The 288358-nt window shown below is 44.3% G+C and overlaps 5 protein-coding genes, 3 long non-coding RNA genes, 2 other non-coding genes and 1 pseudogene across 13 annotated transcripts; 5 read left to right on the top strand and 6 right to left on the bottom strand.

Annotated features, from left to right (window-relative positions):
• Positions 1-3903: 3903 nt before the first annotated feature.
• Positions 3904-47500, bottom strand: LOC118078516 (cysteine-rich protein 2). The gene is made up of 8 exons (XM_035102413.3): positions 47440-47500; positions 22951-23045; positions 16945-17002; positions 12763-12900; positions 10008-10076; positions 8493-8587; positions 5780-5837; positions 3904-5291 (listed from the first exon to the last, which is right to left on the bottom strand). The coding sequence occupies exons 1-8, from the start codon at positions 47480-47482 to the stop codon at positions 5224-5226; spliced, it is 624 nt and encodes a 207-aa protein (XP_034958304.1). The 5' UTR covers positions 47483-47500; the 3' UTR covers positions 3904-5223.
• On the top strand, positions 21377-42581 carry LOC148684952 (uncharacterized). The gene is made up of 3 exons (XR_015951220.1): positions 21377-21558; positions 25211-25376; positions 41642-42581. It is a non-coding gene; the product is annotated as an uncharacterized LOC148684952 (long non-coding RNA).
• A 16774-nt stretch (positions 47501-64274) lies between the features above and the next one.
• PDIA4 (protein disulfide isomerase family A member 4) lies at positions 64275-80312 on the bottom strand. The gene is made up of 10 exons (XM_035102417.3): positions 80182-80312; positions 76973-77150; positions 75304-75509; positions 73648-73786; positions 72340-72545; positions 70921-71079; positions 69207-69358; positions 68401-68557; positions 67055-67288; positions 64275-64952 (listed from the first exon to the last, which is right to left on the bottom strand). The coding sequence occupies exons 1-10, from the start codon at positions 80279-80281 to the stop codon at positions 64537-64539; spliced, it is 1947 nt and encodes a 648-aa protein (XP_034958308.3). The 5' UTR covers positions 80282-80312; the 3' UTR covers positions 64275-64536.
• A 1305-nt stretch (positions 80313-81617) lies between these two features.
• Positions 81618-81689, top strand: TRNAA-CGC (transfer RNA alanine (anticodon CGC)). The gene has a single exon. It is a non-coding gene; the product is annotated as a tRNA-Ala (tRNA).
• An 8692-nt stretch (positions 81690-90381) lies between these two features.
• Positions 90382-93891, bottom strand: LOC118078518 (uncharacterized). Its single transcript, XR_004691732.3, has 3 exons — positions 93436-93891; positions 92252-92416; positions 90382-91158 (listed from the first exon to the last, which is right to left on the bottom strand). It is a non-coding gene; the product is annotated as an uncharacterized LOC118078518 (long non-coding RNA).
• Positions 91259-91532, bottom strand: LOC118078526 (small Cajal body-specific RNA 13). The gene has a single exon (XR_004691733.1).
• Positions 93892-94156: 265 nt separating the features above from the next.
• On the top strand, positions 94157-98952 carry GLRX5 (glutaredoxin 5). Its single transcript, XM_035102423.3, has 2 exons — positions 94157-94558; positions 96690-98952. Exons 1-2 carry the CDS (start codon positions 94237-94239, stop codon positions 96866-96868), a joined length of 501 nt encoding a protein of 166 aa, XP_034958314.1. The 5' UTR covers positions 94157-94236; the 3' UTR covers positions 96869-98952.
• Positions 98953-103236: 4284 nt separating this feature from the next.
• Positions 103237-104561, bottom strand: LOC118078522 (carbohydrate sulfotransferase 14-like; annotated as a pseudogene). Its single transcript, XR_015951222.1, has one exon. The product of XR_015951222.1 is annotated as a carbohydrate sulfotransferase 14-like (transcript).
• PIGA (phosphatidylinositol glycan anchor biosynthesis class A) lies at positions 104440-133320 on the top strand. Of its 2 annotated transcripts, XM_035102419.3 has the most exons (6): positions 104440-105218; positions 115251-116034; positions 117841-117973; positions 120249-120381; positions 131020-131226; positions 131943-133320. In XM_035102419.3, exons 2-6 carry the CDS (start codon positions 115314-115316, stop codon positions 132198-132200), a joined length of 1452 nt encoding a protein of 483 aa, XP_034958310.1. In that variant the 5' UTR covers positions 104440-105218; positions 115251-115313; the 3' UTR covers positions 132201-133320. The 2 variants fall into 2 exon arrangements, with proteins under 2 accessions (XP_034958310.1, XP_088530968.1); XM_088674842.1 differs by lacking the exons at positions 104440-105218; positions 131020-131226; positions 131943-133320 and adding an exon at positions 131282-131647 and having other exon boundaries at positions 114654-116034.
• Positions 133321-137543: 4223 nt separating this feature from the next.
• On the bottom strand, positions 137544-152394 carry LOC148684953 (uncharacterized). The gene is made up of 3 exons (XR_015951223.1): positions 152258-152394; positions 148610-148697; positions 137544-137679 (listed from the first exon to the last, which is right to left on the bottom strand). It is a non-coding gene; the product is annotated as an uncharacterized LOC148684953 (long non-coding RNA).
• On the top strand, positions 152365-223520 carry RAMP3 (receptor activity modifying protein 3). Of its 2 annotated transcripts, none has more exons than XM_035102416.3 (4): positions 152365-153026; positions 167232-167261; positions 178748-178877; positions 221761-223520. In XM_035102416.3, exons 1-4 carry the CDS (start codon positions 152975-152977, stop codon positions 222014-222016), a joined length of 468 nt encoding a protein of 155 aa, XP_034958307.1. In that variant the 5' UTR covers positions 152365-152974; the 3' UTR covers positions 222017-223520. The 2 variants fall into 2 exon arrangements, with proteins under 2 accessions (XP_034958307.1, XP_088530969.1); XM_088674843.1 differs by lacking the exon at positions 221761-223520 and adding an exon at positions 208480-210533.
• Positions 223521-288358: the final 64838 nt, after the last annotated feature.

The raw sequence follows: 288358 nt of genomic DNA on the forward strand, positions 1-288358 counted from the left end.
ACTACCACCCTCCCTCCCTCCCTCCCTCCCTCCCTCGGTGAGCAGTGGTGGCGCCCTCTCCCTCTCGGCTGGCCCAGGGCAGGGCACATGAGGGCATCCTTTCACCATGAGGAGGCACCACCACCAGTCCAGCTCCAAAGACCCGGCCCCATCTTGCCTTCTCGTGGCTCCAGCCTGTCATGGGATTGCCTTGTTGCACCCCCTCAGAGTTGACCATAGCCCCTCTGTCTAGATGGAGTGAGTGCAGAGCTTTCACATCCCAAGAGTGTCCTGTTCCTCCCATTGCTGCAGTCTCAGATTCCAAGAGACCCCAAACTCTGCAGCATTAAACAGACTCGTGCTCTGCCAACCCCCACCTAGGCAGCTTGCAAAAGTTGTGCCTTTTCCCTGTACACTTACCTCATCCCTGTACTGCAATTCTGCCCCTCCCTCCTGAAATTCTGGGCTTTTGTCTCTCTCTCTCTCCCCTCAGGGAGGAGCTTTCCTCATTTTTGGTTTGCCAAGTGGGTCTCTATTAATGGCTTGCTTAATGGGTTAATGGCTGAGCCAATCTAGTGATTACATCTTGTTGTTCTGCCAGGCAATTTCCTGGACACAGAAAAACTGGTTTAAACTCCAGGCCCCCCACTAAATCCAGGAATTTAGGGGTTTGTTTAAATTCTAAGCCTTTACTAAATCCAGATATTTTAGGGGAGTCTTTCCACTGCAAATTTATAAGAGGATAGTTTTAATATTTTTTTCTGGGGCTCTGATATTTGCACTTTTAATTTTCACATCATGCTGTGTTTGCTGCTTGACTGTTCTTTGCTCTAGTCCAGGGGTGTCAAACTCAAATTCATCGGGGGCCGCATCAGCAGTTTGGTCACCCTCAAAGGGCCGGTTGTATCTGTAGGACTATGTGTCCACTCTTTATTATCATAAATTATTGTCACTGCATTCAATTATTACTGTTTTTTGTAATAATGTAAGTAATAACTAACATAGTCAGAATAATGGCAAGTAGATATTCAAATGTACAATTATTGTACAATTTATTGAAAAATGATTTTTGGTAACTGCACTGGGTGGTGGAGGCTCGCTAGGGTTTCATGCAGGAGCTTTGCAGAGCTACTGGTACCTGGAGATGCTGGGGTCCTTCTGCATGCAGGACAGATGTTCTGCCAGTGAGCCACCACCCTTCACCAAAGGGACTGGCTGAGGTTGACTCACTGGAGCTGCTCTCCTGGTTCCAGGGTTTAAAGGCCAGAAGTATAAAGCAGCATCCTATGTTTCTGAGGAGAGGGAGAGGGAGGGGAGGGGAGGGAGGGAGGAAGGAAGAAAAGAGGGAGTGGGAGGGAGAGAGGAAGGAAGGAAAGAGGGGAGAGAAAGAAGAGTAGGAAATAAGGAAGGGAATAAAGAAGGAAAGAAAAAGAAAGAGGGAGAGAAGACAGAGATAAAGGAAGGAAGGAAGGAGAGGGAAAGAAAGAATAAGAATGAGGGAGAGGAAGAAAGATGGGAAGGACGGAAGGACGGAAGGACGGAAGGACGGAAGGAAGGAAGGAAGGAAGAAAGAAAGAAAAGAGGGAGCAGGAGGGAGAGAGGAAGGAAAGAGGGGAGAGAAAGAAGAGTAGGAAAGAAGGAAGGGAATAAAGAAGGAAAGAAAAAGAAAGAGGGAGAGAAGACAGAGATAAAGAAGGAAGGAAGGAGAGGGAAAGAAAAAATAAGAACGAGAGAGAGGAAGAAAGAAAGGGAAGGGGGGGGTCGCCGCCTTGATTCAGCGCCAGAAAAGAGTGCGAAGGGACCCAGGGGCAAAAAGCATTTCCCGTGCAGCGTGAGGCAGCGGGTGTCCGTTTTAGGAGATGTGTGTAAAGCCTCAGAGTTGCACGTTCGTGAGGCTGAGCCGCGGCAGGAGGAGGAGGAGGTGAGGCAAGAGGAGGAGAAGGCGGCGGCTTGCCGGGTCCTCCTCCTCCACGCGGCGCTGCTGGGTGCTTTGTCTGTGCTTCAGCAGCAGCAGCAGCAGCCGTTTCCAGCCGCCGAGCTGTGGCAGGAGGAGGAGGATTCAAAGTGCTACAGAGCACTGCTGCGTCGCAGAGGCTCGGGACTCTCCGTGCGGCGCTGCTGGGCGCTGACCTGGCAAGCTGCCTCCTCCTTCTCCTGCTGTGGCTTGGGGTGCTCCACACAGCGCTGCTCCAGCCACCTTTCTACCCCCCCCAGGCTCCAGCTGTTTGTCGGCGCTTTGTCGGCGCGGCGCATCAGCAGCAAGGTCCCGCTGCTGGGTCCCGCTGGCTGGGGCGCTCGGCGGGCCACATGACGAGGTCTGGCGGGCCGGATTTGGCCCCCGGGCCTTGTGTTTGACACCCGTGCTCTAGTCAAACTGTTAATTCTATACTGTAGTTTGTAACAGTTGAGGAGAGCAGGGTGCTTGTCTCACAGTGTTTAATGGGCAGAGGGACATAGGAGAATCTGGCTAGCCAGCAGAATGCCAGCCTCTTTTCTGCTTTCCCCCAAATTGCCTTGCTACCTTCTCGTGGGGCAAGGTGAGGCGACTGCCTGAGGTGGCAGGATCCACAGGGGCAGCAGACCCCAGTGTAGATCTTTATTCTCCCCTTGTTCCTGATGTAGATTTTTCCTGGCGGGCAGAGGGGTGCCATTTTGGGTTCATTTCAGGTGCCAAAATGTATTGTGCTGGCCCTCCCCAAACGCCATGCCCATTTGGGACTTTATCAAGGATTAAAATGCCAGTGTAACCTACAGAATGAAAACACTGTGGGACTGCAGGCTGTAACATGGGCTGTGGGATACTGAATTGATTGTCTGGGAGAGGGCATTTCTGGAGTAGAGCAACTCTATCTGCAATCCAAGGCAGTGACTGGAGAGAATGACTGCAGTGGGGTTGCCTGTGGAACTGCTGCCTGCAACTACAATGTGATGCTTGTCCCACAATCTGTCAGATGCTGGCTTACCCTGGACCAAATTGAGCAAAAGCTTGCCTGGTGGGGAAGAATGACTGGAATGAGGTCACTGCAAGTGAGGAGGTGCCTCTGCCCTTCCTGTCCCGCAGGCACCAAGATGAACAGCGAGAGCTAAAGGGCTCTTTCCTGGAGGCTCTCAGCTGGTGTCTCTGCTGACTTCCAGCCAGGTTGGTTGGACTGTCTTGAGTCTTGACTGCAGCTGCTGCTTTTTCTTCTATAAAAAAAATGAAGTCTATGCAGCAGAGTGAAGAGATGTGGATGACCCAGAAAGTCTACATCTGCCTCTAGTGGACAAAATCCTTGGGGAGAATGACCACCCCATTTCTAGGATTGTATTCTGGAATTCTATTCTCCTTGTTGGTTTTACAATAGTCTTTTCTTTGTGCCCATTTTCTGTCTCCTGTAAACAACTTGAGAGCTAGCCATACAGTGTCAGTGTTTTGGAGAGAGGCATCCCTAAATTTCTGTTTGTAAGGAGGAAGATTAAACCAGCCCTCTTTTTATTTTATTTTTTATTTAAATTTTAAAATTTTTTTTTAAAAATTTACTTGTAAGGAGGACAGATTTTTCTTAGGCACCTTTTGTTGTATTGCAATGTATTTATTTTCCAATCCACATTTTTATTTTAAAGGGGAGCTTTATGGTTTTATACCAGAAACTGTTGATCCCCCCCCCACAATCCTTTTGTTTCTGTTAGGTTAATATTTTAACCAAGAGGTAGGAATGAACAGGTAATGTGTAACGGATTGATTGTCTGCTTTCTAACAGCCATCTTTCCATCACCCAGCTGGAGTCCCAGAAAAAGGCTACTTTGTGTGGTTCCCAAAATGTTTGATGTGAAGATACTTAAACGCTCTTAGCTCTTCTAGCTCCCTCTGATGGGGGAAATTCAGATGGCTTTATGGAAAAATAATTCTTCTTGTTTGCAGTAAACACTTTAGGAGTCAAGAGGTGGTTTGATTAGTGTTTTATTTCCTCCCTCAAATGAGCCAAATATAGCCTACTTTTTGTCCTCACACTTTTAGGAGAAAAGGCCCTTGTGCATAGCAATCTTCAGGGGCCTCTGGGTATGAAACTGCATTTTTTGTCATCCGTTGAAGTGGAGCCAGGACAAAATATCACCAGCCGTGCCTCTGAGGCCAAAAAACAGTTTCAAGGTTAGCATGAGAAGCCCTTCCTCTCCACATAAACAAAGGCTCCAACTGAACTGCACAAACTGTTTGCCAAATACCTTTATTGTCAGCAAAAGTTAGGCTGGTGAGTCAGTTTGGGATAAAGAAGGTGGTCTGCAATTTGGGTAGTGCAGGCTTTGCAAAGCAGATTGGTTAATTCAGCCTCTGACCCCCAACCTCCCGCGGTTGGTACTGGCTGTCCCTTTGGCTAATATCCCAGGCTATGGAAAGGGCAAGCCATTCTCCAAAGCAAAAAGCAAATCACTATCTAGTTATGAATAAACCTCAAACACTTAGGGAGGCACACCCACAATGGGAGACTTTGCAAGTAACCAGAGTCCCCTCCTTCCCCACCCCCACAGCAACAGACTTATCAGCCTAAAAGGGACAAATACATCCTTTGGCAGGTCTCCAAAGGCCTTCACCTCCTCTCCCAAGTCATGACAAAAGCCTTCTCCTGGCCTCACAAGCCCACAGATTCTGTCCAGAGATGAGATTTCAAGTGGGAGGAACACAGCTCTGTCCAAGCGTGCAGGAGTCCAGGTCAGCCAGCAGATGGAGCCACTGCTGCATTTGCTCCCAGGATGGCTGGGTCTTAGTCTAGCAAGCAGACAATGCTATACCAGCAGCCCCAGAAGATGGCTCAAAAAATGAAGCAAGTCCCCTGCTTTGCTGAGCGTGTCCTACCCTCTCTAGGCAGGCAGCCATTAAATGACCCACACTAAGCTGGAGCGATAGTTGGCTGCGGAACTTCCTTGGAATAAAGCCTGGTTTGTGTGACCACAAGGAGCCATGTGAGGGCAGCTCAGGCCATTGCCCAGGACACACTTGACGGACAAAGGGAAAAGGAAAGGAAGACCCAGGGGAGAGAGGCGACTCTCTTTTATAGCATAGCCTTTGTTATAAAAACGGAGCGGGGAATAGATTGCCAGCCTGGCCCAGGGAGGAGACAGCAGGGCAAGCCCAGCTGCGTCATCCGCTCTTGTGACAGGGCCAAGCCAGGAGTTGATTTCACTACATCTAAACACACAAGGGGATTAGTCTAAGAGAACGGAGTGGAAGTGGGCTGAGTAGGAAGCGGAGATGGAGAGAAGAAACTCTCAAGGCTGGTCTTTCGCTTCAGAGTCTTGATCATAGATGTAACTTCCGACTGCACCTGTGTTCACACCTGCAAAAAGAGCAGAAGCGTCAATGGAAGAAAATGGTTGAAAGCAGAAAGGCCACGTTAACACCCAGCAGGCAGAAGATGAGAGCAGAATGCACAACTTTCTGTGCTAAGTTTCTTTTCCGCTTCAAATGGTGTTGCTCCTCCTGCTTGGACTAAGAGGAGTTCACAGATCTGACTTGTAACTGCCATCTCATGTGAGAAAGAAAGAAAGCCTCTCTCTGTTTGGGGACATAGCATAGCATAGCACTGACTAACTTCAAAATACTCCATGTACATGGGCAATTATGTATGAGACCAAACTGATATCTTTTATTATTATTATTATTATTATTATTATTATTATTATTATTATTAAACTTCTCATTGTATTTTCTTTTAAGTATCTCTTACTACATCAGTTTATGTCAGTTTATGTCAGGCCAGGTTTTCTTGTCTCTTGTTTAACAACCGAGTTCCAGAAAATCCATCTGTCCCAATATCAGACTCACCTTTTGGTCCAAAGAGGATCCCATAGCATGGCTTGTGGCAATAAGGCTGTCCATCATGCTGGAGGGGAGGAAAATGGGAGAGAAATACATCACTATAAGCCATAAGACTAGCCTCTCCACCACTGGATGGCCAACTATTGCATGTCCAAGGAGCCTTTCCTACTGGCCATGTGTGCAAGTGCTGGGGGAAGGGGGAGGCAGGGGTCTTTCTCAAAGACCCTCACCAAAAGCAGAGGCTGGCCAAGGATCCAGCTTGGCCCATGTGGCACCGATCATAGTGAAGTGCTGAGTCTCCCTGCCTGGAAATGACCTTGTGCCTAAGGACAAGGGCAACACAAAAGGCTTGGGTCTGCCTCTGTTGTGGCAAGATACAAAAGAGGCTGGTTCCCAAGGATTCTGCATGTCTTAGATCTCATAGGCCAGACCCATTAATATGAAGCAGGGGTTTACTGTCCCTGAGTGACACGGGAGCTTTCGCATCCAGAGCTGGAACTCTCTGGCTGTGTCTACATTACACCTTTAAAGCCTATTCAAAACACGTTTCCCCTTCAAAGAATTCTGGGTACTGTGGTTTGTTATGGATTGCTGGGAATGGTAACTGTCAGGGGTAAACTACATTGCCCAGAATCCTTTGGCGACAGAATGAGATTTAAATGTACAGTGGTACCTCGACTTATGAAGACGATCCGTTCCGTGGCCATTTTCGTAAGTCGAGGTTTTCGGTTCTCGAAGTGCCGCTGTGGCGCATGCGCGAAGCACGATTTTGTGTTTCTGCGCATGCGCCAGGCGCGCATGACGAAAGGACTTCCGGGGGTTGTCAAAGCGTTCGGATGTCAAGGTATGACTGTACAGTGCATATAGCTACTAGGAACAATGCAGAACTGCAATTTCCCCCTCCTATTCTATTTATTTATATTCTGCCTTTCTCCCTAACATGAATTCAAGGAGGCATACAGATAAAACAGAAATAGCTAAAAACACCAGGGAGGGGTAATTAACATACAGATATTTACAATTTTAAAAAACAAAACACACAGCCATTTCCTTTAAAACAGTCAGTTTCAGTTGGAGTTTCTGAACCATTTTCATAGGCAGCCCCATGTGGAACTCATTACAAGAACCCAAACAGGATCTAACTCCAGCATGTATCACGGTGGCCCAAGCCAACCTCTTCAGGAAGAGGCACACCTAGCAACTACTTCTGACCGCAGAGACCTGGGCTTCACACTCAGGAGTCCAGGTGAAAAGGGAGAAAGAGAGCTGGGTGTCATCAGCCTACTGGAGATACCAAACTCCCAAACTCCAGACAATCTCTCCCAGCAGTTTCATATAAATGTTAAATAGCAAAGGGGACAGAGTCAAACCCCGAGAGACCCTAGAAGGTCAACGTCCGAGATGCTGTGGGGCACCTGGACCCTCCTTTGCTTGCTCCTTCTGCATACATACAGCTGCTCTGTGGACACAGAAGAATGCCGCTTGTTTGCTTTTCAGAGCAGTAGCAGAGGAAGCTCTTCATGCCAAAACCAGTTCAAAGGGGAAGAGCTGCAGCCAGGATTTCTGGCTACAAAGCAGGGCTCATCATCAAATTGCTATATCAGTTAGCAAACAGGCAGCCAAACATACAAGGTTGAATCTGCCTCTAGGATTATAACTTCTGACAGTTCTCACGTTGCATTTTTCCTTCTAGAAGATGAAATGCTATGTCAAAAAAGCACTTTACGCACATGAAGAGCATACAAATGTTATCTGGCTCTGGAAGTGTATGCTAGGAATCCACAACAACTGTATGAAGCGGCTCGAGAGAACCTAAAACAGGAGGGAGTGTTTAATATTCCAGAGCAGACAAAGGACTATGCCCTGAGCAGGTCACAGAGGCTAGAAGTACACTATGAGAAATCACAGTCATAAGGCAGGATGACTCTAAAGTCAAAGGAGTGGACCTTTTCTGAAAGGTGAGCAAAACCCCTCTCTAAGCTGGACTGATACATACTGTGAAAGCTCTTCACAACTAAGTTTGGAATAAACCAATGCCACATTAACCTGCCGCTGGTAAAAGTCAGTTAATCAGAGCCTCTTCCTCATTATCTTTATGCAACAAGCATTTCTTGCTAATGATTTTTACCAATTTTACCAAGAGAGCTTTCACATCTGTGATACTTTGGAAGTGCACATGTGAAGTTGCTCAAAACCATAGATCGCTCCAGGAATCATTTTGTGTGTACCTGCCTATCTCAAAGCATGTCATTAACCCAATCCTCAGGTTGTAAGCCATTTCCCAAACTTCTGGTAGCAATCTCACAGGCAAATGCTTTTGTGTTTTTACTAAAAACCATAACCCCTAACAATGCATTTCTAGTGACCGTGTTGCTATTATGGTGAGTGGTTTGAAATTTTTAGTGTACAACCTTTTGCGAATTGAAAACAACATCTATCCTTTAGAGTAGGAAAATCTCCATAAGAAAATGCACATAGAGATTCTATTGGATTGATGGTGGGGTGGGGGGAGAGGCAGTGTTTTCTCAGTATCTTTCACCAATATTACTTCTAGATAAAGAGAAAGCCATTCAGAAAAAAATGAAACTATCACACAAAAATTGTGAAGATTCACTTTACGACAATTTTATTGAACACTACGTGTATTTTAAATGTGCAAAGTATCTACCCAACCCAGAGACACCTGTGTTAAAATGCAGCGTTTGCACCCGAGCCTTACCTCAGCGTGGCCTCCAGGGATCAGAGTCTTTCCACAGCGCTCACAGCGCAAGCAGGGGCGGTGCCAGTCCTTGCCCAGTGAAGTCACCTTCTCAGCTAGAACAGACAAGAAGTGGCATGCGAATCTGCAAGTCAATCTGTCCTCATGGCAACTGATGCCGCTAGTGCCTCACAGAAAACCATCAGACAAAAAAACCCTCCGGAGATCAGACAAACCCAAAGCAGTGCTGGGAGGGTTGGGCACAAGAATCTCAATGTAACATTCTGGCCACAATTCAGCATCCTCAGAATCTCGGCTCCCCATTTCCTTTAGAGCAAGTTCCCACCCATTCTGGGTGAAATGAAAGGCTTGCACATTTAGGGCAAAATCCCCAAAGCTACAAGGAGGCTCCGTTCTGTGGACTGAGAGATGAGGCCTCCGTGCTCTTCAAAGCTTCTTGCCCCTCACAGAAGCATAACAGATACTGCATGCATCAATGCAAATCTTTATGATTAATATAGGGCACAGAACTCAACTGTTCTAGTTGCAGAATCCTTGTTACTTTGTTCTGTTCAGTCCTGTGTACAAGGGTCAGCAGGAATTCCATCCCCTTATGCACATCAATACAGTAGTCCCATTAGGAATTCCCCCCTTTTCTAACAGAGTGTGGATGCTACTTAAGTATAAATCTAGAAATTGCAGGCAGCCACTGAACCGATCAATTTTCTGCCAATAACTTCCAGGAACAGACCAGGAACTGCTCCATTTGGCCATTCTTTGCTCTGGCACAACTCTATGTCCCAAGGGAGAACTTGGTGTGTAGCCTTACAGATTGCAGTCTTAGCAGACTGGAATGACCCTTCAATCCTTTGTTTCTTTAGCTACCACCTCACACAAACCCACTCCCCACTATGAAACCAGGATGTCAGGAACATAGCCCCTCAGAGTGCAGGGGGTGAGTTAGAGATTGAACTAGGGACCGACTTTGCAGAGAACTGCCTGTCAGAATCGAGAAAGGGCCGTTCAACCCCCCTTTTTGGAGAAGACTCTATTGGCTCTCAAGGAGAGGAAGAGTTGGAAAGCAGTCAAAGCGTTGATAGGCAATCAGGAGATAAGCAGAGGTCTGAGTCTGGGTTGAGTGAGAGTGAGCAGGAGGGGGGAGAGCCAGGCGTTTGGATAAAATCAGAAGGCAACGGGAAAGCAAGAGGGGAAAGGCAGGAGTCTGGCATCCTTCCTGTTGTGGGAGGGGAGAGATTTCAGACTGTCCAACAAACGTAAATGCAAGCAGGCGAGAAGCCGGGCTCTGGATTTGTCTTTTTCTAAATAAACCTACATAAAACTGCCAGAGAGTTTATTACTTCTTATTGGAGCTTGCTTGTCTGCTAGAGATGATATATTCCTTTTTTGAAAAATCTAATTATCTGCCATTCCAGGCCATGACCATTTCTGGCTTGGTGACGCTGGTTTCATTCGGCTGCAACATTTCGCTATCTCTGAAGCAAAGGTGGGACAGATGCAGGACAGGCCAATACTCACCAAAGTAGACCTTCTTAGAGCAGCGTGGGCAGATGTTTGGCTCCCCAGTGAAGGTGGTAATGCTGGTAGCTGGAACACAAATGGGAAGGCACAAATTCTCCAAAATGCTCAGCTCCAACCTCAAGAACGGGATCTGACAGACCTTGTTCCTCTTCAGCCAACCAGCTCTGAACACAGCATCCAAGGAGGAGCCATCATACTGGACAACACTACACCTATTCACCTGGAAGGACACAATCATCTTGTGGCGCTGAGGTACCATAGGTATCCTCTCTTGTGGAGCTGTGCGAAGAGTCCTTTTTGGCTGATGAGGTCAAAGGCCTTTGTCCACAGCTGCCAAGTACCCTGTTTTCCCCGGGAAACCCTCGTATTTTCTCACCATTTCCCGCAGGTGTCCTGATTGGCAAAATACCCTGTATTCCCCCGGATTACGGAGCTCCTGCCGGCAGCCATTTTCTTCTAGCGCCACATCGGCACCGGAAGTCGCTTCTATGCACTTCTGGACATGTGTAGAAGTGACTTCTGATGCCGCTCTGCCCATTTCTAGGGAAGTAATAGTACCACTGTATTCTGCTCTGGTCAGACCTCACCTGGAGTACTGTGTCCAGTTCTGGGCACCACAGTTCAAGAAGGATACTGACAAGCTGGAACGTGTCCAGAAGAGGGCAACCAAAATGGTCAAAGGCCTGGAAACGATGCCTTATGAGGAACGGCTTAGGGAGCTGGGTATGTTTAGCCTGGAGAAGAGAAGGTTAAGGGGTGATATGATAGCCATGTTCAAATATATCAAAGGATGTCATATAGAGGAGGGAGAAAGGTTGTTTTCTGCTGCTCCAGAGAAGCGGACACGGAGGAATGGATCCAAACTTCAAGAAAGAAGATTCCACCTAAACATTAGGAAGAACTTCCTGACAGTAAGAGCTGTTCAGCAGTGGAATTTGCTGCCAAGGAGTGTGGTGGAGTCTCCTTCTTTGGAGGTCTTTAAGCAGAGGCTTGACAGCCATATGTCAAGATTGCTTTGATGGTGTTTCCTGCTTGGCAGGGGGTTGGACTGGATGGCCCTCGTGGTCTCTTCCAACTCTATGATTCTATGATTTCCAAAATGTCTGCAGTGCCAGAAGTCGCTTCTATGCACTTCCGGACATGCGTAGAAGCGACTTCTGGCGCTGCAGACATTTTGGAAATGGGCACAGCGGCATCGGAAGTCGCTTCTATGCATGTCCAGAAGTGCATAGAAGCGACTTCCGGTGCCGCGGCGCTGCTGATCCTGGATTTTTCAATCCGGAACTTGGCACCAATGCCTTTGTCAGGTCTAGGAAGTCAAGGGGTGTCTCTGCTCTCAGCACTTCTCCTGCAGCTGACACAGTGAGAAATCTCACCTGTGGCTCCTAGAAGCTGTCAGCATGTGACAGCGGCCGCACTCCAGGAAACGACACTGACTGGCTGGCTTAACCAGGTGAGGGAAGCTGATGGGTCTCAAACCCTCGTTGAGTTGGGGACTTCCCCTGCATGCAAATACAGGCTCTGGCAGACTGAGCGGACAAGAGGGGGTCCAACGGTCAAGAAGGCGGTTTCTGCCCATGCTGTGGAGGGAAGTGAGGGACAGATGGGGCTTGTCACCCTAGGAAGGGAGCCCACCCAGGAGTAAACCCTATATAAATCCAGAGTTGAGTCCCTAAGATGGTCAGATGGCACACTGTACGCCTCCTTCTGGCAACTCCTGGAGCCAAGCTGGTGCCAAACGTCTTGCTCTGCTTTCCTCTGGACCATGTAAGCCAGCCAGGCTGAGAGGGGGCAGCCCTCATCTGGACAGCCCTTGGCTCCAGACACGCTGCCCAGGCTTGTGCTGCAGGGAGGTCACTTTGGTGCTGCTAATGCAGCAAAAAGAAGGTAGGGGGCAGCAGTTATGAGTTAGAAGCTCAACCTGACCGGCGTGAGGTTCAAGCGCTACAGGTTGCCTTCATTGGTGGGAGAGAACATCGTGTCTCACTGGTCAGTTTCTGCCCACCTTAAGCCAGGCAGCTGCCAGTCAAGACAGTTCTTACCTGCCGCTGTCTGCAGGTTTCAATGGCTGCTTGGAGCTCAGAGCATCACTTGACAAGTGGACTGAACTACTGCACCAAGCAATAAAGAAACAATCCCTCTTGCACCTTGCAATTTGAAATGTCACTTTCTCTCTCTCTCTCTCTCTCTACCATTAAAACACACAGATATTCACAATAAAAAACAGCACAGCACCCTCCCTTTCCTTCTAAGCAGCCAGTTTCCAAAGCCTGTTGGAACAAGACAGTCTTCACCAGTCAGCAGAAGAACAACAAAGTGGGAGCCAGTCTAACTCTCTAAGAAGGAAGTTCAAAGTCTGTGAGCAGCCACCACCAAAAAGACTCTGTCCTGCATCGCCACCCAGTGTGTCTGTGAGGGTGGCAGGAGCGAGAGAAGGGCCTCCCCCAAAGATCTGAGAACCCAGGCAGGTTCTTATGAGGGAACATGGCTTGTCAGGTAACCTGGACCTAAAATGTATGGAACTTTTCTCTATTTCTGTAGAACTGCAACATAAGACACAACACTGAGTATGGAAGGAGCAACAAAAATGGATAGCAAGCGAGTTATCAGGAATCATGAAATGAGCCAACCACAGAGTCTCCCCATTGCCCAGCAGGGAATGGAAGGAGCAGGGGTGCATAGGCTGTTGCCTGCCACAACCCAAACGCCCTCGCAGAACCCCTTCTCCTGCTTCCTGGGACCCAATGCTCACCTTTGCTGGGTCCCTTGGGTGCTGCACTCACTTTCTTGTCTTCCACTTTGGGTATGTGCTCAGTAGGGCCTGGAGCCACTTGTCCTCCAGTTTGGGGCTTATCATAGATGTAGGATCCTGCCCCTCCGATGTTCACACCTGGAAAATGGAGCAGGAGAGGTCAGAAGGGCTTTCTGCCCAAAAAGAAGTGCTTTTCCGTTCTCCACAGCTGTGTCTATGTATTTGAGGGAAGCCATAAACATCTTCCCATGGTGTTCGTCAGCCTAGCCCAGCCAGCTAAAACCACCATCAGAACATACAGCAACCCAGTCCTTGTGGGCGGGGGGGGGGGGGGGGGGCGGGTTGCAGTGATTTCCAGAAAGTCATTAGTTTGCACCAGGCGTCCTATTGGGAAGACCCAGTTCTCTGAGTCAGGAATGCTTTGACGGTGTTTCCTGCTTGGCAGAGGGTTGGACTGGATGGCCCTTGTGGTCTCTTCCAACTCTATGATTATATTATTCTCTGAGTGCATGTTCTGGAAGTTGGGCAATGGGGGCAGTACAGGATTCCTTTTGGTGTACCGACCTCCCCGCTGCACCAAGGATTCCCTGCCCGAGCTGCTTCAGGTCGTGGCGGATGTTCTCCTGGAGGCACCTAGCTTGGTTGTCCTAGGGGATTTTAACATCCATGCCGACACAACCTTACAAGGGGCTGCTCGGGACTTCGTGGAAAGCATGGCCTCCATGGGGCTGTCCCTGAATAACTCTGGCCCAACTCATAGCCACGGACATGCCTTGGACCTGGTGTTCACTTCTATGGATGTGGGTGATCTGACACTAAGTGAAAGCGAAACTTAAGAAGCGCCATGGTCAGATCACTACCTGGTGCAACTGGACTTCTCCGCGACCCTTCCCCTCTGCAGGGAGGTGGGACCGATTTGGATGGTCCACCCCCGCCACCTAATGGATCCAAATGGTTTCCAGAGAGTGGTAGGGGATGCTTTATCCCATGTTGATGGCCTCTCAGCCGATTCCCTGGTGGCCCGCTGGAATGTGGAGTTAACCAGGGCTATTGACTGTCTGGCTCCGAAGCGCCCTCTCCGATTACATGGAGCCCGGACAACCCTGTGGTTTTCCACTGATCTGAGGGCAATGAAACAATCGCTGAGACAGCTAGAGCACTGGTGGCAGATAACTCATTCTGAAGCTGACCGAACACGGGTTAGAGCTCAATATCGAGCCTACCAAGTGGCAGTAGCGACGGCAAAGATTTTCTTCACTGCCTCTATTGCATCTGCAGAAAACAGCAGCAGGAGACTCTTTCAGGTGGTTCGCAATTTAGCGGAACCACCTGCTCCATCGGGGCTCAGCATGGGCCACATGATCTCCTGCAATGATTTTGCAAAGTTTTTTGCAGATAAAGTCGCTCAGATTCAGGAAGAGGTAGACTCCACCGTGGGAGCAGGGCTGGGGCAAGGGAGTGCTAGAGCCCTGTCTAGTCAAGTTGCGTGGGATCAATTGCAATCTGTTACTTCCAAGGATGTGGACTGGCTGCTTGGACGAGTGAAACCAACCACCTGTCTCCTTGATCCTTCCCATCCTGGCTTTCCTGGCTTATAAAAGCTAGCCGGGAAGGCCTGGGCGATGGGCTTCGCGGGGTGGTGAATGCTTCTCTCTGTGAGGGAGCCTTCCCAGACCCGTTGAAAGAGGCAGTTATTAAACCGCTTCTTTAAAAACATCTTTAGATGCAGCCAATATGGCCAGCTATCGCCCAGTCTCAAATCTTCATTCTTGGGCAAGGTGATTGAGCGAGTGGTTGCTGAACAACTCCAGGCACACCTGGAAGAAGTGGACCATTTGGATCCCTTCCAGTCGGGATTCAGGCCTCATCATCCTTCTGGACCGTCTTGAGGGGCTGGGGGCACTGTTATACAGTGGTTCCGTTCCCCCTGAGTTGTGTCCAGAAAGGTGGTGGGGGATGAGTGTTCAGACCCCTGGGCTCTCACTTGTGGGGTGCCTCAGGGTTCTGTCCTCTCCCCCATGCTTTTCAACATCTACATGCAGCCACTGGGAGAGATCAGTAAGAGTGTTCATCAGTATGCGGATGATACCCAGCTTTACCTCTCTTTCAAATCAGAACCAGTGAAGGCGGTGAAGGTCCTGTGTGAGTGTCTGGAGGCGGTTGGAGGATGGATGGCGGCTAACAGATTGAGGTTGAATCCTGACAAGACAGAAGTACTGTTTGTGGGTCAATTTTGTGTCCAGGGCAGCTATTCATCAGCTCCATCTGGTATGCAGGCTGAGACCCTACCTGCCCGCAGACTGTCTTGCCAGTGGTAAATGCTGTAGTTATCTCTCACTTGGACTACTGCAATGCGCTCTACGTGAGGCTACCTTTGAAGGGTGACCCGGAGACTACAACTAATCCAGAATGCGGCAGCTAGACTGGTGACGGGGAGCGGCCGCCAAGTCTTGAAAGACCTACATTGGCTCCCAGTACGTTTCCGAGCACAATTCACAGTGTTGGTGCTGACCTTTAAAGCCCTAAACAGACTCGGCCCAGTATACCTGAAGGAGCATCTCCACTTCCATTGTTCTGCACGGACACTGAGGTCCAGCGCTGAGGGCCTTCTGGAGGTTCCCTCGCTGTGAGAAGCCAAGTTACAGGGAACCAGGCAGAGGGCCTTCTCGGTAGTGGCACCCGCCCTGTGGAATGCCCTCCCACCAGATGTCAAAGAGAAAAACATTTACCAGACTTTTAGAAGACATCTGAAGGCATCCCTGTTTAGGGAAGCTTTTAATGTTTAATAGATTATTGTATTTTAATATTGTGTTGGAAGCCGCCCAGAGTGGCTGGGGAAACCCAGCCAGATGGGCGGGGTATAAATAATAAATTATTATTATTACTACTACTACTACTACTACAAGGAGCCAGCAGCTTCATAACCGAGTCAGACTACTGGTCCCTATGGCTTAGTGCACTGACTTGAGGACAGCTCTTCAGGGTTCATTCAAACAGGGATCTTTCGCAGTCGTACATGGTGAGTTGAAGCTGCCTACAAAATGATGTGCTCTCCCAGTGAGCTCCAGCCCTTGCTCTATCCCCAGTGCTTTCAAAGTTTTGGACCCAGCAGCAAATTCCTCTACTGGTACAGTGTCTGTGTTGGAGGGGTGTTTTCAACAATAATCAAGATATTGTTGAGAGCCTGTGCTACTAAGGATCTGAACATCCTAGAAAGCCAGAGTTTAGTAATGTAGATACTGTCACTATCCAGTAATACAGTGGTACCTCGCAAGATGAATGCCTCGCGCGACGAAAAGCTCGCAAGACGAAAGCATTTTGCTTGTGACTCACAAGACGAAGTTTTCTATGGCCGTGCTTCGCAAGACAAAGTTTTTCGGGTTTTTTTTTTTTTTTGCCGTGGCAAACCATGCTTTGCAAGACAAAATTATCGCAAGAAGAAGCGACTCACGGAACGAATTACTTTTGTCTTGCGAGGCACCACTGTATGTTAGGGGATTTCACCATAAGAGCTCAATTCCTACACCCAAGAAAGTCCCCTAACAGCAAATGTTAACATGCATTTCATTTTATCATTATTTCCTATTGGTTTATTTTGTAGTTTGTATAAGTTAATCTGTTTTTAAGAGGAGGTGAGAGCTGCCTTGGGAGTGGGCCCTAGCCAACAGAATGGCTGGAGTTGGTTCCACTACGGGGTTTGTAGTGACAGGAATGGGAAGGAGTTGCTTGAGGGCCAGACCCCGTCATTATTAAGGAGGCTGGTTTAGTCATTGTCTTAAGAGCACCCTGCCTCTGGGCTAATAATCAAAAGCATACAGTATTTTTCACTTCTTATTTCATTCATGAGGCAGAAACACTGGGGGGGCAGGATAGGACTTGGGTAGTTGTAGCAGGGAAAGTGTGGAACACCCATCTCAGCACTTCTCTGTTCTACATGTTTGCATGTAATGTTTTGCTCTGCTCAAAGTTGCTCCTATTTAAAGTAGAGCACACCTCAAACCACAAGGTGTGCCACACCAGAGATATGTGAACAGACAGACATTACATAAACTCAAAAGTGATGTCTCTACTTGGCTTTGGTGATGAGAAGGTGAGGTGAGAGGGAGAGGGAGAGGGAGAGAGATTTATCAGTATTTGTGTCTAGAGTTGAAACGGTCCAACCACCCAGAAAGAGAAACCTACCTTTTGGTCCAAATAATGTTGCGTAACAGGGTTTGTGACAATAGGGCTTTCCATCATGCTAAGACAGAGAAATGGCAACTGTTAGATTAACCAGTGTTAAGAAAAGATTATTAGCTTCAAACAATTGTCCACTGAAGGCTGATTTATCACTAAATCATAAAGGGAGGGCATCGACTATTTCATGTGATCCTGAGCCTATAAAGAATCTGGAGATGCCACAAGGTTTTGTTATTTTATTTGAGATTCTAAATTTGCCATCCACTCACAAGGTGCTTGTTGTAAAATTTAAAAAAAATACATCAATATTTTTAAAAGATACCGCAGAACATAAAACACACACAGTTTTCAGGGATATTTAGAAAATCACAAAGTTAGAACAAAGGCATAGCAAAATAGAATAAAATAAAAACATATAGACAGTAGTGATGAGAACAAGGAGTTCTAACTCCTGTGGACTTCAAAAGAGAAAGGCTGTTCCAGTTCCCACAAGAATTGCTGGTACTAGCCAAACATGGAGGAGAAGGGCACATGGTGGCTCAAAAAGCATCTTGCCTCAAATAAATCTCAAAACCTAGAAGATTCCTCCAAGAAAGCCCACAATGATAGCAAAGAAACAATAAGAGAGCAAGATAAGATTAAAAAAGGGACCGCAGAACTGAAAGAAACTCAGGAGGCAGCACTAGATGCGACAGCCACTTTACAAATGCAGAGAAAAGAGATGACTCTGAGATTTAGAGGTATCCCCTAAGAGGCTGAAGAGATTATAGATGAGCAAATTATTAAGGAGCTAGCCAAGTGGTTAGAGCTACAAGAAGGCGAAATACAGTACTTAAGGGAACTGAAAAAATATTCAGAGTCAAATCTAGTGTGGCAAAAGCCAACAAGTGGCCAGGAGACTGTTTGGTATCGTTCAGTTCAAGTCAAATTATTGGTCAAAAATATGGAAGCCCAGGAAAAAAGTGAAATACACGAGTTCTGTGACCTGGAAATTAGCAAAAAAGTTAAATATCTGGGCATATGGCGCACAGTGAAGAACATCAATTTATTTCAGGCTAATTATGCCAGCACCTGGAAGGAGATAAAAAACAAATTGGAAATCTGGAATAGGCTAAATATCTCATTTTGGGGAAGAATTTCCACGATAAAAATGAGTGTGCTTCCAAAAATTATCTTTTTGTTTCAATTCATACCAAGCTGCTTCAAAGATTGGCAGAAGAAATATACTAAGATTTATTTTGAATGGCAGAAAATCTAGTATAAAGCACAAATTATTGAACGATATAAAAGAAAGGGGAGGCGGTTTGCAGTACCGGATCTGAAACTGTATCATGAAGCAACTTGCCTTTCCAGGATACGGGAGTGGATGACATTAAAGAAACACCGATCTCCTGGACCTAGAAGGGTTCGATATTAGATATGGCTGGCATGCCTATCTAGGTTATGAGAAGGCCAAAGTGCATAAAGGTTTCTCAAACCATGTGATTAGGAAATCGTTATACAGTGGTACCTCGGGTTACAAACGCTTTGGGTTACGAACTTCGCTAACCATGAAATACAGTAGTTGTGAACTTTGCCCCAGGATGAGAACGGAAATTGTGTGCTGGCGGTTCAGCGGCAGCGGGAGGCCCCATTAGCAAAAGCACGCCTCAGGTTAAGAATAGTTTTGGGATAAGAACAGACCCAAGGTACCACTGTATGAAGTGTGGGATAAATATAAGACCTTTCTAGAACCCAAAACGCCTTGGTGGCTACCAATATGAGAAACTATGAGAGGTATTTGGGCAACCTATAAAGAACTGCTGGAAGAAAAATATAACAGGTTAAAACTTTAAAAATTCAAAGAAATCTGAAACTACCTGACATATTGGTTGCAATATTTCCAACTGAATGAGACTTTCCAAAAAGATTTTAAAAACCCCGGCTTTTCCATAGAGGTATTTTGAGCCTTCGAGGCTCAAAAAAGATCGGATTCAAATTAAATACAAACTACTCTCCAACATGTATAGGTTCCTCCTTGACTGGGAGCGCAAGGAGGAAGAAGTAAAATCCGTAATGGTGCAGTGGGCCAGGGACTTTGGCTATAATACCCAAATGGAATTATGGGAGAGGTGGTATTTAACACCTGTCAAACTGGCCAGAATGTTTAAATCTAGGCCAAACACCTGTTGGAAATGCAGTGAGGCGGAAGGCACAATAATCCACATGTGGGGAAACTATTAAAGAGTTAGAGCAGGGGTCAGCAAACTTTTTCATCAGGGGGCCAGTCCACTGTCGCACAGACCTTGTGGCGAGCTGGACTATATTTTGAAATATATAAATACCCTGCAAGCCAGTCCCGCAGCTGCCTCCAGACCTGGAGGAAGAAGGCACTCTTCATGCGCTCAGGAGCGTGTCTTGGCGCTGCCCGCTCACCGGCATTCTTGACGGGCAGCATCCACTCCATCGGGCCAGACCCCCGGAGCTCCCAGGTGGCATGCACAACATGCTGCAGCCCGCCGTCCAAGGCCAGGTCAGCGGGCAGGCCGCGCATGCGGAGTGTCAGGCAGGTGGTGCGCAGCTCGCCCTCCAGCTGCTCCAGCGCAGACACTGAGTGCGCCACCAGCAGCAGCGCCAGGCACGGGGCCAGCAGGTGTGCCAAGCTGCAGCTGAAGCCGGGTTTACCTCAGTCCGCGGGCGGCGAGGCTTCGGATTGGCTGCAGGAACTTCCTGCAGCCAATCCGAAGCCATGCCAGCATCACGGATGTCAGTCTCCGCGCGGCGAGGTGTCCGTGGCTTCTTTTCAAGGAAACGCTGCACCTGTTTAGCTCAGCACAGACACTGACCGAGCAGGTGGCAGGGTCCACGGGCTGAATTTATGAGCCTTGTGGGCCACATCCAGCCCCCGGGCCATAGTTTGCCGACCCCTGAATTAGAGAATTTTGAGAGATAATTTACAGCAAACATTAAAAAAAAAATGTTTAAATGTTATTTCCCCAAGAAGCCTGTAGCCTTCCTGCTAGGACGAATGAACAACAAAATTCCAAAGAAATTTAGGATGATTTTCATGTATGCTACAGTAGCAGCTAGAATTTTAATTGCAAAGGGTTGGAAAGTGGATGCTATCTCATCCAAGCTAGAATGGCAAAACAAAATGCAAAAATGTGCAGAACTAGCCAGACTATCAGCAAGGTTTTGAGATGTCACTGATCAAAAATTTAATAGAGAGTGGGATGTGTACAGAGTTTATTTAAAAGAACATTGCAAAAACATAAATCCGTTGGCAGGTCTGGACTGACTTTCAGCATGTAACAAGAGAACTTTATAAAAGCAATGTTATTAAAATAACCTAGAAGAGATAAAGCTTAGTGTGTAGTAAAAAAAATGTAATTTGGGAACCACAATGGGGGGATCGGAGGTCATGTGGAAACCAACTACAAACTTACCTACAACAAGCACTAATTATGAAATGAATGTTTGCTTGTTTTCTTTCTGTTGATTACTTTGTGTTGTGTAGTTTTTTTAAAAAAAAATCAATAAAGCATTTTTTAAAAAAATAAAATCGATTGAGAACCAAGCTTTTAAAGCCAACTGAATCTGAGCTGGCAAAAAAACTGATTGCCTTGCCTAAGATCCAGGACAAAGCACCACCTTTGTATGGCAGGCCTACCAAAGCCGTTTGCACCAGCCGCCAAATCTCCTTCCTTTTACTCACCTGGCAAGCAGCAGTAGGAGCAGCTTGCAGCGAGAAGAAGGAGGCTTGTTCTCTCCCTGCCTCCTCACCCCCTTGGGGCACCAGAAGTACCTTTCAGCAAACCAGCACCTTTCCTGTTCCTCTCTTTTTTAAACTGTGTTTCTTAAGTTTTATATACAAATGAACAAAGCAAATAATTCAGCAATAACAGGTTATGCTGTAAAGCAGCAATTTTGTGACCCAGACCTTTTCAGGTGTTACTTGTGCATTTTCATATGCTTGTAATAAACGGAAGAAGATAATTTGTGAATCATCCACAATTTTTAGTGACAGGAGTATCATATTTCCACATAGAAAACTAGGAGAAAAATTTCTATACTTGTTTATATTGATGTTTTGAGTTGCATATGTATGAGGACGTATTCAGGTATTGCATGATTAGTTGTTCATTACCGTAGGTTTCCTTCCGTGCTCTAGTACCTACGTAAGTGTGCCGTGTTGCTCTAGCCTGAACATCACAGGCATAGCAAACAATTGGCAGTATCTGCACTTAACTGTCAACAGGAGTCAATTTGTGAGAGGAAATGGTGATAAGGCAGGAACATATTTCTCCCTTAATGTGAGGAATGCACTGCTTGGACTTCCATAGAAGGAAAAGCAAATACAGCCGGGCTTGAGAAAATACCCTTCCACCTCCCAGTAGCAACAGCAGGCTTGTCAACAGTTAGCAGACACGAGAGAAGCAAACGTTTTTGAGCACTATGAAGACTGAGACAGCCCACTGCTTCCCTCACCCACCACATGAAGCACGGAAAGGAAATTGCTGGATGTGACTCCTCCAAGTGTGGGACGTGGTTCAGTCAGGAGGGAACCTTCCCAACTCCCTGGCAGAGCTCTCAAGTGTGCTGGCCAAGACACACCTTGAGAGAGAAAGTGTTTCTGGGGTGAGTCACTTTTCTCAGATTTCACATAATGGGGGAACCTCATGCCTTCAAACCAGACGATTCCTACCTACAGCTCTCTTGTGGTAGGTGGACACACTTTATATAGTACCCAGATACACTTTTCTTCTATTCTCTCTACAACATTAATTGGGGAATAAACGGTGTTTGCTTGAGCTGACCGAGGCAAGGCACCCCTAGGCCAGGAGCAGAAGGGCTGAAGCAACAACAATGTCTGGTTCCAAAGTGGAAAGAAAGAATAGAAGTCACCTTCCAACAATTTACAATGACTCAAAGTCTAGGCTTAGGAGCATATGCCAAGCACTCTGGAGCAGCAACAGCAGCCTTGAGGGAGGGAGCTGGCTGGGCAGCGCCTGGGGCCCCATGCAATGGAGGAAGCCCAAGGACTATACAGTACAACATCCTGCTTCCCTCCTGTATAGCCAGCCACTCTCAGGGTTTTCTGTCTTTACTCTGCCCTCAATAAAGCAAACCATGGTGAACCATGCTTGTGGGATGAGGCTTATTGCACCCCGTGCCTCTGTTCTGCTCTGTGCCCACGCACTTCTCAATTGCACCCAGACTGCAGAAGGTGCCATTGGAGGCCAATGCATTTGTTTTGCCTGGCACTTTAACTGCTATTGTCTATGGCTGCTCTAACTTTTGTTATTGCTGCTGCTGATTTCGTTATTGCTGCTGCTGATTAAGGTGTTTTAATTATTTTGATGATTTTATTGTTTATACTGGATTTGTGAACTGCCCTGGTATCCCCATGTATGGATACAGTGTTCAAGGTAGAAATATTTTTGTAATTAATCAATGTATTGTCTAAGGTATAATTTAACTTCCTTATTTGGTTTTTAAAAGGAACAAGAACAACCACCCTCCAGATACAAATGGAGTAATTACATGTGCAGACAGAAAGGGGGAAAGATAGGCATACATCATTTCACAAACTTATCTGAAATGGCACAGAAACTTATATAAAAATGCAAAGCTTTTGCTTTCAGGCAACACAGAATTAGGTAGAATCATTTCTTTCCTTTCTAAATCGTCATTCCTGTTTCTTGTTCTGCCACTGAAAAGATACTCCTGATGAACTATCACTTGTGTAAAGTGAAATTGGAAGCCCATCTTAATATGTAACAAACCCCACACAAGCCTGTGAACTGGAGACTCCTGCGCTGGAGCCTCACAGACTGGGAAGTGCTGCCCCAATTGTTCCTCTGGGTAATTGTGACAGTGAAGAGCTGGACAGCCTATCCTGCATGACACTACAATTGCCCCAAAACACTTTGTTAGCTAATGGAGCATAGGGCAGAATTCAGAAGAGAGGCTATTGGCTAACAGATCAAAGGCACGTGCTCCCAGAAACTGCCCCAATGGGACTCTTACCTCAGCATGCCCACCAGGAGTCAGGGTCTTGTTGCAGCGCTCACATTTCAAACAGAACTTGTGCCAGTCCTTTCCCAAGGAAGTTACTTTCTCAGCTGCACAGCAGAGAAACAAGAAAACATGTAATCAAAATACGAACTTCCAGATGCCTACAAACTAGCTCCCCATGCCAAACACCACACCCAGAGCTCCAGAACGCAATTCTGAGACCTTTCTCTTTCCCTAAATCAGAGCCCTGTGCCTTCTTCCCAAAGCCCAGGAAGCTTCTGTTTGGCTTAGTGGGAGGGAGGCGCAATGCTCTGGCCGGATGCTGTCCCAGTGGATGGGAAGTTGAAAAATAGACAGAAATTACAGTGGTACCTTGGGTTAGGAACACATCGGGTTACAGACCCCACCAACCCAGAAGTAGTACCTCGGGTTAACAACTTTGACCCAGGATGAGAACAGAAACCACGGTGCGGCGGCAGCAGGAGGCTCCATTAGGTAAAGTAGTACCTCTGGTTAAGAACGGTTTCAGGTTAAGAATGGACCTCCGGAACAAATTAAGTTCGTAACCAGAGATACCACTGTACCAGTTCAAGAACCCTCTATCTGCTCTTTTTCCTTCTGCTGCTGCTGCTGCAATAGTGTCTCAGAAATAATAATACAGTATGCACCCCCTTTCTGCCTTTCTCTCTTGGGGACTGAAGTACCTCAAGACCAAAAGAACCTCATTCACTGTTAAACCAGTATTTGACTTGCAGAGGTGGAATTCAGGTTTGTGTTCAAGTCAGTTAAGATATTGGGGTGAATCCTAGATCACTGAAAAGAATCTCTCTGTTTTCAAGTTCAACCCCTTCCTTTTTGGAGATTCTTACATTGCTTTTGCTTGCGATGCCTTGTTGGAATAACTGGACATGAGAAGGGGTTGCTTTCCTTCATAAGTGTAAATCACCCCATGGATGTGCAAAATTAGCCATTCTAGTTGCTATGGTAACAGCCCAGTGCCTCAACTATATCTGTGATTAATGTATGTCAGTTCAGTAATGTTTGTTAGTCTATGAGTCATCCGTCTGTTGGTGTTAGTTGTCAAGCATTGCTGGAGTTTATTTGGAGCAATGGAGATACTTTGTAATTGTACAAAGATATAGATATCTGTATCTGTAAAAGCTGACAAGCTGTATATATCTATGTCCAGAACAGTTATACTAAGCCTTAAGCTGCTTCCATGTGGTTACTGGAACTGGGAGCAACTTTTTAAATATTTATATTTTATTAAGGTGATTTCAATCAAAAGAAATATAGTGATACAGAAAAAAGAAGGAAAAGTGAGAGGGAGAAAAACAACAACAACAACAAACATATAAAAGTGAGAATTTGGAGAGGGGAAGCAATATATAATATTCCCATACAGTGGTATCTCTGGTTAAGAACTTAATTCGTTCCGGAGGTCCGTTCTTAACCTGAAGCACCACTTTCAGGGTAGTCTTAAGCACATCCAGCACCGTGGCGCAAAGATCCCTCCGCCGCCCCCTCCCTTTCCCAAAATTTAGAGCTCACTGGGCCTTGCAGCTTTCCCGAAGAGGGAGGGATGGAGAGGAGGTGATCTCCGCCCTCTTCCAGCCCCAGGGAAGGAAAGCGCCCAAAGTACAGTCTGCATATTGAACTTGTGTATTGTTAATAGATATCTATAAAAAGTAATTGCTGGCTTTTTTATTTTTGAATAAACTGTCCAATTGCTCCAATATCTCAGGTGTCTCGGAAGCTGAAAGGGCTGATGGCTCAAACATACTTGTTAGGAGATGTTGTAATTGAAGATATTGCCATTGGCTGCATCTGATAGGTGATATTTTTGTCTTAAAACAGCAAAAGCATAAAATTTATCTTCCTCATCTATCAGTTGGTCCAATGTACTGAGTACACCTGCTTCCATCCAATTTTTCCATATCACCATTTTATTTTATTTTTTGCAATTCTTAGTGTAGGGTTCCCACACATGGTAAGTTTAGCATATAAAAATGAAACAAATTTGTTTTTATTAGCCAATGTATTCCATATTCTTCTGTGATTTAATTGTTTCCAGAGTCCCCTGACATTTCAAATATTTCAATCCTAGTATTGTCCAACCAACCAAAGGTGCTATGTACATATATTCTAGGGTTGCCCACATGGGAAAATTACGGCCAACAGTGGAATTCCAATATTTAGTACTTGACAGTAGGTAAGCATAATTATATAATTCCAAATTTGGGATTTTGAAACCGCCTTCTTTAATTTGTAGGTGCATTCTCTGCAAGGATATTCTTGGTGTTGCTGAGCCCTAAAGGCATGTCCTGAACAATGAGTTTATCCTTTGAAAATATGACCCAGATATAAAAACTGGAAGTCCTATCAAGATATAAATGAATCTGGGAATAATATTCATTTTGAGAGCATTCACTCAAAGGGTAAGGTTCAATGACTCCTACCTATCAATATCTGAATAAACCTCTTTTATTAATTTAGTCATATGAATTGTAACTGTCAGGGGGCCTCAGGACAGGGAGCCTCCGCCCATCCTCCACACCAGCACCTTGACCAGTGAGAGCAGCAGCAGCAGCGGGTCAGGTGGGGGAAATGAAGTTAGCGGGATGGAGCAGTTAAGGCTCAGCGATGGAGGAGAACCCTGACCAACAGGTGGAGGGGAGCAGGCAGCCACTTCCGTCACCTGATTTAAGGCGCGCGCCGAAACGTAAGGTTGGGGGCGGCGTTTTGGGGTTCCCAAGCTCTTATGCTGGATGTGTAACAGGAGGCGTCCATTCCCGGACTCTGTGAGTGACTGAGAGGTCATGGTTTTTGGTATCTCTGCACTGTAAATACTATGCACAATAAAACTCTTAAAGAAAACCTGAAGAAAATAGTAAATGACTGGTTTACATACCACCAACTCCTTGAGAGATACAAAATTGACATTAAAATAGGATTTGAGAAAGAGCAGTCAAAATTTGAAATGGAAGTGATAAATTCCAAGGAAAAAACTCTCTCAAAGGCTTATCAGTTATTGCTAGATTGGACAGTGATGGAAGAACAAACTAAATCCTCAATGATACACTGGGCACAAGACATAGGCCATAATATAACAACGACAAGGTGGGAAAGCCTATGGAAAATGAGCTGGAATTTCACTACATGTAACTCTATTAAAGAAAACTTAATAAAAATGTTCTATAGATGGCACATTACCCTGTATAAACTCTCGAAAATGTATAAGAACGCAAGTAACCTATGCTGGAGATGCGAGGAGGTGGGAAGTTGGTATCACATCTGGTGGGAATGTGATAAAGTTGCAAAAATTTAAAAATGACCAAAAAAAAATTAAAAAGACAAAAAAAATCTATATGCTTCTGCTGCTGCAAGAACATTGATAGTGTCTCATTGGAAAAATGCAATAACACCTAGCAAAAAAGAATGGTTTTACAAAATCTTAGAATATACGGAATTGGCTTACCTGTCAGAAAAAGTAAAAGACAACCCGAGAAACAGATTCACTGAGGAATGCAACAGTTTTTTGTATTATCTAAAAAAGCAGTGCAACACCAAAACAGCCTTTGCAATAGAATAGCTCTCGTCTTATAAGGAAAAGTGATAGCAACAAAATAGTTTAAAAATATGATATTATGATAAATAGAGTTAGAATATTAGAAGTATATGTCATGTCTTATATTTTGTTTATCTTTTATCTGAGTTTAATGGAGAGATAAAATGGGGAAGTCTAAGAACCAAGATTATTATAGAATTTAGTCCTATTTGCTGAGAAATAGAGGGCTAAGAAGTAGGAATATACATTTTTTCTCTTGTTTATATTCTTTGCCGTGACACGTCACACAGCCCAGCAGAGCGCGAGTTCGGCGTTCCCGCCCGCCACGCCGTGCCCTCCAGCTTCCCGCCGCACTCTCTGGTTCCCCGCCGCGCTTGGCCTTGCCGGAGGGTGCGACGGGAAGCTGGAGGGAGGGCACGGCGCGGCGCGTGGGAACGCCGAACTCGCGCTCTGCTGGGCTGTGCTCTGCCTCCACCTACGCCCACCAGCCCTGCCGCTCTTGTGTGCCGGCCCTGCTTCTAGGGGGGCAGCTGCCCCCCTGCCCCGCGCTGGGTACGCCCATGCACATGCGTCTTCTCCTGTGCTTGCGGTTCTGCCTCTGGTGTTTGATGTGAGGCAAATGGGCCAGGAAGGAAGGTTTAATTTCACCTGTTATCCTATGCACAAGAGAGAGTTTTAGTGCGCTCCCTGCCAGCTGATAATGTTGCAGTCAAGCTGGAAAGCCCAACCATGTACTGTATGCTCTAATTTGAAAATAGCCTAAAATATTAAAAGGCAGATACCTGATCCACACAGTGTCAGGGAGGACTTCAGTTCTAAGAGTAACTGAGATGGCAGCTGCTGCTTTGTTGTGTTCTCTCCCCCTGCCCGGTTGGTGCTTGGGGTACACTGGCTGGACACGTTCTCTGCTGCTGATATGGGAGATGCCCGTGGCTATTGCTGTTGAGTGTCAGCAAGAGGATGGTGCTAAATGTGCTATCAGGGTGTTTTTTTTCTTCTCCCTGTCAGGATACCAGCACCAAAGTAATCTGCCTGAGGTTCTGAGCTTGGGTTACATGGTGTCTGAACCTCTTGAGCTTTCAGAGTCACTTTGCTTTTGTGATGAAGCAACTATTCTGTGTTTACGAATGCCATGATAGCAAGCCATGTTGGGAAGCTCAGGTGAGATACACTTACAGTTGCTCTCAGTTTGCACACTCATTCAAGGAATAACAATTTCAGGTTTGTTACAAATCTATTAACTATCTAAGTATGTTAATGCCAAGAGATGAAACACAGTTAGTTGCTGTAAGGGTGTTGTTGTGGTTACTCTTGAGTAACAACGTCCGAGTCTGCTCTGTCTTTAAGAGTTTTATTCTGCATAGTATTTACAGTGCAGAGATAGCAAAAACCATGACCTCTCAGTCACTCGCAGAATCCGGGAGTTACGCCTTCTGTTACGTGTCCAGCATAAGAGCTTGGGAACCCCAAAACGCCTCCCGCCCCCTCGACCTTAGGTTTCGGCGCGCGCCTTAAATCAGGCGACGGAAGTGGCTGCCTGCTCCCCTCCACCTGTTGGTCAGGACTCTCCTCCATCGCTGAGCCTTAACTGCTCCATCCCGCTAACTTCCTCATTTCCCCCGCCTGACCCACTGCTGCTGCTGCTCTCACTGGTCAAGGTGCTGGTGTGGAAGATGGGCGGAGGCTCCCTGTCCTGAGATCCCCTGACATCCACCCCCCTCAGGCCCCCCCTTCCCTCCCGAGGCGGGCTGTTGGATGGGCGAGGGTGGAAATCCCTCAAACGAAATGTCGTCCAAGTCTGTCATGGCAAACACTTGCTGCCAGTCCGTTTCTTCCTGTGAACTCTCGGGAAACCCTCTGAAAGAACCTTCCCCCTCATCAGTGTCCGCAAACACCACTTCCCATCCCCACATTTGACATTCCCGTGGTTCCTCTTCCCATTCCTCCTCACTGCCCCCCTCCTCGCTGGCTGGAAACCCTTTGAAGACTTCTTCGTCATCCGTGGGTGCAAAAACCTCCCCCACCCACATGCTGGGAGGTTTGGGTCTCTCTGGGAACAGTGCATGAAACTCCTCTACTAAGTACCCCTCCTCCACATTTTCTGTTGGCACCCAGGCATTGTCTGATGATGGAGCCCCCTCCCACGCGACCAGGTATTCCAAACCCTCCTTCCCTCATCTGGAGTCCAGAATCTCAGTTGCCTTGTTGTCCAATGCCCCCTCCACTATGTCGGGTGGGGGAGGCCCTCCCGTTTCCCCTCTTTGGAACCCGTGTCCTCTATATGGGGAGATCAGGGACCTGTGAAACACTGGGTGTATTCTCATGTACTCAGGTAACTGCCGCTTGAACACTACTGGGTTGATCTGCTGCAACACCCTAAAGGGGCCCAGCCTTCTGGGCGTCACCTTTTTGCACCTCCCTGTGGACGACAGCCACACCAGGTCACCCTCCTTGATGGTTTCCCCTGGCCTCCTATGCCTGTCCACCCCACCCCCCTCTTATAGGCTTCCTTGGCCTGTTCCAGGTTCTCCTTGAGTTGCTGATGTACTGCCTCCATTTCTCCTGCCCAATCCTCTGCTGCAGGAGCCTCCTCCTCAAACCTCCCCCTGGAACCTGGAAAGGCTCTCGGATCCCGCCCATAATTGGCCTTAAAGGGTGCGGTTCCTGTGGACACATGTACCACATTCTTATACACGAACTCAGCCAAGGGCAATCGATCCACCCAATCATTTTGCCTCTGATTGACATAGCATCTCAAATACTGCTGTAAAATTGCATTGGCCCCCTACTGCTGCTACTGCTGCCACCGCCGGCCCCCTCCCTCGGCAGCCACCACACTCCGGCTCCTCCCCCGCCTCCTCCCCCGCCCCGCCGTGTGCGCTTCCTCCCTTCCCTTCCCTCCTGTGCCTTGGCCCCGCCCCTTGGCCCCCCTAGTTTTGATCCTGGGTATGCCCCTGCGCATGTGGCCTTTGCTCTCACATACCAAAAGCTGTGGCCAACATGTAGTCCAGGGTGACTACAACTTTTGGTGGCTAAGAAATCCACATGCCCTAGAAAAATAGGGACAAGCCATTCATAGAATCATAGAATCATAGAGTTGGAAGAGACCACAAGGGCCATCCAGTCCAACCCCCTGCCAAGCAGGAAACACTATCAAAGCATTCCTGACAGATGGCTGTCAAGCCTCTGCTTAAAGACCTCCAAAGAAGGAGACTCCACCACACTCCTTGGCAGCAAATTCCACTGCCGAACAGCTCTTACTGTCAGGAAGTTCTTCCTAATGTTTAGGTGGAATTTTCTTTCTTGTAGTTTGAATCCGTTGCTCCGTGTCCGCTTCTCTGGAGCAGCAGAAAACAACCTTTCTCCCTCCTCTATATGACATCCTTTTATATATTTGAACATGGTTATCATATCACCCCTTAACCTTCTCTTCTCCAGGCTAAACATACCCAGCTCCCTAAGCCGTTCCTCATAAGGCATCGTTTCCAGGCCTTTGACCATTTTGGTTGCCCTCTTCTGGACACGTTCCAGCTTATCAGTATCCTTCTTGAACTGTGGTGCCCAGAACTGGACACAGTACTCCAGGTGAGGTCTGACCAGAGCAGAATACAGTGGTACTATTACTTCCCTTGATCTAGATGCTATACTCCTATTGATGCAGCCCAGAATTACATTGGCTTTTTTAGCTGCTGCATCACACTGCTGACTCATGCCAAGTTTGTGGTCTACCAAGACTCCTAGATCCTTTTCACATGTACTGCTCTCAAGCCAGGTGTCTCCCATCCTGTATTTGTGCCTTTCATTTTTTTTGCCCAAGTGTAGTACTTTACATTTCTCCTTGTTAAAATTCATCTTGTTTGCTTTGGCCCAGTTGTCTAATCTGTTAAGGTCATTCTGAAGTGTGATCCTGTCCTCTGGGGTGTTAGCCACCCCTCCCAATTTGGTGTCATCTGCAAACTTGCTCAGGATGCCCTCAAGCCCATCATCCAAGTCATTGATAAAGATGTTGAACAAGACTGGGCCCAAGACAGAACCCTGTGGCACCCCACTAGTCACCACTCTCCAGGATGAGGAGGAGCCATTGATGAGCACCCTTTGGGTTCGGTCAGTAAGCCAGCTACAAATCCACTGAATGGTAGCATTGTCTAGCCCACATTTTACCAGCTTCTTTACAAGAATATCATGGGGCACCTTGTCAAAGGCCTTGCTGAAATCAAGATAGGCTACATCCACAGCGTTCCCTTCATCTACCAGGCTTGTAATTCTGTCAAAAAATGAGATCAGATTAGTCTGACATGACTTATTTTTCAGGAACCCATGCTGACTTTTAGTGATCACAGAGTTTCTTTCTAGGTGCTCACAGACTGTTTGCTTAATGATCTGCTCTAGAATCTTTCCTGGTATTGATGTCAGGCTGACTGGGCGGTAATTGTTTGGGTCCTCTCTTTTCCCCTTTTTGAAAATAGGGACAACATTTGCCCTCCTCCAGTCTGCTGGAACTTCGCCTGTTCTCCAGGAATTTTCAAAGATTATTGCCAGTGGTTCTGAAATCACCTCTGCCAGTTCTTTTAATACTCTTGGATGTAGTTCATCTGGCCCTGGAGACTTGAATACATCTAAACTAGCCAAGTATTCTTGTACTACCTCCTTACTTGTTCTGGGCTGTATTTCACCTGCTGAATCATCTGCTCCATATTCTTCAGGTCGGGCGTTGTTTTCTTTCTTGGAGAAGACTGAGGCAAAGAAGGCATTGAGGAGTTCTGCCCTTTCTCTGTCCCCTGTTTGCATTTCACCATCTTCTCCTCTGAGTGACCCCACTGTTTCCTTGTTTTTCCTTTTGCTACGGACATACCCATAAAAGCCCTTTTTATTTCTTTTAACCTCTCTAGCGAGCCTGAGTTCATTCTATGCTTTAGCTTTTCTGACTTTGTCTCTACACGTGCTGGCTATATGTTTGAATTTTGAGCCTTGGAATGAAAACACCAGATTTCAACCCCATGGCACAATTGCATGGGGTTAGCTAGCCACTGCACTAGTAGGCAGATCTTGGTAGCAGGAGCAGAAGAAACAGTGCTAAGGTCCACTATTCAACTCCTCTCAAAAGCTGAGACACCAGGTGCTTTTCTGGCTGTAAACTAGAAGAGGAGGAGGAGGAGGAGGAGGAGGAGGAGGAGGAGGAGGAGGAGGAGGAGTTGGATTTGATATCCCGCTTTATCACTAGCCGAAGGAGTCTCAAAGTGGCTAACATTCTCCTTTCCCTTCCTCCCCACAACAAACCCTCTGTGAGGTGAGTGGGGCTGAGAGGCTTCAGAGAAGTGTGACTAGCCCAAGGTCACCCAGCAGCTGCATGCGGAGGAGCAGGGAAGATTACAAGTCCACCGCTCTTAACCACTGCACCACACTGGCTCTCTAGACCTGCAGGTCCCATTTCTTCCATACCCTGCCTAGTCTCTTTCTAATTCCTTGGCAGTTCAACTTGTCCTCAATAGTATGACAGTGAAAGCACTGAAGCACAAGAGGAAATGAATCAGACTTGCAGCTCTTCCTCCTCAGAAAGGCCTGCTGCCCAGGGGGAGACAAAGACACCACCCTCTGCAGGAATCCAAACGGAGGGAGATTTTCTACTGACACGTTCAGATGCTTCCCAGTCTACTTCCAGCTTCTTACCCAGGAATAGAGATAGAAAGCAAGGTCATTCAGTGAAGAAGCACCCAAGGAACCCAATTCCTTTGGGAAGTCACTTCCCCAAGAAGTATAGAATCATAGAGTTGGAAGAGACCACAAGGGCCATAGAGTCCAAACCCCTGCCAAGCAGGAAACACCATCAAAGCATTCCTGACAGATGGCTGTCAAGCCTCTGCTTAAAGACCTCCAAAGAAGGAGACTCCACCACACTCCTTGGCAGCAAATCCCACTGTCAAACAGCTCTTACTGTCAGGAAGTTCTTCCTAATGTTTAGGTGGAATCTTCTTTCTTGTAATTTGAATCCATTGCTCCATGTCTGCTTCTCTGGAGCAGCAGAAAACAATCTTTCTCCCTCCTCTATATGACATCCTTTTATATATTTGAACATGGCTATCATATCACCTGGACACAGTACTCCAGGTGAGGTCTGACCAGAGCAGAATACAGTGGTACTATTACTTCCCCTAGATGCTATTGATGCAGCCCAGAATTGCACTGGCTTTCTGAGCTGCTGCATCACACTGTTGACTCATGTCAAGTTTGTGGTCTACCAAGACTCCTAGCTCCTTTTCACATGTACTGCTCTCAAGCCAGGTGTCACCCATCCTGTATTTGTGCCTTTCATTTATTTATTTATTTTGCCCAATTGTAGTACTTTACATTTCTCCCTGTTAAAATTCATCTTGTTTGCTTTGGCCCAGTTGTCTAATCTGTTAAGGTCATTTTGAAGTGTGATCCTGTCCTCTGGGGTATTAGCCACCCCTCCCAATTTGGTGTCATATGCAAACTTGCTCAGGATGCCATCAAGCCCATCATCCAAGTCATTGATAAAGATGTTTAATCCACTGAATGGTAGCATTGTCTAGCCTGCATTTTACCAGCTTCTTTACAAAAATATCATGGGGCACCTTGTCAAAGGCCTTGCTGAAATCAAGATAGGCTACATCCACAGCGTTCCCTTCATCTACCAGGCTTGTAATTCTGTCAAAAAATGAGATCAGATTAGTCTGACGTGACTTATTTTTCAGAAACCCATGCTGACTTTTAGTGATCACAGTGATCCTTTCTACCGGTAGGTGCTCACAGACCGTTTGCTTAATGATCTGCTCTAGAATCTTTCCTGGTATTGATGTCAGGCTGACTGGGCGGTAATTGTTTGGGTCCTCTCTTTCCCCCTTTTTGAAAATACCGGTAGGGACAACATTTGCCCTCCTCCAGTCTGCTGGAACTTCGCCTGTTCTCCAGGAATTTTCAAATATTATTTCCAGTGGTTCTGAAATCACCTCTGCCAGTTCTTTTAATACTCTTGGATGTAGTTCATCTGGCCCTGGAGACTTGAATACATCTAAACTAGTTATCACCACTAGCTTAGATGTTCTTAAAGGAAGAGTTCCTGGAGTAGAGGCCTATCAATTAGCTAGTCGCTATTGCAGACAAACACAATCTTTATGTCCATAGGCATTGTACTTCTCAATGCAAACATGCTGATATGCAGGGCCGTCTCTAGGCCCGGGCCGGGTGGCGCAAGGCGCCAGGGCGTCTGGCCACCAGCGGCGCAGAAGGGGCACCGAACGGCTGGTCTCTGGGAGCAGTGCTGCCCCCCCCCACGGCAGCAGTAACGTGCAGCCCTTGAGCTTCCTCTCCTCTCCTCCTCTTGAAGCAGAATCAGCCAGACTCCTGCCTAGAGTGGCACCATGCGCCTGCCTCACCCTAGGCAGGATTCTCGCTGATTCTGCTTCAGGAGGAGGAGAGGAGAGGAAGCTCAAGGGCTGTGCGCCCTCGCCAGGTGGCTCTAGGTGCCGTTGCAGCGGCTGGGGCTGGGGCTGCTCCTCCTCCTGCTGGACGTGCTGTGGGCCGGGGAAGTGCTCCCGGCTCAGGGGGTCCTGAGGCCACTGCCGCCGCATTCCTTACTGGCGGCAGTGGCGGCGCTGTCATCCTCTGCCTCCACGGCACCTGGTGGCCACAACGCCGCGCCCGCTCTGGGCAGCAGTGGCAGCAGCGGTTCCCCCAGTGGTGAGGCGGCACGGAGCAGCAATGCCTGGAGGGCGCCTCCGCCATGCTGGGCCGGGCAAAGTGCTGCTCAGCGCTCCAGCAGGCCCGAGGGGGCCGAGCGAGGAAGCTGCTCTCCTGCTGGGGCCTCGGAGGAGGGGCTGCCGCTGTCACACCTGCGCTGCTCGCTCTAATTATATAGCAGATGCAGCTGGTGCAGTTTCCCGGCCCGGGAGGGGCTCGCGGGAGCTGCTAGGGGAGGCTTCCGGGGGTGGCGGCTCTGCTTGCCTGCCCGGCTGCCTCGTCCGGATCCCATCCTTCCCCAAAAGGTCAGTAATTCTGGGAAAGGGGGGGCGCCGGAGGGACCTTTGCACCACGGCGCCGGAGGGGCTTAAGACGGCCCTGCTGATATGTACATATTACTTTCACACTCTGTGGGCAGTTGGTTGTAAATGGGCCCATGAAAGTGGCAGGGAGGGAGGCGGCTGCAGTCTCACAAATTATCCGCTATGTTATGTTCTCTCACAAATCTCACAGATCCATAAATCATTATTGTATTATGCTCTTTAGAACTCTCAGCAGTTTTTAATACTTTAGGGTGGCAAATTCTGGCAAACTGCTTGTGGAATCTTGCAAGAAGCAGATTTTTAAAAGTTGAGTTGCCCACACAGACCATGTTGGCCAAGTTTCTGTGCTACTTTGGAAATGTCCTGAAAGGATCAGTGCTATCACCTCTGGGATGCCAAATGAAGCTGCTGGATGAAACTGTCCAGAGGTTGGACATACCAGTGTGATAAAAGCCTTTTGCTATCAATCCAGCCATTGACACTGTGGCCAAGTGAGTGAGGAGAAGCCGCTTGTGACAGAGTCCAGACAAGTTGATTAGGATGGCAGGGCTGATGGCTGCCTGCCACTTACGGCTCCCTCTCTCCCCACGGGAAGGTGTTTGCTGTTTAGAAAGACTGCAGGGCCCAGGGTTCTTCTAAGTTATAATTACATATTTACAGGAGAATATGCTTGCTGCTGCCCACATATAGATTGTGCCCTAGTAGTGCTGCAGGAGTGTCCACAGTCACACATCATCACTCCTGCTTCATTAGTCATGGCTGCTATTAACCCTCCACTTCATGGGACACGAACCACATGCTTAGAACCCTTGTTCTGGGTTTTGCAGAAGCAGCACCGCACTGCCAAGCCCAACTGGGAAGTGCGAAAAACTACATGTGAGAAGGACAAATTTCTCTCTTGGAAAGGGGGCCATTGCTTCTCAGTCTCTTCAGGATTTCATAGAAGGCAGGAGCAATGAGACATTGAGGGCACTTCCTTCTGAAGTCCAACTTGCGAAACAGAAGCCACCTCTCCCTTCTTCTTCATCCTTCTCTTTGTTTGCTGCAAGGAGCTGGGCTTAAGAAGGAACTCTTTTGTAAAAATAAATAAATAAATAAACTATGAGAAAAGAGGGGCATGGTTTCTTCACCTTCTCATCCATTCTTTGCAGGATGTAGCAGTGAGGTTCAGGGAGCACTTTTTCCAAAGGTTTAAATTAAGAGCATGAGAAAATCCCCGTTGGCTCAGACCAAAGGCCCATCTAGTGCAGCCTCCTGTTTTCACAAGGCCATAATCCGGAGCTGCACTCTCCCCACGAAGGATTCCCAGCAACTGGTCAGGAGAACTGGCTCTTCATGGCTCATCCCAGGAAAGTAAAGACAAGCAGAAGGTGCTTCTCCCTTCATGCCCTTCAGCACAGCTGATGGGATTAAAAGGTGGTCCACACAGTCCTACATAGATTTCTAGATTGCCCAACAAAGATGCCCTTCTCCATAACCATGCTCTTTCTATAGGGTCTACTCACAAGTAGACATTTTGCAAAGATCCATTGTGTTGCTAAGTGAAAGGCTTCTGTTTGCAAATTCAGCCTATGTTATTGATCTGGGCTAGGGATTTGTGATGAATACTGTACTTCCGATTTACCCCTTGAAATTTCCCTGATGACACTTTTTCTTCCTGCAGGGGGAGATCTTAAAATTACTCATGTGCTCTATTTTTATTTTTATTTTCAATAGTTAAATAGTGGGGAAGGGCCATAGCTGGGTGGGAGAATACCAGAAAGACACCCACCTGAAACCTTGGACTAAAAGTCAACAATACTGAGCTACCGGGATCAAAGGTCTGACTTGGAATAAGGCCGTTTCCTCCGAGTCCTGCAAAGCATTGGAAGTAAAAAGCCCATCTTTGTCTTGCAGCTGCACTTTATCACAAATATAGCTACGAATTGATGGGGGGAAATGCTGAAGGTTTACTCTGAAAATCATGTAGCTGCTCCATAGTAAGTAAGTAAACAAAAGATGGCAAATCCAGAGAAAAAGCACTCAAATGAAAAAGCCCTTTCAAATGAAAGCTCCCAGGCACTTGCTGTTCCATGCACATGATATCACCCCCTTCAAATGTTCACTATATGCTTAAGCCTAAACCAGATCATGATGATTATGTAATCTCTGGAGCTTCACAAAAAAAATCTTAGGGGAAAATCTAAAAATGCTTCTACTTGCTCTCTTCATACTCCACACCAAGCTTGCTATTCACTGTGGTACTGGACAATTTTCAGCAGTACAAATTCCTGTACAATTAGCCACGTTACCCATGTTGCAGCCAAAACAAAAAGTCCCATAGCATCTTAAACCACAAGCACCACAAGCTTTCACAGAGCACTTCATTTTAAGTATCTGAGAAACTGCTAATGTTTTTGTCACCCAAAATCAATGGAGCAAACTAAGGGAAGAAGTGATGGTGTGCTATAAAAAAGGAAAGCAAAAAGGAAGAAACCAGACTGCAATCAGTCCAACTTGCTGAGCTGCTCATAAAGGGAACGTAGGAAACAAAATCCAGTCCGTAAAGCAAAACTCGGCCTCTAACAAGCAGCCAGTGCAGGAAGCAGCGACAACATGAAGCCCCAGAGACAGCCTGCCAGAAGCCAGGACAGAAGCCCAGTGTTCTTTCCAGAGAGGAAAGTGGGCTGGTCATGAAGCAGAGAAATGTTTCCTACTGTACGGAATGCAACAGTTCAGAAAGTAAAAAGATGACAGTCTGCTTCATTTCTTCCAACTTCCCTGCCTTCCTGGCTGGAAGACACAGCAGGCAATTTAGTGGGAAAGGAAGGGGGGAAGCCAGCATCTGGGACATAGCCAAGGACCAGGAGTATCTATATGCAGTTGTTAATTCCACACACGGGATTAAGCTCGACCATATCCAATGCATGCATTTCCAAAGAGGTGGCAGTTCCATGGACGTCATTCTTTCCCCTGCTGCTACACAGCAGCTGGCTGGGCGTATGCATTGGCAGGCATGTGGTGGCTGGCGGGCTCAGCTCCAGAACAGAGAGCCTGTTCCAAGCTCCTCTAGAGGAAGTTTTGATATAGGTTTTGGGGTCCTTCCCAACTGTGCAGGCAGCAAGGCCCAGGAAGGAAACTGTAGGCAGCAGCATGTCACCCAGGAAAGTTCTGGGAAGCAGCAGCCTCAAAGGGTTTCCATAGTTTGGTGGGAAGAACATCCTCTGGGGAGAGTGTTCTTCCCACCTAGGCCCTCTATAGTACCGGTAAAAGGGGATAATTACAGTGGTACCTCGAGTTATGAAGGCCTTGGCTTACATTTTTTTGGGTTACGAATGTTTTTAACCTGGAAGTGAGTGTTCCGAGCTCTGCCTGGAGCCCCAACATCCGCGGAGGCTCCGCAATCGGCCTCCAGCTGTGAGAGCTTTCCAAAGCCTTCACAACTGCCCAGAGCCAGGCCCTGATGTCCTCAGGATGCCCAGCAGGTCGCATCCCAGCCCCAAAGTTAGGTAAGAAACACTTACCTAATGAAGACCAAGAGCAGTGAAGCTGTTAAGAAAACAAAGATGAGCCTGGGCCGAAAAGCCCTTTACCACCCCTTGCCCCCCCCACGGCTGCAGAAAGATGGGTGGCACCTAGCCAGGTAAGCCCACCTACCCTGTGGGAGGGGGGGAGTGGAAGATTTTGGGATTCTGCAAGGGATTTTGGGATTTGTTTATGTGAGTCTGCCCTGTGCCTTTGTCTCTGCTTTGCTCCTTTGTTTGGGGGGCTTCTGGGGGACTCTGCCTTCTGTCATTGTTTTAAGGATCGTGTGGAGCCCAGTTCAGCTACTGGTTGATTGTGTGACTGCAGAAATGGATAAAAGCACCCATCAGTGCATGTAAGAAAAAAATAATTTTCATCTACAATACTGTCTTATTTATTTTATAGCACAGTACATTGATTATTGCCTTCATTTTATGGATCAATGGTCTCATTAGACAGTAAAATTCATGTTAAATTGCTGTTTTGGGGTGTGTTTTTCATTGTCTGGAACGGATCAATCCACTTTTCCATTACTTTGAATGGGAAAGTGCGTTTCAGGTTAAGAACGCTTCAGGTTAAGTACGGACTTCCGGAACCAATTAAGTACTTAACCTGAAGTACCACTGTATATCATATGGAAGGGAATCATTTCCTGCCCCTAACCTTGCAGGGGAACACTGAGTGTTAGGATCTGGGATAGGAATGTTAGGAGCCGTGGGGCTCCTGGGACCTAGATTGTGGTCTGTCTAAAAGTAAAATGTCTAGGTGCCCCACCTTTTTTTCCTGCCTTGCTACCAGAAAGCCCCGTAACAACAACAACCAAAAAATAATCTGGGTGAATTGGTCTGCAGAATAGATGCATCTTTTGCTGCTGCGCTGCTGAGCAAATTAGGTGTTTGGCAGGGGTAGTGCTACAGAAAAGGATGTGCGTCTTTCGCTGCCGCTGTGCCAGCAGACCTGCTGACTGCATCCAGACAGTTGGAGATGCTAGGTGCCAAGGGTGGCTCCTGGACATCTCCATCTAGTTGCAAAGGCTGACTGCCAGTCGCAAAAAGCAATGTCCTTTTCCATGTCAAAGTGCAAGGAAGCCTCACCTTGCAGTTGCAGGTTAGCCCTACTTTATGGCTTTACAAATGCGCAACTGCATTCTCCAATGTCTTTAAATTAGTCAGTTTCTGTTTGGTGGGTGGGAGCTTTAGTTAGAGGTTTCATTACACTCTCAGTGCGGGTGACCAAATATTCATTTCTTAAATTCAGAGTATTTATGAACCAAACATTGTAAACATTTAATTTCCATCTCACTTTCCACTATTTTTGCCCAGTACCCATCAGCCCTTGTTTTTGCAAAGGTATATTTTAATCAGAAGACCCACTTTGTTCCTATAAGCCTCGGAGAAACCCTCTTCAGGAGTCTGCCTGATCGCACAACCCCCATAGAGAGCACAGGTGGACATGTAAGTTCTAACACTCAGGATCTCACCTCCTCAAATTTGCTTCTCTCAAATTATGGTCCAAACTGTATACAATGCAAGCTCGTTCTGGAAATCTGTACTAAAAAATGAGAAACTTTGATTTATCCATGCCGACATCACCTTGCCTACAAAGGTCTGTATAGTTAAAGCTATGGTTTTCCCAGTAGTGATGTATGGGAGTGAGAGCTGGACCATCAAGAAGGCTGATCGCCGAAGAATTGATGCTTTTGAATTATGGTGCTGGAGGAGACTCTTGAGAGTCCCATGGACTGCTAGAAGATCAAACCTATCCATTCTGAAGGAAATCAGCCCTGAGTGCTCACTGGAAGGACAGATCCTGAAGCTGAGGCTCCAATACTTTGCCCACCTCATGAGAAGAGAAGACTCCCTGGAAAAGACCCTGATGTTGGGAAAGATTGAGGGCACTAGGAGAAGGGGACAACAGAGGACGAGATGGTTGGACAGTGTTCTCGAAGCTACGAACATGAGTTTGACCAAACTGCGGGAGGCAGTGCAAGACAGGAGTGCCTGGCGTGCTCTGGTCCATGGGGTCACAAAGAGTCGGACACGACTAAACGACTAAACAACAATCTTTGTTAGGGATTTGAAACTAATATTTACATTGCCTTGATTAAAAAATCAACTCATTCCGGTTAAAACTCTTTCCCCAATGCAAATTCCTGCTCCTGAAGTGACTTTTCTCTCTTCTCTTTTAAAAATTAAACCTAAGTTATCTTACACTTGTTCAGCATTACAGGTAGCTGGCCTCAGACTGTTTTTCATACAGTGATTAGCTCCTGCTCTTTGCAACTCACCTCCAACCACAACTATCTCTGTACTACCAAGTACCTTGTTGTTTCTGTGCGAATGAAGCTGGTGGTCTTTAAATGGGTACAGTTTGGGTTGACAGTTATTTCCCCTCTGCAAATACGACTGTGCGCTCTATCTGCTCCTCCTTCGTCTTCGACAGGATAAGCAGACTAGAGAGTTGTTTTCTGTTCCACTTGTACAGACTCTATGCAATGACCCCCATTTCCCTCTTTTCTTAATGCAAAAGGCACATCACACCAGAGCACCCCCAAGCAGTAAATTTTCAGCCATCCTTTGACATAAATGTGCTTGACAGAATTTCTTTTAAAATGAACAAAAATGTGAAACAGGATCCCTGATGGGACAATAAGAAGAACAAGTCTTTTGCCTATTGTGTTCGCACCTGTCTGTCTTGAAAGACAATGGAGTGCAGTGAATGCATAATAAAACAATCCAGAAAGTCTCTCATTAACCAGAGCTTCCCATGTGCTCCAAACTGGGAAACTATAGTCATCAGCTTTGCAACAAGCCAGGATATTAAACTACAGTTCAAACTACTATTTGAAGTGGTTCATTAACTATGATTAATTAGAGTTTTCCTGATCCGATTGTTCACTCTGTCAAGGGAGTTGTGAAGGAGCTGAGTTAACAGGCAAAAGGCTTGTTCATATCTTGCTTTATTAAGGAGAGATAGGATCCTCCTAATCAGACTATATGAGTTGAGGGACAATAAGGAGTGGTGCAAATAGTTCCTAAAGCAAAATGAAGACACTGAGAAGGAACAAGGCAAACCTAGAAGTTGGCAAGGGCAGTTCAACTTCACTCATACTTGATTCCCAGGTCTTTAGCCAAACCCCCTGTTATGTCCCGAGCCACTGTGAGAGCTAATAATTCTCCCTCAGTCCACAAAAGAGAGAAAATGGAAATCAAACTCCTTCTGTTGTTTTTTTTTTCCAGGGAGGCATCAACAACAAGCAATAGAAACCTAGATTACAGAAACTGTCATTGCAATTCACATCCTGGAGAAAAAATACACCCATGGCAGATTCAAGACTAGTGCAATTCAGGCTCAAGACAAACTTTCCATTCTCTCAAATCTCTCCTCCTTCATCCAGTTCAAACTGTGAAAAAGGTAGAGATCCACTGTTTGGCTCCCAGCCTTTCCTCAAAAAGTGACCCACACATTGGTTTGTTCTAACAGTCAAGATAGTTGAGAGAAAACCAACATTCAGAAACCTGTTGCTTATCAGCTTGTCAGGCTTTTCAGAGACAAACATATTTGCTACATACTTACTTATCTTCCTGAATTTTTTTCATTTAACTTTCAGGGTTTGTAATAAACAAAGCTTGGAAGAGATGATAGCAGCTGGACGGGAAGTCAAAAGGCATATGCAGTCTGTGGGACATCCTCCATAGAGACCAACTGGTAAAGAAGCACTAGCTTCCAAACTCAGTTTCTCACTCCTGGCTACAATACATACAAATTAGAACTTTTATAGGCAGGCTTTGCAACCCCAGTGCTGTGATTCACTCATAAGCAATGCGCTCACAGATGATGTTTTTGCACCCAAACTAATCAATAACACAAAGGTATGTCTTCTCAGCTTTATGAACTACTGGCACAAAGAAGGGCTCATCCATATCTTGTAGAGCCTTGTAGAAACCCAGGTTGATGAAGACACATGGAACAGGCTATGGGTTAACCCACTGCTCAAATCTATATTGGCCAAAACACAGTAAATGACACTAAAAACAATATTTAGATGGCACAACACACCCCTTTGTTTCCCCTTCTATTGCCCATCAGCTGGTGAGGTTGCTCCAAGCTGGGCATGTGGTGGACCTGTGCAAAGATCACCCACTTTGGGGAAGAGATATTTGCCACCCTCCTCCATCTCCAAACACAAGCTGCCACCTTTCCCAACAACGACTCTCCTGTCAAACATCCATTATAGACTGTATACCAACTCCTACCAAAACATTACTGGCCTAGCAGCAGCCAGATCAGAACTAGCAGCCCACTAGACATCAGTGGACTGTCATACAACAAATGGCTGCACAGATTATGGCAGATACATAGTCCAGTCAGAAAAACTGACCCGCCATTCTTGAGTCACGAGAGGCACTACCCAAAAGACTTGTTCTATGCTACATGGCATCCATTTGTAGAATTCATGCACCCACCTACAATTCACAGTACTTTCTGGAAAGAATTAACCTTTAATGTGATAGAAAAAACCATAAAGTGACAAGTTATTTCATGTGTAATGCTATTGCTATGTTAAAACGTCAATAAAAATATTTTGGGGGAGAAAATAGCAGTTGCACTGGCACACTGCTCCAATCCCCCATGATCCTTAAGGTCTCTTTTGCAGTCAGCTGCCTTGCTTCAGGGAGCCCATACCAACCACATTTCCTAACAGATTCACAGCACACTCACACTCCTCTACTTAGCAGTCAGTTCTATTTCATTCACACTTCCTCCCAGGTAAGTAGGTATGGGATTGCCGCCTAAAGAAACCTGAGCCCAACGTGTTTTGCTTTGTTTTGTTTCTAGCCTCAATTGATTAATAGTTTTTACTGCTATGCATTCCCAAAATTTGTCATTTCCCATTTCTAATTTTATTATAAACTAGCTGGCCCTGCCACGCGTTGCTGTGGTTTAGTCTGTGAAATGGGCCCTCAGAGTCCCTGTAGGCCCTAAATGGGCTCTCAGAGTCCCCCTTCAGACTCCCCTGTAGGCCCCACTGTGGCTCAGCCTGTGAAATGGGCACTCAGAGTCCCCCTTCAAACTCCCCCTGTAGGCCCCACTGTGGCTCAGTCTGTGAAATGGGGCCTCAGAGTCCCCCTTCAAACTCCCCTGTAGGCCCACTTGTTCCCTGAGGGGGGATCTCTGGGGTAGGTACCTCCGTGGTGGGCAGGGGTCCTTGGGGAGCGGACTACTGTTGGGGTGGCCTGGTCCCTGGCAGAGGTCTGGTCTCCGGGGCAGGATGGGTCCCGGGGTGGTGGGGTAGATGGGGAGTGGGCGGGATTTTGGCAGTATGTTGGGTGTTGTTTGTTGGATGTCCACTGGAGGGGGCACTTTTTTGTACAGAAATCCAGGTTTCTACCTGTCCTAGGTGTGTCACCTGGCCAATGTAAGTGGATAGAGACATTCCCACATGTGCACTTGATGTTGTGGGCAAATTTGAGGGCGGTCGGGCAAGCAGTTGTGGAGAAAGGTGCGGCCATACAAACATGCACCTTCTACATTTTTATATATATAGAAGATAATGGAAAATTACACAGCTGAAATCAAAGTTCCCACTAGCATGCATTTCCCATATTATTTTAAGAACCCCTTTTAACCATTAATCTCACTTAAAACAACAGGAAAATCCAACATCTGTTGTAGTTTCCATGGAGTCAGAGGCAAGCAGTAACCTAGAAATAGTTTTCCCATCAATAAGGGGTTTTGGGTTTTTTAAATTGTGGATACAATGTCCCATTCAAAAGAGAAACATCATATTGTGGGAGCATTTGGAGACATATGCCTACATACAAGGGAACGGGTGTAGAAAAATACCATGTACAGTCGTACCTTAGATCTCAAACGCCTTGGCTCCCGAACGAATCGGCTCCTGAACGATCAAAACCCGGAAGCGACGTTTTCAAACGTTCTTTTGGAAGCCGAACATCCGACAGGGCTTCTGCAGCTTCCGATTGGCTACAGGAGCTTCCTGCAGCCAATCAAAAGCCGCACTTTGGTTTCCAAATGTTTTGGAAGTTGAACGGACTTCCAGAATGAATTCCATTCGACTTCCAAGGTACGACTGTACACATGACCTAAGTATTTCCAAACACAATAGTGATTTCTACAGCTAAGAGTGAGAGCTAGGCACAATATAAGAATTCATAGTCGCATAGAATCATAGAACCTTGTTGATGCATTTCATTAGTAAAAGCACAAGTCCATGTAGGAATAAATCTTTCAGGAAATATCTCTAAAGAAGGAACAGCAGAAACCATTTCTGAGGACCCATTAGTAGGCGGAGGCCTGGGCCACAAACGGGAGAACTGTCACATTCAAATATAAGGGAAAGGGTTAAGAAATGAGTCCCCAAATGCATGGGCTTAAAAGCAGGTCCTGGGTCTGAAGATACCTGTCTTATTGTACCAGGAACAACTTGTATGTTTGTGTGCTCCCTATTCACCTCACCATCTTCCTCTGCTCACACATCCAGCTTCAGCAAAGCTTTTCTTGTTTAAAGCTCTCCTTCCAGAAACATCTGAACTGAGATCTGAGCACTACCAACAAACCAGGATATCAAACAGCATCTCTAAGATCACTGAGACCAGTTTCCCAATTTGGATAGCAGAGAAACTATGACTTAAGAAACCAGGAAAGCTCTGTCAAAGCTGGGAGTGCAATGAGGACCACATGGCTAATTCCTGGTCCAGTATTGTTCTGCTGAAACTAGGCCAGTAACTGGTCCAAGTATCTTTCCTGAGAAATTCATACAGGTTTTCAATTCTGACTTTAATGCTTCCCACGCATATTTCTCACAGGAGTCATTAAAAAATTATTAGATTGTCTCTCTCATATCATGCTCAAGAGAACAGAACTCCCCCAGAGAGCTGAAGAAAGAATATGTGCTATTCCCAACACAAACATGATTCCAAGGAAAGGGATAATGAGTTTTTTTCACCCCCACACAAATGTCTTTAAATAGAAAACAGCAAATTCGTCTTCCTTTGTGTGTTTACTTGCAGGTGGTGGGAGGGAAACAAGCACACTGGCTGATGCATAACTCCTTCACAGAAACAAACAGGAAGGTACCATTGTGATGTCATTTGCTTCACTGAGCCTCAACCAATTCCAGGAAGGAAAAGCGAACAATGCGCAGCAAATCCTCAGCATGGAATTGATGCCTGACTGGGTGTAACAAGGGAATGGTGCACGCTAATTCCATTAGAAAGGGATCTGGTGAGCGCTTGGGTCCCCCTAAATTGCTGTCTAATTTAAAACAGCAATTCCCAGAACAAAAGCTGTCCAGGCAGAACAGAATCTGGCTGGGCCATTATGCAGTGGCTTGTTGTTTAGTCGTTTAGTCATGTCCGACTCTTCATGACCCCATGGACCAGACCCACATTTTGGACCATCTACTGCTGAACAAGAGGTCATGAAGGCAAGAAAGTGGCAGTAAAAGAGGACTTGGCTGCATTCTTAGTGCCTCCTTTGACTGACTGAACTAAACAAACCAACACCCAAGATTTAGAAACTGCCTTTCTGAGGTGTTCAGCACTTGCTTAATTTAACACAAAAAAACAGTCAAGCTGCCAAGTTAAGGACCCTAAAATGATGTCCAGAAACCCATCACATGGTGGCTCATGAACTGCCCGGGTCTCACTTGTTCACCTTCATTCTGTATTAATGACATTTGGGGCAGAGAATATGATATTCTGATCATCCTGGAAGCAGAGCCGTAGCTAGGTGGTATTGTGCCCCTGGCAGAACCGTCCAGATGGCACCCCCTAGCCATGGACAAATGAGCTCTTATTTCCACCTCTCCTCCAACCCACCCCCCTCCACCCATTCAATTCACCCTTTATTTAAAACCATTTCTTATGAGGCAATAATCAATATTTATATTTATGGACATACTTTTAGCCAATTTTGTGCCCCCCAATCCCCTGCGCCCCTGGCAGGGGCCCACCTTGCCACCTTGCCTAGCTATGGTCCTGCCTGGAAGATGGCTACATGAGATCTTCAAACTCTCATGCAATATACAAAATTAATGTGTGGGTCTATGCATGGGGAGCCCCACTGCATCCTACTGAGGCTCCAGTTCTCTCTCTCCTGCTCTTGGCAACAAGAATGCAGGATTCCTTGACCTCAGGCACCTGCATTGCATGCCTTCTCACCTATAAACAGCTTCCAATAACAACAAAAAATGGGAAGGAGCCAGTTGCAGCTTCTCATTGCAAGCCTATGGTATGCTAAGTAGGATGGGGTGAAGTCGGGGTGTGGCTCCACTTTTCTACAACCCCCAACACACTTGACATGCTCTTAGCGAATGGTTTCGCCCAACACTTTCTCTCTCACACCCACCTGCCTGTTCTTGCAGACCAGGGGGGGCTGCTGGCTAGATAGCTGCGGCTGCTGTTGTTCCTTTTTAATTGACCATTTTGTTTAGGAGGACATATGCATGATTAGCCCTGCGCTAAAAAGAGGAGCTGGTAACCTAGCAACAAACTGAGTGCTATAAGAACTGAGTGCTCCAAGGTTCTTCTTTCAGTAGGAGAGGGAATCTGGCAGGAATGAATGCGCTGGGTAGGAAAGCGAATTTTTGACAAGGAGAAATGATTGGAGGAGGAGGCCTGCGAGAGCAAATGATTCGATAAGGAGAAAATATTTCCAGCAAAGTACATTTGGACTAGTGGAGTGGCTTGAGGTTTGGTTGTTGCATAAGAGCATCCCTGCCGGGTCTGGCTCAGGTCTCTCCATTTCCCAAGAGCCGCCGCCTATTCTCTATTCTGGGAATTCGCGAGGCGGGCCGCCTGCTGCTTCTCGAGAGCGCCTGATATTCCGCGCTAAACTGCCTCTGAAGAGGGAGGCTCCATTGAGCGAGCGTGGCCAAGCTGAAGCGCGGAGACCCACCAAGCAGGAGCAACTCGGAGGCGCGCAGCTGTGCCGGGAAGGATGGCAGGCAAAGACGCCGCGCGCGATGGAGCGCCACGGGGACAGCGCACGCACAAGGACGGTGGTGGCGGCCGCTCTCCGGGTCCCCGGGGTGGGTGGCGGGGTGCCTGCGCTGGGGCCACCCAAGGCGTGGCAAGGGGCGCCAGTGCCGCTAAGCGCAAGACTCGCCAAGGCGGCGCCCGCGGGCTTCTTTTGCATTGCTTTGTCCCCGCCCGGGCATGGCCTCTGAGCATGGGCAGAGCGCCCGGGCGTGGCAGCGAGGGGAAGGCGAGGCGACCAGCATCTTCGCTCCGGCGGGCGCGTCTTAGGGAGGGACAGAAGGAAGGAAGGAAGGAAGGAAGGAAGGAAGGAAGGAAGGAAGGAAGGAAGGAAGGAAGGAAGGAAGGAAGGAAGGAAGGAAGGAAGGAAGGAAGGAAGGAAGGAAGGAAGGAAGGAGCCACTCACCGAAGTAGACGGTCTTGTCGCACTTGGGACACTTGGATGCCATGGCGCGCGCTAGAGGCGGACGAGCGGCAGAGTGGAGCGTCTCCGGCGCCGGCGCCCGACCTCCCTCCCTCCCGCGCGCCCGCCTCCGCCCCCGCCCGGCGCCCATTGGCTGCGCGCTCCGCCCGGACCGAGAGGGGGCGGAGCCCGTGGCGCTGGCGGGCGGCGCGAGGAGCAGGCGCCCCCCCCTCACACGCCAGACGCCGCCCGGGCAGCCGGAGGGACGGGCGGGGCGGGGCGGGGCGGGGCGGCGGCTGCGGTGGGCGCCGCTTCCCACGGGGCGCGCCTCTCCCACGGGGCGCCTCACCCCATCGCCCACCATGGGCGGAGAAGGGGCTTCTTCCATGTGACAGCCCTTTAGTCTAGATAAATGAAAATAGTCATCCTATCTCCTCTTCAACTGTTCCTCACAAGGCTTGGTTTCCAGACCCTTGAACACCTTGGTTGCCCTTCTCTGCACACGTTCCAGCTTGTCAATCTCCTCCTTAAATTGTGGTGCCCAGAACTGGACACAGTATTTCAGGTGTGGTCTGACCAAGGCAGAATAGACTGGTACTTTACTTCCCTTGATCTGGACACTCGACGTCTGTTGATGCAGCCTAGAAGAGCATTAGCTTTTTTTGCTGCTGCATGACATTGTCCACTCATGTTCATCTTGTAGCCTAATAAGACCCCTAGATCCTTTTCACATGAACTACTGGCAGGCAAGGTGTCTCTCATCTTACATTGGTGGAGACCCTTCTTCCTGCCTAAGTGCAGAACCTTATAGCCTATCCCTATTGAACTTCATTTTGTTTGTTTGGGCCCAGTTTCCCAATCTGTTAAGGAGGTGGTTTTTAACCCGTGTGCCATGGCACCCTGGGGTGCCTTGAATGATGGTCAGGGGTGCCTTGGGCAACCCTGGCCTCTGTCCCTTTTTCTTTCTGTCCTTCCCTCCCTCCTCTGATGCCCTCTTGCGTCACGGCCTCGGAGTAAGCAAGCAAGTGGATGGGGCCAAGTCAGCCGGTCCACCAGCCCTTGGTGTTGGGAATGCACAGAAAGGGGGAGGGCAGGAAGGCAGGCAGGCAGGCAGGTGCAGCCCTGGACCTTTCTTCTGCTTGCTGTGTGCAGTGCCTGCCTGGGAGCTGAAGGGGAGCTGCTGCCTCCCAAGGCAAGTAAGGTGCTGGCCTGACATCCACCTTGGGCCAGTCAGGCCACTAAGGCTGGGGACATCCTCTTGTGGGGCGACAGAAGGAGGCACCTCTTGTGGGGGTGGGAGTGGCTCATAGACCAGATGACTCCCAACGAGAGGAGAGAGGAGGTTGGGGAAACACTCCGCAAGGGAAGGTGTTCCAAAAGGGGTGAGGGGCTGCCAGCTTTGCAGGCAAGGGGTGACACGGGCTTCTGAGGCTCAGAGTGTGATTCCCTACAGGGGAGCCGCAGAGAGGATGTAGCTGGTCAAGGGAGCCATGGACTCAAAAAGGCTGAAAACCTCTATGTTAAGGGGATCTTGAATCCCAATTCTGTCTTCTGCAGCATTAGCTATCCCTCCCCCTTTGGTGTCATCTGCAAATTCCCCGTTCAAGTCACTTATAAAGATATTGAACAACAACGGGCCCAGGACAGAACCCTGTGGCACCCACTTGTCACTTTTTTCCAGGATGATGAGGAACTTTTTATGAGAGATTTACTACAAGCGAAGACTGCTAAAAAATCTCTGTGCCCACACGCTTCCTCAGTGCAAGCCTAGCAGAGTGGAAGCCGTTTGAAGACTATTAATGTGGTTCAATCAGTTGATCAGCTAGAAATCCACCTAGCAGTCACCTTATCCAACTCACATTTTACTAGCATGTCTGCAAGTATATCATGGGTGACTTTTTCAGACGTGTTACTGAAATCAGTAGGTACCAATTCCACTGCTCTCTCCTCATCCACCAAGCTTGTAGTTCTATAAAATAAAAAAGAGGTTTGTCTGGCTTGACTTGTTTTTGAGAAACCCTTTCTGGGTCTTAGTAATCACAGCATCCTTTTGTAAGTGCTCACAGACTGACTGTTGAATTATCTGTTCTAGGACCTTCCCTGGTATCAATGTCAATGGTTGGTAATAATAATAATAATAATAATAATAATAATAATAATATTTATACCCCACCCATCTGGCTGGATTTCCCCAGGCACTCTGGGCAGCTTCCAACAAAATATTAAAATACAATAGTCTGTCAAACATTGAAAGCTTCCCTAAACAGGGCTGCCTTCAGATATCTTCTAAAAGTCTGGTAGTTGTTTTTCTCTTTGACCTCTGATGGGAGGCCATTCCACAGGGCGGGCGCCACCACCGAGAAGGCCCTCTGCCTGGTTCCCTGTAGCTTTGCTTCTCACAGTGAGGGAACCGCCAGAAGGCCCTCAGCGCTGGACCTCAGTGTCCAGGCAGAAGGATGGGGGTGGAGACGCTCCTTCAGGTATCCTGGACTGAGGCCGTTTCGGGCTTTAAAGGTCAGCACCAACAATTGTACTCAGAAACATACCCAATTATCTTGGTCTTATTTTTTTCCACTTTTTGAACATGGGAGCAACATTTGCCCACCTCCAGTCTGCAGGGACCTCCCCTGATCTCCAGTAATTCTTAAAGATCATAGACAAAGGCTATGACGTTATATCCACAAGCTCCTTTGGTACCCTTAGGTGCAGCTCATCAGGCCCTGGAGATCTGAATTCATTTAAATCTCCAGGTGTTCCCTGACCACCTCTTTCCCTATCTTGGGCTGCAACTCTGTGACAGACAGCAGAGCCTGGACAGAGTCTGGTGATGCGATGCAGTCCCTTGGAATTCCACCAGAGGGCTAGAGCCTTTCTCTGAATGGGAGGGGGAATAAAAGGAGCCGTTTCTGAGAGAGAGTTCCTACTGTGCTGTGGGGGAAAGTGTATGGTTGCCATTTTCTGCCTTTGGAACAGTTTGCTTGTGTCAGAGCTGGGCAAGAAATGTACAGTAGACCCAAATATATTTCAAAAGCATCATTTGCTTCCCACTGAAAACAGAGAGAAGCACTCAAGAAAAACCAAAATAGTTTTGGAAACTTATTCCCACAGAACCTTGGATCAGACCATTGCCTGTGGAATTGAACTTACGGCCTGGAGGTTAGGGGGGCAAGTGGCTCTGGTGGCCCCCTCTCCTCCCCCACCCCCCATCTTTCAAGAGAGGGAGGGGCGAGCAGCAGCTGCTCCTCCAAGCAACAGGTGGTGTCTCTATGCTCTTTGGGCAGCCCTGTTGGGGCTCCGAGAGAAAGAGTGGAATGAGCAGCTGTTCTGGCAAGAGGCAGACAATGGGTCCACTCACCCACTTTCGGGGTTAGCACCTTGTTCCTCCCAGAGGGAGGGCAGACACATGCCGCTGGGAGAGAGAAGCCACTAGAGACATGGCTGGCAACTCTTTGCAACTGATATGTCCTCCACAGGATGGTGGAAGGCAGGAGAACAAGGTACAGCTGCTTCACAAAATACACAGTGAGGCCCGGCACCAGGTCTGTGGGGAACCTGGGCCACGCAGCCTGGCACTCAGAAGAGAAATGCTGGGCAAGGCAGGAGCTGCAGCTCTTTAAAGGGTTGTGCCATTATTATTATTATTATTATTATTATTATTATTATTAAATTTAAAACTGAGACTGGCGCCTGTAGCTGTGGACCTCAATGCTTGCTGGGCCCTGCTAGGTGCTAATGCTACGTCTGATTATGATTGCACTTAAGAAAATGCAAAGGAAGGATTAGGTGAGCTGGCACTGTAAGCTGTGTTTCTTATAGGGCTAATAGACCCCTGGGCATGAGACACAAGAGAACTATCAGTCTCCTTCGCCAAGAAAATAACTTTTTGCAATCACAACCAAATAATTCAAGTAATGGGGCTGATTTTTAATGATTTACATGACAGTAGAACAACATCTACAACAATAGGTGCAACAGGGGTGGGTTCTGGAGACATGGCAAAAAGTCAGTATTTCAAAGAAGAATGGAATCTGAACTCTTAGGAGCAGGGATCAGCAAACTAAGGCCCGTGGGCCAGATTCAGCCCAATTGCCTTCAGGATCCAGCCCACGGACCGTCCGTGGATTGGCGTGGGGATTCTGATCATTCAGGCTGCGCCATTCCCGCCCCTCTCCCTCACACACACCGCAGCAGTGCCTCCTCCCTAGGAAATCATGTCAAGAAAAATAAAAGTTGACTCTGAGTGCAGGGTTTTCAATTAACAGTGGACTTTTGATTACAACCATTCACATCCAATTGCCATACGCTGTCTCATCCACCAACAAGCACTGTGTTGTAAAAAATCACTGAAGTTGGACTGTCATGAAAACTGTAGTATCTTGTGTTAACTTCATTAGAGCTCATGCACTAAACCACAGACAGTTCCAGGAATTTCTGTCTGAGTTAAATGTTGAGCATGAAGATATTCCGTACCACACAGAAGTCTGTTGGCTGAGTCGAGGGAGAGTTTTGAAACATTTTTATGTCTTACTTCCGCATGTTTATGATTTTATGCTTATGAAAAACAAAGAGTACTTGAGCTCCAAGATGCAGAATGGAAATGGCTGCTTGCCTTTCTGACAGATGTAACAAAAATACTCAACATTTTCAATCTTCAACTGCGAGGAAAGGGGAAGCTCATGTGTGATATGTTTTCACATGTGAAAGCAAAATTCAAGCAAAATTAGACCTCCTCATTAAACAAGTGAAGGGGGAAAACTTCTGCCATGTGCCCACAACTCAAAACTTGTCAGCGGGAAAACCAGCAGTTGCATTCTCAAACGAAACATGTGTGGATTTACTGGACATTTTGCAAAAGGAGTTTCAAACTCGATTTAAAGAGTTTCACATCCATGAGCAGAACATACAGCTTTTCCAGGACCCATTTTCTTTTGACATTGAAACTGCTGATCCAATTTACCAAATGGATTTGGTCATACTACAGAACTGTGACTCTCCGAAAGACGCTTACAAATCAATCAGCCTCACAAATTTCTATGCAGCTATCCCCTCTGAGACGTATCTGAATCTCAGGAAGCTTGCACTCAAATTTGCAACCATCTTTGGCGGCACCTATATCTGTGAACCAGACTTTTCCCCAAATGAAACATCTGAAATCTCCAACCTGATCCAGACTAACTGATGAACATGTGCATCACTTGCTACGACTAGCAGTGACAAATATGGAACCGGATATCGACCATCTCATTAGTCAAAAGCAGGCCCACACTTCCCATTGAAATACTTATAAGTTTATTTATGTTGATTAAAATCATTCTTCATTTTAAAAATTGTATTGTTTTTCCTGTTTTTTGTGTACTACAAATACAAAATGTGCAGTGTGCATAGGAATTCATTCATTCCCCTACCCAAAAAATATAGTCCAGCCCCCTGCAAGGTCTGAGGGACAGTGGACTGACTCCTGCTTGGAAGCGATGAACTCAGTCTTCTTGACCCCACCTGCACTGAACAGCAGAGAGCAGCTCATTCTCAGGTTTGTCTTCTGTGGCATCAGCACACAAGTCAGTGTTTCTTTTGGTCACCAGCTTGATTTTCCCCAGCCATGTTGCAGTTTAGTATAGCTTTAAATGCTGATAGAAGCATGGGCGTAGGCAGGGGGGCAGGAGGGGGCAGCTGCCCCCCCTAGAAGCAAAAAAATAATGTATTTTACAGACCATAACCAGCACTTTTCCCCTCCAAAAACTGAAGTGGAAAGGGCTTTGCTTTAGCAAGAGCAGCTAAGTCTCCGCTTGCTGGGGGGGGGGGGGACACAGCTGTAACAAAAACACATCAAATAAATAAAGCAAAGTGGCTACCAGTAGTTAAGCAGTTAAGACAATGGAGCATATATCCCCAGGCAAGATTCGATAGCTGACCATTTCACCCTATTGTTCTTAAGTGGGAGTTGTTAATGAGCATTCAGGAGCATTAAGAGTTCTGTTGGCGATTTAATGAGGGTGCAGACTCAGAGGATTCAATTTGACTAAGGTGGCTCTGCAAGGCTAAAAAGAAGTGAATAAGAAAGGGGGGAGGCTGTAGCTTTGACAGACACAGTGATGTTTATAAAAAGCACAGGTGTTCCAGTCTGCCCCTCCTCCTGCATCTGTATACTGTAAATCAGGGGTGGCCACCTCCCAAGAGACTCTGATCTACTCAGAGTTTAAAACTGGGGGTGATCTACCCCCTTTTGGGGGGTTCAGGTCAAAGCTGTTGGGGTGGGGTGAGGGTTGGGGTTGGGGTAGGTTTAGAGGCAAGGGTGAGGTTTAGAGTTAGTGTTAGATTTGGCTTAGGATTTAGTGTGATGGTTATGGTGAAAGTTTGTTAGGATGGATACAGGGCCGTCTTAAGCACCTCTGGCGCCCTGGCGCGACAGATCCCTCCAGCGCGCCCCCCGGCGCCCCATTTTCCAGCACGGCAGGCGGGCGGGCACAGCGTAGGGCCGGCCCTGGATGGATATAGGGTTTGGGTTAAGGTAGGGGTAGGGGCTGGGGTTAAGTTAGGAATAGGTTTAGCATGTTAGAGTTAGGGGGTGGGGCGAGTTGAGGGTTAGGGGGTTTAGGGTTGGGTTAGGGATTAGATTCGGATTCTCTACAAAAAAATAAATAGAAAGTGCTGCTGCATTAGGGGGACAAAAGGCAACTAGCCATTCATAATTTCTGCCTGTAACCAGGTTGCAGGAGCCATGTGGCAAATAGCTTTTCTATCCCAATTTCTAAAACTGCCAGGAAGATGTGTGTTGTTCATCCATTTTGTATTCAAAATTTTCCAGCTTTTCATTAATGATTAGGAACTCTGCCACATGCTCATTACAATCCTTCTTGGATTCAAACCTCAGAATAAAGAAATCTCTCACAAATATACAATGTGAACACTTGCTTGTGAATCATATGCTTTTTCTAAGTTTTGGAGCATCTTTGCCTCTTACCTTCTTTGGTGGAAATCATCTGGGAAATTTTTGAAGATGATAGACACTGCTCACCTGTTTTGCTTCCCCCAGGACTTTGAGTCTTCACCTCTATCGGGTTTTGCTTTCTTAATACATTCAAAAATGCAAAAGAAAGAAAAAAGCTTCCAAAATTATTATTTTTAAAATGCACACATAGAATGCAAAAATGCTAGTATTTCAAAACTTTCTCAGGATGCAAAAAACAAGAATTTAAAATTCAGAAATCAAAAAATCCTGCCTGTAGAGTGGTACCTTGGTTCCTAACTTAACCCATTCTGGAAGTCCGTTCCAAAACCAAAGTGTTCCAAAGCCAAGGCAGGCTTTCCCATAGAAAGTAATGCAAAATGAATTAATCCAATTTAACATGAATTTTACTATCTAACAAGACCATTGGTCCATAAAATGAAAACAATAAACAATGTACTGCAGTGACACAATCCATCAATCAGTAGCTGAACTGGGTTCCACACAGTCACAAAAACAAACAAAGCGCCGCAAAAACAAAAATGCAAAATAGCAAAAACAGACAGACCTCAGCATAACACTCAAAACGGAAGTGTGGCACTCAACTTGGAAGCGTAACACTCAAAATGGAGCACATTCAGCTTCCAAAAAAAGTTCACAAACCGGAACACTTACTTCCAGGTTTGCAGTTTTTGGGTTCCAAGTTGTTTGAGTGCCAAGTTGTTTGAGAACCAAGGTACCACTGTCCTGCATTGAATTTAAAGTGTAGAGAAAAAAAGGAGAAGCTTGATAGCTCGGCTGTGTCACATCACAACATTGCCATCTATTGGCCAAAACAGAAGTTGCAACAGTAAAACTTGTTTAAAATTCATTTTTTAAAATAAAAAAATGCTCAAAATCTCTGAAAAATACTTTTAGCTCTGAGATTAAGCTACCATATGCCTGGGGCCATGAATTTTTGATAGGGAGTTAGGTGGATATTGAATGCTCTAGAGTACAGTCAGTGATCCCTGCTACCCACGTGCATTAGTAACAATGGGACCACAGGCACCAACTTTGGGGGGGGGGTGCAGGCCCATGTGTGTGATGTCACATAGTGAAAGGATGCTGCAAGGCCTGGTGCAGCTGTGGGAAGGCTTGATGGGGCCGGCTGCAGGCCGCAAAATATTGAAAATGGGGGTGGGGGGTGGGAGGCCCTTGGCGCCACCTAGATGGGGACCCTGATTGGGGCTCACGGTTATGAGACTTGCATTCCAATCCATGGGGCTTGACTCTCTCCTTACAGCCTATTGCAGCAGAGTTTAATAGTTTGCACAGCAATACAGAGGCAAATCAGGCAGTGAAGCATCTATGAGAAATGGTCTGCATTAAATCTCTGACCCAGGTGACCCCACTTTTTGGACCAGAGTCCTGGCGGGGAGCAGCTTCATGGAACAAGGATCCCATGGGGCAATATTGCCTGCCAGTAGATGGAGCGTGGGGTGCTGCAGTAGTAATAATTAATAATAATACTAACATTTTTATGATTTGTACTCCTCCTATCTGGCTGTTTCCCCAGCCACTCTGGGCAGCCTGCAGAAGATATAAAAACATAGTAAAACCTCAAACCTTAAAAACTTCCCTGAGCAGGGCTGCCTTCAGATGTCTTCTAAGAAGAGTCAGCTCATTTCCTTGACATCTGAAGGGAGAGTGTTCCATAGGGAGGACACCAGAAGACTCTCGGAGGAGGCGGAATGCAGCAGCCCCCCCCCCCGCCGCCCCCCGTGTTGGAGGCTGCTTGGCCCCCTTTCCCTCACCAGTCCCCTCCTCCTGCATGTGAGCTTGCAGGGGGGAGGCCTCTGCCCTCTTGACGTGCCCCCGCTGCATCAGGAGCCCTCCGTCCCCTTGGCCATCCTGCTCTGGGGAAGGGGGTGGTGGTGTGTCTTTGCAGGCGTTCATGAAGGGGGAGATAGTGCCCTCCTCCGATAGGGAAGCGGTCGGTCTCGGTGCCCCCTCACCTTCTGGAATTGGCTGGAGCGCCTCCCCCGGCTCTCTGCTTACCCACACGCTTGGTTTTCCTTCTTCTTGGGTGCCCGCCCTACTTCTTTTGTGTAGCAGCCAGGGGGAGTCGGGGACGTGTGGGACAGAGGGACCCCCCAGGACCCTCGCCTGCTTGACCTAGCAGCCCCCAGGGCAGCTGTGGGCCTTTGTCCCTCAAGGGCAGGAGCTCTTGGCGCTGCTTGGCTGATGGAGGAATGAGGGGAGGGTCGCCCCAGGAACTGCCTCGAAGGGGGAGGGTCCCCACCACCCCACCTCTGGTGTCTTGGCTGGGTGGGGGTGTTGGGAGGGGTCTTCCTCCTTTTCTTTGACAGTGATACACCCCCCTCTCCTCCTCCCTTCCTAAAGTGGCCCCCCCTCTCTTGGCCTGGCAGTCCCTGCGGATTTCACCCGGCCAGACTTTGCTCCATTTCACCAGCGGCGATGTGGTCTGGGTCCTGGCCCTGGCCCTGAAGCCCCTTGCGCCCGCTGGGACATCCAAAGAACCCCCAATTACAAGGTACCTGGAAGCAGCTTCCTCTCCAGTATGAGACCCCCACTTATGGTGGGGGATGAGTGTTCGGACCCCTAGGCTCTCACTTGTGGGGTGCCTCAGGGTTCTGTCCTCTCCCCCATGCTTTTTAACATCTACATGCGGCCACTGGGAGAGATCATCAGGGGGTTTGGGCTGGGTGTTCATCAGTATGCGGATGATACCCAGCTCTACCTCTCTTTCAAATCAGAACCAGTGAAGGCGGTGAAGGTCCTGTGTGAGTGCCTGGAGGCAGTTGGAGGATGGATGGTGGTTAACGGATTGAGGTTGAATCCTGACAAGAAAGAAGTACTGTTTGTAGGGGACAGGAGGCGGGCGGGTGTGGGGGACTCCCTGGTCCTGACTAGGGTAACTGTGCCCCTGAAGGACCAGATGCGCAGCCTGAGAGTCATTTTGGACTCACAGCTGTCCATGGAGGCACAGGTTAATTCTGTGTCCAGGGCAGCTGTCTATCAGCTCCATCTGGTACGCAGGCTGAGACCCTACCTGCCCGCAGACTGTCTCACCGGAGTGGTGCATGTTCTGGTTATCTCCCGCTTGGACTACTGCAATGCGCTCTACGTGGGGCTACCTTTGAAGGTGACCTGGAAACTGCAACTAATCCAGAATGCGGCAGCCAGACTGGTGACTGGGAGCGGCTGCCGAGACCACATAACAAGATCTACATTGGCTCCCAGTACGTTTCTGAGCACAATTCAAAGTCTTGGTGCTGACCTTTAAAGCCCTAAACGGCCTTGGTCCAGTATTCCTGAAGGAGCGTCTCCACCCCCATTGTTTAGCCTGGACACTGAGGTCCAGTACCGAGGGCCTTCTAGCGGTTCCCTCGTTGCGAGAAGCCAAGTTGCAGGGAACCAGGCAGAGGGCCTTCTCGGTGGTGGCGCCCGCCCTGTGGAATGCCCTCCCATCAGATGTCAAAGAGAAAAACAACTACCAGACTTTTAGAAGACATCTGAAGGCAGCCCTGTTTAGGGAGGCTTTTAATGTTTAATAGATTACTGTGTTTTATTTTTCTGTTGGAAGCTGCCCAGAGTGGCTGGGGAAATCCAGCCAGATGGGCGGGGTATAAATAATAAATTACTATTACTATTACTATTACTATTATTATTATTAGGGGTTCTCCTTGGGCAGGGACCCACTGCGGCGGGGCAGGAGAGTCTCTCTCGGGGTCCTGGTGAGAAAGGAAGCCCCGAAGGCCGAGGCGGCTTCGTCAACTGCTGCCCAACCGAGGAAGGAGGAACCCGGCAAGATTGCCCCTTGTCCTGTAACCTCCAGAGGAGCCCCCAAGAGCGGACTTGGTGCAAGCCAAGCCGAGTGAAGGCGGCGGGCCGAAGAGGTTCTGGCGAGCGCAGAGTTGCGCCCTCGGCTCAGGATCGCGGAGCAAGAGCAGCAGACCCCGCGCGAGAGGCTCAAGAGGCAGGAAGAAAACGCCAATAGCGCAGCCAGTGAAAACTCTGCACATGTCAAACATGCCGGGACTTGCACCTGCTTTAGTCTGGATTGCGACGAGCGCAGCCGAGAGAGTCGCCGTGGGGCCAAGCTGGCCCTCCTGGGCGCACCTCTCTTGGTCAGCGGATGTAGCGCAGCTTTTGCCTCCCGCCCCCGCCAAGGACCCCACGCGCTGCACCGGTTGCACTTCTGCCTTTGAGACGCTTTGCAAGCGGAATCGAAACCTCGCCGGGAGCCCGTTATCTGCAAGCCTCCTTGATTGGCCGAGAGCCCTCTTTCGTTTGCATAGGACGCACCCATAATGCTACACGGCGCTTTCCCTCGCTTTTGATGCAAGAATCGAACAAAAAAGCGAGATATTTTGCTCCTGTAATGTCTGAAGGCTAGTTTTGATATTTGGACGAAGTCGTCGTAATTATCCTCACAATCCAGTTGGCTTTTGTTTACGGGAGGGGGAATCATTCACCATGACCTGTATGTCTATGTATAATACAGCTATAAATATATTTGTAGGCACTTGGTAGTTTTGGCTGGTCCGATTGCAGTGGTACATATAATTAATTGATCACAGTCAGTTACAGGTTTCTTTGTTCTTTCTCCACTCCCACTGCTTCACTTGACCAGTCTTTTGCCTACAGAGAGAAAGTCTGGAAACAGAGGTTCGCTTCCCCAAGAGCTTTTGAATGGCTGGTTTGGGAGATTTCAAAGGACGTGGTGCTCAAGAAAATCTGACCAAATCAGCAGTTCAGGATCAACTTGTCCCCAGGGGTCATCTAGCCCAACCCCCTGCAATGCAGGATTCAAATTCCGAGGTATGGTGTGGATTAAGTTGTGGCAGGAACTGGAAGCCCGTCCTGCTGTGGGATCTTCCCACTGAACCCATCTGCCCCCCCCCCCCAGCACTGCTCACTTACGGTTTTAGAGCTACTAGAGCAGAGGTTGGCAACCTAATCCCAGGATGGCCGGAGCGGAGGTGTTATGCATTGAAGTTCTCCCCCTGGGCCAGCAGGGAGGTACTGTATACAGTATAATTTCCACTCAGGTCCTCGTCGGTTAGTTCAGGCGGGAAACCCTGAGTAGTTGTTGTTGTGTTACAATGTCGCATTATTGCCAGCTGGCTGCCTATCAAAGGAGGTGGCTGAGCTGTTCTGCCAGTTCTGTTCCAGCTTCCAAATACAGTAAAGAGCTGATTTGGAGAAATAGCTGTGTCCTCTGCTATGTCAACCCACTGTTCAACAGTACGCACGCTCTTCCAGGTGGGAAGAACACCCGTGCAGGTGCGCACACGCTATTTCCAGTGCTCCTCCGACCCAGAAGTGCACCAGAAATAGTGTGTGCACATGTGCACAGGGACTTCTCTGTCCCGCACACTTGCACACATGCTTGCGCCATCAACCCGGAAGTCAGTCGCTGCACCGGTAAGAGTGGGGGGGGGTAGCAGGGGTTGCTATGGGCCGGTTAGACAAGCCTTAGGTTGCCAACCCCTTTACTAGAGGCTTAATTGCTTATTATTTGCCTAGTTTGAGCTGCACTTAAACTGCACCCCTTTTGTTTTGGCTCTGTTGAGTCTGAATCCTGACACTTCACCAAATTCTGTTATTTTTTTCTAAAGCTTAGGGAATACCTTTTTTTGTATCGTCAACTGTTAATATTAAATCATTGGCAAAAGCTTTTAGTTTAAAGAACCTTTCCCCTAACGCAATGATTTCTTCCTCCTTCCTTATTCTCTATTGCAGGAAAATTATATGAAAATGATGTATAGATGGTATATTACACCAGTACAATTGGCAAAAATATACAAAACTGGGTCAAATAAATGTTGCTCTACAGCTGAGAAGGGAGGAGGGGAGGGGGCCTGTCGACTAGTCTCCCCACAAGGGCCTGTTTCTGCCTCAACTCCTTCCTCCTCCTGCTCTGGTCTTCCCTCTTCCCTATCTGATTCTTCCTCTTCTGAGGAGTGCCACCACCAGCCTTCTCCAGGTATGAATTCCTCAACCCTGACATATGCATTGTTAGATTGATTGCAAAATCTCCCACATATAGTGCATAGGATGGGTGGTCACTTCTTGGGCGCCCAAACAATGCTGCAGAATGGAGCATGAGAGGTGAGCGGTGCTGAATTTTAGCATTGCACATGGCACCACTGAAAGTTGAGAACCCAAAGTCTGCCACTGGGCAAATGCAAGGCAGAACCCAACAGCTCCATGGTCATGCACACACAGGCCTCAGCAAAGGCTTTTGCTCCCTGCTCACTCCTCCATCCGCATGCAGCAGTCCTGGAAAAAATGGTCCAAAGGAATGGCAACATGTCTGAGAGCCTTTTAGTAATATTATTTATTTATTCATCCTATTTATAAAAAATAAATAGACCAGACCCAGGCGCTTTTGGAAGAAACTGATTTTCTGGAACCATTTCAATTGGGGTTTCGGCACAGAAACTGCTTTGGTCACCCTGTATGATGACCTCTGTTGAGAGAGAGACAAGGGAAACATGTCCCTGTTAATTCTTCTCAACCTCTCAGTGGTTTTCGATACCATAGACCAGGCACGTCCAACAGGTAGATTGTGATCTACTGTTAGATCACTGGGTGTCTGTGGTAGATCACTGGTAGATCACTGGCTCCCCTCAAAGAAGCTCAACAACTTTGACTCCCCTAAAAAAGCTCAACAACTTTGACCTGAACCCCTAAAAAACGAGCTTTCCTCCCTAAAAAAAAGCTCAACAACCTCAACCCCCCAAAATGGGGTAGATCACTGCCTCTTTTTAACTCTGTGAGTAGATCGCAGTCTCTTGGGAGTTGGCCACCCCTGCTATCCTTCTGGAGTGACTCTCCAAACTAGGAGTGGGTGGCACCGCTTTGCATTGGTTCCAGTCCTACTTGGATGGTCGTTCCCAGACAGTGTTCCTTGGGGAATGTTTTTCAGCCCCCTGGAACCTTCAATGTGGGGTTCCGCAGGGATCAATCCTATCCCCCAATTAGTTTTCAGCCCCAATTCAATGTGCCGGTTTTGACCTCTAAAGTTTTAAATGGCTCAGGACCACCTCTTTCCATATGAACCTAACTGTACCCAGAGATGATCTTCTGAGGCCTTTCTTTGTGTACCTCCTCCTTGAGAGGTCCGAAGGGTGGCAATATGAGAATGGGCCTTCCGCAGTGGTTCCGCATCTGTGGAATGCTCTTCCCAGGGAGGTTCAGCTGGTACCTTCATTATACACCTTGAGGCACCAGGCAAAAACATTCCTTTTTAACCAGACCTTTGGTTGATTTGATTGACATCCCATGCCCTTTTAAGATGTGGGGTTTTCTTGGGGGGAGGGTGTTATTGGGTTATTTATATGCCACTGTGTATCATAAAAACACATCACAGCTGTTTACAAAACAATACAGTAAAACCAAATAATAAAGTTAAAAACAAAAGAATTACAAATGTTTTTTCCTTTATAAAAATATTTATAAATACTGCCTCCCTTGTGAAAGAGATCTATAGGCCTGCTATAAAGGCAATTGCTCAATGTTCCTTTTCTCCCTTCCAGATTCTGTTCTTTCCTCCACACTCACATGTCAGGCATCCTCAAACTGCGGCCCTCCAGATGTTTTGGCCTACAACTCCCATGATCCCTAGCTAACAGGACCAGTGGTCAGGGATGATGGGAATTGTAGGCCAAAACATCTGGAGGGCCAAAGTTTGGGGATGCCTGCTCTAGGTTTTGCATAAGCCTTCCTGGCATGCACCAACACACACTCAGTTTCCCAAGCTTGTTTTTTGGGCATGAAGAACATTGAACCTTACTATTTGGGTGCCAGTCCACAATTATTATTTTAAAGTTTGCCTTGTGTATTTTTTTTAATAGAAAGTATTCCCGCTCTGGCGGGAAGGCAAACGGTGTTTCTGTGCGCTGCTTTGGTTTCGCCAGAAGCGGCTTAGTCATGCTGGCCACGTGGGCTCCCTCAGCCAGTAAAGAGAGATGAGTGCCGCAACCCGAGAGTCGTTCACAAGTGGACTTAACTGTCAGGGGTCCTTTACCTTTACACTAATTTTTTTAAAAAAATGGAATATTGTTCACAGTCAGTAGATCTCCCTTTTTCACTCTCTACTCCCTCCCGACGACTGCCGTTCACTAGTCTTTGTTTTAACACTTTTCTCTTCTGGCCACATCAAAAACACAAGGGCTTGTATATAAAATATGCAATTCTCCAATAACTTAACTGAAAACACATCCAGAGTATACAAATGCCTTATTTTCACTGTGATGCATACGGATGTTTTCTATTGGATCCCCCCCCCCTCAACGTTGCATTTCAAGGGAAACAGTCATTGTTCCCTTTGTATTAATACAAACATGGGGGTTGGGCATGAGACTCTACAAGGATTCCACTTAAAACTGCTGATTGTGATTTTAACATGTTTAAACAGTAGGAATCTGTAGCCCTCCAGATGTGGTGAGTCTACAACTTCCATCCCCCCTGACCATTGGCTGATTGTTCCCCTGGGCCTGGCCTAAATGGTTTGAATGAGGAGGTCAATAGCATCACCCACTCCTGTCTGCCGGTTGGGAGAAATAGGGGGGGGGGTTTCAGCATGCTTTCCCCTAATATTTAAGTAGCTTCTTAGTAAGGCCCAGCCTAACATCCTCCTTCCCAAGGCGAAGGACAAGATTTTATTTATTTATTAAATTTATATACTGCCCTTCATCCAAAGACCACGGGGCAGTTTACAATACAGCATAATGGTGCAGTTCAGAGTACAGTACCTAAGTTGTATTACCATTCAAAGTACAAAAAGCCGGTTGGATGGGCAGCTGAATCTTACTCCCAGCAAGGATGATGGACAAGCATTCTGCCCTGATCTTGCCTGCAGTGGCCTGTCTTAGGAAGTGCGGGACTGCCGGGCACAACACCTCCCTGACACTCACCAGCAGTGGCATCCCCTGTGGCCTTAGGTCAGGGTGGGCCATCACACGGCCCTTGAGGCATTTTTTGTGGCCCTCTGCAACATTTGGGCATGCATGAAAACCAACAGTGAAGGCACTTGCTCGGTCTCCCTCCTCCCTCCTGCTTGTGGCCTCTAACCTCACCCGTGAGCCATGGGGCTGCCTTTCGCAGTCACCCTAGCAAACTTGCAGCATGCTATTCCGGGGGGCTTGCAGCAGCATCCATGGGTAACAGGCAGGGGACAGCTGATCCCCTAAAACAAATACAGTGGTACCTCTACTTACGAATAACTCTACTTACGAATGTTTCTATTTACGAACGGAGCTCCGTCCGCCATCTTGGATGTGGTTTAGATAGGGTTGCTTCGACTTACAATTTTTTTCGACTTACGAATGTGCATTCGGAACACATTAAATTCGTAAGTATAGGTACCACTGTAAATAAAAATACTTAAAGGTAGAAATAATCAGAATATTTGGAATTGAAATGCTCGCTGAGGTCAAAAGCAATTTAAAACAACTGTTGAGGCATTTCATTCCAAATCTGCTAGACTGAGTCAGACAGAGGGTGACGACAGGTGGATGTCCTGTCCCCGCAACATAAATCCTGGTGATGCTCAGGGCAGCCTCCCTCCCCACCTGCTTTGCACTCGCTCTGCCAAGCTTTGGAACGTTTTGTTCTTTTGGAGGTTTCCTTTTATTATTTTGGGCATTGCATAATTTGAGCACACGGGAAAAGCAGGATGTCTTGCGGGGAAAGGCAAGAGCAACCACAGGACCAGGATTACGCAGCAGCCGGTGGTGAGATTCAAGCTCCCAACTTCAGCACCAGTTGGTGCTCTGGGGCAGCCAGAGCAGCAGCACTGAGTCCCGGGGCTGGTGTGTGTGTGTGCTTCTCTTGTTGAGGGGGAAGGAGAAAGAGGCAATCTTGAAGGGACAACAGCTCTAGAAGTGATTTTATTACAAGGATCTGGAAAAAGTATTATAGCTTTGCTTTCGTGGGGGGGGGGGGAGGAAGCTCAAATAAGTGACAAAAAATAATGTATTTAAAAACCATTTACATCAAAAAGTTCAGTGTTCAGATTTCTTTTGTAATACAAAAATCTCATACAGCATTGTTTTGCCATCCCTCCAAATCCTCTTTGCTCCAGGTGTTGTTTCCCCCAAACACTATTTCAGTAAGTTCATCAATGATTGTTGTTCCGCCTAAAGTTCTTCTTTTGTCCTACTTAGTTTGGTGGCATATTCTTCTACAAATTTGCTCAAGCTTTCCAGATCTCTTTCTCCACCTTCAAATTTAATAGGATCCTTTTTCTTATTGCTAGGAGCAAAATAGATGGTAGGGAATCCTTCCACTTTGTAATTTTCACTGGTGACATCATTGGCAGTAGCATCCATTTTGGCAATGACCAGGTTTTTCTGAGTTTTGTATTTTTTACCCAGCTCCGTATAAATGGGCTCAAGCTTCTTGCAGTGTCCACACCAGGGAGCATAGAACTCTATGAGAACATCAGTCTTTGGATCCATCACTATAGATTCAAACGTTTTGCCAACTACAATCTTCACAGGACCCTTGTTATTTTTTGGTATTGGTTGGGACTTCAAAATGGGTTTCAGTTTACCTAGGAAAGGAAACAGGAAAACTGTCATAAAAGACCATGTCCCTTGCAGTTAGTTCACAGAAGTTGGCAGCAACACTACTAACAGAGATGAGTTACTGCCAAACCCCACCCCCCTGATCCACAGCTCCAGTTTTTCTGTAAATAGCTCCTTGAATGATCACTTGTGAAAAGTCTAATCACAAAATACAGTTTGACAAAAATTGCCTTTCACAGCAATTTTGGTCCATAGTGGGACTTGTTGCATATTGATCCATAGGGAAGAACAAAACTAAAATATTTCCTATTTTGCTATTTAAGATACAGAATTCAGCAGCCAGGTTGCTCACTGAGGCAAGATGGGCCTCACTGCAAATCAGTTTCAGGGCCCAATTTAAAGTAATGGGTTTTTACCTACAGTGGTACCTCGCTAGACGAATGCCCTGCTAGACGAATTTTTCGCTAGATGAATGGGTTTTGCGATCGGAGGTTGCCTCGCAAGACGACAAGGTTTTCTATGGCTGCTGCTTCGTCTCGCAAAGCGTGGCCATAAAAACCTCCGATCACAAAACCTACAGGGAATTCCTCTAGCGAAAGGGGAACCAGCTGTAGCGAGGAAAGAAGGCAAAGGAAGATGAGCTGTCAGCGCCTCTCAGCTGATCTTCCTTTGCCTTCTTTCCGCGCTGCAGCTGGTTCCCCTTTGTGTTCCGCTGGTCTCTGCCGGCTGCCGTGAGCAGTGAGGGGCAACCGGCAGAGACCAGCGGAACACAAAGGGGAACTAGCGCGGGAAGAAGCGGAGGAACAGATCCGTTCCTCCGCTTCTCCCCCCCCGCCGCCGCCTCGCACAGAGCTGGCATCCGACGGGGATTCTGAGAGGCGCAGCACTTCTCTGAAGCCCCGTCCGATGCCAGCTGTGAGCCAGACGGCGGGGGGGGGGGGGAAGTGGAGGAACGATCCGTGGATCGTTCCTCCACTTCCCCCCCCCCGCCGTACCCGACAGAGCCGGCATTTGACGGGGCTTCTGAACCCCCATCAGATGCCAGCTCTGTTGGGCGGGGGGGGGGGGGACGAACAGAGAGAAAGCTGCCCGGGATCTGTGCACGCTCAGCAGCAGGGGGAGAGGAACGAAGGAAGAGAAAGGGCAGCTTTCTCCACCGACAGCAAGGAGCTTTTCGCTTTCGCACCGTCGTGCTTCGGCATTGAAGGGGCTTTTCGCCACCTGCCTGGCTCAGGGAAGGCAGGCAGGCAGGCGGCAACAGCTCCGGGGCTGTTGCCGCCTACCTGCCTGCCTTCCCCAAGCAAGCGCCCTTCCCCGAGCTGAAGCGCAGCGGCCGCTTGCTTGGGGAAGGCAGGCAGGCAGGCGGCAACAGCCCGGGGAAGCTCCGGGGATGTTGCTGCTTGCCTGCCTGCCTTCCCCGAGGAAGCGCCCTTCCCCGAGCCAAGCGGCCGCTGTGCTTCAGCTTGGGGACTGCTGTCGGCAGCGGCGCTTGCTCTCTTGGCTCAGGGAAGGCAGGCAGGCAGGCGGCAACAGCCCAGCAAGGCTCCGGGGCTGTTGCTGCCTGTCTTCCCCTGGTTTTACTATATCTATGTGAGGGTTTTATTCCCTTGTCAGTTCCCTTGTGTTGCCCTGAGCAAGCTAAAGCCACTAACCAATTTAATAAATAATATTAATAACCTGGTGAAGAGCGGAAAAGCTGGCTCACTATTTGTGACATTTTGGGTGGTTCATCTCAAGACAATTTCCCTATGATAAAATAGTAATATCAAGTATGCACAGGGTAGGACTAGATATTTCAAACTATTTTTGCTGGCATTTGAAGGGGGAAAGGCTCAGTATTCTCTTTAAATGGTGCTACATCCATGTTTATCCAGCTTCTGTAAAAGAGTGAGAGAGAACTAAGCTCATGAATTACACAGGGGGCTGGCAAACCTACACACAAATTTAAGGAAGCATAATAAATAAATAAATAAATAAATAAATAAATAAATAAATAATAGCCTGCCCATCTGGCTGGGTTTCCCCAGCCACTCTGGGTGGCTCCCAACAGACTATTAAACAAAATAAAACTTTAAAAACTTCCCTAAACAGGGAAGCATGGATTGTCCACAATCCAACTACAGTTTACCTTTTTTGAAGGAGACAACAAATTCCCTCAGCACATCAGAATCAAACTCTTCTGGTTCCATGGCATACTTTTTACCACCTTCATCAAAGATAGCAGCATTGACATCCTCTCCACTGTCCACAAGTCCCAGGTCCTTTATCTCAGAAGAAAAGTCTTCTTCATCCGCAATTGCAAAAGTATATTCTGGGAAGTCCTTAGCCACTTCCAAGACTTTGTTTCGCCAGTACTGAGTAGCTGAAGACAACAAACACACAATGAAGTTAGAGACATCTGGTTTATTCTTAGCTGGTTGCAGATTCTTGGAGCTCATGACCAGGACTTGGAAATAGGGGCCTTTGCGAGAGATTGGTGAAGGAGACTGAAAGAGGGTGAGCTTGTCTCTTGGATTAAGGCTGGTTGCTTGTCTGAACTGTTTGATCAGAAAACTGGGCCCAAATTAACAAAATGAAGTTCAGTAGGGACAAAAGTAAGCTACTGCACTTGGGGGATACCTGGCTTGCCAGTTGCACATGTGAAAAGGACCTTGGGGTCTTGGTGGTCTACAAGCTCAACATAAGTCAACCATGTGATGTAGCAGCAGCAAAAAAGCTAATGCTCTTCTAGGCTGCATCCACAGAAGTCGAGTGTCCAGATTAAGGGAAGTAATATTACCACTCTATTCTGCCATGGTCAGACCACAACTGGAATACTCTGTCCAATTTTGGATGCCACAATTTAAGAAGGATATTGACAAGCTGGAAGGTGTGCAGAGAAGGGCAACCAAGATAATCCAGGGTCTGGAAATGAAGCCATATGAGGAACAGTTAAGAGAGTTGAGTATGTTTAGCCTGGAGAAGAGACTGAGAGGAAATATGATAGCCATTTTTAAATATTTCAAGGGGTGTCACATGGAAGATGGAGCAAGCTTGTTTTCTCCTATTCTGGAGGGTAGGACTCAAACCAAACAGAATTGTAGCATTGGAATGGACCACGAGGGTCATCTAGTCCAACCCCCTTGCAATGCAGGGATCCTTTGCCCAACATGGAGCTCGAACCCACAACCCTAAAATTAAGAATCTTATGCTCTACTGACTGAGCTCTCTTCCAGTTAACTTTGACAGTAAGAGCTGTTACAGTGGAATGATCTCCTTTGGGAGGCTGCGGACTCTCCTTCCTTAGAGGCTTTTAAGCAGACGTTAGATGGTTCTCTCGCATGGATGCTTTAGCCGAGATTCCTGGATTGCAGGCAGTTGGACTGGATGACCCTTGGGGTCCCTTCCAACTCTACAATTCTATGATTGTATGACTTCATTGGGGCCATTCCAAGTATGAGATTGGGTACAACACTAACTAAAAGTAATACTTACCAACACGATAATCAAAGCTGAAGTCCACTGTATAATAAACAACTACCAGAGGCCTTTTGGTGTATCTCTTAGCATCATTGGCAGATTTGCGATGACCCACAAGAGGCAAGGCATGCTTCACCACATAGTCTTTCATTTCAGTGGCATCAGTGGAATCCTGTTTACAGAAACAAAAATCAGTGGGATGTGACCGTTGGAGGAGTTTACCATCACAGAAGGCACTGACCCTAACCTTTTCTTTAAAAAAAACCACCACCACCACGCAGGAGAAACAACAGTTTAGGAGGTCTGATGAAAATATTTCAGTTTTCAGACTCAGGAAATAGGATTAGCTACAGAATTCAGGATTTCCTGCTATCTTACAGAAAGCCTGGCTACCATGATTACAAGACAGGTTGGGTGACAGGCTCTGGCGATGTGCAGCTTACTTCCAAGTGTCTGCTAAGCGAAACAGCTTATTCCATTACATGTTGGCTGGCTAGATTTCTTTCTCTCCACCCCTGCCACAACAATACACCCCCCCCCCCAAAAAGCCTAGATTTTTGTGCTCTACTCTCCACCAAGATTTTTCATTTCTGAAGCCTCCCTAAGAACCCGTTACCATTTTCTCTTAGCTTAGTCTCTCCTGCAAGTGACTGTTCAGATTTTGCACATCTATCACTTTGGAACTTGCCAGGGTTTGCTTCAACTGGGCACACTCAGAATTCTCATATGCTCATTTCAGTAGTCACAGCTCTAGCACCAAGAAATAGGAGACAAATAAATGAAAGAAAACCAACTTGTTTGTACTTGACAGAAGTACTCACTTTAATGTCTAAAACATGCATTTTAGGCTCATATTTTGAGTGAAATTTTTCAGGTTGCATCACTACCAGTTTTCCTGGGTTCACTTTCAAAAAGCTTGAAATTTCATTGCTGAAGGTATGATGGAACTTGAATTCTTCTCTTAGGTTATTAGCTGAAAAAATATACATAAAAGGTTTGGAGGAATACCAAAGAGAAGAAAGGAAATTGCTGGGTCAGAAATACAAAAGTATTGACACCTGGAGTGAGGGTTTGAAACAGACCAGCTGGGTCTAGGGTACTGCTGAGTTCCCAGATCTCCTCTTGGAAGGATTTATTGCCCAGATAACTCTGGTCTTAAGTTCTGTTGCTTAATATATGTAATGATATGGTTTCTTACAGAGACTGAGTGGATACACATCCGGTTGCTGTTGTTTTTTCCCTTTTGTATTTGTTTTATGCATTTTATATTGAGCTTGAAAACTCAAATAAATGCAGAACGATTGAATATTTTGCATAGCATTACTCTCCTTTAATTGTGGAACTATTTATGTGACAAAGCTTCAAACAGTACACACAAATGCAATAATGAACCACTACCAACCTCCACATGGATCTGGAAGCTCACAAAAGGGCACGAAGGCAATGCTCATCTCTAGTTTGTCCCCAGCAATGAGAATTAAGAGGCACTCTCTCTCTTGATCAGGTGCTTCCATGTAGCTATGAAGACTGTTGTCAGACCTCTTCCATGAACGTGTCTAATCCTTTTTTTAAAAAAGGCCTGTTCGCTAGTGGCCTCACCCCCATTCTTGTGCTTTTGCATTCTGTAAATTAATTACTCATTGGCATGGTTTGGACAACAGTATTTCCCATCATGAGACCTAGTTGGGGAAAATATGAGGCTCATGGGCTCCCTTGCTCTTCCAAGGGAAGGTGAACTGCAACTAATTCAAAACTGGATGTGGGAGTTTTCAAATCTCCTTCTGTCTTGCATGAAGGAAGGAATCTTGCTAGGTTTGTTCTTGTAACATTACATCTGAACCAAACCAATGTGTAGAGTAGAACCTAATATTTTCTGTCCTGAAGCTACTACAAATCTATTTCAGTGGATGACCAAGAAAGTTACACTTGCAAATTTCTCCATATTATTCATAATTTTAAGAACCTTTCATGTATTCCCCGTAGTCATCCCCCCCTCAAAGAGTCTGAATAGCATTTGTCTCTCTTCATAGGGAAAGAGTGCTAACCACCTAAACAATTTAGTAGTTCTCTCCAGTACTCTGTTGGAGAATGCCCTTTCTGAGCTGGGATGACTAGAACAGGACCGAAGTCTTCAAGTTCAAGTCCCAGATAATAAAACCATTCTTTCCTGCTTTAGCTCTTTTCTGTCGCTCTGCACATGCTTGATTACATCAAGAGACACAGATGCTGCTTCCACTTGCATAAATTTCATTTTCATGGGCTCATGTGTTTTATACCTATATTTCATGTTCTCTATGAATTCCAATATATTGTTTTTGCCTCCATTCTTGAGGCAGTGACCCCAGAAAACATCAAAAGGGAAAAGCCAGAAAATGGATGTGGGCAACATTTTGAGAACTGACAAGCCACTGAAGCTGCAAGAAAATAGACTAATATTTCTAAGATGCAAGTTTGTCTCCTAGTCTGCAAAGCACTTTCCAAGTGTAGGAATTGAGCAAATGTTGACATACTATGGACAAGAGATAAAGGGCTTACCAGCATCTTGATACAGTTGGTAGGCTGGGTCCTGGTCTCCTTTGAAAACCCCAATAATAATGACATCGTCTCCCTCTTTCACAAATTCTTGAACCTGTTTGACAGCCTGTATCTGTTTGGATGGAGGGCCAGCCTGTTCTATCATGTAATCAACAATGCCTGGTGAACAAAAAGAAAAACACAAACTTGTGTTATTGCTTGACAAAAAGCATTTTATTTCTTAAAGTGAAAACTGGTTATGTTTTGCAAGTGCTCTCTTCTCTGAAAGAGGCACTAGGAGGTGGCCACAAAACTGCAAATTAACAACATGTTCCAAAGTCTTATTTTCCTCAGGGCTTTTTTTTAAATTAAAAAACCACCTGTTGATAGTTTTATTATTATTCTATTATGTTGCTGCTAACTATTGCCTTATTAGTGTTAAAGTACAGTAGCAAATAAATCAGATGAACCATGTTGCAAGTTTTCAAACTGAAAGCAGTAATACATATTAAAAATAAATAAAGTTTATTTATGACCAAACACAACAAGCAGTGCCAAGATTCAAAAGAACTTTAAAAGTGCTGTCATCATGCAGTACGGAGTTTATCCTGGTTCAAAATGATAGGCCTTGTGCTACAGTTACTGCTTGTCTGATTATGGTTCCCTGGTGCTTTGCTAATGTCAGTGAGAAAATAGTGACGCTCAAAAATCCTAGCAATCTTCAGAATACAGTGAGGTTCTGTGTCACATCTTCAAGAGCTCCTCAGTTGGTGTGGAATGAGCTCTCAGGCTGGAAGCTTAAACCCACAGAAGAAACAAGATTCCACTTTCTCCCTCCATTGATAAGCTTACGTATGCCTTAGCCATGAAAAGTGTTGGGGCACGTCCCACGGAGTGTGTCAAAGCAACAGAGAAACACCAAGTTCTAGGAAGAGTCAGTTGCTTTACTGACAGCATAATGCATTTTCAGTTACATACTGTACAGTTATAGATCCATATTACCCAGCCAAGGGCAGGGGCCAAGAGCAAACTTGCCTTAAACACAACAGTATTTATACTATATGTTGTGCTGAGTCATTCCCACTTGCTTGACTAGCTGCAGGTGCAAGACAACACACACCCAAATTAAACAAAACACTGAAATTAACCATTTTGTCCTTTTTCTCTGCATGCATAAACCCTTATATTAACAAAAACTTTCTATAACATTTCAAAATAAGGTGCAGGCAAATACCAATCACAGACCAATTGTACAAACAGCATTAACAGAAACAAGTAATGCTGCACCACAATAAATGCAGCTCCAATGCCGAAGTCCAGGGCAGTTTCAACATCATCTTACATACATATAGAATGTAATTCTTAGCTCAGTGTCTATGAAACAAACAGGACCAAACTCACATATTTACTGTGAAGAAAAAGAAGGTGCTTTACCCATACCATATTTTTCTCTTGGACCATTGTAGTCAAAAGGTTTGCCTTTGCGGAAGATCTTGAGTAATGGATATCCAGAAATGTCAAATCTCTTAGCAAGATTGGTTTCAGCAGTAGCATCAACTTTAGCAAGGGGAATTGGAGGTGTTCGCTTGCTCAACTCCTTAGCTGCTTTCTCATACTCTGGAGCCAGCCGCTTGCAGTGTCCACACCTCAATAGGGAACAAGAATGGGTAACTTGGTAGCCAAAAGCTCTCAAAGATGGAGAGAAATCTATTTTCACTGCTTGAATAGATAGTTCTGTTCCCCTCCCCGTAGTGCTTAAAATTCCTGTCTTTTCTGAAGTGCCAATTCTTACATCTGTATCCATTTTGTAGGCAAGTGCCCCAGAGATGCAGCTGGCTTGAAAATATTGTCAATGTTTTGAGCTGGATCCCCAAGCTCCTATGCAAATTGCAGATAACAGGCATACACACAAAGGACCTTGGTTATCCAGTGGCTGCTTAATAACTTACATATGCAATGAAAATTACACATTTGCATAGAGGTTCAACAGACTGAATACTTGGTCAATACAGTGGTACCTTGGTTTAAGAACGGTCCTGTTTAAGAACGATTCGGTTTATGAACTCCACAAAACTAGAAACAGTGTCCCGGTTTGTAAACTTTACCTTGGTCTAAGAACAGAATCCAAACGGTGCAAGGGCCCCAGTGGCGGGAGGCCTCATTAGGGAAAACGCGCCTCAGTTTAAGAACGAATTCGTTTTAAGAACAGACTTCTGGAATGGGTTAAGGTCGTAAATCGAGGTACCACTGTATTCAAATGCAGCAAACAGGAAGGCAGAAATAGAAAATGATATTTGCCAATCCTCATCTCAAGACATTACAAGTTTTCATTTCATTTGAATGCAATGCCGCAAAACTAATAAGACTCCAGGTCTACTCCAAGTATTGCCTAGAAGCAACCTACATCAAAAACTGAATACACTATATAGCTATCATTTCTGTTACCCAGATTTTTAAACAATTCAAACGCTTGAAAAGATAAACCATGATGTAATGTTTTTGCACATACCAGATAAAAATGTGCACTGGAGATTACAGAGATACAGCCAGTCCCCTCCCACTAGCTCCAAATTTTTCCAAAGCTCTAAATGCAGCAGGAATATTGACTCCATAAAGCCAAACTGAACATGCCCTATACTTTTGTACCTGGGGCAGGGCATACAAACTCTGCTTGCGGTTCCTATATCAAATGAAGGAATAGATAAACACTATGAAAGATAAAAGGCAAAAATCTCTCTTTTCCTTTACCATGGAGCATAGAATTCAACCAGGATTATGTCAGCCTCGTTCACGACTAAATCAAAGTTTTCGCTGGTCAACACTAATGTGACTTCAGGTGGTGGGACCCAATCAGGCTGCGAAACTTCTTTCACTTTAGCCACAATTTCTACAAAAAGAATATGAAGAGAAAAATGAGCAATGACAGGTGGAAGGGGCAGCTTGTCTACTGCAAAGGCCTTGCATGTGCAGAAGGAACCAGGTCACCTTTGCCTTGACAATGTTCTCGAAGAAGTGTATCTGAAGAAGTGTGCATGCACACAAAAGCTCATTCCAATGACAAACTTAGTTGGTCTCCAAGGTGCTACTGGAAGGAATTTTTTTATAATGTTCTCGAATGACAACTATCCCTTTATGCGGAAAGAACCTTGGCAGAATACTGCCTGCCAACTAATTCTATTCCCTGCCTATTCCTCTTACATATGCTCAACTTGAATTCTATGTCATATTACAGCATGTCAGCACACAGAATTTTTTTTAAAAAAAATCCAATATACTAAATGTTAATCACACAGAAACCTTATCTGTTTGTACGCAGCACTATCAGTCTTCCAGGCACCCATTTGGAATGATGGAGAACTGGCAGGTTGGGTCTTAGGCTTTTCTGGCTGAGCTATCCAAAAAGCTCAAGACCCTTAATCTCAGGGTTGTGGCTTTGAGCCCCACATTTGGCAAAAGATTCCTGCATTGCAGGGGGTTGGATTAGATTACCCCCGTGGTCCCTTCCAGCTCTATGTTTCTACTTCACATCCCACAGGAGTTAAAATGCACAAAAACAAGCCCTTCTTAACTGACTTTGCTCTGAAATTCTATGTTGCAGTTCTACAATTGCACAGAAAAAGGAAATTGCTACCACAGTATTGCTGATTACAAAAATCACCTACAGATTTGCTGCTAGCTCACCTAGCTTGGAGCTGGGGGCAGGAGGCATGGTTCCTAGAAAATCCTTCAGTCAACACAGCTTATTTTTCTGGTGATACTGCAATGTGTTTAAGCCATTTTAAAAGCTTTTAATGCAAAATACTCTGCATTAGGATTATTTTCATATTACAGTGCTGTGATAAGCATCCTATGTATCCCTTTTCCGGAGCTCCTGCCCCAAGTGGAAATGAAGAGGCCCCTGGTGTGGGGACAGCTAGCACAACTCCCTGTGGAGGGAATGACACAATTTCTTTGCATGATATCCAGAAACATGGATATCAATTGTACACGAGTATCATGGGAAGTCAATTGTACATCCTCTATCAATGCAAGCTTGCAACATGCCCTTAGAACCACAGATAGGACCCTCAGACCTCCCTGGCTCTACTTCACAACTTGGACGGTGTCCCTGACCTCTGAAAATGCCTCTGCCTTGCCTGGATGGAGGACAGAGGGGTGTCCAGGTGTGGGTCCAGAAGCCAATTTACTGCACAAAGGCAAAAGGTACATACAGGCCCTGTTCTGCTCTTTTGCCCCGGCCCTTCTGCTACCATGGCCATGTGGCCCCCAGGGGAAAAAAGGATCCTCACCCACCTTCCTGTATTTTAGAAGACACCACTCAGATTTTGAGTGAACAAAAGGGTGTATTAAACAGAAGAACCAAAGAAAAGCCTGCAGGATCAGAAGTGTGCTGCTGCTGCTCACCTGCTTCTGTTCTGGATCCCTCATAATCCACAGGCTGCCCCTTCTTCAGAATTTTGATGGTTGGGTAGCCACTGACGTCAAAACGCCCGGACACCGTGGAGGCTGCTGTAGCATCTATTTTGGCAACTGGGATGGGAGGGTCATTTTCTTTCAATACTTGGGCTATTTTTTCATATTCTGGTGCAAACTGCTTGCAATGCCCACACCTGAAGAAAAATGAATTAATTCTGCAAGAGTTTAACTTCCGCACTCAATTTCTACAGCACAACTTTTGAGAAACTATAGGGCTGGTTTTACAACACAGCAGTCGGGTACGTCACATGTCTGTATAGCTTGAACAGGTTGGGTCATATTCTGGAAAGAAACAAAGTCACTGCCCAGAAGGGCAAAGCCCACCAGGAAATAAATTCCAGGGTCACTCAAACACTGGGGCTTTGCTGGCTGCAGGCATTACTGAAGCAGTGTCCACCCAAGTGCTTCTGGTCTGCTCACACTGCTCCATTCCTCTCTACAGCCATGTATGGAGCCGCACAGTCATGTTAAGAAAGGAGTTTGACTGGCAGATTTTAGGTGTTCTTCAAAATGACTATGAACTACACTGTGCAAGAGCAGAGCTGTATGCCATCCCTGTGGGGCTGCAGGAATCAGCACAGCGTAATCATGGGAACTCTCCAGTACTTTTTAAAAAAGCAGTACCAAGTAAGTCAAGCCTGAGCACAGAAGATTTAGAATTGACCCACACATTCAGAAAAGTCAGAATTGGGTGCAGAATTCCCAAGACTGTGCCACTTCCGGCAACAGATGTGAAAGCTCCTTGCTTGTGAGATGCTCATGTGAGGGCTCAGTGGAAGGGAGCAGCTGCCAGGATGATAGCACAGTGGTCTTAAAGGATCTACATTGGCTCCCAGGATGTTTCCGCGTACAATTCACTGCTGGTGCTGTCCTTTAAAGCCCCAAATGGCCTCGGCTCAATATACCTGAAGGAGTGTCTCCACCCCCATCATCCAGCCCAGACAGTGAGGTCCTCCTCCAAGGGTCTTCTGCTGGTTCCCTCACTGGAAGAAGTGAGGTTACAGGAAACCAGGCAGAGGGCATTCTCGGTAGTTGAGACTCCACTGTGGAACACCCTCCCATCAGATGTCAAGGAAATAAACAATCATATGACTTTTGGAAGACATCTGAGGGCAGCCATGTTCAATGAAGTTTTTAATGCTTGATGTGTTATTGTTTTAATTTGTTGGGAGCTGCCCAGAGTGGCTGGCGGAACCCAGTCAGATGGGCGGCATATAAATTATTATTGTTATCATTATCATTATCATCGCAAACATCACACAGACACTTTTTGCAATTGGATGTAAGTGCACCATGAGATTATGCACTCCCACTCCAGCATGCACATTTCAACAGCACCAACCATGTTTTTTTCTTCTGAACATTTTAATTCCTTCCCATCTCCCATCAACAATTGTGGTTAAGTACAGAAAAGGGCATTTAATATATAGCGCACCGATTTAAAATAAACACAAAGAGCACCAAGTAGCTTTTGTCTTGTTTTATGGGAACTCACAGCGGGAAGAAGAAACATCCTACTGCAAGTGCAGCATAGCAGACATGAAATATAAATTAACTTCAAGGAGGAGGATGGAAACACTGGGACAATCAGACTTACCATGGGGCATAGAACTCCAAAAGCACAGTGTCCTTGCCTTCAACAAAAGTATCAAAGTTTGCATCATTCAATACGACAACACCATTTTCCTCTTTTATTTCTGAACTATCATCTTCATCATAATCATCAATGTCCTCGTCATCATCATCAACACTGGTTTCCCCTGGGGCAATAAAGTCTAATTAAGGGGAGGGAAAAATATATTGTTGTCATTTTTCATAATGTAAAAAACCCCGTAACATTAAAATCAGCTATAAGAACAATAATAAAGCAAGAACCTAAAATGCTCATACATAAAAATATATTAAATGACAGATCTAAACCACCCCCAAAAAGACGAGTACAGCAAGAGGCCACAAACGTACCCAAGTACCCTCTAAATTCATGACCCAGAATCTGGTGTCTAAAAACAGAGGTGGTGTCAGTTGCCCCTCCCTGGGCAAATGGGGAGCCACCACTGAGAAGGCCTTCAAATATATATATAAACAGGGTTGGGGTTGGTTCACATGGGAAGAGGCAGCCCTCGAGATATTGGGGTGCTGAGCTGTGTAGGTAAAAAAGCTAAAGGACCCCTGGATGGCCAAGCCCAGTCAAAGGCGACTATGGGGTGCGGCACTCATCTGCTTTCAGGCCGAGGGAGCTGGCGATTGTCCACAGACAACTTTCTGGGTCAGTAGGACTAAACCGCTTCTGGTGCAATGGAACACCGTGACGGAAACCAGACCGCACACAAATGCCGTTTACCTTCCTGCCACAGCGGTACCTATTTATCTACAGTACTTGCACTGGCATGCTTCTGAACTGTTAGGTAGGCAGGAGCTGGGACAGAGCAACAGGAGCTCACTCCATTGTGCAGATTTGAACCACCAACCTTCTGATTTGCAAGCCCAAGAGGCTTAGTGGTTTATACCACAGCACCACCTGCATCCTTGAGCTGCGTAAGGCTTTATAAGTCCAAAGCACCACCTTGAACTGAGCCCCAAACCTAGTTTGTAGCCAATGCAGTCATGCCAAGATTTATACTCCGACCATCTTGCTCCAGCCAGCAATCAATTAAGCAATCCTGGCCACTGAATTCTGCATCAGTCACAGTTCCCAAGCTGTTCAAAAGGCAGCCTGATGCATAGCACATTGCACTTGGTTTGTCACATTAATTCTATCAATGCATGTCCTTTTTTTGAAGCACTACCCCCAGCAGCATGGCAGCAAATGAAGCACCTTTTTTGCTGCCACACGAATTAGGTGTTTGGCGGGGTAGAGCGGGAGCAAAATAAATAAACCAACCAGAATAGACAATTCAGCTGCCCTGCCTATTGGTTCTTGGGCCTTCGTGACCCAGTGTCTTTTACCCAGATTCAGGAGAGTCCCCTCTCTCTTCCATTTATTGTGCTTCTATTACAGGCCCTCCCTAATCCCACCAACCTCCCAAAGAATAGTGGGTTTCATTTGGCTTGGCAGGCTAGCTTTAGAAAAAAACAAAAGTAACAATTGTTAATGAACAGGCCTTACTGTGGAGTACAGTATGCTGTTAGTGTGGTGTGTTGGGAACCAAACAACAAACATCAATGTGGAAAAGATAAGTCATTCTCTGAACAAGAAACATGCTGCTATAATATTTGGTCACAGAAAAATAGGCATAAGATTCACTACTATTATCTTGCCACCTGTACAGCTTCTCCAACATCAACATACCTAAATTCAAGCTTGCTATCCAGCTTGTGTTAGAATGGAAAGGTTTCAGTGACTAATAAACTGAGAGAAAAGAAGCAGATAAGCTATGAAGGACATTTATTTTCTAGCTTTCACAGCCCTGACCTACAATCATTTATAGAAGATTCTTAAAACACGACCCATGTTGAAAGGTACTTGGATAATAATAATAATTTATTATTTATACCCCGCCCATCTAGCTGGGTTTCCCCAGCCACTCTGGGCGGCTTTCCACAAAAGATTAAAACTACATTAAAACATCAGTCATTAAAAACTGTTAAGTACCTTTTCCAAAATTAGAACACTTAATTCTAAAGGTCCCTAAAACACTGACCTTGGAATAACTCATAAGTTTCTTCCAACAAGATGAAATGAAAAAGAATGCTGGGATAACAGCAAATTGTGTGAGGGAGAAATGATTGTTTCATGCCCAGTATATAAATGAAGAGTTTTTATCCCAATATACACATGCAAGCTGAACTGATAATAGGGTTTAGGCAGATTTAATTACATGTGTTTAAATCAGTATGGTTAAAATTGCAAACATAGTGTCTCCAGAGAACTCATTTGTATAACAATGCAAACAACTGTGACACAATCCAGTATGAACATCTCCTGTGAAAACACAGTGCCTTGGAGCAGGACACAACACAACCCTGATTCCATTTTCTGCGGAAGAGGACGCAAGTAAAAAAAAACAGACAAAGTTGTGCACACAGGAAGCTGCCTCACAATGTCAGACCATAGTTTTTGCTTTGTCTTCAGTACTGAATAGCAGCTGCAGCTTTTCAGGGTTTCTGGAAGGCGTCTTCCCAGTCCTACCAGGAGATGCCATGGAGTGAACCTGGGACCATTTGCAACTGTGTTACAGACCTCCCTCCCTGAAGGTCACTCAAGTCAGAAACAGATCTGGCATTTACTGCCTTTTAGTGCTCCTTAAGCCTAGATTTACATTCATAAGGAGGCCAGAATCATCTTTCCAGATCAGACAAAGGGGTTCAGCACTCTTTTCTGTATCTTCCTGAGGAGCATCCAGATTAGTTGCTGCAGGAAGAACCACCATCCCAGACAAGTATTTGTGGCACCTTAAAAGACTAACCAGTTTACCACGGCATGAGCTTCCCTAGACGGCAGACCCCAGATATTCCCAGCAGTGGAAGCTGCAGCTCTGGCCCAAGGCAGAGAAAGAGGCAACCACTGAACGGAACAAACCAGTAAATAGACATTTGGGCCGTTCTTCATTTTGGAAGGAACGGAAGGCGTCCAGCCTCGAAGCCAATGTCAGCCCCGGGAACTCGCATTCTGAAAGTCGCTGCTTGTTTCCGCTAGTCCCGGCTCCCGTCGGGCGAGAGGGGACCTGGCGGGAAGGAGGCCCGAGGCGCCCGGGAGAGGGCTCTGAAGGCGCCGCGGGGCCCAGAAGCCCTTCCTTCCTTCCTTCCTCGCTCGCTCGCTCGCTAGCTCCGGTTCAGCCCGCCCTTCCCTTCCTTCCCCGCGCTCACCGTCTGCTGGGCCCCCGTGCTCCGCCTGGGCGCTGGCGGGCGGGGCGAGGCGGGCCACGGCCAGCAGCAGAGCCAGCACGAGCAGCTTCGCCGCGCTCATCTCCCTCTCTTCCCGGACTCGGCAGCAGCAGCAGCGGCAGCGGCAGCAGCAGCAGCGCCCCCTCCCGCCTCCCTTATAGCCGCGAGGCGCGCTCGCCCTCACGCGCAGCCGCCGCTCCGCCGAGAGGGGGCGGGGCAGGTGCGCGCGCAGCGGACGAGGCCTTCCCCTTGGAGAGACGCGCCCACACGCACAAGCCCTGCGAGCATGCCCTGAGGTGCCTCTCTCGGATTGGACAAGCCTGGAAGACCACCAATCGCGGCCTGCCACTCGTGTGGAAGCGGCGGCAAATCCTGAAGGGCGGGGCGTGGAAACGAGGAGCCACTTCTCGCGTCGGGATTGGCTCGAGGGTGGCGACGTCACGAGGGAGGCTCTCGAGCTGGGACGGGTCGCGAGGAAGGCGGGAGCCGCTGGGGCGCCTCCACGTCAGCCAGGCAGGCAGGCAGGCAGGCAGGCAGGCAGGCAGGGATCGGCGGGCGGCTGGGCCGCTGCGAGAGCTTCGTCGAGGGGCGTGAACGACGGAGGGTCCCCCTCGAGGCCAGCCTCCCTCTCGGCCTCGCAGGGACGAAGGTCCCACATCGCCCGGGAAGGAGGATTGCTGCTGGAGAGGGAGGCTCCCTCGGCGGCTCCTGGATCCGGCCCGGGGGCTCCACAGAGGCTCCCTCGAGGCCCACCAGGGAAACACCGCAAGCGCGACGACGTTGGCGCAGCCGCCGCTCCCCCAGCTCGCGAATCCCCTCCGCGGGCCTCTTGCCTCGCAAAAAGGAAGCAGAGCACAGTTAGGAGCCCTTTATCTCCAATAAAGACAATTAGTCAGGTGGGTGTGAGGAACTGGGGAGCTTCCAAGGCCTGCTGCTCATTTATGGCTTTCACATTGGTTTGAAAGGTAAACTCGGTATTCTTAAATATGTTAACTGGTAAAATAGTAAAGGAACACAGCAATGGTAAATGAGACCCACAAGGAAGGGGTCATCTCCTGGGTCCCCCCTCCACCGAAGCATCTTGGGTAGCTTTTTCCTTTGTGTGTTTTTCTGACCAGATAGGCAGAGGTCAAGGTCTCTAGCTTCATTTCAGCACAAGGAGATGATCTTCCTCTCAGAGCCTGCCAGCTTGTCAGAGGAGGAGGAGTTTTGCAAAATGCAATTTGACACTTGAGGGAACTTTCAGTGAGGATCTTTTGCACCTCTTTGTGTAGCATTGTGGTGGTTGTGACTTGCCTCTGCTCTCTTGCATATCCTTTCATGCTGAGACAGGTACACAACCATTGTTAAAGGGTTAATATTTTTCTGAAGGATAAATGGAGAATGCATATACTTCCCTGAGCAGACACAGGGAGCTGGGGGATGTAGCTCAGTGGTAGAGCGCGCGCTTCGCATGTGTGAGGTCCCGGGTTCAATCCCCGGCATCTCCAGTGTTTTTTATTCTCTTGTGCACATTTTCCAATTTCAATCCCCTTCGTCTGCCCGTACATATAAAACATGTATACTTTTGTCTATTGGGTTTATTTGTTTCTAAGACTGATTGAAATACATTACTTAGTCTTAGAACACTGAAAATACAGGCTAATACGTGAGTTTTCTTCCTCATTTTAAGTAACACAGAGTTCTTGCAGATTTTCTAGATTGTAAGAAAACACTTGTTACAGTATACAGTATTATGAATTTGTAATGTAAAAAAAAAAAAAGTTGCATTGGCAATCAAACCCGGACCTCCTGCGTGGCAGTTGAGAATTCTACCACTGAACCAGCAATGCACATGCTTGAATCTATTCCTCAGATGCTCCTTCTGGGAAAAGTTTTTCTGCCTTTATACTAACCTAACTCACTGACTAGAATTCTAGTTACAGGTAGGTAGCCGTGTTGGTCTGGTGTAGTCGAAACAAAATAATAATAATAATAATAACTTTAAGGTGCTACTGGAAGAAAAAAATTTTTTATAATTTTTTTATTTTGTTTCACTGACTAGAAGCTATTTCATGAGTTCCATGAAGTGTTATATTCAATTGGCAGGTGTCTGTATACATGTTTGTGGAGGGGGGAATGTAAACAATGAGGTCAAATGAAATAATAATAGTAACAATAACAATAATAATAATATTTATTTATACCATACCCAGCTGGCTGGGTTTCACCAGCCACTCTGGGCAGCCTACAGCATATATAAAACATAATAAAACATCAAATATAAAAAACTTCCTGATACAGAGTTAGAAATGAAATGGGGGAATACAGTTGGGCAAATTTGTTAAAATTTAGATGATTGCAAAATAAACACAGTAATTTGCAACAGTAGCATTTGATTACTCAAATTCTAGATGAGATTCTGTGGCTTCATGCTGGTGTCACCCCTTTTTGAAAAAAAAGGTTTCTTTGTTAAAGACTGGCCCCTTACAAGTCCACAGGAGAGTGTCTTTTCTGGTTTAGTGTCATAGAGGACGTTGAGCACAATGAATTAGAAGTCTTCAGGCAGATCTCTAATTTAGCAAAAGAATGGAAACCATCAGTACAACCTTTCCCATCCTCTCTGCAGATTTTATATCCAGGAAAATGCCTTCTCCCGTTTACTGCCAGCATTAGCACCCCTCTCCTTTCCCAAATGGTGGCAACTGCTGTCAAGAGCAGGCTGGCTTGGTCTCACAGTGGCTCAGAGCTCCAGGCTAGGTTTATTGGCATGATGTGGGAATGACCCCCCCCCAATCCTCTTTTCTCCTTTTGTTTCTTATAAGGTCCTGAAACACCTCTTGGACCCATCAGGGGGTGCTGCAGAAGCTGTGTGGCCTCTCCCTACTTTACTCTGGTTGAATGAAAAGGAATATTCCATTAAAGTGGGTATTAAAAAGAAAGTGGCTGTAGTGTAGGGAAAAGGATGATGAGATTAGCAGTGGCAGCTGAAACGGTCCCTGCCTTGTGCATTCACATGGGTAGATGAACCTGTGTTTTAGAACTCGGGATGAGCTCCTGGATGATGATAGCATAGGGTCACCTCTTCAACAGGTAGGAGACCCTATTGGTGGCAATGCTTGACAAACTGCAGACCTCTACAAGACCTAGCCATCAGACTGGCTATGGCTGAGGGTCAAACACCATGACCCTGGAGCAGGGCCATCTTAAGCATATCTGGCACCGTGGCGTGAAGATCCCTCCGCCGCCGCCGCCCCCCCCGTTTCCCAGCGCGGCTGTCCGCGGGTGCAGCAGCGCGGTGCCCCCTGGTGGCCCGGCGCCCTGGCGCATTGTGCCACCCAGCCTTGCCTTAGGGCCGGCCCTGCCCTGGAGGGCTAGGGCATAAAGTAACCCTCAGGACAGCTCTTACTCCTAGGAAGAAGGGTGATAAGATAGAGCACTCCTGCTGGATATGTGGTTGGGGCCAGCAGACAGGAACTCCACAATATGCAGGGACCATCCAGCATCACAGGTACGGGAGTCTTAACTGGTCAAATGGGTCCATGATTATGTCCATGCTTTGTCAGAAGACTCAGATATACAACAACATACCAAGGTGATTCTTGGCACAGGTACTTTCCTCCAGAGGGGACTGTCTGTGAGAGCCAATGAGCTCTTAAAACAATTGGTCGTTAGATTCAGGTTCATTATGGGCGGCTGCACCCCCTTACTCCACTCACCAACACCTTGCTATTCCCCCCTCGTTAACCCCCTAGGGCTTCCCCATAGTAGTAATAATAATAATAGATTATTTATACCCTGTCCATCTGGCTGGGTTTCCCCAGCCACTCTGGGCAGCTTCCAACACAATATTAAAATACAACAATCCTTCAGATATTAAAAGCTTCCCTAAACTGGGCTGCCTTCAGATATCTTCTAAAAGTCTGGTAGTTTTTTCTTTTGACATCTGGTGGGAGGGTGTTCCACAGGGCCAGCGCCACTACCGAGAAGGCCCTCTGCCTGGTTCCCTGTAACTTCGCTTCTTGCAGTGAGGAAACTGCCAGAAGGCCCTCGGCGCTGGACCTCAGTGTCCGGGCAGAACAATGGGGGTGGAGACGCTCCTTTAGGTATACTGGACCAAGGCTGTTTAGGGCTTTAAAAGACAGCACCAACGCTTTGAATTGTGCTTGGAAACGTACTGGGAGCCAATGTAGGTCTTTCAAGACTCCCAGTCACCAGCCTAGCTGCCACATTCTGGATTAGTTGTAGTTTCCAGGTCACCTTCAAAGGTAGCCCCACATACAGCACGTTGCAGTAGACCAAGCGGGAGATAACTAGAGCATGCACCACTCTGGCGAGGCAGTCTGCAAGCAGGTAGGGTCTCAGCCTGCGTACTAGATGGTAGACAGCTGCCCTGGACACACAATTGACCTGTGCCTCCATGGACAGCTGCGAGTCCAAAATGACTCCCAGGCTGCACATCTGGTCCTTCAGAGGAGTCCTCCACACCTGCCTGCCTCCTGTCCCCCCAAAACAGTACTTCTGTCTTGTCAGAATTCAACCTCAATCTGTTAGCTGCCACCCATCCTCCAACCACCTTGACCAGAGGTCCCCAAACTAGGGCCCTAAATCTGGCCCGTGAACAGTCCAGGAATCAGCATGTTTTTACATGAATAGAATGTGTCCTTTTATTTAAAATTCATCTCTGGGTTATTTGTGGGGCATAGGAATTCGTTCATATATTTTTTTCAAAATATAGTCCGGCCCCCCACAAGGTCTGAGGGACAGTGAAAAAGTTTGCTGACCTCTGACCTTGACACTCAACCATTACACTTTACAACTACGAAGCTCACGTTCATCTTCCAACCCCACTTCTGAAAATGTTCCTCTCTTTTGTTCGACATACCTGCTTTACACCATTTTTAACATTCACCCCCATGTCCATGCCACCTCCTCCCCTTCCTTTTGTGCACCCCGATGTCAGGGCCTGGCCGGATGAGGAAGAGTGGTGTGCGTCACCCATCCAAGAACCCCCCCCCCCCCGGATGAAACAGAAGAAGAAGACTTAGATCCAGGGCAGTGGTGGTGGGACACAGGAGACCAGTCAGAGGTGGGGACAAGCTGGGAGGTGGTAGAAACAGGAGGCTAGAGAGAACACGGGGTCAGAACAAGAAAACCGTTCAAGGATAGGGCTGGGCGCTGAGGGTCTCAGTTTGAGCGCAGACGCTGAAAGAGACAACGGAGGAGCCACACAATGCTGCAGTTTCACGGCAGCTGTCTGCTATAGTGAGTGGTGAGCTTCCTCCACTGACACCAAGGTCATGAAAAGCCTTGTGTGTAGCTGAGCAATGGGCCGGACAGGCCCAGAGGGGTTCCTCCTCCTTGTAGTTTATCACTGCTTAGGAGGAGTCCAGAGGAAAACGACTAGAAAGGGAAGGAGGGGCCAGACAACAGCCTCTGCAATGTATTCATAGAATCATAGAGTTGGAAGAGACCACAAGGGCCATCCAGTCCAACCCCCTGCCAAGCAGGAAACACCATCAAAGCATTCTTGACATATGGCTGTCAAGCCTCTGCTTAAAGACCTCCAAAGAAGGAAGGAGACTCCACCACACTCCTTGGCAGCAAATTCCACTGTCGATCAGCTCTTACTGTCAGGAAGTTCTTCCTAATGTTTAGGTGGAATCTTCTTTCTTGAAGTTTGAATCCATTGCTCCGTGTCCGCTTCTCTGGAGCAGCAGAAAACAATCTTTCACCCTCCTCTATATGACATCCTTTTATATATTTGAACATGGCTATCATATCACCCCTTAACCTTCTCTTCTCCAGGCTAAACATACCCAGCTCCCTAAGCCGTTCCTCATAAGGCATTGTTTCCAGGCCTTTGACCATTTTGGTTGCCCTCTTCTGGACACGTTCCAGCTTGTCAGTATCTTTCTTGAACTGTGGTGCCCAGAACTGGACACAGTATTCCAGGTGAGGTCTGACCAGAGCAGAATACAGTGGTACTATTACTTTTCTTGATCTAGATGCTATACTCCTATTGATGCAGCCCAGAATTGCATTGGCTTTCTGAGCTGCTGCATCGGCTGTTCGGCCGTGGAATTTGCTGCCAAGGAGTGTGGTGGACTCTCTTTCTTTGGAGGTCTTTAAGCAGAGGTTTGACAGCCATATGTCAAGAATGCTTTGATGGTGTTTCCTGCTTGGCAGGGGGTTGGACTGGATGGCCCTTGTGGTCTCTTCCAACTCTATGATTCTATGATCATACTGTTGACTCATGTCAAGTTTGTGGTCAACCAAAACTCCTAGATCCTTTTCACATGTACTGCTCTCAAGCCAGGTGTCTCCCATCCTGTATTTGTGTATTCACCTAGGGCAGTTTCGCTTCGAAGAACTCTGCTGTGTTTTGACTTTTCTGAATAAAAAAGCTGATTGCACGTTGAGTTTACCTTCTGATCTGTGGATGAACCTGCCTTCCTGATAGCCCAAACACCCCCTTGCACACAAAACTACCCCATGGTAACCTGTACCTTTCTCCTCCCGCATCCTTTTCTCCTTCTAATTATAAAGCCACCATACACTTCTATTCTGTGGACCCTTTTATGCCCCTGCTTTAATCTTTACTCCTATTTTGATGCCTCTTACCCACACAGATGTATGGGGTATATGGAGAGGGGTAGCACCTCTGTTGGTGGAGACGTCATGTTCCTCCAGGGCTAGTTTGCCTACCTTCGGCCCCCATCATGCACTCAGCTCTCACCTTTGGCTCCTAGAAGCTGTCAGCATGTGACAGCAGCCACACACACACCCGGAATGGATTTGTCTGGCCAGCTAAACCAGGTGAGGGGAACCGATGGGTCTCAAACCCTTGGTGAGTTAGGGACTTCTGCATGGAAAGGCAGGCTCCAGCAGATTGAGTGGACAAGAGCAAGAGTGGGTCCAACGATCGAGAAAGCAGTTTCTGCACATGTTGAGGTATGTGAGGGGCAGATGGGGCTCGTCCACCTGGGAAGGTAGCCCATCTAGAAGGAAAACTGTTCCTAAACCTCTGCTGCCTTGTGGGATATCTTCAGAAGAAGAAAAGACTCAGAAGTAAACCCTACACGAATCCGGAGTGGAGTCCCTAAAATGGTTAGATGACGGCTTGGACGCATCTGATAACACCTGCAGCTGAGCTGGTGCCGAATGTATTGCTCTACTTTCCTTTGGACCAGGCACCCCCAAACTTCGGCCTTCCAGATGTTTTGAACTACAATTCCTATCTTCCCTGACCACTGGTCCTGTTAGCTAGGGATCATGGGAGTTGTAGGCCAAAAGCATCTGGAGGGCTGCAGTTTGGGGATGCCTGCTTTGGGCCATATCAGCAAGGCCAAGGGGTGGCGTCTTGTCTGGACAGTACAGGACAATACACGGTCCAGGTCTGCGTCACAGGGAGCTCACTTCGATGCTGCTAACACAGTGGTTTGACTTCACCCCCAGAGGTGCACTACATTGTTTCTCGAGACAAGTCAGATGCCAACAATACTTGCAGATCACCCCCATATCCATCCCTTAGCTTTTCTCCTATTCTGCATTCCCCATATGTTACTCCATCTTTAAGATGAATAGAATCTTAAGAGCAAGCCTCCCAGTTAGCTTCTTCAGTTAAGATCAGTTGGGGGGGGGGGTTGCACACATATGGGTGGTTTGCCTGCTCACAAAATATCTCTTCTAAATTACTACATTGAATCTTGCACTTCATGTTGAGCACAACACAGTGTACCAGAAGTGAAAGACATCGTGGGAAGGTATTATGGAGTATTTGCGGGCTCTGCATCATTATCTATCTCACACAAGACAGCTGAGCAATGGCAGAGAGAGATGCTTGAGTACAGCAAGAAGGGTAGTATGATGAAGGGGGGAGGGAGTGGTTGTTTACAATAGCAGAAGTTTGAATAAAGTAGTAATGGCCATACGTACATAATTTTATTGGTATTCCACCTTTTCCTAGTTCAAATCATGTTTAAGGCGGCTTACAACATGAAAAAATAAAAATTGCAAACATAACAAAAGTGGTCATAAACAAAACATCAAAAAGTACGCAATCAAATTAAACCATTTCCACATAAATCATGTAGTAACACTGAAAGGAGAAATGGCAGTTTTAAACAGCAGTAAAGGTTTGAGTAAAGCAAGGGTGGTGGAACACTGAGGAGTTTTAAAAAAAGGTTTTAACAAGAAATTAAAGAGATGGGTTCAACACAGACACTAACTCCAAAAAGCTAACACTCCTAACTTCCTTCTTGTACATTTTAAACTGTCACTTCCTCTCCTCAGTGTCACCCGTGCTTGCTCTACTTAGACTTCTGCCATTGTTTAAAATGTCCCCTTTTTATATCAGTGCTTTATGCAAATCCAGGATTGCAATGTGGCAATGCAAATCCTCCAATGCAATGATTCTTACAATTCTATTATATACAATGTTTGCAAATAAAAAGATAACAAATGTAGCAAATGTGCTTTTGTTTTCCAAATATAAAATGCCTGTAAGCAAATTTTAAGTACAGCTTACACTCTCTTCTGCCTTTTAAATGAGTTGTGACTGCATATTCATATTTCACTTTCTCATTTAGATAGTAGTAGTAGTAGTAATAATAATTTCTTGGCATCCTCCAGTGTCTTGCATTATCCGATTCTAAGCATAATAATATTAATTAGAAAAACAAACCATAGATTGCCTTCTGATGGCTCCCAAAGAGGAAGGTGTTTTGGGGATCAAAGTCCATCCCCCAAGAAATTCTGCTCTGGAAACAACACTGAGCAGCAGCAGCAGCTGGAACATATTATCCTTTATACTGTCATGCTAAATATGTAGTTCTAATGCTTTTACAGTGGTACCTAAGTTTGCGAACGCAATCCGTTCCGCGGTGGCGTCCGCTCGCCAAGGCATTCGCTCGCCAAAGGCACGCTTCTGCGTGTGTGCGAAGCGCTGATAAGCGCTTCTGCGCACGCATGAGCTGCACAGATTGCTTCTGCGCATGCGCGAGCTGCGCAGATCGCATCTGCGCATCAGACGCCACGGAACCCGGATGTAAACACTTCCGGGTCTGCGGCGTTCGTAAATGGAGGTTTTCGTAAACCGAGGTTCCACTGTATATTGTGCTACTTGTGGAAGGAGGCATCACTCCTCCCTCCCCGCAATGACCAGCTTTGCATTCTATAGCAGTGTGCATGTTACAGGCACTATAAAAAGCACTGTTTTCTATATGTTCTCTAATTAAAATGGTAGATGGGGATAAAACGGTGCCAGAACCTGAAATGTAGAAATAGATTTGGAACTTTCATACCATTTAAATCAGGCACCCCCAAACTTCAGCCCTCCAGATGTTTTGGAATACAATTCCCATCTTCCCCGACCACTGGTCCTGTTAGCTAGGGATCATGGGAGTTGTAGGCCAAAACATCTGGAGGGCCGCAGTTTCTGGATTTGAATTATGTTCAAATAAAATTCAATTTTCAATTTGATATTACTGCTCACAGTCTTCATGTTACTGGCCAACTTATAATTGGAACAATGCATAAACCAGTAGCTAAACTCTAACCAGAGTAGGCAAACTTTTTGCATCCAATGGCTAGATCCAGTCCAGTGGGGGGGGGGCAGTTGGGATCCATGTGCCAATGGTGTAGTTCAGGTGTGTGCAAGTGTGCACGCAGGTGAACATAGTCTTTTCAGCCTGCTACACAACTCTTTGGTCCCCTAAGAGGCATGTGGGTTTCATGAGGAGGAAGGCACAGGATGGAGACTTTCTGCTTGGCAGGGGGTTGGACTGGATGGCCCTTGTGGTCTCTTCCAACTCTATGATTCTATGATTCTAACATGTGTCGTCGTCGTCATCATCATCATCATCATCATCATCATCATATAAATAGACTGTATACCATCCTTCATGTGAAGATCTCAGGGTGGTTCACAGAATAAAAATACATAAAATAAATAAAAACAAGAACAAAAAAACAAAACCTATTACTTCTCAGCAAACTGCAGCGATAGAGATTTTTTTGGGGGGGGGAGTAAATTTGGCAGGTGGGAGGACAGCTTGGGCACCCACAGCCTAAACAGGAAAGCTGATGTTTAGTACATTTGACCATGTGGTCTCCTGTCATAGTCATTTATAAATCTGCTTGGTAGTTTATGCAGCATCTATGAGTAGAATAGACTAGAACAGAATAGAAACAAAACAAAACAAAACAAAATGAAACTTTATTGTCATTGTACATAGTACAACGAAACTGAATGCCATCCCATAAAATACAATCTAAAAACACAATTACAGCCACACAGACACATACATATACACCCATCACGACTCCCGGGATCATATTATTTAGATACAGCATTTAAGATGGTTATAGCTCTCGGATAGAAACTGTTTTTTAATCTATTCGTTCTTGATTTAATTGTTCTGTATCTCTTGCAATGGTGCAAAAAGACTATATCCAGGATGAGATAAATCCTGTAAAATATTTCTTTCTTTTTTAAGGCAACGGGAGTTGTATAGCTCTTCGAGAGATGGGGGAGGATGACCGATAATCTTTTGGGCTGTGGTTAAGACCTTCTGGAGCACTTTCCTATCCATGACTGTGCAGCGGGAAAACCAAGCACAGATACAGTATGTAAGAATGCTCTCTATGGAGCCTCAGTTGAAGGACACCAGCAGTCTGTCACTCAGCTTGTTGTTTTTTAAAAGTCTGTAGTTCGAATTTGTAAAGCTACCACAAGATGTACAGGTAAATTCTGAACACACCATCTCACCAGCAAGAGACATTAAGACTGCCATCCTCTGCACACTTTAGAATAAGTCCCACTGAACACCTCGGCCCCTGTGGTGCTGGATTTTCAAGGCAGGAAACGGCAATGAGCTGAAGTACATTTAAGAATTTTAACACTGTTCCTGACCAGTTGGATTTGTGGCATACAATTTTCAGGCCTGGATTGGAAGTGAAAGATTTGAGTCACTTAACCTAAAAAGCAAAATGTACAAAGGGCAATTGTTAGTGATTTTGGTATTTTCAGAACATGAAACATATAGATGCTCAATTTGGTTTTAGAGAACCTACTCGGATATGTAGCAGTTTTTAGTGTTCAGCAGAAATGCTCCATTTGCTGAACAATATCATACAGCAAATTTACTCTTACTGTTGATAGATGGATAATGACACTAGGACAATCATTATCTCCGTGGCAACAGTACTGAGTATGTCAGAGAAACATTGCACATGGAGCTGATGCTACTTTTTACAGTCCTGCCTCGGCTTCCTCAGTCAGATACTCTTTCTGCAAAGCCAAGATGCCCAGAGTACAAGAGCAACCAAGGGCAACTCCAAGGCTGCAGATTTACTGCAATGAATGGATAAGCTTGGCATGCCATGCAAATCAGTCTTGTGATACCTTCAAGACCAACAAATTGATTGTGGTGTTTTTTTGGTAGGAGCCCTTACAAATGCACTACACATGTGCTAGTCTTTAAAGAAGCACAATAGTGTTGCTTTCTCTGTGGTCAACCAACATGGGTACCTTTCTAGAATTTATTCAAAACACTTACCCTGTTTCTCATATTTTAAGACATACCCATAAAATAAGCCATAGCAGGATTTTTAAGCATTCAAGGAATATAAGCCATACCCCGAAAATAAGACATAGTGATAGGCACAGCAGCAATGCTGGCCGCGGCAGGAGGAGGAGGAAAAAAATAAGACATCCCTTGAAAATAAGCCATAGTGTTTTTTTTTTTGAGGAAAAAATAAATATAAGACATGTCTTATAATATGAGAAACACGGTAGTAAATGTTCAGTGCTGGTGGTTTTCAACAACAGCCATATGCTTCTGCACAGCCCATAGGCGAATATGAACCAGCCGTTCTCTGAATTTTGTTCCCCACTCCTAGCAATTAGCATGCCAAATAATACCACCTCTGGTCCTGGAGGCTCCATTTAGCAATTGGAATGATCAGCAATACTGATCTTCCCAGACTAGTTTCATATTCTGTCCCAGTTCTATTAAATTAAATTAAACTGAAACATTTCCATTAATATTAAAAGGTGGGAAGTACTTGCCTTTTTGAGAATTCGGCCATTCTTTACTAACTTCCAATGAGTCAGCTCATTGACAGCTTATTGCAGTTGTATAAACGTTTCAGGCAGGAATTCTAGGTCAGTGTCAAATGTAGCCATTGATATGCTCAGTGAAGAGGTTCTTTTGTTCAATCACAAAAGGAACACCTGAAATAAAAGGCAGAACCTATAAATTAGGGTTCTTTGCAGAAGACCTAAAGGTCACAACACCAGACCCCCCTAAACCAGGGGTCAGCAAACTTTTTCAGCAGGGGGCCGGTCCACTGTCCCTCAGACCTTGTGGGGGGCTGGACTATATTTTGGAAAAAATAAATTGAACGAATTCCTATGCCCCACAAATAACCCAGAGATGCATTTTAAATAAAAGGGCACATTCTACTCATGTAAAAACACGCCGATTCCCAGACCGCCTGTGAGTCCACAAGCAGTCCCACATACTGTATAGTCATTCATCTTTACCCCCAAATTTTAATTCTAATGCAGGGCCGATAGTTACATTGATATGGAGCTTATAATTCCTTCAGGCTGCCCCTTTGAAGTCTAGAATACAGATCACAGTTCAGCCAGTAAATAGGAAAGGAGCGTTCTTATTTTTACACATTTACTACCCTTTGATTCCTAACAGTTTTTGCAGACTGAGGAAGGTGAAGGGACCAAAGGTCTCAGTGGGTAGCAGGCAGCTTCTGGTGTCTCTACGAACCTTGTGGGCTGCCGTAGAGGTTAACGGGGCTGGATGACGGGCGGGAAGCGCCTTAAACAGAAGGTAAAGGTAAAGGTAAAGGTATGTCTGACCATTAGGTCCAGTCGCGGACGACTCTGGTGTTGCGGTGCTCATCTCGCTTTACTGGCCAAGGGAGCCAGCGTACAGCTTCCAGGTCATGTGGCCAGCATGACTAAGCCGCTTCTGGCAAACCAGAGCAGCACATGGAAACGCTGTTTACCGTCTCGCCGGAGCGGTACCTATTTATCTACTTACATTTTACGTGTTTTTGAACAGCTAGGTGGGCAGGAGGTGGGACCGAACAACAGGAGCTCAACCTGTTGCGGGGATTCTAACCGCCGACCTTCTGATCAGCAAACCCAAGAGGCTGAGTGGTTTAGACCATAGCGCCACCCGCGTCCCCTTAAGAAAGCACTGCGCAAATACTTGTACAAATATCGCCTACCTTCTTGCTCAGGCATCCCCAAACTTCGGCCCTCCAGATGTTTTGGCCTACAATTCCCATGATCCCTAGCTAATAGGACCAGTGGTCGGGGAAGATGGGAATTGTAGTCCAAAACATCTGGAGGGCCGAAGTTTGGGGATGCCTGTTCTTGCTGTTTCCTTGGACCCCCAGGCCCCATCTCGGCCGAGGTCGGGCTGCTCGGACTTCCAATGGGTGGGGCGGAGGGATTCGGACGGAGCAGGGCTAAGCGAGGCGGGCTGCTCTATCTCCACTGCCACAGGCCGCGCGCTTCGCTGTGCTCTTCTCGAGAACCGCCGAGGGGCCGGACCGCGCAGGCGGCGGGTCTGAGGCAGCTAGACGCTTAGCCTTGACGCCCACACCACTACCACACCGGAAGCGGAAGTGCCGCCGCCGCCGCTCCCTCCCTCTCGTCTTTTCAAAACTCCAACTTTCCCCGCCTCCCATGGGAAAGTGACAGAAAGACCTATCAATCACAGCACAGCGCGCTGTACTTCCGGTACTTCCTTGGCGCAGTCATAGGAGTCAAACAGCTCCCCTCCCACAGGAGAGATTTTATTCAAAGGACCCCGTGTGGTACGATTGGCCATTGGGGGACGAATAGGAAGCGGCCGGCCGGCCTTTCCGTCCCTGCGTGTACGGGGCGGGGCTAAGGAAGCGCAGACAGCCCCGCTTAAACATTATTGGTAGCCCGAGCGTGAGTGACAGAAGCAGTATCGAGGCCTGCGTCCCTTTGGCGAGGCCTCGAGGTCGCCTGAGGGAGCCTCCGGCGAGCCCGCAGCCATGAGCGGGTCCTTCTGCCGGCTGCCCGCAGCCCTGCGGCGGTGGCGCGACGTGCGGCCCACGACACTCTTGGCTCGGCCGCTGAGCCAGGCCGGCCCCGGAGGCGGCGGAGCGGAGGGCGGTGAGGGCGTCGCTGCGGCCGCCGGGTCGAAGGAGGCGGTGGGGCGCCTGGTGCGCGCTCACCCGGTGGTGGTGTTTATGAAGGGCAGCCCCGCGCAGCCCCAGTGCGGCTTCAGCAACGCTGTGGTGCAGATCCTGCGCCTGCACGGCGTCAGCGACTACCGCGCCTACGACGTCCTGCAGGACCCCGGCCTGCGCCAAGGTAGGCGGGCCCGGCGACTCCGCGGAAGAACTCGGCGGGCGGAGGGGCCTCTGCGCCAGCGCCAGCCCCGCGAGGGGAAGGCTGGCTTGGCTTGGGGGGCGGCAGGGAAACCTCGCTGGCTTCGTTCTCCCTCTGGAAAGGGGGGCTGCTGCTGCTGCTGCCCTCCTGCATTTGCCCCTCTTTCCTTAGAAAGGCCTGGTGTGGTTCCACGTACAGTATTACATTCCCTGGCGGGTGGGAAGCGTCGCTGCGGGTTACGACTGTGGGGCCGGGCGTGGGACGTCTTCTCTGCCGTGGTGCCCAGTGCCCTTCCCCGCCGGGGAAATGGGAAGAGTGGGCGCTGCTGGGTGCCACTGCCTCTTTCGGCAGAAGAGCACAACCCTCCCCTCTCTCCTTCAATCTGATGTTTCCCGAAAGGCCGTGTGTGAAGTGTTGCGTGTGCACATGGACCCATCCAGGCTGCTGTAGCCTCCAGCGCTTCTCTCCACCGGCCTTTCCTGCTCTGGAGCAGGCCCAGACAGGGGAGGGGGGCATACGGGCCACTTGGCCCGGGCCTCCGATTCCAAAGGGGGTCTCGGTCAGCATATTCACAATCAGCAAAATGAAAAAAGGAGCACAGCGTAAAAAAGGGGGAGGCACATTATCTACCTGGCCCGGGCCTCTGCCTGGCTCTGCAAGAGCCTGCTCTGGAGTAATGTGAGGGGAAGCGGTTGCCCTTTGGTCCTGCCAACTGGATGGAAATGTCCATGCAAGTGATCGGATGATCCTTGTAGGATCGCCAGTCTCTTTTTGCAACTCAGGAGGGCCCTGCAACCAAATTGAGATTTCCAGTTGCAGGGTTTGCATAAGTTGTTCTTAATAATATTTTATTATTTATTAAATTTATATACTGTACTGCCCTTCATCCGAAGACCTCAGGGTGGTTCAGAAGATAAAAATACACGATAAAAGCACAAAATAAATACTTAAAAAAACAAAGCAAAACAAGAACACCCCCCTCCCACAAGCACATTTAAAAGGCTGTAGAATATAAATCACCCAAAGGCCTGGTTGAAGACAAACGTTTTTGCCTGGTGTCTAAAGAGTTATGAGATTGTATCATTTGTCAGAGCACTTCTAGAATATACACAAGAGCTTGCACCACTCCCTCAACTCCAAATGTCTGTCAGGAAGAGATAAAGAAATTGGACAGAGCTAAAGAATTTGTATTTGCCAAACAGAGCAAATAGGTGTTGAAAAGCAGTAAAATATCCCAACAAAATTTTTAATAAGCAAAGACATTTAAGGTTAGGTCCAAGAAGTGCTATATCTTTGTTCAAAAGCTTCTGTTTAATGCATTAGGAAAGTCTTTGTGTAGTTTCTGTGAATCTGTTGGCCAGGGATCAGTGCTAGAATTTGAATCTTGAATAAGTTGCAGAAAGAAAAATTTCTACTCAATCATGAATCAGGCTTGGCCGAACCTTCCTCACAGGTTGGTTGTGAAAATAAAATGTGGAGGTGGAGAAAGATGTGCTTTACCTTGAGCTCCTTGAAGGAAATGTGGGATATAAATGTAATAGTAAAAATAAGAATGCATTGCTATTTGAACATGCTAAGTAGCCATGGAATATAGAGTGACAGTTGAAAGGAAAAATGGGGCCGTGAGAGCAGAATCTTTTGCTTTGAAGGAAAATGGCTGGATAGAATCTGGAACCAGGAACTCTCCTTTTTGGAGGAAGGATACACTGCAACATTTGTTTTGCAGGCCTCCCTTGTATACAGGCAATGATTGATTGTGCTGTGGTTTAAAAAACTAAGCCTAGGGCTTGCTGATCAGATGCAGGAGCAGGGACCGAGCAACAGGAGCTCACCCCATCGCGGGGATTTGAACCGCCGACCTAATTGGCAAGCCCTAGGCTCTGTGGTTTAACCCACAGCGCCACCAGCAAAAGGACAGGCCCCTTGCCCCAAGTGGAGGAGGAGAAGAGAGAAGGTGATACAGACTTACAGCCAATAAGATTTGCAAAAAGGCTATGGGTTGTGGGCTTCCTTTCTTATCTCCAGTATAGTCTTAACTGCCTTGCCTGTTCAAAAACACTGTTATCAGTTGTCTAATGTATTTGGTTTAACTTGTCTTTCTGTTTTGATTCAGGAATCAAAAACTATTCAAACTGGCCTACTATTCCCCAGGTCTTCCTGAATGGTGAATTTGTAGGGGGCTGTGATATACTTCTTCAGATGCATCAAAGCGGCGACCTAGTGGAGGAGCTTAAGAAATTAGGAATTCGCTCTGCACTTCTGGATTCGGAGAACAACCATGAAAAAAAATAAGCAAGTGACTGCTTTGACTTTGACAAAGACAACTTTTTACAATTTGGTACCAGAAAAGCCTTATGCGATTTAGCTCACAAAGGCAACTTTTTGAACTAACAATGAGGTTTATATCATTAAGCATTATGTTACCCATGTTACAGTACAATAGACTTGATATGTGGCTATTCTGTCTTGAATTTTTTTAAGCATAGCTCTGTAAATCAAATGTTTTACAATCAAAGTAAATAAGTAGTTCACTTCTATTTTTAATGATTTTGTGTGCATTTTGCTGGAGTCACCAAAAAGTGGAACTTCTTTTTCTAAGGTGCTTCCATACTAGCTGTTTATACTCCAGAATTGTTACTCTTATTTACTCACTTTACAGTATCATTAAGTTTTTGCTGTGCTTTCACTGTGGTTATTTCATATTTCCCCTTGCTGCATGAAGTCTGACTTTAAAAGAAGAAAGAGCAATGCTAGTTCCACAGGTGCAGATGGCCTAGCACTTCTCTTCCATTTTGAGATGTGTAGTGGCTATTTTTAAATTGGTGCTAATGCACTGTGATGAAATTGCATGGATTGAAAATAAACAATAAGGAAAGGAAAAGACAAGCATTTAAGGATGGTGGGCGGGAATAAGTAACTATTTCCTGAAGCACCTGATGAGCGAGAATGAAACAATTTGAAGAAGTAATCAAATAAATTTAAAGTGGCTGCTTTGGAATTTACATCAGGCATAGGTTGAATTAGGCAAGTTCAAGGTCATTTGTTACCTGCCTACTGTTCTTTCACCAGCAGAAACTTACAAAGATTTCTCCCAACACATATGCCCCCGAATCCCAACAATGCTAACAATAGGAATAAACTCCATTTAAACTCAGTGGGATTTACTTCTAAGCAAATATTTGAAAGGTCATTGCTGCTACTGTTTGTTTCTTCTCCCATTGCTAGGGTTGTTGAACAAAAATAACAAAAAGCAGGGTTGTTTTTAAAAGTTCCTTAAAGGGCATCTAAGTAATCAGACAGTTGCTCTTTAAAAAACACTATAATGCAATGAAACTGCTTTTAAAAATTCCACTGAGGAATTATTAATGAACAGTTTCCTGGATGTGAATTGTACTCTTCTGCACTGGTGCAGCTATGTAACATCCAAGAGTGTGAACATAGCTTAGTGGAGCGTATATGTGGAAAAGGCACAATAATCCCTGCAGTGTGGGAAATCTCTTGCAAGTCTGCTCATAACTAACACTATGTGAAGCAGTGATTGGGTAGGTCTAGGAGCTGTGCATCTGGAAGCATCCTTGGATCATCTTCCTATCTTGCAAATTGTGTTCGAGGCACAGTGTGAGTTTCCTTTGCTTCTCAGTGAAAAATGAAGGAAGTTGATGCCTTCATTTTATTTGTGTAGGGTTTAGGAACCTAATCAGCCTATATTTAGGGACACATATTAAGAGTAAATACTTTAAAATGTTATTTCTTAGCTTGAAAACAAATACCACAGTAGTCATGATTACTGTTTCCAAAGTCAATAAGTGGGTTTGGGGGGAAAGCCAGAAGTTTGGGTTAAAAGCCAAGAAGTAACTTCTACCTCTGCCCAAAAGACTGTCTCAATTAATAGAAAGTCTATAATCAGTGCTTTAATATATTTAAACTTAATTTTGTGGCTCCAAATGGAAAATGTGCAGTTTTGGTATCAGACATAGTTTATTGCCAGTGTCCATTTTTCTATAAGTGCACAAACCCCTTGGAACCAATAATTGTTATGCATGGACATGTGTTTTCAAAACCTGCAGTGATTTGTGCTTCACTGAAATATATTTTCTATCCAGTTGAATGAGGAAATAAATCTGTTTCATGTTAGACTGAAAAATGTAGACAGCATAATATTTGTTGGAATGTTTTTTTAAAAAACTCCATATATCAAGCTCCCTTAATGTTTCTGTTTCTAGGCACAAAAATATATTCATTAAAAGCTTATACATTGTTTTGTGCAGCTACAGTAGTAGTAAAATAAGTAAAAGAAAGTTAAAAAAACTTTTTTAAATAGGTGAGCAGTTTATACCACTGGATACAAGTAAATAATCTGAGAGATTTGTCTATTATTGGTCTGTGATTATTTCAAGTTTCCTTTTGAGGTAAATGGCCTAGAACATGAATTTTAAAATCCTGTCTCTTCACTGATTTCTTGATTGTCATTTTTGAAGCCAGCAGTATGATGGAAAGCTCTGAAAACATATAAGGAACAGTTTTAACAGCACAATCCTAACCATGTCTATTCAGAATTGAATAGGACTTATCAACAATATTAAGGAGCATGAAAGCTGGACGGGATTGAGAAGGTGACATGTTGGAGTCATGTCACTTCCATTTCTCTGTGTGCTTTTGACTCTCTCCCCACCCATTGCAGGCATGTGACTCCCAGAAGGTTGTCTGTGAGGAAAAGTGTTCCCTCATCCCTGATATGTAGGAACACATACTTCAGCGCTGACAGAGCAGAGATGTAGACGATAATAAAGTGAATGGAAATATGTTAGACAAAGTTGGCTTTACTAACCTGAGGCACCAAAGACTAAAATTGAAGCTGTCTAGTCTGCACTTGTGCAACATCACCCATAAATTGGGTTTCAAGTCCAATATGATGGGAGAGCGGATGCTGGTGTGCTGGAAGCATGGCTTGTACTGCTGCTGCTTTAGTGCAATTCCTTTTCTGGCCAGTGAAAAGCAAAGTCATCCACTGGCGGAGGAAGGGGGTGCGGTGGGTGTGGTTCGCCCCGGGTGTCATCCCTGAAGGGGGTGACATCGCCCCCCCAGGACGCTCGCCACGAGTGGTGCCCCCCGGGACATTCACCATGGGCATTCACCCCCCGGGACGCTCCCCCCACCCCCAGGTGCACAGCAGGTGCGCCACTCCAGGTGCCGGAGCAGCTAGCTCCCCCTCTGAAGTCATCCAGTGTATAAATTACTCTTAGTTGAACAAGCTACACTTTTAGTTAACATACTGTAGCTGAAGGCAGCTGTGGTGAAGGGAAGCAGAAAATAAAATAATCAGTTCACTTGTATTGGGGTTAAAAAAAAAAGCTGCCTGCTTTTTTAAAAATTACAAATGCTAGGGTGTTGCCCTGTTCTCATCTCCAAACCACATTGTAAACAAAAAACATAATATCCAAGAAAAGTGTTACATACAGACTTTATTAAGACAGGCACAGAATAAACAATTATGAGCCATCCAGTCCAATCATTTTCACAATTAATAACCAGAATGCTTAAATAGAAAGTTCTGTGAATGCATGTAGAACTTACCTTGAGCAAATTTCCTGGAGAAATTAGGCGTTCTAGTTTTCCAGCAACACTGTAATACTTACGTGAGAGATAATATTTGGAAAATAGTTTTAATAGCTTAACAAATAAAGCATGAAGAAAACAAAGAAAACCTAATAGCAACTGACCAAACTACTGCACTAAGGAAAATACAAATCCTAATATCTGAACCATATGAAGAGCCAAATTATTTGAGTGTATTTTACACACTTACCAATATCAATAGGCTTTCCCATATTTTGCACTTTCCCTGTGCTTGACACTTTGAAGGCTCAAATCCCTAAAGGTCATATAAGCTCCAATTAGCTCAGTTACTTCTGAGTAAATGTGCATAGGCTTACTCTGCAAATGCTGTCTTCTACAACTTGCTGAACCAGCCAAATAGGCCATACATTATTGTCTGCATTGTTATATATTATATGCAGGCAGAAATGTAAGATGAGGCTGCTACATTTATATTACAGAAAACAAAACAATGCAAGTAATATTTGACATAGCCTAATTCTATGCATTCTGAAGGAAATCAGCCCTGAGTGCTCACTGGAAGGACAGATCGTGAAGCTGAGGCTCCAATACTTTGGCCACCTCATGAGAAGAGAAGACTCCCTGGAAAAGACCCTGATGTTGGGAAAGATTGAGGGCACTAGGAGAAGGGGAAGACAGAGGACGAGATGGTTGGAGAGTGTTCTCAAAGCTACCAACATGAGTTTTGACCAAACTGTGGGAGGCAGTGCAAGACAGGATTGCCTGGCGTGCTCTGGTCCATGGGGTCACGAAGACTCAGACAGGACTAAACAACAAAAACAACTAATTCTATGCATGACTCACTATTCCAGTTTTTTAAAATGTGACTGTCTTGCAGTTGATAATCAGGTAATTCTTACAAAATGCTTTGCTCCTAAAATATACAAAAAAACACATTTGGAATAAAAATATTGTGCTTAAGTCAGCAGCCCACAAACATTTTGTATAAAAGGTAAAGCTGATTCAAAAACACCCACCCACCCCACTCACACACAAAAACAAAGTTCACCAGTGCCAATCACAAACAAGCAACGACACTCTAGGCCAGGCACCCCCAAACTCCGGCCCGCCAGATGTTTTGGACTACAATTCCCATCATCCCTGACCACTGGTAGGCCATAACATCTGGAGGGCCGCAGTTGCACACTACACCCCAGGTAGTGTGGTTGCTGACCTTGAGCCAGACATCTTGGAGAGTGAAGTCAAATGGGCCTTAGAAAGCACTGCTAATAACAAGGCCAGTGGAAGTGATGATATTCCAGCTGAACTATTTAAAATTTTAAAAGATGATGCTGTTAAGGTGCTACACCCAATATGCCAGCAAGTTTGGAAAACTCAGCAATGGCCAGAGGATTGGAGAAGATCAGTCTACATCCCAATTCCAAAGAAGGGCAGTGCCAAAGAATGCTCCAACTACCGCACAATTGCGCTCATTTCACACGCTAGCAAGGTTATGCTTAAAATTCTACAAGGAAGGCTTAGGCAGTATGTGGACTGAGAACTCCCAGAAGTGCAAGCTGGATTTCGAAAGGGCAGAGGAACCAGAGACCAAATAGCAAACATGCGCTGGATTATGGAGAAAGCTAGAGAGTTCCAGAAAAAGTCTACTTCTGCTTCATTGACTATGCAAAAGCCTTTGACTGTGTCGACCACAGCAAACTATGGCAAGTTCTTAAAGAAATGGGAGTGCCTGATCACCTCATCTGTCTCCTGAGAAATCTCTATGTGGGACAAGAAGCTACAGTTAGAACTGGATATGGAACAACTGATTGGTTCAAAATTGGGAAAGGAGTACGACAAGGTTGTATATTGTCTCCCTGCTTATTTAACTTATATGCAGAATTCATCATGCGAAAGGCTGGACTAGATGAATCCCAAGCCGGAATTAAGATTGCCGGAAGAAATATCAACAACCTCAGATATGCAGATGACACAACCTTGATGGCAGAAAGCGAGGAGGAATTAAAGAACCTTTTAATGAGGGTGAAAGAGGAGAGCGCAAAATATGGTCTGAAGCTCAACATCAAAAAAACCAAGATCATGGCCACTGGTCCCACCACCTCCTGGCAAATAGAAGGGGAAGAAATGGAGGCAGTGAGAGATTTTACTTTCTTGGGCTCCTTGATCACTGCAGATGGTGACAGCAGTCACGAAATTAAAAGACGCCTGCTTCTTGGGAGAAAAGCAATGACAAACCTAGACAGCATCTTAAAAAGCAGAGACATCACCTTGCCGACAAAGGTCTGTATAGTTAAAGCTATGGTTTTCCCAGTAGTGATGTATGGAAGTGAGAGCTGGACCATAAAGAAGGCTGATCGCCGAAGAATTGATGCTTTTGAATTATGGTGCTGGAGGAGACTCTTGAGAGTCCCATGGACTGCAAGAAGATCAAACCTATCCATTCTGAAGGAAATCAGCCCTGAGTGCTCCCTGGAAGGACAGATCGTGAAGCTGAGGCTCCAATACTTTGGCCACCTCATGAGAAGAGAAGAATCCTTGGAAAAGACCCTGATGTTGGGAAAGATTGAGGGCACTAGGAGAAGGGGACGACAGAGGACAAGATGGTTGGACAGTGTTCTCGAAGCTACGAACATGAGTTTGACCAAACTGCGGGAGGCAGTGCAAGACAGGAGTGCCTGGCGTGCTATGGTCCATGGGGTCACGAAGAGTCGGACACGACTAAACGACTAAACAACAACAAAAGCTCTAGGCCAACCCCAACCTCTCTCACCACCAAAGACACAAGCAAATAGCAAAGAGAACCTGCACAAGTGACGCTGACACAAAACTCCACACAAACATTAAGCAAAATAGAAACATCACCATGTGACCCCCCATCCCCGCCCACCAAGACCCCCTCCACCTCTTCCCTCCTTTTGTTACTAATGTAACCCTAATGTCTCAACAAATGAAATGGACCTATAGAAAATGTAACCTGAAAAAAAGAAAGGCAAAGCCTTTTTTAAAAAAAAACGTAAAGGCATTCAAAGCAGCAAGGCATTTGATGTGAAAAAGGGATAAAATTGGGAAATTGCATTGTTTAGTCGTGTCCAACTCTTTGTGACCCCATGGACCAGAGCACGCCAGGCACTCCTGTCTTCCACTGCCTCCCGCAGCTTGGTCAGACTCATGTTGGTAGCTTTGATATAGGACACCTATTTCTTCATAGTGTAAAACGTTAATTGTCTGCAAAATTCACTGCCAACATTAGGAAGCGGGTAACATTTGGGACACAGGTGGCGCTGTGGGTTAAACCACAGAGCCCCTAGGGCTTGCCAATCAGAAGGTTGGTGGTTCGAATCCCTGCGACAGGGTGAGCTCGGTCCCTGCTCCTGCCAACCTAGCAGTTCAAAAGCACGTCAAAGTGTAAGTAGATAAATAGGTACCACTACAGCAGGAAGGTAAACAGCGTTTCCGTGTGCGGCTCTGGTTCGCCAGAAACGGCTTAGTCCTGCTGGCCACATGACCTGGAAGCTGTATGCCGGCTCCCTCAGCCAATAACGTGAGATGAGCGCCGCAACCCCAGAGTCTGTGACAACTGGACCTAATGGTCAGGGGTCCCTTTACCTTTAAGGAAATAAAGAGTAATCCAAAATATACTTTGGTAATAACTCTTTGATAAGCACCCTTGGAGTCTTACACAGATAACAATTTAAAGTTTCAGGTGTCACAGGCTTATACCATGATTGCTTTTCGGGGAACTGCACAAAAGAGGGCACTCGAACCCTTCCCAGCACTTAACTGGCATCCTCACTTAGTCTTTTGTAGGAGCCAATAAAATCATACCTAACCGTGCAAGGCTGGCACAGATTGTAGATGGGCATCCAGTGCTCATTCATGCTCTCCACTTCTTCATCTAAGAGGTACTGGATGAATTCAGAGAAGGTGATGTCATCTCTGGGGCTTCACCCAGTGCCATTTTACTATTTCAATGCCATACTTTAACTGATATTCTTTGATCTCTCTGAATTTATTCTTTTAAGCAGACAGCAGTCTCTCCATTGGGTCCCAGACAAACATGAACTTGAAGTAGTGCTTAAGTCGGTAGTGGATTCATGTTGCTGAGGAAAACTAGGTCTCTCCGGTGGTCCATCTTCAGCTTTGCATACACGTTCCCCAGGGTGCTGCCCAGCACCTTGAGAATGTGCTTCCAGTTGGAGCAGGCCACCTTGGGCACGTAGCAGTACAGGAAGCGGTGCTTGTCGTTCACCAGGAGGTGCTTGAGTGTCGTCCGCCAGTGCGCTGCTGAGAGCTCCCACATGCTGCAAGGCGCGTCTGCTTGGCCGCACGCAGCACGCCTTGCCTGGATCTCACCGTGAAAAGGGTGCAGCAGTGGGGGTTTCACCTCTGCCAGAATGCCCTCGATCATCAGGAGCAGGCCACTTGACGCCACATGGAAGGCACGAGAAAGCGGGAGCCGCTGCTGCCACCCCGCAAGCAGGCCTAGGAGACGCCCCCATGGGGGCGGAAGAGCACGGAGATATGGCCTGCTGGGCGGGCGGCCTCAGGCTGGAGTGGCACGCGGGTGCCAGTGCCACTTGATGGTGAGCCTGCCAGCCTCAGCCCGGCCAGCAGCCGCTCTGGCCACCGCTGCCTGTCTGAGCCTGCAGAGGGCGCTTGGGCAGCGGGGCAGGACCCGCCCCCTGCAGCTCCGCCTCCACGTGAACGCCGCGAGACAGGCAGGCAGCCGCTTGGAGGGAAGCGTCTCCTCGAGGGGGAGGCGCCGGAGGAGACGTCAACGCGCAGTCCAGCGTCGCTTCCTCCTTCCGAGGCGGCTTTCCCGAGAAATAGCCGCGAGCGCCCGCATTGGCTTTCGTTGCACCACGTGCTCCGGGCGCTGCCCTTCCATTGGACGCTTTCTCTCGCGCTCCGAAGGCGGCGTGTGGGCAAAGCGGTGCGTGGGTCTCGGCGCCTGCTGTTGCTCCGAGAAGGGCAAGAGCCGCCGCCCGCCTCGAGGGTCCCAGAAGAGAAGCGCCGAGAGAAGCGCCGCTCCAGTCCCTCCCTCGCTCGCTCGCGCGGGCGCCAGGTAAGCCTCAGGCTTCGCGGGGCCTCGCGCGCCCGCTCCCCCGCCGAGAGGCCTCGTTCTCCGGAGCCGCCCTGCCTCCCTCCCGAGTCCCTTCCCCGGGCGCCCTTCTTCTCCCACGAGGGGTCTCGGGGCGCCGCTCTTGCCCTTCAGCCTCTCAGGAGTGGACCGCCTTTTAATGTATCTGTGAGGGGGGGGGGGCTTTGCGTGCTCTTGGTCGCCTTGGGCAGATGTCACATGACGCCCGCCCCGTTTCTCTTCAATGCTCCCGTTCCGGTGCCTGCGGGGATCCGAAGAGCCTCGTGCCCTTGGAGCATCCCTGGGCTGAGCTTGGCTTTCGAGCGGCGCCTCTGCGCCCTTCTGGACCCTGGCAGGAAGAGTGGGCTTTTATTTGTACAGTAGTTGCTTTCCTAGTGCTGTAGTCCAAAGTCTTGCAGAAATGCAGCTACCAGTGGCAGCAGCACCGTTGTTAGTGAGGTTACAGGGAACCAGGCACAGGGCCGTCTCAGTAGTGGCTCCCGCCCTGTGGAACGCCCTCCCATCAGATGTCAAGGAAATAACGACCTGACTTTTAGAAGACATCTGAAGGCAGTCCTTATAGCGAAGTTGTTAATGGTTGATGTGTTTATTGTGTTTTTAATATTCTATTGAGAGCTGCCCAGAGTGGCGGGGGAAAGCCAGCAAGATGTGCGGGATATAAATAAATAAATAATTGTTATTATTAATAACTCAGAAAAGCTAGGAGAAATGGCACCCTCAACCTAGGTTTCAGTCACCACAACAATACATACAGGCACATTTTTAAAGACAATTACAAAAGCAAATGAGGACAAGGTGGGGGATTTAGCTAAAGATGGAATAAATGCTGTGCACAAAAGACAAGTTCTTTTGAAACAAAGAATCAATCAAGTCTCACTGGAGGTTTTAAAGCAGAGGTCCAATGGCCGTTTGTTCTGGGTGCTTTAGTTGAGATTCCTGCCTTGCAGTGGGTTGGTCTAGATCAGGGGTTGTCCACCTGGTCCCTACTGCCCACTAGGGGGCGTTTCAAGATTCCAGGTGGGCGGTAGGGGGTTCTACGGCACAAGCTGAATCAAGAAAGATGCATTAGTGGGCGGTAGGTATAAAAAGGTTGACTACACATGGCCTAGATGACTCTCAGGGTCATTTCCAACTCTACAATTTTATGATTCTAAGTGGCAAAGCAGTCTAGAAGAGTTGTGAATGCAGTTTCATTCCAGCAAAAGTAAAAACCAAACCTCTTTTACGCAATTAGAGCAGGTAGCTTACCCAAACCTTTATCTTCATAAATTTGCAAAAAAACAAAACCAAAACTTTGCATAGAGAATTTATGTGGTCCTTTTTGTGGTACAGTCATACCTCGGTTTAAGTACACCTCAGTTTGAATATTTTCAGTTTAAGTACTCTGCGGACCCGTCTGGAACGAATTAATCCACTTTCCATTACTTTCAGTGGGAAAGTTTGCCTCAGGTTAAGTACGCTTCAGGTTAAGTACGGATTTCCGGAACCAATTACAATCATACCTCAGGTTAAGTACACTTCAGGTTGAGTACTCCGCGCACCCGTCTGGAACAGATTAATCCACTTTCCATTACTTCTTCTTTTAATCAATTTTTATTAGATTTTCACTTACAAACCAATCATATCATATCAATTATTCCAAATTATATAAATACATATCTATTCATTATAGTCCAATATAGTCCCGATCTTTCCCAACAAGTCTATTCTTATTTTTCTTTCTCTTGTCACAGCTTTTGAGATGATTTCAAACAAGATTTAACACAAAGTCACTGTTTCTGTGAGGATTTTCTGTCCAGCCTCCCCATAAATCCTTGCAAGGGCGTACCCACCATGCGGCAAGTTAGGGCAGCTGCCCTACTCTAGAAGCAGGGCTGGTGGGCAGAGGCGGAGCACAGCCCGGCGGAGCGCGAGTTCGCCATTCCCGCCGCACCGCGCCGCACCCTCCCTCCAGCTCCCCGGCGCGCCCTCAGGCAAGGCCAAGCGCGGCGGGGAACCAGGGAGCGCAGCGCGGTGGGCGGGAACGCCGAACTCGCGCTCCGCTGGGCTGGGCTCCGCCTCCGCCCACCAGCCCTGCTGCTAGGGAGGGGCACAGCCCGGCGGAGCGCGAGTTCGCCGTTCCCGCCCGCCGCGCTGCGCCCTCCCTCCAGCTCCCCGTCGCGCCCTCTGGCAAGGCCAAGCGCGGCGGGGAACCAGAGAGCGCGGCGCGGTGGGCGGGAACGCTGAACTCGCGCTCCGCTGGGCTGGGCTCCGCCTCCGCCTACCAGCCCTGCTGCTAGGGAGGGGCACAGCCCGGCGGAGCGCGAGTTCGCCGTTCCCGCCCACTTTATGGCCCCTCCCCTTCCGTACCTTGGCCCCTCCCCTTGCCCCCCCCCCTAGTTTTGATCCTGGGTACGCCCATGAATCCTTGCATTCCTTTTTCAAACTGAGATGTTTCCCAAGCCGCAGTCCAACACGGGCAGTCGCCATCTTAACGATCCCATAAATCAGGTCCCGGCTCCTGCTCAATAAATCCACCGATTGCAGAATTGCAGCTTTTTCAGGCAAGTATCAGCCAAAACAAACAATTAACACATTTCTTATCACAAACTTGCAGATGACACCAAATTGGGAGGGGGGGCTAATACCCCAGAGGACAGGATCACACTTCAAAATGACCTTAACAGATTAGAGAACTGGGCCAAAGCAAACAAGATGAATTTTTTTTTTTTAATAATCTTTATTAACAACACAAAAAAAAGAACATCAACTCAGAGAATAGTACAAATCGTTAAAACCCTTGAGCAAAAATTATAACCCGTTGAGATATCATTTTTGCTTTGCCCCCTCCCTCCCTCCCACTTCCCCCCATTCCCCGCCCCCCGCACTTTCCATCCTGTTTGGAGCTTATCCTTATATTCCATATATTATTTACATACCTTAATTTATTTAACAATTAACAAAAAAAAAAAAAGATAAAAAACACAACAAAATGCATATAATTACTTATTTTCTAAATCAAATATTCATGACAAAATCGTTAAGCATCTGAGATTACATTTGGGTTTTCCAATTGGCTCTTAATATAATTAATAAATGATTTCCAATTTTTAACGGTCTCCTCTAAATCCATTCCTTTAATTTCTTCATAATTTTTTGCTAAATTGTAGTAATTGAATAATTTTATCTGCCATTCTTCTTTACTTGGGTTTACCGAGGTTTTCCAATTTTTTGCAACTAATAACCTAGCAGCTGCTACCGCATAACTGACTACACATCTGTCCTTGGGATGGATGTCCTCAGATATCATTCCTAGAAGGAACATTTCCGGGGTTTTCTTGAAAGAGTATTTTAATATTTTCTTTAATTCATTGTAAAGCATTTCCCAAAATTCTCTAATTATACTACAATTCCACCATATGTGGATGAAGGAGCCAACCTCCTTTTTACACCTCCAGCATAAATTGCTGGTTCCTGGGTAGATTTTGGATATTTTAAGTGGGGTCAGGTACCATCTGTTCTGCATCTTCGAAATGTTTTCCTTTAGATCGTAATTGGGTGTAAATTCTGAGTCTTTTTTCCATAACTTCTCCCACTTCTCCACTGGGATAGGTTTCCCCAGGTCCTGACCCCACTTAATCATGAATTCTTTGGTCAGCTCTTCTTCTGTTCTCCATTTTAGAATTATCTGGTATAATTTTTTAATATATTTGCTCTTATTTACTAATAAAATCTCCTCCAATTTTGACATTTCCCTGTCGAAGCCCAATTTTTTATCGACTTGCAGCCTCTGACTTATTTCAAAGTACTGCAACCAGGTAGTCAAGAGATGTTTTATTTCAGAGTAATCTTTTAATTTTAATGTTCCCTCTTTTTCTTCCAATAGGTTCCTATAGGTGGGCCAATTACCACCCATATTAGTTCTTTTGACCGCCACTAATTCAAGTGGGGAGACCCACCATGGGGTCTTTGGTTCAAAGAACCTTTTATATTTCTGCCAAACTAGGTACAGAGATTTTCTAATTATGTTGAACATAAAAATGTTCTTTTTTTCAATTTTTTCTTTCATTAGATAGCGGTGCCAGCCAAAAGCTAAACCTTGGCCCTCCAAATCTAAAAGATCCGTATTTTGAAGCTCCATCCACTCTTTAATCCTGGTGATTGCAGATGCGTCGTGGTATATTTCGAGATCTGGGAGCCCGAAGCCTCCCCTATTTCTATGATCTATCATGATTGTATATTTGATCCTCGGTCTCTTCCCATTCCAGATAAATTTCATAATATCCTTTTTCCATTCACCAAAAAATTTTTCTTTCCCCAAAATTGGTAAGTTTTGAAATAAGTAATTCATTTTCGAGACTACACACATCTTAATTAATGAAATTCGGCCCATTATTGATAATTTTAATTTAGTCCATTCCTCCATGTTTGCCTTTATCTTTTTCCAGGTTTCCCTATAATTTTCTTGTACCAGATCTATCCCTTTTATTGTTGTTTTTATACCCAAATACTTCATTTTTTTGTCAATTTTTAAACCTGTTTTTTCTTGGAGCTCCTGTTTTTCTTTGATTTCTAAATTTTTTACCAACATTTTGGTTTTCTCATAATTTATTTTGAGTCCTGCCAATTTACCGTATTCATTTAACTTCGTAATCGCTGAGGGGATACTTTGTATTGGGTCTTCAGTAGTTATAATTATATCGTCTGCATAAGCCTTTACTTTATATTTTTTACTGCCAATTACTATACCCTTAATACTGTCCTCTTCTCTTATATTTTTTAGTAGAATTTCCAATGTTAATATAAAGAGGATAGGGGATAAGGGACAGCCTTGCCTAGTACCTCTTCCAATATTTATGTTATCTGTTAATCTTCCATTTATTAGTATCCTGGCTTTTTGAGTTTTATATATGGCTTTTATTGCTTTCTCCATTCTGTCTCCCAGGTTCATTTTTTCAACTATCTTTATCAAAAATACCCAGGAGACTCTGTCGAAAGCCTTCTCAGCGTCAATGGCTAGGAGGGCTGCCTGCTTGTCCCTTCTATTTTCAAGGCATTCTAAAATATTTACAATATTTCTAATATTGTCCTTTACGGACCTACCCTTTACAAAGCCGACTTGATCTTTATGTATTAATTCTTGCAAAATTTTGTTTAATCTTTCTGCCAGAATTTTGGTAAAAATTTTATAATCAGAATTTAGGAGAGAGATCGGTCTGTAATTAGATGAATTTTAACAAGGAGAAATGTAAAGTACTACACTTGGGCAAAAAGGAAAGAAAAGAAAGGCACAAATACAGGATGGGAGACACCTGGCTTGAGAGCAGGACATGTGAAAAGGATCTAGGAGTCTTGGTAGACCACAAACTTGACATGAGTCAGCAATGTGATGCAGCAGCTCAAAAAGCCAATGCAATTCTGGACTGCATCAATAGGAGTATAGCATCTAGATCAAGGGAAGTAATAGTACCACTGTATTCTGCTCTGGTCAGACCTCACCTGGAGTACTGTGTCCAGTTCTGGGCACCACAGTTCAAGAAGGATACTGACAAGCTGGAACGTGTCCAGAAGAGGGCAACCAAAATGGTCAAAGGCCTGGAAACAATGCCTTATGAGGAACGACTTAGGGAGCTGGGTATGTTTAGCCTGGAGAAGAGAAGGTTAAGGGGTGATATGATAGCCATGTTCAAATATATGAAAGGATGTCATATGGAGGAGGGAGAAAGATTGTTTTCTGCTGCTCCAGAGAAGTGGACACAGAGCAATGGATTCAAACTTAAAGAAAGAAGATTCCACCTAAACATTAGGAAGAACTTCCTGACAGTAAGAGCTGTTCGGCAGTGGAATTTGCTACCAAGGAGTGTGGTGGAGTCTCCTTCTTTGGAGGGCTTTAAGCAGAGGCTTGACAGCCATATGTCAGGAATGCTTTGATGGTGTTCCCTGCTTGGCAGGGGGTTGGACTGGATGGCCCTTGTGGTCTCTTCCAACTCTATGATTCTATGAAACTTATGGCTCTCCTCGCCCTTTAACTGCTACTCCGCTCTCCATGTTTGCGGGCTTGATTAAAAAGTGTGTCACAAGTCGTAAATCCTCTTAAAACTGTTCACAAAGCACGAGTTCTATCAGTTGGTACATCCATTTTAGGGAGGCTTTGATCTTACAGACTTAGCAAAACCACTTCAAATAGATCCTCTATTGTGTATACTCCAACATCCACACAGTTTATATTATAACTTCTCGTTTGTTCTAAATTCGTTAGACTATCCATCCAGGGAAGGTGTTAAGTGTCATCTTGAAATATAAAAAATAAAAAGTTCACTTCTCTTTCTGTTTAGTCCAGCGTATCCTTTTCTTTCTTTAATATGGTGTTTCCTCGACTCTCTTATTACTCAGAGGCTGGAATTTCTGGCAGTATCTTCCTCCCCGTCATTTGAAGCATGTCCATAAATTTAAATCCAATCATTCCTCTTAAATCATGGAGATCGCGCTCGAACAGGGTGGCCTCCAGGAGTTCCGGCCCCCATGGGTGCTTGGCCCAGAATCCCCCACCCCCCCGAAGGGTCAGAGTGGGTTAAGGGGCATCTGCGGGCCAGCGGCCCCTTCCGTCATCCTGGGAGGGTGGGGAGACTGCTTTACTCCCCCAGCCGCCGCCAAATTTCCCCGTGGGAGTCGGGAGAGATGTTACGGATCAGCCATTCTCCCGACGAACACAAGCGGAAGTCCTCACTTTCCATTACTGTCAATGGGAAAGTTCGCTTCAGGTTAAGTAAGCTTCAGGTTAAGTACAGATTTCCGGAACCAATTGTGTTTGTCAATCAATCAATATACTTTATTCGACCGATAGTCAGAAACAAAAAACATTTCTCAATACAAAGATAAACATATAAAACTGAAGGCATCAGAGGGATACATAAAAATAAAAAAATATAAAACTGAAGGCATCAGAGGGATACATAAAAATAAAAAAATATAAAACTGAAGGCATCAGAGGGATACATAAATGGGGTATGACCGTGCTACTAAACCTCCTACAGATAACCCACATCAAGACATTCGATTATACGTTTCTGACACTTGAGCGCCAGGAAGAGGAATTTAGCCACTGAGAAGTTTATTTTCCCAGTGGGCTTGTTTAGCAAATATGCTGCCTGCCATTCTCTTGGTCGGGAACTAAACTGAGATAAATACGGGTCTATAAGATATTGCCTTAAATCATTATAAAAGGGACAACTCAGTAGAATGTGTTCTGTGGATTCTACCTCACCCAAGGCACAATGGCACACATATGGGACTCCTCCAAATCTTCCCCTCAAAACCGCCGAATCAAGGACATTCAGTCTAGCCGCAGTAATTAGTCTGCGGTATTCCACGTAGTGGATATCCGCGAGGTAACGGGCTGGTGCAGACCGATACACCTCCTCCCCTAAAAACATCCCAGATTTCACGCGGGCTATGTCCTCCTGTCTGGCGATATCCCCCAATCTCTGAGCGATCATCGCGATCATCGCTTTAGCGCGGCTGTATGTCATGGACTCAATATAAAGGGAGGACAGACCGCACTTTTGCACTTCCTCTACCACTTCCCTTTCCCATGGAGATTTAAAATTATCCCTCTGAAACATAGTTTGAGCCATAGCCATAATTTCGCTTTCAGGGCCACATACGTAAAGGCTTGGCAACCGGTCTCCAATCTCATGATCGCACCCGCAACAGAAGGGGGGATCCTGAGAATGGCCCTGAGGAATTGTGATTGGATAGATTCCAATCTTACAAAGTCCCTACGTGAACCCAAGGCAATGCCCACCAGAAGTAGTGGGAGAACTTTCATTTTAAAGAGTCTCAGGGCAACATCTACTGTTTGTGCCTGTTTCTTGGAATAAAGGTAAAGGGACCCCTGACCATTAGGTCCAGTCGTGACCGACTCTGGGGTTGCGCGCTCATCTCGCATTATTGGCCGAGGGAGCCGGCGTACAGCTTCCAGGTCATGTGGCCAGCATGACAAAGCCGCTTCTGGCAAACCAGAGCAGCACATGGAAACGCTGTTTACCTTCCCGCTGTAGCGGTTCCTATATATCTACTTGCATTTTGACGTGCTTTCGAACTGCTAGGTTGGCAGGAGCTGGGACCAAGCAACGGGAGCTCACCCCGTCACAGGGATTCGAACCGCCGACCTTCTGATCAGCAAGCCCTAGGCTCAGTGGTTTAACCACAGCGCCACAGGGATCTAATCAACAGAGCTGCTTTAGAAGCATTTGTGGCTATATATTCTCTGTGTGCCAAGAAGGACCTGTTTGATCGAACTATCTGACCCAGGTATTTGAAGCAACTAACCTGCTCTATGGGAATACCATTAATTGACCACAAATTAGGTTTTGGTCGAGCAGCAAAGACCATTATTTTGGTCTTTGCATAATTAAGATGGAGCTCGTGTTGGGTCACGTATTCATGAAGAGCTTGAAGCATCCTCCTTAACCCAATGGGGGAGGTAGCTAAGAGGGCGGCGTCATCCGCATACAGGAGGACATTCAAGGCTCTACCTGCTAATTTTGGCGGGTGGAAAGCAGCATTGGTCATATGGGCCACTAGTGAGTTAATATAGAAATTAAATAGGGCAGGGGCAAGCAAGCAGCCCTGTCTTACCCCTCTAGTGGTGGCAACCGGATTAGAGACTAGCCCCTTGCCATCTAGCCTAATTCTCAGGAAGGTATTTGTATGCAGATTCATAATCAGCAAAAGGAGGCGACGGTCAATAGACGTCGCTGCCAGTTTTGTCCATAGCTGGTTCCTGGGGATTAGATCAAAGGCCTGCTTAAAGTCGATAAAGGCGACATGGAGGGCTTTTAGGCCTTTGCCAGCATATTTGTCGGCCAGATGGTTCAGGATTAGAATTTGGTCTGTTGTCGATCTTCCAGGGCGGAAACCCGCCTGTTCCTCTGCGATAATATTATTGCTCTCCATCCAGATCGTTAATTTATTGAGCAGAAATCTTTAGTAAATCTTCCCGATAACATTCAGCAAGCTGATTGGCCTAAAATTGGCCGGGTCAGTACGCGGCCCTTTCTTATGTATTAATACAATCAGTGCTGAGTTCCAGCTTGGGGGGAACTTCGCTGTTTTATTTATATGAGTATAAAGTGCTGCTAGGAGTGGGCACCACCAATCCTTATTAGCTTTGATAACATCAATGGATATAAGGTCATCTCCGGGTGCCTTGCCCGCCTTAAATTGGTCTATAAGTGTTTCCACTTCAGAGTAGGTAATTGGGTCCCACTCAGGCATGGGGGCCAAATCTGGTCTTTCTCCGCCAGCAGCATGGGCTGCATATAAATCAGCGAAAAAGCTCTCCCAGGTGTCAGCTGAAATTTGGGGTTCTATCCTTATCGACGGTCTGCCCAGATATTGGGAAATTTGATACCAAAAGGAGGAGGGATTTCAACCAATTGTGTTTGTAAACCGAGGTACCACTGTACTTGGAGGGTACAGGTCATACAGAGAGCAAGCACAGTGAGACTTAAGTTTAGGCATGTATGGGACAGTAACACCCGTCCCTTGCAAGAGAAAAGCAATCTATTTAACTCTGAAAGAGCTTTGTACAACAATGAAAGGGTTTTCTCTTCCTCAGCACATCAAAAGGAGCAAGTGGAAAGGGAACACTTCAGTTAGTGACACTGCTCTCGGCTCTTCTACCCAGCCAGAGGAGAGTTCAGTTGCAAACCACGTGACTGGAAATCTCAACTTGGTCGCAAGGGGGGCACTCGACTGGTTAATTTTGAGCGCTGGGCGGGACGCAGATAAATGGCATGATAATGGCTTCCCCCAAGGCCTTTAGTCTAACACTGCAATCCTGAACACATTTACCAGGGACAGGAATAAACGCTATTGAACAGAATGTGGTTTATTTCTGACAGAAGCATGCATAGTATTGTGCTGTACAATGAAGACCGCTGTAAGTGGTGAGGGTTTTTTTTTTAGCCTTGATGTGTACAGTAATGTGTATTTTCTTCTTACCTCTTTTAGGTAATGGATGGAGCCTTTTCTTCATGTTGAGTGTCTACTTTTCGGACTGATTGCTAAACTACTATGGCCTGTCGAAGAGGAGGAAATCATATGCAGTTCCTCTCCCCCATGTCTTCTTCCACGGTGAACTGTCATAAATCCCCATCATGTTCAAGTAAAATTCATAGTATTTGCATGGTGTCTGACTTTTTTTATCCAAACATGGGAGGAGTGGAAAGCCACATCTACCAATTGTCACAGTGCCTAATTGAAAGAGGACACAAAGTTATCATTGTCACTCATGCATATGAAGACCGTCAAGGCATTCGTTACCTCACCAACGGACTGAAAGTCTATTATTTGCCATTAAGAGTCATGTACAACCAGTCGACTGCAACAACTCTCTTCCACAGTCTGCCTCTGCTCAGGTATATATTTGTACGTGAAAGGGTCACCATTGTCCATTCCCATAGTTCATTTTCTGCTATGGCACATGACGCCCTCTTCCATGCCAAGACAATGCAACTACGGACAGTTTTTACAGACCATTCCCTTTTTGGATTTGCTGATGTTAGTTCGGTGCTTACAAACAAACTCTTGACGGTATCGCTGTGTGATACAAACCACATAATATGTGTTTCTTACACTAGCAAGGAAAATACTGTGTTGAGAGCAGCACTGAATCCTGAAATAGTTTCTGTCATTCCTAATGCCGTTGATCCTACGGACTTCACTCCAGATGTATCTAGAAGGGATAAAAGCACAATAACTGTTGTTGTTGTCAGCAGGCTCGTATATAGAAAAGGTAATGAGATCCAAAAGATACGTTGCACTTAATGTTGCTTCTTTCTAATGCTAATAGAGTTGATCAGAAATTGCCTTTCTGCCTTTTAAATGCACTTAAGTTTTGCTGCATGATATTATGGCTGGTTTTTATTATTATTATTATTATTTATTTTATTTTATTTTATTTTTTACTAAATTTGTCAGTTGTTTTATCTTGCCCAGGGAAGCCCAAAGTGACTTACAGCCAAACAAAAAGACAATAATAAACCCCACACAGATGCATTAAAATAAAGAGAAAAGAGAAATAGGTACATTAAAAGCATCCCACCCACTTCTAAAAGGTCACAGATAGTTAAAGGCCAAAGATCTGGTTATAGAGGAAAGTTTCTGCCTAGCACCTAAATATTTTAAGACCTGGCAAGTATAAAATCCACTTTAGATCTATGGCGGACCGCACGGAGTTGCATGTGGATTCACATGCTGCTTGGCAGGAACTGCGTGGGGCTGCCAGTTTGAACAAGTGAAACTACAGGTGAGGCTGCTGTGACTTCATAGGATCATGATGACCTGAGCAAGAGCTATTGTTGCAGGCCTAGAAGGAGAGTCATAATGCATGCAGGTGGCTTTGTTCCTTCAAACATGCAAATACATAAAATAAAAAGGAATGTTGTGAGATATAGGATAGGCAACAAATTCAGAGGAAAGCGTAATAAAAAGGCATTGGCCCATTAACTCTTTCTAGCAGACATATTTCTTTATCTTCAGCACTGGCACCAATGTTCTTTTTATGGGATACTCAAGGATACGCTGTACCGGCACCATTTTTTTCCCTAGAAGAAAAGCACTGACTGGCACAATGTTTTGCCTTTAAATAACTTGCTGTCATGTAAGTGTCACACTAAGAATGGGGAGCCAGTGTTGAAGCTCTTGCTCTGCTGTGAAGCTAAGCATGACCTTGGGTCATGTCATCTCTCAGCCTGTACTGTTTCACATGGCTTTTGGTAGTATAAAATGAGGCAAGGGAAAGCCATGCACAGCTCCTTGGAGGAAAGACAGTATATGACTGCAATTAATTTGGGGGGAATGATTGTGAAAGTGCAGTCAGTGTGCTACCTTCCATTCACCAGTACAAGGCACATTGGTAATCCACCTAAACAATATCTAGTGCATTTTCCTTTTGGACTGTTGCCTCTGGGCTAGTAGTTTAGATACTAGTAGAGAATCCATCCCTGCTACCTTTTCTCTGTCAGTGGACTTTATTCCCTGCTGTTCCTGACAGTGGTCATGCCACCTCACGCTTCCAGTCTTGTGTTACATGGGAGTAAGTTCTCCTGAACACAAAAGACTTACTTTTGAGTAAACAGAGGTTTTCTAGTGCAACTGCTAGAAGAAAGTAATTGTTCAAGATACTTTATCTTCTCTTGTTGTTAAGTTTTGTTCTGCCAAATTTTCTCCATTAATCCTCCCTACTTCTGTGGGTAGGCCATATGATTGTTGTCTACTTCCCCAAAAGCAGCTTTTGCACAAAGGCTTGTAGTGTAGAAGAGACTTAGAAATCAGATACCACTGAGGTCCCACAGCAGTTTTTATGGAGTAAGATAGGATTGAAGTAAATTTGTAAACTTCAGAAATAAACTGTCATAGTAAAAAAATCAAGGAACCTAATACAGTACACTTTTATTTGAAGTTTTGCCATTTTAAATGTAAGGAAAGTATATTAACACAGGGTTTTTTGTCATTTTCTTTTGATGCTGACGTATGATGGAATGCTTTGTCAGGTAGATAACTAACAAATACCAACTGCCTCTAAATATTATGTCTTCAGGTATAGATTTGCTTAGTGGTATAATTCCTGAACTTTGTCAGAAGTATCCAGATTTACATTTCTTAGTTGGAGGAGAAGGACCAAAAAGAATTGTATTAGAAGAGGTACGAGAAAGATACCAGCTGCATGACAGGTACTTGCCTTGCTCTTGTTTTAATACTGTTGTGTTGATTGAAGGGTCAAAGGAAGAATTGGGTGTGGATTGGAAGGTTGCGAGGGGGGGGGGTGTTCATATGGTTAATGAAATTTGCATATAATTTCCACCATCCTGCCAGATACTGAGCAGCACTTGGTAGCATGCTGTGATTTTTCTAGAACATTCTTGTTTTGGAAGAGCGCTCTCAATTCTGGCATACAGAATTTGTTTAGGTGAGTCACTCTTTTCCATGTATGCAGCTCAGTGATGGGGGTGGGGGATGGCACACCAGTCTGATAATCCGCTGTGGATAATCCCCCAAATATGTAAATTTGTAATATGGAACGTGTTTGATGGTCAGTCAGTATTCAGTTCTTCAAAATCTTTTCAAAATTGCTTTCTTGCTCAGTTTAAATAAGATGCCCAGTTATTTTCTTAAGATACTTGTATCTCTTCTAATCCTTATTGGTCCACATTGAGCTTCTTCACTGAACTATGCACTCTAGCCCCAAAGTCTTGTTCCTAGTCATTCACCACCAGTCCAGATTACATTAGCCTCTACAGTCAAACCTCGGCTCCCGAACACCCCCATTTTGGAACATTTCGGCTCCCAAAAGCCAAAAACCCAGAAGTAAAAGTTCGGGTTTTTGAATGTTTGTTGGAAGCTGAACACCCAACACGGCTTCTGCTTGAGTGCAGGAGGGTCTTGCTGCCAATCAGAAGCAGTGCCTCAGTTGTCAAACATTTTGGAAGCCAAACAGGCTTCCAGAATGGATTACGTTTGACAACCGAGGTTTGACTGTATGTGAAATTTGGATTTACAGTGGTACCTCTACTTGCGAATTTAATGCGTTCTGAACCCACATTCATAAGTCGAACAAAATTGTAAGTCGAATCCCATAGGAATGCATTGGGAGAAAAAATTCGTAAGTTGAAGCAACCCTATCTAAAAATTCGTAAGTAGAAAAAATCCTATCTAAACCGCATCCAAGACGGCGGACGGGGCTCCATTCGTAAGTAGAAACATTCGTAAGTAGAGTTATTCGTAAGTAGAGGTACCACTGTATTTATTTATTAGCCATTTTACTGTCCATTCACCCAGTTTGGAGAAATCTTTTTGGAGCTCTTCACAGTCCCTTTTTGTTCTGGCCAGCTTGACCAACTCCCTGCTCATTCCTAGCCCTTGATCATTTTATGAGCAAGTTAAAAAACAAATGTCATAAGACTGATCCTTGGTGGACTCCCATTTTCTACATCACTCTTTTGAAAGAACTGTCCTTTTATTTCTACAGTCTGCTTCCTGTTAACAAAATACTGATCTGCAAGAGGACCTCTCCTCTTACCCCATGAGCCTTTGGTGAGGGACTTTATCAAAAGTCAGCTCTTTACTTGGCACAAAAGTCTTAATGTTGGCATTCCCTGGGGAAGGGTATTCCATAAGCATAAATTCTCCTTTAGGAGGAAAGTCAGGGTACAAATTTAATAAAATAAAAATTTAAAGGAATAAAGTGGCAGCTAGTTGCCCATCTCTTTAGGCAAGTGAAACTGGAAAAGGAAAAAAGTATATACAGTCAAACCTCGGTTCCCGAACAGCTCCATTTTGGAATGTTTCATCTCCCAAACCATTTCAGCTCCTGAATGGTTTTCAAGCGTTTTTCAGAAGCCGACGTGGCTTCCGCTGAGTGCAGGAAACTCTTGCAGCCAATCAGAAGCTGTGCCTCACTTGTCGAACATTTTGGAAGCCGAACGAGCTTCTGGAACAGATTACGTTCAACAACCGAGGTTTGATTGTATTGGCAAAGAGCAATCCTCCAATATGTTTACGCTTTAAAAATTAATGCCAGGACTTAAAATCAGGCCCATTAATGACATGGAAACTAGTGCAGATAACTGCATTGCTCTGTTTTGGGCCTGCTAAACTGTCTGCACCATTTTAAAAGTCGGCCTCACAGTACATTACAGTAATCCACTTTGGAGACTATCATAATGGATACCCATACAAAGATTTCTCTATGTGGTGTCATTAAATGTTGGCTGAAATATGCCCATAATGGATTGTATCTGAATGTGTGAACCAATGCCATTTAAAAGCATCGTGGAGCTTGTTTTGATATGTAGTCCAGCCTAACTGAGGCACTTTTAAGACTCAGTAGTGTAAATAGCCAAGCTACAAAATTAGTGACATTGACAAGTGCTTTCATTTGGCTGTGATCATACACATAGTTATGAAGACTTTTGTAAAGATTACCTTGTTTTCTCTAATTGCATGCAGAGTCCGTCTCCTGGGAGCTTTAGAACATCAGGATGTTAGAAATGTCTTGGTTCAGGGACACATTTTTCTCAACACTTCTCTCACCGAAGCATTTTGCATGGCAATTGTGGAAGCTGCCAGTTGTGGTTTACAGGTAAAAACAGTTTCCTTGTTTAGAGAGACATTTTGTGAATCTTTGTACTTTTGTCCATTTGCTGTATTTGTTTTCCCAGATTTGAACTATAGAATGGTGATTTTCTTGAATCAAAGTGACAGTACCCCTAAACATTTTTTAAGGAAAAAAAGCACTGTGTGTGTGTGTTTATTTTTTACAAAAAATCTTTATTCATAATAAACAATATCACAACAAATTAAAAAATTCCAATTTCAACTACTTTGAAATATATACCCAAAACCAAAAAGAGAAAGAGAAAAGAAAAGAAAAAGAAAGAAGGAAAAAGAAAAAAAGAAAAAGAAAAAAGTATTACAATGCCAAGAAGAAGCAAATTTAGTTCCGGTCTGTCGCGGCGGAGAGAAGGACGCAGGGACTTCGCGCGCCGAAGTCCCTGGCTTCGCGGAGGGGGGGGAAGTCCGCAGAGCGAGCGGACTCCCCGTAAAAGCACCGGGTAGAGAGTCCCGGTGACTCACGCGCCCAGCGGCTGCTCCGTTTTGCGGATCCCCCGCTGCCCGAGAGCTCAGTAGAGCGATCGAGAGCCGGCGGGGTGGAACCGCGGGAGCCATTTTGGGCTTAATCTTACCTCCGAGAAGTGAAGCTCCGAGTCCTGACCCGGCAAGCGGCGGATTCTTCCGAACAAAGTTAAAGGTTTCCATAAAGTAAGTGGAATTTTGATTACGGACTCTAAAGTTAACAATTGGAAAAATAGGAGAGACTCTAAAGTAACGGAAGTCGGTCTTTTCCTAATGGAAAACTGGGAGGCGCTTTAAAAAATCTTAAGCCGAACGACGAAAAGCATTTGGAATTGTGGACCCGAAAGAAAGAAAGACTTTTTCGAACCCTCTCAACTCCCGAGTCCGGCACCCCTTGAGGTACAGCATTAAAAAGGGGGAGAGTGTTTTGAAAGCTGTCAAAAGCTGTCAAACTGTCAAAAGACCGGGTGGACTTATTGCACTGTTGTGATCAGTAAAAATTGACTGAAAATGTGTTAGAACTATTTAACATTGGAACTAAGAATGGATTTGTGATTGAATCAAAAGACAAAGGAAAAGAGCAGCCAAAATGGAGTCGATCGTCTAAGGAAGGAATTTTCCAGCACCCTTTGTTCTCCACCTCCTGTTTGTCTGCGGTTAGGAAAAGTATGAAAACAAAGTACTCTCGAGCCTTCCAGGAGGCTGTGCTAAACTATCTACAAACATGGGAAGACATTTACAAGGAACGGCAACATCCCAATTTACCAGCAGCTGAGGTTGAAGTCCAAGTCCAGGACTTAGAGGAAAATTTGAATTTGGAGACTGTGGAGATTGAGACTGGTTGCCAGGAGAAACAATTTGATGAAAATTTTAAAGAGGACTTGGACTATAAAAAATATGCTTGGGATGAAGCAAAGCATGGACTTCAAAAGGAAGAAAAACAAGCAGAGCAAGAAAATGAGAAGCAAAGGAACTTGAGGTTTAATGGACTTGAAGATCCTGGAGGGGTTGGAATGTGGGGTGATGTCAGTGAGGAACGGGAAAGACAGGGGCAGAGGGGGACAAGGGCCTGGAGACGGACATGGGAAAGAATGGGTGTGGGATGAAAATTTTAGTTAAAAGTTTTACTTTTAGTTTTTGAAAGACGGTTTTCGAAATTTTGGCCTGTTAACGGAAATGCTGATCCAATTGGGGGAAAAGACTTAGGGAGAGGAGATGGAGTGTAAAAATGAAAGAAAATAAGCTGGGTTTTCTGGAGGGAGACATAAGAACGGCTTAGGAAAGTATTTAAGTTAATGTAAATTTTTGTAAGTTAAGTTAGGTTTTTAGGCAGAAAGCTGCCTACTCTCCTCTCCTTACTCTGAGCCACTCAGTGGCAGGGAGTGCTCGGAGGGGTGAGGAGGGGATATAATGGAACCTTGGAAATGCTGTGCCCTACAGGTTCCTCTTGTGGCAGGAGGGGGCCTGTGGGAGGGCAGCATGGAAAAGGAGGAGGATTGAGTTAATATTATAAGAAAAGGATTTTAAATTGAAATAGAAAACCCGCCATAAGCTTTTAGATTTTGTTTGGGAAAACCAGGAGGAAGACTATCGAGGAAGTCACAATTATAAGGTTAAGATAATAAGAATTGGGGAGTTAAAATTCTCCCCTACTATTGTTATGTGTATATTTGTTTAAGTATGTTTATGAAAGAGCTGGGGGAAACCAATCCTCAGAGCTCCTCCATTCCTGTCCCTTCAGTGGCAGGGGGGGGAAGAGGGGGGAGGAGGGAGGGGGGAGGTCAAACCCAGCTCACAATGGACCCCCTTTGATTCTCAAAGCGCACGGGTTTCACTGGTGGCAGAGGTGGACCAGTGGGTGGAGGGAAAACGAAGGGACAGTGTTGTATTGTATGTTTGTGTAGTTGTGTAGTTTGTTTAGTTTTGTTTGAAAATTAATAAAAATTATAAAAAAAAGAAGAAGCAAATTTAAACAGATTATACATTACACATATTACTTATCGTTACCATAATCCTCTTTGCATTTCACAATACAAAAAAATACATACAAAATATTGACTTCCACCAGCCACACAATACTTCATTTCCATCTTGTTAATCTGTCTATTTTCTTTCTTTCTTATATCTTTCCTAAATTTATTTTAGGGTGAGAGCCAGTGTGGTGCAGTGGTTAAGAGTGGTAGACTCGTAATCTGGGGAACCGGGTTCGCGTCTCCACTCCTCCACTTGCAGCTGCTGGGTGACCTTGGGCTAGTCACACTTCTCTGAAGTCTCTCAGCCCCACCCACCTCACAGAGTGTTTGTTGTGGGGGAGGAAGGGAAGGGGGAATGTTAGCCGCTTTGAGACTCCTTCGGGTAGTGATAAAGCGGGATATCAAATCCAAACTCTTCTTCTTTTAACATAAAGCATCTTTCAATCTTTTAACTCTTCACAAATTCAATTCAGACTATACTCAACCAGATATTCAACTTTGACTCTTGTTTTTTAAAGTATTCATTCAGGCATTCCCATTCTTTTTTCACTAAGCTTTTAGATTAATGTCTTATTATAGCTGTTAATTTGGCTAATTCTAAATATTCACATACTTTACAGAGCCATTTTTCTTTAGTGGGTATTTGTTTCCCTTTCCAATATTTTGTCATCAATATTCTTGCCACCGATGTTACATATAGAAAAAAAATACTTTATCTTTTGGGATGTCAGTATTTAATATCCCTATTAAGAATGCTTCTGGGCTTTTTGCTATAATTAATCTTGAGTATTTTCTTTAATTCTTCATGTATCATGCCCCAATACTTTCCAATCTCCGGGCATACCCACCACATATGATCATAGAATCATAGTTGGAAGAGACCACAAGTGCCATCCAGTCCAACTCCCTGCCAAGCAGGAAACACCATCAAAGCATTCTTGACATATGGCTGTCAAGCCTCTGCTTAAAGACCTCCAAAGAAGGAGACTCCACCACACTCCTTGGTAGCAAATTCCACTGTCGATCAGCTCTTACTGTCAGGAAGTTCTTCCTAATGTTTAGGTGGAATCTTCTTTCTTGTAGTTTGAATCCATTGCTCCGTGTCCGCTTCTCTGGAGTAGCAGAAAACAATCTTTCACCCTCCTCTATATGACATCCTTTTATATATTTGAACATGGCTATCATATCACCCCTTAACCTTCTCTTCTCCGGGCTAAGCATACCCAGCTCCCTAAGCCGTTCCTCATAAGGCATCGTTTCCAGGCCTTTGACCATTTTGGTTGCCGTCTTCTGGACATGTTCCAGCTTCTCTGTATCCTTCTTGAACTGTGGTGCCCAGAACTGGACATAATATTCCAGGTGAGGTATGACCAGAGCAGAATACAGTGGTACTATTACTTCCCTTGATCTAGATGCTATACTCCTATTGATGCAGCCCAGAATTACATTGGCTTTTTGAGCTGCTGCATCACATTGCTGACTCATGTCAAGTTTGTGGTCTACCAAGACTCCTGGATCCTTTTCACATGTACTGCTCTCAAGCCAGGTGTCTCCCATCCTGTATTCGTGCCTTTCATTTTTTTGCCCAAGTGTAGTACTTTACATTTCTCCTTGTTAAAATTCATCTTGTTTGCTTTGGCCCAGTTGTCTAATCTGTTAAGGTCATTTTGAAGTGTGATCCTGTCCTCTGGGGTATTAGCCACCCCTCCCAATTTGCATTGGCTTTTTTAGCTGCTGCATCACACTGTATTTATTACTCTTTCTGCAGTTCTCTCCTTTATTAACCAAGATAACATTTTACCGGGCTTGTTTGCTGATTCAAAATATCTTTTTCTTGTACATTTAATCTTATTCTCAACCTCTTTATTTATTTGATTCAACAAATGTGACTGTGGAATTTTTATGTTTTGAGCTATTTCCTTTCGGGGATTTTTTGCTAATTCTTTTTCATTTTCTCTGATATGTTTATTAATTTCCATAATACTTTTTCCTTTATCCTTCCCATTAATTGTATACCTATTCCTCTCATATATGCGTTACTCGCATCCCAAATTATTTCCCCATCTGTATCTTCCTTCTCATTTATCTCAAAAAATTCTTTCAGCTTTCCTTTTAATTTCTTTACATCTCTCCATAAATCATCATTTAACCTCTACTTTCCTTTGGTTTGTTTTTTAATTTTCATATTTATCATTTCCGGGTTATGATCTGACAGAGATTTATTCAGAATCTCTGCTTTTGTCAGTCTTAAAGTCAATTTGTTGGATGTCGAAATAGCATCTATCTCCCCCCCCCCCGGATTTCTTTGCTTCAGTAAAATAGGTAGTATCTTTCTCTGTCGGGTGTTTTAACCTCTAAGTGTCATACAAGTCTAGATTTTCAATCAACTGAAAGAAGGAAAGTGGCAATTTTCCTGAATTTGTTATTTTCTCTCTTTCTGTCCTGTCCATATCAATCGATATCACTCCATTTAAATCTCCCATTAATATTATCATTCCCTAATTCCCACAATTTTTCTTCCAACTTTCTGTAGAATTCCAATTTATTATTATTTGGGGCATACACTCCTATCAAAAATATTTTTTTCTTGCTTAATTTGAATTTCTAGCCCCACCACTCTCCCTTCTTCATCTTGGGATATCATTTGAGGATTTAGACCTGGTTTTACATAAATTGCCACCCCTCTCTTCAATTCCTGATGCTATAACTCTAGACCCAATTTTTTATTTTTTAAGACCCTTATGTAGTCCTTAGATACATGAGTCTCTTGTAGACATATTATATCCAATTTCCCTTTCTTCAATACACATTCTACTTTATGCCCTTTCAGTTTACTATTCATGCCATTTACATTCCACGATATACATTTGAAATCCATATTCTTTTTATTTATTTTATTTAATCTGGTTTAGAATATCAGTTTCACTCATGAATCAGAAGAAAGAAAAGAAGTGAAGATGAAAGAAAATTTAAGAAAATAATAGCTTTAAAATATTTTTAAAAGTCCAATTCTGACTTGCTCGTTTTTCACTCTTGAAGCTTTTCTCCACCCACTTCCTCCAAAAGATTCTGGTTTCCTCCTTTGGTTTCCTCTCTTTATGTGTAAAAGTCAGTCATTCGGGAAATTCCCACCTAAATGGTATTTTATTCTTTTTCAGCGTTGCTGTCAAAAATCTGTAATTGTCTCTCTTCTTCAGCAAACGTGTAGGGATTTCCTTCATGATCTCAATTATTTTGCCATCAATACATAGAGGGCTTGTTCTGCATGTCATTAGGATTTTTTCTCTCAATAACCTTGAATTCAAAAATAGCAGGCAGTCCCCTGGTCCTTTCTTATTTCTTCCTCTACTGTTTCTGATTCGAAATATCAATGTCCAACATTAATTCATGCTCCTCAACTTCTAGCCAGTCTGCCAATTCCTTCCTTACTTTCATTGTAATTTCCTCCTCTTGGCTCTCCTTAATCTCTCTTGAGATGGAGCGTCAATTTCTTCTGCCTCTTCTCCGATACAGCAATTGCATCCCAGGTCTCCTCCTGTACTTTCCTCAGTTCATCGATTTCATCTTTGTATTTTTCTTGTGCTCTTTTCCATTCTCTTTGATCTGTCTGCATTTTTTTCCTGGCATCGTCCTGTTTTACTATTTTACTCCTACTCGCTGGATCATCACCTTGTCGTGGTGAGTGGGCTTGCATGTTCCTATGACCCTTGTGAGCGAAGCTGTCGGGAATCTCGTACTCCCAGCAGGGTCACCCAAGGCGGTAAGGTCAAAGGGAAGGAGCTAGACAAAGAATGATCCAAGAACTCCTCAACGGCAGAACAGGTGGATGATAATACCGTAAGCAGTATGTTACAACGGCTGTGAAGGCGGATGAAGGCTGCAGCAGATAGGAATCTACCGGTTTGTTGTGACTACTTCATGCCATTGGAACAGAGCCTACTGCGATGACTGTGCGTTGGTCAGCGTGCACTGATCTACACACATAAAACAAAATCACGCACAGGCATCTTCCAAAAACCCCACCCAAACCCCCAAAGTCCAATGGCGATCAGCAAATGGTAACGGGGGCAGGATCGTGAAATCTGGAAGCCCCTAGTCATGAACTGGCACATGGGCGGTGGATACAGATTCAGTCATTCTGACTCAAGGAACGAGGCAGTTGAGCAGTTCGGCAGCTGTATCCATGACTGATCAGCCCTTTTTAGGATCCACTCTGCTCACCCCGATAAGGGGGAGGGGCTAGAAAAGGTGCCCTAAACATAGTCTGCCTCCCTTTTCCCCTGACTGGATTACTGCGCCTAGTGGGGTCACCACCTAGCGGTCGTAAAAGACAATTGAACTTTGGAACATGGAATATACGGACTTTGTCAGATAACACAGATGGCGAGCGTCCTGAATGCAGAACTTGCCATCATTGCAAGAGAGCTGTGATGTTTTAACATCGATATTGCAGTGCTTCAAGAGACTCGAAGAGCAGGCGAGGGACAACTGAAGGAAGAAAAAGGAGGCTACCCATTCTTCTGGAAAGGTCTATGAACAAGAACATCGAATACACGGGATAGGCTTCACTATCATAAACGATCTTGTGAAGCTCCTGTCAGAAGTCCCTACTGGCATTAATGAGCGACTCTCAACCCTTCAAATAAATTTCTGCAAAAAACAACAGGCTACTATTATAAGTGCTTATGCACCAACACTGGATGCCGATGAAGACATTAAAGAAAAAAAATTACTCTCAGCTGGATACCGTCCTATCAGAGACACCTAAGGAAGATAAAATTATCCTCCTGGGTGATTTTAATGCAAAAGTTGGGTGAGATTTTGATCTGTGGCCTGGGACTATTGGGAAAGAAGCAGTTGGCAACAGCAACCAGAATGGAATCTTACTTTTGTGAGCACACAACCTTGTTATTACCAACACACTCTTTCGACAGAAAATTAAATTTAAAACTTCATGGAGGCATCCTCGGTCAAACCACTGGCACCTCTTATTGTTATTGTCCATGCTAATGATTGCTGTGATGTACTCCTTAACAGAGCTATGACAAGCGCTGACGACTGCTGGACAGATCACCGACTAATGCGCTTCACGATGGCTATCAAGATTATAGCTCAACTCAGGCTTCAAGGAAGGAAACCAAGGCGCAAAGTGAACACTCAATCCCTTCAAGATCCCATTAAGCGGGATTGCTTCCAAACGACTCTTAAGGACCTTTCAGAATTCCCTGATAACATTGAGGAACACTGGACCAAGCTAAAAACATCCATTATTGCAGCCTGTGAACAAACTATTGGATACCAAACCAAGAAACACCAGGACTGGTTTGATGAGAATGACAGTGAGATTGTATGCATGATTGACAAGAAAAGGAAGGAAGAGATAGAAACTGTGCCACTAAGAAAAAAAACCTATGCCAAAAAAACCTATGCCAAGGTTCAAAAAAGAACCAGAGAACTAAAAAACACCTGGTGGATAAAAAAAAGCTCAAGAGATCCAGCACTTAGCCGACACTCATGATGCACAGAGTTTCTTTAAAGCCACAAAGACCATCTATGGGCAAGTAAATCATGGCATATGCCCCTTACGCTAAGCAGAGGGTAACACACTTCAAAAATATAAAGAAGCTATTTCACTGCACTGGAAAGAACATTACCAACATCTCCTTAACCACAACTCCCCCTGTAGCGGCCGAGGTCCTCTCACAAATTCCGCAAAAACAAGTTAGAGATGAGCTTGAAGTATCTCCTAATCTGTGTACAGCTATTAACCAAATGAAAAACAACAAAGCCAGTGGACCTGATGGGATACCTGCCAAAATCTTCAAAGTGGAAAGCCTGGACTTTGAAGTCATCTTATTTTACTTGTTATTTTGTATTATATTTACTGTTTTTAATTAGGTTTTTATAATTTTGGATTATGCGGAATGCTTTATCGGAGTGGATGTAGCAACCGAGTAATTTCGTTGTTCCCGCAAGGGGACAATGACAATAAAGATATCTTATCTTATCTTAATTGAACTTACATAACAACTTCACAAACTCATCGAAAAAATCTGGGAAAGAGAAGAAATCCCAGCAGACTTTAGGGATGCCAAAATTATCAATCTCTTTTAAAAAGGTGACAGAACTGATTGTGGAAACTATCAAGACATCTCTCTGTTAACTGCGGCCAGCAAAATTCTTGCAAGGATCTTAGCAAACCGTCTGGTAACAATATCTGAGATAACCCTTCCGGAATCCTAAAATGGTTTTCAGCCTTCTAGGGGGACAGTGGACATGATTTTCACCGCTCAACAGCTTCAAGAAAAATGCAGAGAGGAAAAAGTCAGCATGGGTTTCTGAAAAATAAGTCATGTCAGACTAATTTGATCTCATTTTTTGACAGAATTACAAACCTGGTAGATGAAGGGAACGCTGTGGATGTAGCCTATCTTGATTTCAGCAAGGCCTTTGACAAGGTGCCCATGATATACTTGTAAAGAAACTGGTAAAATGCGGGCTAGACAATGCTACCATTCAGTGGATTTGTAACTGGCTTACTGACCGAACCCAAAGGGTGCTCATCAATGGCTCCTCTTCATCCTGGAGAGAAGTGACTAGTGGGGTGCCACAGGGTTCTGTCTTGGGCCCAGTCTTATTCAACATCTTTATCAATGACTTGGAGGGCATCCTGATCAACTTTGCAGATGACACCAAATTGGGAGGGGTGGCTAATACCCCAGAGGACAGGATCACACTTCAAAATGACTTTAACAGGTTAGACAACTGGGCCAAAGCAAACAAGATGAGTTTTAACAAGGAGAAATGTAAAGTACTACACTTGAGCAAAAAAAAAATGAAAAGCACAAATACAGGATGGGAGACACCTGGCTTGAGAGCAGTACATGTGAAAAGGATCTAGGAGTCTTGGTAGACCACAAACTTGACATGAGTCAACAGTTTGATGCAGCAGCTAAAAAAGCCAATGCAATTCTGGGCTGCATCAATAGGAGTATAGCATCTAGGTCAAGGGAAGTAATAGTACCACTGTATTCTGCTCTGGTCAGGCCTCACCTGGAGTGCTGTGTCCAGTTCTGGGCACCACAGTTCAAGAAGGATACAGACAAGCTGGAACGTGTCCAGAAGAGGGCAACCAAAATGGTCAAAGGCCTGGAAACGATGCCTTATGAGGAACAGCTTAGGGAGCTGGGTATGTTTAGCCTGGAGAAGAGAAGGTTAAGGGGTGATATGATAGCCATGTTCAAATATATAAAAGGATGTCATATAGAGGAGGGTGAAAGATTGTTTTCTGCTGCTCCAGAGAAGCGGACACAGAGCAATGGATTCAAACTACAAGAAAGAAGATTCCATCTAAACATTAGGAAGAACTTTCTGACAGTAAGAGCTGTTCGGCAGTGGAATTTGCTACCAAGGAGTGTGGTGGAGTCTCCTTCTTTGGAGGTCTTTAAGCAGAGGCTTGACAGCCATATGTCAAGAATGCTTTGATGGTGTTTCCTGCTTGGCAGGGGGTTGGACTGGATGGCCCTTGTGGTCTCTTCCAACTCTATGATTCTATGTGTCTATGAAAACCAACCCCTGTATATGGCGTTTATTGATGTAAGGCTTTCGACACTGTAAATCGTAATGCCCTGTGGACTGTCCTTCTGAAAATTGGCTGCCCAGATAAATTTGTAAACATCATTCAGCTCCTTCATGGTAATATGACAGCAACAATCGCAGATAACAATAGCTCTTAGAGCTGTAGTGGGCCTTGGCCCCAGGATCCCCCCTTGGGGTTTAGTGGGAGAACTTACATCTCAAGTTGCCCCTGTTCATCCACTCTGACACAGGGACTGCCTTGAGTTAGCAGGAGCGCAATCCCTCACCCGTTCACTAAGCGCGCTGCTCCAGAAGCTGTGTGTGTATTTAGTGTGTGTGTGTGTATACTTTGTGTATACTTTTCAGCATACAATACAATTTAAAAAACAACTAATCCAAATAATAAAAAAGAAATCGAAAAGAAAAGAAGAATTAAGGGGGGAATACAAAACCATCTCTCAGAGGTGCAGCTTAGCTCTTTACAGCTGATCATTTGGAGGTGAAACATTCATTATTGTGTTGTATTATTGATATAGTATTTTTGAAACCTAAATTGGCTGCTAAGTATAATATAAATTTTCCTGCTATTTTAGGTGGTGAGTACAAGGGTTGGTGGGATTCCTGAGGTGCTGCCAGATAATTTTATAATCTTATGTGAACCTTCTGTGAAATCTCTCTGTAATGGTTTGGAAAAGGCGATTCATCAACTGAAGTCGGGATCGCTTCTATCTTCAGAAATAATACACAACAACGTTAAAACTTTCTATACTTGGAAGGATGTCGCAAAGAGAACTGAAAAAGTAGGTGCACTTCCATATTCTGAGACTCCTTCTCTTTTCCTGATCTTTGTTTTAGTGTCGGGTGGGGACCCTGTGCCCCTCAGGTATTCCAAGGCCCATCAGCCCCCCAAGCATGCTCAGTGCTCAGTGCTCAGGGGTGATGGCAATGGCAGCCCAGCAGCCTCTGAAGGGTCACAGGTTCAGCAGGGAGGCTGAGTATTTTTCAGAGTGGAGGGTGAGCAAATATGTTGCTTTTGTGTCATCCTTTGTTGTGATGTTATGTAACAGAAATAAGTTCTCAAATTCATTGTACTGGTAGCATAATTTGCAAGCATTAGTAAAATTGTCTTTACTTGGGCCCTTGCATAACATCTCCTAGGTGTTTCACTATTTATCTTGTTAGATACTCCTAACTTATTTCCACCAGAAACCTTCACATACATTCCCTGTACTGGAACAACCCTAATCAGATGGAGAAATTCCCCTCTTCCTCCTTCCCTAGGTGCAAAGTTATTGAGAATCAAGAGCTTCCCCTTGCAAAAGAGAGAGAGCTGCTACCTATGGACCTATTTCTGAGATCTCTCCCAAGCCCCACAAGTGCTTGTGCATATGCAGAAGTACACCCTGTCTTGGACTTAGAATATAATCAGCCTTATAAGCAGGTGTCTTGTCTATTAGATGATGCAATCTGAACATTACAGACAACCCTCATGTATTTTTCTTTCTTTCTTTCTTAGGTGTACGACAGAGTGGCAGGTGAAACTGTATTACCAATGGGCAAACGACTTGACAGACTAATCTCTCACTGTGGCCCAGTGACCGGCTGCATTTTTGCTCTCTTTGCTGTGCTCAGCTTTCTTTTCCTGATCCTCTTGAGGTGGCTGACACCAGATTACCTTATTGATGTTGCAATAAATGCTACAGGAGAAAACGGGGCATGGACTCGACAGTCTTTCCCCAATAAAAATAAAAAAGAGAAGACTTTGTTCTGTTAAAGGTGCTAACAAACAGGACTGCATTCTCCTATGGTCTAGCATTGGTTGTTAGATTTACATTTGCCATGCAACGTTTTTATAAATTATTTGACATTTTTTCTTGATCTTTGGAAAGAAGATCTTCTACCTCAGATTAGGATAGTCTAAAATGGCTTAGGATAGATATGCTTGCCAAGACCTGCCACAATAGCTGATCACATTTCTTTCAACCTGAATGATTTTGTCTAAATATGGAGAATCTCATTGTGGCGATTACTGAAAGAAAGACTTGGGTGAATAGGTGGATTTTTACTGCTTTCCCCATTTTGAATATCCTTACCTTCCCCCAAGCCTTAAAGATGAACCTTCTGTTCCAGTGTAAACCAAGAGGAGACCAAAATTGTAACTCTAGATGTCAGGGGTGCTTTTTAAGGGTCAGACACCAATGTGAGACACAGGTCCCATAGAGGGGATTGGACTAAATCTTTCTTTAGGTTTCTTGGGCCACTAATGAACAGTATGAAAATAAGCATATTTGATATTTTTGCATGCTTTCCTGAATATACATTTTGAAATGTGTTCTTTGGAAGAAGCTGCTTCTTGCTGGTTTTACAATTTACTTTTTATGGTTTTGTTCAGACACATGTGGAAACTGCTTTCATGCTCCATGGATAAGCCCAAGAGAGCCTCCCTGTCTCCAGGGTGCAACAAGGAGAAGGTTGGAAGCTTCTGCTTTTATGTAAAAAAAACAAACCCAAAATCTATGGTTCCCCTTTATAGATAAACCTGGGGAACTGTTATTCTGAGTTATTCAAACCATAGTTTGTTGAAATAAACCAGGATCAACCATGGTTTCAGATCCTGGTTTGTTAACTAATGGAATTCTATCCAATTCTGAGAAGTAAATCCAAATGGTTTACTCCCAGATCCGTTTGCATAGGATTATAAAATATGGCAGAAATAAACCATTGTTCCCTAAATTCATTAATTACAGGGAACTGTGGTTTGCTTTAAAGTAGAATTAGAACCTTCCAATTTCTTCATCATGCACCTGGCTTCCCAGTTTATCTGAACTGTCCCTATGTTTTGGCCATTTTGTTATTTTTGACATCCCATTACAATATTGATATGGCAATCGACACTGTTCTCTGTGCTTTGGGGTCTTGGTGTTTAATTTGTCTCACTGTGGCTCTAGCTGCCTCTTACTTTAAGGGTAGTAGGCACACCATTGGAAGAAGTCCCCACAGGGATTGAATATGAGTAAAATGCAAATCAGGTTTATTACCGAGGGTTAGATCCTAGTTGCTTAGGATTTTTAAGGGTGGCTCTTTTTCTTGGCTGCAAAAGTATGAATGCAAAATTAAGAGATCATGTATGAATAATGATTACTGCATGTGCTGGATATGTGCTTCTGGAGGGGGGGACTGTGTGGATGATATAAGCTACAAGTGCTGAGGCTTTTAATTAATTCATTCATTAATTTTAAGATCCTCTTTATTGTCTATGCGTCTTTTCTGCCACCATCTTCAGCTTAAAGCTACATTCCTGTGCTTCCTTATTGGGGAATAAAAGGTAAAGGACCCCAGTCAAAGGTGACTATGGGGTATGGCACTCATCTCACTTTCAGGCCGAGGGAGCTGGCGTTTGTCCACAGACAGCTTTCTGGGTCGTGTGGCCAGCAGGACTAAACCGCTTCTGGTGCAGTGGAACACCATGGCGGAAACCAGAGCGCATGGAAACACCGCAGCGTTTTCATCTACTTGCACTGGTATGCTTTCAAAATGCTAGGTTGACAGGAGCTGGGACAGAGCAATGGGAGCTCATTCCGTCACAGGGATTCAAACCGCCAACCTTCCAATCAGCAAGCCCAAGAGACTCAGTGGTTGAGACCACAGCGCCACCCATGTCTCTCTCCTAACCTAGCAGTTCGAAAGCATGGCAATGCAAGTAGATAAATAGGTACCGCTTTGATGGGAAGGTAAACGGCATTTCTGTGCGCTCTGGTTTCCGTCACGGTGTCCCATTGCTCCAGAAGCGGTTTAGTCATGCTGGCCACATGTCCCAGAAAGCTGTCTGTTGACAAACGCCAGCTCCCTCAGCCTGAAAGCGAGATGAGCGCCACACCCCCGAGTCGTCTGCGACTGGACTTAACTGTCTAGGGGTCCTTTACCTTTTGGGGAATAAGTTCAGTGGGACCTAGTGGCTGTGTTCACATTTAATGCTAAGCCAGAAAATATGAATTCCTACTTTGCTTCTGCCTTCTGCAAGTGGGGAAACCAAACTACAAAGTGACTGGCTTAGTATGTCGTCCAAACCTGGAATCATAGTTGTTTCCCACGAACAAACCACGGTTGCCATGACTTCAAGTTGGCTAGTGGTCATGATTTGTTTGAGTTCAAATGTCACACGAAACCAGACCCTCCATGGTTTATTTTCCTGAAGCAGGAATGCATGGGCTGCCTGTATCAGCGCCTAGCTTGAGGTTTAATCCATCGTGGTTTAATAAGCTTTATTTTCTGGCTTTGCATTACATGCAAACACAGCCTGTGGAACCTGATTCCAAGTAACATGCAGAGAAGTGAGCAGCAAGTTGACAGGTTTGTAAAGACCACTGGAAATCATACCTTCAGTTCACACAAATAGGCAAATATTTTAAGCAAAGTATTTTCCTCTATTTTCAGTTTATTAGTACAAAGGTTTTGCATCCCTCAGGTGCACGCATTTACTTTGTTTATGGGGTGAGGTGAAGGGGTTGGTGCTACAGGCTATAGTTCACTTGCTTAAGGTGGCATTTGCTGGCTTAAAAAAGAACTTGCACAAGTTAGACCAACTGTCAAACAAAATTGGAAGCTGAAAATTTGCATCTCTTACTGACATTACACATTGGTGAATGCAATGTTAATGAGACTTACCAGCTTTTATCTTGATCACCAGGACTTTGTCATAGCTGAAAATTCTAATTTTTAATTTTCACTTTTGTAAGGCACTCCACTTTCCCTGTAGTATGAGATACTGAGTGAACAAGGTTAGATCATTTCGTAATTTTACACATTTTTTTCTGTTTGGGAAACAAAGGTAGGAAAGAGGCACAATTTTTCAATCTAGTCAATAGGAAGGGATGTAGAGGCTTTTTGGAAGTGATCCTGATCCATGCTATTTTCCATATGGCAAGTGTTCTATCACCAGTCGGGATTTTAAAAAATATTTTATTCAAGTTTGTAAAAGAATACAAAGATTAATATCAGATATCTTTTTATCAGGATAAAAAAACTAATCTAAATCAAAACAGATCAAAAAGGGGGGGAGAGTACTCCGAACTTCTCAGGAGTTAGGTACCAATTTTACATCATTTTGTAATAACTCTCTTTTAAATCACAGCACAATGCATATTTTAACCATTTAGTCCACATTTGTATTTTGCCCATTTAATCATACATTATTTAACTTGTTCTTCTTGCCTTTCAAATTTCAACAAAGTTCATATATTTCTGCAATAGCATGTTTGTCATCTGTACACAATTGTATTTCAATATCTGTCTCTCTTTTTTTGTTCTATACCAAAAGTCTTATTATCCAACTTAAATATTTCTGTTAATTGTAAATGAGAAAACAATTGGAGGCCATAACCTTTCACTGTTTACCCTCCCCTTGTTTTAATTGTACAGTCTCCTTGATTCCACATTTTTCTCTCAACTTCTGTCCTCTATTGGGGAGACCACTTCATTCCAGTCTCCCATAAGGCACAAATTTTAATATGAAAAGTCCATCAACCTGTCCATAAGTTCTTTATAAAATACAGATTTCTCTTCATTTGGGGCATAAATGCCTACAACCAAAGTTTCAATCCCTTAGATATTAATTTCCACCCCAACATATCTACCTTGTTCATCGAAAAATGCCAGTTTGAGGCAAAATTGGGAATGTATATATAGAACAACTCCATTTTTTCTTCAGTCCTCCAGGGATAGATTCCTCACCTAATTTCTCTTAATCAAATAATTTATATCCTCCCTTTTCCTGATATTTGTCTCTTGTGAACAAATCCGATCCAGTTTCATTTGTTTTCAAATGAATAACTTTTCTCTCTTGAGGAGCATTTGCTCTATTTATATTTCACATTAAATATTTGAAATCCACATCTGGGCAGATTATTTTGTCAAGTCTGTACTTACACCTCCCAGTTCTGTTCCTTCGGTCTCATCAATTTGCATAACCGCCATACCGAGTTTAAATTTTTCTTGCTGTACTGAATCGAGTCAATATCTGTGTTGTTTAAAGGTGAAAATCACTCCCTCTGGTGTGTTCCATCTAAATTGGATTCTTTTCTGCCTAAGTTTATTTGACTTGTCATTTCTTTTATGCAGTGTCTGCTGTGGGATTTTTTCAGTACAATCACATCTATATTGTCAATTTTCAACCTAGTCTCAAAATGTTGCTGCAGGACTTCGTCTCTACTTTTCTTTCTAACAAATTGGACCAGAACATCTCTTGGTACCTTTCTTAGCTTTGCAAAACGTGAATTAATTCTGTAGATTTTGTCTGTTTCTGCCTCCAAATCGTCCACAGTCTTTTCCAAAAAGCATGCCAGGGAATTAATGACTTTATCCCTAATATCTTCACCCTCCTCTTCAGGAATTGTTCTAAATCATAGGTAGAACTCTTTGTCTCTCAATTCTAATAATGCCAAATTATCCAAATATTTTTCCATCTCTCTCTCTGACTTTTACTTCCCAGAATTTCCACTTTGTCATTTAATTGCTTCATTTCTCCAGACAGTTGCATATGAAAGGCTTCTATTTTATTAACAGCCCCTTTCTAACCATGTCAAATGTTCACCTATTTTTAAATTCAAAATGCCCATGTATTTTTAAATTGCCTTTGTGATTTCATTTTTAATTTCATTCATTTCTTTGTAAAGAGATTTTGCCTGTTCTAGCACCATCTGCTGTATAATGTCTGGATGTAGAAGAGTCTGTTCCATGTCTTATCAGATGATAGTGAAATAGTGATAAATAGTGTGTATGAGGAAAATGTTGAAGAAGCGGCAACATTATTTGTTTCTAGTAGAGGCGACTCCTCACTTACATGGAGGTAGCATTCCGGGCCCCGCACACATAAGTGAGATGCTTGTTTTCTGTCTCCCCCACTTTTGCTTAGAATCATAGAATCATAGAGTTGGAAGAGACCACAAGGGCCATCCAGTCCAACCCACTGCCAAGCAGGAAATACCATCAAAGCATTCTTGACATATGCCTGTCAAGCCTCTGCTTAAAGACCTCCTAAGAAGGAGACTCCACCACACTCCTTGGTAGCAAATTCCACTGCCGAACAGCTCTTACTGTCAGGAAGTTCTTCCTAATGTTTAGGTGAAATCTTCTTTCTTGTAACTTGAATCCATTGCTGCCAGATACAAATATCATGGGGCACCTTGTCAAAGGCCTTGCTGAAATCAAGATAGGCTACATCCACAGCGTTCCCTTCATCTACCAGGCTTGTGATTCTGTCAAAAAATGAGATCAGATTAGTCTGACATGACTTATTTTTCAGAAACCCATGCTGACTTTTAGTGTTCACAGTGATCCTTTCTACGGTAGGTGCTCACAGACCGTTTGCTTAATGATTTGCTCTAGAATCTTTCCTGGTATTGATGTCAGGCTGACTGGGCGGTAATTGTTTGGGTCCTCTCTTTTCCCCCTTTTGAAAATAGGGACAACATTTGCCCTCCTCCAGTCTGCTGGAACTTCACCTGTTCTCCAGGAATTTTCAAAGATTATTGCCAGTGTTCTGACCTTCTGATCAGCAAGCCCTAGGCTCAGTGGTTTAACCCACAGCGCCACCCGGGTCCCGTTTTTGCTACGGACATACCCATAAAAGCCCTTTTTGTTGCTTTTAACCTCTCTAGCAAGCCTGAGTTCATGCTGTGCTTTAGCTTTTCTGACTTTGTCTCTACACGTGCTGGCTATTGGTTTGAATTCCTCTCTGGTGGTTTCCCCCTTTTTCCATTTTTTTGTACATATCCCTTTTAAATCTTAACTCAGTTAAAAGTTCTTTAGATAGCCACCCTGGCTTCTTTAGGCACCTTCCATGTTTCCGTCTCATTGGTATTGCCTGAAGTTGTGCTTTTAATATCTCCCTTTTAACAAACTCCCAACCATCATGAACTCCCTTCCCTTTTAGTATTTCTGTCCATGGGATCTTACGTGCTTGAAAGGGTAGGAGGGGAACAAGGGGCAGCGGAGACCCTCTTCCTCCCTTCTCACCCAGGAAGCTGTGCAACTCAGCCAGCTGCAAAAAACAACTTCCCTCCCATCAGCTGTTGAGCGGACGAGCAGAAAGCTCTCCCACCTGCCATTGTGGAACCAAGGACGGCATGTGGTTGGCTGACATGGAAATCAATGGCACAAGGACAATGCATTAACGGGAAAAGCTGCCATAAAACGAATCTGAAAAATCCTAGAATGATAGGACAAAAATTGTGCCATCAGGGAAACCATTTTATTTGTATGCCAGTTTCCAGAGTTAAAACCATGCTCAAGGTGGCTTACAACATACAGTATGCCCACAACGTACGTGCATTTAACTTGTGCGCATTCAGCTTTACATGTGGGGCAAAAAAATAAAAAGGGATGGGGTTTGGGGGGAAATGACTTTGACATTGCAGCCCACCATTGAACCCAATGTGGTTTTGGTATACACTATTTTGGCTTTAGGCGCAAGACCCTGGAATGTAACTCCCGCATAGGTTGTGGGTTTACTGTGTTTAAAAAATACCTAACTACAGACATAGTTAGACTAAGGGACCCAGGTGGCGCTGTGGTTAAACCACTGAGCCTAGGGCTTGCTGATCAGAAGGTCGGCAGTTCGAATCCCTGTGACGGGGTGAGCTCCCGTTGCTTGGTCCCAGCTCCTGCCAACCTAGCAGTTCGAAAGCACGTCAAAATGCAAGTAGATAAATAGGTACCGCTACAGCGGGAAGGTAAACGGCGTTTCCATGGGCTGCTCTGATTTGCCAGAAGCGGCTTTGTCATGCTGGCCACATGACCTGGAAGCTATACGCTGGCTCCCTCGGCCAATAATGCGAGATGAGCGCGCAACCCCAGAGTCGGCCACGACTGGACCTAATGGTCAGGGGTCCCTTTACCTTTACCTAACTACAGACATACCAAAAGTAGTCATAAACAATAAACAAAACATCAAAAATTACACAACCAAATCGAACAATTTCCATGTAAATGATAAGATCCAAAATAAAGATACAAAAAATTAACAGAAACAAGAGCAACATCCTACCCCCAGCACCACACAGCCTGCTAAGCAACACCCCAGCCCAAAAGTCTCTTCAAGGCCAGGCCAGGTGGGAAAAGACCTGCAAGACAGGAAGTGGGTCTTCCAGGACTCAGCCAAGTTCCCTAACTACAGGTTGGGCAAATGCTCTGCATGATTCACGAGTCAGCAAGAAGCAGGGCTGGAAAATGACGCTAATGTTGAAGCAGGGCTTTTTTGGAGTCTGAACTCTCTGGAAAGCTGTTCCAGCATGAACTTTCCCGCTGCGTCTCTGGTTCACAAGAAGACCCTCCCTGGAGCGCAAAGGAGACGTCCTCTATGGACTCCAGAGAGGGGGTTCTTGTGAGCCAGAGGTGCAGTGGAGCTTTGATGAGGCTCCTCAACCTCCCTGTGCATCTGCTCTGCAAAACACCCTGTCCCTCCTGCTTGTGTGTGCCAGAGAAGCAGGACTGAGGCATGTATGGTAAATGGGCAGTGCCTGGACTCCTAGTACAAAGGGCTGTTTGCCATGAGTTCCTGCACCTTTTTTTCTAGAAAAAAGCCCTGCTGTCTAGTATGTCTGTTTCCTACTAGTAGGTGGGACTTTCTCCTTGAAAGATCAGGCACAAGGGTCATGGCATGTATGTGGGAAATGCCCAAAGATTCCTCTGCTGCTAAGAATGCACAAAATGAATTAGCTCCCATAATGAACGAAACGGATGCTATAATGTGTCACTCCACAAGGTGGAAGCATTTTTCTTTTTCCCTGCATTAGTAATAAAGGTGCACAAAGAATGGGGTGGGTTTGCCGATCAGAAGGTTGGCGGTTCGAATCCCCACGATGGGGTGAGCTCCCATTGTTCGGTCCCTGCTCCTGCCAACCTAGCAGTTTGAAAGCATGCTCCAACGGGAAGTTAAACGGCGTTTCCGTGCGATGCTCTGGTTCGCCAGAAGCGGCTTAGTCATCCTAGCCACATGACCCGAAAGCTGTATGCCGGCTCCCTCGGCCACTAAAGCAAGATGAGCGCCGCAACCCCAGAGTCGTCCGCGACTGGACCTAACAGTCAGGGGTCCCTTTACCTTTAAAAGAATGTCAGTTACCTTTCAGTTTAACACAATTTGTCGAACTGCCAGAAAGGAAAAGCCCACTGACAGTATTATAAATAAAGAATAGTAGCCTGTTGAATGTTGTGCTCCATGTTGGACTGAAAAATAGTTGGGGGACTATGTCTCCCACTTGGTTTGGCTTCTGGGGGCTACATCTAATACTTGTATGCACAAGACGGCTAGGAACCAGAGTAGACTCCCTTTTTCCTTCCCATCCCTCAGATGTTAATCCAAGTCATGTAAACAATTGCCCTCCTATATTAGCTTAGGTCTAGGTAAAGTTGTGCAGCCCACTGCTAGCTTGAACAGCAATAACAACACAACTGGCCTATATTATTTTATCTATTATCTATTATATTTTTTATTATTATTTTTATTATATCTATTATCTATTATATCTATTATCTATTATATTATATTATATATATATATATATATATATATATATATATATATATATATATAGCAAATCTAAGAAACAGAAGAAAAGATAAAGTAAACATGTTCCTAAAGTATCCTAAAGTAAAAAAAAAATCCTTCCAGCAGCACCTTAGAGACCAACTAAGTTTGTCATTGGTATGAGCTTTCGTGTGCATGCTGCTGGAAGGAATTTTTTTATTTTGCTTCGACTACGTCAGACCAACATGGCTACCTACCTGTAAGTATCCTAAAGTAAGATTGAATCATGATCTATTACTGAATGAAATGAACTAGGCACCAAGCACAGGGGGAGGGGCGAAGCCAGCAGGAAGCCAGTATTGTCATAAGTTTGGGGAGCGGCACACTCCCTATAACCTAGATTCAGTAGAGGGTTAGAACTGGATCAAACTCATAAATTCATGTGTTAAGCAAAGTTTGGTTAAAAGTATGCCACATGCAGTTGCATTAAAGTTTAGGTCCAGGGGTCAGCAAACTTTTTCAGCAGGGGGCCGGTCCACTGTCCCTCAGACCTTATGGGGGGCCAGACTATATATTTTTTAAAAAATATGAATGAATTCCTATGCCCCACAAATAAGCCAGAGATGCATTTTAAATAAAAGGACACATTCTACTCATGTAAAAACACCAGGCAGGCCCCACAAATAACCTAGAGATGCATTTTAAATAAAAGGACACATTCTACTCATGTAAAAACATGCTGATTCCCGGATTAAGAAGGCAATTGGGCCGCATCTGGCCCCCGGGCCTTAGTTTGGGGACCCCTGGTTTAGGATCAAAAGCCCAGGCAGCTCACCTAGTTTGGGGACTGGGAAATAAGCCATTGACAGACAAAGGTGTTGATTGTTGGTCATTAACACATCAATGTGTTATTGGGTGTCCACAAAACAGGACCTTGGGGGGGGGGCTAAGGTGTAGAAGTCCAGCTTCCACAAGTAGGAAGATAGTCCCACTTTGCAGTAGTGGAGTGTATGGGGAAACACCGCTTGGGGCGGGGGCACAGGAAGGGGGGCACAGTGGGAGCCTCCTGTAGCTCCTTTCATAAAGCGCACCCAGGGAGCACCTGGGAGCAGAACTGCAGCCAAGCGCGAGGAAGGGGCACAGCTTCCCTGCAGAGGCGGCCTCTCTCCACCCCTGGGTTGGGGATGGAGCTGCCAAGGCCAGGCACAAGCCAGGATCCAATGAGGGAGCCTGCTGTAGGAGTGTTTGGTCGCACCCCCTCAAAAATTGCACCTGGGGCCACGCCCCCCTCCCACTACACCACTGCCACTTTGGAAAAAATATTGTTCATTTATCATGAGCTTGAAATTGTGGAATATAAGAAAACGGTTTTCAGGGTGAGGGTGGGAGGGTGATCATCTGGGTCTCCGACAACGGACCACAGTTCACCTCAGGTACGTTTAAACGGTACCTCCTGGGACTGGGCATCCGACATGTGCTGACAGCACCATTTCACCCCGCCACAATGGGCAGGCAGAAAGAATGGTGCAATCGGTGAAAGAGGCGCTTGCGCACCTGAAGCAGGCAGACTGGCACGAGCGCGTCACTGAGTACTTGCTCGTGCAGCACATCACCCCTCATGCGGCCACAGGGCGGAGTCCGGCCAAACTGCTGGTGGGCCACTGCCTTTGATCTCCACTCGATTGACTACACCCGGACTTTGGTGTGGCCAAACCCCCGGGCTGTGTCAACGCACCACGGTCTTTCATTCCGGCGGATCGGGTTTTTGCCTGCAACTTTGTGGGAGACATTCCTTGGTGCTGGCCACGGTAGTGGGAGTCACTGGCTCATACCAGGTGGCACTGGCTCATACCAGGTGGCACTCAAAGACGGACGCATATGGTGCCGACACATTGACCAGCTGAGGCGCAGGGTTGGGAATTTGGACACTGCCACAGTGCCCCCAACTGTACCCCCAGCAAACTAACAGAAGGCGAGGCTCAATCTACACCTCCCTCACAAGCTGCGGACGTGGATCCTAGCCAGGCCGCGTCAGAGGTTCAGCACGGCCCTCCAGAGTCTAGGGCCACTGCTGTGCCTGACCATCCGCCGAGTCCGCACGTGGCAGTTCCTTCGGCAGTCACGGAGACAGGAAACTTGGAATCACCGCCACCATCGGTGGCGCCACAGTCTCAGCGGGAACTGGCCAACCCCCTGGACACTGGCACTGGCCCTCGGCGTTCCACCAGGGTCACCAAGCAGCCATCCTACTTACAGGACTATGTCAGTAACTGCACTTGAAACATTGCATTGTAAATAGAAGCTTGAAACTGTTATGCTCTTGTACCTAATTGAAACCATTACAAATGTAACTAATGCCTTTTCTTGGTGGGGAGGGGTGTTATGTATTAGTGTATATAGTTTTCCCTCAGGTCTTGACAATTGTTTTAGGAGGGAACTTTAGGAGGGAACTTTGAATTATGTTTGATACATTGTTTGAGCCAGCCTCTATAAAAGCAGGCCAGCTCGGCAATGCAGTTCAGTTCTGTTCTGGCTTCTGAATAAAGAGCTTCTTGAAGAATCGCTGTGTCGTCTACCCACTATTTAATAGATTCCTTATAGCATAAGAAATGTGTCCCACACCTCTATAGGACAACGTGTGAAAGTGTTGGATTAGGACTTCTATATTGACCTCTTTGGGGACAAAAGGGAGGGCCACAGCTAGAGGAATAGGAGGAGAATCTGGTGCTACCAGTAACACAATGTTACTAGGTCTGCTGAAATCCGGTGGATGACACAGTCATAGGAGCCAACTCCTAGGGGCTGAGCCCCCCCCCCCCAAGTTGATGGTCACTGCTATTCAAATAGTATGTGTGTGTGTGTTGTGTCATGGATTGATTATGCAGGCCAGGGCTTACCTGGACCCTCCAATATTTTATTCAAGTTGCCACTCCTGGATGCAGTCCTGGGTCACTCACACCAGGCTTAGCAGGACCAGGGTGCTGGTTCTGGGAAGGTAAACAGCGTTTCTGTGCGCTCTGACTTTCACCACAGTGTTCCATTGCAACACAAGCAACTGATATATACAGTTTGGAACCATGATACCAAAATGTTGTTTCACTTCATATATATATATTCAATTGATCACTGCACTTTACAGAGAAGGAATCAGGTCTTTAGTGTGGCAGAGTCTCTGATTGCTTGCAAAAAGCCATGGAGAGGAGGGGACTTAGATGGCTGTGAGGAGGCCAGGACTTTCAGTCTTGGCAACTGATCCATGGGGCAAAACCTACCAGGGCTGAGGTGCTGTGCTCCTTAGGCCTGGCATCCTGCCAAGTCTGTGCAGATTGTGTTCTTGCTCATAAAGAGTTAACTCCAGCTTGCACGGATTTATTACCAGCTCACTTCTGACAGTAATACAAGGTGGTGGTGGTGTTCTTAAAAAAATCCAGTCAATACTCTGCACCCCCTTTCCCTTAAACATTATAGAGTTTCAACCAACTGTAAAGGTAACCCATAGATTAAAGACTTTAGGACTTCTTATGGGCTGTTAGGAATCTTTCAAATACTTGTACCAATGTATATTTCCAAACACACATCACCAGTGTGTAAGAAAGAATTGGCAGGAACACGCAGGGCTGGATTGACATAAGAGATTTTCTGGCAGCTCTGCCCATCCACAAGGCCTCAGAGTGCCAACTGCTGTGGCTTTTGACAAAACCTTAATGAGGTGAGCAGTGCAGGGGGAGTGCCACCAAATGCATGGAAGAGAGGATAGCCATTACCTCTGGCAGAAGCCTAAGGTAGAAGGTGGAGAAGCCTAAGGCAGCGTTGAAGCATTGATGACAGGTCTTTGTGATGGTGATGTGACCCTCCTGCTGCTTATTTTCAGGAGAAGGGAAAACTGCAAATTGTGCTTTTCAGAGCTCAGATACACATCTTGGTCAGGGTGGGGAGGTGGATCGTCTTGAAAATAATTGTTATTTTTTATTTTTTTATTTTTAATAATTGTTATAGCTGCCAAGTATCCCGTATCCGCCGGGAAAATCCCTTTTTTCTTAGCGTTTCCCGGCGGTCTCCCGTTTAGCGAAAAATCCCGGTATTGTCCCTTAAATCGGGATACTTGGCAGCTATGAGTGGAGGCGAATGCAATTGTTAGCAACCCTAATTACCCGGCCATTTTTCTGGTGCCGCTTGCCCTTCTATGGGCACCAGAAAATGGCGCCGGCGCCGGAAGTCGCTTCCGTGCATGACCGGAAGTTGCGTGACGCAACTTCCGGTCATGCGCTTTGCCCTTCTATGGGCATCAGAAAATGGCGGCGCCGGCGCCGGAAGTCGCTTTTACGTGTTTCCGGTCATGCGCGGAAGCGACTTCCGGCGCTGGCGCCGCCATTTTCTGGTGCCCATAGAAGGGCGAAGCGCCACCGGAAGTTGCGTTACGCAACTTCCGGTCATGCGCGCTGCCGATCCCGGATATTTACGACCCAGACTTGGCAGGTATGTTCTGGAAGAGGGGAGCCGGGCTTAGCATGGCTTTCCGATCGAGGAAGGGGGCGGCTGCTGGAGACGGAGGGAGGCTCAAGGAGGAGCCGCGTGGGAAGAAGGAGGGATCAGGATCAGCTGCGCGGGGCTGGGGGTGGGCAGGCACCATCCAGAGGCTGCAGCGGGAGATCGACAATGATGCTTCTTCCCCCTCCTGCCGGTTCCCGTGGAAAGACAATGCCCTCTCCCTCCTAGTTCTTTCCCCACCTTTCCAGCTCCAGTCTAGCTGTGTTTACTCGAAAGTAAACCACTGCCCCCCCTCCCCACGGAGCTCTTCATCTGGTAAAGGGGGGATTGGACATTTCAGACCGTGTAGACTTCCCGCGTGCGCCAAGGGCCCTGGGAGGGGGCTGGTGTGGGGGTAATAGTTATTAGGTTCAGTCGTGACCATTAGGTTCAGTCGTGACCAACTATGGGGGTTGTGGCGCTCATCTCGCTTTATTGGCCGAGGGAGCCAGCGTACAGCTTCCAGGTCATGTGGCCAGCATGACAAAGCCGCTTCTGGCGAACCAGAGCAGCGCACGGAAACGCCGTTTACCTTCCCGCTGTAGCGGTACCTATTAACCATTATCTACATGCACTTTGACGTTCGAACCGACGACCTCTTCCAACTCTATGATTCTATGACCTTCTGATCGGCAAGCCCTAGGCTCTGTGGCTTAACCAACAGCGCCACCCGTATCCCCAGCCAAATATGATATGTTTAAGTTGAAGGATGACAATGAGAGAATAATGCAAATCACTGCCAGTTTTTGACACTCGATAGTAGATCGTGTGGGATGCAAAAGGGTTAAGTGCAGTCAAGTCACAACAATCCCTAGATAGTCCACTTGGAGGACTGAGGAGGAACACATGACTAAGCCTAGTTTCCTGTTCCTGTTCCTGTAGATAAATTCTCTAGCAAGCAGCCATTTCCCTCTCTTGGACTCTTACTCTTGGATTGCAGTTACTCTCTCTCAAGGCCTCCAGCCTAGAGAGAGATGAGATGGAGTCCCACTTCTTAAAAGTGAACTTCACATGTATATATTACTTTTTACCTAAGCAAGTCTACCTCTTGAGTATGCTGTATCTCGAGATGCCTGTAAGTAAACTACTTTTATACTTTTAAGAGCATTGTGTCGTGTCTTTTCTTTTAAGAGGGATAAAGGGGGAAATACCAGGAAAATACAGGAAAATAAATCAAGCCTGCGCAAACACTTTTCTGCTGTGCATGTTGCAAAAGGGGAATGTTTTTACTCTGCTAAAGTTTGGTGCTTACTAGCGCAAGCGGGGATAGGACATATTAAACAATATCTCCTCATCCACATTCCTGAACATTCCCACAAAGGGGTATGGGCCCAGAATCGCGTATTTTTGTGTATTTTTGAAGGATTGATTTGGATTGTGATTTTAAACTGTGTGGAATTCTCCAGTTAGAGTTTCCTGGTGAGTTTCCTTGTTCTCCAGTGTGCCTAGTTTCCTTGTTCTCCAGTGTGCCTAGGGCATTAGCTACCCCTCCCCTCCCTCAGAGTTTACAGCACTGAAAGCTCAGAGGCAGTGAATAATATTTTTGAGATTTTGATTTGTGTTAGGATTTTTGAATTTTTTGAATTTTTTTGTTAGGATATTTTTGAAATTTTAAGATGGCGAGCTCCAGTTTTGATAGTGAGGCAAGACCAAGTTATATGCTGCTGAATGATCATAATTTTGTGCAATGGAAGCAGCACATTTTAGTTTATCTTGCTGCAAAATGTGTTCTGCAGGCCATTAAAGAAACAAAGCCTACCAGGAACCGATGAAGAAGCTTTAGCCAAGATAGAAGCTTGGAATATTAAAAATGATGAAGCCAAGCACATAATTTTGAGCAGTTTGCGAAATGAGCATCTATCATTGATAAATTTAGAAAGTGATGCATCTCAGATCCTAGAGGACATTGAACGCATTTATGCACAATCTACAGAGAGCTCCTACAGATATTTGTTGGATAAGTTACTCAAATTGAAGATGAATTCTAGAGAAGAGTTTACAGAGCATTTTAAGAATTTTCCTGAGATTGTTCAAAGAATTGCCCTTACTCCCAGAGCTTTTGATGACGTGACTAAAGTAACGTTCATGCTTGCATCATTAGGGCCAACATTTTCAGCATTTAAAAGTCTAATGGATCACACAAAAGATCTAACTTTTAATGAGCTTATCAACCATTTAAGAGAGGAATGCAGAGAGAGCCTGATTCTAAAGAAAGGAATCAAAGGAGGAAGGATAGCAGCTATGCATCCAAGCATTTTGCAAAGTCCTGAGGGACGTCTAGAGAAATAATTTGTTTCAAATGCAACTTGAGAGGACATGTAGCAAGGAACTGTAAGGGTGCAAATGGGAATAAAGTTGAATCCCACCCCTCAAAACCACAAGGCGTTAAGAAGGGGAGTCATGAGCACACCACGTTCCTGCAGGAGAGGAGTCTAGCTGTCCAGAATCGTGAAAATAAACGCAATAAGTAGATTTTAGACTCTGGAGCGAGTTCACATTTTTCTTTTGAAAAGTATTTTAATGAGATTAATGAGGATGAAACCTCTGAAATTGAAATTGCTGATGGCAATGTGGTGGAAGCAATTGGTGCAGGAACTGTGAAGTTGAAATTCAATGTAGATGATGAAACAATTAATACTAAGATAACTGAAGTTAAGTTTGCACCAAAGCTTAATTGCAACTTACTCAGCGTGTCCAGTTTGGACAGGAAAGGTTTTAAAATTACATTTGAAAAAGGGCAATGTATAGTGACTAAGCATGATGAAGTTTATATTCAAGGCAAACTAAAGGATGGTGTATATGAGCTTAATATTTCAGAGAACCAGCGGAACCAGTTTACAAGGATGGCCCAACCAAGCAAAAGGGATCAAGCAAGTCTGGAACCAAGGAGTGAGGAGTTTGTATTTTATCCTTTTGAACCAATACAAAGCACTAATCCACCTTCTAGTGTTGTAACACCCCCTGCAGGTCACACCCGAGAAGACATGGAGGTCCAGGCCCCTGACAGTCCCAGAGACGAAGAGGAAGAGGAGCAGCTGTATGGGGATATGCCACCACTGGAGGAGGATGAGAGACCAGAGGTCAGACCCTCATCTGGAACCAGCGGAGGTGTTCCACCATTGCGGCTGTCCTACCTTGCAAGGTCGGCGTCTCCACAGGAACCTTCCAGATGGGAAGAGATAGAGAAGATGCCACCCGATGAGGCCAGTCTCTGGAGGAAAGCTGCTCAGGAGGAGATGGATGCATTGCATCAAAACAAGACCTGGACAATATCTCCTCATCCACATTCCCGAACATTCCCACAGATCACAGACTGCTGACAGTTGGAGATGCCTGCTTTAGAGCTTCTCTTGGAAGAGATTTTGACAGAGCTACAGATTATGGTGAAAAAGCATCACTAGGTGTCAAAATATTGTATAAGAGCTGCATGGTTGCATCACATCTAAATATTTAAATATTTCTGTTTTAAATATTAGTTAATAACAGGGGTCCCAAGTTGAATAAAATATTGGGGGGGGGCAGGTGATCCCTGCCCTGCATAATCAATCACAAAACATGGCACGCACACACCACTTGAATGGCAGTGCCCATCAACGGGGGGGGGGGGTGTCCTCAAATATTTTATGTAGGGCCCAATACAAGCAAGGTCTGAAGTCAATCTGTAAGGTCAGGATCACACCTCTGCAGAAGGTCCAGTGTTGGAACACCTGTGGTCAGTCCCAAAGTCACCGTCCAGTGGAGTTCCCCAAAGCAGCCAAGTTATGGTCCATCAACGGAGAAAGCTGAGTAGACCCAGAGTCTCTGGCTTGCTTCTCATTTATCCTTCCAATCTGGGTGGACGCATGTGATCCTCACCTGAGCCTTATCCAGCTGAGTGACCACAACCTCCTCTCAGACCCAAAAAGCCCCATGATCTCCACCTGGTCACTAGTGAGCCGAGCTGCATTCTCTTGCCTGCCTCAGTTGCTTGGGGTGCAAGTCCCACTGTTCCCCCAACCTGAGAGTCCTCTGTCTCTGTGGGGACGGGAGCACCTCTGGTTCTAATATGTCCTCCCTCCCCCTGGCCCCACTGGACTGTCAGCTGTCCCTTTGATGTCATCTGATGTCGCATGAGTACCCCCTAAGTCCCTAGCCTCCCCTTCCCCATATTCAGTTTGTCCTGGTGTATACCAGTTATGGTTACAACCATTGCCAGGATCCTCCTATTCTGCCAGAGGAGAAGAATATCTCTCAGTAGAGCCACAGGGTTGGTGGCTATTTAAATGTAATAAACAGATAAATAAATAGGCAATTTGGTGTGGATGGTGGACAACTGATGTCGCATTCAGCACCCTGTTCATTGTCTGGAGGCTCAGAATGGGGCCGCTGTCCTAATATAACCCTTTCATAACAATGGCAAAAGTCCCTTCCTGCAGTGCCCCAATAGGGATGCTCTCCCTCACTACCAGCCCATTGCCTGCTTCCTCTACCAGGGAAGCCAGGTCAAAAACAACCACCATAAACTCTGCACTCACCACCACAGTATGAACCACCATGAACAGGGATGACTCTGCCAGTGAGGGCTCCCTTCTCAAGGAAATTCTCTCTCCAGCAATTCTACCTCTTACTTGGGATCTACAGTAGACTGCCCAGAAGCAGATAGAATCATAGAATCATAGAGTTGGAAGAGACCACAAGGGCCATCCAGTCCAACCCACTGCCAAGCAGGAAATACCATCAAAGCATTCTTGACATATGCCTGTCAAGCCTCTGCTTAAAGACCTCCTAAGAAGGAGACTCCACCACACTCCTTGGTAGCAAATTCCACTGTCGAACAGTTCTTACTGTCAGGAAGTTCTTCCTAATGTTTAGGTGGAATCTTCTTTCTTGTACAGTAGTTTGAATCCATTGCTCCGTATCCACTTCTCTGGAGCAGCAGAAAACAACCTTTCTCCCTTCTCTATATGACATCCTTTTATATATTTGAACATGGCTATCATATCTCCTCTTAACATTCTCTTCTCCAGGCTAAACATGCCCAGCTCCCTAAGCCATTCCTCATAAGGCATTGTTTCCAGGCCTTTGACCATTTTGGTTGCCCTCCTCTGGACACGTTCCAGCTTGTCAGTATCCTTGAACTGTGTACCCAGAACTGGACACAGTACTCCAGGTGAGGTCTGACCAGAGCAGAATACAGTAGTACTATTACTTCCCTTGATCTAGATGCTATACTCCTATTGATGCAGCCCAGAATTGCATTGGCTTTTTGAGCTGCTGCATCACACTGTTGACTCATGTCAAGTTTGTGGTCTACCAAGACTCCTAAATCCTTTTCACATGTACTGCTCTCAAGCCAGGTGTCTCCCATCCTGTATTTGTGCCTTTCTTTTCTTTCTTTTTTGCCCAAGTGTAGTACTTTACATTTCTCCTTGTTAAAATTCATCTTGTTTGCTTTGGCCCAGTTGTCTAATCTGTTAAGGTCATTTTGAAGTGTGATCCTGTCCTCTGGCCACCCCTCCCAATTTGGTGTCATCTGCAAACTTGATCAGGATGCCCTCAAGCCCATCATCCAAGTCATTGATAAAGATGTTGAATAAGACGGGGCCCAAGACAGATCCCTGTGGCACCCCACTAGTCACTTCTCTCCAGGATGAGAGGGAGCCATTGATGAGCACCCTTTGGGTTCGGTCAGCCAGCCAGTTACAAATCCACTGAATGGTAGCATTGTCTAGCCCGCATTTTACCAGCTTCTTTACAAGAATATCATGGGGCACCTTGTCAAAGGCCTTGCTGAAATCAAGATAGGCTACACCCACAGTGTTCCCTTCATCTACCAGGCTTGTGATTCGGTCAAAAAATGAGATCAGATTAGTCTGACATGACTTATTTTTCAGAAACCCATGCTGACTTTTAGTGATCACAGAGTTTCTTTTTGCTTGAAGTGTGGCAGCTGCTGCATTTAAAAAATAAATAAAATAAAGGGAAAGTGGCAGACCAGTGGTTCTCTGCAGCTGCAGCAGGGTGCTGGCCTGGCTACAGGGTGCTCAGCCAAGTGCAGCTGCTTGTGTTGCAGCTCACAGCTGGTGGCAACATGGGGCTCAGGCTGGTAGCAGGGTGGTGCTCATTCAAGTGTGGTTACTAGTGTGGCGAGGCAGGGAGTCCAGTTATTAAAATCACAGTTGCAATCTCTTGCCTTTGTTCTCTCCAAATGTCCACTGCAAGGCACTGTGTGGTTAATGTTGGGAAGTTTGCTGATGGATGTGGGTGTATGGCAGTGGACATGGGTGTATGTTAGAGCACTGCCCCCTCTGAAGTTCTGATAGCACAAAAATAGTGGGTAATGTAACAATCTTAAAAGGTGCATCAATGAAAAGATATACAAACCTCACCCAAACTGCAAACATGTTCATTTTTTTTAAAAAAGACCAACAACAGCCCTTGTAATGGAAAACCACAGGGAGAGAACAGGGAAATTTGAAGGGCAGTTTTCTGGCAAGATCTCAGCTATTCAAAGAAACCCAAAAATTCTACTGGGGTAGTGCAAGCCCCTTGCAGAAATCTAAGTCTCTATTCACTGCAGCTCTTAAATCCACGGGAAATTGCTTTCCTTGGCACCTTTGATCCTTGCCCAAATATTAGTCACTGGACTGAAACTATTTTTTAAAAGGACAGTCCTTTACTCAATATGTGCTGTTTTTAAAAAACCAGCAGCAGCAACAACCCCTCTATAGTATTTTAAATGCTCCTTGAAGTTGGTTCTTTAATGCTCCTAACAGGTTTGTTGCAAACAGGTGTTAGCATACCAGCTCATCCCACGGTGATAAATCACGATGTTGTCAGAAGACCTCCGCCCTCATCCTCTGGCAAGTTGAGATAAGTTCATCTCATGCCTGAGATGACAAAGTTGTCGGAGAGCTACCGGTATCTTGTGACGACTGCAACTGCCCTCCACTTTGCCCAAGAGAGAGGGCGAGAGAGCGCACCCCTTCCCAGGGAAGAGCCGCCCAGCTCTCCTCTTCTTCCTCCTCCTGCTGTCCTTTTCTGGCTGCATGTGTAGATAGATAGATAGATCTCCGCACCCCATGAGCGGACATCTCTCCTGGATGTGCTTCCAGCTGCACTTTCCTTTCCCTGGAGGATCCTAGAATAGCTGCGACATCCTCATCCTTCTCCCGCTGAAGCAGCCTGGGGGCTGGGGGAGGAGAAAGCAGCCAGGAAATGGCATTGCGAGCAGGCGGTGGGCAGTGGCTCCTGCTGCTGCTGCTGCTGCTGCTGCTGCTGCCATCTGGGTGATGGGAGGAGCAGAAGGGTGGGATTTTGTGCAAGGAAAATCCCCCTCTCCTCGCCCAGCTGCCGCCAACTTGACTTGATGTTGTGGAAGGAATAACAGACTCCCTGTGAGAAAAGGGGCTTGGAAAAAGGAATTTAGGGCTGCTCCAGAACCGCCTCTTTTCATCCCCAATGTGTGCTGCTTCTCCCCAAAATTGCCGGCTGCGCTTATTGCTCTTAAAAGATTCAGGATGGAGATTCATGCTTTATGGCTGGCGCAACATCTCCTCTTTGCGCTGTGGGGTAAGTACATGCCGCTGCTGTTCATTTCAGCCACCCTGTCCATGAAAGAAATGCTAGTTCCCTTTTGTAGCCGATTTCATGGTTAATATCCCTCCCCTTCTCCCCAGATTTGCATGGCTTCTCCAGGAGTCCTGCTAAGGAAGAAAAACAGTTTGCCAAAGTCTTCCTGTGGCTACTTTAAAATTCCCCTCTGGGAATGTTCTGATCTTGTTGGAAGAAACAAGGCAATTCCATGGGTGGGGGGCATAGGAGCCAACTCCTAGGAATCGAGTTCTCTTCACTCCCCCCAAAATATTTGAGGGGGCCAGCCCCCTCCCCCGTTGTTGGGCATTGCCATTCAAAGGGTGTGTCTTGTGATCAGTCATGTGGGGCGGGGTTTACCTGCCTCCCCAGTTTTATTTAAGTTGGCACCTCAGCATGGAGGTGAATAGGAAATGTTTTTCTTGCATGCTAGAAGAACAATAATAAAGTATTTCGAGAAATACAACGCACCCCCACTTTTCTCCATCTTCTTTCTCCAATTGCTTCTATTGGCAATGTTTCTAGCAGCCTGCATTCTCCAAGGGTGGGATGCTTGTAGGCGGACTCACTGCAAAAGCAGAAAGCTGGGATTGGGAGAGGACTCAGGTCTCTAGAGGCTAGAGCTTTTGCATGCCCCGCCAGGGCTATGGTAGATCAAAGGGCCATAACTTTAATTGTGCTCCAGTGGAAATTCGGTACAGTCAATCATATAAACATTCTCACACAGTCCCGTCTCAAAAAAAACCCCACCATAATTGTTATCTTATTTTTGTTACTTTCCTCTAGCTTTTATCAATCCATTAACACTCAGGGAGGATCACCGAATCATTGAAGCTACAACCATGTTGTATATATATATATAAAGAAAAATTGAAGGCCCACCCCCAGTCAAAACTCACATGCTCTGAAGAAAGTCCTTTCTCCAAATCAAATCATTATCACTCCGTGGCTGATTTATTTAGCAGTTTATCTTATCTCCTTGGTCCAGAACACGCCTGTAGATTAACTCCAAATCAGTCAAAATCTTAAATTACAGAAGAACTGCTCATAATGGCTGAGTCAGATGGTTACCGATAGGCAAAGCACTTGAACTCAGCACCTCCTGCCTCCTGGATTCTGTTCAGAACTGAGAGCCCAGGTATCAGGTGAAGTGTGAGTGTAGCTCCCCCCCCCCCAACCCTGGGGGAGGCTTGCAAGGACAATTACCCTCAATCATCCTTGTTTATACTCCGAGAAGCAATCCCCGCAAACGCAAACGTAGGCGTGCCACCATTATGGCAGTTAGCACCGGAAGTCACACACTGCACCCATCTTAAGCCCCCCCCAAGGCTTTACAATGTTTATCTCATTTAATCTTGTGCCAGACTTGGGAAGAATTGGTGGTGTGTGTGTGTGTGTGTGTGTGTGTGTGTGTGTGTATGTGCTTCCTAGTTAGGGCCATTTTAAACATTGCAGAAAGACAAACTTAGGTTGGCCCCGGTGTGAACCCTAAGCAGGATGGTGGCACTTATTGCTGCTCCATGACATTTACACATTACATTTCGCTGTGTGTCTTAATATGTCTTGCTCTAAATGACTGTAACGTGGAATGGCTCCTTTGGGTGGAAGTGGAGTCCAAGTTCTGTATGTTTTATTACATCATCTGGGTTAGCTGAAACTTAATTATTCTTATGAATTCTAGCTACTTTAAAATTAGATACTTGTCCAAATGCCTTCATAATTATTTCTGCATCTATTTCCGTAGGCAAGCTGGTCATTGGTAGTTGTTTTTTACTTGGCTTTTTCCATAGTCAAGGAGTCCTAATGAAAGCCAGTAGAAGTTCTTTATTTGTCTTAATGGCAGGGATTTGCTTACAACTCTTTCCCCTTCCTCCCCACCCCCACTTCCTTTGAAAGCAAACATCTGCTCCACAAGAAAGATAAGTATCTCTTGGGAACCAGACTGTCCAACCCTGTTTCTTTTTAAAAAAATAAAATTTCTCAAGCCTACAAGGCATTTCTCTTTCTAAAGGACACAAGAGCAGCCTCTCGCTCCCAGAAGGCCATTGATAAATTTGAAGAGGCCAAAGTCTGCTCGACCCAAGAGTGGTGTTCTATGAAAACCTGAATAGGAAGTACACATTATAAGAATTCCTAAAAGTACATTATGAAGCACTGTATTGATGCTGAATTAGCCATCTTTGGTTTAGTGTTCTTACTGGAACAGTGAATTCAGTGTCCAATTTGTCAGGGATTTGCTTTGGAATATGCTGCAGCTGAGCAGGCTCAGTGCCAATGACTCCTTTTAATAGACTAAAGTATCTCTGAGCAGATGCAGAGTGCATTTTTCTCACCACTATCCCTTCCAGTTTGGTGTCATCTGCAAATGTGATAAGCATTTGAACAACAACGGGCCCAGGGACCCCACTTGTCACTTTTTTCCAGGATGAGGAGGAACCATTAATGAGTCCTCTTTGGGTTTGGTTAGTCAACCAGTTACAAATCCACCTCAGTTACCTCGTTTAGCCCACATTTTACCAGCTTCCTCACAAAAATATCATAGGAGAGTTTGTCAGAAGCCTTGCTGAAATCAAGATACACTGAGTCCACAGCATTCTGCTGATCCACCAAGCTTGTAACTGCATTGAAAAGAAAAAAAGAGATTCGCCTGGCTTGACTTGTTTTCGAGAAACCCATGCTGGGTCTTAGTAATCACAGCATCCTTTTCTAGGTGCTCATAGACTTTATTTATCTGTTCTAGGAACTTTCCTGGAATTGATGTAGTTACCTAGGTCTTCTGTTTTCCCCTTTTGAAGATGGGGTTTGAATTCATTTAAACTAGTCTGGTGTTCCCAGGCCATCCCTTTTCCTGAGTTGCAGCTCTCTCCTTGCTTCATTTATGTTGTTTTCACCAGGTTGAGCACTGCATTGCTTTTGGGTGAAGACGGGAAAAGTAGGTGGTGAGCAGCTCTGCCTTCTCTCTGTCACCCAATAGCATTTCTCCATCTTCTCCATTCAAAGGAACCTGCTACAGTTGTACCTTGGTTTTCGAACGGAATCCATTCTGGAAGTCTGTTTTGCTTCCAAAAACATTCGAAAACCAAGGCGCAGCTTCCGATTGGCTGCAGGAGCTTCCTGAACTCAGTCGGAAGCTGCGGAAGCCATGCCAGACGTTCAGCTTCCAAACGTTCACAAACAGAAACACTCACTTATGGGTTTGTGGCGTTCGGAAGCCAAAGCGTCTGAGTACCAAGGCATTTGACAACCAAGGTATGACTGTACTTGCTTGTTCTTCCTCTTGCTTCAAACATAGCTGAAAAAACCTTTTTTATTAGTTTTAACCTCTTTTGCAAGCCTGAGCTCATTCTGCACTTTAGCCTGCCTGACCACTGTTGCCTACTTGTGTATATTCCTCCTTTTTGATTTCCCCTTCCTTCCATTTCTTATATATGCCTTACATTTCAGCTCATCTATAAGCTGCTTATGCGATTTCCAAGTGTGCCCCTCACTTTTCTTTTTTGTTGGAATTGTCTGCATTTATGCTTTCAACATTTAAGAAACTCCTAGCTATTTTGGACTACCTTCTCTTTGAGTATTTCTGACCATGGGATACTGATAACAGGGGACAGAGAAAGGGCAGAACTCCTCAATGCCTTCTTTGCCTAAGTCTTCTCCAAAAAAGAAAACAACGCCCGACCTGAAGAATATGGAGCAGATGATTCAGCAGGGGAAACACAGCCCTGAACAAGTAAGAAGGTAGTACAAGAATACTTGGCTAGTTTAGATGTATTCAAGTGTCCAGGGCCAGATGAACTACATCCAAGAGTATTAAAAAAACTGGCAGAGGTGATTTCAGAACCACTGGCAATAATCTTTGAGAATTCCTGGAGAACAGGCGAGGTTCCAGTAGACTGGAGGAGGGCAAATGTTGTCCCTATTTTCAAAAAGGGGGAAAGAGAGGACCCAAACAATTACCGCCCAGTCAGCCTGACATCAATACCAGGAAAGATTCTAGAGCAGATCATTAAGCAAACGGTCTGTGAGCACCTAGAAAGGAACGCTGTGATCATCAAAAGTCAGCATGGGTTTCTGAAAAATAAGTCATGTCAGACTAATCTGATCTCATTTTTTTGACAAAATGACAAGCCTGGTAGAGGAAGGGAACGCTGTGGATGTAGCCTTGATTTCAGCAAGGCCTTTGACAAGGTGCCCCATGATATTTTTGTAAAGAAGCTAGTAAAATGTGGGCTAGACAATGCTACCATTCAGTGGATTTGTAACTGGCTGACTGACCGAACCCAAAGGGTGCTCATCAATGGCTCCTCTTCATCCTGGAGAGTAGTGACTAGTGGGGTGCCACAGGGTTCTGTCTTGGGCCCAGTCTTATTCAACATCTTTATCAATGACTTGGATGATGGGCTTGAGGGCATCCTGATCAAGTTTGCAGATGACACCAAATTGGGAGGGGTGGCCAGAGGACAGGATCACACTTCAAAATGACCTTAACAGATTAGACAACTGGGCCAAAGCAAACAAGATGAATTTTAACAGGGAGAAATGTAAAGAACTACACTTGGGCAAAAAAGAAAGAAAAGAAAGGCACAAATACAGGATGGGAGACACCTGGCCTGAGAGCAGTACATGTGAAAAGGATCTAGGAGTCTTGGTAGACCACAAACTTGACATGAGTCAACAGTGTGATGCAGCAGCTCAAAAAGCCAATGCAATTCTGGGCTGTATCAACAGGAGTATAGCATCTAGATCAAGGAAAGTAATAGTACCACTGTATTCTGTTCTGGTCAGACCTCACCTGAAGTACTGTGTCCTGTTCTGGGCACCACAGTTCAAGAAGGATACTGACAAGCTGGAACATGTCCAGAGGAGGGCAACCAAAATGGTCAAAGGCCTGGAAATGATGTCTTATGAGGAATGGCTTAGGGAGCTGGGTCTGTTTAGCCTGGAGAAGAGAAGGTTAAGGGGTGATATGATAGAGCCATGTTCAAATATATAAAAGGACGTCATATAGAGAAGGGAGAAAGGTTGTTTTCTGCTATTCCAGAGAAGCAGACACGCATCAATGGATTCAAAGTACAAGAAAGAAGATTCCACCTAAACATTAGGAAGAATTCCCTGACAGTAAGAGCTGTTTGACAGTGGAATTTGCTACCAAGGAGTGTGGTGGAGTCTCCTTCTTTGGAGGTCTTTAAGCAGAGGCTTGACAGCCATATGTCAGGAATGCTTTGATGGTGTTTCCTGCTTGGCAGGGGGTTGGACTGGATGGCCCTTGTTGTCTCTTCCAACTCTATGATTCTAAGTTCTCCAGGCAAACCAATGCAGGCAGGGCTCCAAGAGAATGGACCTAGGCTTGCTTTCCAGCCCCAATTTGTTAATCCATCTTTATGTTTCCCCACATTAGCTACTCTTATTTGTGCCAGTCATTTCCCATAGATTTGTGAGGGCTTCTGTTTACAACATGCACCCTTGCTTTGTTTCCCCTGTTAACTGCACTTACCTCATTTCCTCTGGTCTTTTCACATCATATTATGATTGTTCTCCCTATTTTCCCACTGCAGACAGCTTTGCTCCTAAAGTGGGAAATGAGTAATGGGGGGGACGGGGGACTTCCAAACCAGACAGAAATGCGAATCTTTTTTATTGTTTGTTTTGTTGACATAATTATTTTAGTTTGCGTGCCTCTTAAAAAAGTAAGGACTTTGTGTTGTGTATTGAGTCAAAGGATTTTATATCTGTATTATTTTTGTCTGTATTTGCATTAGGATAAAGTAACTGCCTTTTGGTTCCAGAGGGTACAGCTACTATTGGTTCATTTAAGCTGCTGTATTTGGATCCTCTGTCTTTTTGGTTCCCTCCAAAAGGCAGCACTGTGATTGCCTGATATTGTTCCCTCCAAAATGTATCCCTTTCTAGCTAGTTCCCTGTCCCTATAAATGTAGCCTTCCTGCCCTCACAGTCAGTCTTGTTCACTTTAATAAAGAGCTGTTACTAGAGAACTGTCTCCAGCATGTTATGTCAAGAGAGCTGAAATCACGAACCCCACGTCACAACATTTTGATTTTAACTTTATTTTTAGTGCTTCCATTTCCAGGACTAACCAGGTCTGCAGCACACATGTATACCCTCCAACCTTTTGTGACAAAAATTCAGGGCAACCCACCCACCACCACCTATCTTCACTGACCACTTCCTCGCCTGCCCTCCCTCCCTCCCTCCTCTTACCTTTGCTGTCTTCATCCTCCTGAAGTGGCCTCCATGAGATGCTGCACAACCTAGAGTGGCCTCCAGCAGATCACGGCTTCCAGCAGATCACACCGGGCCATGTGGCTTCGGTAGAGGCTGCACGGCCTAGACTAGAGCGTCCTCCAGGAAGCTTGTGCCAGGCCGCGTTGCGTCAGGTCGCGTTGGTAGCAGAAGCCAGGGCAGCTTCTGTAAATTCGGGATGTCCCAATTAAATTGGGACACTTGTGGCAAATATTACCAGAAGTATTGTAGCAGCAGTGGATTTATTCACAGACTGACTTTTCAAAGATAAGGCATGTGTGTCTGTACAAGTCATCTGTGACTCTCCCATTTGTTAACACACAATTCCCTGGCACTTGGTGATGTGGCTCACTAGCTGCCATTCTTTTTAAATGTCCTTCATGTTCCTCAAAGACCTATGCCAGGTCATACAGTGGCTGAAATTGTGATTGGAAAATCCTAGGTAGGGTTGCCATATTTGATGATGGGCTTGAGGGCATCCTGATCAAGTTTGCAGATGACACCAATTTGGGAGGGGTGGCTAATACCCCAGAGGACAGGATCACACTTCGAAATGACCTTAACAGATTAGACAACTGGGCCAAAGCAAACAAGATGAATTTTAACAGGGAGAAATGTAAAGTACTACACTTGGGCAAAAAGAATGAAAGGCACAAATACAGGATGGGAGACACCTGGCCTGAGAGCAGTACATATGAAAAGGATCTAGGAGTCTTGGTAGACTACAAACTTGACATGAGTCAGCAGTGTGATGCAGCAGCTCAAAAGCCAATGCAATTCTGGGCTGCATCAATAGGAGTATAGCATCTAGATCAAGGGAAGTAATAGTACCACTGTATTCTGCTCTGGTCCGACCTCACCTGGAATACTGTGTCCCGTTCTGGGCGCCACAGTTCAAGAAGGATATTCACAAGCTGGAATGTGTCCAGAGGAGGGCAACCAAAATGGTCAAAGGCCTGGAAACGATGCCTTATGAGGAACAGCTTAGGGAGCTGGGTATGTTTAGCCTGGAGAAGAGAAGGTTAAGGGGTGATATGATAGCCATGTTCAAATATATAAAAAGGATGTCATATAGAGGAGGGAGAAAGGTTGTTTTCTGCTGCTCCAGAGAAGCAGACATGGAGCAATGGATTCAAACTACAAGAAAGAAGATTCCACCTAAACATTAGGAAGAACTTCCTGACAGTAAGAGCTGTTTGACAGTGGAATTTGCTGCCAAGGAGTGTGGTGGAGTCTCCTTCTTTGGAGGTCTTTAAGCGGAGGCTTGACAGGCATATGTCAAGAATACTTTGATGGTGTTTCCTGCTTGGCAGGGGGTTGGACTGGATGGCCCTTGTGGTCTCTTCCAACTCTATGATTCTATGGTTCTATGAAATAAGATTATAGAGGAAGGAAAAGAGATACAGTGGTACCTCTGGATGCGAACAGGATCTGTTCCAGAGCCCAGTTCGCATCCAGAGCAGTACGCAACCCACGTCAGCGCCTCTGCTTTTTCTGTCGGGGTTTCCCTGACATTTTGGCAATTCAACAAAATTCTCCCAACACCATTTGTACATCAGAAAAGCAGGGCATGTCAGGAATTTTCCTGACGAATGGCAAACCTTAGGGGGCATTGTTCTCTCCGCTCCATCCTTCACCTGCTCTTTGCACAGTGAGGATAATACTGAACATAGAGCTGACTGGGTTCTTGTAAAAATTACCAAGGTAATGGATGAAGTGCTATATTATGCTGGAACTACCTGCTATCAACACAAATCACACATGGGCAGACAATTCACCATTTTTTCTTCCCCTGACTTTGAATAGGATAAACTGTGTACTTGGTTTCAGTCTGCAAAGTTTCTGAGTAACAAGTTGTTATGCCTTCTTTTTCACCTCCCTGATGGTGGGAAAGGGGGCAGTAGGGGAGGAAGGGCTGTGGAGATCTCATGAGCACATCAGATGCCTGAGGGGGAAGGGCCATCAGCTCTGCCTCTAACAACATGTGTCCTGTCCCCAAACCTTTATTTGCTTGATTTATCTGTTGGTTTACAACATACATGTTCCCAGGTTCCGCCCCTGAGAATATATTCTCATTGTTTTCCCCCTCAGCTTGCCTTCTCATTTCCACATCCCATTCCCTGACCCTGCTCCAGCCTCTCTCGGGCTGTCCAATCTCCACATCTTATCATTCCCTTGCAGGGGATGATAAGAAGCGTAAGGGGGCGCAGGTGGCGCTGTGGTCTAAACCACTGAGCCTCTTGGGCTTGCTGATCAGAAGCTCGGCGGTTCGAATCCCCACGACAGGGTGAGCACCCGTCTCCCCCCAGCTCCTGCCAACGTACCAGTTCGAAAGCACATCAGTGTAAGTAGGTAAAGTAGATAAATAAGTACCTTGCAGTGGGAAGGTGAATGGTGTATCCGTGCGCGGTCCTCTGTGCTCCAGTAGTGGTTTAGACCTGTTGGCCACATGACCCGGAAAGCTGTCTGTGGACAGACGACAGCTCCCTTGGCCTGAAAAACGAGATGAGTGCCACACCCCATAATTGCCGTTGACTAGACATAACCGATAAATAGGTACTGCTACAGCGGGAAGGTAAACGCCTTTCCGTGTGCTGCTCTGGTTCGCCAGAAGCGGCTTAGTCCTGCTGGCCACATGACCTGGAAGCTGTACGCCGGCTCCCTCGGCCAATAACGTGATATGAGCACGGCAACCCCAGAGTAGAGATGTGAAGGCCCAGAAAAAACCCAGAAAAATTAGGGGGGAAACCGTTTTTTTCTGGTTTTTTTCCTGAAGCCTTCCCCCCCCCCCCAAAAAAATTGAAAAAATAAAAAATAGATCATGTAATGTTTTATTTTAACATGAAGAATAAAATATTTTAAGATAAGTGGTTCAAATATTTTATAAATCATTTAAAGAAATATGTATGGTACCAAATTATTCTAATTTCTGTGAGGACAAGCAAGTCCTAGGTTACAAACTGAACTCTCCAATGCAAGAACAAGATACATTTCTTCCTTTAGGAGGTGCTGTTGTCACCAGAAAAGAAAAAGGTTTCAGTTTCGTTTTTGCATGCATGTATACCACATGCATTGGTTCTGGCCTCAAAGCACTGGAAGAAAATAGAGCAACAAAAAGGGCCTGAAAGTATTTGTGCTGTTGTGACAATCAGAGAAGTGTTATGAAAGAAAAACAGAAATGAAAATATTTTAAACATTAAATGCTGTAAAACAGTCTTTAAAAAGTGAAATAAACTAATTTAAGCATATAGTAGCACCTAAAGTGGTTGACAGACCACACACATCAGTGTGAGGAAATACATAAGGTCTCATGGGCAAAACATGGGAGGTGGAGTAAGCATGTTGCATAGCAAACAGTGATGAATGGCAAGTTAAATTTCAGTTCCTGTTTGGCTACACTATATTTTTAATATGCTAGTTGTGGAAATTTTATGCCCATTAAAATTGTCCATAGTTATATTTTATGTTTCTAAAGTAACAGAATGACTTTCAATTTGGAAAAGAAAAAAGAAGTGCTAGTGTAGCATTTTTTTAATTTTTCCAAAAATTTCCGCTGCCGCCCCCCCAAAACGGTTTTTTTCTGAGCTTCAAAATTTCTGGAAATTTTACATCTCTATCCCAGAGTCGGTCACGACTGGACCTAATGGTCAGGGGTCCCTTTACCTTTACCTTAGACATAACCATAGGGATGCGGGTGGCGCTGCGGTCTAAACCACTCAGCCTCTTGGGTTTGCCAATCAGAAGGTCGGCGGGTCGAATCCCTGCGATGGGGTGAGCTGCTGTTGCTCGGTCCCGGCTCCTGCCAACCTAGCAGTTCGAAAGCATGTCAAAGTGCAAGTAGATAAATAGGTACCGCTCTGTCGGGAAGGTAAACGGCGTTTCCGTGCGCTGCTCTTGTTTCGCCAGAAGCGGCTTAGTTAGTCATGCTGGTCACATGACCCAGAAGCTGTACGCTGACTCCCTCAGCCAGTAAAGCAAGATGAGCACCACAACCCCAGAGTCGTCCATGACTGGACCTAACAGTCAGGGGTGCCTTTAGACATAATCGTACAGGGTCCTTTACCTTTTACTTTTTACCTCAGTTTAGTTTTCCACATCAAGCCAAGGTATGCATTGCTTCTGGTGGTCCCCAATGAAGAAACAATTCTGGGTGCACTGAAAGGGTGATCATGTTCCAGAAAGGGCAGGACTTTGATAACTCTAAAGTTGGGCCACAGTCTGTGTGCATAGGATCCCCTGCTAGAGGTGGCGTGGTTAACTTGTGTGGCCCTCCTCATATTGTTGGACTACAGCTCCTATCACCCCTGGGTCATGCCTAGGGCTCTGACTCCTTGTTCTCAGGTCATGGATTCAGAAGATATGTCAGACTTGGAGGAGAATGTGCCCTCTGAGACACTTTGACATGCCTGCCTCTTCAGGAATCCCAGCACTAGAGGAGCCCATGATGGCAGCCCTTGTACAGTCAGAAGAAGTTCATGGACTTCCACTTCCTCTGCTCCACTGGGGTCAGTGGCTCTGAAACAGGCTGGATAGATTGCCTTAAAAAAGAAGTTTGACTCATCAGAATTGGGGCTAGCTGTTCAAAGGAAGCCGTCAATGGGCTGCCTGTCAGCTGTGGACTTCCCCTCCTTGCTTAAAATGGTTCTACTCCTTTGGCTTCAGGTTTCTGTAAGGAGCATCTGCTTCAGTTTCCATACCTATCTGGGGGGTGTTAAATGCTCTCGTAGAGCTGTGTCAATTAAAGAGACATCTGGCACATTAATTCAGATGGCTATTGTTAAAATTAGCACTTTAATTAAGAAGCTTGAACTTTATTATGATCGTTTAGCAAGTAGATTGCTACGGAAATTTCCAGCACTTGTTACTACATTTTAATCTTTGTTGTTGTTGTTGTTTAGTCGTTTAGTCGTGTCCGACTCTTCGTGACCCCATGGACCATAGCACGCCAGGCACTCCTGTCTTCCACTGCCTCCCGTCAAACTCATGTTCGTAGCTTCGAGAACACTGTCCAACCATCTTGTCCTCTGTCGTCCCCTTCTCCTAGTGCCCTCAATCTTTCCCAACATCAGGGTCTTTTCCAAGGATTCTTCTCTTCTCATGAGGTGGCCAAAGTATTGGAGCCTCAGCTTCACGATCTGTCCTTCCAGGGAGCACTCAGGGCTGATTTCCTTAAGAATAGATAGGTTTGATCTTCTAGCAATCCATGGGACTCTCAAGAGTCTCCTCCAGCACCATAATTCAAAAGCATCAATTCTTTGGCGATCAGCCTTCTTTATGGTCCAGCTCTCACTTCCATACATCACTACTGGGAAAACCATAGCTTTAACTATACGGACCTTTGTCGGCAAGGTGATGTCTCTGCTTTTTAAGATGCTGTCTAGGTTTGTCATTGCTTTTCTCCCAAGAAGCAGGCGTCTTTTAATTTCGTGACTGCTGTCACCATCTGCAGTGATCAAGGAGCCCAAGAAAGTAAAATCTCTCACTGCCTCCATTTCTTCCCCTTCTATTTGCCAGGAGGTGATGGGACCAGTGGCCATGATCTTGGTTTTTTTGATGTTGAGCTTCAGACCATATTTTGCGCTCTCCTCTTTCACCCTCATTAAAAGGTTCTTTAATTCCTCCTCACTTTCTGCCATCAAGGTTGTGTCATCTGCATATCTGAGGTTGTTGATATTTCTTCCGGCAATCTTAATTCCTGCTTGGGATTCATCTAGTCCAGCCTTTCGCATGATGAATTCTGCATATAAGTTAAATAAGCAGGGAGACAATATACAACCTTGTCGTACTCCTTTCCCAATTTTGAACCAATCAGTTGTTCCACATCCAGTTCTAACTGTAGCTTCTTGTCCCACATAGAGATTTCTCAGGAGACAGATGAGGTGATCAGGCACTCCCATTTCTTTAAGAACTTGCCATAGTTTGCTGTGGTCGACACAGTCAAAGGCTTTTGCATAGTCAATGAAGCAGAAGTAGACGTTTTTCTGGAACTCTCTAGCTTTCTCCATAATCCAGCGCATGTTTGCTATTTGGTCTCTGGTTCCTCTGCCCAGAGGAATTTTAATCTTTAGCGATACTTAATTCAGTTGAATGTAATGGAATCAATTTACATTGGAATATTTGGACAGAACTGCTTTGGAAAATCACACCTAAGGCTTTCCCTTAACTTTGCTTTTCCTTTTTTAACATTCTGGTGAACTCCGGGACTCATTATGGTGTCACAAGCTCCAAGTGGAATATTTCTAACAGATCTGAAGGTCTTGGTGCTGGTTATTATCTGATTTTATTTAGCAGATCCGAAAACTGTTTCCCTTCAGGCTCTTTCTGTACTACTTTGCAGTACAGCCAACACCCAACCAGGGGAAAGTGTTTCCTAGAGACCTGAACACATCATGCCAAATCAAATTACAATATCTGTGGCTTTTGTCATACAGTTATAGCTAAATATTTCTGGCAGGTAGAAGTGCCCTTTCCTGATGGGAAGCGGGAAGGGCTGTAGCTCCTTTGGATCCCCCCGGACATCTCCAAGCAGTGCTGGGGAAAATGGTCGCCTGAAGTGCTGGAGAGATGCTGCCCCTCAGGGCAGGCCATACTGAACTAGGCAGACAACAGCTTCCTAAATTTATATTCATCATATCTTATTTGAAGGCGGAGAGGGTGAGGGCAATATGCTTTAACAAAGTTTCAGATAACATATTGGTCCCATTCACACGCAACAGTAAATATTTGGTTTATATTACATCAGGGCTGGGAACTCATAATTTATTTCACTCAAGCAAACTGCAGTTGGGAAGCCAAGAACAAACATTGGCTTTACCTTGTGGCTTGTTAGGAGCAAAACAAATCACTGAACTGGGTTTGGATATAATGTTAAGCCAGGAATCATTGTTTTTTGCTCCCACCTGCATTGCAGCAAGAGCAAAGAGGAAGCCACGTGTGTGTTTGTGGTACGCCATTAAGCATGGAATCAGCTGGGAATCCTCCAGGCAAGCAGATTCTGAGCCATGCTTGAGATTCCCAGAGGGGGGCGGGGTGGATGGTGTAGAGTGTATGGGCACAAGCAGGTCCAGTTGTAGAGGAAAATGCTGACTGGAATGTCAGGTCCCTGGAGGAAGACTATTTATAGCAAAAGAGTCTCACCACCAGACCTCACTATACACTTTGCACAATCATGCCCAGACCTCACTATACACTTTGCACAATCAGATATCCAAACAGCCAGAGTTTGCCCCCTTCCTTCCTTCCTTCCTTCCTTCCTTCCTTCCTTCCTTCCTTCCTTCCTTCCTTCCTTCCTTCCTTCCTTCCTTCCTGAGCTTTGCTGGTTCGGAGCAGCCATTTTAGGGCAGAAACCATGTAGGGCAGAAACCAGCATTTCCTTTATCTCTCTTTTGTTGGCTGGCTGCAACTATTTCAGGAAGAAACCATGGAGGGAGGCAGGAGAGAGCTTGGACAAATCATGGATTAGAAATGTTCCCATAGGAATCATAGAAATAGTTGACTCTTTGTGTGAATACTTGACTAATGAACAATTTCCAAGGAACGCATTGTGTTAGGGTAGTGGGACCATGTGCAGAGTCCAAATACTATTCTCCCTCTGGTCCCAGAGAGCCATTTGGATAAGCAAGTTCATTAGGTAAACATTTTGCAGCTTTAGCTGCACAAGTACCTTTTGCACTTGCTACAGTTCTCTGAAAAGAGCAGACACTGGGCAAATGCAATCCCCCACATAACATTTTATGCACATTGTACATATATCCTTTACATAAGTAAGCACTGAAATCAAGGAGACAAGCTAATAATGAGTTTCTCTTGAAATCAATAGCAGTTTCATTTCTATCCAATTGTTTATGATTAATTTTGTTTATTATTAGTGTACTTCTGATAATTTTGGAATAATGGATCTCTAATAGCTACTCTTTTCCCTTCTAGTTAACAGTCTACTGACAATTGGATTAGCAGGTAAGAGGTCTAATCTGCATTTTTCTGTTTGCTCTTGTTCCTGATGTCTCTTTTAAAGTATTGATTTCTTGTGCCTTCACAGGGCTTTTCTGATTATGTGCTGAATTATCAGCTGGTAAAGAAAGGTGGCAAACTGATTATATTTCAGGGTGGCAAGCTTGTAGCTTTTTCATATACACTCGAAATATTTGCAAGAGCTGCTTTAGAAACACAATTTCCCCCCTACCTGGAGAGGTACCATGTGTGAAGTCTTTATTTTTTCTATGAGTACTGCGACTGGGAATTTGACGTGTATCTCCGTATGCAAAGGAAAAAGGAAAAAGCCAACCATACTTCACAAATGAGGGTTTACACATTTCATCCTGTACAGATTTAATATGAAGCGGCCACAATGATGGGATGGATTGGTGCCATACTCATAAGCAGGTCTTCTTGCATAGAGCTGGAATGGCAAGGTTGGCCTTTGCTTATATGTTCTCTCTTGCACATTCACAAAGAATGATCTGGATTGTTGCATATGCTGAAGCAAATGTCACTCAACAGTGACAAAAATATAGCATCATACTATAAAATAAGGGGTCTGATCCTGTTGCTTTTAATGCCTGAATAGGGCAAAACAGTGACTTGAATCCCAGGCAGGGGTGCCGACTTGCCCCCAACATTGAGGGGGTGCAGTCATGTGATGCTGCCCGGTGTGCGCTGGGTGGAGGCTATCTTTGCTTCACTCGTCTAAGCTGCAGTTCGGCTCCTGGGCTCCCAGACTGCAGCTGGGAGCAGCAAGATTGCCCTCTGCGCTTGTCCCAGTCACCTCTTGACTCCTGGGCTGCTGGCCGGAGGCTGGGATGTGCAGAGGGCACCTGGCGGTGGCAGGAAACAATAACCCCCTCAATATTGGGGTGTGTGTGTGCTGTTGGGATATTTGTACACCAAGCTCTCAAGCTTGGTGTGAGGGGTGGTGTGATTTGTGTGTCTGAGTTTCCGTGAGAAAGAAAGTGTGTGTTATCTGCCTTTCTCCCATGTGATGTTTTTTACTGTATTTTACTTTCACTTCTGTCTCTTAATGTGACTGGTAGCAAAATGTTGAGCTCCAGTTTTACTTTGTATATAGCCTTTAAATAAAGTAGTTATGACTCTACTTTATGGCTCTCTTTATCTGTGTGTGCTGTCCTTCAACTCCACGGAGGACAGTCGCATATTACATCGGCGTGCCTGGGGGCAGACTCACCGCTAGCCCTCAGCCGAAATGCTAACATATGGTAGCAGAGGATGGTTCCCAAAACATCGGACTTCTGCCTGATTTCAAGCTGGAGAAGGTGGCCAGATGTAGCATTCCTGTTTTCGGGGGAGAAAATGCAAAGCTACGCCACTTCCTACTGAAAAGGAGTCAGCTGGACGGGGGCCATGAAACCTCAAAGATAAGCTTGCTGCTAAAGTTTGCCTGAAGATTTAATTGCTGGCTGTCAAACAGCAGCAGCTCTTTTAGCCGCAATGGGGAAAGAGCAGAAGCAATATACTTCCACAAGCTACCCCACCACCACCCTTATGACTGTAAAATTGACATGATCCCAGGGGCTAAATTACCCTCAGGCAAATTGTACTCAATGTCAGATGCGGAAATGGAGTCGTTGAAGGAGTTCATCGACAAGAACCTGCAACGCGGGTTTATTAGGGAGTCAAAGGCAGCCGGGGGGGGGGAGGGTGTCCCTGTATTATTTGTGGACAAGCAGGGGACTGAACAGCGCCCCTTTGGTGGTTGATTACAGGGTCCTGAATGCCATCACAAAGCCCACAGCGTACCCTCTGCCTTGCATTGACGACCTGGAAAGGGTGCGGAAGGGCAACCTGATTAGGATCAGGAAGGGGGATGAATGGAAGACCACAATGTTCATGCCTCTGGGCAGTTTCGATTATCTCGTTATGCCCTTTAGTTTACAAAGTGGAATGCATTGTTTCCAAGCCTTTATGCATCACGTGATGGGACCCCTCCTGTACAAGAACTGTGTATGTTTCCTGGATGACATTCTCATCTATTCCCAGAACAAGAAAGAACACGTGCAACATGTCCAGCAGGTGCTGCAGAAGCTATTGGAGCATCAGTTGCATGCAAAGTTGGAGAAGTGCCAGTTCCACGCCAAGGAAGTGGAATTTCTGGGATACCGCCTGTCCGGTAAGGACAACAGGCCATGGACAACAGCAAGGTGTGAGCAGTCCTAAACTGGCAGAGCCCCAGAACCAAGAAGGATGTCCAAAGATTCATCGGTTTCTCCAATTTCTACCGGAAATTTATCAAGAACTTTGCGCAGTTGCCAGCACCTATCACAGACTGCTTGAGGGGAAAGAAACCTTTCCACTGGACAGCAGAAGCACAGCAGGCATTTGAGAAACTGAAGTGGGTGTTCACTTCAGAGGAGCAGCTAGTCCACATAGACCCCCAAAAGCCCATCAGGGTGGAGACTGATGCATCTGACCATGCAGTGGGGGCGATTCTGTTGCAGCGGGGCGGGGACTGGCGACCTTGCACTTTCTTCTCCAGGAAGCTCAACAAATTGGAACAGAACTACACGATTTGGGATAAGGAGCTTTTGGCCATACAGTCTGCATTCCGCCAGTGGAAGCACTTCCTGGTGGGAGCACAACAGCAAATTTGGGTTTGCACAGATCACAAGAACCTGGAATATTGGCGAACTGCCTGAATTCTAAATCAGAGACAAATCAGATGGGTGGAGTTCTTCGCTGGCTTCAACTTCTGGATCGAACACGTTCCGGGGGAGCAGAACGTGAGAGCCAACGCTCTATCCAGGAAACCAGAGTACCTGCAGGACGAAGGTCCACCGAAGGCAAGGGAGGTGTTCCGGCTGGAACAATGGGTCTGCAGAGCCATGCTGCTTCAGAACTCTGAACTATTGACACTGACCCAAGCAAGAAAGAAACTGGCAGCCTTGCAGAAGGGGGAGGGGTTGGACAAAGGTTTTGAGAAGAAGGGGGGCTTGTTGTATTACAGGGGAGTGCTGTATGTCCCAGGGGAGGGGCTAAGAGCAGAAGTCCTCAGGCAAGCCCATGACAACTCCACAGCTGGGCACTTTGGCAGGCACAAGACCATGCATCTGGTCACCAGGGAGTTTTGTGGCCCAAGCTGCAACAGGATGTGCTAGAATATGTCAGAGGGTGTGTCAAAGGGCTAAGGGGCAGAGGATGGCACCAGCAGGGCTCTTAGAACCTCTGTCAACCCCCAGTAGGCCATGTCCATCGACTTCATCACTGATTTACCTCTATCTCATAAGAAGACAGCAATTTTGGTAGTGGTAGATTTGCTCACGAAAATGTCTCACTTTGTAGCTTGTTCCAAGGCAATCTTGGCAGAAGAAACGGCTAGGCTGTTTGTAGAACACGTGTTTAAGCTGCATGGGATGCCTTTACGTGTCATAAGCGATAGGGGAAGTCAGTTAAACGATCCCCGTGGGCCGCTTTTTGCCCATGGGTTTTAGGTTGCCTACCCCTGTTTTATATCCCCATATAAATGATTTATGAGGGTGGTGTTCGTTTACCCTCTGTGAGGGACAGGGGATATCGCGAAGTCCCTCCCCTCCTGAGTTCAAGCCCATCCCCGAGCACAGGGGAAAGCAGAGAGAGTTCCGATTCCAATGGGGAAGCAGGAAGTCGTGTCCGAGGCTCAGGCAAGGTAGAGGAGCCAGGGTCCCAGGTGGGACAGGAAGGGGCGAATAAGGGGGGAGACCCATCCCCCCAACTCCGGAATTACGCAGAAAGAGGAGGGGAAAGAGGATGGGTCTGCCAAAGCTTTTGTGTTGGAGAAAGACGCGCCAAAAGCCATTCGGAGGTTCTGGAACCGACTGACCACATCACTCCGTGTAAATAGCAATGACTTCAGCACTGTAAATACGCAGCACCAATAAAAGAATAAAATGCAGAGCTGCGTAGCGTCGTTACTCTGAAGTAGCCCACTCCGGCCACTGTGACAGCAACCTCCGAATCCTTTTTTGGGCTACTTTGGAGTTGCCGGGATGAGCGTGTCAGAGGCGGAGAGATGGCGGCAGATCGCGGAGAAAGCCCAGCAAGAACTGCAGCAGCTGTCGCTGCAGGCGCAGGGGGAATTGAAGGCAGCTAAAGAAGAGACTAAGAAGGTACAGGACGACCGGCTACAACTTGCGGAACAGGTGAGAGCGCTACAGGAAAGAGAGCAGGAATTAAGGGCGGTGGCGGTAGACCTCCAAAACAAGCTGGATGCAGAGAAAAACAAGGCGGGAGGGGCACCCCAAGTCCAAGTGCTGCCAGGAAGGAGAGCCGGGACCCTAGTAAGCAAGTTCAATGGAGACCCGAGGGAATATCAGGGCTTTGAGACTGAGATTGTGTATGCTCTTGAGCTGCACCACGATGAGTTCCCTGATGATGAGCACAGGGTAGCGTTTATTGTGGAGCACCTTACCGGGGCAGCCAGGGAGTGGCTAAGACCGTTAATCGCAACAAAGAATCCTTGCATGAAGAATGTCAAACTATTTCTAGAAGGTTTGAAAACGATGTATTCGTCCGATAGTCATATGGACCAGACTAAGGAGGAACTTCATAATTTACGCCAAGGAAATATGACAGTTCGCGCGTATTGGGCGAAATTCACCATGCTGGTGCACAGATTGGGGTGGGAACTGGAGTCACCCCCAATGCAAGCGGCGTTCTACTTGGGGTTGCATGAGGAGGTGAAGGATGAGCTCTCGAGAGGTCCAAAGCCCAGTAATATGGATCAGCTGAGCAAAGCGGCTCTGGCGGTGGGGGTGAGACAGGAATCCCGGTGGAGCGACAAGCAAGCAACGCGCGCAAAGCGGGCTTGGTTCCCACGGTCGCAGGAGAAGCCACTCCCCCAACAACCCTTTCAAGCCACGCCTGGGGCCAGCCAGGACCAGGAACCCATGCAGATTGATAGCGCGCGCGCGCGGGCTTTTCAAACCCCAGCGGCGCCAAGACGCAAGGAGGGAAGGGGTGGGAATTGCTTTCTCTGCAACTCCCCCCAGCATCTCGTCAGAGACTGCCCACATCGCAGGGAGTGGCAAGGAAAGGCGGGAACGGTTGTGCCCTCCCCCACTGACGCAGCACCACAGCAGGGAAACGGAAAAGCCTGGCTGCAGGAGACAAGGGGCAGCAGCCAGGCACAGTCAGCAGACAACAGCCCCAGCCCACCCACCCGCACAGAGAGGAGCAGAGCCAGCCCACCCCTCCCAGAGCAGGAGTGGTTCTAGAAGTGACGCTCACGCTCCCAAATGGCTATCCCCTGACGGTCCTCGCCCTAATTGACAGTGGGGCGTCAGCGAACTTCTTCTCGAGAACCTTTGCAGTAGAGCACCAGATCCAGCTTCTGCAGCTGGATTTTCCTCTGCACGTGGCGACCATTGACGGCAGAGAGCTGCTGGGAGGGGCCATCACTCATCAACCCCCCCCCCATGAAAATGACGGTGGGAAGGCACTCAGAGACACTGGCATTCAACGTCACCACCATCTCAGACCCCCCCATCGTCTTGGGCATGAGCTGGCTGGCGCGCCACGACCCCTCCATCAGTTGGCACCAGAGATGCATCACTTTTGGATCGGACTTTTGCCTGGAACATTGCATGCAGCACCAACCAGGGGAGGGGCCTCCGATAGCCACGGTGGCCACCATGCACGTCAAAGGGGGTGAGGCGATACCCAAGCCGTACTGGGACCTGCAGGAGGTCTTCAGCGAAGCGGAGTCCGACCACCTACCCCCACACAGGCCTTTTGACTGCCAGATCAACCTGGTGCCAGGGGCAACTATACCCCCAGCCAAGCTGTACGCCATGTCAGACCAGGAACTGGAGGATCTGCGCGCTTTCATCGACAAGAACCTCAAGCGGGGGTTCATCAGAGAAAGCAAGGCAGCAGGGGGCAGCCCAGTCTTCTGGGTGGACAAGAAAGACACGCAACAGCGCCGTCTTGTGGTGGATTTTAGACGGCTGAATTCAGTGACAGAGCCAGTGGCTTTCCCCATGCCCAGAGTGGATGATCTCCTGACAGCGGCACGCAGGGGCAAGATTTTCACCAAGCTAGACCTGAGGGGGGCGTACAACTTGATCAGGATCCGGGAAGGCGATGAATGGAAAACCACGATGTTCACGCCTCTGGGCTCTTTTGAATATCTGGTGATGCCCTTCGGGTTGCAAGGGGGCTCAGCATGCTTCCAGGCCTTCATGCACCACGTCCTGGGGTCCCTCCTCTTCAGGAAATGCTTGGTCTTCCTGGATGACATCCTTATCTATTCCGATGACCCAGTGCAGCATGTGAAAGATGTCAGGGAGGTGTTGCAGCGCCTGAAGGAGAACCACCTGTATGTGAAGCTGGAGAAGTGCAAGTTTCACACCAAGGAGGTGGACTTCCTGGGCTACAAGCTGTCAGACAAGGGGCTGGCGATGGACAAGGACAAGGTGCAGGCCATCCTGGACTGGCACAGCCCCAGGACGCGCAAAGATGCCCAACGCCTACTAGGCTTCGCCAACTTCTACAGGAAGTTCATCAAGAACTTCTCTCGCGTTACGGCTCCCATCACTGACTGCCTGAGAGGCAAGCAGAAGTTCAGGTGGACACCAGAGGCGCAAGCAGCGTTCGAAAGCCTCAAGAGGGTGTTCGCCTCAGACCAGAACCTGTTCCACGTGGTTCAGGACGCGCCCCTACGCGTGGAGACAGATGCTTCTGATAAAGCTGTGGGCGCCATTTTGTTGCAACTGGACGCCAACAGAGAGTGGAGACCCTGTGCCTTCTTCTCCAGGAAGTTGACCCAGCCAGAGCGAAACTACACGGTGTTTGATCGGGAACTTCTTGCGATCCACGCTGCGTTCCAGCACTGGAGACACTTCCTGGTGGGCGCCAAGCACCCCATCCAGGTGTGCACAGACCACAAGAACCTGGAGTTCTGGAGAACTGCCAGGGTGCTCAACCAGCGGCAGATACGGTGGGCAGAGTTCTTCTCGAACTTCAACTTCTCCATACACTACATCCCGGGAGAGCAGAATGTCAGGGCGGATGCCCTCTCCCGCAAGCCAGAGTACATGGAGGAGGAGGCGCCACCGGCACCCAGGCACATTTCCCCCCCGTCAGCATGGTCCTGCGGAGCAGCAGTGGTGAGCGAGGCGGAACTCACAGCACTGACGGCAGCGGATGAATTTGCCAACCGCATCTTCAGAGAACTGAGAGGGGGGGGGAGCAGGCAAAAGACTTTGCAGAACGCAGGGGGCTGCTTTTCTACAAGGGTGCACTGTACCTGCCCACCACCCAGCTTAGACGTACGGTCCTCAAGCAGATGCACGACAACCCAACGGCGGGTCATTTTGGGAGGGACAAAACCGCTCACCTAGTCATGAGACACTTCTGGTGGCCAGGGGTGCGGGAAGATGTTCGAGACTATGTACGGGGCTGTGACACCTGCCAGCGGGCAAAGGTGGTCAGAGCAGCGCCACCGGGATTGCTGGAGCCCTTAGCCACGCCACACAGGCCGTGGGAAGTGGTGTCCATGGACTTCATCACAGATCTGCCTTCTTCCAGGGGCAAGACCGCAGTGTTGGTGGTGGTGGACCTCATGTCCAAAATGTGCCACTTTATACCGTGTGCCAGGGCGGTCTCTGCAGAAGAGACAGCCAAACTGTTTGTGGATCACGTATTCAGACTGCATGGATTACCTTTAAGGGTTATTTCGGATCGTGGCCGCCAATTTGTTTCCAGGTTCTGGCGGCGGCTCATGAACCTCCTGCAGGTGGAGGTCAGCTTGTCGACGGCTAGACACCCGCAGACCAATGGACAGGCGGAGAGGGTCAACGCCATTCTGCAGCAGTACCTGAGATGCTACGTCAGCCAGCGGCAAACGGACTGGGTGGATCGCCTGCCACTGGCAGAATTTGCCTACAACAATGCGGTGCACGTCTCCACAGGGGTGTCGCCCTTTAAGGCCAATTACGGGCGCGACCTCAGATCTTTCCCAGAGAGGGAGGGGGAGGAGGAGGAGGAGGGCCCACAGGCTGAGGATTGGGCAGAGGAACTGGAGACGGTGCACCAGCAGCTCAGAGAACACTTGGAGAGAGCCAAGGAAGCGTACAAGAAGGGGGCAGATCGCCACAGGCGACCGGGGGAGGTCATTAGGGTGGGGGACAAAGTTTGGTTGTCCTCGGAGGGCCTTCCCATCAGAGGGAGGTGCAAAAAGCTGGCGCCCAGAAGGTTGGGCCCCTTCACGGTCACGCAACAGGTCAACCCGGTGGCATACAGGCTGGCACTGCCAGAGGACATGAGGGTGCACCCAGTGTTTCATAGATCGCTGCTGTCGCCGTACAGGGAAAGCAGCAGGCTCCGAGGCAGCGAACAAACCCCTGAGGGAGGGGGGGAGAGAGAAGGCAGGGAGCAACTCAATGAGGCCACGGCCATCCTGGACTCAAGGAGGGGGGTGGGGGGCCTGGAGTACCTCATGGCATGGGAGGATGCTCCACCGTCCCAGAATGAATGGGTCCCAGCCACTCAGATACAGGAGGAATTCCTGGTAGAAGAATTTCACGCCCTCTTTCCCCATAGACCCAAGCCCTGGCACATGGAAAGGGAGGGGGAGGGGGAGGAAGCACGGGAGAGCAGTTCACCATGGCGCTGGGAAGCGGAGTTTGAGGAACCAGAGGATGAGGTATGGGTGTCACCGAGATCCACCCAGTCAGAGGAAGGAGCAGATTGGCAGAACATTTTTACCCCTACCAGCTCTGACGCCACGGACTTTTTGGGATTCCCGTCCTCCCAGGCGGAAGGGGGGGGGCTCGCAGGACTGGGGGGAGGTGTTCACACCAACGGGCTCGGAAGGCACTGAGTTCTTAGGCTTCCAGTCGTCACCGACACCTGGGGGGGACCTGGGGAGGGGTGAAGGAGAGCTTGGGAGGGGGGTGGATGTGAGGGACAGGGGATATCGCGAAGTCCCTCCCCTCCTGAGTTCAAGCCCATCCCCGAGCACAGGGGAAAGCAGAGAGAGTTCCGATTCCAATGGGGAAGCAGGAAGTCGTGTCCGAGGCTCAGGCAAGGTAGAGGAGCCAGGGTCCCAGGTGGGACAGGAAGGGGCGAATAAGGGGGGAGACCCATCCCCCCAACTCCGGAATTACGCAGAAAGAGGAGGGGAAAGAGGATGGGTCTGCCAAAGCTTTTGTGTTGGAGAAAGACGCGCCAAAAGCCATTCGGAGGTTCTGGAACCGACTGACCACATCACTCCGTGTAAATAGCAATGACTTCAGCACTGTAAATACGCAGCACCAATAAAAGAATAAAATGCAGAGCTGCGTAGCGTCGTTACTCTGAAGTAGCCCACTCCGGCCACTGTGACACCCTCCATCAAAAGAAAACCTGACAGTATCAATTCTTTGTTTGGATGAAGTAGATCCCAAGAAAACCACATAAATAAGAAGAGTAGAAGAAGAGTTTGGATTTGATATCCCGCTTTATCACTACCCGAAGGAGTCTCAAAGCAGCTAACAATCTCCTTTCCCCTCCTCCCCCACAACACATAAAATACTTAGGCGAAGTTATCAAGCATGACACCATTTGCAAGTTAAGAACCCATGTTCTTCCTGAGACCTTCCTTTTTCCAGTAAAATTATACCGCTGCACAGATGTCATGCAAGTCTATATTATCCCACACTGTAAAGTACAAAAAAACCTAAACAAATGATATGTGGGGTTTATATGATCCCACAGACTTTCAAGCATAAACCACACATTTATTTATATTTTTATTTATATTTTTTGCAGGCACAAGTTGCACAGTGTGCAGTAATTATGAGTTGTGAACTCACAGACCTTTCATCCATTGCACACATTACTGGAGCAGCCTGTGCACAACCACCACGTTTTACAACTGCTGAGTAGGACAGGCAAAATGGCATTGCTGTGATTTGGGATCAATATGCCAACTGCAGAGCTGATGCTCTTGCCTTTTCTTTGTGCCAGTGGCTGCTTCCTTTGAAGTTCCATTCAAACTATCTATGTGACTAGATCAGTGATGGGCAACCTTTTGAGCTTGGCATGTCACAATTCGCCAAAAAAACCGAGCATAACTCGGGTGGTGTGTCACTTCGAGAAAAAAACAATGATTTCGTGATATTTATAGTTTAAATAACAAAAATGTATAATTGTAATATATAACTGTATTTAATAAACCAAAAACTAATTTAATAAACCAAAACAAAATCAAAAACCACTTATTTATCACAAAGTGCCCAGAGTTGTTGAGCTTTTTGGGGGGAGCTGCTGACCAAAGTTTTGGAGGTTTTTTGGGGGTGTGCAAAAATTGCTTTGCTTTTTGGGGGGGATAGAGAACAGAAATAAATGATGAATAATACTTTCGCTGGAACTACGGTAACACACAGCACCGACATAGTCTGCCAAAGCGCCAAAAAACCAGCACAGAATGGGTTAAAAAATGAATGCTGTTACACTCAATCATAGTCTGCCAAAGTGCCAGAAAAAAAGCACAGAAAGGGTTAAAAACCAATCTCTGGCTACCAGCAACAAGAACAACAAAAAAGGATCCGGGTTTTAATAGCGGAGACAAGCTGTAGTGGAGACAAGCTCTAGCAGAGACAAGCTGTAGGAGGAGTGGGAGAACAAATGGGGGGGGGGGAGACAACAACAACAGCGCGAATGGGCCGGTGGGGCGCGTGCCAGCAGTGAGGGCTCTGCGTGTCACGTCTGACACGCGTGTCATAGGTTCGCCATCACTGGACTAGATCCTGGGTTAGATCAGCTCTAGACCTAGACCTAACTAGGAAGTAATGTCTTTTGAGATGTTAATGCAATTGTGCACTTTTTCTGTTTCCAGCCAACATAGGCGTTTAATCATCAGGCAGTATACTGCCATGGCCTCCACATACATTTCCAAATGCCACATTCAGTTTTATTTTAGCAAAGAATGTGGGAGCTGGCTTGTAGTCTGGCAATCTTTCTAAATGTAAAACTGGGTCCACTGACTTAAATATGAATTGACCTTGTTATAGACCCATCTAATCCAGCATCCTGTTCTTACAGTGACCAACCAGACAGGGAAGCATGTCCAATAGTGCTGTCTAATAGTGCAACTCTGCCAGCAACTCTGCTAGATGTTTCCTGGTCTGCTGCTTAAGATCCTTTAACTGGAGATGCTGGGGACTTGTGTACACACAAAATTTGCTCCATCTCTGTGATGTGATTTCTGTCAAGGGAATAAATGATGCCACAGAAGCCTTTATTTGATCATGTCCAAATCAGCTCTGAGACATAAAGTAGGCAAAATGATCCTTTTAAAAATTGGTTTATCTTTTTCACAAAAAAAAAACACCGATTCATTTATAAATTGGTTTATCTTCTTTTGATCTGTGTTTTCAATCTGTTTAGTCTCATACCTCTCTTCAGAGAGAGATTGAGAAATCATTAATGCTTCCTTGTTGGTTTTAAAAGATCCTTTCTTTTTGTTCTAGGTGCACAACAAGGGGTTATCTGCAATGAATCCCTCATGTTACAAAACCTGCCTTTGTGTGGGAAATCTTTTCAAGAGATGATGCACAAAGTGGACTCTGCAAAATGGTGCAATCTAACAGAATTTATCCTGTAAGTTTCATCTCTCTCTCTCTCATTGGTGGGTGTGTAGAGACTATGAATAACTGTTTTAGACTTTTTAAAGCATGTGTGGCCAACCAGTAGCATGGATGCCCCAACTGGAACAGGCAACAAGAATATGTGGCACTTCTGGACAAAGGCAGGAGGAGCCAAAGGCATGACCATGGCATAGTGAGACTGACTCCTTTGTCCTGCTTTTCTGGTTTCCTCATCTATAGGAAACTGTGGGAGCTTGGTGAAACCAAGCTTGATTAAAAAATAAAAATCTAAGGCTCTTTTATACCAGGCTGCCTAAAATACCAGTATTTATTCTGGCATTTGCAGTAGTTTAGTATCTATAGTGTTTATGCCCAAAGAAACTTGTTTTAAATGAGAAAGCCTTGAAAATGGATTTAATTTTTCCATTCCGTAATTTCCTTCTGATATTGTAGCAGATCTTTGCATCTTAGAGAGAATTGTTTTCTAGCTACCGTGTCCTGTATGTCTAGTGTGAACTTATTTTACCCACATCACAACACAGAAACCTGGTTTCATAAAGCCCCCTGTGAGCAAGCCACCATAAACTCACAAGCTTCCTGGCTTGTGCCTGGCTTAGTCAGGCACCTGAATGAATCCCGCTCCCCTGCTCCTTCCATTCATTGTGCACCCTCATCTTTCTCTGTCAGCAGAGCGAGGAGCAAAGGCTCTGCAACTTCTCTTTGCAGCAACTTCCTCAGTTCTCCTGATGCCAGAAGAAGCAAGGTGCTCTGGAAAGATGTGCTGAGGGGGTTGGGAAGGATCCCTTGGTCTCTCTTGTGTAACAACACAAGAAAGCAATTTTTAAAATCTTTTAAAGTGGTCTGATCAAGGTCTCCCAAAGTGAGCTTCATGCTGAGCCCTGTGATTCCGAGTCAAATTCAAGCAAAAATGGCGGTTTTTGTCCAGCAAATTACAGGTGCTGTTTGTTTCTTCGGACGGTACTTCATTTGCGTTTGCAGCATGACTTGTGCTGTCAGTCTCTGTTTTTCAAGGAGAGCTTGGCTGATGAACACTCTGGACTAATGTATAGATGTGACAGGCATTGGTTGTAAATGCTTCTGCAGAGAAGTTTGAATATTTTCGCTGCATTCAGATGATTGCCTCTCCACCTCACCTCAGTTGAACTTTGGTTGTGTGGAGAAAACAGAGCACAATTGTTGCTCATCATGCACCTGCAGTCAGCACATTCTTCTCCTGTCAGCAGAGAGAGGAATAGAGTTATGCAACTACCTCTCTGCTTTTTAAGACTTGACATACAGTGCATAGTAAACTCAGGAATTCACCACAAGATGTAGTGATGGCCACAGACTTGGACAGCTTTAGAAAAGGATTAGGCAAATTTGCAGAGGATGGGGCTCTCAGTGGCTACTAGTCCTGGTGGCTCTATTTCTCCCAGTGTCAGAGGCTGTATGCCTCTGCATCCCAATTGCTGTGGGTCCTGCGTAGAGGAGGGCATGGTTTAGGGGCTTCCCAGAGGCATCTGGCTGGCCACTGAGAGAGACAGACGTTGGACAAGGTAGGCCTTTGGTCTGATCCAGCAGAGTTTTTATGCTTTAATTCTGTTTCCCTGCTCCAACTGAAGATGTTTAGACAATGCTGTAAAAGCATCTTCTGTTTGCTGAAGACCAGCCTTTAAAAATTGTCAGAGAATGGCACACTTGGGCAGCTGTGCTGTATTTTCTGATCATTTCATAAATGTGGGGAAGAGGAAGAGAAGATAAGCATTTTCTGCTGAATCCCTGACTTCAAGGGAAATAGCAAAGTTGTTGTGAAACAGAAAAGTAGACAAGGTATTACAGGTGCTTCAGAAAGATTCACTTAGGTTGCAATCCTTTGCACATTTATCTGGGAGTAAGCAGTGCTCCTTCAGAGAAACAGGAATGCTCTGCAAAGCTGTTATATAAAGATGCATTTTTTCTGATTTGTACTTCAAAGATTTTGCTATCCATCAGAGAGATCTTCATGCAATCTCAGAAGTTTCTGGGGTCAGCTTTAGTCAGATAAAGTTACTAATAGCCACTGGTGGCCATAAAAACTCTTGGTCATCTCTTGTTCTTTTGGAGTTAGTTAACAGCCTCCTCCTTTTACTCCCTGTAATTGGGATCATAGCATGCAAGGAAAGGAGGCTTGTCCTCCTCTCCCCAGTCACACACCCCTCCAAATGGACAATGAGGATTAGTGTATTAAAAAGTTCTCATGGAGCACCAATGGGAACTTTTGAAAAAATCAACAACGAAACCTCAACATTTGGGGTGTGTGTGAGTTGCTCAGCTGGTGACAGAAGGCATAAATCTCTTCCCCATAACTTGTGATCCTGCCAACAACACCGCCTCTTCCTTCCCCCCCCCCCCCCCGCAAGAAAAACTCCTGTGGCTGTAAGGAAATGTGAGAGAGATGTCAGGGTATGCTGTGCATTAGCGGCAACCTGCAGTATAACCTGGAGATTTCAGGACATGTGTAAAATTGCCAGAGTGACTTAATATGAGTTCTCTGTGGTTGTGGCTTGTGCATTTTGAACAGCAGTGAGAATATCACTGGGTTGGATTTTGTTATACAACCAGATCTTGCAAAAAATATCCCAACAGTAAATGAATCTTCTCCCCTGATATCTTATGTATTGCTTTTTTCTGACATGCTCCTATTATTGTTTCTAATGTGTGTGAAGTGGGAAATATGTGGGAATTTGAGAGACAGAGAGAGATTACGGGAGGCACACAGTTATATGTGCTAGCAGCTTTTAATCATCTGTAGTATTTATACTAGGTAGAGAAATAAAACCCCAACATTAACTTTTGCTTGAGTAAGTGTTGTGGGTTTAAGAGGATGCCCCTTGAGCAACAGGGTAGAATAATAGAATAGAATAGATACTTTATTGTCATTGTACAACATAGTACAACAAAATTGAAAGCCATACAATGAAAAACAATATAAATACACAATTACAGCCACACATACACACATACATATACACCCATCACAACTCCTGGGATCATATTATTTAGTTACAGCATTTAAGTTATGGCTCTCAGATAGAAACTGTTTTTAAATCTATTCGTTCTTGATTTAATTGTTCTGTATCTCTTGCCCGAAGGCAACGGTTCAAAAAGACTATATCTTGACTATATAAGTCAAACCATTTCACAATAGGTGGGGAAAATAGCTACGGTATTATTTGTAAATGTTGAAGGATGGAATTCAGTGAGAGGCAGGATACACTTTAAAGCCTCTTAAGGAATAATGTTTAGGTGCTGAATGATGCTAGAAGATATATTGGCAATTTGTTTTCAAGGTGCTATGCTTTTATTTTTACAGCACTGAAGGGGGCAAGGAATCACTTCAGCTTCAACAGTTTATATGGTGTTGTGTAGGATAGAATCTCATTTCATGGGCAAAAGGAGAAAACAGCCCAAAGTGATATAATAATTCAATTAATTTTCATTGGACTCTTTAGGTAATAGGGAAGCGATGCTACTTGCTCCTTTGGGGGGTTGGGGGGGGGAGGCTGGTGTTATGCCAAGCCTGTATAGCATATGCCCCGTGGGCCGCTTGTGACCTAGCCCTTGCTGCCAGAGCCAGGTGGGGCACGACAGGGATCTCTGCGAGGGGCACCTGGTTTGTGCCCCTCCATGTTCCGTGCTCCCCTATGCCACTGTTACAACTCTTGGTGACGGATTCCACAGGTGCAAAATGTCTCCTCCTAGAACATAGCATAAGGCCCAGTGCTTTTTTTTTTCTGGGGATGCTCAAAGGTGCGCAGTACCAGCCCCTCCCCTCCCCCCATGTTAAAAGTGTAGCACTTACTGGAACAACGTCATGGGGATGCCTCACAGTTCCCAAAACCTCAGTACGTTTCACCCTGAGCTCCTCTTCCCCTTCGTCTTTTGCATTCTCCCACTCATTCCCTTCCTACTAACATTTGAAGCCTGACAGAAATGACAAAAATAAAATAAAATGCATGACATCAATTACCCCCCCAATAAAATGCATGACATCAATTACCCCCCTTCCATTTTAAACTTTGTCTTTGAAAACACTTCATGATGTAACAAAGAAAAGCAGTTAGTTTAGGCACAACAGGGGATAAAAAGTCAGTTTTTCATTGTAGACACATTGCATTCATGTTGCCAGTAGCTCCCTATTTTTAATGCTGCTGGGATTTTTTATAATAGTTCTTGTAATATGCCATTTTAAAACGTGAAAAAAATAATAAATTTTCAGTTCATAACTGCAGCACAGGTTAGTTAGTTAGTTTATTGTTACGGTACTCGATCAGCATACACATATATACATAAAACAATCCAAAATACAATCTAAAATATAAGCAATAAATATAAACCATTTTAACCATTATAAAAATTATTAGATAAAAGAAGGTATCACTACTTGGGAGGGTACAACAAATTTTTGGGCACTACTAACTAGGTCGGCTCAGATTTTTATGGCTCTAGCACAGAACTTGGCTACCTTTGCTGTCACATTAGAGTTGGCATCTGAAAGAAGCCACTCTATATAGAAATTGTCCGAGTGTCCAGGAAGCTCAGCCATCAGCGTTGTGTGGATGAGCTCGCCTCGCACCTCCTCGTAGTAGCTCCATCGCAGGAGTATGTGGCCTATAGTTTCCACTTCCCCAGATCCACACGGGCAGGATCTCTCGCACATTGGGATCCGTTTGTACTTCCCTTGAAGAACTGCTGAGGGCATTATGCGATTTCGGGCTAAAGTGAAAGCTCTTTGATGAGAGGGTATTTCCAAATGGGATAGGTACGTAGCTGGGCGAGAGATGTATCTCCTTTCCTCCTGAATAAGAAAGTGAGGTACTTTACTCAGATCCTTCTGCCTTTCTATATCTGTTATCCTCTGTAGTAAGTAAAACCTTTATTGGCATCAAACAAACTCACAGACAAAATAATAAGAGATTAAAACTGTCACTGTGGCAAACGCTGTGTTAAGAGAGAGAAGGGAATAATCCGCTATCCGCTCTCACGACAATGGGGCTTCTAATAATTCAGACGACTGCAGAGTACAACGACGAGAAAATAGTAAATTAAGATATTGAGCCACCATCTTGGTGAGGACCTGGTCCTTCCCCAGCAAAAGGAATTGTAAGATTTCCCGCTCTGGTCTCCTTCTGGGGATGCCGAGCCGGTCCAGGAATTGTTGACGAAGGTCAACGTAAAGATTACAATGAAAAACCATATGTAGAAGGCTTTCCACCTGAGGGTCATGACACAGACAGAACCTCTCGTCCTTCGCCCTGCCCGAGAATCTTCCCCACAGGAGGTTCGATGGATTTGCGTTGAACCTGGCCAACGAAAATGCCCTTCTTTCTTGTGGGTTCAGTAGGAAGTAAAGATAATTAGGTTTTGTTTCATGAGCCCATGGGAGGTGGAAAAGAAGGGGGGAACATGTTGTGCCTGCTGCCGCTATAAGATCCTGTCTCTCAATGTCCCACAACCTAGTTAAGACTGTGGCTTTGGCAGATTGTAAGGACATTGAGCGGAGGAGTTCTACTGAAAGCCCCAGTTGCTGTACCTTCCTATTGAAGTGTTGCAGCCCGGGGGGGAGGAAGGTGTCCGAAAGCATTTCCTGGAGGAAGGGATCTCTGTCAAAGTCGAGGCAGATTTTTAGCCAGAATATAAGGAATCTTGCCCAGGCGACAGGTTCCACCTTGTGTTGAGCTCCCTCTAAACATAAAACTGCATATGGGACTGTGAGGGACGAGGGATACAGGGAAGTCCCTCCCATCTTAAGTTCCAGCCCATCCCCAAGCGCGGGAGAGAGTAAGGAGAGCTCTGCCTCCAGCGGAGAGTCAGGAAGTGGTGTCCGAGGCTCAGGCAAGGTTGTGGAGCCCAGGACGCAGGTGGGACAGGAAGTTGGACGCACAGGGGGGAGGCCAATTCCCCCAACTCCCGAATTGCGACGCAAACGTAGGGGGAAGAGGTTGGGTCTGCCAAAGCTGTGGTGCTGGAAGAAAACGCGCCAATCGCCATTCGGGAGTTCAGACACCTCACCTTAAGGATGCATTTTTACTGCTCTGAACACTGTAAAAAATCAGCACTTAATAAAAACCTTAAAAGACCATGCTGGAGTCGTTACTCTAGAGTAGCCATACCAGGCCCTCTGACAGCAACTCCCGAATCTTTTTTTTTGGCTACTTTGGAGTGCAGCGATGAGCGCTCAAGAGGCTGAGCATTGGAGGCTGGAGGCCAAAGCAGCGAAGCAGGAGCTGCAGAACCTCACAGCGCACGCACAGCAGCAATTGCATGCCGCTCAGGAGGAAGCGCGAGGGGCGCAGGAGGAGCTGAACAAGCTGGTGGACCAGGTGAGGACAAAAGAGAAGACTGAGAAACAGCTAAGGGTGATGGTTTTGGACCTACAGAAGAAGTTGGAAGAGGAGAAAGCCGCTAGAGGTGGGGGGGTGCCCCAGCCGCAGCTAGTCCAAGTGAGAAGGGGGCAGAGCCTAGTCACCAAGTTTAGCGGCGACCCTAGGGAGTACCTAGGATTCGAGACAGAAATAAATTATGCGCTGGAATTGCATGCAGCAGAATTCCCAGATGACGCGCACAGAGTCTCCTTTATCATAGAGCATTTGACGGGGGCCGCCCGAGAATGGGTAAGACCGCTCATCGCGCAAAAAAATCCTTGCATGAAGAACGCAAAATTATTTCTAGAAGCTTTAAAAATAATGTACGCTAGTGACAGTGAAATGGAGGCCACTAAAGAGGAGCTTCATAACTTAACACAAGGAAAATCGACAGTTAGGGACTACTGGGCGAGATTCACCATGCTGGTGCACAAACTGGGGTGGGATCTGCAAAGTGAGCCAGTGAAATCAGCCTTCTACATGGGTTTGCACGCAGACGTTAAGGATGAGCTGGCAAGAGGTCCCAAACCGCGAACTATGGATGAGTTAAGCAAAGCGGCGCTAGCGGTGGGGGTGAGACAGGAATCCAGATGGAATGACAAACAAGCGACGCGCGCAGCAAAACCTTGGTTCCCACGCTCCCAGGACAGACCACATCACCAAACCCCACCCCAGGGCCCGCCCCCACACCCGCCCAGGCCAAGCCCAGAGCCGGAACCGATGGAGATCGGAGGAGCGCGCGCGCGGGCTTTTCAAACCCCGGCGGCGCCAAGACGCAAGGAGGGAAGAGGCGGGAATTGCTTTCTCTGCAACTCCCCCCGGCATCGCGTCAGAGACTGCCCTCATCGCAGAGAGTGGCAAGGAAAGGCGGGAACGGTTGTACCTTCCCCAGCTGACGCAGCACCACAGCAGGGAAACGAGACAGCCTGGCTGCAGGAGACAAGGGGGAGCGGCCAGGCACAGTCAGCAGACAACAGCCCCCGCCCGCCCACCCGCACAGAGAGGAGCACGGCCAGCCCACCCCTCCCAGAGCAGGAGTGGTTCTAGAAGTCACGCTCACGCTCCCAAATGGCTATCCCCTGACAGTCCTCGCCTTAATTGACAGTGGTGCCTCAGCCAACTTCTTCTCGAGAAACTTTGCGGAAGAGCACCAGATCCAACTTCTGCAGCTGGATTTTCCCCTGCACGTGGCCACCATTGACGGCAGAGAACTGCTGGGAGGGGCCATCACGCATCAACCCCCCCCCATGAGAATGACGGTGGGAAGGCACTCAGAGACACTGGCTTTCAACGTCACAACCATCTCAGACCCCCCCATCGTCTTGGGCATGAGCTGGCTGACGCGCCACGACCCCTCCATAAGTTGGCACCAGAGATGCATCACTTTTGGATCGGACTTTTGTCTGGAACATTGCATGCAGCACCAACCAGGGGAGGGGCCTCCGATAGCCACGGTGGCCACCATGCACGTCAAGGGGGGTGAGGCAATACCCAAGCCGTACTGGGACCTGCAGGAGGTCTTCAGCGAAGCGGAGTCCGACCACCTACCCCCACACAGGCCTTTTGACTGCCAGATCAACCTGGTGCCAGGGGCAACTATACCCCCAGCCAAGCTGTACGCCATGTCAGATCAGGAACTGGAGGATCTGCGCGCTTTCATCGACAAGAACCTCAAGCGGGGGTTCATCAGAGAAAGCAAGGCAGCAGGGGGCAGCCCGGTCTTCTGGGTGGACAAGAAAGACACGCAACAGCGCCGTCTGGTGGTGGATTTTAGACGGCTGAATTCGGTCACAGAGCCAGTGGCTTTCCCCATGCCCAGAGTGGATGATCTCCTGACAGCGGCACGCAGGGGCAAGATCTTCACCAAGCTCGACCTAAGAGGGGCGTACAACTTGATTAGGATCCGGGAGGGTGATGAATGGAAAACCACGATGTTCACGCCTCTGGGCTCTTTTGAATATCTGGTGATGCCCTTCGGGTTGCAAGGGGGCTCAGCATGCTTCCAGGCCTTCATGCACCACGTCCTGGGGTCCCTCCTCTTCAAGAACTGCTTGGTCTTTCTGGATGACATCCTTATCTACTCCAATGACCCAGTGCAGCATGTGAAGGATGTCAGGGAGGTGTTGCAGCGCCTGAAGGACAACCACCTGTATGTGAAGCTGGAGAAGTGCAAGTTTCACACCAAAGAAGTGGACTTCCTAGGCTACAAGCTGTCAGACAAGGGGCTGGCGATGGACAAGGACAAGGTGCAGGCCATCCTGGACTGGCACAGCCCCAGGACGCGCAAAGATGCCCAACGCCTACTAGGCTTCGCGAACTTCTACAGGAAGTTCATCAAGAACTTCTCTCGCGTCACGGCTCCTATCACCGACTGCCTGAGAGGCAAGCAGAAGTTCCGGTGGACACCAGAGGCGCAAGCAGCGTTCGAAAGCCTCAAGAGGGTATTCGCTTCAGACCAGCACCTGTTCCACGTGGTGCAGGATGCGCCCCTACGCCTGGAGACAGATGCTTCGGACAAGGCTCTGGGAGCGATTCTGTTGCAACTGGACGCCAACAGAGAGTGGAGACCCTGTGCCTTCTTCTCCAGGAAGCTGACCCAGCCGGAACGCAACTACACAGTGTTTGACAGGGAACTTCTCGCGATCCACGCTGCGTTCCAGCACTGGCGACACTTCCTGGTGGGCGCCAAGCACCCCATCCAGGTGTGCACAGACCACAAGAACCTGGAGTTCTGGAGAACTGCCAGGGTGCTCAACCAGCGGCAGATACGGTGGGCAGAGTTCTTCTCGAACTTCAACTTCTCCATCCACTACATCCCGGGAGAGCAAAATGTCAGGGCGGATGCCCTCTCCCGCAAGCCAGAGTACATGGAGGAGGAGTTGCCACCGGCACCCAGGCATATTTTCCCCCCATCAGCATGGTCCTGCGGAGCAACAGTGGTGAGCGAGGCAGAACTCACAGCACTGACAGCAGCTGATGAATTTGCCACCCGCATCTTCAGAGAACTGAGAGGGGGGGGGGAGCAGGCCAAAGACTTTGAGGAAAGGAGGGGTTTGCTTTTTTACAAGGGAGCCCTGTACCTGCCAACCAAACAGCTGAGAGGTAAGGCCCTCAAGCAGATGCACGACAACCCAACGGCGGGTCATTTTGGAAGGGACAAAACCACTCACCTAGTCATGAGACACTTCTGGTGGCCAGGGGTGCGGGAGGATGTTCGGGATTATGTAAGGGGATGTGACACCTGCCAGCGAGCAAAGGTGGTCAGAGCGCCACCAGCTGGTTTGCTGGAGCCCTTAGCCACACCGCACAGGCCGTGGGAAGTAGTGTCCATGGACTTCATCACAGACCTGCCGTCGTCCAGGGGCAAGACCGCAGTGTTGGTGGTGGTGGACCTCATGTCCAAAATGTGCCATTTTATACCGTGTGCCAGGGCGGTCTCGGCAGAAGAGACGGCCAAACTGTTTGTTGACCACGTATTCAGACTGCATGGATTGCCTTTAAGGGTTATTTCGGATCGTGGCCGCCAATTTGTTTCCAGGTTCTGGCGGCGGCTCATGAACCTCCTGCAGGTGGAGGTCAGCTTGTCGACGGCTAGGCACCCGCAAACCAATGGACAGGCGGAGCGGGTCAACGCCATTCTGCAGCAGTACCTGAGATGTTACGTCAGCCAGAGGCAAACGGACTGGGTGGATCGCCTGCCACTGGCAGAATTTGCCTACAACAATGCGGTGCACGTCTCCACAGGGGTGTCGCCCTTTAAGGCCAACTAGGGGCGCGACCTCAGATCTTTCCCGGAGAGGGAGGGGGAGGAGGAGGAAGAGGGCCCACAGGCAGAGGATTGGGCAGAGGACCTGGAGACGGTGCACCAGCAGCTCAGAGAACACTTGGAGAGGGCCAAGGAAGCGTACAAGAAGGGGGCAGATCGCCACAGGCGACCGGGAGAGGTCATCAGGGTGGGGGACAAGGTTTGGTTATCCTCGGAAGGTCTTCCCACCAGGGGGCGATGCAAGAAGTTAGCACCCAGGAGGCTGGGCCCCTTCACGGTCACGCAACAGGTCAACCCGGTAGCCTTCAGGCTAGCACTGCCGGAGGACATGAGAGTGCACCCAGTGTTTCATAGATCGCTGCTGTCGCCGTACAGGGAAAGTACCAGGTTCAGGGACAGCGATCAGCCTCCAGAGGGAGGGGGGGAGACGGGAGACGCCCGACAGCTCAATGAGGCAACTGAGATTTTAGACTCAAGGAGAGGGGTGAGAGGACTGGAGTACCTGATAGCATGGGAGGACACTCCGCCGTCCCACAATGAGTGGATACCGGCCACAGAAGTACCTGAGGAATTTTTAGTGGAAGAGTTCCACGCCCTGTTCCCCCACAGGCCCAAGCCCTGGCACATGGAAAGGGAGGGAGAGGGGGAGGGGCAGGAGGAAGGGATAGCAGGCAGCAGCTCTCCATGGAGATGGGAAGCGGAATTTGAGGACACGGAAGAAGAGGTGTGGGTTTCACCGAGGTCAACGACGTCAGAGGCAGGAGAGGACTGGCAGAACATTTTTACTCCCACCAGCTCTGACGCCACTGACTTCTTGGGATTCCTGTCTTCTCAGGGGGAAGGAGAAAGATCGCAGGATTGGGGGGAAATTTTTACACCCACAGGCTCGGATGCCACAGACTTCTTGGGGTTTCACTCGTCCCCAGCAAGCGGAGAGCCACTAGGAAGGGGGGGAGAGGAGCCTGGGAGGGGGATGGATGTGAGGGACGAGGGATACAGGGAAGTCCCTCCCATCTTAAGTTCCAGCCCATCCCCAAGCGCGGGAGAGAGTAAGGAGAGCTCTGCCTCCAGCGGAGAGTCAGGAAGTGGTGTCCGAGGCTCAGGCAAGGTTGTGGAGCCCAGGACGCAGGTGGGACAGGAAGTTGGACGCACAGGGGGGAGGCCAATTCCCCCAACTCCCGAATTGCGACGCAAACGTAGGGGGAAGAGGTTGGGTCTGCCAAAGCTGTGGTGCTGGAAGAAAACGCGCCAATCGCCATTCGGGAGTTCAGACACCTCACCTTAAGGATGCATTTTTACTGCTCTGAACACTGTAAATAATCAGCACTTAATAAAAACCTTAAAAGACCATGCTGGAGTCGTTACTCTAGAGTAGCCATACCAGGCCCTCTGACAGGGACGCATCTTGGAACGGAGAAAATCTTGTAGAGGAAGGCTGATTGCACTTGCTCTACTGTCTGGGTTCACCCAGACAGTTATCCTCTGTTTAACAATGATCTTTGCTGATTCAAGGTCACGTGACATCAGGCTGGCTGGATGAAGGCCTATGCTTAGCATCTTATTTACTATGGCCTTACTCCAAAGGGAATGGTACTTATCTTTTGATAACAGCAAGGTTAAGCCCTGTGGGTTCAGGTTGAGTTTCATCCATAGGTTGCAAGCCTGCATCCACACTCTGGCCTCAACGCAGATCATGCCTGTTTCTAACCGTATCGCAGTGTTTGACACACACGGAGGCATTTGTAAAGCTCCTCTGAGGAATTTTGACTGAACTCTTTCAGCTATATTCAGATTAGGTGGCGGAATGTTAAGGTTCGCCCCAAAGAGCAGCTGAGCCATCACTTTAGCCTCAAACAATTTTAGAGCCGCTGGAATGTATTGACCCCCCTTTGATCTCAGAAAACTTAGAATGGCAGCGGAGGACTTGTGGGCTGCTATTACTGACTGTGATAAGTGGGCTTTCTTTAGCCCCCTATCGTGGAAGGCGAAGCCTAGGTATTGTAGGCAATGGACCTGTTCAATTTTTCGGCTCTCTATGCACCATGTATGGCTCTTGGGGCGTTTGGCGAAAGACATTATTTTTGTCTTTGGATAATTTATAGTGAGGTGGGCTTCTTTGCAGAATTCCGCTAATGACCGTAGTGCCCTCCGTAGCCCAATTGGGGTCCTTGATAAAATCATAGTGTCATCCGCGTATAAAAGAATAGATATTTGCCTATCTGCCAATTTAGGTGAATGAAACTGTGGGCCTTTTACTTTAAGTACCATGTCATTTATATAATAGTTAAACAGGAGGGGAGCTAAAACACAGCCCTGTTTAACTCCTCGTTGAGTGGGGATCCGTCGTGTTAGTTGGCCCTGCGGGGAACAGCGGATCCTAAGGTAGGTGTTCGTATATAGTCGTCATATCAGATGATATAAACGTGGGTCTATTGATGAAGCTTTCAACTTCTCCCAGAGTTTGGTTCTTGAAACGGAATCAAAAGCAGTCGTTAAATCGATGAAAGCCGCATATATAGCGGAAGATTTGTTGACTGTATACTTTTCAACAAGGTGCAGCACAAGTTTTTTTTAGTATTACTTTAAAACAACCCCAAGTTCTATCTGTGAACATACAAAGTTAATCCTAATTAAGTTCCAATGTAACCAGTGAAAGAAGTTAAATATCCATGGGGTCCATGGGGTCACAAAGAGTTGGACACAACTAAACGACTAAACAACAACAACAATGAAGCAAATGCTGTTGTTTTTTGTGTGTGTGTGTTTATTTGGATTTTATTATTTAAAAGCACAAAGAATAAAACATGTACATAGAAAAGAGTACAAAGATAAAAAAGAAAGAAAAAGAAAAAGAAAAAAATATATAAGAAAAAAAAACATACCTCAAAAATAAACACAACTATTACATTTGAACATAGATACTCCCTGTCCCTCCTATTATACATTTTCACATATCTTGTACTTCACAGGTTTTAACTGGTAATATCCCCTTTTCCCTCTTCCATTCCATTTCAATCATTCTTAATATTCCCAAACATCATTCAATGTCCGCAAGTAGAGAATTGATTGGATAGTATACTTTAAGATAGTTTTTATATATACTCCACTCCTTTGTTACTTTTTGCATAGATAGATCTCTTATCATAGAATCATAGAATCATAGAATCATAGAATCATAGAGTTGGAAGAGACCACAAGGGCCATCCAGTCCAACCCCCTGCCAAGCAGGAAACACCATCAAAGCATTCCTGACAGATGGCTGTCAAGCTTCTGCTTAAAGACCTCCAAAGAAGGAGACTCCACCACACTCCTTGGCAGCAAATTCCACTGCCGAACAGCTCTTACTGTCAGGAAGTTCTTCCTAATGTTTAGGTGGAATCTTCTTTCTTGTAGTTTGAATCCGTTGCTCCGTGTCCGCTTCTCTGGAGCAGCAGAAAACAACCTTTCTCCCTCCTTTATATGACATCCTTTTATATATTTGAACATGGTTATCATATCACCCCTTAACCTTCTCTTCTCCAGGCTAAACATACCCAGCTCCCTAAGCCGTTCCTCATAAGGCATCGTTTCCAGGCCTTTGACCATTTTGGTTGCCCTCTTCTGGACACGTTCCAGCTTATCAGTATCCTTCTTGAACTGTGGTGCCCAGAACTGGACACAATACTCCAGGTGAGGTCTGACCAGAGCAGAATACAGTGGTACTATTACTTCCCTTGATCTAGATGCTATACTCCTATTGATGCAGCCCAGAATTGCATTGGCTTTTTTAGCTGCTGCATCACACTGCTGACTCATGTCAAGTTTGTGGTCAACCAAAACTCCTAGATCCTTTTCACATGTACTGCTCTCAAGCCAGGTGTCTCCCATCCTGTATTTGTGCCTTTCATTTTTTTTGCCCAAATGTAGTACTTTACATTTCTCCTTGTTAAAATTCATCTTGTTTGCTTTGGCCCAGTTGTCTAATCTGTTAAGGTCATTCTGAAGTGTGATCCTGTCCTCTGGGGTGTTAGCCACCCCTCCCAACTTGGTGTCATCTGCAAACTTGCTCAGGATTCCCTCAAGCCCATCATCCAAGTCATTGATAAAGATGTTGAACAAGACTGGGCCCAAGACAGAACCCTGTGGCACCCCACTAGTCACTACTCTCCAGGATGAGGAGGAGCCATTGATGAGCACCCTTTGGGTTCGGTCAGTAATCCAGCTACAAATCCACTGAATGGTAGCATTGTCTAGCCCACATTTTACCAGCTTCTTTACAAGAATATCATGGGGCACCTTGTCAAAGGCCTTGCTGAAATCAAGATAGGCTACATCCACAGCGTTCCCTTCATCTACCAGGCTTGTAATTCTGTCAAAAAATGAGATCAGATTAGTCTGACATGACTTATTTTTCAGGAACCCATGCTGACTTTTAGTGATCACAGAGTTTCTTTCTAGGTGCTCACAGACTGTTTGCTTAATGATCTGCTCTAGAATCTTTCCTGGTATTGATGTCAGGCTGACTGGGCGGTAATTGTTTGGGTCCTCTCTTTTCCCCTTTTTGAAAATAGGGACAACATTTGCCCTCCTCCAGTCTGCTGGAACTTCGCCTGTTCTCCAGGAATTTTCAAAGATTATTGCCAGTGGTTCTGAAATCACCTCTGCCAGTTCTTTTAATACTCTTGGATGTAGTTCATCTGGCCCTGGAGACTTGAATACATCTAAACTAGCCAAGTATTCTTGTACTACCTCCTTACTTATTCTGGGCTGTGTTTCCCCTGCTGAATCATCTGCTCCATATTCTTCAGGTCGGGCGTTGTTTTCTTTCTTGGAGAAGACAGAGGCAAAGAAGGCATTGAGGAGTTCTGCCCTTTCTCTGTCCCCTGTTTGCATTTCACCATCTTCTCCTCTGAGTGACCCCACTGTTTCCTTGTTTTTCCTTTTGCTACGGACATACCCATAAAAGCCCTTTTTGTTGCTTTTAACCTCTCTGGCGAGCCTGAGTTCATTCTGTGCTTTAGCTTTTCTGACTTTGTCTCTACACGTGCTGGCTATATGTTTGAATTCCTCTCTGGAGATTTCCCCCCTTTTCCATTTTTTGTACATATCCCTTTTAAATCTTAACTCAGTCAAAAGTTCTTTAGATAGCCAGCCTGGCTTCTTTAGGCACCTTCCATGTTTCCGTCTCATTGGTATTGCCTGAAGTTGTGCTTTTAATATCTCCCTTTTAACAAACTCCCAACCATCATGAACTCCCTTCCCTTTTAGTATTACTGTCCATGGGATTCCACCCAGCGTTTCCCTAAGTTTCGAATCAGTCAGCTTAGCCATTCATATATAATTTAGCATTTGTGCTCGCCAATCCGTTATTGTAGGTAGCATTTCGCTCTTCCAACTTTTTGCCACCAATATTCTGGCTGCAGTCACTCCATATAGAAATAAAGATCTTATTTCCTTTCCTATTTCTGATGGTAGTATATTTAGGAGGAAAATCTCGGGTGTCTTTTTAAATGTCATTTTAAATATTTTCTTAAACTCCTCATAAATTACATTCCAGTATTCTTTTATATTTTGGCAAGACCACCACATGTGGAAATATGCTGTTGTATCACCACCATGTATCACCTTCTCAATAACAGTGACATCATCTAATACGTCATCAAGCATGGCCCTCTGATAGTTGCATCATGTAAGTGCCATAGAATTCCAGAGTTGAAAAGGATCCTGAGGGTCCTCTAGACCAACCCCCTGCAATTCAGGAATCTCTTTTAAAGCATCCATGTCAGATGGCCATCCAACCTCTGCTTAAAAATCTCCAAGGAAGGAGAGTCCATCACCTTCTGAGGGAGACCGTTCCACTGTGGAACAGCTCTTATTTTGGACACAATGCTTCTGTTGATGCAGCCCAGAATAGTATTAGCTTTTTTTGCTGCTGCATCACATGGTTGACTCATATGAAGCTTGTGGCAGGGGCGAAGGAAGGCTCTTTGGCACCCAGTGTGGGGTGTTGAGGGGCGGGCCGAACTGCCCACAGGGGTGGGGCAAACCACCTGACGGCACACGCACAACACCACTACGTACCAGCGATGGGGCAAGCTGTGGGTGGGGGAGATCTGCTGCGCATTGCGGCATCGGTGGCGGGTGAGCTGTGCAGGGGGGGGGGTGATCCACCGTGTGCTGCAGCATCAGGACGGCGTCCGTGCGGGTTTGTCATCCCCCTCAGGGATGTCACCTGGGGTGGACCATCCCCTGCTCCTCTTCCTCCGCCATTGGCTTTTGGTTCACCAGGACCTGAAGATCCTTTTCACATGTACTACTGGCAAGCCAGGTGTCCTCCATCTTATATTTATGCTGCTAGTTCTTCCTGCCTAAGTGTAGAACCTAGAACTCTGGCCAGAAATTTCAATGTTAGGAATAAATCCTACTCATGAGTTACAGTCAAATAAGGTATGTATTATGGTAAGACTAACAGTCTTGAAGAGAACAAATGAACCTGACATTTGTCCCTATTTTGTTAGTTTGGGCCCAGTTCTCCAGGCTGAATCCTGATTCTGTTTTCTGCGACATTAGCTATCCCTCCCAGTTTGGTGTCATCTGCAAATTTGATAAGCATTTCCTCAATTCCTTCATCCAAGTTAAATAAAAAAATTCCTTCAGTAGCACCTTAAAGACCAACTAAGTTTTTATTTTGGTATGAGCTTTCGTGTGCATGCACACTTCTTCAGAAGGTGCATAAACAATCCAAGTTGTTTATGAAGATGTTTAAAAACAACGGGCCCAAGACAGAACCCTGCGTCACCCGACTTGTTACTTTTTTCCAGGATGAGGAGGAACCATTAATGAGTCCTCTTTGGGTTTGGTTAGTCAACCAGTTACAAATCCACCTGACAGTTACCTCGTTTAGCCCACATTTTACCAGCTTCCTCACAAAAATATCATGGGAGAGTTTGTCAAAAGCCTTACTGAAATCAAGATACACTGTGTTCACATCATTCCGCTGATCCACCAAGCTTGTAACAGCATCAGAAAGAAAAATGAGATTTGCCTGGCTTGACTAGTTTTCAAGAAACCCATGCTGGGTCTTAGTAATCACAGCATCCTTTTCTAAGTGCTCACAAACTGACTCTTTTATAAGATGGGGGACAGTAGTACATGTGAAATGGATCTAGGGTCTTGGTGGACCACAAGCTTAACATGTGTTAAATGTGTGATGCAGCAGCAAAAGTCTTGTTAGCACAAAGATGAAAGACTGACGAAATCCCAGCGAAAGAACAATGGCAAGAAAGATTGATGAGTTATGCGGAACTGGCAAAGTTAACATACAAACTATGTGAGAAGGACAACCGTGACTTCAAGGAAGAATGGGAACTTTTTACAAATTATTTAAAAAGACAACAGAAGGATTTGGACTCCTTGACAGGTTTTGAATAAACACCCACAATTTCATTAGTAGAACAGATGGTAAAAGGTTAAGGTAAAGGGGCCCCTGACCATCAGGTCCAGTCGTGTCCGACTCTGGGGTTGCGGCACTCATCTCGCTCTATCAGCCGAGGGAGCCGGCGTTTGTCCATAGACAGCTTCCGGGTCATGTGGCCAGCATGACAAAGCTGCTTCTGCCGAACCAGAGCAGTGCACAGAAACGCCGTTTACCTTCCCGCCGGAGCGGTCCCTATTTATCTACTTGCACTTTGATGTGCTTTCGAACTGCTAGGTGGGCAGGAGCTGGGACTGAACAACAGGAGCTCACCCCGTTGCAGGGATTTGAACCGCTGACCTTCCGATCAGCAAGCCCTAGACTCTGTGGTTTAATCCACAGCGCCACCTGGGTCCCTTAGAACAGATGGTATATATGTACAATTTTACAACATGCAGAGAACAATATGTATAAACAAACCAGAGAGGGGAGCTGAGGGAAGTCCTTGGAGGGTGGGAGAGGGAGGGGTGGGAGGGAATAAAAGGGGAGGAAATGCAATTGGCTATATTGATTATTAAATTGTTTTGGTAAATTTGTTTCAATACAAATATTTTTTCAAAAAATGTGTGATGCAGCAGCAGCAGCAGCAGCAGCAGCAGCAAAAAAAAAAAAAAGCTAATGCTATTTTAGGCTGCATCAACAGAGGTCTAGTGTCCAGATCAAGGGAGATCATAGTCCCGTTCTATTCTGCCTTGGTCAGACCACACCTGGAATACTGTGTCCAATTCTGGGCACCACAATTTAAGAAGGATGTTGACAAGCTGGAAGGTGTGCAGAGGAGGGCAACCAACATGATCAAGGGTCTGGAAACTAAGCCTCAGGAGGAACAGTTGAAGGAGCTGGGTGTGTTTAGTCTGACAGGCGTTATGAGAGCCAGCTTCAAATATATCAAGGGCTGTCACATGGAAGAGGGAATGAACTTGTTTTCTCCTGCTCAACCAATGGCTTCAAGTTTTAAGAAAGGAGATTCCAACTAAACCTCAGGAAAAGCATTCTGACAGTGAGAGCTGTTTGACAGTGGAATGGTCTCCCTCGAAAGTACACAATCTGTGATTCTATGATTCTACAACAGATTCGAACAAACAGCTTACAGCCATTAGGGAACGAAGGAGTTGAGCATTCAGTGAACTCAGTTTGTTGGCCAAACTGCAAAAAATTAAGTTTAACCATTGAGCATGGAGATTCTTCCTGTTTGGAAATATAAATTTCCTCTTTATTCCTGGTGCGTGGTCACTGCAAAAGTGAATTTTTCTGCCTCTACAAGAGAGAGCACACTAAGAATCTCCAGTGATTGAGGAAGCAAAATGGAGGACAGGGAAGGAATGCAGGTACAGTGCATTCCGTGCAAGAGGCGCGTTCACAACCCGCAGCATTCGCAATCTGCAGCGTTGCGTCTGTGCACACATGTGATGCGATTCGGCGCTTCTGTGCATGCACATGACATCATTTTGCATTTCTGCACATGTGTGAGCGCCCAAACATGGAAGTAACCCGTTCCAGTACTTCCGGGTTCAGCACGGAGTGCAACTTGAAAACGCATAACCTGCAGCGTTCGCAACCTGTAGTCTAAAACTCAATTTCATCTAACTGGCTCAGGCACTAGACCAAATGTTCAACATGAATTAACCTATCCAATTTTTCTACAGCTGGAGATCACTTGGTTTCTCTCTTATTTCTGCTTATAGCTCTCTACAGCATCATTCCATAAACTGAGTTGTTGGCATGGGTCATGCCTGATTAGTTCACAGCAAAATGAAACTTAATGTGTCTCTTGAAAAATGGGCTCCAAATGTTCATTTGTGGTTGGTCAAGATTTGACAAATGTCAAGATTTGAGAGCTCTTCTTAGTTAATCATCGACTCTCATTTCCTTGGCTGTTCCTTCTGTGACTTTGAGTTGATGATTCATTCCAGGTGTCTTTCGTGTTGCTGCTTTGGTTTGCAGCTGAATTATTCCAGCCGGGATCTGAGCCAAACACAATTTGCTTGATTGCAAAATCTCTGCATATTGTAAAGAGTGAACACGTTTAGGGTTTTTGTGCTAACACAGAAGGCATCATAACACTGACTCCCAAGTGGCCATTAAGGGTGGAGGTCTAATTTCCTTTCCCGTTATAGTTTCCCACCATCTGTCCTGAAGCTCTGTAGAAGGCAGATGGACTTCAATTATTTTATTTTGTTGTTAAAGAGAAATACATGTCATATAGCTCTTCCCAAGGAGCATCAGCATAATGGTGGCCATCACTGTGGAGGTTTGCATTTGAATTGCAGGTTTTAAGGGTCTTAATGCTGGCCTTGGCCTTGCATGTGTGAGTATGCTGGATAAAGGTAAAGGTAAAGGGACCCCTGACCATTAGGTCCAGTCGTGTCCGACTCTGGGGTTGCGCGCTCATCTCGCATTATTGGCGTATAGCTTCCAGGTCATGTGGCCAGCATGACAAAGCCGCTTCTGGCAAAGCAGAGCAGCACATGGAAACGCCGTTTACCTTCCTGCTGTAGCGGTTCCTATTTATCTACTTGCATTTTGACGTGCTTTCGAACTGCTAGGTTTGCAGGAGCTGGGACCAAGCAACGGGAGCTCACCCCGTCACAGGGATTCGAACCGCCGACCTTCTGATCAGCAAGCCCTAGGCTCAGTGGTTTAACCACAGCGCCACGCTGGATAGGGGGGGGGGAAATGGAGTGGATCCCACCCACCTCTGGCCAAGCTTGCTCTGCATACTTCCCCCTTTTGCCACGTGTCTTAGGTGAATCAACCACCGCCCCATGAGGTCTCTTGCAATATACTATGTTAAAAGAATTACAGAAGCCATTAAGCGAGAAATCCCTGCAGGGCAGGCAGGCAGGCCCTTCCACAAGTAGAAGGCCGACCCTTAAGAGTCCAGGGATCGCTCTGAGTGTTTAGAACTACACAATCAGTTTGAAGTGCTCTCCCTTAACATGGAAGACGAAGAACAGACACCATTTGAAGATCTCTCCCTCATCACAGTTGATCAGAAATATGAAGACGAGCAGCAAAGTCAGTCCTCCGGGAATATGCAGGTAACCTTGGAAGGGATAGCACATCAAAGAATCCCAACCAAGCCTATGAGGAGACGTGTAGTGGTGATAGGGGATTCCCTACTGAGGGGTACAGAAGCAGTGATCTGTGGGCCTGATAAGATGTCTCAAGAGGTGTGCTGTCTCCCCGGGACCAAGATCCAAGCAGGGCCGTCAAGCATATCTGGCGCCCTGGCGCCGTGGTGCAAAGATCCCTCCGCACTGCGCCCCGTTTCCCAGCACAGCTGTCTGAGACTGCCACAGACTCAGCAGCACGGCGCCCCCCTAGCGGCCCTGATCCTAGCCTTGCCCTGGATCCAAGATGTAACAAAATGGCTGCAAGGAATCATAAAACCCACAGACAAATACCCCTGACACTGCAAGCCATAGCCTCCAGAAGAACAAAAGTGGTTATGAGGCTCTGGGCAGGAGACATGGGGGAATGATCAATGGTCTTCAATGGTCTTCCTTAAATAAGAGACATGGGGGAATGATCAATGGTCTTCAATGTCTGTATACTAATGCACAGAGCATAGGAAATAAACAAGATGAACTTGAGCTCTTGGTACAGCAACCTAAATACTACATAATAGGCATCACTGAAACCTGGTGGGATGAGTCTCATGATTGGAATAGAGGGATACAATCTATTTCAGAGAAATAGACCAAACAGGAAAGGAGGAGGAGTGGTGTTATATGTCAGGGATGTGTATACCTGTGAAGAGATCCAGGATTTAAAACTTCACAGCCAAATTGAGAGTATCTGGGTCAAAATTAGGGGAGAGAAACGGCATGCTTACCTCTGGAATGATAAGACAAAAGTTCATAAAGGTTTTACAAATCATGTGGTAAGAAGATCATTATATGAATCATAGAATCATAGAGTTGGAAGAGACCACAAGGGCCATCCAGTCCAACCCCCTGCCAAGCAGGAAACACCATCAAAGCATTCTTGGCATATGCCTGTCAAGCCTCTGCTTAAAGACCTCCAAAGAAGGAGACTCCACCACACTCCTTGGTAGCAAATTCCACTGCCGAACAGCTCTTACTGTCAGGAAATTCTTCCTAATGTTTAGGTGGAATCTTCTTTCTTGTAGTTTGAATCCATTGCTCCGTGTCCACTTCTCTGGAGCAGCAGAAAACAATCTTTCTCCCTACTCTATATAACATCCTTTTATATATTTGAACATGGCTATCATATCACCCCTTAACCTGCTCTTCTCCAGGCTAAACAGACACAGCTCCCTAAGCCGTTCCTCATAAGGCATCGTTTCCAGGCCTTTGACCATTTTGGTTGCCCTCTTCTGGACACGTTCCAGCTTGTCTGTATCCTTCTTGAACTGTGGTGCCCAGAACTGGACACAGTACTCCAGGTGAGGTCTCACCAGAGCAGAATACAGTGGTACTATTACTTCCCTTGATCTAGATGCTATACAGTGGAACCTCGGTTTATGAACAACTCGGTTTACGAATTTTCGGTTTACGAATGCCGCGGACCCATCTGGAACAGATTAATTCACTTTCCATTACTTTCAATGGGAAAGTTCGCTTCAGTTTATGAACAGACTTCCGGAACCAATTGTTTTCATAAACCGAGGTACCACTGATGCAGCCCAGAATTGCATTGGCTTTTTTAGCTGCTGCATCACACTGTTGACTCATGTCAAGTTTGTGGTCTACCAGGACTCCTAGATCCTTTTCACATGTACTGCTCTCAAGCCAGGTGTCACCCATCCTGTATTTGTGCCTTTCTTTTCTTTCTTTTTTGCCCAAGTGTAGTTCTTTACATTTCTCCCTGTTAAAATTCATCTTGTTTGCTTTGGCCCAGTTGTCTAATCTGTTAAGGTCATTTTGAAGTGTGATCCTGTCCTCTGGGGTATTAGCCACCCCTCCCAATTTGATGTCATCTGCCAACCTGCTCAGGATGCCCTCAAGCCCATCATCCAAGTCATTGATAAAGATGTTGAATAAGACTGGGCCCAAGACAGAACCCTGTGGCACCCCACTAGTGACTTCTCTCCAGGATGAAGAGGAGCCATTGATGAGCACCCTTTGGGTTCGGTCAGTCAGCCAGTTACAAATCCACTGAATGGTAGCATTATCTAGCCCGCATTATACCAGCTTCTTTACAAGAATATCATGGGGCACCTTGTCAAAGGCCTTGCTGAAATCAAGGCTACATCCACAGCGTTCCCTTCCTCTACCAGGCTTGTCATTTTGTCAAAAAAATGAGATCAGATTAGTCTGACATGACTTATTTTTCAGAAACCCATGCTGACTTTTAGTGATCACAGAGTTTCTTTCTAGGTGCTCACAGACCGTTTGCTTAATGATCTGCTCTAGAATCTTTCCTGGTATTGATGTCAGGCTGACTGGGCGGTAATTGTTTGGGTCCCCTCTTTCCCCCTTTTTAAAAATAGGGACAACATTTGCCCTCCTCCAGTCTGCTGGAACCTCGCCTGTTCTCCAGGAATTCTCAAAGATTACTGCCAGTGGTTCTGAAATCACCTCTGCCAGTTTTTTTAATACTCTTGGATGTAGTTCATCTGGCCCTGGACACTTGAATACATCTAAACTAGCCAAGTATTCTTGTACTACCTTCTTACTTGTTCAGGGCTGTGTTTCCCCTGCGGAATCATCTGCTCCCATCCTGTATTTGTGCCTTTCTTTTCTTTCTTTTTTGCCCAAGTGTAGTTCTTTACATTTCTCCCTGTTAAAATTCATCTTGTTTGCTTTGGCCCAGTTGTCTAATCTGTTAAGGTCATTTTGAAGTGTGATCCTGTCCTCTGGCCACCCCTCCCAATTTGGTGTCATCTGCAAATTTGATAAGCATTTCCTCAATTCCTTCATCCAAGTTAAATAAAAAAATTCCTTCAGTAGCACCTTAAAGACCAACTAAGTTTTTATTTTGGTATGAGCTTTCGTGTGCATGCACACTTCTTCAGAAGGTGCATAAACAATCCAAGTTGTTTATGAAGATGTTTATGAAGATGTTTATGAACTTGATCAGGATGCCCTCAAGCCCATCATCCAAGTCATTGATAAAGATGTTGAATAAGACTGGGCCCAAGACAGAACCCTGTGGCACCCCACTAGTCACTACTCTCCAGGATGAAGAGGAGCCATTGATGAGCACCCTTTGGGTTCGGTCAGTCTGCCAGTTACAAATCCACTGAATGGTAGCATTGTCTAGCCCGCATTTTACTAGCTTCTTTACAAAAATATCATGGGGCACCTTGTCAAAGGCCTTGCTGAAATCAAGGCTACATCCACAGCGTTCCCTTCCTCTACCAGGCTTGTCATTTTGTCAAAAAATGAGATCAGATTAGTCTGACATGACTTATTTTTCAGAAACCCATGCTGACTTTTGATGATCACAGCGTTCCTTTCTAGGTGCTCACAGACCGTTTGCTTAATGATCTGCTCTAGAATCTTTCCTGGTATTGATGTCAGGCTGACTGGGCGGTAATTGTTTGGGTCCTCTCTTTCCCCCTTTTTGAAAATAGGGACAACATTTGCCCTCCTCCAGTCTGCTGGAACCTCGCCTGTTCTCCAGGAATTCTCAAAGATTACTGCCAGTGGTTCTGAAATCACCTCTGCCAGTTCTTTTAATACTCTTGGGTGTAGTTCATCTGGCCCTGGAGACTTGAAAGAATGAGGTTTGGGAAATAAATAAAATGCTGGTGGATTTTGCCTGTAGAAGTGTTAACTGTTAAAAAGATAAATATGGAGGGCCACGTACGAGGAGATCTTGATGAAATCAGATAGAGGTTGGAAATTAAAACCATATGAATTAAAACCATATGAAGAAATAAAAGAGGTATTGACCGGATGGTTGCAGTACCACCAAGTAAATTATGTATTGTTAAATGACAGAAAAATAGGTTTTGAAGATAAAAGGTCCAAATTTCAAATAGAATTGTTGGAAGGCAGAGTGAAATTGTTATCGAAAATGTATAATCTTTTGTTAGAGTGGTTTACGAAAGATGAAATGACAAAAGATGTGATGATAAAATGGGCAAGAGATTTTGGGTATAATACTGAATATGATGCGTGGTTGAAATTGTGGAATCAAACATTGAAATTTACTGCATGTACTGCTCTGAAAGAAAATGTAATGAAAATGATGTATAGATTGTATTTAACACCAGTAAAATTAGCTAAAATGTATAGAATGAGTAGCAAATCATGCTGGAAATGTCAAGATAAAGATGGTGAATTTTATCATATGTGGTGGACATGCGAAAAAGTAAAAAGATTCTGGGAAATGATATATAATGAATTGAAAAAGATGTTTAGGTATACCTTTCCCCAAAAACCTGAAGCTTTTCTCTTGGGACTAATGGGAGAGGAGATAGCAAAAGGAGACCAAAGATTATTTATGTATGCCACAACTGCGGCAAGGACTCTACTAGCCCAAAAATGGAAACTACAAGAGATACTGACGTTAGGGAGTGGCAGACGAAATTGATTGACTATGCAGAGTTAGCAAAGTTGACCTGCGGGATCCGAAACCAGGGAGAGACAAAGTTCCAAAGGGAATGGAGTAAATTTGTGGACTATATGGAGAAGAACTGTAGAAGTTTAAAGACACTTGCAGGACTGAAATAAATCCTACGAACTGATTTAAAATGTGGATAAAAAAGAACTGCGAGTTAAGAGTGAGAAATAAAGCCGAATGACGGGAGGGAGGGAAGTCACAGCTCGGAAGAGCAAAATGAACTGAGATGGGTGAATATAAGATGAATTGTATTTAAAAATTGTTTTTGTTTTGCTTGTTTATTTGGAAAAAGTTAATAAAAATTATTTTTAAAATTAAGGAGGAAAAAAATAACAGTGATCTCATTGTGGGAGTTTACTATAGATCCCCAAGCCAAACTGAGGACACAGATGATGCCTTCCTGGAACAGATGACCAAGCATTCAAAAGGAAGTGAGATAGTAGTAATGGGGGATTTCAACTATCCTGATATTTGTTGGATGTCAAACTCAGCCAAGAGCATAAGGTCGAACAGATTCCTCACTGGCCTTGCAGACAATTTCATTGTCCAGAAAGTGGGACAAGCAACAAGAGGATCAGCCATTTTAGATCTGATCCTAACCAATAGTGATGACCTGGTTAGTGGCAGGATCATGAGGTGGGAGTGACCACTCATGGTCTGGAGTTTATTGTTCAGCGGAAAGGAGCAACCAAGCATACTAAGACTCAAATCCTAGACTTTAAGATAGCCAACTTCAGAAAACTTAGGGAAACGCTGGGTGAGATCCCATGGACAGAAATACTAAAAGGGAAGGGAGTTCATGATGGTTGGGAGTTTGTTAAAAGAGAGATATTAAAAGCACAACTTCAGGCAATACCAATGAGACGGAAACATGGAAGGTGCCTAAAGAAGCCAGGGTGGCTATCTAAAGAACTTTTAACTGAGTTAAGATTTAAAAGGGATATGTAACAAAAATGGAAAAAGGGGGAAATCACCAGAGAGGAATTCAAACATATAGCCAGCACGTGTAGAGACAAAGTCAGAAAAGCTAAAGCACAGAATGAACTCAGGCTTGCTAGAGAGGTTAAAAGCAACAAAAAGGGCTTTTATGGGTATGTCCGTAGCAAAAGGAAGAACAAGGAAACAGTGGGGTCACTTAAAGGAGAAGATGGTGAAATGCAAACAGGGGACAGATAAAGGGCAGAACTCCTCAATGCCTTCTTTGCCTCAGTCTTCTCCAAAAAAGAAAACAATGCCGACCTGAAGAATATGGAGCAGATGATTCAGCAGGGGAAACACAGCCCAGAATAAGTAAGGAGGTAGTACAAGAATACTTGGCTAGTTTAGATGTATTCAAATCTCCAGGGCCAGATGAACTACATCCAAGAGTATTAAAAGAAATGGCAGAGGTGATTTCAGAACCACTGGCAGTAATCCTTGAGAATTCATGGAAGGCAAAGTCCCAGCAGACTGGAGGAGAATACTGACAAGCTGGAACGTGTCCAGAGGAGGGCAACCAAAATGGTCAAAGGCCTGGAAACATCTGAGGATGAAGTCAAACTGCTGGGCTACCCAGACGACAAGACCCCCTCTCGACCTTGCTCCTGTGACCACAGAAAGCAGAGCAAGATTTCTGGCACCAGCTTGGTTGCAGGAGTTGCTGGAAGAAGGCATGGGTAGGCAAACTAAGGCCCGGGGCCCAATCACCTTCTAAATCTGACCCATGGATGGTCCAGGAAGCAGTGTGTTTTTACATGAGTATAATATGTCCTTTTATTTAAAATGCATCTCTGGGTTATTTTGTGGGGCATAGGAATTTGTTCATTCCCCCCAAAAACATATAGCCCAGCCCCTCACAAGAGCTGAGGGACCACTGTCTGGCAGGCCCCCTGCTGAAAAAGTTTGCTGACCCCTGGTCTTAGGGAGTGCACTCTGGATTTGCGTAGGGTTTACTCCTTAGCCACCTCTTCTCTCAAATATGTCCCACAAGGCAGTGGAGGTTTAGGATCAGAGTTTATTTCTCCCAGGTGGGCTCCCTTCCCAGGTTAATGAGTCCCATCTACCCCTCTATTCCCTCCACAGCTTGCACAATCACTGGTGGACAAAGACTTTTCGGGGCCCGGGGCGGCACCGGGGGCTTTGCTGCACACAACTCATGCACAGAAAGCGTGCGATGTGTGTGCCATGTGCAGCAGCTCCACGCATGCATGCTGTGCAGGAGAGCCGCCTGCGGGCCTTGGCACCCCCACAGCGGCTGCCTCCCCGTGCGGGGCTGGGGATGTTTGCCAGCGGCTCTGCTGCGTAGCGGGGCCTCTCCGCGGCGGCTGTCGTCAGTGGAGGTGGGGAGGTGGTGCCAGCTCACCCCTATCGCCCCTCCCTTGCTATGCCCCTGTGCACAATAACTACCTTCTTAACCGTTGGTCTCATCTATGCAATCCGCCAGAGCCTGTCTTCACACACAGGGTGAGTTCACTGAGGGTTTAAGACCCATCAGCTACCCTCACCTGGTTTAGTTCGTCCGTTGAAATAAAGCCTGGTTTTGCTCCTGGCTTAAAGCTGTTGCACCCAAGTGATACTGTCAGCTTTGAGCTGCTGTGAGTGTATATGCCCTTTCAATCTCCACAATTCCACAAGAACCCTATTGCTAATATTGCAAGTGTCATTGATAAAATGTGACTAGTAAATTGTGTTTTAACTACAGTAAGAGTAGAATAAAGAATTGAAACCTAACCAAACAGATTTCCATAAGAATGTTTTTTTCTCTTAAGCAAAATATTTACAATCACTGCAGGTGTGGGCAAGGAAATAAAGCATATGTATTGTGACAATAAAATACCATCACTGGGTCTTCAAATATATTGTTCAGGATCCTTAAAACTGTGTTTACCCTCAACTCTGTTGACAGGATCTTCAGTAGACTATGTCAAATACCTCTTCCTTCTGCTATAAATTTTCTTCAGCTCACAGCTGTGTTTGTCTGCAAGGAGTAATGAATAGAACAGATGTGTTTGTGACAATGAAGACTAACAATAATTATCATTATGCTGAATAAAAATCTCTTGACTTTCAATGGCATTGCTCTAAATGTATTTGAGATGAGGTGAGATCATTTATATTTGGAGTTCCAATATTCTATCCAGAAAGGACATGTGTGACTTCCCTCCAGCCAAGAAAGACTGGTTCTTAAAAGAAGAAAATAATCTTGGTAAATTTTGCTAAATTAAACTTTATTGAGTAGTTGCTGTGCAAGATAAGGATATGCAGATCAGTCCTGTTCTCTTGGTCTACTGAATTTCAACATGCTTATTGTTGTTTCACAAACAGAAGATCATGTTTTCGTGACAGCTAAATTATATCATTCTAAATAATTGGAACATTCTACAGAATTTTTGAAGTTCTGTGACATGCCTTCCCCTCTCTGCTAACATCTGTCTCTCACTCATTTTTTTGTTGCTCAGAATGCCTTGCTGGCATTTTGGAGAACCTCTGGCATTTAGGGGTAGTGAGGGGAGCAGAGGAGGTGAGGAAGCTCCATTGGGAAGCAAAAAGTCATTGTACTAGCAGAACTTTTAGTTGGTTAGCACCTACCTGCAAATAGCAAAGCTCCTTGATGGAACTTGCGTTTTTCTTCAGGACTTTTGTCAGGATTGCAGCAGGGGAAGAAAATGTTAAACCCTCCCACCCCACAAACTATGGTTCTGATGAAAATTCATCCCCTATTACTTAAGAAAAAAAATGATGTGGTTAATACATTTCAGTAAATCTCTTTTTGATATTGCCTTCTATGCATAGTAAGTTCATGGCCAGAGAAGATGAGCTGGTCTTTCTATACTGAATAATTGTCTTGCAAGTATTAAGCCTCATGTGTGGAAACTTTTCCAATCTGGATACAGTTGCCTGCCATTTCCTTGGAAGTTGGGATTGTGTTAGCTGCTGTATTATGATGTTCATCCACATGATGCAGGCTAGTGATTATGCAGGCTAGCGATAATGATTTCACTGCACTTAAAACCAAGATGTTTCCAGAAAGGCTTTTATTTCTCCTCTGGGGGTGTCTCTTAAAAATCCAGCACACATTACTTAGCACTGTGACCTTACTGCTGGTTAACATATTAGAAGCATAGTGGATGAATAGTGTCATTTTATGTTTGTCATGATCAAACTATGTAATGGTCAAGCTAGTAGCATAGATATAACAATGATTTTGATAGAAAATTATGTTAACTTCAAATGTTAATTTATATTGATAAGCAAGAGGCATAACTTGTTTTTAACATACCCATGCCGGACACCCCACCCCACCCCCGGTATTTAAAGTAAAATAAAAAATTAAACAAGATGTAGTTACTAAATTGCTGGGGGGAATAGCATTTTATTTTATTTTTTAGGACCAGTTGCCGCCTTTCTGCTCTTTCAAAAGCTCGTGGACATCTTAGATTAATACATTGACTTTTGTGTTGTTTTCTGCCATCAGACATGTCTCATGATTCCCCCTCTAGAGCAAATCAAACAAAACAATTGAAACATCTCAACACAATGGACACTTCAAGTGGTATCCCCAAATTCAATTGAAAATGCAACTTATACTGGCTTCTTCAGGCCCCTACTCAACCCCCTAAATAGCATCCCTCACAACAACACAAATACAACAGGTGCTGTCTCAAGCACACCTGATGCAAGTAATCAAGGGCTTCATCAGTTGCACCACGTGAGCTGGAACACCTGAAATACCTGAACTAGCTGGGGGGCTGCAGAATGTCAAATTTGGCTGCATGTTAGACATATGACTAAGTCAAGAGAATTGTCCAAGAAGGTAAGAGATCATCGCCCTTCACAAACAAGGAGCAGGATACAAGAAAATAGTGAAGGCACTGCATGTTCCTAGAGACATTGTTGGGAGCATAGTTCACAAGTTCAGAGTTAATGAACAGTGGTTACACAACTTGGACAGGGCAGAAAAAGCAAGCTATTTGCAGCAGCAACAAGAATTCTGAGAAGGCAGGCTGTGGAAAACCCTTGGGTGACTGTAGAAGAGCTGCAACAAGACATGGTGGCAGCAGGCACTGAGGTTTCAGTGAGCACAGTAAGGTGTGTACTAAATGCAGAAGATTTCCATGCCAGAACTCCAAGACGTTCACCACTACTGACCCCAAAGCACAACAAAACTCAGCTCTGAAATGCTCAAAACCATGTGTCCTTGGTTTAAAAACAGTCCTGTTTAAGAACGATTCGGTTTACGAACTCTGCAAAACCAGAAATAGTGTCCCGGTTTGTGAAATTTACCTCAGTCTAAGAACGGAATCCGAACGGTGGAATGGCCTCATTAGGGAAAGCGCGCCTTAGTTTAAGAATGGCTTTGGTTTAAGAAGAGACTTCCGGAAGGGATTAAGTTCATAAACCAAGGTACCACTGTAAATAAGCCACAGAAGTTCTGGGATTCTGTTTTGTGGAGCGAAGAAACAAAAAGGACTGCCCTGTTGACATCAGTCTCGAGAGATTGCCAAGAGACTGCCTACATCCGGCTGTGAGAAGCCCTTCAGTCAGAATGAAGCCACAGTATGTGCAAACCAGCTGACTCTGAGCATAATGAGAGTCCTCTACAATCTCCAAGGGACCACAGTCTGGACACTCTTTTGGCCGCTGCTTTCGCAACATACAGAGGGAGAAGACCGAGAAGAAGACCAGTGCAGCAGCAACAGTGGATGGGAGGGGCGCCAGCAGCGCTCCCCAACGTAGAGGACGGTTGCCCTACCTGTTTTTGCCTCCCAACCTGCAGATATTGTAATGCCTTGTCTTGTGCTAATGTGGATGTATAGAAGTGTGTGAGGAAGGGACCCTCCCAGTTAGTCATGTTTTAAGGAGAGCACATTGAGGAAAGATCTGCCCCAGAGGGCGGATGGGCAAGTTCATGAAGGTTATGGGGTTATAATAACTACAGCCACCTGAACACAATACTAGTGAGCCCATATGCAGTGACCCAGTTTAGCCAATAGAGGATTGCATTGGCTAAGGTCACCAAGTCACCTTAAGTAAAGGATGGGCCTATGGGTGGGCATAGTTTGAGCTAAAGTGGCGTTTCTGTGTTTGGCATGGTTAAATTACACCTGGAAACCAAACAGTTAATGGGGGGGGGCCAACGTGGGGCCCAACAACAGTTAATGAGAGCCCAACCACCAGAGAACGGTTTCTAGAGCCTATAATAAGTGGCTATAAATGGCAGAAATAGTGGCTTATTCAGCTAGCCAAACCAACTGCACAGTCTGCACGTTGGAGCTTGTGAATGCGCTGTGCTGGAGCCATAGAATGAGACCATACCCAGTATTTGGAACATATGGAAAGGGCACCCCATATGGAGGGCAATCTGAGAGTGACCAGATGCCCAATGCCGCCACCACCACCATGGGCGGGTAGCAGCCCAGCAGCGGGCCGGCCTTGTGGCCTGCTTGCCCAACGCCCGATGTCAGCAGTGGGGAAAAGATCAGTGGTTTCCAGAGCAGATAGTCCCATATGCAGGTTCAAACCTGGAACGTGTTAGGTTAGAGCCGATAACTAATGAGGCTCAGCTGTCGGACTTGGCTGATAGCCCGGAACTGGAAGGGAGGCTTGCTTTGATAAAGGAACTGGCTGGGAGGGGTGAGCAAATGGCAGAAATAACTCAAACCTCAGAAGAGAGTTTGTCCGAGTCTGTTCCTAGTTCTTTAAAGTTACAGGAACGTAGGAGGGGAGGGTTACAGGATAAGAGGAAATGGCAATTACAGAGAGAGAGGCAGAGGGCGTTGTTCGAGCGTAGGAATAAAAGGAGGTGGACTCATGCTAGAGAGCTAGATGAGTCATCATCTGATTAACTAGTGGTCTTGAGCAGGAAGTTGCAGTCTTTCTTGTGGTTACTTGCCTTTGTTTTGTCTATTTGGAATAAATCTCACTATTTACATACAGACTGTGTGCTAGCCATTGCTGTTGCTTACAGCATGACTCATCTAACTTGCTGCTGAAGGGGAAGCACGTAGATTTAAGCAAGAATGGAAGAAAAGGAGAAGCAACAACCGGCTGGGGATTTATCAGTCGGCGCAACAGCAATGGAGATGAAGTTAGAAGATAATACTGAAGCTCTCTGGGCAGAGAACCAAGAGTTGAAGGCAAGATTAGCACGGCTGGAAGGAGTGACCTCAGAACAAGCAAGACAACTCTCTGACTTATCTGGCAGGCAAGTGGCAAAGAATTTTGTTCCCCTTCCCCCACGTTTTGGTGGGAGCGGTGCAGAGTATGATTCATTTCGGGCTTCCTGCTTGTATTATTTAAGGCTTAAGGGAGAAGAATACAGAGATGATGATGCCAGAGTGGCCCTGGTGGTGGGGCTTTTGGAAGGGAAGGCACGGCAGTGTATTGCCCCTTACCTAATGTCTAATGACCGAGTGCTCACCAACTTATCAGCCTTCTTGAAGCTTCTGGATAGCATGTTCAGGAATCCTGCACAAGAAGCAGAGTGGGAACAGGAGTTCTTGAGCCTTAAGCAAGGAAAGGGAACTGTAGCACAGTTCTGGTCCTCTTTTGTGAGACTTGCTAGACAACTAGGCTGGGAAGGAAAGGCCTTGGTTGGATTATTTAAGGCGGGACTCAGTGAAGAGATTCGGGTGGAGTTGGCAAAAAATCCTGGGTTGAAGACCTTGGAAGAGGTGGCACAAGTCGCCTTGCAACTAGACCTGAGGTTCCAATCGCTGGACAGGTTGCATAGGGGCCAAGGAAGGTCAGAGAGCCGCAGGACATTTGTGCCCTTAGAGCTGCCGGATTCACGAAGGGTGGAGGAAGAAGCACCCATGCAACGTAGTTCTATCAGAAGGGGTACAACACCTAGTATTACACACGCTGAGAGAGAGAGAAGGTGGAGAGATCGGTTGTGCTTTATCTGCGGCTCCCCCAATCACATGGCTCGTCAGTGTACTGTAGGAAGAAACCGAGGTGCGCTGTCTGGCACAAATGTAACAACACCTGGAGAGGGCATAGTGGAGCAGTCGGGAAACGAGATGACCCAGCCCGTTCTGGAGGCCTCGGGTTGGGGGAAAAGAGACCCGAAGGGCTTCCACCTGGACCGATCTTACCAGTAATTACAGCATTCGCAACGCTACGACTCCCAGATGGAAGGGGCGAGCGTGTGGAAGTTCTTATTGATTCTGGAGCCTCGACTGATTTTATAGACATGGACTTGGTGAGCAGGTTGGGAATAGAGACACAATCATTGGAAGAACCTTTAGAAGTTAGAACTATTGATGGTAGAGTGTTGCTGTCTGGCTGTGTGTCAGAGGCCACAATGCCAATTGGTCTAGAACTGCCGGGACACCGAGAGGTCATTGCATTCCATATCACCAGGTTGAATTCCTACCCCGTGGTTTTGGGGATGAGTTGGCTATCCCGTCATGATCCGATGATCTCCTGGGGCCAGAGATCGATGACCTTTTCGTCGGTGTATTGCCGACTACATTGTTTGGGAATCAGGGCGGAGAAGAATGGTGAGGCCAATGGTACGCCAGACTGTGGTCCGCTCACTGGGGAAGAGAGACAAATACCCCCACAGTATAAGTCTTTTAGAGACGTATTCTGCGAGAAGGAGGCAGATCGGTTACCACCGCATCGCCAGTATGATTGCAAAATAGATCTGGTGCCAGGGGCCGAGATACCCGCCAGCCGTATCTACGCTATGTCAGAAGTGGAGTTGGCAGAACTGAGGGAGTTCCTGCGAAAAAATTTGGAACGGGGTTTCATACGGCCTACCAAGACTCCGGGAGGAGCTCCAATTTTCTTTGTGGATAAGAAGAACACTTCTGAGAAAAGACTTGTAGTTGATTACAGGAAGATCAACCAGCACATGATTCCCAGTCGTTATCCGTTGCCACGAATTGGGGATTTGCTGGAAAGATTACGGTCGGCTAAAATTTTTACAAAACTGGACTTGAGGGGGGCATATAATTTGATACGAGTAAGAGAGGGAGATGAATGGAAGACGGCCTTTAACACCAGGTACGGCACATTTGAATATCTTGTCATGCCGTTTGGACTACAGTCGGGCACGGCCACCTTTCAGGCATTTATTAATTACGTGTTGTCTGACTTGTTGGATCGTTCGGTCCTTGCTTATTTAGATGACCTATTAATCTACTCGGAGAGTCTGGAAGAACACGTACAACATGTGAAGGAAGTGTTAGAGCGTCTAAGAGAACATCGATTGTACGCTAAGTTGGAGAAATGCCACTTTCACGTAACAGAAGTGGAGTTCTTAGGCTATAGAATCACCCCAGAGGGGGTGCACATGGATCCAGCAAAGGTTCAGGCAGTAGTGTCATGGCAAAGACCCAAGACTCGAAAAGATGTACAAAGATTCTTGGGGTTTGCCAATTACTATCGGAAGTTTATACCAAGGTACTCAGGCCTTACAGCACCGATAACAGATTGTTTGAAAGGCAAAAAGGCGTTTAAATGGACTGAGGAAGCCCAGAGGGCGTTTGAGAGACTTAAGAACTTGTTTGTGGAGGAAAGATACTTGGCTCACCCAGACCCGTACAAGCCGATGGTCGTGGAAACTGATGCTTCGGACAAAGCGATTGGGGCGGTGCTTCTCCAGGAAGATGACAAAGGGGAACTGAGACCATGTGCCTTTCACTCAAGGAAATTAAACTCGTCAGAACAAAATTATACTATATGGGAGAGAGAGTTGTTGGCAATAAAGGATGCTCTACAAACTTGGCGGCATTTCTTGGAAGGGGCGCAGCATCAGGTGGAGGTACGCACTGATCATAAAAACCTAGAGTACTGGCAGACGGCTCGTCAATTGAACCAACGACAGATTAGGTGGGCGCAATTCTTTGCCAGGTTCAATTTCCGGATTAAGTATGTGTCTAGTGCTCAGAACCAGCGGGCGGATGCATTGTCCCGAAAACCGGAGTATTCCGAAATAGAGACCGGGTTAGAACGGAGATTGATCCTGAGCCCCGAACAACTGCAGCTAGCAACAATGACTGCATTAGAACGGTCAGACTTTCTCCAACAAATGCAGAAGGATGGGTTCGCTCAAGAGAAGAGGAAGGCAATACGTAAGGGGGAAGTCCAAGGGAAGGAGTTTACTGAGAGAGGAGGGCTGCTGTACAAGGGGGAAGCTCTCTATGTGCCAGAGGGAGAGCTTCGTGCGAGGGTGCTGAGACAATGCCATGACAGTCCAACAGCAGGACATTTTGGGCAGTGGAAGACGGAACGTCTGGTATCAAGGGATTTTTGGTGGCCACGGATGCAGGAGGAGGTCAAGGAGTATGTCCGGGCATGTGAAGTGTGCCAACGGTCCAAAAGACCTCGCGAAACACCAGCCGGGCTACTTCAACCACTGCCCACACCACAAGCACCGTGGGAAGGCATTGCTATGGACTTTATCACTGATTTGCCCGAGTCGCAGAAACAGACAGTGGTTTGGGTGGTAGTAGATCTGTTCTCCAAGATGGCACACTTTGTTCCTTGCAAGAAATTACCGTCGGCACAGGAGACCGCGCAACTCTTCATAGAACATGTGTTCAAATTGCATGGATTGCCGCAGAAGATTGTGTCTGATAGGGGAACGCAGTTTACCTCCCAGTTTTGGAGGAGACTGATGCAATTGCTGAAGGTGGAGGTGTGCCTCTCATCGGCTCGGCATCCTCAGACAAACGGAGAGGCCGAACGGACGAACGCGACGTTGCAACAGTACCTACGTTGTTACGTGAATTATCAACAGGATGACTGGGTTGGGAAACTAGCGTTGGCTGAGTTTGCTTATAATAATGCCGTGCATGCTTCTACACAGCAGACGCCATTTTTTGCCTGCCATGGGCGACATCCACGGGTGTTTCCGGGTCAGGGAGATGGACTGGCAGTGCCTGCAGCTGAACAGTTCGCAGAAGAAATGGAAGCGTTGCACAGTATTCTGCGAGAACAGCTAGAAAAAGCGAAGGCTCTGTATAAGGCCGAAGCTGATAAACACCGGCAAGTGGGCAAGGAGATAAGGGTAGGGGACCAAGTTTGGCTATCCACTAAAGATTGGCCGAGCAAGGGACGTTGTAAGAAGTTACTGCCGCAACGGGTAGGGCCATTCGAAGTGTTGGAACAAATAAATCCTGTTTCATATAAGTTACGTTTACCGACTTCAATGAAGATGTATCCGGTGTTCCATCGGTCACTCTTATCGCTAGTAACGCCAAGACACCGGTATCAGAAGAGGAAGGAGCCACCACCTTTGCCCATCTGGGTGGAGGGTGAACCGGAATATGAAGTGGTTCAGCTATTGGACTCTTGTAGAAGGGGCAGGGGGGTACAGTATTTGGTGGCTTGGAAAGGGTACGGACCAGAGGAGAACTCGTGGGTGAATGCGAGTGATATACATGCATCTAGGCTGCAGAGAGAATTTCACCGTAGGTACCCTAATAAACCCAAACCCCGGGGTTGGGTAGAGGAGCAGGCAGAACAGGCAGACTGGGAAGCTGAAGTGAATGGTGGGTTTGAAGAGGAGGAGGAAGTAGAAGAGTCGCAACCGGGTTGCAGTTATTGGGGAAGTGAAGAGGGAGAATGGTGGGAGGTATCTCATAATGCCCCAAGTAAGGAAGTGCGGAGGCGGGAGGAAGGAGAGGAGGCCCCTAGAGGGGGGGATGATGTTAGGTTAGAGCCGATAACTAATGAGGCTCAGCTGTCGGACTTGGCTGATAGCCCGGAACTGGAAGGGAGGCTTGCTTTGATAAAGGAACTGGCTGGGAGGGGTGAGCAAATGGCAGAAATAACTCAAACCTCAGAAGAGAGTTTGTCCGAGTCTGTTCCTAGTTCTTTAAAGTTACAGGAACGTAGGAGGGGAGGGTTACAGGATAAGAGGAAATGGCAATTACAGAGAGAGAGGCAGAGGGCGTTGTTCGAGCGTAGGAATAAAAGGAGGTGGACTCATGCTAGAGAGCTAGATGAGTCATCATCTGATTAACTAGTGGTCTTGAGCAGGAAGTTGCAGTCTTTCTTGTGGTTACTTGCCTTTGTTTTGTCTATTTGGAATAAATCTCACTATTTACATACAGACTGTGTGCTAGCCATTGCTGTTGCTAGCCATTGACTGGTCCCCCCAACCGAGGAGGGTTCTCTGCTAATCTTATTGCTCATTTGCTTGTGTATCCCTGCTTTGCAATGTGTGCAAAAGATGATGCATGAGAGATGATATGAGAATATCAACCAATACCACCATGGACGCGATGGGCGAAGGCTCCGTCGGTCCGAAAAGGAAAAGTGGGGAATGAAGGGAAAGAATTGCCAATTGTATTATTGAGCCAAGTCTGATCCTATAGTCTGCATTGCCTGCATTTTATAATTCTGAGTGTATGGCTCAGCCCCCCCCCCCCATATTCCCCTTTGCTTCTATGCCTCTATGTGTCAAAGGTTGTGTGCCTCTGTGCTATCAAGGCTAAGAGCTGACTTTGTCTGGAACACAGAAAAAAAAGGCTTTATCAGCAGAGGAGCCTGACACTGAGAGTTGTTAGTTTGACTGACGCATAGTCTTCTGAAGGCCTTGTTCAGTCAGGATGTGCTTGCGCACAAGAAGAACAGGATACGGATTTCCCTAATATGGACTTGCAATTTGCGTGCACACACTTACAGGGGGGGGGGAGAGCACAAAGGAGTGGATAAAAAGCCTCATGTAAAAGTGTCTTTTTACTCTTGTCATCAGGAGTCTCTCTATATAGAGATTAAAGCTCTTTCTCTAGAACTCAACCCGGTGTCGTTTTGACTATCTTTTGTCCTTGCCTGAGTGCAACCTAAGGTGCTTGCCATGAAGGGGTTGAATAATAGTGAGACTGGAGAAACCAGTATAATTTGCAATGTCGGTTGATTTTGGGGGAACCACTTAAAGCATTTGTTTGAGCTATTTCAATTGCTTTTGTTTGATTTTCTCATTGCAAAGTCTGTAAATTTTGAAAATAAACCTGATTTGCAATGGGGTTGGAATAATTTCAATTGCAGCTGTATAATACAAGAGGATCTTCACTTAAGATGTGGAGGAGCTAAGCCTTTCCAGATTGTGATACCTACAATTGCTATGCACAATGTGTTTGAGTGCGATGATCATTAGCTCCCCAAAACAGCTGGGGGGGGGGTGTTGATTAAAGAGCACTCACTCCTTTAGTAAAGCCCCTCCTAATGTACAATTTTGTTTACATCTGTTGTTTTAATAGTATTTATAAAAATGTCTGGAGCTGGGAATGTGTGACCTGAAAATGGAGCTAAAGATAAACTGTTTGGAAGAACTGTACTGTTGAAATTGAGTAGTTTGGGAAAATGAGAGACCAGCTTTTTTGGCTCAGTGTAACATGATGAGATGCACAGGACATGCTCACGAGGATCCCAGGGAATCAACAGTCTTGCATTTGATTTATGAGAAACTTTTTATTTACTTCTTTACTAATTTTCACTCTGCTCTTCAACCATGAAGGCTAAAGAACAAATAATTAAATTGCATGTGATCTTCAAATAGCCCATGTAAGAAAGTGATTATGATTATCATTTGTCTCACTGCCATTGCCTTTTCTTGCTCACAGGGCAGCTGCTACTCATGTCCTCTGTGAAGAAGCAGGAAACGGGGGTGAAGATGACCAGAGTTCTTTTCCTTCCCACAGTGATTTGGGGGGGGGGATAATTGAAATACCACACCACCCCCAAACATGAATCATCTATCCTTTAAATTAATTTTGTATGTAATTAGGCTGAGCAAATCATTTATCTAAAAGTTGCATAAAATACAGGGTGCCTTTCAAGATATTTGACCTGGGGAGGCAAACAATTGCACTTTCTACAGACTCACATATCTGGATTAATTATTTTTAAATTGATGTGTAATTCTTAAAACCTCTAAATAATCTGAACAATTTATTTTCAGACCAATGCATCTAATAATAACGTTAAAGTTTAAAGGGTTTAAAGTGTTCAGGGCCTTTAACCTTGTTCAATACAGTGGTATCTCAGTTTAAGAACAGTACTGTTTAAGAACGATTCGGTTTATGAACTCCGCAAAACCAGAAGTAGTGTCACGGTTTGTGAACTTTACCTCGGTCTACGAAAGGAAGCCAAACGGTGGAGGGGCACTGGCGGCGAGAGGCCTCATTAGGGAAAGTGCACCTCGGGTTTAAGAACGGTTTTGGTTTAAGAACGGACTTCCGGAACAGATTACGTTCATAAACCGAGGTACCACTGTATTGTTATTCCCATAGTATAGGTGGGGGTGGGGGTGCTACATAGTCCCGTTCCCCTGCCTGCCCGCCCTAGAGAGTCCACGGAGCAGGCAGGGCTCTGAGAGTCAGCAGTCTTGCCAACCAGCTGCTGGGCAGGAAACAGGAGCAAATCTCTCTTCTGAACAGCTGCTAGGCAGAAGTGTCCTCTTTTGTGAAAGGACAAAACCTGTGCAGCCTCAGATTTTGAATCTGGTTGGGAAGTTAGACAAGCTGCACCCATTTATGATTCGCCATCCAGGTGGGGATACACACATAAGAAACCCTTTCCCATCCTTGTATCGCCTCAGCTGGCATGGAAGCCACATGTTGAGGATACAAATCACAATACCAATATATTCCCCTATAACAACTCTGGCCCTCAACCTTCTCAGCCATTTCCTCCACCTGCCTATGTTTAAATATGTTGTAGATTAGATGTGGGTGGTAGATAGTTGGTTCCTACTCTGTTCCTTTTTCACTGCATTCACATATTTTGCCATCTTCTTTGGAACATTCATGACCTCCAGACTCAGCTTTGTCAGCACCGCTGACAAATATTTAATCCAAAATGCAGGTCCCCATGTCATTTGTCCAGAGCAATGCCTATTTGTGTGGCTACTGCCATTCTCTATGGCAGGGGTCCCCAAACTACAGCCCCCGGGCCGGATGCGGCCCAATCGGCCTCCCAATCCGGCCCGCGACGACCCCCGCCGCCCGCTGCCGCCGCCCGCTCTTACGGCGCGCGGCACGGCGACGATCAGAAAAATCGGCAAAAAATCGCCGAAAATCCATTTTGCGCATGCGTATGGGCCTCTCCCGACCCAGAAGAGGTCATTTCCGATGAACTTCCGGGTCGGGGGAGGCCCATACGCATGCGCAAAATGGATTTTCGGCGATTTTTTCCCCGCCCGTGTGCGTGTGCGCATGCGCACGGCCGCGCACTCCCCCGCCCTCCGGCCCGCTGCGCGCGCACTCCCCTGCCCTCCGGCCCGCCGCGCGGTCGGCGCGGCGGACACCGGCCCACTGCGGGGTAAGTCTGGGGACCCCTGCTCTATGGGAAAGAAGGAATTTCTTGAGGAAATATGCCTCCATCAGTGGTCGTTCCTGCATCCCCCTGGCTTTTCATTCTTCTGCCCATTGCTCCTTTCCTTCTCCACCCATCCCAGCTCTTGGCCAGCTCCCTTCTGCCTTGCACAGCCCTCTGGCTTCTTACTTCCTGCCACACCCCTTTTCTCCCAACAGATAAAAATTCTCCTGCCCTTCATACTTGTGTGAGCTTTTTCTACACACCCCTTTTGTTTCTGTATTCCCAGCCCAGCTTTTCCTTTGGCCTCTTCCTCTTTCCTCTGTACTTTCTCAGTTTCCTGTTTTCTTTGTCCACTGCATTTTCTCAACTTCCTTGAGTCTTTGCCTCACACAGACGTGGTCATTAATGAATATTCTATTACTAATTTTCATTCCTTCCACAGTTAGGATTTTGCAAGGAGTCCATATGACATCACAGCTGCTCAGCCTCTCACTGCCAGGAGCTTTATCACCACAAAAACTCTTCACACACTTCAACATATAATTCTAACATAGCTTGTGTTGAAAAGCATTCATCTTCTGTTTTCCTGAATTATTCTGGATGTCTTTCAGCATATTCTACTATATATACAGTTTGGAAGTTTCCAACATATATCTGCATATACTATTTATTTTCTCTTTATACTGTGGCAGGGTATCATAGTGAATAATCCAACACATGTGAATAATCCAAGGCTTGTTCACTTTCAAAAGTATTGAAAAACATTAAAAATAATTAATTGAGGCTCTGCCCCCCTCCAGCAGACACCTGCCCCCCCGCAATGTCCTCTTTTTGTGGGAACATTTCCTTTCAGTATTGTTGTTAGAATGTTTTCAGTTACTGATAGCTTCCATTTGATCATTGCAATGGATTGTATTGAAGTCATTTTTGCACCAGGTAAATGTTTAGCCCCAGTTTTCTCCCATATTTTGCCTGACCAAAGGTGGCAACCCTCATGCATATCCACATGGAAGTATAACATAGATTAGCATTAAATTTTTCACTTTGACAATCCAATCATATCATATCATATTAATTAGTCAAATTATACAAATGCATATCGATTAATCCAAATATTATGCCAAATTATAAAAAATTTCACTTCCCATGCTTCAGATCAGAGGGTTCTGATCATCGATTAATTACTGCCTTTCTAATCAATATAGTCCAAATCCTTTCCAATCATTATACTCCAAAATAATCCAGATCATTTCCAATAATCCTTTGATCTTCTCACGGCCTCTGAGATGTTCTCACAAGCGAGATTAAGCAAACAATATCCATTTCTGTGTGGATTTTATGTCTATGCTTCCCCATAAATTCCATTGCAGTCTCTCCCATGCTGGCAGCTGCCATATTCAGCCAAATCCAATAAATCATGTCCGAGTGTCTGCTCATTAATTTCTCCGGTTGCAGATTTACAGTCTTTCCAGGAAAGGGTCAGCCAAGTCCAAATAGAAAACACACATCTAATACCATACCAATGGCTCCCTCGCCCTATGACTGCCCGTCCACAACCCAGCCTCAGCCCCAAGATGGTGGATTCAATTATAACTGCGTCACAAGCCATAAATCTTCTTAAAACCGTCCACAAAGAATTTTAACAAACTCCAGCTGCTGATGAAATCTACATTAGGGAAGCTTTGATCTTGCAAGCTTATCAAAGAATATATAAATAAGTCCTTAATTATATATATTTCAATTTCCACACAGTTTGTATTTTATAATTTCTCGCTTATTCTAGATATTTTAGACGGTTCTTCCAGGGAAGTTTTGTTAACTAAATCTTAAAACATAATTTAAAAGAAGAGTCTCTCGCTCCCCTTTCTGTTCCGTCCGACATACCACTGTCTTTAATGCGATGTTGCCTCAAATCCTCTTATCTCTCAGTGGCTGAATTTTTGGCAGTGTCTTCCCCCTCTTCGTCTGAAGCATGTCCATAATTTTAATTCCAATTATTCCTCTTAAATCATGGAACCTGACATGCAGGTGGAGACAGCGTCCGGGAGATCCAGTCTATCTTGGGGGCTTTCCTTCCAGTGCCCCCCAGCCCCTCCTTCCTTCCGAATTTGGGACCGGGTAGTGGGCATCTGCAGATGAGAATGCATCTTCCATTCCCCGGGAAGCATTTGGGAGGCTGCTTTACTCCCATAACAGCCTCTAATTACCCCTTGATAGTCGGAGCGATGGAATGCTCGGCCATCTTCCGTCATAGATTAGCATAATTCAAGGAAAGAGCTGGGTATGGAGTCCTCCCAGCATAGATAATATTTGTCCAGCTCCAAATTGTTGCTGCATTTCTGTGGCAAGAAAATTGCTGGGGGGGAAACAGATCCCTTGTCAAGAATCTGTTAGACTGCAGTGAAAGAAGGGAAAGAGTTGTCAGAAGAGTTTTTCGTATGTATTTGTCAAACTTATTTTCATGTTCTTTTCTCTTCAGGTATTACAACAACTTTACCCTTTGTACAGAACACAAGGCTGCAACAGCAAAGTGCTTTTGGCCTAACCCCATTGCTGAGGGCTTCATCACTGGAATCCATAAACAATTCTTTTCAAACTGTACTTCAAAAAAAGTGCATTGGGAAGATCCTCCAGATAAAATTTTGATCACCCTGATTTTCATTCCAGTTCTCTTGACAATTGCCATGATTGGGCTAGTGGTATGGTGCAGTAAGAGAAATGATATTTTAGTGTAGCTAAACCTTCATCACCATTCTTTATTATTTTTATTTTAGCTTTGTTTTTAGAATGACTGATGGCAAAATAATAAGAATTTTTATATATTTACAGAGTTCTAAGCTGTGTCAAGCAATAAAAGGAATATTTATGCAGCCACACATGCCTACAATCTGCAACTATTACTGGTACTTCTCTAACAGTGCAGAAATTGTTTTGACAATGAACAAAATGGCTGACAAGCATATTTCTGTAACAGAAGCCATATGGAAAAAACTGAAAATATAATCTGAACCTGCTACCTATAATGGAATGTTGTTTATGTAAATGAATAAATAAATAAATTGTATTTACTACAGGGTTTGTTTTGGAATTAAAAACAAATATTAAAGGCTTTGAAGCATGAATTTTTACAGGCCTCTGTGACCAAAGAGCCGTAACATGAGTGTTGCTGAAGAACTTGATTTCAACACTTCTGTTTTCCAAAACACACCGTGAAAAGGAGCAGCTAATAATAATAATAATAATAATAATAATAATAATAATAATACATTATTTATACCCCACCCATCTAGCTGGGTTTCCCCAGCCACTCTGGGCAGCTTCCAGCAAAATATTAAAAAATGCAATAATTCATCAAATATTAAAAGCTTCCCTAAACCTTCAGGTGTCTTCTAAAAGTCAGATGGTTGTTTATTTCCTTGACATCTGGTGGGAGGGCATTCCACAGGGCAGGTGCCACCATCGAGAAAGCCCTCTGCCTGGTTCCCTGTAATTTTGCTTCTCACAGTGAGGGAACTGCCAGAAGACCCTCAGAGCTGGACCTCAGTGTCCTGATGGGGGTGGAGACGCTTTTTCGGGTATACTAGGCCGAGGCTGTTTAGGGCTTTAAAGGTCAGCACCAACACTTGGTGGCCACTCCCAGTCCAGAGTCTAGCTAACACATTCTGGATTAGTTGTAGTTTCTGGGTCACCTTCAGAGGGAGCCCCATGTAGAGTAGTAGTCCAAGCGGGAGTCCAAGCGGGAGATAACCAGAGCATGCGCCACTCTGGTGAGACAGTCTGCGGGCAGGGAGGGTCTCAGCCTGCGTACCAGATGGAGCTGGTAGACAGCCGCCCTGGACACAGAATTAACCTGTGCCTGGACATGGACAGCTGTGAGTCCAAAATGACTCCCAGGCTGCACACCAGGTCCTTCAGGGGCACAGTTACTCCATTCAGGACCAGGGAGTCCCCCACACCCACCGCCCCCTGCCCCCCAAAAAACAGTATTTCTGTCTGAAAGGATGGCATAAGGAACTGGAGTGTACAGAATGAACTTTTGGAAAGACGCAGGGGTTTTTTTTACATAGCTGGAAGAAGAATGATAGAAACTTGGTTGACTATGAATGTGTTAAAGTGGCTCCTCTCTTTTTCTTGTTAATTTTAGGACTGTTTCTACCGTTGTAGAACTTTGGGTATTTTGTGCTTGTAATATGCTTTAAATAGACAATACTAGGAAAAATAAATAAAATACTGCCACTATGTTAGTAGTATATTTGCCTTTTAGAATTTGTGAACTTGGAAATGAACTTTCCAGACAGATTTGCACATACAGGATGGGAAGCAAACTTCCATCAACAAACATACTATGTGGGAAAATGGATGTCAATATGAAATGGGAAATATATATAACAACTTTGAATCTCAGAGTAAACACCAGATTTGCCACATTTTACGTGCCCTCCAAACTAAATATTCCATTTTGAGAGCTAACATTTTCCAGTCATAAACAGTTTTGTTTTCAATCCTCACACAAATAAAGCCAGAACTGATTACTATTTGTCTGCTGTTTTCTAAAGTTTCCATCTTTTGCTCATGATATATGGGATGCATGAGATGCAGGTCTGTCTATGTTAACATGAAAATGTTCTTTGTGTTACTGCTGTATTTGTATAAAATTCATTATGTGTTGCAGCTTGGCCTCTTTTCTGTTCAGAAAGGCTTGCTAATGTAAAATGTAACTCCAGCATTTTTTGCACATCTTTTTGTATAAGGGCAGAGAAACTGAGGCAGAAAATCTGATCAAATTGTCCAGCGCATATGAGATTTATTTTAATGGTTTTTGTATCCAACCACCAACTCAGAATTAAAGCTTCTGCTTTCACAAGAACAGCAAAAAAAATAGGAACATATATAATTTATTTCATGAGGCGCAACAGTGGATTGGGTATTTCCTCCCACATGATCTCAGGCAGGAGCAAAGACTTGTGGGAGGTAGGCACTTCCTCAGTTTTTTCCTCAAGCAGTATGTTTCTCCTGCCTCTCCTGCTTCTTCAGATGAGATTTCAGTTTTTGATTTTATTCTATGTGTGTGTGTGTGTAAAATTGTCCCTCCCCGCCTGTTTGTTTGCCTTAGCAAACCTTAGTTTTGTCTTAGTCTTGTTTTAGTTTATTTAGTTTACTTTCTTGCAGAGTGCCCCTGTATACTGCTCTCCTACAGTGTTGCTGAATATGCTCGTTTTTTGCATGCTGTGGCTCCGTTTTGCTGCGCACCATTTTATTGATCAGATTTAAAGATAAGCGGCATAGCTGCCAAGTCTCCTGTTTTCCCCGGGAAATCCCCGTTTTTCCAGCTGTTCCTAGCTGAAAAAACTTATTTTTTTGTTTTTTCCCGGTTTATTCTGGCACGGCAGCCATTTTGGAACTGGGCGGAGCATGCTCAGAAGCGACTTTTGATGCTGCTCTGCCCAGTTACAAAATGGCTGCAGTGCAACTTCTGGCGCGGTGGCCATTTTGGAACTGGGCAAAGCAGCATCAAAAGTCACTTCTGAGCATGCTCCGCCCAGTTCCAAAATGGCGGCAGCAGTACTTCCGGTCTGCTATTTCCGGCCCGGTCACTTATTTCTCTGACAGCAACTTGGCAGGTATGATAAGCGGGGGGAACTCTTTCAAGCAGAGTTAATGATGCAGAGTTCTTCATTGAAGCAATGAAATCTTTACTAAGTTTAAAATAAACATCTTCATAAGATAGTTCCAAAAATGTTTAAGAGATCACACACTGAGTACAGGCTCTGTTCCATACTAACACGACTCTGACTGAAACCTCACTGAACACACAGAGAGAAAATGGCTGCTACTTATAAGGAGAATGAGTCACATGTCAGAGTGACTCAGCAGTTAGCAGTTAGGCCTGAATAACTTTACTAGGCCTGAATGATTGTGCAGTCCCAGCACTTCCCAGCCTGCTTTGCTGCTTCTGTTCTCATGCGTCTTTGTCACATGACAAAATCCTACCCGAGGCTTTTAACAATTGCAGCTCATTTTCAGTTGCTGCTGGCTCCATAGCACAATCTCATTTCTTTGGTGATTTCTACAGCCTTCAGCCATTATTTTCTGTATCATTTAAGTTTAAGACTTCATAAGTCTTCATCTTGACTGCTCTCCTGGTCCGTGATACGGCAGAAGGAGCTGTGGTTCTCATTCCTCAGAATTCCTCCTCCTGGTTTGTAATCGCAGTGACAGAGTAAGCACTTGGTAGACTGCTTCCGAACCTCCTACCGGTAGTTAAGGGGTGGTTAATTTGTTTATTTAAATTGTTTAAAAATTACAAAGAAAGGATCAGACAATATACAAATATCATAGAATCTAAGACATAGAAATAATCTAGACATACATACACAAGAAATGTTAAAGTCTATTTTAAAGTCCACAGAACATGTGCAGAGTTCTGAAGTAACCACTGCAGAGCACGTGCAGACTTCCTGGATGGAAGCTTGGCTGCAAATGCCGATGAAACAAAATGAAGTAGTCACTGCCACTAACAGCTGACTTAACTAAACAAAGTTTATTATGTACAGCATATATACAGATAAAGGAACTCAAAAACAAACACTTCTTCTCTCTCTAAACTTTCTCTTAACAACTGTTCTCTTCAGCTCCAGCTCCAGCACCATACACCACCACCACATTAATCACTAGTCAGTTGCTAGCCCCATATCTGCAGGCAGGTCTCTCAACCTTCTTTATTGGTTCTGGGCTTTCAGCCAACTCTCAATTGCTAGGGTGAAATGAGCTGCACCTGGTGTCATGTAGACGAAAAACCCCAACAAGAAATACATACACAAAAAGAAAGGAAATTGAAATTAAACATTAAAATTGACTTCCAATTGTTTATACCGGTACATCGTTTCTTTTAATAATTGTTTGTATCTTGCTATACCTAATGCATTATATCTATATCTACTGCATTATCTGATTAAACCAGGCATCCCCAAACTGCGGCTCTCCAGATGTTTTGGCCTACAACTTCCTAGCTAACCGGACCGTGGTCGGGGAAGATGGGAATTGTAGTCCAAAACATCTGGAGGGCACACGCACAAGCTATTTCTGGTGCCGCGCCGACCCGGAAGTGCACCGCAAATGACGCCTGCACAGAAGCCATTTCCGGTGCCGCACCATGCCAGAAAAAGCGAGTATATGGGCGCACGTTCCCCCGCCCGCCGTGCGATCGGCGCCGGAGGAAGCAGCCCGAAGCCAGGTAAGTTTGGGGACCCCTGGATTAGTCTGACATGACTTATTTTTCAGAAACCCATGCTGACTTTTAGTGATCACAGAGTTTCTTTCTAGGTGCTCACAGACCGTTTGCTTAATGATCTGCTCTAGAATCTTTCCTGGTATTGATGTCAGGCTGACTGGGCGGTAATCGTTTGGGTCCTCTCTTTTCCCCTTTTTGAAAATAGGGACAACATTTGCCCTCCTCCAGTCTGCTGGGACTCCGCCTGTTCTCCAGGAATTCTCAAATATTACTGCCAGTGGTTCTGAAATCACCTCTGCCAGTTCTTTTAATACTCTTGGATGTAGTTCATCTGGCCCTGGAGACTTGAATACATCTAAACTAGCCAATTATTCTTGTACTACCTTCTTACTTGTTCAGGGCTGTGTTTCCCCTGCTGAATCATCTGCTCCATATTCTTCAGGTCGGGCATTGTTTTCTTTTTTGGAGAAGACTTAGGCAAAGAAGGCATTGAGGAGTTCTGCCCTTTCTCTGTCCCCTGTTCGCATTTCACCATCTTCTCCTCTAAGTGACCCCACTGTTTCCTTGTTCTTCCTTTTGCTACGGACATACCCATAAAAGCCCTTTTTGTTGCTTTTAACCTCTCTAGCAAGCCCGAGTTCATGCTGTGCTTTAGCTTTTCTGACTTCCGTTTTAGTATTACTGTCCATGGGATCTCACCCAGCGTTTCCCTAAGTTTTCTGAAGTCAGTTTTCTTCAACATCTTTTTTTATTTTTCATATATATCATTCCAAAATCCATAAATTCTTATACATTTCCACCAGCAATGAAAATAACTGCCTATTTTATCATGGCATTTCCAGCATTTCTCTGGTGTCAAATGCCATCTATATACTAGTTTCATCATGTTCTCTTTAATTCCTGTACAAGCTTTAAATCTCATACTGGTTTTCCATAATTTATCCCATTGGGCTCTATAAATTGGTCTTTCTAAATCTTATGCCCATTTTATCATAACACATTTCACCTCTTCATCTTTTAATTCCCATTCCAATAGATATTTATATATTTTCTCTAATTGTTTATTGATATTATCCACTACAATTTAAACTTATTTTCTATAAAAGCAATCTCTTTGTATTTTTTAAATAAACTCTGAATCTGGAATTTATTGAAACCAGCTTGTACAATGTTGTTTTATTTGTTGGTATGACTTTAATGTAAGTTGGTCCTTTTCTTTTGTTATTAGTTCCTGATCTGTTAACCACTTACCTTCCCTTCCTTAGATTGCGGTCATTTCTAGCGGAGCCCACCAAGGTATCTTCGGTTCAAGAATGCTTCTATGATCTCCCCAAATTTTAAATAAAGATCTTTTAATTAAGTGGTCTGTGAATTCTTTATAGCTTCCTTTCTTTTCTTGTAGTAAATATGCATGCTATCCAATGGTTCCACCACTTGGATTTATACAGCCTTCAGCCATTATTTTCTGTATCATTTAAGACTTCTTAAGGCTTCATCTTGACTGCTCCCCTGGTCTGTGATACGGCAGAAGGAGCTGCGGTTATCATTCCTCAGCAGTATATTCTCCTCCCGGTTTGTAATCACAGCGACAGAATGCGCAGGCACTGGTAGACTGCTTCTGAACCTCCTAGTTAAGGAGTGATTAATTTGTTTATTATTATTTACGCTTATTATTTTGTAACTTACAGTCTATTTCCTCCTAGCCCGCATGTTGGCGGCATTGGAGAGACATTGGAGTTTGTGCCTTTTCCCCATAGTCCACTGTTGTGGCATTGGAAGTGAATGCTACTCAGTCTGCCCTGTGTGGCTGCGTTCAGAACAATTTCATTAATTTCCATTGATTGATTTATTATATGGAGCCTATACAAGGAGCCCCTGAACCTCTTCCCAAAAAGGCTTAACAAAAGCTTAAGCACATCTTACCCTCTAAGGGAATAGCATGCAATAAAGCTGCTGCTTCTGTCCCCCCTCCCCCCCCAAATATTTTGACTGCAGTTTTATTGCAATCTAATGATCGTGCCCCTCCACAGATTCCAGTTCATAGGAATCAGTCTCTGTGTGTTGTTATTGATTCTGCTCAGGCATCAAACATCAGACCAGGCGGGCTACCTCAACTCCCACCTTTCCAGCCACTCCAATTGAACAGTTGAAAGAGTCACTTATTGCTTCATTATCAGGTGATTGACATACAACCTAAAAAATCTACCTTTGTGGTAGATTAATTCCCAGGTTCAGTGACTGCTCTTCAGGGAGAAATTCTGAAATAAAAAAATAAACATTTTCCGCTTCATTGGAGATCCCTTTATAGTGACTCAGATGCTCAGTGGCATTCACAGCTGGGTCAGTGTCCCTGGAAGCAGAGATTTTTAAAATCCCCATTCCCCACTGCTATGCTTCTGTTCTTTGACCTTCTAGATTGTTGAGTGATTTATTGATGAGGATTTGCTAAAGTATGCTAACCTTTGTAAGGAGGCTGGCACCATTTAGCTCTTCTGCAGGAAACATTTTTAGTGCACACACATACGTGGACATACATTTCCTGCAGAGTAGGTAGCTAAGGGTAAGTGATGCTTTGGAATGGGAAAGAATGAAGGGGAAATGGTTCTCCTGCTTTTGCTGAGCTGTTTTGCAGGCTGAAATTGCTTTCCCTGGAATCTAAATTGCTCCAGGAGTTGTTGACACACATGGGACAAAAGGATGGTGTTAGAGCAATGAAATTAAGCCCCACCCAAATCAGGTCCAAAATGCCCCCAAAGTCTACCCTTTCCCAGTGCAGGAGCTGCACTCAGCGTGCACTGAGCCACTTTCAATTTTTCAGTGTCCATCTTTCTCCTCTCTTGAAAACTGGTGACCAGATGCAAAGGAAGGCAGGTCTGTATTCTGAGACAAGCAATTCAGCACTAAACAGATTTAATAGAATCATAGAATCATAGAGTTGGAAGAGACCACAAGGGCCATCCAGTCCAACCCCCTGCCAAGCAGGAAAGTTTGCTGAAGTTTTTTTATTGTTAAGTGAGAAGTAAAAGTATTTGTATTTTCAAGAAGGATGTAAGGAATCAGAGGATCTAAACTTGACTTTGCCTTTATTCTCATTTATGCAGCTGAAAATTATTCCAATATATATTGCCCATTGTTCCTTTGAACAAATGAATATAATGTTACATATTTATCTTGCTGATGTTAATTTTCCACAGTGTGAACAAAATCTCAGGACCTTTGGGTTGAAAGTACTCTTAGACCTCTTCTTTCAAGCCTCGAGAAACCAAGTAAATAGCTTCCAGTATTTACACATGTTTATTTAGCTGAGATTCCATTTCCTGCACATGTTTTAAATTGAAACAATACTATGCAGCTGTATTTTCTGAGATGGTTATATGTATTTTTAGACCAAATAAACAGATTGAGGACAGGAGAGAATATAGAACTAGAATAAGGAAGACATTTGTTCAACTGAATGCAAAGGACTCAGAACAAAAGAAAATAAAAATCTGAAGTAAATCTGATTGGCAAACTAGAGCGGTTTAACAGGTCATGAAAATGTGTTCATGGTGGAGACTACTGTGAAATGGCCAATTAAAAAAAACAAGAGAAGCAAAGAGAAGGAATATGTGTTTTGTGCACATGAGAAAATACTCAGTCATCAATCATGTGTGAACAAGCATTTTAGATTTGACAGAAGCGAGAAATTCCAGAAGAGCTTGCAGTAAGTGGGGATTTGTGGTCAGAAATTTAGAAGAGTCAGAGCAACAGCTTTCTTTCATGTAAGAGTGAAGAGAAGCCATATAAATGTTAAACTGTAGCAAGAGTTTTTGTGATCAAGCAAGTATTAATCAATCATAAGAAAAAGAGCATAAAGGATAAATGCATAAATACCTTTAGCCAGAGCAGCAGCAGGCTTGCTTCACATCAAAGAATTCAAATGTTTAAAAAAGGTGCAAAGAGCTTTAATCAGAATATAGCCATTTAAAAAAGCCTCGCCAGTTGTGTGGCCAGAAATCCTCTTAGAGTCTTCCGAATTCCTTCTCCCATGTGCCAGATCACCATGGAAACCAGATCACTATGGTGTAACCAATCACACACCACACACTCACCTCCCTTGCTACGGTATCTCTGCATGGAACATCTTGAGCACAACATGCTGCATCAAGCAGTGGAGGGGGAGATGAAAGGACTGGAGGGGAAATGGGCAGAAGAAGCCATCGCAGCCGAGTCTTTTGCCACAGTGGATAATTTAAAGGATGCCATAGCTGCATTTACCAGTAAAGGTAAAGATAAAGGGACCCCTGACGGATGACTCTGGGGTTACGGCGCTCCTCTTGCTTTACAGGCCGAGGGAGCCAGGTCATATGGCCAGCATGACTAAGCCGCTTCTGGCAAACCAGAGCAGCACACAGAAACACCTTCCTGCCGTAGTGGTACCTATTTATCTACTTGCACTTTAACATGCTTTCAAACTGCTAGGTGGGCAGGAGCAATAGGAGCTCACCCTGTCATGGGGATTCGAACCGCCAACCTTCTGATCGGCAAGCCCTGGGCTCTGTGGTTTAGACCACAGCGCCACCCGCGTCCCTTGCTGCAGCAGTTAGTAATGTATAATAACCAATGGCCTCAAGCAGGAATGAATCAAATCAATTCACTGGAGCCCAGGTGGACTGGGCTGCACATCCATAGGCATATTCTGTAGTGTAGACACATCTGGATTTCTCTTATGGGATCTATGTAAGCAACCTGGCAAACCTATTTCCTTCTCATTATGTTCCCCCCTTTCCCATTTTTTTCCTGTGGCATTTCAGTATTGTGGACCTATGATATTATAGTTAATTCTGCCACATATTCAGTGTTAGAAACTGAGATATAAAAGCCAGGAGCCAAATAACACCTAACCCAGGTTATGGTTGCCATACCTTGGCACATTTTTTACAAGATTACAAAGCAAATGATGGCAATATGGGGGATCTAGCTGAAGACAGAATAAATGCTATTCACAAAAGGCAAGTTCTTTTAATACAAAGAAGCAATCAAGTGGAAAAGCAGTCTAGAAGAAATACGACTGCAGTGTCTGTCATTCTAGCAAAAGTAAACACCAAACCTCTTTTATCCAACTAGAGGGAGTAGTTTGCCGAAACCCATCTATCTATCTATATATAAAAATGTAAAAGGTCCATGTTTGTTAAAATTAGGCCACAACGTCACATGTGAATATGTGAGTATTTGCATGCACTTAGATAGGACAGATATCACACCTACGGCAGGTAAAAACTTGAATTTGTGTAAAAAAAACCATAGCGCCCTCCAATGGACATCAAAGGAATAGACGCCATTGTGTAGCAATAGGGCCATAATCCTGCCCCCCCCCTCCTAACTCACCAAGATCCAGCCACCCCACCGAGATCCAGGCCGCCCCGAGACCAGCCCGCCCCGGAGCCCGCACTGCCCACTGAGATCCAGGCCACCCTGGGAGCCAGGCCTGATCCCACAGACAGTGCCGCCCACCAAGATCCAGGCTGTCCCAGGAACCAGGTTGCCCTGGAGACCACACCGCCCACCAAGATCCAGGCCACTCCGGGACCCTGGCCGGGGCCCGCAGACTGGGCCGCCCACCGAGATCCAGGCCGCCCCGGGAGCCAGGCCCGGTCCCGCCGCCAGGCCACGCCCCTAAACCACCTCCAACACGGGGGGATGGGAGACCCTCCCCAACATTAGCTACAGGTACCCCCTCCCCCACTGGGATCCACTGACCCTCCCCAAATGACGAATCCTTAATATGGGGGGGGGGAACAGACAGGGGTTGGGGGGTGGGTCACATCCTCCCCCTGCCCTGGGAGACGGGAACCCCGACTAAGCCATGGCAACGCGTGCCTGGGTACACCTAGTATCTTTATAAATCCACATCCGGTACATCTCACTCACTGTTACAAATGGGCAGGACAAGAACTAAGAAGAACAAGAGCAGAATGAAAAAAATTCATTCAGTAGCACCTTAAAGACCAACTAAGTTTTTATTTTGGTATGAGCTGATGAAGTGTGCATGCTTCCAAGCAAGACAGCAAAGCAATAAAAGAGACACTGCGTTACTGCTATGGCCATTTCACTTCTGAGAAGCAACATCGCCACTAGAAACCACTTAAATAATCAGCCAGCACAGGAAAAACCCATTTAACCATTTGCAGCTTTTGTTTGCAAACCAGATCTCATTGAAAGAGATTTCCCTTTCCGCTCCTTCCGCCCCTCACAGCAAGAGAGAGCTCCTTTGCAGTTGCAAACAATTTGTATGCAAACCGTACAACACCGGGAAGGTTCCCTCTTACCACATTAAAGGTCTTCCTGCGGAGCACAATTCAGTCTGGGAGAGAATTCTGTCACAACTGCACGACTGGATATCTCAACTTGATCGGTAGGGGGAGCTCCTGAGTAGCAATAAGCCACTGACGATGGGTCAGTTTTGAACACTGCATATATCAGAAGATTAAGATAATATAAGATGATAAGACAAGACAAGACAAGACAAGACAAATAAATAAATAAATAAATAAATAAATAAATAAATAAATAAATAAATAAATAAATAAATAAATAAATAACCCAAACATTATTTGCACCGTTACATTTATTACCTATTTGTGTATATAAGATTGTGCATACAATATTGCCTTGAAACAGCTATTCAATGATGAATACAACCATTTAGAACTGGGAAATAAAAATGATTTACAGACTTGATAGCAAGCAGCATGTCAGATGTTAAGATATGAACTAACCCTTTCCTAAATTCAGTGATGTGCAGTTAAGTCCCTTTCACATTGGTGGATTTTGTTTCAAAAAGGTGCCTTTAGGATAGGAGGCTTTGGAGGGTGAGACTTGTGATCAAGAAAATCACACAATTTTAAAAAAGAATGTAACAGTGTATGTCATGTGGGGGAGTGTTATGATTTTTATATAAGCTCTGCTGCTCCAGCAGCAGCATATGTGTCTGTTGGATTTCACACAGTGAGACTGAGTTACAGCACGAGAAAGGAAGTGTTCACTCCAGAAACAAGCAACTACCTAAAATAAGCCAAAATGAAGTGAAACACATTGTTGGTGTGTCAGAATGCATAGATATGAGAAAAATAAGCGTTCTGGCGTTTTATTTCGCTTATTTGCTTACTCTTGAGTAGAACTGCATGTTCACTCCAGAAACAAGCAACTACCTAAAATAAGCCAAAATGAAGTGAAACACATTGTTGGTGTGTCAGAATGCATAGATATGAGAAAAATAAGCGTTCTGGCGTTTTATTTCGCTTATTTGCTTACTCTTGAGTAGATATGCATGTGAACTCCAGAAATAAGCAACTTTGTAAAATGAGCCAAATCGAAGCAAAACACATTGTTGGAGTTTCAGAATGCAAAGATAGAAGACAAATAAGCGTTCTATGGGTTTATTTCGCTTATTTGCTTACTCTTGGGTAGATATGCATCTGCACTCCAGAAATAAGCATCTTTGTAAAATGAGCCAAATTGAAGCAAAACACATTGTTGGAGTGTCAGAATGCATAGATATGACAAATAAGCGTTCTGGCATTTTATTTCGCTTATTTGCTTACTCTTCAGTAGATATGCATGTGCACTCCAGAAATAAGCACCTTTGTAAGATGAGACAACTTGAAGTGAAACACATTGTTGGAGTGTCAGAATGCATAGATAGAATACAAATAAGCGTTCTATAGGTTTACTTCACTTAGTTGCTTACTCTTGAGTAGAAATGCATGTGCACTCCAGAAATAAGCACCTTTGTAAAATGAGCCAAATCGAAGCAAAACACATTGTTGTAGTGTGTGAATGCATAGATAGAAGACAAATAAGCGTTCTATACGTTTATTTCGCTTATTTGCTTACTCTTGAGTAGAACTGCATGTGCACTCCAGAAATAAGCACCTTTGTAAAATGAGGCAAATTGAAGCAAAACACATTGTTGGAGTGTCAGAATGCATAGAAACAAGGCAACGAAGCGTTCTATGGCTTTATATCGCTTAGTTGCTTACTCTTGAGTAGAAATGCATTTGCACTCCAAAAATAAGCACCTTTGTAAAATGAGCCAAATTGAAGCAAAACACATTGTTGGAGTGTCAGAATGCAGAGATAGAAGATAAATAAGCGATCTATAGGTTTATTTCGCTTAGTTGCTTACTCTTGAGTAGAACTGCATGTGCACTCCAGAAATAAGCACCTTTGTAAAATGAGGCAAATTGAAGCAAAACACATTGTTGGAGTGTCAGAATGCATAGATAGAAGACAAATAAGCATTCTATGGCTTTATTTCGCTTAGTTGCTTACTCTTGAGTAGAACTGCATGTGCACTCCAGAAATAAGCACCTTTGTAAAATGAGGCAAATTGAAGCAAAACACATTGTTGGAGTGTCAGAATGCATAGAAACAAGGCAATGAAGCGTTCTATGGCTTTATATCGCTTAGTTGCTTACTCTTGAGTAGAAATGCATCTGCACTCCAAAAATAAGGACCTTTGTAAAATGAGCCAAATTGAAGCAAAACACATTGTTGGAGTGTCAGAATGCAGAGATAGAAGATAAATAAGCGATCTATAGGTTTATTTCGCTTAGTTGCTTACTCTTGAGTAGAACTGCATTTGCACTCCAAAAATAAGCACCTTTGTAAATTGAGTCAAATTGAAGCAGAACACATTGTTGGAGTGTCAGAATGCATAGATAGAAGGCAAATAAGCGTTCCATGGCTTTATTTCGCTTAGTTGCTTACTCTTGAGTAGAACTGCATATTCACTCCAGGAATAAGCACCTCTGTAAAATGAGTCAAATTGAAGCAGAACACATTGTTGGATTGTCAGAATGCATAGATAGAAGGCATATAAGCGTTCCATGGCTTTATTTCGCTTAGTTGCTTACTCTTGAGTAGAACTGCATGTTCACTCTGGAAATATGCACCGTTGTAAAATGAGTCAAATTGAAGCAGAACACATTGTTGGAGTGTCAGAATGCATAGATAGAAGGCAAATAAGCGTTCCATGGCTTTATTTCGCTTAGTTGCTTACTCTTGAGTAGAACTGCATATTCACTCCAGGAATAAGCACCTTTGTAAAATGAGTCAAATTGAAGCAGAACACATTGTTGCATTGTCAGAAAGCATACATAGAAGGCATATAAGCGTTCCATGGCTTTATTTCGCTTAGTTGCTTACTCTTGAGTAGAACTGCATATTCACTCCAGGAATAAGCACCTTTGTAAAATGAGTCAAATTGAAGCAGAACACATTGTTGGAGTGTCAGAATCCATAGATAGAAGGCAAATAAGCGTTCCATGGCTTTATTTCGCTTAGTTGCTTACTCTTGAGTAGAACTGCATATTCACTCCAGGAATAAGCACCTTTGTAAAATGAGTCAAATTGAAGCAGAACACATTGTTGCATTGTCAGAATGCATAGATAGAAGGCAAATAAGCGTTCCATGGCTTTATTTCGCTTAGTTGCTTACTCTTGAGTAGAACTGCATGTTAACTCCAGGAATAAGCACCTTTGTAAAATGAGTCAAATTGAAGCAGAACACATTGTTGGAGTGTCAGAATGCATAGATAGAAGGCAAATAAGTGTTCCATGGCTTTATTTCGCTTAGTTGCTTACTCTTGAGTAGAACAGCATATTCACTCCAGGAATAAGCACCTTTGTAAAATGAGTCAAATTGAAGCAGAACACATTGTTGGAGTGTCAGAATCCATAGATAGAAGGCAAATAAGCGTTCCATGGCTTTATTTCGCTTAGTTGCTTACTCTTGAGTAGAACTGCATATTCACTCCAGGAATAAGCACCTTTGTAAAATGAGTCAAATTGAAGCAGAACACATTGTTGCATTGTCAGAATGCATAGATAGAAGGCAAATAAGCGTTCCATGGCTTTATTTCGCTTAGTTGCTTACTCTTGAGTAGAACTGCATGTTAACTCCAGGAATAAGCACCTTTGTAAAATGAGTCAAATTGAAGCAGAACACATTGTTGGATTGTCAGAATGCATAGATAGAAGGCATATAAGCGTTCCATGGCTTTATTTCGCTTAGTTGCTTACTCTTGAGTAGAACTGCATGTTCACTCTGGAAATATGCACCGTTGTAAAATGAGTCAAATTGAAGCAGAACACATTGTTGGAGTGTCAGAATGCATAGATAGAAGGCAAATAAGCGTTCCATGGCTTTATATCGCTTAGTTGCTTACTCTTGAGTAGAAATGCATCTGCACTCCAAAAATAAGGACCTTTGTAAAATGAGCCAAATTGAAGCAAAACACATTGTTGGAGTGTCAGAATGCAGAGATAGAAGATAAATAAGCGATCTATAGGTTTATTTCGCTTAGTTGCTTACTCTTGAGTAGAACTGCATTTGCACTCCAAAAATAAGCACCTTTGTAAATTGAGTCAAATTGAAGCAGAACACATTGTTGGAGTGTCAGAATGCATAGATAGAAGGCAAATAAGCGTTCCATGGCTTTATTTCGCTTAGTTGCTTACTCTTGAGTAGAACTGCATATTCACTCCAGGAATAAGCACCTCTGTAAAATGAGTCAAATTGAAGCAGAACACATTGTTGGATTGTCAGAATGCATAGATAGAAGGCATATAAGCGTTCCATGGCTTTATTTCGCTTAGTTGCTTACTCTTGAGTAGAACTGCATGTTCACTCTGGAAATATGCACCGTTGTAAAATGAGTCAAATTGAAGCAGAACACATTGTTGGAGTGTCAGAATGCATAGATAGAAGGCAAATAAGCGTTCCATGGCTTTATTTCGCTTAGTTGCTTACTCTTGAGTAGAACTGCATATTCACTCCAGGAATAAGCACCTTTGTAAAATGAGTCAAATTGAAGCAGAACACATTGTTGCATTGTCAGAAAGCATACATAGAAGGCATATAAGCGTTCCATGGCTTTATTTCGCTTAGTTGCTTACTCTTGAGTAGAACTGCATATTCACTCCAGGAATAAGCACCTTTGTAAAATGAGTCAAATTGAAGCAGAACACATTGTTGGAGTGTCAGAATCCATAGATAGAAGGCAAATAAGCGTTCCATGGCTTTATTTCGCTTAGTTGCTTACTCTTGAGTAGAACTGCATATTCACTCCAGGAATAAGCACCTTTGTAAAATGAGTCAAATTGAAGCAGAACACATTGTTGCATTGTCAGAATGCATAGATAGAAGGCAAATAAGCGTTCCATGGCTTTATTTCGCTTAGTTGCTTACTCTTGAGTAGAACTGCATGTTAACTCCAGGAATAAGCACCTTTGTAAAATGAGTCAAATTGAAGCAGAACACATTGTTGGAGTGTCAGAATGCATAGATAGAAGGCAAATAAGTGTTCCATGGCTTTATTTCGCTTAGTTGCTTACTCTTGAGTAGAACAGCATATTCACTCCAGGAATAAGCACCTTTGTAAAATGAGTCAAATTGAAGCAGAACACATTGTTGGAGTGTCAGAATCCATAGATAGAAGGCAAATAAGCGTTCCATGGCTTTATTTCGCTTAGTTGCTTACTCTTGAGTAGAACTGCATATTCACTCCAGGAATAAGCACCTTTGTAAAATGAGTCAAATTGAAGCAGAACACATTGTTGCATTGTCAGAATGCATAGATAGAAGGCAAATAAGCGTTCCATGGCTTTATTTCGCTTAGTTGCTTACTCTTGAGTAGAACTGCATGTTAACTCCAGGAATAAGCACCTTTGTAAAATGAGTCAAATTGAAGCAGAACACATTGTTGGAGTGTCAGAATGCATAGATAGAAGGCAAATAAGCGTTCCATGGCTTTATTTCGCTTAGTTGCTAACTCTTGAGTAGAACTGCATGTTCACTCCAGGAATAAGCACCTTTGTAAAATGAGTCAAATTGAAGCAGAACACATTGTTGGAGTGTCAGAATGCATAGATAGAAGGCAAATAAGTGTTCCATGGCTTTATTTCGCTTAGTTGCTTACTCTTGAGTAGAACAGCATATTCACTCCAGGAATAAGCACCTTTGTAAAATGAGTCAAATTGAAGCAGAACACATTGTTGGAGTGTCAGAATGCATAGATAGAAGGCAAATAAGCGTTCCATGGCTTTATTTCGCTTAGTTGCTTACTCTTGAGTAGAACTGCATTTGCACTCCAAAAATAAGCACCTTTGTAAAATGAGTCAAATTGAAGCAGAACACATTGTTGGAGTGTCAGAATGCATAGATAGAAGGCAAATAAGCGTTCCATGGCTTTATTTCGCTTAGTTGCTTACTCTTGAGTAGCAGTGCATATTCACTTAAGGAATAAGCACATTTGTCAAATGAGTCAAATTGAAGCAAAACACATTGTTGGAGTGTCAGAATGCATAGATAGAAGGCAAATAAGCGTTCTATGGCTTTATTTCGCTTAGTTGCTTACTCTTGAGTAGAACTGCATGTTCACTCCAGGAATAAGCACCTTTGTAAAATGAGTCAAATTGAAGCAGAACACATTGTTGGAGTGTCAGAATGCATAGATAGAAGGGAAATAAGCGTTCTATGGCTTTATTTCGCTTAGTTGCTTACTCTTGAGTAGAACTGCATGTTCACTCCAGGAATAAGCACCTTTGTAAAATGAGTCAAATTGAAGCAGAACACATTGTTGGAGTGTCAGAATGCATAGATAGAAGGCAAATAAGCGTTCCATGGCTTTATTTCGCTTAGTTGCTTACTCTTGAGTAGAACTGCATGTTCACTCCAGGAATAAGCACCTTTGTAAAATGAGTCAAATTGAAGCAGAACACATTGTTGGAGTGTCAGAATGCATAGATAGAAGGCAAATAAGCGTTCCATGGCTTTATTTCGCTTAGTTGCTTACTCTTGAGTAGAACTGCATTTGCACTCCAAAAATAAGCACCTTTGTAAAATGAGTCAAATTGAAGCAGAACACATTGTTGGAGTGTCAGAATGCATAGATAGAAGGCAAATAAGCGTTCCATGGCTTTATTTCGCTTAGTTGCTTACTCTTGAGTAGAACTGCATTTGCACTCCAAAAATAAGCACCTTTGTAAAATGAGTCAAATTGAAGCAGAACACATTGTTGGAGTGTCAGAATGCATAGATAGAAGGCAAATAAGCGTTCCATGGCTTTATTTCGCTTAGTTGCTTACTCTTGAGTAGCAGTGCATATTCACTTAAGGAATAAGCACATTTGTCAAATGAGTCAAATTGAAGCAAAACACATTGTTGGAGTGTCAGAATGCATAGATAGAAGGCAAATAAGCGTTCTATGGCTTTATTTCGCTTAGTTGCTTACTCTTGAGTAGAACTGCATGTTCACTCCAGGAATAAGCACCTTTGTAAAATGAGTCAAATTGAAGCAGAACACATTGTTGGAGTGTCAGAATGCATAGATAGAAGGGAAATAAGCGTTCTATGGCTTTATTTCGCTTAGTTGCTTACTCTTGAGTAGAACTGCATGTTCACTCCAGGAATAAGCACCTTTGTAAAATTATCCAAATTGAAGCAGAACACATTGTTGGATTGTCAGAATGCATAGATAGAAGGCATATAAGCGTTCCATGGCTTTATTTCGCTTAGTTGCTTACTCTTGAGTAGAACTGCATGTTCACTCCAGGAATAAGCACCTTTGTAAAATGAGTCAAATTGAAGCAGAACACATTGTTGGAGTGTCAGAATGCATAGATAGAAGGCAAATAAGCGTTCCATGGCTTTATTTCGCTTAGTTGCTTACTCTTGAGTAGAACTGCATATTCACTCCAGGAATAAGCACCTTTGTAAAATGAGTCAAATTGAAGCAGAACACATTGTTGCATTGTCAGAATGCATAGTTGGAAGGCAAATAAGCGTTCCATGGCTTTATTTCGCTTAGTTGCTTACTCTTGAGTAGAACTGCATGTTCACTACAGGAATAAGCACCTTTGTAAAATGAGTCAAATTGAAGCAGAACACATTGTTGGAGTGTCAGAATGCATAGATAGAAGGCAAATAAGCGTTCCATGGCTTTATTTCGCTTAGTTGCTTACTCTTGAGTAGAACTGCATGTTCACTCCAGGAATAAGCACCTTTGTAAAATGAGTCAAATTGAAGCAGAGCACATTTTTGGAGTGTCAGAATGCATAGTTGGAAGGCAAATAAGCGTTCCCTGGCTTTATTTCGCTTAGTTGCTTACTCTTGAGTAGAACTGCATGTTCACTCCAGGAATAAGCACCTTTGTAAAATGAGTCAAATTGAGGCAGAACACATTGTTGGAGTGTCAGAATGCATAGATAGAAGGCAAATAAGCGTTCCATGGCTTTATTTCGCTTAGTTGCTTATTCTTGAGTAGAATTGCATGTTCACTCCAGGAATAAGCACCTTTGTAAAATGAGCCAAATTGAAGCAGAACACATTGTTGGAGTGTCAGAATGCATAGATAGAAGGCAAAAAAGCATTCCATGGCTTTATTTCGCTTAGTTGCTTACTCTTGAGTAGAACTGCATGTTCACTCCAGAAATATGCACCTTTGTAAAATGAGCCAAATTGAAGCAGAACACATTGTTGGAGTGTCAGAATGCATAGATAGAAGGCAAAAAAGCGTTCCATGGCTTTATTTCGCTTAGTTGCTTACTCTTGAGTAGAACTGCATGTTCACTCCAGGAATAGGCACCTTTGTAAAATGAGTCAAATTGAAGCAGAACACATTGTTGGAGTGTCAGAATGCATAGATAGAAGGCAAATAAGCGTTCCATGGCTTTATTTCGCTTAGTTGCTTACTCTTGAGTAGAACTGCATGTTCACTCCAGGAATAAGCACCTTTGTAAAATGAGTCAAATTGAAGCAGAACACATTGTTGGAGTGTCAGAATGCATAGATAGAAGGCAAATAAGCGTTCTATGGCTTTATTTCGCTTAGTTGCTTACTCTTGAGTAGAACTGCATGTTCACTCCAGGAATAAGCACCTTTGTAAAATGAGTCAAATTGAAGCAGAACACATTGTTGGAGTGTCAGAATGCATAGATAGAAGGCAAATAAGCGTTCCATGGCTTTATTTCGCTTAGTTGCTTACTCTTGAGTAGAACTGCATGTTCACTCCAGGAATAAGCACCTTTGTAAAATGAGTCAAATTGAAGCAGAACACATTGTTGGAGTGTCAGAATGCATACTTGGAAGGCAAATAAGCGTTCCCTGGCTTTATTTCGCTTAGTTGCTTACTCTTGAGTAGAACTGCATGTTCACTCCAGGAATAAGCACCTTTGTAAAATGAGTCAAATTGAAGCAGAACACATTGTTGGAGTGTCAGAATGCATAGATAGAAGGCAAATAAGCGTTCTATGGCTTTATTTCGCTTAGTTGCTTACTCTTGAGTAGAACTGCATGTTCACTCCAGGAATAAGCACCTTTGTAAAATGAGTCAAATTGAAGCAGAACACATTGTTGGAGTGTCAGAATGCATAGATAGAAGGCAAATAAGCGTTCCATGGCTTTATTTCGCTTAGTTGCTTACTCTTGAGTAGAATTGCATGTTCACTACAGGAATAAGCACCTTTGTAAAATGAGTCAAATTGAAGCAGAACACATTGTTGGAGTGTCAGAATGCATACTTGGAAGGCAAATAAGCGTTCCCTGGCTTTATTTCGCTTAGTTGCTTACTCTTGAGTAGAACTGCATGTTCACTCCAGGAATAAGCACCTTTGTAAAATGAGTCAAATTGAAGCAGAACACATTGTTGGAGTGTCAGAATGCATAGTTGGAAGGCAAATAAGCGTTCCCTGGCTTTATTTCGCTTAGTTGCTTACTCTTGAGTAGAACTGCATGTTCACTCCAGGAATAAGCACCTTTGTAAAATGAGTCAAATTGAAGCAGAACACATTGTTGGAGTGTCAGAATGCATAGATAGAAGGCAAATAAGCGTTCCATGGCTTTATTTCGCTTAGTTGCTTACTCTTGAGTAGAATTGCATGTTCACTACAGGAATAAGCACCTTTGTAAAATGAGTCAAATTGAAGCAGAACACATTGTGGGAGTGTCAGAATGCATAGATAGAAGGCAAATAAGCGTTCCATGGCTTTATTTCGCTTAGTTGCTTACTCTTGAGTAGAACTGCATGTTCACTTCAGGAATAAGCACCTTTGTAAAATGAGTCAAATTGAAGCAGAACACATTGTGGGAGTGTCAGAATGCATAGATAGAAGGCAAATAAGCGTTCCATGGCTTTATTTCGCTTAGTTGCTTACTCTTGAGTAGAACTGCATGTTCACTTCAGGAATAAGCACCTTTGTAAAATGAGTCAAATTGAAGCAGAACACATTGTGGGAGTTACAGAATGCATAGATAGAAGGCAAATAAGCGTTCCATGGCTTTATTTCGCTTAGTTGCTTACTCTTGAGTAGAACTGCATGTTCACTCCAGGAATAAGCACCTTTGTAAAATGAGTCAAATTGAAGCAGAACACATTGTTGGAGTGTCAGAATGCATAGTTGGAAGGCAAATAAGCGTTCCATGGCTTTATTTCGCTTAGTTGCTTACTCTTGAGTAGAACTGCATGTTCACTCCAGAAATATGCACCTTTGTAAAATGAGCCAAATTGAAGCAGAACACATTGTTGGAGTGTCAGAATGCATAGATAGAAGGCAAAAAAGCGTTCCATGGCTTTATTTCGCTTAGTTGCTTACTCTTGAGTAGAACTGCATGTTCACTCCAGGAATAGGCACCTTTGTAAAATGAGTCAAATTGAAGCAGAACACATTGTTGGAGTGTCAGAATGCATAGATAGAAGGCAAATAAGCGTTCCATGGCTTTATTTCGCTTAGTTGCTTACTCTTGAGTAGAACTGCATGTTCACTCCAGGAATAAGCACCTTTGTAAAATGAGTCAAATTGAAGCAGAACACATTGTTGGAGTGTCAGAATGCATAGATAGAAGGCAAATAAGCGTTCTATGGCTTTATTTCGCTTAGTTGCTTACTCTTGAGTAGAACTGCATGTTCACTCCAGGAATAAGCACCTTTGTAAAATGAGTCAAATTGAAGCAGAACACATTGTTGGAGTGTCAGAATGCATAGATAGAAGGCAAATAAGCGTTCCATGGCTTTATTTCGCTTAGTTGCTTACTCTTGAGTAGAACTGCATGTTCACTCCAGGAATAAGCACCTTTGTAAAATGAGTCAAATTGAAGCAGAACACATTGTTGGAGTGTCAGAATGCATACTTGGAAGGCAAATAAGCGTTCCCTGGCTTTATTTCGCTTAGTTGCTTACTCTTGAGTAGAACTGCATGTTCACTCCAGGAATAAGCACCTTTGTAAAATGAGTCAAATTGAAGCAGAACACATTGTTGGAGTGTCAGAATGCATAGATAGAAGGCAAATAAGCGTTCTATGGCTTTATTTCGCTTAGTTGCTTACTCTTGAGTAGAACTGCATGTTCACTCCAGGAATAAGCACCTTTGTAAAATGAGTCAAATTGAAGCAGAACACATTGTTGGAGTGTCAGAATGCATAGATAGAAGGCAAATAAGCGTTCCATGGCTTTATTTCGCTTAGTTGCTTACTCTTGAGTAGAATTGCATGTTCACTACAGGAATAAGCACCTTTGTAAAATGAGTCAAATTGAAGCAGAACACATTGTTGGAGTGTCAGAATGCATACTTGGAAGGCAAATAAGCGTTCCCTGGCTTTATTTCGCTTAGTTGCTTACTCTTGAGTAGAACTGCATGTTCACTCCAGGAATAAGCACCTTTGTAAAATGAGTCAAATTGAAGCAGAACACATTGTTGGAGTGTCAGAATGCATAGTTGGAAGGCAAATAAGCGTTCCCTGGCTTTATTTCGCTTAGTTGCTTACTCTTGAGTAGAACTGCATGTTCACTCCAGGAATAAGCACCTTTGTAAAATGAGTCAAATTGAAGCAGAACACATTGTTGGAGTGTCAGAATGCATAGATAGAAGGCAAATAAGCGTTCCATGGCTTTATTTCGCTTAGTTGCTTACTCTTGAGTAGAATTGCATGTTCACTACAGGAATAAGCACCTTTGTAAAATGAGTCAAATTGAAGCAGAACACATTGTGGGAGTGTCAGAATGCATAGATAGAAGGCAAATAAGCGTTCCATGGCTTTATTTCGCTTAGTTGCTTACTCTTGAGTAGAACTGCATGTTCACTTCAGGAATAAGCACCTTTGTAAAATGAGTCAAATTGAAGCAGAACACATTGTGGGAGTGTCAGAATGCATAGATAGAAGGCAAATAAGCGTTCCATGGCTTTATTTCGCTTAGTTGCTTACTCTTGAGTAGAACTGCATGTTCACTTCAGGAATAAGCACCTTTGTAAAATGAGTCAAATTGAAGCAGAACACATTGTGGGAGTTACAGAATGCATAGATAGAAGGCAAATAAGCGTTCCATGGCTTTATTTCGCTTAGTTGCTTACTCTTGAGTAGAACTGCATGTTCACTCCAGGAATAAGCACCTTTGTAAAATGAGTCAAATTGAAGCAGAACACATTGTTGGAGTGTCAGAATGCATAGTTGGAAGGCAAATAAGCGTTCCATGGCTTTATTTCGCTTAGTTGCTTACTCTTGAGTAGAACTGCATGTTCACTCCAGGAATAAGCACCTTTGTAAAATGAGTCAAATTGAAGCAGAACACATTGTTGGAGTGTCAGAATGCATAGATAGAAGGCAAATAAGCGTTCCATGGCTTTATTTCGCTTAGTTGCTTACTCTTGAGTAGAACTGCATGTTCACTCCAGGAATAAGCACCTTTGTAAAATGAGTCAAATTGAAGCAGAACACATTGTGGGAGTGTCAGAATGCATAGATAGAAGGCAAATAAGCGTTCCATGGCTTTATTTCGCTTAGTTGCTTACTCTTGAGTAGAACTGCATGTTCACTCCAGGAATAAGCACCTTTGTAAAATGAGTCAAATTGAAGCAGAACACATTGTTGGAGTGTCAGAATGCATAGATAGAAGGCAAATAAGCGTTCCATGGCTTTATTTCGCTTAGTTGCTTACTCTTGAGTAGAACTGCATGTTCACTCCAGGAATAAGCACCTTTGTAAAATGAGTCAAATTGAAGCAGAACACATTGTTGGAGTGTCAGAATGCATAGTTGGAAGGCAAATAAGCGTTCCCTGGCTTTATTTCGCTTAGTTGCTTACTCTTGAGTAGAACTGCATGTTCACTCCAGGAATAAGCACCTTTGTAAAATGAGTCAAATTGAAGCAGAACACATTGTTGGAGTGTCAGAATGCATAGATAGAAGGCAAATAAGCGTTCCATGGCTTTATTTCGCTTAGTTGCTTACTCTTGAGTAGAATTGCATGTTCACTACAGGAATAAGCACCTTTGTAAAATGAGTCAAATTGAAGCAGAACACATTGTGGGAGTGTCAGAATGCATAGATAGAAGGCAAATAAGCGTTCCATGGCTTTATTTCGCTTAGTTGCTTACTCTTGAGTAGAACTGCATGTTCACTTCAGGAATAAGCACCTTTGTAAAATGAGTCAAATTGAAGCAGAACACATTGTGGGAGTGTCAGAATGCATAGATAGAAGGCAAATAAGCGTTCCATGGCTTTATTTCGCTTAGTTGCTTACTCTTGAGTAGAACTGCATGTTCACTCCAGGAATAAGCACCTTTGTAAAATGAGTCAAATTGAAGCAGAACACATTGTGGGAGTGTCAGAATGCATAGATAGAAGGCAAATAAGCGTTCCATGGCTTTATTTCGCTTAGTTGCTTACTCTTGAGTAGAACTGCATGTTCACTCCAGGAATAAGCACCTTTGTAAAATGAGTCAAATTGAAGCAGAACACATTGTTGGAGTGTCAGAATGCATAGATAGAAGGCAAATAAGCGTTCCATGGCTTTATTTCGCTTAGTTGCTTACTCTTGAGTAGAACTGCATGTTCACTCCAGGAATAAGCACCTTTGTAAAATGAGTCAAATTGAAGCAGAACACATTGTTGGAGTGTCAGAATGCATAGTTGGAAGGCAAATAAGCGTTCCCTGGCTTTATTTCGCTTAGTTGCTTACTCTTGAGTAGAACTGCATGTTCACTCCAGGAATAAGCACCTTTGTAAAATGAGTCAAATTGAAGCAGAACACATTGTTGGAGTGTCAGAATGCATAGATAGAAGGCAAATAAGCGTTCCATGGCTTTATTTCGCTTAGTTGCTTACTCTTGAGTAGAATTGCATGTTCACTACAGGAATAAGCACCTTTGTAAAATGAGTCAAATTGAAGCAGAACACATTGTGGGAGTGTCAGAATGCATAGATAGAAGGCAAATAAGCGTTCCATGGCTTTATTTCGCTTAGTTGCTTACTCTTGAGTAGAACTGCATGTTCACTTCAGGAATAAGCACCTTTGTAAAATGAGTCAAATTGAAGCAGAACACATTGTGGGAGTGTCAGAATGCATAGATAGAAGGCAAATAAGCGTTCCATGGCTTTATTTCGCTTAGTTGCTTACTCTTGAGTAGAACTGCATGTTCACTTCAGGAATAAGCACCTTTGTAAAATGAGTCAAATTGAAGCAGAACACATTGTGGGAGTTACAGAATGCATAGATAGAAGGCAAATAAGCGTTCCATGGCTTTATTTCGCTTAGTTGCTTACTCTTGAGTAGAACTGCATGTTCACTCCAGGAATAAGCACCTTTGTAAAATGAGTCAAATTGAAGCAGAACACATTGTTGGAGTGTCAGAATGCATAGTTGGAAGGCAAATAAGCGTTCCATGGCTTTATTTCGCTTAGTTGCTTACTCTTGAGTAGAACTGCATGTTCACTCCAGGAATAAGCACCTTTGTAAAATGAGTCAAATTGAAGCAGAACACATTGTGGGAGTGTCAGAATGCATAGATAGAAGGCAAATAAGCGTTCCATGGCTTTATTTCGCTTAGTTGCTTACTCTTGAGTAGAACTGCATGTTCACTTCAGGAATAAGCACCTTTGTAAAATGAGTCAAATTGAAGCAGAACACATTGTTGGAGTGTCAGAATGCATAGATAGAAGGCAAATAAGCGTTCTATGGCTTTATTTCGCTTAGTTGCTTACTCTTGAGTAGAACTGCATGTTCACTCCAGGAATAAGCACCTTTGTAAAATGAGTCAAATTGAAGCAGAACACATTGTGGGAGTGTCAGAATGCATAGATAGAAGGCAAATAAGCGTTCCATGGCTTTATTTCGCTTAGTTGCTTACTCTTGAGTAGAACTGCATATTCACTCAAGAAATGAGCACCTTTCTGAAATGACCCAAATTGAAGCAAAAGACATTGTTGGAGTGTCAGAATGCATAGATAGAAGGCAAATAAGCGTGCCATGGCTTTATTTAGCTTAGTTGCTTACTCTTGAGTAGAACTGCATATTCACTCCAGGAATACGCACCTTTGTCAAATGAGTCAAATTGAAGCAAAACACATTGTTGGAGTGTCAGAATGCATAGATAGAAGGCAAATAAGCGTTCCATGGCTTTATTTCGCTTAGTTGCTTACTCTTGAGTAGAACTGCATATTCACTCCAGAAATAAGCATCTTTTTAAAATGAGCCAAATTGAAGCAGAAAACATTGTTGGAGTGTCAGAATGCATAGTTAGAAGGCAAATAAGCGTTCCATGGCTTTATTTCGCTTAGTTGCTTACTCTTGAGTAGAACTGCATATTCACTCCAGAAATAAGCATCTTTTTAAAATGAGCCAAATTGAAGCAGAAAACATTGTTGGAGTGTCAGAATGCATAGATAGAAGGCAAATAAGCGTTCCATGGCTTTATTTCGCTTAGTTGCTTACTCTTGAGTAGAACTGCATATTCACTCAAGAAATGAGCACCTTTGTGAAATGAGTCAAATTGAAGCAGAAAATATTGTTGGAGTGTCAGAATGCATAGATAGAAGGCAAATAAGCGTTCATGGCTTAGTTGCTTACTCTTGAGTAGAACTGCATATTCACTCCAGGAATAAGCACATTTGTCAAATGAGTCAAATTGAAGCAAAACACATTGTTGGATTGTCAGAATGCACAGATAGAAGGCAAATAAGCGTTCCATGGCTTTATTTCGCTTAGTTGCTTACTCTTGAGTAGAACTGCATATTCACTCCAGGAATACGCACCTTTGTCAAATGAGTCAAATTGAAGCAAAACACATTGTTGGAGTGTCAGAATGCATAGATAGAAGGCAAATAAGCGTTCCATGGCTTTATTTCGCTTAGTTGCTTACTCCTGAGTAGAACTGCATATTCACTCCAGGAATACGCATCTTTGTCAAATGAGTCAAATTGAAGCAAAACACATTGTTGGAGTGTCAGAATGCATAGATAGAAGGCAAATAAGCGTTCCATGGCTTTATTTCGCTTAGTTGCTTACTCTTGAGTAGAACTGCATATTCACTCCAGGAATACGCACCTTTGTCAAATGAGTCAAATTGAAGCAAAACACATTGTTGGAGTGTCAGAATGCATAGATAGAAGGCAAATAAGCGTTCCATGGCTTTATTTCGCTTAGTTGCTTACTCTTGAGTAGAACTGCATATTCACTCCAGGAATAAGCACATTTGTCAAATGAGTCAAATTGAAGCAGAACACATTGTTGGAGTGTCAGAATGCATAGATAGAAGGCAAATAAGCGTTCCATGGCTTTATTTCGCTTAGTTGCTTACTCTTGAGTAGAACTGCATATTCACTCCAGGAATACACACCTTTGTCAAATGAGTCAAATTGAAGCAAAACACATTGTTGGAGTGTCAGAATGCATAGATAGAAGGCAAATAAGCCTTCCATGGCTTTATTTCGCTTAGTTGCTTACTCTTGAGTAGAACTGCATATTCACTCCAGGAATAAGCACATTTGTCAAATGAGCCAAATTGAAGCAGAAAACATTGTTGGAGTGTCAGAATGCATAGTTAGAAGGCAAATAAGCGTTCCATGGCTTTATTTCGCTTAGTTGCTTACTCTTGAGTAGAACTGCATATTCACTCCAGGAATAAGCACATTTGTCAAATGAGTCAAATTGAAGCAAAACACATTGTTGGAGTGTCAGAATGCATAGATAGAAGGCAAATAAGCGTTCCATGGCTTTATTTCGCTTAGTTGCTTACTCTTGAGTAGAACTGCATATTCACTCCAGGAATAAGCACATTTGTCAAATGAGTCAAATTGAAGCAAAACACATTGTTGGAGTGTCAGAATGCATAGATAGAAGGCAAATAAGTGTTCCATGGCTTTATTTCGCTTAGTTGCTTACTCTTGAGTAGAACTGCATATTCACTCCAGGAATACGCACCTTTGTCAAATGAGTCAAATTGAAGCAAAACACATTGTTGGAGTGTCAGAATGCATAGATAGAAGGCAAATAAGCGTTCCATGGCTTTATTTCGCTTAGTTGCTTACTCTTGAGTAGAACTGCATATTCACTCCAGGAATAAGCACATTTGTCAAATGAGTCAAATTGAAGCAAAACACATTGTTGGAGTGTCAGAATGCATAGATAGAAGGCAAATAAGCCTTCCATGGCTTTATTTCGCTTAGTTGCTTACTCTTGAGTAGAACTGCATATTCACTCCAGGAATACGCACCTTTGTCAAATGAGTCAAATTGAAGCAAAACACATTGTTGGAGTGTCAGAATGCATAGATAGAAGGCAAATAAGCGTTCCATGGCTTTATTTCGCTTAGTTGCTTACTCTTGAGTAGAACTGCATATTCACTCCAGGAATACGCACCTTTGTCAAATGAGTCAAATTGAAGCAAAACACATTGTTGGAGTGTCAGAATGCATAGATAGAAGGCAAATAAGCGTTCCATGGCTTTATTTCGCTTAGTTGCTTACTCTTGAGTAGAACTGCATATTCACTCCAGGAATAAGCACATTTGTCAAATGAGTCAAATTGAAGCAAAACACATTGTTGGAGTGTCAGAATGCATAGATAGAAGGCAAATAAGCGTTCCATGGCTTTATTTCGCTTAGTTGCTTACTCTTGAGTAGAACTGCATATTCACTCAAGAAATGAGCACATTTGTCAAATGAGTCAAATTGAAGCAAAACACATTGTTGGAGTGTCAGAATGCAGAGATAGAAGGCAAATAAGCGTTCCATGGCTTTATTTCGCTTAGTTGCTTACTCTTGAGTAGAACTGCATATTCACTCCAGGAATAAGCACATTTGTCAAATGAGTCAAATTGAAGCAAAACACATTGTTGGAGTGTCAGAATGCATAGATAGAAGGCAAATAAGCGTTCCATGGCTTTATTTCGCTTAGTTGCTTACTCCTGAGTAGAACTGCATATTCACTCCAGGAATACGCACCTTTGTCAAATGAGTCAAATTGAAGCAAAACACATTGTTGGAGTGTCAGAATGCATAGATAGAAGGCAAATAAGCGTTCCATGGCTTTATTTCGCTTAGTTGCTTACTCTTGAGTAGAACTGCATATTCACTCAAGAAATGAGCACCTTTGTGAAATGACCCAAATTGAAGCAAAACACATTGTTGGAGTGTCAGAATGCATAGATAGAAGGCAAATAAGCGTTCCATGGCTTTATTTCGCTTAGTTGCTTACTCTTGAGTAGAACTGCATATTCACTCCAGGAATACGCACCTTTGTCAAATGAGTCAAATTGAAGCAAAACACATTGTTGGAGTGTCAGAATGCATAGATAGAAGGCAAATAAGCGTTCCATGGCTTTATTTCGCTTAGTTGCTTACTCCTGAGTAGAACTGCATATTCACTCCAGGAATACGCACCTTTGTCAAATGAGTCAAATTGAAGCAAAACACATTGTTGGAGTGTCAGAATGCATATAGAAGGCAAATAAGCGTTCCATGGCTTTATTTCGCTTAGTTGCTTACTCTTGAGTAGAATTGCATATTCACTCAAGAAATGAGCACCTTTGTGAAATGACCCAAATTGAAGCAAAACACATTGTTGGAGTGTCAGAATGCATAGATAGAAGGCAAATAAGCGTTCCATGGCTTTATTTCGCTTAGTTGCTTACTCTTGAGTAGAACTGCATATTCACTCCAGGAATACGCACCTTTGTCAAATGAGTCAAATTGAAGCAAAACACATTGTTGGAGTGTCAGAATGCATAGATAGAAGGCAAATAAGCGTTCCATGGCTTTATTTCGCTTAGTTGCTTACTCTTGAGTAGAACTGCATATTCACTCCAGAAATAAGCATCTTTTTAAAATGAGCCAAATCGAAGCAGAAAACATTGTTGGAGTATCAGAATGCATAATTAGAAGGCAAATAAGCGTTCCATGGCTTTATTTCGCTTAGTTGCTTACTCTTGAGTAGAACTGCATATTCACTCCAGAAATAAGCATCTTTTTAAAATGAGCCAAATTGAAGCAGAAAACATTGTTGGAGTGTCAGAATGCATAGATAGAAGGCAAATAAGCGTTCCATGGCTTTATTTCGCTTAGTTGCTTACTCTTGAGTAGAACTGCATATTCACTCAAGAAATGAGCACATTTGTCAAATGAGTCAAATTGAAGCAAAACACATTGTTGGAGTGTCAGAATGCATAGATAGAAGGCAAATAAGCGTTCCATGGCTTTATTTCGCTTAGTTGCTTACTCTTGAGTAGAACTGCATATCCACTCCAGGAATACGCACCTTTGTCAAATGAGTCAAATTGAAGCAAAACACATTGTTGGAGTGTCAGAATGCATAGATAGAAGGCAAATAAGCGTTCCATGGCTTTATTTCGCTTAGTTGCTTACTCTTGAGTAGAACTGCATATTCACTCCAGGAATAAGCACATTTGTCAAATGAGTCAAATTGAAGCAGAACACATTGTTGGAGTGTCAGAATGCATAGATAGAAGGCAAATAAGCGTTCCATGGCTTTATTTCGCTTAGTTGCTTACTCTTGAGTAGAACTGCATATTCACTCCAGAAATAAGCATCTTTTTAAAATGAGCCAAATTCAAGCAGGAAACATTGTTGGAGTGTCAGAATGCATAATTAGAAGGCAAATAAGCGTTCCATGGCTTTATTTCGCTTAGTTGCTTACTCTTGAGTAGAACTGCATAATCACTCCAGAAATAAGCATCTTTTTAAAATGAGCCAAATTGAAGCAGAAAACATTGTTGGAGTGTCAGAATGCATAGATAGAAGGCAAATAAGCGTTCCATGGCTTTATTTCGCTTAGTTGCTTACTCTTGAGTAGAACTGCATATTCACTCAAGAAATGAGCACCTTTGTGAAATGACCCAAATTGAAGCAGAAAACATTGTTGGAGTGTCAGAATGCATAGATAGAAGGCAAATAAGCGTTCCATGGCTTTATTTCGCTTAGTTGCTTACTCTTGAGTAGAACTGCATATTCACTCAAGAAATGAGCACCTTTGTGAAAAAGACCCAAATTGAAGCAAAACACATTGTTGGAGTGTCAGAATGCATAGATAGAAGGCAAATAAGCGTTCCATGGCTTTATTTCGCTTAGTTGCTTACTCTTGAGTAGAACTGCATATTCACTCAAGAAATGAGCACATTTGTCAAATGAGTCAAATTGAAGCAAAACACATTGTTGGAGTGTCAGAATGCATAGATAGAAGGCAAATAAGCGTTCCATGGCTTTATTTCGCTTAGTTGCTTACTCTTGAGTAGAACTGCATATTCACTCCAGGAATAAGCACATTTGTCAAATGAGTCAAATTGAAGCAGAACACATTGTTGGAGTGTCAGAATGCATAGATAGAAGGCAAATAAGCGTTCCATGGCTTTATTTCGCTTAGTTGCTTACTCTTGAGTAGAACTGCATATTCACTCCAGGAATAAGCACATTTGTCAAATGAGTCAAATTGAAGCAGAACACATTGTTGGAGTGTCAGAATGCATAGATAGAAGGCAAATAAGTGTTCCATGGCTTTATTTCGCTTAGTTGCTTACTCTTGAGTAGAACTGCATATTCACTCCAGAAATAAGCATCTTTTTAAAATGAGCCAAATTCAAGCAGGAAACATTGTTGGAGTGTCAGAATGCATAATTAGAAGGCAAATAAGCGTTCCATGGCTTTATTTCGCTTAGTTGCTTACTCTTGAGTAGAACTGCATAATCACTCCAGAAATAAGCATCTTTTTAAAATGAGCCAAATTGAAGCAGAAAACATTGTTGGAGTGTCAGAATGCATAGATAGAAGGCAAATAAGCGTTCCATGGCTTTATTTCGCTTAGTTGCTTACTCTTGAGTAGAACTGCATATTCACTCAAGAAATGAGCACCTTTGTGAAATGACCCAAATTGAAGCAGAAAACATTGTTGGAGTGTCAGAATGCATAGATAGAAGGCAAATAAGCGTTCCATGGCTTTATTTCGCTTAGTTGCTTACTCTTGAGTAGAACTGCATATTCACTCAAGAAATGAGCACCTTTGTGAAAAAGACCCAAATTGAAGCAAAACACATTGTTGGAGTGTCAGAATGCATAGATAGAAGGCAAATAAGCATTCCATGGCTTTATTTCGCTTAGTTGCTTACTCTTGAGTAGAACTGCATATTCACTCAAGAAATGAGCACATTTGTCAAATGAGTCAAATTGAAGCAAAACACATTGTTGGAGTGTCAGAATGCATAGATAGAAGGCAAATAAGCGTTCCATGGCTTTATTTCGCTTAGTTGCTTACTCTTGAGTAGAACTGCATATTCACTCCAGAAATAAGCATCTTTTTAAAATGAGCCAAATTGAAGCAGGAAACATTGTTGGAGTGTCAGAATGCATAATTAGAAGGCAAATAAGCGTTCCATGGCTTTATTTCGCTTAGTTGCTTACTCTTGAGTAGAACTGCATATTCACTCCAGGAATACGCACCTTTGTCAAATGAGTCAAATTGAAGCAAAACACATTGTTGGAGTGTCAGAATGCATAGATAGAAGGCAAATAAGCGTTCCATGGCTTTATTTCGCTTAGTTGCTTACTCCTGAGTAGAACTGCATATTCACTCCAGGAATACGCATCTTTGTCAAATGAGTCAAATTGAAGCAAAACACATTGTTGGAGTGTCAGAATGCATAGATAGAAGGCAAATAAGCGTTCCATGGCTTTATTTCGCTTAGTTGCTTACTCTTGAGTAGAACTGCATATTCACTCCAGGAATACGCACCTTTGTCAAATGAGTCAAATTGAAGCAAAACACATTGTTGGAGTGTCAGAATGCATAGATAGAAGGCAAATAAGCGTTCCATGGCTTTATTTCGCTTAGTTGCTTACTCTTGAGTAGAACTGCATATTCACTCCAGGAATAAGCACATTTGTCAAATGAGTCAAATTGAAGCAGAACACATTGTTGGAGTGTCAGAATGCATAGATAGAAGGCAAATAAGCGTTCCATGGCTTTATTTCGCTTAGTTGCTTACTCTTGAGTAGAACTGCATATTCACTCCAGGAATACGCACCTTTGTCAAATGAGTCAAATTGAAGCAAAACACATTGTTGGAGTGTCAGAATGCATAGATAGAAGGCAAATAAGCGTTCCATGGCTTTATTTCGCTTAGTTGCTTACTCTTGAGTAGAACTGCATATTCACTCCAGAAATAAGCATCTTTTTAAAATGAGCCAAATTGAAGCAGAAAACATTGTTGGAGTGTCAGAATGCATACTTAGAAGGCAAATAAGCGTCCCATGGCTTTATTTCGCTTAGTTGCTTACTCTTGAGTAGAACTGCATATTCACTCAAGAAATGAGCACATTTGTCAAATGAGTCAAATTGAAGCAAAACACATTGTTGGAGTGTCAGAATGCATAGATAGAAGGCAAATAAGCGTTCCATGGCTTTATTTCGCTTAGTTGCTTACTCTTGAGTAGAACTGCATATTCACTCCAGGAATAAGCACATTTGTCAAATGAGCCAAATTGAAGCAGAAAACATTGTTGGAGTGTCAGAATGCATAGTTAGAAGGCAAATAAGCGTTCCATGGCTTTATTTCGCTTAGTTGCTTACTCTTGAGTAGAACTGCATATTCACTCCAGGAATAAGCACATTTGTCAAATGAGTCAAATTGAAGCAAAACACATTGTTGGAGTGTCAGAATGCATAGATAGAAGGCAAATAAGCGTTCCATGGCTTTATTTCGCTTAGTTGCTTACTCTTGAGTAGAACTGCATATTCACTCCAGGAATAAGCACATTTGTCAAATGAGTCAAATTGAAGCAAAACACATTGTTGGAGTGTCAGAATGCATAGATAGAAGGCAAATAAGCGTTCCATGGCTTTATTTCGCTTAGTTGCTTACTCTTGAATAGAACTGCATATTCACTCCAGGAATACGCACCTTTGTCAAATGAGTCAAATTGAAGCAAAACACATTGTTGGAGTGTCAGAATGCATAGATAGAAGGCAAATAAGCGTTCCATGGCTTTATTTCGCTTAGTTGCTTACTCTTGAGTAGAACTGCATATTCACTCCAGGAATAAGCACATTTGTCAAATGAGTCAAATTGAAGCAAAACACATTGTTGGAGTGTCAGAATGCATAGATAGAAGGCAAATAAGCGTTCCATGGCTTTATTTCGCTTAGTTGCTTACTCTTGAGTAGAACTGCATATTCACTCCAGGAATACGCACCTTTGTCAAATGAGTCAAATTGAAGCAAAACACATTGTTGGAGTGTCAGAATGCATAGATAGAAGGCAAATAAGCGTTCCATGGCTTTATTTCGCTTAGTTGCTTATTCTTGAGTAGAACTGCATATTCACTCCAGAAATAAGCATCTTTTTAAAATGAGCCAAATTGAAGCAGAAAACATTGTTGGAGTGTCAGAATGCATAGTTAGAAGGCAAATAAGCGTTCCATGGCTTTATTTCGCTTAGTTGCTTACTCTTGAGTAGAACTGCATATTCACTCCAGGAATAAGCACATTTGTCAAATGAGTCAAATTGAAGCAAAACACATTGTTGGAGTGTCAGAATGCATAGATAGAAGGCAAATAAGCGTTCCATGGCTTTATTTCGCTTAGTTGCTTACTCTTGAGTAGAACTGCATATTCACTCAAGAAATGAGCACATTTGTCAAATGAGTCAAATTGAAGCAAAACATATTGTTGGAGTGTCAGAATGCATAGATAGAAGGCAAATAAGCGTTCCATGGCTTTATTTCGCTTAGTTGCTTACTCTTGAGTAGAACTGCATATTCACTCCAGGAATAAGCACATTTGTCAAATGAGTCAAATTGAAGCAAAACACATTGTTGGAGTGTCAGAATGCATAGATAGAAGGCAAATAAGCGTTCCATGGCTTTATTTCGCTTAGTTGCTTACTCCTGAGTAGAACTGCATATTCACTCCAGGAATACGCACCTTTGTCAAATGAGTCAAATTGAAGCAAAACACATTGTTGGAGTGTCAGAATGCATAGATAGAAGGCAAATAAGCGTTCCATGGCTTTATTTCGCTTAGTTGCTTACTCTTGAGTAGAACTGCATATTCACTCAAGAAATGAGCACCTTTGTGAAATGACCCAAATTGAAGCAAAACACATTGTTGGAGTGTCAGAATGCATAGATAGAAGGCAAATAAGCGTTCCATGGCTTTATTTCGCTTAGTTGCTTACTCTTGAGTAGAACTGCATATTCACTCCAGGAATACGCACCTTTGTCAAATGAGTCAAATTGAAGCAAAACACATTGTTGGAGTGTCAGAATGCATAGATAGAAGGCAAATAAGCGTTCCATGGCTTTATTTCGCTTAGTTGCTTACTCCTGAGTAGAACTGCATATTCACTCCAGGAATACGCACCTTCGTCAAATGAGTCAAATTGAAGCAGAACACATTGTGGGAGTGTCAGAATGCATAGATAGAAGGCAAATAAGCGTTCCATGGCTTTATTTCGCTTAGTTGCTTACTCTTGAGTAGTATTGCATATTCACTCAAGAAATGAGCACCTTTGTGAAATGACCCAAATTGAAGCAAAACACATTGTTGGAGTGTCAGAATGCATAGATAGAAGGCAAATAAGCGTTCCATGGCTTTATTTCGCTTAGTTGCTTACTCTTGAGTAGAACTGCATATTCACTCCAGAAATAAGCATCTTTTTAAAATGAGCCAAATTGAAGCAGGAAACATTGTTGGAGTGTCAGAATGCATAATTAGAAGGCAAATAAGCGTTCCATGGCTTTATTTCGCTTAGTTGCTTACTCTTGAGTAGAACTGCATATTCACTCCAGGAATACGCACCTTTGTCAAATGAGTCAAATTGAAGCAAAACACATTGTTGGAGTGTCAGAATGCATAGATAGAAGGCAAATAAGCGTTCCATGGCTTTATTTCGCTTAGTTGCTTACTCCTGAGTAGAACTGCATATTCACTCCAGGAATACGCATCTTTGTCAAATGAGTCAAATTGAAGCAAAACACATTGTTGGAGTGTCAGAATGCATAGATAGAAGGCAAATAAGCGTTCCATGGCTTTATTTCGCTTAGTTGCTTACTCTTGAGTAGAACTGCATATTCACTCCAGGAATAAGCACATTTGTCAAATGAGTCAAATTGAAGCAGAACACATTGTTGGAGTGTCAGAATGCATAGATAGAAGGCAAATAAGCGTTCCATGGCTTTATTTCGCTTAGTTGCTTACTCTTGAGTAGAACTGCATATTCACTCCAGGAATAAGCACATTTGTCAAATGAGTCAAATTGAAGCAAAACACATTGTTGGAGTGTCAGAATGCATAGATAGAAGGCAAATAAGCGTTCCATGGCTTTATTTCGCTTAGTTGCTTACTCTTGAGTAGAACTGCATATTCACTCCAGGAATAAGCACATTTGTCAAATGAGTCAAATTGAAGCAAAACACATTGTTGGAGTGTCAGAATGCATAGATAGAAGGCAAATAAGCGTTCCATGGCTTTATTTCGCTTAGTTGCTTACTCTTGAATAGAACTGCATATTCACTCCAGGAATACGCACCTTTGTCAAATGAGTCAAATTGAAGCAAAACACATTGTTGGAGTGTCAGAATGCATAGATAGAAGGCAAATAAGCGTTCCATGGCTTTATTTCGCTTAGTTGCTTACTCTTGAGTAGAACTGCATATTCACTCCAGGAATAAGCACATTTGTCAAATGAGTCAAATTGAAGCAAAACACATTGTTGGAGTGTCAGAATGCATAGATAGAAGGCAAATAAGCGTTCCATGGCTTTATTTCGCTTAGTTGCTTACTCTTGAGTAGAACTGCATATTCACTCCAGGAATACGCACCTTTGTCAAATGAGTCAAATTGAAGCAAAACACTGTTGGAGTGTCAGAATGCATAGATAGAAGGCAAATAAGCGTTCCATGGCTTTATTTCGCTTAGTTGCTTATTCTTGAGTAGAACTGCATATTCACTCCAGAAATAAGCATCTTTTTAAAATGAGCCAAATTGAAGCAGAAAACATTGTTGGAGTGTCAGAATGCATAGTTAGAAGGCAAATAAGCGTTCCATGGCTTTATTTCGCTTAGTTGCTTACTCTTGAGTAGAACTGCATATTCACTCCAGGAATAAGCACATTTGTCAAATGAGTCAAATTGAAGCAAAACACATTGTTGGAGTGTCAGAATGCATAGATAGAAGGCAAATAAGCGTTCCATGGCTTTATTTCGCTTAGTTGCTTACTCTTGAGTAGAACTGCATATTCACTCAAGAAATGAGCACATTTGTCAAATGAGTCAAATTGAAGCAAAACACATTGTTGGAGTGTCAGAATGCATAGATAGAAGGCAAATAAGCGTTCCATGGCTTTATTTCGCTTAGTTGCTTACTCTTGAGTAGAACTGCATATTCACTCCAGGAATAAGCACATTTGTCAAATGAGTCAAATTGAAGCAAAACACATTGTTGGAGTGTCAGAATGCATAGATAGAAGGCAAATAAGCGTTCCATGGCTTTATTTCGCTTAGTTGCTTACTCCTGAGTAGAACTGCATATTCACTCCAGGAATACGCACCTTTGTCAAATGAGTCAAATTGAAGCAAAACACATTGTTGGAGTGTCAGAATGCATAGATAGAAGGCAAATAAGCGTTCCATGGCTTTATTTCGCTTAGTTGCTTACTCTTTAGTAGAACTGCATATTCACTCAAGAAATGAGCACCTTTGTGAAATGACCCAAATTGAAGCAAAACACATTGTTGGAGTGTCAGAATGCATAGATAGAAGGCAAATAAGCGTTCCATGGCTTTATTTCGCTTAGTTGCTTACTCTTGAGTAGAACTGCATATTCACTCCAGGAATACGCACCTTTGTCAAATGAGTCAAATTGAAGCAAAACACATTGTTGGAGTGTCAGAATGCATAGATAGAAGGCAAATAAGCGTTCCATGGCTTTATTTCGCTTAGTTGCTTACTCCTGAGTAGAACTGCATATTCACTCCAGGAATACGCACCTTTGTCAAATGAGTCAAATTGAAGCAAAACACATTGTTGGAGTGTCAGAATGCATATAGAAGGCAAATAAGCGTTCCATGGCTTTATTTCGCTTAGTTGCTTACTCTTGAGTAGTATTGCATATTCACTCAAGAAATGAGCACCTTTGTGAAATGACCCAAATTGAAGCAAAACACATTGTTGGAGTGTCAGAATGCATAGATAGAAGGCAAATAAGCGTTCCATGGCTTTATTTCGCTTAGTTGCTTACTCTTGAGTAGAACTGCATATTCACTCCAGAAATAAGCATCTTTTTAAAATGAGCCAAATTGAAGCAGGAAACATTGTTGGAGTGTCAGAATGCATAATTAGAAGGCAAATAAGCGTTCCATGGCTTTATTTCGCTTAGTTGCTTACTCTTGAGTAGAACTGCATATTCACTCCAGGAATACGCACCTTTGTCAAATGAGTCAAATTGAAGCAAAACACATTGTTGGAGTGTCAGAATGCATAGATAGAAGGCAAATAAGCGTTCCATGGCTTTATTTCGCTTAGTTGCTTACTCCTGAGTAGAACTGCATATTCACTCCAGGAATACGCATCTTTGTCAAATGAGTCAAATTGAAGCAAAACACATTGTTGGAGTGTCAGAATGCATAGATAGAAGGCAAATAAGCGTTCCATGGCTTTATTTCGCTTAGTTGCTTACTCTTGAGTAGAACTGCATATTCACTCCAGGAATACGCACCTTTGTCAAATGAGTCAAATTGAAGCAAAACACATTGTTGGAGTGTCAGAATGCATAGATAGAAGGCAAATAAGCGTTCCATGGCTTTATTTCGCTTAGTTGCTTACTCTTGAGTAGAACTGCATATTCACTCCAGGAATAAGCACATTTGTCAAATGAGTCAAATTGAAGCAGAACACATTGTTGGAGTGTCAGAATGCATAGATAGAAGGCAAATAAGCGTTCCATGGCTTTATTTCGCTTAGTTGCTTACTCTTGAGTAGAACTGCATATTCACTCCAGGAATACGCACCTTTGTCAAATGAGTCAAATTGAAGCAAAACACATTGTTGGAGTGTCAGAATGCATAGATAGAAGGCAAATAAGCGTTCCATGGCTTTATTTCGCTTAGTTGCTTACTCTTGAGTAGAACTGCATATTCACTCCAGAAATAAGCATCTTTTTAAAATGAGCCAAATTGAAGCAGAAAACATTGTTGGAGTGTCAGAATGCATAGTTAGAAGGCAAATAAGCGTTCCATGGCTTTATTTCGCTTAGTTGCTTACTCTTGAGTAGAACTGCATATTCACTCCAGGAATAAGCACATTTGTCAAATGAGTCAAATTGAAGCAAAACACATTGTTGGAGTGTCAGAATGCATAGATAGAAGGCAAATAAGCGTTCCATGGCTTTATTTCGCTTAGTTGCTTACTCTTGAGTAGAACTGCATATTCACTCAAGAAATGAGCACATTTGTCAAATGAGTCAAATTGAAGCAAAACACATTGTTGGAGTGTCAGAATGCATAGATAGAAGGCAAATAAGCGTTCCATGGCTTTATTTCGCTTAGTTGCTTACTCTTGAGTAGAACTGCATATTCACTCCAGGAATAAGCACATTTGTCAAATGAGTCAAATTGAAGCAAAACACATTGTTGGAGTGTCAGAATGCATAGATAGAAGGCAAATAAGCGTTCCATGGCTTTATTTCGCTTAGTTGCTTACTCCTGAGTAGAACTGCATATTCACTCCAGGAATACGCACCTTTGTCAAATGAGTCAAATTGAAGCAAAACACATTGTTGGAGTGTCAGAATGCATAGATAGAAGGCAAATAAGCGTTCCATGGCTTTATTTCGCTTAGTTGCTTACTCTTTAGTAGAACTGCATATTCACTCAAGAAATGAGCACCTTTGTGAAATGACCCAAATTGAAGCAAAACACATTGTTGGAGTGTCAGAATGCATAGATAGAAGGCAAATAAGCGTTCCATGGCTTTATTTCGCTTAGTTGCTTACTCTTGAGTAGAACTGCATATTCACTCCAGGAATACGCACCTTTGTCAAATGAGTCAAATTGAAGCAAAACACATTGTTGGAGTGTCAGAATGCATAGATAGAAGGCAAATAAGCGTTCCATGGCTTTATTTCGCTTAGTTGCTTACTCCTGAGTAGAACTGCATATTCACTCCAGGAATACGCACCTTTGTCAAATGAGTCAAATTGAAGCAAAACACATTGTTGGAGTGTCAGAATGCATATAGAAGGCAAATAAGCGTTCCATGGCTTTATTTCGCTTAGTTGCTTACTCTTGAGTAGAACTGCATATTCACTCCAGGAATACGCACCTTTGTCAAATGAGTCAAATTGAAGCAAAACACATTGTTGGAGTGTCAGAATGCATAGATAGAAGGCAAATAAGCGTTCCATGGCTTTATTTCGCTTAGTTGCTTACTCCTGAGTAGAACTGCATATTCACTCCAGGAATACGCATCTTTGTCAAATGAGTCAAATTGAAGCAAAACACATTGTTGGAGTGTCAGAATGCATAGATAGAAGGCAAATAAGCGTTCCATGGCTTTATTTCGCTTAGTTGCTTACTCTTGAGTAGAACTGCATATTCACTCCAGGAATACGCACCTTTGTCAAATGAGTCAAATTGAAGCAAAACACATTGTTGGAGTGTCAGAATGCATAGATAGAAGGCAAATAAGCGTTCCATGGCTTTATTTCGCTTAGTTGCTTACTCCTGAGTAGAACTGCATATTCACTCCAGGAATACGCATCTTTGTCAAATGAGTCAAATTGAAGCAAAACACATTGTTGGAGTGTCAGAATGCATAGATAGAAGGCAAATAAGCGTTCCATGGCTTTATTTCGCTTAGTTGCTTACTCTTGAGTAGAACTGCATATTCACTCCAGGAATACGCACCTTTGTCAAATGAGTCAAATTGAAGCAAAACACATTGTTGGAGTGTCAGAATGCATAGATAGAAGGCAAATAAGCGTTCCATGGCTTTATTTCGCTTAGTTGCTTACTCTTGAGTAGAACTGCATATTCACTCCAGGAATAAGCACATTTGTCAAATGAGTCAAATTGAAGCAGAACACATTGTTGGAGTGTCAGAATGCATAGATAGAAGGCAAATAAGCGTTCCATGGCTTTATTTCGCTTAGTTGCTTACTCTTGAGTAGAACTGCATATTCACTCCAGGAATACGCACCTTTGTCAAATGAGTCAAATTGAAGCAAAACACATTGTTGGAGTGTCAGAATGCATAGATAGAAGGCAAATAAGCGTTCCATGGCTTTATTTCGCTTAGTTGCTTACTCTTGAGTAGAACTGCATATTCACTCCAGAAATAAGCATCTTTTTAAAATGAGCCAAATTGAAGCAGAAAACATTGTTTGAGTGTCAGAATGCATAGTTAGAAGGCAAATAAGCGTTCCATGGCTTTATTTCGCTTAGTTGCTTACTCTTGAGTAGAACTGCATATTCACTCAAGAAATGAGCACATTTGTCAAATGAGTCAAATTGAAGCAAAACACATTGTTGGAGTGTCAGAATGCATAGATAGAAGGCAAATAAGCGTTCCATGGCTTTATTTCGCTTAGTTGCTTACTCTTGAGTAGAACTGCATATTCACTCCAGGAATAAGCACATTTGTCAAATGAGCCAAATTGAAGCAGAAAACATTGTTGGAGTGTCAGAATGCATAGTTAGAAGGCAAATAAGCGTTCCATGGCTTTATTTCGCTTAGTTGCTTACTCTTGAGTAGAACTGCATATTCACTCCAGGAATAAGCACATTTGTCAAATGAGTCAAATTGAAGCAAAACACATTGTTGGAGTGTCAGAATGCATAGATAGAAGGCAAATAAGCGTTCCATGGCTTTATTTCGCTTAGTTGCTTACTCTTGAGTAGAACTGCATATTCACTCCAGGAATACGCACCTTTGTCAAATGAGTCAAATTGAAGCAAAACACATTGTTGGAGTGTCAGAATGCATAGATAGAAGGCAAATAAGCGTTCCATGGCTTTATTTCGCTTAGTTGCTTACTCTTGAGTAGAACTGCATATTCACTCCAGGAATAAGCACATTTGTCAAATGAGTCAAATTGAAGCAAAACACATTGTTGGAGTGTCAGAATGCATAGATAGAAGGCAAATAAGCGTTCCATGGCTTTATTTCGCTTAGTTGCTTACTCTTGAGTAGAACTGCATATTCACTCCAGGAATAAGCACATTTGTCAAATGAGTCAAATTGAAGCAAAACACATTGTTGGAGTGTCAGAATGCATAGATAGAAGGCAAATAAGCGTTCCATGGCTTTATTTCGCTTAGTTGCTTACTCTTGAGTAGAACTGCATATTCACTCCAGGAATACGCACCTTTGTCAAATGAGTCAAATTGAAGCAAAACACATTGTTGGAGTGTCAGAATGCATAGATAGAAGGCAAATAAGCGTTCCATGGCTTTATTTCGCTTAGTTGCTTATTCTTGAGTAGAACTGCATATTCACTCCAGAAATAAGCATCTTTTTAAAATGAGCCAAATTGAAGCAGAAAACATTGTTGGAGTGTCAGAATGCATAGTTAGAAGGCAAATAAGTGTTCCATGGCTTTATTTCGCTTAGTTGCTTACTCTTGAGTAGAACTGCATATTCACTCCAGGAATAAGCACATTTGTCAAATGAGTCAAATTGAAGCAAAACACATTGTTGGAGTGTCAGAATGCATAGATAGAAGGCAAATAAGCGTTCCATGGCTTTATTTCGCTTAGTTGCTTACTCTTGAGTAGAACTGCATATTCACTCAAGAAATGAGCACATTTGTCAAATGAGTCAAATTGAAGCAAAACACATTGTTGGAGTGTCAGAATGCATAGATAGAAGGCAAATAAGCGTTCCATGGCTTTATTTCGCTTAGTTGCTTACTCTTGAGTAGAACTGCATATTCACTCCAGGAATAAGCACATTTGTCAAATGAGTCAAATTGAAGCAAAACACATTGTTGGAGTGTCAGAATGCATAGATAGAAGGCAAATAAGCGTTCCATGGCTTTATTTCGCTTAGTTGCTTACTCCTGAGTAGAACTGCATATTCACTCCAGGAATACGCACCTTTGTCAAATGAGTCAAATTGAAGCAAAACACATTGTTGGAGTGTCAGAATGCATAGATAGAAGGCAAATAAGCGTTCCATGGCTTTATTTCGCTTAGTTGCTTACTCTTGAGTAGAACTGCATATTCACTCAAGAAATGAGCACCTTTGTGAAATGACCCAAATTGAAGCAAAACACATTGTTGGAGTGTCAGAATGCATAGATAGAAGGCAAATAAGCGTTCCATGGCTTTATTTCGCTTAGTTGCTTACTCTTGAGTAGAACTGCATATTCACTCCAGGAATACGCACCTTTGTCAAATGAGTCAAATTGAAGCAAAACACATTGTTGGAGTGTCAGAATGCATAGATAGAAGGCAAATAAGCGTTCCATGGCTTTATTTCGCTTAGTTGCTTACTCCTGAGTAGAACTGCATATTCACTCCAGGAATACGCACCTTTGTCAAATGAGTCAAATTGAAGCAAAACACATTGTTGGAGTGTCAGAATGCATATAGAAGGCAAATAAGCGTTCCATGGCTTTATTTCGCTTAGTTGCTTACTCTTGAGTAGAATTGCATATTCACTCAAGAAATGAGCACCTTTGTGAAATGACCCAAATTGAAGCAAAACACATTGTTGGAGTGTCAGAATGCATAGATAGAAGGCAAATAAGCGTTCCATGGCTTTATTTCGCTTAGTTGCTTACTCTTGAGTAGAACTGCATATTCACTCCAGGAATACGCACCTTTGTCAAATGAGTCAAATTGAAGCAAAACACATTGTTGGAGTGTCAGAATGCATAGATAGAAGGCAAATAAGCGTTCCATGGCTTTATTTCGCTTAGTTGCTTACTCTTGAGTAGAACTGCATATTCACTCCAGAAATAAGCATCTTTTTAAAATGAGCCAAATCGAAGCAGAAAACATTGTTGGAGTATCAGAATGCATAATTAGAAGGCAAATAAGCGTTCCATGGCTTTATTTCGCTTAGTTGCTTACTCTTGAGTAGAACTGCATATTCACTCCAGAAATAAGCATCTTTTTAAAATGAGCCAAATTGAAGCAGAAAACATTGTTGGAGTGTCAGAATGCATAATTAGAAGGCAAATAAGCGTTCCATGGCTTTATTTCGCTTAGTTGCTTACTCTTGAGTAGAACTGCATATTCACTCCAGAAATAAGCATCTTTTTAAAATGAGCCAAATTGAAGCAGAAAACATTGTTGGAGTGTCAGAATGCATAGATAGAAGGCAAATAAGCGTTCCATGGCTTTATTTCGCTTAGTTGCTTACTCTTGAGTAGAACTGCATATTCACTCAAGAAATGAGCACCTTTGTGAAATGACCCAAATTGAAGCAGAAAACATTGTTGGAGTGTCAGAATGCATAGATAGAAGGCAAATAAGCGTTCCATGGCTTTATTTCGCTTAGTTGCTTACTCTTGAGTAGAACTGCATATTCACTCAAGAAATGAGCACCTTTGTGAAATGACCCAAATTGAAGCAAAACACATTGTTGGAGTGTCAGAATGCATAGATAGAAGGCAAATAAGCGTTCCATGGCTTTATTTCGCTTAGTTGCTTACTCTTGAGTAGAACTGCATATTCACTCAAGAAATGAGCACATTTGTCAAATGAGTCAAATTGAAGCAAAACACATTGTTGGAGTGTCAGAATGCATAGATAGAAGGCAAATAAGCGTTCCATGGCTTTATTTCGCTTAGTTGCTTACTCTTGAGTAGAACTGCATATTCACTCCAGGAATAAGCACATTTGTCAAATGAGTCAAATTGAAGCAGAACACATTGTTGGAGTGTCAGAATGCATAGATAGAAGGCAAATAAGCGTTCCATGGCTTTATTTCGCTTAGTTGCTTACTCTTGAGTAGAACTGCATATTCACTCCAGAAATAAGCATCTTTTTAAAATGAGCCAAATTGAAGCAGGAAACATTGTTGGAGTGTCAGAATGCATAATTAGAAGGCAAATAAGCGTTCCATGGCTTTATTTCGCTTAGTTGCTTACTCTTGAGTAGAACTGCATATTCACTCCAGAAATAAGCATCTTTTTAAAATGAGCCAAATTGAAGCAGAAAACATTGTTGGAGTGTCAGAATGCATAGATAGAAGGCAAATAAGCGTTCCATGGCTTTATTTCGCTTAGTTGCTTACTCTTGAGTAGAACTGCATATTCACTCAAGAAATGAGCACATTTGTCAAATGAGTCAAATTGAAGCAAAACACATTGTTGGAGTGTCAGAATGCATAGATAGAAGGCAAATAAGCGTTCCATGGCTTTATTTCGCTTAGTTGCTTACTCTTGAGTAGAACTGCATATTCACTCCAGGAATACGCACCTTTGTCAAATGAGTCAAATTGAAGCAAAACACATTGTTGGAGTGTCAGAATGCATAGATAGAAGGCAAATAAGCGTTCCATGGCTTTATTTCGCTTAGTTGCTTACTCTTGAGTAGAACTGCATATTCACTCCAGGAATAAGCACATTTGTCAAATGAGTCAAATTGAAGCAAAACACATTGTTGGAGTGTCAGAATGCATAGATAGAAGGCAAATAAGCGTTCCATGGCTTTATTACGCTTAGTTGCTTACTCTTGAGTAGAACTGCATATTCACTCCAGGAATACGCACCTTTGTCAAATGAGTCAAATTGAAGCAAAACACATTGTTGGAGTGTCAGAATGCATAGATAGTAGGCAAATAAGCGTTCCATGGCTTTATTTCGCTTAGTTGCTTACTCTTGAGTAGAACTGCATATTCACTCCAGGAATACGCACCTTTGTCAAATGAGTCAAATTGAAGCAGAACACATTGTTGGAGTGTCAGAATGCATAGATAGAAGGCAAATAAGCGTTCCATGGCTTTATTTCGCTTAGTTGCTTACTCTTGAGTAGAACTGCATATTCACTCCAGGAATACGCACCTTTGTCAAATGAGTCAAATTGAAGCAAAACACATTGTTGGAGTGTCAGAATGCATAGATAGAAGGCAAATAAGCGTTCCATGGCTTTATTTCGCTTAGTTGCTTACTCTTGAGTAGAACTGCATATTCACTCCAGGAATAAGCACCTTTGTCAAAAGAGTCAAATTGAAGCAGAAAACATTGTTGGAGTGTCAGAATGCATAGTTAGTAGGCAAATAAGCGTTCCATGGCTTTATTTCGCTTAGTTGCTTACTCTTGAGTAGAACTGCATATTCACTCCAGGAATAAGCACATTTGTCAAATGAGTCAAATTGAAGCAAAACACATTGTTGGAGTGTCAGAATGCATAGATAGAAGGCAAATAAGCGTTCCATGGCTTTATTTCGCTTAGTTGCTTACTCTTGAGTAGAACTGCATATTCACTCAAGAAATGAGCACATTTGTCAAATGAGTCAAATTGAAGCAAAACACATTGTTGGAGTGTCAGAATGCATAGATAGAAGGCAAATAAGCGTTCCATGGCTTTATTTCGCTTAGTTGCTTACTCTTGAGTAGAACTGCATATTCACTCCAGGAATAAGCACATTTGTCAAATGAGTCAAATTGAAGCAAAACACATTGTTGGAGTGTCAGAATGCATAGATAGAAGGCAAATAAGCGTTCCATGGCTTTATTTCGCTTAGTTGCTTACTCCTGAGTAGAACTGCATATTCACTCCAGGAATACGCACCTTTGTCAAATGAGTCAAATTGAAGCAAAACACATTGTTGGAGTGTCAGAATGCATAGATAGAAGGCAAATAAGCGTTCCATGGCTTTATTTCGCTTAGTTGCTTACTCTTGAGTAGAACTGCATATTCACTCAAGAAATGAGCACCTTTGTGAAATGACCCAAATTGAAGCAAAACACATTGTTGGAGTGTCAGAATGCATAGATAGAAGGCAAATAAGCGTTCCATGGCTTTATTTCGCTTAGTTGCTTACTCTTGAGTAGAACTGCATATTCACTCAAGAAATGAGCACATTTGTCAAATGAGTCAAATTGAAGCAAAACACATTGTTGGAGTGTCAGAATGCATAGATAGAAGGCAAATAAGCGTTCCATGGCTTTATTACGCTTAGTTGCTTACTCTTGAGTAGAACTGCATATTCACTCCAGGAATACGCACCTTTGTCAAATGAGTCAAATTGAAGCAAAACACATTGTTGGAGTGTCAGAATGCATAGATAGAAGGCAAATAAGCGTTCCATGGCTTTATTTCGCTTAGTTGCTTACTCTTGAGTAGAACTGCATATTCACTCCAGGAATAAGCACATTTGTCAAATGAGTCAAATTGAAGCAAAACACATTGTTGGAGTGTCAGAATGCATAGATAGAAGGCAAATAAGCGTTCCATGGCTTTATTTCGCTTAGTTGCTTACTCTTGAGTAGAACTGCATATTCACTCCAGGAATACGCACCTTTGTCAAATGAGTCAAATTGAAGCAAAACACATTGTTGGAGTGTCAGAATGCATAGATAGAAGGCAAATAAGCGTTCCATGGCTTTATTTCGCTTAGTTGCTTACTCTTGAGTAGAACTGCATATTCACTCCAGGAATAAGCACCTTTGTCAAAAGAGTCAAATTGAAGCAGAAAACATTGTTGGAGTGTCAGAATGCATAGTTAGTAGGCAAATAAGCGTTCCATGGCTTTATTTCGCTTAGTTGCTTACTCTTGAGTAGAACTGCATATTCACTCCAGGAATAAGCACATTTGTCAAATGAGTCAAATTGAAGCAAAACACATTGTTGGAGTGTCAGAATGCATAGATAGAAGGCAAATAAGCGTTCCATGGCTTTATTTCGCTTAGTTGCTTACTCTTGAGTAGAACTGCATATTCACTCAAGAAATGAGCACATTTGTCAAATGAGTCAAATTGAAGCAAAACACATTGTTGGAGTGTCAGAATGCATAGATAGAAGGCAAATAAGCGTTCCATGGCTTTATTTCGCTTAGTTGCTTACTCTTGAGTAGAACTGCATATTCACTCCAGGAATAAGCACATTTGTCAAATGAGTCAAATTGAAGCAAAACACATTGTTGGAGTGTCAGAATGCATAGATAGAAGGCAAATAAGCGTTCCATGGCTTTATTTCGCTTAGTTGCTTACTCCTGAGTAGAACTGCATATTCACTCCAGGAATACGCACCTTTGTCAAATGAGTCAAATTGAAGCAAAACACATTGTTGGAGTGTCAGAATGCATAGATAGAAGGCAAATAAGCGTTCCATGGCTTTATTTCGCTTAGTTGCTTACTCTTGAGTAGAACTGCATATTCACTCAAGAAATGAGCACCTTTGTGAAATGACCCAAATTGAAGCAAAACACATTGTTGGAGTGTCAGAATGCATAGATAGAAGGCAAATAAGCGTTCCATGGCTTTATTTCGCTTAGTTGCTTACTCTTGAGTAGAACTGCATATTCACTCCAGGAATACGCACCTTTGTCAAATGAGTCAAATTGAAGCAAAACACATTGTTGGAGTGTCAGAATGCATAGATAGAAGGCAAATAAGCGTTCCATGGCTTTATTTCGCTTAGTTGCTTACTCCTGAGTAGAACTGCATATTCACTCCAGGAATACGCACCTTTGTCAAATGAGTCAAATTGAAGCAAAACACATTGTTGGAGTGTCAGAATGCATATAGAAGGCAAATAAGCGTTCCATGGCTTTATTTCGCTTAGTTGCTTACTCTTGAGTAGAATTGCATATTCACTCAAGAAATGAGCACCTTTGTGAAATGACCCAAATTGAAGCAAAAGACATTGTTGGAGTGTCAGAATGCATAGATAGAAGGCAAATAAGCGTTCCATGGCTTTATTTCGCTTAGTTGCTTACTCTTGAGTAGAACTGCATATTCACTCCAGGAATACGCACCTTTGTCAAATGAGTCAAATTGAAGCAAAACACATTGTTGGAGTGTCAGAATGCATAGATAGAAGGCAAATAAGCGTTCCATGGCTTTATTTCGCTTAGTTGCTTACTCTTGAGTAGAACTGCATATTCACTCCAGAAATAAGCATCTTTTTAAAATGAGCCAAATTGAAGCAGAAAACATTGTTGGAGTGTCAGAATGCATAATTAGAAGGCAAATAAGCGTTCCATGGCTTTATTTCGCTTAGTTGCTTACTCTTGAGTAGAACTGCATATTCACTCCAGAAATAAGCATCTTTTTAAAATGAGCCAAATTGAAGCAGAAAACATTGTTGGAGTGTCAGAATGCATAGATAGAAGGCAAATAAGCGTTCCATGGCTTTATTTCGCTTAGTTGCTTACTCTTGAGTAGAACTGCATATTCACTCAAGAAATGAGCACATTTGTCAAATGAGTCAAATTGAAGCAAAACACATTGTTGGAGTGTCAGAATGCATAGATAGAAGGCAAATAAGCGTTCCATGGCTTTATTTCGCTTAGTTGCTTACTCTTGAGTAGAACTGCATATCCACTCCAGGAATACGCACCTTTGTCAAATGAGTCAAATTGAAGCAAAACACATTGTTGGAGTGTCAGAATGCATAGATAGAAGGCAAATAAGCGTTCCATGGCTTTATTTCGCTTAGTTGCTTACTCTTGAGTAGAACTGCATATTCACTCCAGGAATAAGCACATTTGTCAAATGAGTCAAATTGAAGCAGAACACATTGTTGGAGTGTCAGAATGCATAGATAGAAGGCAAATAAGCGTTCCATGGCTTTATTTCGCTTAGTTGCTTACTCTTGAGTAGAACTGCATATTCACTCCAGAAATAAGCATCTTTTTAAAATGAGCCAAATTGAAGCAGGAAACATTGTTGGAGTGTCAGAATGCATAATTAGAAGGCAAATAAGCGTTCCATGGCTTTATTTCGCTTAGTTGCTTACTCTTGAGTAGAACTGCATATTCACTCCAGAAATAAGCATCTTTTTAAAATGAGCCAAATTGAAGCAGAAAACATTGTTGGAGTGTCAGAATGCATAGATAGAAGGCAAATAAGCGTTCCATGGCTTTATTTCGCTTAGTTGCTTACTCTTGAGTAGAACTGCATATTCACTCAAGAAATGAGCACCTTTGTGAAATGACCCAAATTGAAGCAGAAAACATTGTTGGAGTGTCAGAATGCATAGATAGAAGGCAAATAAGCGTTCCATGGCTTTATTTCGCTTAGTTGCTTACTCTTGAGTAGAACGGCATATTCACTCAAGAAATGAGCACCTTTGTGAAATGACCCAAATTGAAGCAAAACACATTGTTGGAGTGTCAGAATGCATAGATAGAAGGCAAATAAGCGTTCCATGGCTTTATTTCGCTTAGTTGCTTACTCTTGAGTAGAACTGCATATTCACTCAAGAAATGAGCACCTTTGTGAAATGACCCAAATTGAAGCAAAACACATTGTTGGAGTGTCAGAATGCATAGATAGAAGGCAAATAAGCGTTCCATGGCTTTATTTCGCTTAGTTGCTTACTCTTGAGTAGAACTGCATATTCACTCAAGAAATGAGCACATTTGTCAAATGAGTCAAATTGAAGCAAAACACATTGTTGGAGTGTCAGAATGCATAGATAGAAGGCAAATAAGCGTTCCATGGCTTTATTTCGCTTAGTTGCTTACTCTTGAGTAGAACTGCATATCCACTCCAGGAATACGCACCTTTGTCAAATGAGTCAAATTGAAGCAAAACACATTGTTGGAGTGTCAGAATGCATAGATAGAAGGCAAATAAGCGTTCCATGGCTTTATTTCGCTTAGTTGCTTACTCTTGAGTAGAACTGCATATTCACTCCAGGAATAAGCACATTTGTCAAATGAGTCAAATTGAAGCAGAACACATTGTTGGAGTGTCAGAATGCATAGATAGAAGGCAAATAAGCGTTCCATGGCTTTATTTCGCTTAGTTGCTTACTCTTGAGTAGAACTGCATATTCACTCCAGAAATAAGCATCTTTTTAAAATGAGCCAAATTGAAGCAGGAAACATTGTTGGAGTGTCAGAATGCATAATTAGAAGGCAAATAAGCGTTCCATGGCTTTATTTCGCTTAGTTGCTTACTCTTGAGTAGAACTGCATATTCACTCCAGAAATAAGCATCTTTTTAAAATGAGCCAAATTGAAGCAGAAAACATTGTTGGAGTGTCAGAATGCATAGATAGAAGGCAAATAAGCGTTCCATGGCTTTATTTCGCTTAGTTGCTTACTCTTGAGTAGAACTGCATATTCACTCAAGAAATGAGCACATTTGTCAAATGAGTCAAATTGAAGCAAAACACATTGTTGGAGTGTCAGAATGCATAGATAGAAGGCAAATAAGCGTTCCATGGCTTTATTTCGCTTAGTTGCTTACTCTTGAGTAGAACTGCATATTCACTCCAGGAATACGCACCTTTGTCAAATGAGTCAAATTGAAGCAAAACACATTGTTGGAGTGTCAGAATGCATAGATAGAAGGCAAATAAGCGTTCCATGGCTTTATTTCGCTTAGTTGCTTACTCTTGAGTAGAACTGCATATTCACTCCAGGAATAAGCACATTTGTCAAATGAGTCAAATTGAAGCAAAACACATTGTTGGAGTGTCAGAATGCATAGATAGAAGGCAAATAAGCGTTCCATGGCTTTATTTCGCCTAGTTGCTTACTCTTGAGTAGAACTGCATATTCACTCCAGGAATACGCACCTTTGTCAAATGAGTCAAATTGAAGCAAAACACATTGTTGGAGTGTCAGAATGCATAGATAGAAGGCAAATAAGCGTTCCATGGCTTTATTTCGCTTAGTTGCTTACTCTTGAGTAGAACTGCATATTCACTCCAGGAATAAGCACCTTTGTCAAAAGAGTCAAATTGAAGCAAAACACATTGTTGGAGTGTCAGAATGCATAGATAGAAGGCAAATAAGCGTTCCATGGCTTTATTTCGCTTAGTTGCTTACTCTTGAGTAGAACTGCATATTCACTCCAGGAATACGCACCTTTGTCAAATGAGTCAAATTGAAGCAAAACACATTGTTGGAGTGTCAGAATGCATAGATAGAAGGCAAATAAGTGTTCCATGGCTTTATTTCGCTTAGTTGCTTACTCTTGAGTAGAACTGCATATTCACTCCAGGAATAAGCACATTTGTCAAATGAGTCAAATTGAAGCAAAACACATTGTTGGAGTGTCAGAATGCATAGATAGAAGGCAAATAAGCGTTCCATGGCTTTATTTCGCTTAGTTGCTTACTCTTGAGTAGAACTGCATATTCACTCCAGGAATACGCACCTTTGTCAAATGAGTCAAATTGAAGCAAAACACATTGTTGGAGTGTCAGAATGCATAGATAGAAGGCAAATAAGCGTTCCATGGCTTTATTTCGCTTAGTTGCTTACTCTTGAGTAGAACTGCATATTCACTCCAGAAATAAGCATCTTTTTAAAATGAGCCAAATTGAAGCAGAAAACATTGTTGGAGTGTCAGAATGCATAGATAGAAGGCAAATTAGCGTTCCATGGCTTTATTTCGCTTAGTTGCTTACTCTTGAGTAGAACTGCATATTCACTCAAGAAATGAGCACATTTGTCAAATGAGTCAAATTGAAGCAAAACACATTGTTGGAGTGTCAGAATGCATAGATAGAAGCGAATAAGCGTTCCATGGCTTTATTTCGCTTAGTTGCTTACTCTTGAGTAGAACTGCATATTCACTCCAGGAATAAGCACATTTGTCAAATGAGTCAAATTGAAGCAAAACACATTGTTGGAGTGTCAGAATGCATAGATAGAAGGCAAATAAGCGTTCCATGGCTTTATTACGCTTAGTTGCTTACTCTTGAGTAGAACTGCATATTCACTCCAGGAATACGCACCTTTGTCAAATGAGTCAAATTGAAGCAAAACACATTGTTGGAGTGTCAGAATGCATAGATAGAAGGCAAATAAGCGTTCCATGGCTTTATTTCGCTTAGTTGCTTACTCTTGAGTAGAACTGCATATTCACTCCAGGAATACGCACCTTTGTCAAATGAGTCAATGGAAGCAAAACACATTGTTGGAGTGTCAGAATGCATAGATAGAAGGCAAATAAGCGTTCCATGGCTTTATTTCGCTTAGTTGCTTACTCTTGAGTAGAACTGCATATTCACTCCAGGAATAAGCATCTTTTTAAAATGAGCCAAATTGAAGCAGAAAACATTGTTGGAGTGTCAGAATGCATAGATAGAAGGCAAATAAGCGTTCCATGGCTTTATTTCGCTTAGTTGCTTACTCTTGAGTAGAACTGCATATTCACTCCAGGAATACGCACCTTTGTCAAATGAGTCAAATTGAAGCAAAACACATTGTTGGAGTGTCAGAATGCATAGATAGAAGGCAAATAAGCGTTCCATGGCTTTATTTCGCTTAGTTGCTTACTCTTGAGTAGAACTGCATATTCACTCCAGGAATAAGCACATTTGTCAAATGAGTCAAATTGAAGCAGAACACATTGTTGGAGTGTCAGAATGCATAGATAGAAGGCAAATAAGCGTTCCATGGCTTTATTTCGCTTAGTTGCTTACTCCTGAGTAGAACTGCATATTCACTCCAGGAATACGCACCTTTGTCAAGTGAGTCAAATTGAAGCAAAACACATTGTTGGAGTGTCAGAATACATAGATAGAAGGCAAATAAGCATTCCATGGCTTTATTTCGCTTAGTTGCTTACTCTTGAGTAGAACTGCATATTCACTCAAGAAATGAGCACCTTTGTGAAATGACCCAAATTGAAGCAAAACACATTGTTGGAGTGTCAGAATGCATAGATAGAAGGCAAATAAGCGTTCCATGGCTTTATTTCGCTTAGCTGCTTACTCTTGAGTAGAACTGCATATTCACTCCAGAAATAAGCATCTTTTTAAAATGAGCCAAATTGAAGCAGAAAACATTGTTGGAGTGTCAGAATGCATAGTTAGAAGGCAAATAAGCGTTCTATGGCTTTATTTTGCTTAGTTGCTTACTCTTGAGTAGAACTGCATATTCACTCCAGAAATAAGCATCTTTTTAAAATGAGCCAAATTGAAGCAGAAAACATTGTTGGAGTGTCAGAATGCATAGATAGAAGGCAAATAAGCGTTCCATGGCTTTATTTCGCATAGTTGCTTACTCTTGAGTAGAACTGCATATTCACTCCAGGAATACGCACCTTTGTCAAATGAGTCAAATTGAAGCAAAACACATTGTTGGAGTGTCAGAATGCATAGATAGAAGGCAAATAAGCGTTCCATGGCTTTATTTCGCTTAGTTGCTTACTCTTGAGTAGAACTGCATATTCACTCCAGGAATACGCACCTTTGTCAAATGAGTCAAATTGAAGCAAAACACATTGTTGGAGTGTCAGAATGCATAGATAGAAGGCAAATAAGCGTTCCATGGCTTTATTTCGCTTAGTTGCTTACTCTTGAGTAGAACTGCATATTCACTCCAGGAATACGCACCTTTGTCAAATGAGTCAAATTGAAGCAAAACACATTGTTGGAGTGTCAGAATGCATAGATAGAAGGCAAATAAGCGTTCCATGGCTTTATTTCGCTTAGTTGCTTACTCTTGAGTAGAACTGCATATTCACTCCAGGAATAAGCACATTTGTCAAATGAGTCAAATTGAAGCAGAACACATTGTTGGAGTGTCAGAATGCATAGATAGAAGGCAAATAAGCGTTCCATGGCTTTATTTCGCTTAGTTGCTTACTCTTGAGTAGAACTGCATATTCACTCCAGGAATACGCACCTTTGTCAAATGAGTCAAATTGAAGCAAAACACATTGTTGGAGTGTCAGAATGCATAGATAGAAGGCAAATAAGCGTTCCATGGCTTTATTTCGCTTAGTTGCTTACTCTTGAGTAGAACTGCATATTCACTCCAGGAATACGCACCTTTGTCAAATGAGTCAAATTGAAGCAGAAAACATTGTTGGAGTGTCAGAATGCATAGATAGAAGGCAAATAAGCGTTCCATGGCTTTATTTCGCTTAGTTGCTTATTCTTGAGTAGAACTGCATATTCACTCCAGAAATAAGCATCTTTTTAAAATGAGCCAAATTGAAGCAGAAAACATTGTTGGAGTGTCAGAATGCATAGATAGAAGGCAAATAAGCGTTCCATGGCTTTATTTCGCTTAGTTGCTTACTCTTGAGTAGAACTGCATATTCACTCAAGAAATGAGCACATTTGTCAAATGAGTCAAATTGAAGCAAAACACATTGTTGGAGTGTCAGAATGCATAGATAGAAGGCAAATAAGCGTTCCATGGCTTTATTTCGCTTAGTTGCTTACTCTTGAGTAGAACTGCATATTCACTCCAGGAATAAGCACATTTGTCAAATGAGTCAAATTGAAGCAAAACACATTGTTGGAGTGTCAGAATGCATAGATAGAAGGCAAATAAGCGTTCCATGGCTTTATTTCGCTTAGTTGCTTACTCTTGAGTAGAACTGCATATTCACTCCAGGAATAAGCACATTTGTCAAATGAGCCAAATTGAAGCAGAAAACATTGTTGGAGTGTCAGAATGCATAGTTAGAAGGCAAATAAGCGTTCCATGGCTTTATTTCGCTTAGTTGCTTACTCTTGAGTAGAACTGCATATTCACTCCAGAAATAAGCATCTTTTTAAAATGAGCCAAATTGAAGCAGAAAACATTGTTGGAGTGTCAGAATGCATAGATAGAAGGCAAATAAGCGTTCCATGGCTTTATTTCGCTTAGTTGCTTACTCTTGAGTAGAACTGCATATTCACTCCAGGAATACGCACCTTTGTCAAATGAGTCAAATTGAAGCAAAACACATTGTTGGAGTGTCAGAATGCATAGATAGAAGGCAAATAAGCGTTCCATGGCTTTATTTCGCTTAGTTGCTTACTCTTGAGTAGAACTGCATATTCACTCCAGGAATAAGCACATTTGTCAAATGAGTCAAATTGAAGCAAAACACATTGTTGGAGTGTCAGAATGCATAGATAGAAGGCAAATAAGCGTTCCATGCCTTTATTTCGCTTAGTTGCTTACTCTTGAGTAGAACTGCATATTCACTCCAGGAATACGCACCTTTGTCAAATGAGTCAAATTGAAGCAAAACACATTGTTGGAGTGTCAGAATGCATAGATAGAAGGCAAATAAGCGTTCCATGGCTTTATTTCGCTTAGTTGCTTACTCTTGAGTAGAACTGCATATTCACTCCAGAAATAAGCATCTTTTTAAAATGAGCCAAATTGAAGCAGAAAACATTGTTGGAGTGTCAGAATGCATAGTTAGAAGGCAAATAAGCGTTCCATGGCTTTATTTCGCTTAGTTGCTTACTCTTGAGTAGAACTGCATATTCACTCCAGAAATAAGCATCTTTTTAAAATGAGCCAAATTGAAGCAGAAAACATTGTTGGAGTGTCAGAATGCATAGATAGAAGGCAAATAAGCGTTCCATGGCTTTATTTCGCTTAGTTGCTTACTCTTGAGTAGAACTGCATATTCACTCAAGAAATGAGCACATTTGTCAAATGAGTCAAATTGAAGCAAAACACATTGTTGGAGTGTCAGAATGCATAGATAGAAGGCAAATAAGCGTTCCATGGCTTTATTTCGCTTAGTTGCTTACTCTTGAGTAGAACTGCATACTCACTCCAGGAATAAGCACATTTGTCAAATGAGTCAAATTGAAGCAAAACACATTGTTGGAGTGTCAGAATGCATAGATAGAAGGCAAATAAGCGTTCCATGGCTTTATTTCGCTTAGTTGCTTACTCCTGAGTAGAACTGCATATTCACTCCAGGAATACGCACCTTTGTCAAATGAGTCAAATTGAAGCAAAACACATTGTTGGAGTGTCAGAATGCATAGATAGAAGGCAAATAAGCGTTCCATGGCTTTATTTCGCTTAGTTGCTTACTCTTGAGTAGAACTGCATATTCACTCAAGAAATGAGCACCTTTGTGAAATGACCCAAATTGAAGCAAAACACATTGTTGGAGTGTCAGAATGCATAGATAGAAGGCAAATAAGCGTTCCATGGCTTTATTTCGCTTAGTTGCTTACTCTTGAGTAGAACTGCATATTCACTCCAGGAATACGCACCTTTGTCAAATGAGTCAAATTGAAGCAAAACACATTGTTGGAGTGTCAGAATGCATAGATAGAAGGCAAATAAGTGTTCCATGGCTTTATTTCGCTTAGTTGCTTACTCTTGAGTAGAATTGCATATTCACTCCAGAAATAAGCATCTTTTTAAAATGAGCCAAATTGAAGCAGAAAACATTGTTGGAGTGTCAGAATGCATAGTTAGAAGGCAAATAAGCGTTCCATGGCTTTATTTCGCTTAGTTGCTTACTCTTGAGTAGAACTGCATATTCACTCCAGAAATAAGCATCTTTTTAAAATGAGCCAAATTGAAGCAGAAAACATTGTTGGAGTGTCAGAATGCATAGATAGAAGGCAAATAAGCGTTCCATGGCTTTATTTCGCTTAGTTGCTTACTCTTGAGTAGAACTGCATATTCACTCAAGAAATGAGCACATTTGTCAAATGAGTCAAATTGAAGCAAAACACATTGTTGGAGTGTCAGAATGCATAGATAGAAGGCAAATAAGCGTTCCATGGCTTTATTTCGCTTAGTTGCTTACTCTTGAGTAGAACTGCATATTCACTCAAGAAATGAGCACCTTTGTGAAATGACCCAAATTGAAGCAAAACACATTGTTGGAGTGTCAGAATGCATAGATAGAAGGCAAATAAGCGTTCCATGGCTTTATTTCGCTTAGTTGCTTACTCTTGAGTAGAACTGCATATTCACTCCAGGAATACGCACCTTTGTCAAATGAGTCAAATTGAAGCAAAACACATTGTTGGAGTGTCAGAATGCATAGATAGAAGGCAAATAAGCGTTCCATGGCTTTATTTCGCTTAGTTGCTTACTCTTGAGTAGAACTGCATATTCACTCCAGAAATAAGCATCTTTTTAAAATGAGCCAAATTGAAGCAGAAAACATTGTTGGAGTGTCAGAATGCATAATTAGAAGGCAAATAAGCGTTCCATGGCTTTATTTCGCTTAGTTGCTTACTCTTGAGTAGAACTGCATATTCACTCCAGAAATAAGCATCTTTTTAAAATGAGCCAAATTGAAGCAGAAAACTTTGTTGGAGTGTCAGAATGCATAGATAGAAGGCAAATAAGCGTTCCATGGCTTTATTTCGCTTAGTTGCTTACTCTTGAGTAGAACTGCATATTCACTCAAGAAATGAGCACATTTGTCAAATGAGTCAAATTGAAGCAAAACACATTGTTGGAGTGTCAGAATGCATAGATAGAAGGCAAATAAGTGTTCCATGGCTTTATTTCGCTTAGTTGCTTACTCTTGAGTAGAACTGCATGTTCACTCCAGGAATACGCACCTTTGTCAAATGAGTCAAATTGAAGCAAAACACATTGTTGGAGTGTCAGAATGCATAGATAGAAGGCAAATAAGCGTTCCATGGCTTTATTTCGCTTAGTTGCTTACTCTTGAGTAGAACTGCATATTCACTCCAGGAATAAGCACATTTGTCAAATGACTCAAATTGAAGCAGAACACATTGTTGGAGTGTCAGAATGCATAGATAGAAGGCAAATAAGCGTTCCATGGCTTTATTTCGCTTAGTTGCTTACTCTTGAGTAGAACTGCATATTCACTCCAGGAATACGCACCTTTGTCAAATGAGTCAAATTGAAGCAAAACACATTGTTGGAGTGTCAGAATGCATAGATAGAAGGCAAATAAGTGTTCCATGGCTTTATTTCGCTTAGTTGCTTACTCTTGAGTAGAATTGCATATTCACTCCAGAAATAAGCATCTTTTTAAAATGAGCCAAATTGAAGCAGAAAACATTGTTGGAGTGTCAGAATGCATAGTTAGAAGGCAAATAAGCGTTCCATGGCTTTATTTCGCTTAGTTGCTTACTCTTGAGTAGAACTGCATATTCACTCCAGAAATAAGCATCTTTTTAAAATGAGCCAAATTGAAGCAGAAAACATTGTTGGAGTGTCAGAATGCATAGATAGAAGGCAAATAAGCGTTCCATGGCTTTATTTCGCTTAGTTGCTTACTCTTGAGTAGAACTGCATATTCACTCAAGAAATGAGCACATTTGTCAAATGAGTCAAATTGAAGCAAAACACATTGTTGGAGTGTCAGAATGCATAGATAGAAGGCAAATAAGCGTTCCATGGCTTTATTTCGCTTAGTTGCTTACTCTTGAGTAGAACTGCATATTCACTCAAGAAATGAGCACCTTTGTGAAATGACCCAAATTGAAGCAGAAAACATTGTTGGAGTGTCAGAATGCATAGTTAGAAGGCAAATAAGCGTTCTATGGCTTTATTTTGCTTAGTTGCTTACTCTTGAGTAGAACTGCATATTCACTCCAGAAATAAGCATCTTTTTAAAATGAGCCAAATTGAAGCAGAAAACATTGTTGGAGTGTCAGAATGCATAGATAGAAGGCAAATAAGCGTTCCATGGCTTTATTTCGCATAGTTGCTTACTCTTGAGTAGAACTGCATATTCACTCCAGGAATACGCACCTTTGTCAAATGAGTCAAATTGAAGCAAAACACATTGTTGGAGTGTCAGAATGCATAGATAGAAGGCAAATAAGCGTTCCATGGCTTTATTTCGCTTAGTTGCTTACTCTTGAGTAGAACTGCATATTCACTCCAGGAATACGCACCTTTGTCAAATGAGTCAAATTGAAGCAAAACACATTGTTGGAGTGTCAGAATGCATAGATAGAAGGCAAATAAGCGTTCCATGGCTTTATTTCGCTTAGTTGCTTACTCTTGAGTAGAACTGCATATTCACTCCAGGAATACGCACCTTTGTCAAATGAGTCAAATTGAAGCAAAACACATTGTTGGAGTGTCAGAATGCATAGATAGAAGGCAAATAAGCGTTCCATGGCTTTATTTCGCTTAGTTGCTTACTCTTGAGTAGAACTGCATATTCACTCCAGGAATAAGCACATTTGTCAAATGAGTCAAATTGAAGCAGAACACATTGTTGGAGTGTCAGAATGCATAGATAGAAGGCAAATAAGCGTTCCATGGCTTTATTTCGCTTAGTTGCTTACTCTTGAGTAGAACTGCATATTCACTCCAGGAATACGCACCTTTGTCAAATGAGTCAAATTGAAGCAAAACACATTGTTGGAGTGTCAGAATGCATAGATAGAAGGCAAATAAGCGTTCCATGGCTTTATTTCGCTTAGTTGCTTACTCTTGAGTAGAACTGCATATTCACTCCAGGAATACGCACCTTTGTCAAATGAGTCAAATTGAAGCAGAAAACATTGTTGGAGTGTCAGAATGCATAGATAGAAGGCAAATAAGCGTTCCATGGCTTTATTTCGCTTAGTTGCTTATTCTTGAGTAGAACTGCATATTCACTCCAGAAATAAGCATCTTTTTAAAATGAGCCAAATTGAAGCAGAAAACATTGTTGGAGTGTCAGAATGCATAGATAGAAGGCAAATAAGCGTTCCATGGCTTTATTTCGCTTAGTTGCTTACTCTTGAGTAGAACTGCATATTCACTCAAGAAATGAGCACATTTGTCAAATGAGTCAAATTGAAGCAAAACACATTGTTGGAGTGTCAGAATGCATAGATAGAAGGCAAATAAGCGTTCCATGGCTTTATTTCGCTTAGTTGCTTACTCTTGAGTAGAACTGCATATTCACTCCAGGAATAAGCACATTTGTCAAATGAGTCAAATTGAAGCAAAACACATTGTTGGAGTGTCAGAATGCATAGATAGAAGGCAAATAAGCGTTCCATGGCTTTATTTCGCTTAGTTGCTTACTCTTGAGTAGAACTGCATATTCACTCCAGGAATAAGCACATTTGTCAAATGAGCCAAATTGAAGCAGAAAACATTGTTGGAGTGTCAGAATGCATAGTTAGAAGGCAAATAAGCGTTCCATGGCTTTATTTCGCTTAGTTGCTTACTCTTGAGTAGAACTGCATATTCACTCCAGAAATAAGCATCTTTTTAAAATGAGCCAAATTGAAGCAGAAAACATTGTTGGAGTGTCAGAATGCATAGATAGAAGGCAAATAAGCGTTCCATGGCTTTATTTCGCTTAGTTGCTTACTCTTGAGTAGAACTGCATATTCACTCCAGGAATACGCACCTTTGTCAAATGAGTCAAATTGAAGCAAAACACATTGTTGGAGTGTCAGAATGCATAGATAGAAGGCAAATAAGCGTTCCATGGCTTTATTTCGCTTAGTTGCTTACTCTTGAGTAGAACTGCATATTCACTCCAGGAATAAGCACATTTGTCAAATGAGTCAAATTGAAGCAAAACACATTGTTGGAGTGTCAGAATGCATAGATAGAAGGCAAATAAGCGTTCCATGCCTTTATTTCGCTTAGTTGCTTACTCTTGAGTAGAACTGCATATTCACTCCAGGAATACGCACCTTTGTCAAATGAGTCAAATTGAAGCAAAACACATTGTTGGAGTGTCAGAATGCATAGATAGAAGGCAAATAAGCGTTCCATGGCTTTATTTCGCTTAGTTGCTTACTCTTGAGTAGAACTGCATATTCACTCCAGAAATAAGCATCTTTTTAAAATGAGCCAAATTGAAGCAGAAAACATTGTTGGAGTGTCAGAATGCATAGTTAGAAGGCAAATAAGCGTTCCATGGCTTTATTTCGCTTAGTTGCTTACTCTTGAGTAGAACTGCATATTCACTCCAGAAATAAGCATCTTTTTAAAATGAGCCAAATTGAAGCAGAAAACATTGTTGGAGTGTCAGAATGCATAGATAGAAGGCAAATAAGCGTTCCATGGCTTTATTTCGCTTAGTTGCTTACTCTTGAGTAGAACTGCATATTCACTCAAGAAATGAGCACATTTGTCAAATGAGTCAAATTGAAGCAAAACACATTGTTGGAGTGTCAGAATGCATAGATAGAAGGCAAATAAGCGTTCCATGGCTTTATTTCGCTTAGTTGCTTACTCTTGAGTAGAACTGCATACTCACTCCAGGAATAAGCACATTTGTCAAATGAGTCAAATTGAAGCAAAACACATTGTTGGAGTGTCAGAATGCATAGATAGAAGGCAAATAAGCGTTCCATGGCTTTATTTCGCTTAGTTGCTTACTCCTGAGTAGAACTGCATATTCACTCCAGGAATACGCACCTTTGTCAAATGAGTCAAATTGAAGCAAAACACATTGTTGGAGTGTCAGAATGCATAGATAGAAGGCAAATAAGCGTTCCATGGCTTTATTTCGCTTAGTTGCTTACTCTTGAGTAGAACTGCATATTCACTCAAGAAATGAGCACCTTTGTGAAATGACCCAAATTGAAGCAAAACACATTGTTGGAGTGTCAGAATGCATAGATAGAAGGCAAATAAGCGTTCCATGGCTTTATTTCGCTTAGTTGCTTACTCTTGAGTAGAACTGCATATTCACTCCAGGAATACGCACCTTTGTCAAATGAGTCAAATTGAAGCAAAACACATTGTTGGAGTGTCAGAATGCATAGATAGAAGGCAAATAAGTGTTCCATGGCTTTATTTCGCTTAGTTGCTTACTCTTGAGTAGAATTGCATATTCACTCCAGAAATAAGCATCTTTTTAAAATGAGCCAAATTGAAGCAGAAAACATTGTTGGAGTGTCAGAATGCATAGTTAGAAGGCAAATAAGCGTTCCATGGCTTTATTTCGCTTAGTTGCTTACTCTTGAGTAGAACTGCATATTCACTCCAGAAATAAGCATCTTTTTAAAATGAGCCAAATTGAAGCAGAAAACATTGTTGGAGTGTCAGAATGCATAGATAGAAGGCAAATAAGCGTTCCATGGCTTTATTTCGCTTAGTTGCTTACTCTTGAGTAGAACTGCATATTCACTCAAGAAATGAGCACATTTGTCAAATGAGTCAAATTGAAGCAAAACACATTGTTGGAGTGTCAGAATGCATAGATAGAAGGCAAATAAGCGTTCCATGGCTTTATTTCGCTTAGTTGCTTACTCTTGAGTAGAACTGCATATTCACTCAAGAAATGAGCACCTTTGTGAAATGACCCAAATTGAAGCAAAACACATTGTTGGAGTGTCAGAATGCATAGATAGAAGGCAAATAAGCGTTCCATGGCTTTATTTCGCTTAGTTGCTTACTCTTGAGTAGAACTGCATATTCACTCCAGGAATACGCACCTTTGTCAAATGAGTCAAATTGAAGCAAAACACATTGTTGGAGTGTCAGAATGCATAGATAGAAGGCAAATAAGCGTTCCATGGCTTTATTTCGCTTAGTTGCTTACTCTTGAGTAGAACTGCATATTCACTCCAGAAATAAGCATCTTTTTAAAATGAGCCAAATTGAAGCAGAAAACATTGTTGGAGTGTCAGAATGCATAATTAGAAGGCAAATAAGCGTTCCATGGCTTTATTTCGCTTAGTTGCTTACTCTTGAGTAGAACTGCATATTCACTCCAGAAATAAGCATCTTTTTAAAATGAGCCAAATTGAAGCAGAAAACTTTGTTGGAGTGTCAGAATGCATAGATAGAAGGCAAATAAGCGTTCCATGGCTTTATTTCGCTTAGTTGCTTACTCTTGAGTAGAACTGCATATTCACTCAAGAAATGAGCACATTTGTCAAATGAGTCAAATTGAAGCAAAACACATTGTTGGAGTGTCAGAATGCATAGATAGAAGGCAAATAAGTGTTCCATGGCTTTATTTCGCTTAGTTGCTTACTCTTGAGTAGAACTGCATGTTCACTCCAGGAATACGCACCTTTGTCAAATGAGTCAAATTGAAGCAAAACACATTGTTGGAGTGTCAGAATGCATAGATAGAAGGCAAATAAGCGTTCCATGGCTTTATTTCGCTTAGTTGCTTACTCTTGAGTAGAACTGCATATTCACTCCAGGAATAAGCACATTTGTCAAATGACTCAAATTGAAGCAGAACACATTGTTGGAGTGTCAGAATGCATAGATAGAAGGCAAATAAGCGTTCCATGGCTTTATTTCGCTTAGTTGCTTACTCTTGAGTAGAACTGCATATTCACTCCAGGAATACGCACCTTTGTCAAATGAGTCAAATTGAAGCAAAACACATTGTTGGAGTGTCAGAATGCATAGATAGAAGGCAAATAAGTGTTCCATGGCTTTATTTCGCTTAGTTGCTTACTCTTGAGTAGAATTGCATATTCACTCCAGAAATAAGCATCTTTTTAAAATGAGCCAAATTGAAGCAGAAAACATTGTTGGAGTGTCAGAATGCATAGTTAGAAGGCAAATAAGCGTTCCATGGCTTTATTTCGCTTAGTTGCTTACTCTTGAGTAGAACTGCATATTCACTCCAGAAATAAGCATCTTTTTAAAATGAGCCAAATTGAAGCAGAAAACATTGTTGGAGTGTCAGAATGCATAGATAGAAGGCAAATAAGCGTTCCATGGCTTTATTTCGCTTAGTTGCTTACTCTTGAGTAGAACTGCATATTCACTCAAGAAATGAGCACATTTGTCAAATGAGTCAAATTGAAGCAAAACACATTGTTGGAGTGTCAGAATGCATAGATAGAAGGCAAATAAGCGTTCCATGGCTTTATTTCGCTTAGTTGCTTACTCTTGAGTAGAACTGCATATTCACTCAAGAAATGAGCACCTTTGTGAAATGACCCAAATTGAAGCAAAACACATTGTTGGAGTGTCAGAATGCATAGATAGAAGGCAAATAAGCGTTCCATGGCTTTATTTCGCTTAGTTGCTTACTCTTGAGTAGAACTGCATATTCACTCCAGGAATACGCACCTTTGTCAAATGAGTCAAATTGAAGCAAAACACATTGTTGGAGTGTCAGAATGCATAGATAGAAGGCAAATAAGCGTTCCATGGCTTTATTTCGCTTAGTTGCTTACTCTTGAGTAGAACTGCATATTCACTCCAGAAATAAGCATCTTTTTAAAATGAGCCAAATTGAAGCAGAAAACATTGTTGGAGTGTCAGAATGCATAATTAGAAGGCAAATAAGCGTTCCATGGCTTTATTTCGCTTAGTTGCTTACTCTTGAGTAGAACTGCATATTCACTCCAGAAATAAGCATCTTTTTAAAATGAGCCAAATTGAAGCAGAAAACATTGTTGGAGTGTCAGAATGCATAGATAGAAGGCAAATAAGCGTTCCATGGCTTTATTTCGCTTAGTTGCTTACTCTTGAGTAGAACTGCATATTCACTCAAGAAATGAGCACATTTGTCAAATGAGTCAAATTGAAGCAAAACACATTGTTGGAGTGTCAGAATGCATAGATAGAAGGCAAATAAGCGTTCCATGGCTTTATTTCGCTTAGTTGCTTACTCTTGAGTAGAACTGCATGTTCACTCCAGGAATACGCACCTTTGTCAAATGAGTCAAATTGAAGCAAAACACATTGTTGGAGTGTCAGAATGCATAGATAGAAGGCAAATAAGCGTTCCATGGCTTTATTTCGCTTAGTTGCTTACTCTTGAGTAGAACTGCATATTCACTCCAGGAATAAGCACATTTGTCAAATGAGTCAAATTGAAGCAGAACACATTGTTGGAGTGTCAGAATGCATAGATAGAAGGCAAATAAGCGTTCCATGGCTTTATTTCGCTTAGTTGCTTACTCTTGAGTAGAACTGCATATTCACTCCAGGAATACGCACCTTTGTCAAATGAGTCAAATTGAAGCAAAACACATTGTTGGAGTGTCAGAATGCATAGATAGAAGGCAAATAAGCGTTCCATGGCTTTATTTCGCTTAGTTGCTTACTCTTGAGTAGAACTGAATATCCACTCCAGGAATACGCACCTTTGTCAAATGAGTCAAATTGAAGCAAAACACATTGTTGGAGTGTCAGAATGCATAGATAGAAGGCAAATAAGCGTTCCATGGCTTTATTTCGCTTAGTTGCTTACTCTTGAGTAGAACTGCATATTCACTCCAGGAATAAGCACATTTATCAAATGAGTCAAATTGAAGCAGAACACATTGTTGGAGTGTCAGAATGCATAGATAGAAGGCAAATAAGCGTTCCATGGCATTATTTCGCTTAGTTGCTTACTCTTGAGTAGAACTGCATATCCACTCCAGGAATACGCACCTTTGTCAAATGAGTCAAATTGAAGCAAAACACATTGTTGGAGTGTCAGAATGCATAGATAGAAGGCAAATAAGCGTTCCATGGCTTTATTTCGCTTAGTTGCTTACTCTTGAGTAGAACTGCATATTCACTCCAGGAATAAGCACATTTGTCAAATGAGTCAAATTGAAGCAAAACACATTGTTGGAGTGTCAGAATGCATAGATAGAAGGCAAATAAGGTTCCATGGCTTTATTTCGCTTAGTTGCTTACTCTTGAGTAGAACTGCATATTCACTCCAGGAATACGCACCTTTGTCAAATGAGTCAAATTGAAGCAAAACACATTGTTGGAGTGTCAGAATGCATAGATAGAAGGAAAATAAGCGTTCCAT

This window comes from Zootoca vivipara, chromosome 7, assembly GCF_965207765.1.
Source record: "Zootoca vivipara chromosome 7, rZooViv2.hap1.1, whole genome shotgun sequence".
Classification (NCBI taxonomy): domain Eukaryota; kingdom Metazoa; phylum Chordata; class Lepidosauria; order Squamata; family Lacertidae; genus Zootoca; species Zootoca vivipara.

Coding starts and splice junctions, on each gene's coding strand:
- LOC118078516 (XM_035102413.3), bottom strand. CDS start 47,482: ATGGCATCCAAGTGTCCCAAGTGCGACAAGACCGTCTACTTCG. Junction 10,077..12,762: donor ACCCAAGGGACCCAGCAAAG/GTGAGCATTGGG, acceptor TTTGTGTTCCAG/CTACCAGCATTACCACCTTC. Junction 5,838..8,492: donor TCCCTGGAGGCCACGCTGAG/GTAAGGCTCGGG, acceptor CCTCCCCTCCAG/CATGATGGACAGCCTTATTG.
- PDIA4 (XM_035102417.3), bottom strand. CDS start 80,281: ATGAGCGCGGCGAAGCTGCTCGTGCTGGCTCTGCTGCTGGCCGTGGCC. Junction 68,558..69,206: donor TGCATGTTTTAGACATTAAA/GTGAGTACTTCT, acceptor TTCTGTAAACAG/GATTCCACTGATGCCACTGA. Junction 67,289..68,400: donor CAGCTTTGATTATCGTGTTG/GTAAGTATTACT, acceptor TGTTGTCTTCAG/CTACTCAGTACTGGCGAAAC.
- GLRX5 (XM_035102423.3), top strand. CDS start 94,237: ATGAGCGGGTCCTTCTGCCGGCTGCCCGCAGCCCTGCGGCGGTGGCGC. Junction 94,559..96,689: donor GGACCCCGGCCTGCGCCAAG/GTAGGCGGGCCC, acceptor GTTTTGATTCAG/GAATCAAAAACTATTCAAAC.
- PIGA (XM_035102419.3), top strand. CDS start 115,314: ATGGCCTGTCGAAGAGGAGGAAATCATATGCAGTTCCTCTCCCCCATG. Junction 117,974..120,248: donor AGATACCAGCTGCATGACAG/GTACTTGCCTTG, acceptor AATTGCATGCAG/AGTCCGTCTCCTGGGAGCTT. Junction 131,227..131,942: donor TCGCAAAGAGAACTGAAAAA/GTAGGTGCACTT, acceptor TTTCTTTCTTAG/GTGTACGACAGAGTGGCAGG.
- RAMP3 (XM_035102416.3), top strand. CDS start 152,975: ATGGAGATTCATGCTTTATGGCTGGCGCAACATCTCCTCTTTGCGCTG. Junction 153,027..167,231: donor TCTCCTCTTTGCGCTGTGGG/GTAAGTACATGC, acceptor TTTCCCTTCTAG/TTAACAGTCTACTGACAATT. Junction 167,262..178,747: donor ACTGACAATTGGATTAGCAG/GTAAGAGGTCTA, acceptor TTTTTGTTCTAG/GTGCACAACAAGGGGTTATC.